Raw genomic sequence first — 288,358 nt, forward strand, 5'->3', positions numbered from 1 at the left:
CATGTGTGTGTCTGTGTGTGTGTATATATGCCCATAGGCAGCCGCTCTTTGGGGAACAGTTTTTTTACGCGCTAATAAACATTTATTGCGCCAGGCACACTACGTCCTCCCGATATGCTCTTTTTCTTCCCCCTTTCTTTTGTTCCTCGTCCTGCTCTCGTCCTTCATGTGCTTTCTTTCTTTTTTTGCATTGATCACTTCCTCGTGTTTCCGTCTTTCTTTTTTTTTCTTGGTTGGTTGGTGATTTCGCTGTGTAGGCACAGTAGAAATAGAGCGAGCGAAAGATGAAAGCAAGCTCAGCTTTGAGAGAGAAAACGCGCAAGGGTCTCCCTCTCTCTCTCTTCGCAAGGAAAGGAAAGAGATGAGAAGGTGGGGGGAAGGGGGAATAGAGGGCTTGTTTGGGAATCGCAAGTTTATATCCGTGAGATAGGCCCGAAGCAAAACCCTTCGGGGACCGATTCATCGCGCAGTCGCCGTATAGGGATGCCCGAAACAGCAGCGTATAGATGAACGGTCCTCGTAAGCCTAGCCTTTCTTTTTTTTTTCTTCCATCTTTCGCGCGCTCTGGCTCCGCGAGTGCACATATGTACGTGTTCGCGCGGGCCCCAAACGCGCTCTCCTGCGCGCGCAAAGGCACCGCACGTATATATAGCCCCGGCGTCGTTATTGAAAGAAGCTCGATTTATGGCAGCGACGGTGCTCGCCGAGGGGGAAATATCGCGGGATAGACCCGCTTCGGCAGCCTATAAACGGGTTGTTACGGCAGTTCAACCCGTCCGCGCTTCTCATTGTGCTGCCCGCCCCAGCTTGCTCAGGCACCCCGTATCCCGGCACCCTGTGCGCTGTAACAGAGGGAACGAACGCCGCGTTACGTTTGCAATCCAGCGTAAGTTACGATATGGTTTTACACCGGCTGGCCGAACGCGACGGTTTCGCGTTTCGCCTTTCAAAAAAGCACCTGGAACGAACAAGTGGGTGGTTGTGTGATTCCTATGTTCTTGCAAGGCTTGGAATGGGTGCAAGGGTGCGGCTTACCTGTGGAACATTGATCCTTACCTTTTACTTCGCTGGGAAGGTGACTTTCGAGTGCAGCTTACTGGGTGAAGAAAAAAAAAGAAACATGGCTGTTTTTCTTTGGCTTCCGCTCGTATCTTTACTTTCTTTTTTTTATGTGCTCTTTCTTGAGGCCCGGCTTTTACTCTATGTCGAGCGAGTCCCTAAAACGTGAAGCCTTATACACTTACAACCTGCGTAGCGTCGCTTAAGGAGGGCAACTTAAGGACTAGTTATGTAATCTGGATTGACGTCCAGACTACAGAGCGAGGACTAAGCTCACACGTAACACATGCTTTTCATAATCGCATGTAAGCTGAAGTCGGTTAGGCCTTTGTACCGGTTTCAGACGCCACTGTTCGTGCGATTATATACGTGTTCTCCTGCTCGTCATGTCATATAGCTGGACACACTGCACGTAATTTATTTTACAATTTCGATGATATTGCAACATACAACTGTTTAACACTAGTCCTCTAATCGCTAAACTGCAAGGTGAGAAACGGACCTGTGCTTCCCCGAACACGGCTTTTTATCTCAACCTTTGCAAAGCCATCGATGCCGAGATATCCGAACTGCACACCTGGAGCTTCGTTTGTGTTTTAGACTGGTAAGAAAGTGAAGGCCGGCTCATAGAAAGTCGACGCCAGTATTGTGTGGCAGACCGCTGATACGCACAATATCATCTCACTGAATGCAGCTTATGCAGCGTTTCCCGCATGTGTAAGCTCTTTGCCAAGTGCAGAGCGAATGAAGTTAGACACACTCGCGCGCAGCTCCCAAATAGCGTTCGGAATATGCTTCACTACGCAAATTCTTCACGAGTAACCAGGGTACATGGCCATTAGCATAAAGCGTAAGTCGGTGCCGATGTCATACACTGCATCCCGACATGAATAGAGCTAGTTTTACAAGCATCCACTGCATATTTTAGAATGTTTAATTCACAATGTCTAATTGAAGACCACATGTTGAAAAACAATGGCGCCTGTGCATCCAGTCGGTACATGTGCTCATTTTATTATTTTTTTTCTCATCCGAGCTCCAATTAATGTACAAGGCGATTTTTAAAACTCAAGATTAAGAAAACTCGATTTTTAACACCTTGGTTCATCAAAATTCTCATTCGTTTCTAAATAAACATTTGAAACAATGTTTATAACTAACACTGTTTCAAAGATACAGCCGAAGTTGGAAACGCCTACGCATCTCACGAAACTGAAATACGTAGTTTGAGCATTGCACACAGCAAAAAAATTAACTAAATTGCGTGGCTTTAATTTTTTTGTTTTTGAATTCTTCAGTTGGTATTAATAATAACTTTTTCCTAACATCTACATCTATCTTCGTTTGTCTATATTAACTAAAACGCTCACAACAAGGACACGGATGTTTGGAACACATTCGTTGCATATGTCCACCTACGAGCACTCAGGTTGGGTTTGTATGACTGAAGCAGATTAGGATCACACCTGGTCTGCACAAACTGAAAGCGTGCCTGACAGGCGACCAACAACCCATCTGGATATCCTCCCGTCAGGCTATTGGTGCCGCAAGAAACACAATAAAATAAATAAAAGAAATTAAGCTCTCTGCTACACGAGCAAAAGCAAGTAGAAGCAAGACTAAAGACGATCTGAGCTACAAATAGCATCTTTTAGCATAGAATTCATGTAGCATTTTTGGACATTTCATTTATAGCATTTGTAGTTATTTGGAATTTTCTTTGTTGTTTGGTCGAAACTCACTTTTCTGCCCTTCATTCTTAGGCGAACATGCCTAACTGTATTCCCTGAAAAAAATTGTTTAATTAAACTTTGTACATTTATTTCTTATGTGTACGTCTAACTTTGCAATGAACTGCAGTGAGTGAAATTTTGTAATGTATTGTGTTATTGCTACATTTTTTTTCAAGCTAAACCTATATAAATATACATTGTGTTCGGTCACTCGAATATTATACGAAGACACTTGAAGATATCATAATTATATTGGTTCATTGTACAGCTCAAGTCTTTATGCATATAACTTCAAAGTCAATGTGCGTCGTGATGAACTGGATTAGAGTTACGACTGCTGGCGCCAGATGTAATTTAGCGAGTTTTTGAAAATAAAGATATAAAAAATTTTGTCACCTGTTTTAACGCTGAATTGAATTGAAAACGATGTTATTTTTGAGATGGACAACTAATACGCTGTTTGTGTCTCCGATGAAAAATGTTTTTCTCAGAGAATGGCCTCGTGCCATAACATCACCATTTCGTATTTGGTCGGCTGCACTGATACGGCATTCCCATGTGTGCAAGTAATGCACGATTCAAGCGTCTACGCTTGAACTGAATCGCACCAGCGTGTTTGATGTGAACAATTCGGTAGCAGTAAATTTCGCTTTTCATTTTCATTACTTGGCGTCTAGTAAGTCACATGAAGTGTAATGCTGCCGATGTCTTGTCGCACATGGCTGCTTTAACGCTATGTTTAACCCGAAGTTCTTTTTAGCCGCGAGTACTTTGTTTTTAATCAGCTGCTTGTTATCGCCTGCACGCGATCAGCCGCTGCCCGTTGCCCTGTGGCTATGAACGTCGCCGGTGCGTTAGTGTCGACGTCCCCCGCCTTACGTTGATCGGTTTTCTTGAGGCCTTCTAGCTCAGCTGACTTCACTGAATAACAACGGACTTTCCAGCTTCAGTTTAGCACCTTCTCTGTCGCCGCTTTCTATGCTTCTTGCAGATATCCTGTCTGCTGCGCCAGTAAGAATTATGCTGTGTCTCCCCCATTGGTCGTATTGAGATCATTTCGGCTGCACCGCCAAATATTCGCTACGTTCTTCTTCAAACATGACTGAGGCCGCCATGTGTTGTGGTCCAGGCAGCAGGACTTTTGTACCATCACCTGTCTGTGACGGATCGAACGTGTCAGACATGGCTGCCCCTCGATGTCGAGACATTTGTCGTTGCTGCGGTTACTTACACTTCTCATGGGCAGAAGAGCCATGATTCAGAGAAACAAACTTCATCTTATAATTATTTACATCCTACAATAACAAAAACTAAAAACGTAAATATATTCAATGGTAGAATCTGATGCTTAGTCTCTGCGGGGTCAAATCTGGAGAGCATATGACCTGACAATTTTTTTTTTACATTTTATTACTTCATGTTGACAAATTGTGTTGAAATCTTGTTTAATTCCTATTGAGGTAACATTGAGGGAGTATTGATATTTTTTAGATGTTGGCTCATGGTTTACCATTGATCCTCTGTTGATTTATGTTTAGCTGAGAGTTTGTTTTATCATTGATGCTTCCTTGAAAACATTTTAAATTTGACACTGAACAGCATTTCAGTGTTGTTGAACTACCGTTGTGTTGCTGACGTTTTGAAATGTCATTGAGTTGCCTTTGTGATGAAACCAGTTTCATTACACACATTGTAAGTAATACCCAGCCTCTACGTTTATTTCTGACAGTCGCAGGAATTGAATGTCGAAGCACGAATTGAAGCTAATGTTTCGTAAAAGTAACTTGATGCACACTACATTTTCGCTGAAAAGATATTCATATGAAGAAAAAAAGCACGGTACCACTTCTAACGTTTCACAATATTTCTTTTGTTCCACAAGTAAATATAGCCGCTGACGTTTTCGTTGTAAGAAAATGCCTCCACCTAAAGAGCGCATCTGAAATATAATGAATATTTGAACGTGGTTATAATGCAGAATCGCTGCACATTTATCAGCGTAAATGTGGTTTGCATCAAATTATTTGTTTCAAGTATATTGGGCCGCAATTGCGGTTTGGTGTTCTTGGATTGTTAGAAATAAAATGAAGATGCTGGGTATCACTGAAAAAAAAGTAAAACAACTGGTTCCAGCACAATGGCGATTAAATGACATACCATTGATACAACAACACAGCGTCATTTGAACAATTCAGTGATGCTTCAATATCAGAAAAATAATCAATGAATGATTATTCTAGTCACAAGTCTCATTCCAGAAAAAGGTTAAATTCATTTTTTTTTCTTTTTTTCTTTTTGAAGTTAAACAGCGCTACATATTTAGACGAATACACAGAAAGACATGACAGGACGGGCGCTGAAATGAATTCATTATACAGAAAATCTGTCCTCAATCAAATATGAGAACAGACAAAAGATGGTGTTCGCTGTGTTTTGTCATACCAATGTGCAATCAGGCAGATTATGCAAACAGGAAGCAAGCTGAATGAGTCTACAACAGCAACGCTAAGAGCAACTTCATTGACCACGGGCGTCGAGAGGACATCCTCATCACATTGAGCTACTTTTTAGACACGTTGGAAGGAGAGTCGCTCTAGGTTGTTCGCCATGTTAAGAAGATTAGAGGCCGAGGATTTCCTGCCCATGTATCTTGTGTCCTGTGAGAAGAAAACGCAAACGGGAGCCAATATAATGCCGATATACTCTGAGATATGCATTAAAGCACACCATAAATTACAGAGTATTCCTGTCATGATAACGAAAGACAGCTGGGAAGAACTAGGGCGAAAAATGCAACACATACGCCTGCTAATATATGAGTACTTATTCTGTGCATTTGTTGCACTTATTTCGCAGTTCGCAAAATAAAGACTCTTGTTAAAGGCAGTTAGCGCCTGGGCACTTCTTTCTACTGTCCTGCTTGGTTTCAGCATTTTTTTTTTGCAAAAGAATAATGGGGTTTCCAGCTGTATTTCTTTTTCAAAACATTAAAAAGAGAGAGAGAGAAGTGGTAGAGGAAAGACAGGGAGGTTAACCAGTGAAATGTTCCGGTTGGCTACCCTGCACTGGGGGAGAGGGATGAGGGGGGCATGAAAGAATAAGAAGAAGTAGAGAAATGCGGTCGGTAGCAAGCACGACAGGCAATGACCCAAGCACTGTAAGCCACAGGCCGCCGCAGCTGTAGCCTGCACACCTTGAGGGCTGCCGACTGCTGCGACCCGAGTGGAACAGATCGAGGGCCCTCCATCACAAGGCAGCGCAGACGTTTCAGTGTCAAGAAAGGCTGCTTGCCGTTGAGGCTGATAATGTTGATGACAACGTAAGCATCGGACTTCTCGGAAGGATGAGGCTGGAGGATGCGTTGTGCCAGCTATTGGACAGCTGCAAGCACTGGATTCAACAAATCCAGCATCTGCAGTGCATTCTGTGCAGCTGGTATGCGCATGCTGGAAAGCAGCACACGCATGGCATTCACGATTGGCTTTAGTATTGCAATCACTTGCTCGTCTGCGACCTGGTCCGGTTTCTCACCTACTACCCAACCAGCAGTAGGCTCAACACACTGGGTGCGCGGTGACTGTTCTATCATCGAGAGTGTGCAGTGCTTCGGGAGCAATGACCAAGTGACTTGCCGGTCCCGGTCTTGGACCGGAGTTGTGACTTGCGCTTGATTAGCAATGGGCTCGGTACTCTAAGTACACAGTACCTGCTTAGTCACTGCGGGTGTGTGTAGCTCAGGCAGGGATGGCCAAGGCCCGTCTGCGACAACCGTCTGTGCCTCGCCAGTTTTATTGCTCCCAATCCTTAAAGTAGTATGCGGAGGGGGAGGACCAGTTGCGGAAATTCTTGGACGATCCTTTCCAAAGCTTGCTACACTCTTAGAAGGTCTGTGACGAGTGCGACGACGTCGTCGCACCTTAGTGGCAGCTTCTCTGTGTGTGGAATTGTCCCTTGTCATTTGTTTCAGTATCGCCCTTTCCCTTTTCAGGCGAGGACAATCTTTTGGGGCAGCGTCATGGGGGCCGCTGCAATTGGCACACGTCAGGACTGTTTCCCGGCAATAATCGCCGCTGTGTGGCTGAGTACACCGTGGGCACACGATGGGGAAATTGCACACACTGCTCACGTCTCCTATCTTCATGCATTTCCGGCACTAGAGAGGCTTCGGGACGAAAGGCTAACTGCATGCCGAAAGTGCCAAACCTTCACGTACGTTGGAATGCAAGTCCCCTTGGAAGGTCAACTTGATGCACCTTGTCCTTCCAGGACACTGAGCTTGCAGTATGGCTACACCATCGGTAGCTGCTTGAATTAAAATGGGCAGATCAGAGTCGCGGATGGCTACGTCGACGTCGTAAATGACGCCTGCCGTAGTGTCACTGCCTAGAAGGACACGGGAACGAACTCAGATGCCGCCGAGCGTTCTGATGTTGCTCAAACTGTCAAGCGCGCTCCAGTCCATGACATCAACGGCGACGACATTCCTAAAACGATTCACCCTCACATCTTTAATCGCTCCCGGGACGCGGACCTCCAGGAACGCAGACGTGGCTTGCCTATTGATGTGGTTGAGATTGTCGGTGGGAGTCTTTGACACAAATAGGACAGTATGTGCCGATGATCCTCGCTCCGTAGTGATCGTGGACGTACTCGACGAGGACGAGTCCTCACCTTTGCGCAGTCTCCGTTTGGTCTTCTTTATTACGACTCTGACGAAGCCGTCGTCAGCCGAAGAGTCATCACTGGTGGCCGAGTGCACCATGGTGGCCTGGGTGCTTGCGTCATTCGGGAGGCCAAGACGTTTCTTCTGGGCAGCAGCGGCTGACCGACCGGACTGAATGAAGTTCAACAGCGTCCACTTCCATCACCGTCACCAAAAAGGAAAAAGTGGTTTCATTATAATGTCGTAAATCAGAAAAAAATGGAAGAGGCGAAGGGACGGCGTTCTGGTCTAGAGCCTTCAAAACATTAAGATTTAAGAATACTGAGTGGCCCGACAAAAACAATGGCAGTTTTACATGCACGTACTTTATACTATTATCTACTGAAAATAACGCTTCAGTTACTTTCCCCGAAAGCATATTCGTATTTACAGCGGTGCCCCACTAATACAACCCCTCTGATCGGGGCGCCTCAAATGATGGGCACCTTTCTCTGGGGAACAAGCTTTTCGATGGTGTCGACGCCTCGTTGATATGGAAACTGGCCTTTGGGACAGTGTACTTGGTGGAAATGAATTGAGCTCATTGCGGCCCATATGATTTTATTCAATATTTAATATGGAAGTCATGTGAACAAAACTTTGACAGCCGAAATGAGGCGCTATATGCCAGGTGCCCCAGCTAAATGTAAGCAAGCTTTTAAAAATGGCAGTGTCCTAACCCAGTGAAGCCAACTTAGGGCTTTTGAGTCTCGTGTGGCCTATAGCATGCAGTATATTTTCGTTCTGCAAAATTAATTAATTAATAATACTATTCGGCCAACATTACAAATACTCGCTTCAATAATGAAGCGTAAATTCGATCCTTGCATGCCGTCTTGAAAAAGAGCTGGCTTAAATGTTGGCACCGAGGTACCATTTCCGCCAATTTAGCTACCGGCCTTAAAAAAGCTACCACGTGACAGTGGCTCGCGCACATCTCTCGCCCAGTGCACACACAAAACCCCGTAAAGGGAGCGCTCGTGACAAGAGCACATCTTTTTTTTTGTGACGCGTCTTGGGATGCTAGAGCATCAGCGCTTTCACGAGGAGGCTTTTTGATTTTGCGAGTTATCTTCAGGCCTGCAAAAAAAAAAAAACTGCTTTGCGCAAATTGTACCTTGGTGCAAACACTTCAACCAGCTGTTTTTCAGAGTTATCTCTAACTTCTAAATTGACACTTTATTCATATGCCAATAATTAAAAGGTTAGAAAATAAATATTTAGTTGTTATTTTACTTTGAAGAGTGACAAAAGTACCGCAGACTATAGGCCACGCGACTGTCAAGAGCACTCGGTTGATTTTATTGGTCTAGCACTCGTTATAGTATTTAAAAGCTTGGTTACCTTTAACATGGGGCACCTTGTATATTATGTTGGCCATTGCTAGCGACCATAACGGCTGAAAAGTGGTACACGCGTGGTTGAAAAAAGTAATATTGAACATACGCTGGTCTCCAAGGTCTGGTGTAGTCGCTTGTCATCACCTGCATGCCATCAGCCGCAGTTCGTCGTGCCGCGTGGCTCTGCACGTCGCCTGTGCCCCTGGTGTTGGTGTTCCGGGCCTTGCGTTAATAGGTTTCGTCAAGGCCTCCCGTTTCCTTTGATTTCATTGGAATAACCACGGCCTTTCCCGCTTCCGTGTTCTAAGCAACTTGTAGAGATCCTGTCGACTGCGCCAGTAAGGATAAGGTTATTTCCTGTGTAGCCCACGTAGAACGCATTTAGGTCCCCTCGGCCGCAACAATAAAGATTCTTTGTACGTTCCTGTTCATGTATGACTGAGGCCGACATGTCTTATGGTCCACACAACAGGACTTTTGCACCATCGTCTGCCTGTGACATATCGAACATGGATTCCTCGGGTTAAGTGCCCTTCGATATCAGAGACATATGTTGTTGCAGCGGTTACTTAGAGTGTCCATACGCAGAATAGAAAGGGCGAAAAGAACTGACGTTTTTACTCCACTTATTTTCATTGCATTATGTAAAGGACTGAGAACGAAAATGAGAAAATGACTGCTCATTCTTGGCAGGTCCCAAAGTGAAGGGTATAGGACACCTTAGAGCCGAACTGCGAGCGGCAGTATCCTCCAAAATAGGCTATTCCAAGCTCTTGAGTTTTCAATATTTTTGTATCATCTAATGCAAATAAGTTGTATGTGAGCTATTATTTCTCCGCATCAGTTTTCTTCTGCCCTTAGCCACTTCTCCGGAAGATGCCACAATTACAAACGTGTCCGATTTTAAGGCGCAGTCAAAGCAAGCGGAAGAATCCTCTCGGTGTCTATCTCTGGCATGTGCACCTCTGGTGCGGAAATTCTGCCTGAGTCGCAAGGCACGTCGGCTTAAATCAGATCTGAAGGACATGAGGAACCTTTAATGAACCAGACAGCAGGATGTATACAAGCAACATAAAGCACACCAAACTAGCGTATATTTAACTGGCGCAGTGGACCGGATCGCAACAACGATCATAGAAGAAAAAGGCATGCAGCGGAGAAAGCTCAACACAGCAGCTGGCAAGGCGTGGCTATTCCTAGGAAGTTAGCGAAGGGAGCAGGCCTCGAGTAAATCTATAGAAAAACGAGGCTGAGAACGTCGGGCCGCCTATGTCCCTTTTGTGACCTGGACAACTTCCTCATTAGCAAGCAGCTGAACAAGAGAGTTTTCTGTTTTTACAAATAACGACCACCCGGCAGTAAGGTTCCTATACAGCTAAATTGTTGTAAATTATCAGCAAGTTCTTAAGTCCTCTCGATGCAAGACATCGGATGCGATGCCTTGATGCGTGAGAGCTCGTCGTGTGTGCGTGCGACTGCATTGTGCTGCAGTACTTATCTAAACAAAAGACCCGAATCGCCGCGTCTGCCCGAAGTCGGTGGTGGGAAACGGTATAGCCCGGGTGCAAGCACCACTGCCAGCATTCCAATAGAAAAGCTCGCATTATTTCCTCTCTGACAGCAATTCTGAACGTTCCCTTTTGTAAGAGACACTTAGTGACTGCGCCTTTCTTACTCTCGAACGTATTTCTCCCCTCCTCGCACATCAGTCCCGCACACATCCACGTGTGACAGGCGGGGGCATTCGAAACTGAACCGACTCCGGTCTGTATAAGGGACGAACGACTCAGATCCCGAGCATATATATTTAGCCGGCCCGACAATGGAAGGGGGGGGGGGGGGCATTGTCACGCGCTTTCCTTTCCCCCTTGAAGCCTCCTCCTTTCTCTCTCTCCGTTTCTCTACGCCCATCAAAGAACGCCGAGATGGGGGGGGGGGGGGGGGGGGGGGCATTACGGGAGCTCCCTCTCGGGCTCTGCCGCACGGCGGGTGTCAAGGCACCGCCGCAAAAGGAGGCCGACGCCTTTGCCGCCAGTATGTGTGTGTGCGCCCGATGCAGCCAGGGAGATTGGCGTGCCCAATGGCTCCTGAAACGGGCAGCTAGCCGCCTGCCTCCCAGTGCGCAGGAACTCTCGGCACCTTTTCGCCGTTTTTTTTTTTGTCACACTCAACATATCCAGCACCTCGCCAGAAAGAGCGGGAGAAAGGGAAGAAATTAAGGAGTCCCACCCGAATCGAAGCGGGATATGCATGACTCGCATGCGCAGCTGGTTTTTCAGATAGAAAGTATCCGCGGTCACGCCATCTGACAAGCAGCTGCCTATAAGAGTACGTGAGAGTGTGTTGAGCGGAAGCGCTGCGCTTTCTTTCGAACAATTGTAGATAACTTGACCAGAAGTCAAAGCAAGTGTGAAATGTTTCGTTGCGCTGGTGTTGTCGTCAGTACGGACGACATATTCGCAATTTTTTTCCACTCTATTGCGTGCTCATCCTGCACTCACTGCCGTACGCCGTCCGCGATAGGAATTACGTGCTTTTTCGCCTGTTGACGAGCAACATGCGCTCTCTCAATAACACTGTATCCGCAGCTGTAATGCCCAGAAATTCTGGATAACTGCATATTTTCAATGGGTGTTGTTAATCCATTGTTTTTTTTTTTTTTTCATATCGTAAGCCTGCACCATAACAATCAGCATATCCGTAGACACCTGCTCGGGACGCTTGTCGATTTCTGCTATTTATTGTCTAAAATGCACCCTATCGGTTTTTTATGGCAGTCTATACTTCGTGCGAGCGCAAGACAATTAAAGCTTTAAAAGCAAGCTATTGCTAGACGTCAGAATATTAGGCCATTCCCATCAGTGCAAGCCGCCGCAGTGGCTCAGAGGTTATGGGGCTCGAACAGACGCGTGGACGAATTGGCAGCGTTCGTCTTTGTGTTCTTCTCTCGTCAATGTCCTTTTTGCGCAGTCTACACTTATGCGGCTCGGCTGCTGACACGAAGGACGCGGGTTCGATCCCGGCTGTGTGCAGTGTGATGTCATTGCATGTTAAAGAACCCCAGGTGGCCGAAATTATCCGGAGCCCTCCACTACGGCGTCCCACACGAGCTGAGTCGATTCGGGACGTTAAACGCCATAAACCAACCAACCAAACCATTCCCATCGATATGTTCATGACAGTTTCTTGCACTATTTCACAACTGCCTCACAATTAAAAGTGATGTGGAAGAAGGTATGACTTGGTTGTCTTTCTGCCAGTACGAGTTTTTTTTTTTTTATGCGCTGTGGTGAGTACAAGCATCACGTCACACGATCGCACCCACAGACACGTGGCTTGGTCAGTAAAGCACCCCTGTCAGAGTCGTGAAGTCAAAGTTTCAAGTCTCACTCTCACTGGCGGAGCGTGGTTTTATTTTTTTTTATATTACATTGATGATTGGCGGCACTCCGTGATTCAAGGGGCAGATCAATAAAAAATCAAATACGAAACAAACACAAGCAATTGCTAAAAGGAGTTCTGCGTTCTCTCACCAAAACTGTTCTATGAAGACTGTTAACTCTTGAAAAGTTCAGTTGGAGAGAAATGAGAGTCTTATGTAGCAGACGCAATTTTCACAGCCGATGCACGTCTGCTTTCTTCTGGTATTTCAGCGACATTTGGAGCTTACACATGTTCATCAATTGGCAATGACTGTGTAATCTCTCGCACGCCGAATTGCCCATTCAAATGTTTACGGTAGAATTTTTGTTACGTTTAGTGATCGGTAACATCTCTTATGAAACCATGCTTATCAGGCACAAAATCTGGCAATTAATACGTTCTGTCAGGCTGCACTTTGAGCTCAGGATAGTCTTCGGCTAAATGAACATTGTTCCCATTTGATCCTTGACGCCCATCTCTGCCCCCTGCCTGTCAGGTCCGCCCGCTCGTTCATTTATGACAGCAGGCCTCGACCACCACGTCGTCGTGGCCAACGCCTTCGCTCTTCTGACATCATTACCTCCTCTGACCAATTCCGAACTTCCAATAGCTCAAACTTTTCCAGCAACTCTTTGGCGGAAATTTCTTTTCTTCCGGGGGCAGATCATTTACTAGACATGGTTTGGTCGAGATTATAATGACAGTGTGGGAAAACTGCATTTTACACTTTCTTCTCGTTCCCTGCCATTCTGTTTTGTTGCTTAATATCTAATACCTGAAATGTTTAAATTTCGACCTTTACATGCAGAAAAAGAGCAGCGAGGTTTTAGAGAACGTAATGGGGGTAACGATAATCTGGGGTAGGTTAAAACGGGAATGTGGAAGGGAAAGGAAAATGCAATACGATAACCTTATGTTCTGTTAACGAACTGCAAGGAAATAAAAACGAAGCTGGGATGTGGAGAGGGATGGGGCAGAGAGTTCTGTGGTAAAATGTGATGGGATACGGTAATAAGGCCAGGCTAGCGCTGTGCAAGTCTAATCGTAAATCTATGGACAAAATGTTTATCCAGAAGTCGACGTAACCCAAATAATCAGAATAAATTTCTATCACCCTGCATTCGCCATGCAAGCGTTCGAAGACTTGTAAATCATCAAGTTTTCCACGAAGGATGACACGGAGCACTTTTCAGTGCCGAATTTATTTTTATCTAAAGAAATGGAGGGCCGGTGTTTACATAGGCTCGAATACAGAGATAGTACTGAACGAAAGGTGCAAAGGTCTTCTTTCCGAACAGACCGCTCTGCTGCGACGACAGTTACCCAGTGAGGAAATCACTGATGAGAGCGCGCAGCACTCGCGCATCCGGTCGCGGTAGTTTCCGCGATTCGCCATTAACGACACAACCTTCACCCCTGGCGTGTGCGGCGCTCTCACGTGGGCGCTCCACTTCGATCTCCCGGAAGAAAAAGAGCGAGCTCTTCCTCACCCCGTGCCGAAACCAAAACAAACCCTTTTGCCTCCCGGCGAGCGCGCACTCTCGCTTAAAGAACGAGCGTGCCTCCTCCCGCGAGCGCCATCTCTCGGAGCGCGCGGCGTTCTCGGCTGCGGTGGCCTGGGGCACGGCATCAGCCCCGCCCGCCCTGGGCCCTGCCCACCGGACCGGCCCGCTCCGAGATGCCGGCGCCGGGCCACACCGTCATTGGCTCGTGCGCCCTCGCTCCCCGTGTCCGGACACGGGCTGTCCGGATAAACGGGAGAGAGGGAAGAACGCAGATTGAGGGAGAGGGATCAAGAAGAGAGGGGAAGGGGGTCGCCGCTTTCCTCCCCCCCCGTTCTCGAAGAGCGCCTCGCTGCGGCGGCCGCTGGCGGCGAAGTCCGCGCGGACCACGGACGGCAACGAAACACGTTCGCGACGGGAACGACGCAGCAGCAGCAGCAGCAGCAAGCAGCGGCCGGGCCCTGAGCAGGTTGCGCGCGGCACGAGGAGGCCAATGGACGCCGGCTCGCTGGGCAGCTGCAGCAGCGGAGGCGGCACGCCGTCGCCGCCGACGCTCACGTTCGGCTCGCCGGCGGCCGCACACTCGCCGTCGGCCCGCGGAGGCTCCAGCCCAAAGTCGGGCCTGGGCTCGCTGACGCCGACGCGCTCGACGCCCGAGAGCCCGCTGGGCGCCGCGTTGCCACCGCCCCCGCCGCCGCACAAGCAGCCCCCCGGCTACGGGGTTCTGCATGCGCTCAACGGCCGCGCGCTCTACGCCGGCATGCGACCGCCGCCGTCCCCTCCCGGCATCCCGTCGGACGCGTCGGCCACCGACTGCCACCTGATCGACTACCGCGGCGCCAAGGTGGCCGCGTTCCTGGTGAACGGCGACTACCTGCTGTGCCTGCCGCAGGCCTTCGAGCTCTTCCTCAAGCACCTGGTGGGCGGACTGCACACGGTGTACACCAAGCTCAAGAGGCTCGACATCACGCCTATCGTGTGCAACGTGGAGCAGGTTCGAATTCTGCGTGGACTGGGCGCCATCCAGCCCGGCGTGAACCGGTGCAAGCTGCTCTCGTGCAAGGACTTCGACGCCCTCTACAAGGACTGCACCACTGCCAGGTCAGCGTGTGCCTTTGCTCGTATCTCTGTGTGTGGATGCATGCACGAAAGTCTCAATCGCCGTGTGTGGCGCGCCGCAGCGCCATGCCCATAGAGAGGGTGACAACACGTGGGTGGTGCCACTGAGCAAAGCGTCGCAGCGCGATTCGCATACGCGCTATCGATCGTCATCAGGTGCTTGCATGAATGTGACGTCCACTATTGCACTGAGAGGACTAGCGAGTGCAGCAGGCTTCCGCCGATGAGAACTGATGAGCAACAAATTAAGGGTCCTGTGGTTTCCCGTTCAAAAAGCACATATCAGCTTTAACCCCATCGACAACCCACGTGCAAGGCGCATGGTACTGCGGTCGTATAATGCTTCGTGTGGCATGAATTTGCCATTTTGCAGTGTGCCAGTTGGCCCCATAGCTTCAGTTTAGTATTCGCGCAGCTGGTTCCCTTTGATCACCATGACAACCACGTCACAACACTCAACAGATGTATGCAAGCGCACCGATACCATTGGGCTGTCAAACAGTTCCTTTAAATGTTTGAAGAATCTGTTGATAATGCCGGTTACTAGTAGAGGGTCGGGGTTCGCTGCGTACCTTCCAGACTTGCAAGTGACAGAACTATGATCTATTGCTTTAAAGTGCATAAGGTCACTCTGAGCGCTGCTTGAAGAAGAGCACTATAAGGGGTTATGGTGTTCAGCGGCATTGAAATGGAACTTATAGAAGAGTGCCCTTTCTTGCTATGGCACCGCCGCCACTCTCCAGATTGCCTATCATGTGTGGCTTATACACTATTAGCATTTTCATTAGGCTCATATTAACTGCTTTGATTTAAGTCTGCTCAGTAGATAACTGCACGACGCAAGGTCACAGGACAGATCAGCATTAAAACTGCATCGCCTCAGTTAGACATTACACAAAAGTGGCGCCATTATGATTTTGCAAGGATTAAGCCTTAAGCTGCAATAAGCTTTGGTTAAAGGGACGAATGAAGTCAGGGACGGGTTCACCACATTAAAATGTTGGCAGAAATGGCGACCGTAAATACATCAAGCAAAAAAAAAAGGCTTGAAAAGGGTTACAAGATCCGCCTTGCAAACAGCACCATTGATGCGCTTGTCAATGAATCACTGCCACCCATAACGCTATGCCTATTTGAATTTGTTATGCTTATTGGATTATAGGATCTTGTTTTGTTTTTCCGACAGTTTCTTAGATGCGAATAAAACGAAATTGGGTAAACTCTTCCCCATGATGACAATTAGAATCATTGAATTGATATCTTTAGCTGTAAATACTGCTTACATTAATTCATTCGTCCTCCCTTTTCTCATATCACGCTGCACAAAATACAGAATGGTATATCCGCTCAATGAACTATATATCACAACAAAGTAGTGGGCATGCCGTTCAGGAAGTTTGGAATTTGACTTTACATCAATTATGTTCACTGCAGTTTGCCCTTTGCATTTTCTCAGTGCAAGGTGCAGAAGCACGATGGTCTATCTCAGTGTTTTAACTATATAAGCTGTCTTACCTGTCGACTAAGGGTTCCCCTATAGAAAGCAGGCCACTTGCATAACCGGCAACACATACTCGTTCACAGTGCACTGCTCGCGCGCGGAGACCGGGAAGGCGTATAGAATTCGCTGCGTTCGACGTACCAAGAGTGAAGCGAGATGTTTGACTGGTGGGTCAACGCCATTCCAGGTATTCGTACCTAAAACGCATCTGGGATGTACAGACACCGCTGAATTTCAGCAATGTGAACAGCAACTCATCAAAAGCGCCGAAAACAAGAAATGCAAAGCATGGCTGATGTTAGAAACGGCATGCAGTGGTTTCTCGATCATTCAAACTAGAAAGGCGACCGGAAATTTATTGGTACAATGTGGAGTTCGCATTAGCAAGGTGCCTTTTTGATGCGCTTCATGCTCGTGGGACCAAAGCGGCTGTTCTAGTAAATCGGACGTTCGAATTAACGATCGACTGTTTATTGTTTGCAGTTTATAACTGTATTGCCTGTAGCGCTTGACTGTTTGTTTTCTGACGGCAAAAATTATTTTTAGACACTTCCTAATGCTCCGGAAAAGCTTTAGCTGGGGCTTATTGAATTGAATGCATCCAGAATAAAAACATTCTATAGTTTAGGAGCTCTTCCTTCCGAAGCAGTGTATAACAGCATTGCATCGCTATTATGAACGTTCGTGAGCTCTCAGTCGCTTGAATCATTCTCGTTAAAGATCCCCATGCGGTCTAAATTTCCGGAGCCCTTCACTACGGCATCCCTCATAGCCTGAGTCGCTTTGGGACGTTAAACCCCCATAAACCACAAACCATTATCGTTTTCTACACACTACTTTATTTTCTAATTTTGCGCGATTTCATTGCACAGTACCTTACAATTTTTGCATATTTCCAATCTTGATTTGTGCAATGTTTGCCCTAAGCGTAGATCAGCAACTTCATTAGTGCGCGTATCAAAAGCTAGCAAGCAATGAATGTTTTGGCTCATCAGAGTTGTCTTCGTCATTAAGGCCATGTTATCTCTTCGTTACGTTGGCTGCTGGTAATATATTTTTACCCTGTTTGTGCCGCTTTGGGCAGCTGCGGGGTTAAGTTATAGGAGTTCAGCTGGCGAAAAAAAAAATGGCAGTGGCTTAGGTCGGCTATGCCAGGATATACGTAGCGAAAGCTGAGGCATAGCTTGATTAGCCTTGGTTAATCTTGATTGAAAGTCCAGGTTAGTCTGGTTGTCTGGCTAGTTGCTGTCACGTGGTTCGTCACTTGACCAGTCACGTGGTTGGTCACGTGGTGCGGTGCGAGCACGGCGAAACTGTGAGTCCGTGGCCATTGTAGCTTTCGCTACTAAATTAAGGTTCTAGGTTTTGTGCGGTTTAACTACACAAGGTGACTTAGGCTACGGGGGACGCAGTATTGGAGGGCTCTGTTAAATTTCGAGGACTTGGGGCTCTGTAACGGGCACTGATATCACACAGCACATGTACCTCTAGCATTTCGCCTCCATCGAAATTGAACCGCCACGGCCGTAATTGATTCCGCCTCTTCCGGGCCAGCAGCCGAGCACCATAACCACTGAGCCACCGCGGCGGCTTGAAGATTACGTCCTGGGTTCGACACCTGATCTCGCTGGCCATATTTATGACGTCTATAGGCGAAATATAAAATTCATCGTGTGCCGTGATCTCGATGTTATCAAGACGTTCCCAACACTCTTTCAGAGCGAGTAAGCAGTCAAGCTGTCTTTGACAATTTTTAGGGGATGCTGTTAGTTCTTAGCATGCACAAGATATGGTTTATGGTTGTTTAACGTCCCAAACCGACTCAGGCTATGAGGGGCGCCGTAGTGAAGGGCTTCAGAAATTTCGACCACCTGGGGTTCTTTAACGTGCACTGACATCGCACAGTACACGGGCCTCTAGAATTTTGCCTCCATCGAAATTCGACCGCCATAGCCGGGATCGAACCCGCGTCCTTCGGGCCAGCAGCCGAGCAACATAACCACTGAGCCACCGCGGTGGCTTGCATGCACACGGTAATACAAACATTTGAAGCATCGTCTAAAACCCTTTATATTAGCCTGCAAAATGGTTTGCACATGACATTTTGCTGTACAAAGAATTTCTTTGAATGATGGATAAATACATGGATTTGTGCACACAGACACACGCACACACAAAAATGAGAAGACGACATCGACTAGAGCATGAAGGTATATGAAAGAACTGTGTTAAGAAATCTGGCGAAGGGCCTGTACACAAAAATGTTTTCGAGCAATTAAACCTATGACTCAACACGTTTTTAAATAAAGAGAATTATTTTTCTAGAATTTTGCTGGCACATTATCGGGTATACGTTTCTTACGTTTTGCGCAAATTTTCCTCTTGCATTCGCTCTTTTCGTTGATACATAACCGCCTTGATCGCAAATCATTCATTGGTGTTGCCGTGCATGTGCATCTCATTTCTCACTTTCTCGAACAATGCAGTCTCCTTCTGGCAATTAAATTTGGACGCCATTTTGGAAATTTGGGGAATTCGATCAGTGGGCATCATAAAACGTTTCTTTATTTATTCCGAAACTCGCGTCCCAAACTGCACGCCGCGTCATCCTTCGGTGACACTCTGCAATCTCACCTCACCCAACTGGGCGATTTGCTCAGCCAGGCGCGCGTTCACTGATAAGCGGAGGCCACCTCCGCGCAGGATTCCTTTTTTGAATCCTGCACGCGCACTTCACTTTGGACGGCGTCCGAAGAATTAGAGCGGCTCGCACACGAGCCACTGCGCTGGCGTGCTCCGGCACAGAGCGTGGATATCTCTGAACTCGCGAGTCTCCCTACATGTGTGCGGGAAACAGCAAGGCTGCAGGCGCGGAGAAGCTCTTCGCGCGAGAGTGTGCGTATATGTACGTGTGCATGCTCGGCACAGCTTCCCGCAGGGTGGGAGGGTAGTGCATACTTCGTTGTCGGATTAGTTAAGCTTCGTTACGGGTCCGTCGGCGGTGTAATTAATGGAGTTGGCGATTGCTAGTCGTCCTCACACACCCGCGCACAAACTGCGCGCGCGTATACACAAACACGGGCGGCTCAACAGTGCCGCTCCACCCGTCCCCAAGGCAGCCGTAGAACTAAGCACACTGCAGTTGGGTTTCTTGCTTCGGGTGTCACTTCGGGTGTGCCTCGAGTGAGCTGGTGGAAAAGGTTTTAGCGCGAACCGTCGCGGGCGAGACAAACTGCGTCGTCCTCGGAGCGCAGCCGAGCTAGAGGAGCTGCGGCGGGTGCAGCGGTCCATGAGGGCAGATTCGAGATTAGCAGCGATCCATTGTGGTGCTCTTTGCGCGGCTTTCTCTGCAGCTCCGTTCGTTATTGCTTCAGCGCGAGGAACGCTCGCGCGCGCCCAAGGGGGGTGTGTAGAACAGTAGGCCTCTACGCCGGTGCTCCGAGGAGGGGTTTTGATCGCCCCGTGTTCGCGCCGCTGGACGCTTATCGGATTAGCGGACGACGTCGCTGTCGGTAATGAGGAAGATGGGTTTCCGCGCGCTGCGTTTAAGGGCCCGGGCGCGATCGCCGCAACGCTTTTGAGCGCGCACCATTCCTAGTGTGAATTGCTGCAGCCGGGTGTGCGTGGGCTTTATCTTTCGCTGTAGAGGCAGCAGGGGAAGAGGAGGGGGGAGAGAGGTGGTACTTTGAGCGCATCGAAAATTATCGCGACTGCTGTAATGAGCTTCTTTCTGCATTCATGGTTCATCGCCCGCGTGAGGAAGGAGGTGCTGTTTTGTGTGTGCATGGAATCGAGCTTTATAATGCGTGCTCACGAAGGAAATAAGAAGAAATGCAAGGTTAGTTGCTTGCATCACACTCCGATGTTAAATTCAACTCCTGCAGCTGCTTATTTGCCGAAATGCTTATGTGACTTGAGATATTAGGTTGTGCTCTGTACTAGTGCAAACTTATATTGTGCGAGGGTAGTTCGTTCTTCGTATGTAAAAACTGCGCTTCGTTCATAGACAGCCATTCGCGTGTGTCAGGGAACCCAAAATTTTCGCTCATAGCACTGGTGCTCAGCATCTAATTAGATTGGAACGAACATGTTCTTGTATGTGGTGTGCATTTGATTCAGTGTTTGGCAACAAATCCCAAATTATGAAAGGACATAAACAGGCCTATATTTCAATCTGTATTTGGATGTTTGCAATAACAATGTGAGCGAAATGTTTGGGATTTCGATCATGCCTGACTACGTGTGTGCATGTATTCCTTTGGAGTAAATAATATCGTGGCTCGATTGTCACGCTGCCTGCCAATCTAAGACAACAGTCAAGGTGCTTGGTTTCTAAGATAACTGAATTGGCTGCATTGTGAGTCAGATCAGAGATGATTCAAAGAAACTAAGAAAAAAAAGCACGCAAATGTCCCTTATGAACTTCGCACTGTTTATCAAGGCCAAGACCGTTATACTTAGTGGCACGTACTGACAGCGACTCTTTATTTTTTGTTCTGTTTATAGTCCCACAATTATTTTTGTTCATCGAGGCCTGGATCAGAAGCATAAGGATTTCCCAAACAAACTCCGCCTTTAACAGAAACTAAGTGCGTCGCATGGCTACGTCTCCAATGTCATTGAGACAAGCGAAGTGGTTTAAAGCTTGAAGGGCTTCATTACAGCGCTTCTGATGTGGACACCGCGCGTTCGTCTGCTAATTAGATTGGAACCGCCGTGCTTGATTGTCGATCCTCCCTGACAAGAGACGACACACGAATGCACCTTCGTGGATATGGGCGCTGGCATGCCATATCGACACGCTTTTGGAACGGTGCCATTTCATTAACTGCGCCACTACCTCTGCCTGAATGCTCGAAAGCAGGCATCTCTCTTACTTATAAGGCCGTCGAGTCGCTTTGTCAACATTCGTTCACCGCGGTTTCGACAGCGGTGGCTGCGTCAACCTTGCGTACAGGCATTGTGTCACAGCGCGAAGACAAGGTTGCTCCGTGGGAAGCTTTCTCTCGCTCATATGTTTGCGCCCTCACTGGATGTCCTGTTCGTGCGCGAGAGATGCCGAGAGGGAGAGATGCAATTATAGGCACAGCTATAAAGCGATTCCAGCGGCTCGAGTAAGTAAGTGGGCGCATGCCGACTGGGCAGCTGGGTGTATACGCCGCGCTGTGTAATTCAGCTGGCAGCGCATGTCACCGCTGCAGCCCGCGGTTTCGCGGTTGTGTCGGGTAAGAGGCGGGCAGCGATCAGCGTCGACGAGGTCCGCTGGCTGGCGTCTGTGCGGTGTAGCTGTCAGCATTGACGCGCCCTTCCGGCCGCCGCCTGACGTCGACGGAACGCCGACGCAAAATACTACGTGCGCGTCACGTCGCGTGCTCGCTGTTTCTCCAAGATCTGCGTGACGCCACGTTTAGTGGAATTTAGTTGAGATCAACGGCTTTTTGATGGGTGACGTGAGTGCGTGCCTTCTCGTCCACGTGCCAACGCCTCGTTGAGTGGTTTATTACGTTAGTTTTAAGCTGATGTTTTGTCGTATTGCTTCCTAACTGCGTTAACTAACTGTCCACGTCATACCATGAAAGGAAACAAAGCAGTTTCGACACGCGCAACTTGAAGTTGCGATCGCTGTACTGTCACTTCGCTTATGTATATGCGCTTCGAACGCAATTACATCATATTATGCCGCTTTAATGCATGGATGCCGGACAGGCTTGCAGGTCGCATCCACGCGCTCATAATAATGTAGCCTCCGCCTCTGCATATCGAAGGCACAACTGAACATTAAAACGCAGGCATCTATAAGCGCCTTTCCTTGTGTTGTCATCCTGCGCTTGAAGCCCCACGCTGCATACGTGTATACGAGAGGTCGCTTTGCGCGTCGTGACCATAAACAAACCGCAGGAGTCGAGCTACCCAAATGGCTGTACACACCACCGTTCCCCATCGATCACACATTTCCTTCCCTGTGGTTCACATTATGCACCACTAATGCACGCGTGGCCCGCGATATAGCGCGTATACCGGGCTTGCAGGTGGAGGTTCGTTACGAGCGGAGCACCATCCGTATACAGTCCTTAGCGCGCCCATTCCCGCGCACATGTCTGTGTGGCGTGTCTACGACGCTCGTGAACGTGTGTGCGTTTGCTTGAGGGAGAGAGGGAGAGGGGGGGGGGGCTTTGACTGCATGCGTCGTAAAGAAGAGAGGAGGAGGGGACAGAGAAGGACCATGCAGAAAGGTGAACACGACTTTGACCCCTCCGCCGACCTCTGCTCACAAGACAGCCAGGTCAGGCTCGCGTAGCAATGAAACACACGACGACGAAGGGTGGGAAGAAAGAAGAAGAAACGACCTTCCCAGCAGTCCCTTCTGCGGTCGCGCTGGAAGGGGCAGCACGCATATTGCCGGGGTTGAACCAGTCAGCTACAGCGTCTGTAATGTGCATGGAGTAAAGGCGTCCGGTTCACGCGGGCTTTGGAATGGTATGCACACACGTGTCCAAGAAGAGCGTTTGCGATCTTCGAGAGCACCGCGAGGGGAACGTCGCAGGCACGATTCCAATTGGGAATGACCCTGCGGCGCTGATTGATCACCGTGGGAATGGCCGAAGAAGCAAAGCGTATGCACGTCGGGTTAGGCATTGCTCCGGTCCTTTTGATGCTGTGGTGTATACTCCGAAAGGCCGCGGCCGGCGAGCACGCGTCACGAACGAGGAAATTGAATTGACCAGTCGCCCACTGATCTTCATCTGTCCAAAGAGCTACGCGCGAAGGCATAATATGCTACGCATCGCAAAGATTAACTAGATCTACGAGGCTGCGCAGCAAGTCTGTGTTTCTGTGAAACTGTGTTTTCTGTAAGACCTCGCTGGATATCGTGGCTCCGGAAAGTGACCGAGGTAGCTGCCGCAGGAGCTGTGGATGGCGTAGACGTGGCGTTAAATGTCGAACAAGAATATTTGAATAACACTCGTGGTGCGTCACGTGCGCCATTCGCGCCCCTTGCTTGCACATATACTTCGCGGGTATTGTCTGCCTCGTAGCAGTCGTCACGGTCAAATGCTTTCATTCAGAGGCTCTGCCCCTAACATGCAAGGGCCACTCTATCGTCCCTTAAACCCAAAGGGTACACCCAAGGCTGTGCCCGTCGTGCACGGTAGATCTGTGCCTGTCCCGTGGTGAGCGCGTGTTGCCAGTTTCCGCGTTCGATTCCCCGTCCCATTGGCCACAATTTGTTCCAGGTGAAACGTGCAGATATAGTATTTGCAGTGGCCTGGCAGCATGGTTTGCTTCGTACTTGCATAGCAGAGCCCTGGCGGCTTCCCTAAAGATAAAAAGAGGTTTTGAGCTTCTTTTTTTTGGAGGGGGGGGGGGGGGTTAAGGGCTGCAGTATACGACTGAGAAGCGAACAATGCTGCCTGGTTTCTTCTGGCAAACACACGCCTGACTGAGAACTGACATTGAAGTACACCTCAAGAGACACGGGGCTACCTACATAGATATGAAAGGTTCGAAAATAGTTCTGGTCGACTGTGCAGCCATCCTCGCACTTAAGACAAACTTGAGGCGCCTCGTTGTTAGTTCGCACGGTGGCAGCACTGCGCGTGATTCAGCTGTGCTCCTCTCCGTCCCGGAATCGTTCTTTCTTGACCAGCATAGCCGGCGTCCTTTGCGCTGTTTTAACGCTCACCCCACGTGTTCCGGTCAAGTGTGCGGACGACCGTAGTGTCGGCTCAAGCCAACTCGATCGAAGGGTGGACTGGCCCGAGGATCGAGGCGATCGGCGTTCCAGCTTGCCGCAAGGCTCCCGCGCGCTATAGTCGACCAGGCTCTGTGATTATGGTCTTCTAGGCTTCTCTCGGCGCGGGCCAGGTAGAAGCAGGAGGAGGGGGGGGGGGGGGGGGGGGGGGGGGAGCAGGCTGCGCCGCTCCATTTATCAAGCAAAGAGTCTGTGGCGGAACCTCCTCGTTAGCCGGCCGCGCATTGGCCGCCGATCTTATCGCCGCCACCGTCGCTTCTTTGTTTCTCTCCCTAAGCGAGAACGCGAAAGGCGCTGCGCGCCCCCTTCGGTTCAGCGTGTCGCTGTATGCCCCGCGTCCGTGTCCCGTGGCGTGCCTGCCCCTAAAAGCCATATACGCTGCGTGTCGAGGAGCGCGTGTCGAAAGAATTCCCACCTTTGTGCCTTACCCACAGTTCTGTGCATCGTTGTTGGAACTATACGGCCAGCGGGAATGATACTGCCATGAGTCGCTATTCGAAAAGCTGATATTACGCTTAGTTTGTACCAAGAACGGGTTCGGACTCTCGTGAGTGGCCCTTCGCACGCTTATCACGATCGTCACCGGGGCTCTGAGTGATCCAGGCGGTGTACACTTACGGGAATACAGTTTCGTGAATTCGGCCCTAGCTGTGTAGCTGGACGCCGGCTCAGCACCTTCCTCAACGCTGTACGGTAGTACAAATATACAGGATGTATAGTAGTGCCTACGCATACGCTGCGTGGCCCGTTTGGGCCAAGTATGCTGCTGTCCCTGATTTATTTTCTTCTTTCTTCTTTCTCTTTGTTTTCGCTTTACACGTTAGCTGTGGAGTGAGCAACTTGCCTGACTCGTAACGGTCTGCGTTGTGTTTTTACTATACACAAGCTCATCCATGGTTTGAATGAAAGAGTCGAAACGCGCCACCTCGGAATTGTTGCAGATATGCCTGGAATGTTTGCACTTCCGCTCGTTTTATGCCTACTCTCGCGCTAGCACGTAGCAGTCCAAAGCTGACTATATAACGGGAAACTGCATAACAAGCTGGCCTGCTGAAGTGCGCAAGAGCTTCAAACTTGTTCGGTTTGTGTGTATCTAGACGATAAAGCAGCGTTGTTTGATTTGGTTTGCTTTGGTTTATGGGGGTTTAACGTCCCAAAGCGACTCAGGCTATGAGAGACGTCGTAGTGAAGGGCTCCGGAAATTTCGAGCACCTGGGGTTCTTTAACGTGCACTGACATCGCACAGCACACGGGCCTCTAGAATCTCGCCTCCATCGAAATTCGACCGCCGCGGCCGGGAAAAGCAACGTTGTCAGGATCCTTTTTTTTTTTTTTTGTCACGTAGAGTATCCAGCTGAACTTTATTTTTTTTTTCGGAATGATAAAAAGCTGTCAACGAATTTCGGCATTTAATGACAAAGTGAGGAACGGCTGTCATAATCTTTCTATTTTGGCTGCGCATGAAACCCACAACAATGAAAAACAATGGTAGTGTTCCAGCCCGCTCAAAGCCTCCATCCGCATGGCGCATGCAAGAGCGCTGTACTGCATCGCCGAATTAAAGACGGAATACACCAGACAACCGTTCAGTCACACACGTATCTAAAAAAGGAAGACAAGCTACGTTTCTTTCGGCGATCTCCACAGTACTGCTTGCGGGGACAGGGAAGTGACAAGCGACAGTGCTGTCGCAGCCGATCCGGTCTCACTGATGAGTGGGGGCGAGAGACTGCGGTTTTCGACGGCGTGGAGACAAATAGCGCGCGAGGCCATTTCCTCCCCAGCGCAGGCCGTGATGGCTGGTCCCATTCCATGAGCGCGCAGCGGCAGCATCCGTTCCCAGGCCTCGTTGCCGCGCGGTGGTGACAGCGTGGTGAACGGTCTCCCCGTGCGTGTGTGTGTGTCTCTGTGCGTCGCCCGCGTGGTGTGCAGTTCATCTCTCGTCGGAGCCCATTCGGAGCGGCCGCCGCCAATCGACCCTGCGCGCTACAGGCGCCCAGCGACGCCGCCAATATTCACTCTTCCTCATCATATACGACCGCTCGCACAAACACGCACGCACGCACGCAACGCGGACACTCGCCTTATATAACCTCCTTATCCTCCTCCTCCGTACACAGCAGGCTCCCCCTCTCTCGCCGTGCCTTGTGTGATGTGCATCCCCTGTTCTTCTTTTATCAGTCTGTTTACATCCTCGATTCCCTGCATGCCATCTCCTATTGGCTCGATTGCTGCCATTTTTTGTGTGCTAGTGCGCATGCGTGCGTCAGTTTGTATTTCCGGTGCGTGTGCGTGCGTGCGTGTGTGTGTGCCTGCCTGTGTGTGTGTGTGTTTGTCTGTCTGTCTGTGTCTGTTTTACTTTTCGCCTATCGCACCACATTAAGGGTTCATCTGCCTTGCGAACCCTCCGTGTTCAGAGCAGGCGCTCACAAAAGCAGCTGCTTGTAGAGCGTGTATAATGTGTTATCCTAAGGCTATAAATAGATTTTTTATTTTTCTAGACAGTATCAAGAATACCTGTTTAGTTCCTGCGTTTGCTAAGAGATTGCACGCGGTCTGCGCTACCTACGGTTCGCCTTTAGGCTGAGGTTGAAAAGTGTAATTACAGGACTGCTGCACTTGCATAGGCGGTAAGAATTTTCCTCGAGAACGTATGCGCCATGAAGTGCATGGGGGTCTCCTTTTCTTGCTCCAAGTTTCTCCATCACGAGAGCCACATTTTGCACTCACTAATTGAGTGGTCACGCTTTGGAGCTCCGACGCCTCGAGCTTCACAGACGGGTGTAAATAGTTCGAGGAAGATAGAGATGGCGGCGACTGATCGAGGGAAGAACGTGCGAGGGGTTTAAACGCGCGTGCTCGTTCGGGCCTTATCCGAACTCGATACCTGATGCACTGGATTGACCTCCAGCTTCTGCAACTCCTCACGCACTCGATACCTCATGCACTGAATTCACCTTCAGCTTCTGCAACTCCTCACGCAGTCGATACCTCATGCACTGAATTTACCTTCAGCTTCTGCAACTCCTCACGCACTCGATACCTGAGCACTGACTTTACCTCCAGCTTCTGCAACTCCTCACGCACTCGATACCTCATGCACTGAATTTACCTTCAGCTTCTGCAACTCCTCACGCACTCGATACCTGAGCACTGAATTTACCTCCAGCTTCTGCAACTCCTCACGCACTCGATACCTCATGCACTGAATTTACCTCCAGCTTCTGCAACTCCTTACGCACTCGATACCTCATGCACTGAATTCACCTTGAGCTTCTACAACTCCTCAAGCACTCGACACCTGATGCACTGAATTTACCTTCAGCTTCTGCAACTCCTCACGCACTCGATACCTCATGCACTGAATTTACCTTCAGCTTCTGCAACTCCTCACGCACTCGATACCTGAGCACTGACTTTACCTCCAGCTTCTGCAACTCCTCACGCACTCGATACCTCATGCACTGAATTTACCTTCAGCTTCTGCAACTCCTCACGCACTCGATACCTGAGCACTGAATTTACCTCCAGCTTCTGCAACTCCTCACGCACTCGATACCTCATGCACTGAATTTACCTTCAGCTTCTGCAACTCCTCACGCACTGGATACCTCATGCACTGAATTTACCTCCAGCTTCTGCAACTCCTCACGCACTCGATACCTCATGCACTGAATTTACCTTCAGCTTCTGCAACTCCTCACGCACTCTTTTTCCGAGACAGATTACGGTAACAAATATGGGTCGGCGTTTTTCAGTGGCGCTTCCGCTACTCGTTACTATTAATTACTAGCTGTGAAAGCGAACAGCGACCATTTAAAAAAATTTTTGACATTTTGGCTCCAGCGTGGGAGCGCCGTGGAGGAACGGGAAGGTCAAAATCATTTCTTCAGTTGTCGATGTTTCGCATTCATATTCATGCCCTTCCCCGACCTCGCACGTTTCCGTGAAACTCTCGGCTTAATTATGTGCTGTGTCTCTCATCAGTTAAGCATCCAATATTTTTCAAAAATGCAACCTCAGCAGAACTATATTAAATTCTAGACAAGTTTAATATCCCTTGCAGCTCAGACAAAAGTCGGAAGGAGCCTAAAATATATGGCAGCATACGTAGCTTCTGTTTGGTTTGAAGCAATACCTTTTATTTTCTATTGAACACAGCGTGACTCCACATTTCAGAAATGCAGCCGATTAAATAGCATGAAGACTGACGAAGCGTCATGTTCACTAAACTTCACAAAACAGTGTCACGAGCAGTTTATCGCTGAGTCGCGACAGACAGTGGCATGCTGCGCAGCTTTCGCCGACGGACCGGGCCCCGCACTGGCGAGCGCCAGCTCAGCGCCTCGCGCATGCGAAAAACGTACTGCGCCTCAGCGCTGGAGCGCGCGATCGAAGTCCTCCGTGATTCGAGGAGACTGCATGGCCAAACAGACCTGGGAGCGCACAGTTCACCAAGTGAGCCGTGAGTTATCGCTTCGAAGAAGCTGCCTTTTAACTGTAACCAAGGCAACGCCTCGGCGGCACGCACACCTATGCCCCGCAAAGGCAACAAACAAAAGAAGGTTTACGAAGCAAGGAGGAACGGTGTGGGAGAAAGCAATAATTGCCGCGGCTTCACGGGTCGGCTCGAGCCGCTCGTTAGTCCAGGGGCGTTCTCCCTCACACACACAGCCTTCCTTTCCTGCATCTCCTCCTCTCCGTAGCATGCCTTTCTCTCGCCCCTCTTTCACAAAAGAGCTCGGTCAGCCCTCCCTCTCTTTCCGTGTGACGTCCTCTCCATCGGCCTCTTCGTCGCCCTCGGCTGACCTCCTCCCCTCCAGACTGTGCACAATCTTTGGCTGTTTTTTCGTCCGTGCTTGCTCGCACTCCATCTTGGCCACCCCCTTCGGGTCCGGCAAGCGTGAAGTGAAGGAAGGGTTAACTCGACTCACGGCCTGGCCTCTTTTGCACACCGCGTTTGTGACCTGCGGGCGGGTGCCAAGTTTTTCGGCTTCGGTCTGGGAACCCTATTTAGAGCTGCGTGAAGCGAATCCGGTCGCGCATCACTCTTCGCCCTGTATATCTTCTTGTCGGCCGTGCCTGCAGTCAGTCGTAATGGCGCATTCCCTTATTGTTTTTTTGCCCTCTCTCTATATTTTTGTTTGCAGAGGAAGGAATAACTTCCGTGTTTCTGTTTGAAGTTATCTTGACCCATGGTGTGCACTCGGTTCCGTATGCATTTTTTTGTGCATTTTCGCATGTTGAAGAATGCTACAGAAGAAATCTGCTCGGTCAAGGAAGAAATAGTGCTGAGAAAGCGATCAGGGAGGCCTCATACATTACCACAGTTACCCATTTAAAGATTTGTCATTTGCGGTAAATGCAGTACACAATCACATCGTTACACCTGTTGAAACCTATAAAGCCGCACCTCTATTGGCTGGTACTTGTAGGACGGCTCTCAACGGTACAACTCGTAAAAGGGCGCTAGAAATGGTTCGAAATCATTTTGGATCAATTGCTCAGTGCATTTAAGATTGCGCACTGCACAGCTAAACGCATTGTTTGCCTTTGAATGCACTGATCGGCTTTGAGTTCCTTCCTTGGGCTCTCTCCCTGAATCATCGCAATGTATCTTCTCTTTCAACTGAGAAAATAGCACACTAGCGGCAAGAGTAAGGAGACACAAAACAAATCGGAGGGCGGGGCAGGTTTACCGCGAACTATGTAAGGTAATTACGCCATTTCTGGGAATATCATCAATGCAGGTTACATTGCATGATCCTCTTTGTGCACAGTTCCTGTTTTATATGCGAATCGAAACAGGTGTCAACAGCTTCAGTCAAGAGATCCACCTCGCAGCGCGCATCAGGCATCATCGTCACACTACACGCATCCGCTGTCATGCTGCAAACGCACTCACGGCACAAGAGCCACACCGCGCGCGCGAAGCACGGCGCGGAGCACGTGCGCCCCGCTGCGCACGCGGCGTCGGTGGCTGACGTCACGGGCGGGGGCTTCCCCGGCCTTCGCATTCAATCGCTGCCGTCTCCGACTGCGTCTGTCCGTCTGTCTGTCTGCCTGCGCGTTTCCATTTCTCCTGAGAGCGGCGGCGGGGCAGACCCGCTTGTCGCGCCGCTGTCTCGCCCGCGCTCTCGCGGAGCCGTTTCCCCTGCACGCAGAGGAGGAGGAGGAGGGAGAAGGAGCAAGGGGAAAGGGAAGGCCCACACAGAACGACGACGATGGCTCGCGAGCAACACGTGGTTTCCTCCCGACCACAGCGTTGAGCCCCGGGGCTAGAAACCCAGGAGATGGCGGCGATGGGGGTGTAGAGACGAAGGGGGAGGGGGGGGGGGGAGGGAGGTACAGGGCTTTTCCCCAGGCGACGACGGAGCAACGGGGAGGGAGATTTCTGTCTGAATCACACGCTCGTATCGACCGGAGGAGACTCGGAATGGGATTTGGAGACCGCGCCGCTAAACGGTTTTCGTTTCGTCTCCCTTGCGCACCCCCCCCCCCCCCCCCCCCCCCCCTGCCTCAGCGAGCATCTCTCTTCCCGGTGCTCTCGCAGAGCTCTCCCTTGCTCTGACTTGCTCTCTCAGTGTATTTCGATTTGGGGCTCCCCGCGGCTGCTTTCGGTGGGTACGAGTTATGGCGATGTGCGGAGGGGAAGCGCTCTCTCGGAGGTGCACTCTAGACGGGATGCTTTTGTGGAATTTTGGTCCAGCCATCTACTACGAGGTGCAGCGCGAGTCGTTTGGTTTGATTGACGAAGTTACATTGCTCTATTGTGATCCTTCGCTGTTGCGTTCGATTCCCTCTGACAAAAACGTACACCTGCGGTCTGCTTAAAGGAGTTAAAGGAGTTCACAGAAGACACGAGGCTCGAAGAACACACAAGGCACCTTCTACAGCAGCGCCTTGGGTGTTATTTTAATGGACGCCCTATCATGCAACCTGTTTTCCACGCCATGTTGCTTCTGACCAATCAGGTATACATTTTCGATCCCACTGACACTGTGGGCATTGGAGATGGCGGCTAATGGATCTCTTAATCGCCTGCCACTTTTTTCCTTAATTCGACACCGAATAAGCACACATAACGAGTGATTGAAGGAGAGAGAGAAACAGTGAAATAAGTATTTACTTTCATCTAAACGTAGAACGGCTCCTTCCGCTGCAGCAGTGCGCCAGAACTGTGTGCTTACCGGTGTGCTCTCTCTCCAGTGTGGAAAAGCGCCCCTTACAGGAGGACGGAGCGGAAAGATATAGAGGGGGTATATTGCAGAGGGAGTCAAGTAGCAGAATACCGTTGTGGGAATGGACTCGGTTTCTTTTCGTTCCTACGCCAGCGTTTGTCTTTGCTCTTGCAGGTTTTCTCTTTTTCGTTCACCGACAGGATCTTCTTTTTACATTGGCGACAACATTCGCCGCACTTTGTCGCGCCTGGAGTATATTTGTGGGACTGGGGGAAAAAGAAAATAAGTGAGAAAAAAGCAGACAGCGGGAGAAAAGGAATGGAATCTTTGGTAGAGGAAAAAAGAAGGTCAGTGGGCTAAAGCGATAAGAGCTGCACTTTATTCTTTCGCTCGCATTTCTCTGTTGTGTACGGGCCTTTTCTTTCTTTTACTCTGCCCATCTGAGTTTATTCGACGGTTGTACGCTCCCGAATGCTCTTTAGATCGACTGTTCGTCGCATAAGCGGCAATTCAACGCCGTTGTCGTATACGGTAGGGCTTCCACTTACCTTACACATTGTGATAATCTAATCCCAGCGTTCTTGCCTTTGTTTTACCCCGAAGGACGCCACATTGTGTTTCGTGTTTCGTTATTGTGAATCACATCATACCAGCAAGGCATTGTCCAATGCTTATTATTCATTCTTATTTTTTTGCTAACGATGCTTTAGAGGGGCTCTGCAACATTCTTCTTTGTACCATGCATTGTTTCTTCTTTGTATCTGAAATTCTCCTTCTCTTCTTGTCTTTACTGGTGTACTGGAAGCTGCGTGGGCATACGCCTAGCGCAGTTTTTTATTTGCTAAAGTTCCGTTTTGTGATACCCTGATACTCTTGTTACAAGTTTCAAGTTTCATTTTGCCCCGTGAAAGTGACTAATTACGACATCGCCCATTTTCAGCGACGCGCATTACCATCAAGACTCGTCTATGTGCAACACAAGAAATGAGTGAGAACAAAAAAAGACAAAGTCAGAAAAAGTACAGCCAACACTATTGTTTCAAGGCCTCTCTAAAGCAATTGAGCGTATTGCGCTGGCCTAAGGATAGCACAGCTCAGACAGCAGCGACTAGTTAGAGGTTAAACGCTCCGGTAAGTGCCGCAAAGAACAATCGTCCTGTTTCTGCAAGAAAAAGAAAAGGATAAACCGTGGGACACTGGCCTCACCAATCATAGCATGCGGCATGCCCGTTGCGCGGCGGACTGTGAAGGTGTGTAGCGCTTTTTTCTCGCGTGTCCGTGCACATTACGCATTATCTACTTTCTACCACATAGCTCGCCTTATAGCGTGTCTACTGCGATTTGCCTCGGTTGACTCCTCTACCAGACCTCGCTTAATTATTTCTCTTCAACTGCAGTCTTTCTAGCCCTCTCCACCGCTGTGCGAGCGGTTGTTATTCGTGATTAAACTAAAACAATCTAAAAATGAATGCCTTTGGTGGAGAGAACAACATTTATTGTCTCGTTTCCTCCGTGACTACTGTGTTTTGGGTAGTGACACTAATTACGCTGGAAAGGTCGTTGTTTCCTCGCAAGTCAAGGAGCAAGGACCCCTAGAAGCCCACAAGCGAGCCCGAAGTACGACCCGCATGCGAATTTGCGCGGGACAGTGCATGCTCGGCCTCGAGTACTGCGGCGTTCGGCTAACGAGGAAACGACAGCACACAAGGTCGCCGTCTCGAATAGGAAAAGGCAACACAAGCGCGCCAATTAAAAGCATCGACCGCGCACATAATTGCCTCCGGATCGTAGAGTGCGCTTTATCGGACGCCGAGGTTCGATTACTTCGGTGACCCACATAGTCTCTCTGAGTGTGTGAAACGGTTAATAATTAACAGCGGACAGTGACGTCGCAAGAGAAAAGTTCACACGTTTCTCAAGCAAACGCTTCTCATTTGATCGTTCACGACTTGAAGAACGACACAGTCGAAGTGCCCTGACTTGTGTAACGACCTCTCTGCCTGTCCGCCGCATCCATTCACGGCAACTGGTGCGTTTAAAATCGCTACTTCACTTTCCTCGAGCTTGTTAATGAGTACAGCCGCTCCTCGTACTGTATACCGCTCGCGGTCCGTTGCACGTAACCGGTCCATCTCGTTACGCGATTCGTCAACGCAAGGCTGCGAAAGACGGGAGGTGTTCCTTCAAGGAATGAATTCACGACGGAAGTGCCATATAGGCAGGCGTGTACAGAGCTGCCATGGCGGGAATCTTTAGTGCTGCGGCGGCACAGTCGGCGGCTCTCTCTCCTTGGCCGCATCTCATGTATGCCAAATGTATGCGCCACAAAGTGCATCACGCACCCTCTCAATGCTCGTCCATTATTGGTCCGAAGCCGTGCAGAGGCACACATGCGGGCGCTGCCGCCTCGAATGCGGAGGCAATGCACTCGTATAAGCCACGTCCGGTTGCGGCGGGCTCGCGTGAGCGTGTCATTAGGCTGTGCCGCCGAGCGGCGTAGGAGGCCGCCTCGGCCGCCGTCCATTGGCGTGCACGGGGGGAACGGTGTGGCGCAAGCGCCGGCCGAACATCATTATTCCCGTGTCGCCGGGGTCGTCCTGTCCTTGCCGCCTCCTTTTAGAGCCCGTACACGCTTGTTCCATTTTGTCCTCTCGGCGTAGGCAATGTTATTTGTATACGAGCATTTTTTTAGTGATCAGGGACGGCGACCTGTCCTCGTGAGCAACTACTGAGGCTTTCTCCGCGTTGTGGGTATTGCGATTCTGTTTTATTAATAATTACCTATTTGTTTATTGACCTCAATTTTTCTTTTCGTTTTAACATACCCCGAGTTTGTCCCACTTTCAAATCAGGCTGAAGCTAGGACGAGACTCTATGGGCTTTCCCCGTATTAGACGAATGCTCAGATGGATTTCTGAATAGTCTCTGTTCTGCCGCAATCTGCAGTGAGCTGTGTAGCATTAACTCTCAAGCAGCTGATATCAGGCTGTATTAGGGTACATCGTAGAAGACATAAACGAAGAGAAAGAAGTTTTCGCCCGTGTACCATCGGTACATTTCATGCGAAAGCACTAGAACGCTCACCGACACGAAAACCAGGCGTAGCCCAGAAAATGGCAGCGTTAAATGTTCGAAACTTTATGACGTCATCAACGGCGGGAAAATACGAAATGTTAGCCTGTAATAGGCAGTACTAGCACTTACAATTGAACCAACTAGAAAAGAATATAATATAATTACAATACAATAGGAATAATAGGAACAGAATAGAATTACGACATAACTGCAATAGCATCAAATAGAATTTAAATACAAGGGGAATACAAATGCAATGATTTCGCATTACTGTCACGTAAGTTGCTTATGTGCCCCCAGTAAATTTACTGTGCACGCCATGACTAATTTGAGCGCCACCGTCTGACCGAGTGCGATCTCGTGTTGTCGTTCAGTCGACGATATGGCTTCAGTTAAATAAGGGCGCCGCGTCCGAACCTTATCTTTTACACTTTACCGGCAGAAAGCAGTGGCGTGCAATTTCCAAACGTTCGGCTTACCGCATACATGCTTCGTGCGGGGCATGCGCCTCATCAGCGTCAGACTGTAGATCCTCTCATTGTTTCGTTGATCGCTTTCCGCGAGAGGGAGCCAAGCCGCGAACAACAGAAGCGCTTATCGATCCAAGCCAATATACACGAAGCGCCTTTCACTAAGCAAACAAGTGCACAAATATCAGGAAAACATCACACAGACCACGCAGATGCTGCAGGCCCCGAGCAGCGGCGCGCTTTTGGCATTCTTGGGCCTCTCTGGAGCGTCATATTGACGTTGTTGCGACTGCTTCCCTGTTCCAGCAAGATAGTGGGAACGGACGGAGGGGGAAGGCGTATAGGAGAAGCTAGGACAAAAAGAGGAGAGAGAGGAGAAAAGAGGAGAATTGCAAATGAGCAAACAAGGAGCAACCGTTCCAGCAACTGCGACGCGCGGCAACATCAGCATCAGCCGCCGCCAACTCTTCTGCTGCGTCATGCGGCGACACGCAAGCGCAGGATTCCTTTTCGGCACATTTTTCCTATCCCCTCCCCCTCTTCCCTTCCCCCGCGTCTCCTGCAGCGGGTCTCCAAAACAGAGCCGGGAGCTGCTCTTTTCAATTTCGCGTTCGGTTGTCTTTTTCCTCTCCTCTGAGTCGCGATGCCGCCGAGCAGCAACGCAGCTTTCGAAACGCGGCTGGAGGCACGGAGTGCGGAGATGCTTCTGCATAGCGGCCCCCCCATCCCCCCCTCCCCCTTCCGCTTTTACCCCTTTGGCGCTAGTTCTGTTCCAAGTCCAGCCGAGTTGTTTGTCCTCTGCCTGCTTAAGGCTGCTGCTGTGGAGGAGCAAGAGGCTGTCTGTGCCGATTTGTTTTCCCTCGAATCAGGAAAGATTCATTTGTTTGCGTCGACCTAAGAACGAGGGCGATAGGGTGTGGCGCGATGTGTGTGGGGTGGGGGATTGAAGTCGGGCAGAGAGCAAACAACGGAGGAGGAGGAGGGGGGTGAAATGCGCGAGGGTTTTGACGCATGGCGTGCTAGCTACTCCCCGAATGTCGACGACATTTCTTCGCTGTTTCTCTTTTTCCGTCAGATAGAATGGGTTGAGTCACATTTGACGGGAAAAGCATTACGGTCTCTGTCGTTCCTTGCTGAGGGAAAAGCGAACGCGACATGTCGGGAAAGGGAGATGGAGCTGTCGTCTGTGTGGAACAAAACAGTCACCCACCGGAACACAGGGCAACAGTTGCGTAGCCCCCCCACTCGCAGTTAGCGTGATTGATACGAATGCGCCATATTTAACGAGGCTCGATGTTCGCAGCCTGATGCTATTTCTCCCCCATTGGAAATGTTGGATCTCGGAGTTTTCAGAAATTTCGCTGTCAAGGGTTATGCTATCGCGTACACTCTAAGCAGAAAGGAGTAAAGTCAGCTAGATGACCAGGCAGACCTCTCCTGTTCCATCAAGGTCTTCTCCTCCACTATAGGCGCATTCGTGTTTGTGTTTAGACTGTACCGCGATCAAAAGTTTACGGGACTTAAAAAATTTATTGCAGCGCATTCGCGTATCAAATCGTCTGGAGTTGCGTCAAGGTATATGAGGGAGCGCTCATGCTCTAACCGCTGGCAACGCTACCACGCGATTGGATCGCGAGGCGGAGTTAAAATAAACTTCTTTTTTTTACCGAGAACACGCGTCCCGTAAGCTTTTGATCGCAATGGTACGTGTAGATTACAGGCCTCTTAGACGTATAACTCAACGCTACTAGCTTATAGTTTGTAGGATGCGAATGCTAAATAAACATTTAATTAGGCGAAATTTGCCTCTGGAAATGAAGAACAAATACTAAATGTGGAGAGGTGAGGCAATTATTGAAGGGGAGAATACGGTCTTGCAAAATAAACTTCTCATAAAAGTGTACTGTTTCTCTCTTAGAAGAACTGAACTGGACGTCTCTGAACTTTATTTGCAGCTCGAGGTAAGTTATAAGGCGTGGTTAAAGCATATATATTCTGTTTACGCATATCTGCCAAGGTGAAAAAAAAAATGAACGAAGAGCAAGAACAAATAGTATCCACATGAGAAAAGTCAAATGGCTGCACTAAAAAGTCATACAGCGATCTCATATCTACGTACAGCTGATCAAAAAGTAATCCTGGTCAGGGAGCCGAGCTCGGAAAACAGGCCAGACGGTCTCAATGCATCGTAAGAGGCAGCCGATGGTCGGGCTTGCTTGAACTGGTCAAGAAACTCGAAATTAGTTGATTCGACCATAGGGGCCTGTGCGTTCTTAAAGCTCATATTGTATCTTCGTTCGTTGACCTTATGGCCTATATATGCCCATTTATGGTCTGCCTTCGACATATAGCGAAGTCAGCAAGATGGATATTGTTAGCTACTTGTTCCCGGCGCTGATATCCAGAGCAGCAAATATAAATTTGATAGAAGGACGAAATAATAACTAGGAAGCAGTATCGCTAAAATATCGTCTAGGACCGCAATCGTTCTCCTGCGGAGAAAGGTTTCGTAGGGCTTTCTGAAAGCAGTGTGTGCTTTCCCGTAAGAGTCTTGCATGTGGCCGAGCAGAAATTAACCTGAACTGCATACAGGCTACATAGTCCATACGGGTCAAAGTTGTGAAGCAGGCGTACTTTTGTCTTTTCTAGCCAATTTCAAAGTCTCTCTACGAGCGCTTACTCATTCCTGTTACCGTCTCTGTCCTTCCCTCTCCGTCTCTCTTACTCCGTGAAAGTAGCTCAGCTGCAACACTGTTTACAAAAACAGACGCCCTCCAACGTAGACTCCTTGAAACGCGAGACAACTCAGTCGAGCACTCCATCAAGAGAGGAACGTATCGATTGCTATGGAGCGTGCTACACAGCCGCTCATAACTGCATGCGGTGCTAGTGTTGGGTCTTCATGTCGAAGGCAGCTGAGTGGCTTCCACGCCTTTAGGAATGTCAGCTCCGCTGAAAAACACTTATGATTTACCTCCGTTACCTGAGCGCGCATTTTTCTCACGTCTGAGAGACTTCTTTGCACAAGCCTAATTGCGGTGGCTTCGCTCTCTGAGCAATATTCGAGGCCGTAAACAGCATGCCCTCACGTAAATTAAGGTGAAATTTGCGTATATAGGAATGTGCAAGCAGTTCTTCTCTCTGATGATTTCTCGCTTGGCGGTATGTCGGTGCGCATTCGCTGTACCGGCCTTTCATTTTATTTTTGTCTTAGCTGAACAAAATCCTAGGCACGTGAGATTCCTTTGCCCATAGAAACAGAAGCCATTGCATTAATGACGTAGTCAGTGGACATGGGTACTCATACATTATATAAGGCTGCCGTGGTGGCTCAGTACAGTTATGGTGCTCGGCAGCTGACCCGAAAGATGCGGGTTCGATCCCTGCCGCGGCGGTCGCATTTCGATGGGGACGAAATGCTAAAGGCCAGTGTACAGTGCAACGTCAGTGCACGTTAAAGAAGCCCAGGTGATCTAAATTATCCGGAGGCCTCCACTACGGCGCCCCTCATAATCTGAGTCGCTTTGGGACGTTAAACCACATAAAACCAAAACGAATCATGCATCCTGGTTTATGGTTTATGGGGGTTTTACGTCCCTAAGCGACTCAGGCTGTGAGGGACGCCGTAGTGAAGTGCTCCGCAAATTTAGTCCACCTGGGGCTCTTTAACGTGCACTGACATCGCACAGCACACGGGCCTCTAGAATTTCGCTTCCATTGAAATTCGACCACCGCGGCCGGCATCGAACACGCGTCTTTCGGGTAGCAGCCGAGCGCCACAATCAGTGAGCCACCGCGGCGACCTCAATCATGAATTCTATCGCCCTCACGAATGCAAGTGTGTCGGCATGTGTTCAAAACAGTTATTAGAGATTGAACTTCGAGAGCACTGCTCTGCGGTTCCCGACTTTCGGCAGCCAGAAATCAGCCCATGCAAAAGGATTTATTACGAAGAAATTTATTCTCGTAAAACTACCCGGCAAAGGACATGTCTCGCGGCGTCGCTCACATTCACATCGTTTCAGTACCCTGTGTTTAGTTTGCCTACGGTCTCACGATATCTGCAGCCATAAAGAGCTCGCTACCAGGTTTTTGTTATTTGAGATAACTGAAAAATATGCAGTAAAAGCGAAGCTGACACGTAGTGACACGTGCTTTATCTATATATCGTGAAGTTCACTTTGAATGCTTACGTGTGATCGCCGAAGTTTTGTACTATAAAGCGGAAGCTACACTTTTATAATGTTCGAACAATTTTTGTCTGACATTGCACCTGGAACTTGAAGGGCCGCCGCGGTGGCTGTGTGGTTACGGCGCTCGGCTGCCGGCCCGAAAGACGCGGGTTCGACCCCGGCCGCGGCGGTCGAATTTCGATGGAGGCGAAATTCTAGATGCCCGTGTGCTGTGCGATGTCAGTACACGTTAAAGAACCCCAGGTGGTCGAAATTTCCGGAGCCCTCCACTACGGCGTCCCCCATAGCCTGAGTCGCTTTGGGACGTTAGACCCCAATAAACCAAACCAAACCGAACTTGAAGACTATCCACGAAATGAATTCGCGGCACTGAAAGATATCCAAGAGATAAGCATTATAATTTATACGCACGTGCCAACGTTTGCGAATAAACTTAAAATAGTTTGAAAACGAACTAGAAAAGCAAGCACTGTCGCTGAGAACAAAACCTAAAATTGTAAAAAAAAAAAAGCTACGAGAATAAAGAACAAAGTCGTTCACTCCCTTACTTGAGGAGGGGCATGGTTGTGACGTACACATCCTCAATGTCCAATGAGACGAGGCGCTTAAGGACAACCGATCTGCGAGTGGCGAGCGAATCATCTGCTAAGAAAACAGAACGAAAAATGTGCTGTATGGAATAGAAAGGCCTGACTGATTAGCGTTCACTTTTATTAATTCGATGTCCGCGACGAAGGAAAAATTAGAAGGGAAAATCAAGATGGATGTGGCCGGTGGCGCTCAAAACAGCGGATACGCTCCCGACGCGAGGGAACGTACAAGTCGGACGCTAATTAGCACGGAATTAATTAGCTCGAATTAATTGCACCCGTCGTTCGGAACAGCCGGTGAAATTGGAGTACAGCGGAGACGGGCGCTGGATGTTCGGCGCGCGCACGTCTTGGCAGCTCTAGATGATTGGCCTTCCAGAAATTGGGAAAGCCAAACAAACCTTCAGCTACGGTTAGGAGGAAACAGGCACAGAATGGAAAACACGGCTCGCCGTCCAAGTACTGAAGCCTATTTCGAGCCCTCACGCATGGGGAAAAGCACGAATAAAGAGAGACATCCGGAATCAGAAACTACACGGAGCGCGTGCCGCGATCGACGTGGCCTTTAATGACGGCGCTAGCGTGTATAGAACGTGGGTAACGTCTTCCTACAGAAGCTATGCTGATGATCCCAATTTCGTTTTCTTCCCTTGATCCTCATTTTCCAAGTTGACGTTAGCAGCTCGCGTTGAAACTAATTGATTGAAGGTCTGGTGCAATGAATTTACGTATTACTTTGTTGCAAGACAATCTGGGAAGCGAGCCGCCATATTGGCGCTCGAAGGCGCTGTCTCGGAGAGCCAACGAAAAAAACAAGCAAAGATGTAGAGTAAAGACGAAGAGAGAAGAACAGGAAGTGCCGCATCTAATATCATTTTGTTTTGTTTCTGTTTCTGACGTGCTCAGTGTCAGAGCTAGGAGCTATATTTATTTTGAGCGTCGTTGCACTTGTTTGTTTCGTGCTTGGCCCTGGACTGAGGAAGCAACAGCTGACACCCACAAAGTGATGCGCAAGAGAATGGAAGATAACAGCTACTTTATCGATCCGGTTCTCCGAAGACGGGTGAGATAGATGCGTACAAAAAAACCAAAATCCTGAGAGACAGAAGCAAACCTACATAACGCATGCAGGCAGAAGGAGGACATTCAAAACACACGCCAGCTTTAATATACTTTTTAATGCCCTCATTCCCTTTTGCGTTTCTTTCGAAGCCCGACGTGTTATTTTTTTTTCTCTCTCTCGCTCTCTGTAACGAACTCCTCAATTTGGAACGTTGCCCGAGTCTGTGCATATAGTTCCTACGTCTCATACCCTTCGGCGACTGGACCGCTGATTGGTTCTCAGTGTATATTTCCGTGCTGCCTTTTGCCATTACTTTAAAACGCCCCCTCCCCCCTCCCCTCTCCCCCACCGATTTGCTTCATTTTTTGTGTGCGTGTGTGCGCCTCGGAAAGTTGCGTTAATATGCCATTGAGTGTGCGTGGATGTGTGTGCGTGTGTGCGTTCGATTGCGTAAGGTGTTCAATTGCGCATGCATTTGTACGATCATTTCTTTTTCCATTTTTTCTTTTAAACTTCACTTTGTTGTACAACGTGCTGGTTCTGCGCTTGCTCACTCGCTCGCTAGCAGCGATTCGCGCCAGTCATAGTGGCCGCCGACTGCGCATGCGCTGTGCGGCGCTCGTGTGCGTCGTTGCGAACCACGTTTCCATTTGTCAAAACACGGTGTGTCCCGCCGCCGCGGACCTCACCCGGCTTTCCGCGTGTGTGTATGTGTGTGTGTATGTGTGTGTGTATATGTGGGAGAGAGGGAGTGTGTAGCGCGCTTTAGGGGCTCTGCGCCGGACCGGAAAGCTCTTGAGTCCAGCTGTTGATGCGGTGGTCGAGGCGTGCGCCTCTGCGCCCTGTCTGGCAAGGGAGGAAATGAGTTTAATTACACGGACGAGTCCGGCTTGGCAGCGAGCGTGAACCGCCACCGTGCGGCTTCTGCATAACGAGGTTCTCTGTTGCGTCTGTTGTTTTCGAACGGTCGTTGCGTATTAATTGTTTCCTCTCTTTTCCAGCGTATTTTTTAAAGCCCAATGTGATGGTTTAATTAGCAATGTGCGCCGTTGAATTGAAAGTGAGAAATGCGAAACTACTGTGCGCGCCACACATGGCTGCTGACGCAAGCCCGGCGCTGTGCGAGCTAAACAGATCGGTCACTCTGAAGCCTATAACGGATGTGCAGGTAGCTGCAAAATATAACGGAACAATCAGTTTGTACATAAAGACGAATTTTGTTATTTTCTCTGGACCGAAATTTCAATATGTCGATGGGTATAATTTTCGAGACAGAAGCTACTAAAAAATAAAATGTGCATTAGTAACTCATACTTGAGAAGAAATGAGTGATATTGGGCCACTTTTTCAGGATATTCGTGCAACAGGCGCACCATTAGTAGCTTTTTATACAGGTCAAGTGCTCCTTCCAGGTTTCCAAAAACGAGACATATATAGGCGTACACATAGAAGAGACATAGACATAGAGCAGCACCGCCACGCCGTTCCTTTGTGTGCGTCTTTTTTGCTAGCTTTTCCATTTGAATACGATAATATACGACAGTACCGCGCTGTTGTCGCTGTTGTTGTTTTTGTTGTCCTCAGGAGGATAATGGCGAATGCCGACTGAGGGGTATTGGCCAAGACACAGGCGGTGACTGACAGGTGCTCAAAACGTTAAAATAAAAACATTAATAAATTGAAATGAAAAATAAGAATGCAGATTTGTTGTTTGAAATTTAAAAAAAAAATCAAACACTGTGAGATTGTCATGTGCGTCATTTGCTTCCTCCTTACTTCGTCCTTCCCTTTCTCTTTTACATTCCCGTGTTCTCTTCTGCCAAGGCAGGTATAGCCAACTGGAAATAATACGCCCTTTATGTTCATTCCTCTGATTAACTTCTCTTCCTTTTCTTCGTCTCATTGGCAGCGCGTAAGCTACAAGAAGAAAACGAGATAGGGTACCGCCTTGAGTTTTGTCGAAGAATAACTTGCTTATAGCTGCATAATAATGGGGCCATCGTAATCTGTCCACACTTTCGAAAAGAAACAGGCAGGTTAAGGAAATTCACATAACCAGTGTACTCTACCGGTACATTTGTCCGTGCAGAAAAAGGACCGCCTTATGCAAGAAAGATTTGCTGGGTGGCTTGTTGAATGGACTTCACTAGATTAAGGATGCCAGCAGTAACCGATACCAAGGAAGGCATGGGGGAATGTTTATTTCTTTTTTAAATGTTGGTGTTGATCAATCGGAAATTAGTAGCGTAAGCAGTATATGGCTGAAAGGTAATCGATTAAAAAAATATAAGGAAAAACCACCACATGCCGCCAAAAGGATCTGAACGCCGGACCTCCATATGTCGCACACGGTGCTATACCAACTGAGCTATAGCGGCGGCTGTCCAATTTTCTACTTTCGGTGGTATTTATGTTGCCTGTAACCTAACGGTAAGTGTGTTCAACGTTAAAAAAAAACAGAAACTTTCCTTTCTGTTTCTCTTGATTTCATTGACTGTTGGCTTTCTAAATACTTATTTCATAATGAACCCCTCATTTCTGTACCCTTGTCTGCCCTCAACTCGATTGAGTTTCTCTGCTCGGGATAAGCCTTATGCTATGAAGCGCTGAGTGCGCGGAGATCTTTCTGGTTGTTTCGCTAATGCAACCCCTAATCTCGAGTTGGCGCGTGTCAAGACTGGCGCCGTGCTGCTGTTCAAGCAAGGAGGCCGGCAGACAGTTCGTACGGGACCCGGCGGGAGTCGCGCTCCGAGCGAGCGATGCGAGTCCCTGCGCAGAGCCCCGCCTCCGGGCGCAATCGTCTCGTGTCTCCGCCTTTGTCCGTCTCCGACTGTGCGTCTCCGACTGCTGCGCAGCGCCCGCTTCCGACTGCGGCGCCTGCGCTCGCCTTGCCCAAGCTGCGTCGGGGCTGGGCCCCGGGCCCAGGCTCCTCCGAGGGTGCGGGGCGGCTCCCGGTCCAGCGACTCCCCTCTGTTCCCACTCTCTCTCTCTTTCCACGTGATTTCGGTGAGCTTGCTCTCTCGGTTCTCCGGTCTCATGAGAGTGAGGACTGTCTGACTGACTTTCTCTGCTGCTTATTCCGTGGATTGGACGTCCATTCGTTGAAAAAAAGAATTAGGCAGAGACACCTACGGCTGCTTACATACATGTGGACATTACTGTCCCTGGGTGCAATGTTTACGCACAATGTTTGTACATGCATTACATTTCTTTTCTACAAGCTATGAAACCACAGCGTCATACAGCGTTCCGGGTGGTGTCCAAGCGCGTATGACACCACCCGGAACGCTCTAGGACGAACTGTTGCATCACAATTTCGATACGCAAGTTTGGGAAGGCATACAATTAAAGGTTCATACGTCGTTGGTTCGAGTCCTTGTCGCAAGCTTGCCTCCAACCTGACTAGCACATGTAAGCTGTATGCAACGAGAAATCGTATGACGCCAGCCATAACGCTGCGCGACAACGCTGCGCGACAAACGGTTGCATCTCAATTTTGGCATGAACGTCGACAAATCTGGCGCCACATGGAGGTCGGCCAGTGGCTAGTATATGCAGATACACGACGTGTATAGGATTGTTTGTAGCGGCGTTGCTCGGCTTGCTGTGTGCGTCATACGGCCGCTTGACGATGTCACCCTGTTTTCCTTGTCATCTCTGAGATTTTCTGTACCATAGAGTAATAATGCTTTCGCATTAAAGAAAGGAAGCGAAGCCAGTGTTCGCAATTGTTTCCATCTGAAGGCTATCCGAATAACGAGTACAAAGAAAGAGATACAGACATTTTTTAAGTTATGGTGACTGCGGCTGGAGCAGTACAGGGTATCTAACGTCTCACTCCCACCGTTACAATCTCGCCGCAAAATTGGTCGCCTAACACTATTTCACAAGCTATATCATCACGTTGCGCTTCACAACTATTTCATGTCACCCCCCGAATACATTTCACGTCTCATCGATCACGGCCACAAGGTTGGCATCCCAACATGCCACACCAAATCTTCTTTTCAGTCTTATCTTCCTCGCACATCTGTGGAATGGAACCGCCTTCCCCCCGATATTGCAGCCATACCTGATAATAAAATCTTTCATGACGCTGTAGCTAATATTGTTTATTGTGAAGAAAGTTGATTGTGTGTTTTGTCTGCTTCCACTGTATTGTATACATTGTTTCTATACTATTTGCGTTTTCTGGATGTTGCTATTTGTTTTATTCTGGAGGAAATTTATTTTGTAATACCTATTTTCACTGTATTCTATTTCATTGTTTATCCTAAACCCACTCCCCTCTGTAATGCCTTTGGCCCTGAGGGTACGATAAATAAATAAATAAATAAATAAATAAATAAATAAATAAATAAATAAATAAATTGCAGGTATGTGGGAGAGCTAGGAGGCCCTTGTTCAGCAGTGCACATAATTTCGCTGATGGTGACGACGGGGAAGGTGGTGCTGATGTTTGTTGCCAGCTTAACGTGTCGTGGCTGTAAACTTTCATGATCACCAGATCATCCACTGAACAGGCATGTCGCCATGCGTAGTTAGTCTCTCGAGAGTGGACCCTCTGTGATGATTATCGCGATCGTAGTCCGCGCGGTCGTCAGTCTCACAGCGAGTGAACCAGTCGGAAACGACAATCGTTCCAAGTCATGCGTTAGATTATATGGTCCCTTGTTTTCGTACTTATCCTATAGCATGCTGCGCGTTAAATGTTCATTAATCCTGTTTTCGTTGTCAGCAACGGAGATGGGCACTTCAGCAGAATTAGAAGGATTGGAAGCAGTGATCATTGCAGTGGTCACTGTTTATGAAAATTTAACTGACGACCAGTTCGTTGCCTTTGCGTTTAAATCCCTACACATCGCAGACTTCTGAAACAGGAAAATGCGCTGTCTGCGGCTTTGAACGATTAGCTGCGGTCTACGGGGCCTCATTCAGTAGAATTCCTCTCTTCATTAAAGGAATGCCCGCGCCCCCTAGCGGTAACGAGCACCACCTGCGCAGCCGGTAAGCCTGCTGATCAACATGCTTGCCCACACAATACGCCAACCGCGTCTGCCAGTTAACCGGTCTGTTCTATTAGCATTGCAAAGCCCGCCCGGTTTCTAGTTAACTGACCACGTACGCGCAGAAAGGACAACCCGTCAACCATTAAACTTGAGGGCGCGTTTTATATCCAGCCGTGCAATAACTTTCCCTTCCCCGTGGACTTCGTCCTGCTCGTCGTCGCCGTCATTGTCTAATGACCGACGGACATAACTCATACCGCGCAGCGCACATCGCGAACAGTGTGGCTCCTCGCTGCTCAGCGGCTGCGATGAGATCCGGCCCTGAGCCTCTCAGACGCGCTTTCAGAGCCAGCGCACGCACTCAGCACGCACAACCGAGACGGCACTTGGGGCTCGATCTGCATCCATGCGCCAAGGTGCAGTCACCTCTGTGCCAGGCGGGAGAGAGTGCGCGCGCTTGCCGCGTCTTCCGCTCTCCCGCCAGAGGGAGGGTCGTTATGCTCTCCGTATACAATGCATCGGGAAGAAGAAGTGTTGTTCTGAGGCTAACGCGCGCATCTCCGGACTCCATGCATGCCTCCCGACGAAGAGACAATGGCGCTCCCAGCGCCGCACAGCGGCTCTTATACGCGGCTGCCGTGTGCAGTCATCTTCGGCGCTCGAGCCGAGTCTGTTTCCTCCCTGGGGTAGGTAGGTACCCCGGCCGGCAAGCGTTATAATAATAACCGCGCTCAGAGCAAAACAATCCGTGCGCCGGCCGGAAATAGAAGCGTATATACTCCGCCCTCCTCCTCACCCTCCTCCTCCTCGTTATCCTTTGCGCGCTCTTCTTCTCTGTGCTGGTTTTATTCTTTTCTAGCTCGATGTGACGCGCGCAGATTTTCGTTTTGTTGTGGTCGTTGTTGTTGTTGCTTCTGTTCTGTCTGACCCGTCGCGCCGCGGAAAGTGTTTCTCTTTTTTTTGTGTGCGTGTGGTTTTTCCTAGACGCCTCGCCGTCCTCGCCAACCGTTACTGAAGTGCGCTCTGCAGACGCGCACAGTATATAGGATTAGCGACCGAGCTTTACGAGAGGGCCTTGGCTCCGTGGAGGCGCCTGCATTACACGACTCGGCGCGCGAGCGTGTTCGGCTGCGGCAACCAGCGCACACGCTCACTAATTGGAGGAACACGGGTGCTAGATGCAAATACACGCCTGTTTCTCTTCTGTCTTTCGTTCGGGTTCGCGCCTTTCTTTCCTTTCCTCCTGTTCTTCGTCTTGCTTACATTCTTCTTTCTTTCACCTTTTCTTTTTTTCGGCGCGCTTTTGTTTTCTCCTCTGGCTGTGCGTTTTCGTCGCCTTTCCTTGCATACCTACATCTTCCTGTTTATGCAGTGACGCGCGCCTTGCGGGCGCCGTTCGCGCGCGAACGTAATTACGCCACGGCCGCCGCACGGCAGCAGCCCTTGTGTTGGCTTGATTGCGTTGTAGTTTTGCCGCTGCTGAGCTGCGTCGCCCTCGCGCGTGTTGATTGTTTTCCAGGCCGCGTGTCTGCCAGCCTGAGTTAAGCGTGTTGGCGCCTTTAGCCGCGGGTTATCGTCCATCCATCGCTATCGCGCTATTCTGCCACGCTTGTAACGACTCGCAGCTGACCCTCGTTACCGCGGCGTTCGTATATAAACGGAGTGTGGCGGGTGCAACCCTTGCGATTGACCCGTTAGGGAGTTCCACTCTGGTCAAGAGTTTGCGTACGAAATATAGACCGGCTGTGCGGGAGGAGCCACCGTGACAGACGGTTTTATCTTTTGTGAACAAGTTTTTTTCGCTGTAGAGCACGTGCTTAGGTTAAGACTTCTCAGCCGAAAAATGACGGTAGCGCGCAAAGCTGGGGAAGCACGTGCGACTTGTGTCCAAAAAATGATGCGGAATTCCCTTAAGCGCCCTGTTGAATAGTACTTCTGGAATCGACGTCGGTGTACCACTAGCAGTGTGACCCTTGAGAACGCAGACACTCTTTAATTTCGGCACTTTCGCCGTTCTTAATAACCTTATCTGTCACCTTCAACTGCGGACATGTTCAGACCGTGTGTCATTGCTTTTGAACAATAAGAATTGGATATAGCCAAAGTGCAATATTCCAAATATTATTTCAGCCTTCACAAAAAAAAAAAAACGAAATCCAGTAAGCTTTGTGTTGGGAACGTTAATTTAGAGCCGCCAATACTGGCTTTCCTGCCAAAAACTCATTGACAGCCGGTGATGTGGAAACCGATGCATCATTGTGAATCTTGAATTCCGCCAACCACGCGCACAAGTCTCTTCATCGACCTACAAGAACTGTCAAATAAAGCAACAAAAGTCCTCATGTGCTATTTCACTCTTCGACACAAATTTCTTGTGGGCGAATTCCTGATAGACAAAAACGACAGTAAACGTTGATTTCTTTCTCGATTTCTCCACGCCAGCCTTCTTCAGGCGAGGTGATGAGGCTGTTCGGAATTCAACAGCTTTTCCCAGCAACCATGCATAATCCGTCCGGAGTGATTACTCCTCTTATGAAGTTGGGCTTGCCTGCCAAACGATACTATTCACCGTTACCAATTTGAACACATGATTTTCTCCGCAAACCGTTGCTCCAAATCAGCCCAAGTTTTACCTTGCAGTAACACTTGGGCCGTCTGTCTTCGTCTCTCAGAAAATTATGTGGTTATGGAGATTCGTGAGAGGAAATCAATTAAATAAGCTTGCATAGAAATGTTCACAACAGCATTTACGCAGATAAAGAGGCATTTTAGTTGGGCAGAATAATAACGAGCTTAACAGCTTTCGCACAAACGCAACCGTAAAGGGTACTAACACGCACCTGAAACCCTATATAGGTTAGGTATCGTCACCGCATATTTTTCGAGACAAAGCCCCCAGGAGAGGCCATTAAAAGCCTAATCGAGAAAAGAAGTGTCATCAGTCATAAAGTTCGTCCCTTGGTTGCAGGGAGGTGACGTCTCCAAACCGGATAATTCCCATTGGCTCGAGGGAAGTGACGTCACTTCTGGTAACAGCATCAAGTTGCTATCGCATTGCCAACGCATAATGTAATCAGGTGTTGTTGGGAATTTTTTCTTATTACCTCTTCGAGGGAGTTTTCAATAGCTGCGCCTATTTTCCTTGAGTTGCCGAGAAGGGGCCCAGAAACGTGACCTCGAATCATCGTCGCACGTTATAATTGTTCCGCCGAAACTTCCGCGTTCGATGCCATTCTGACGGAAGAGCCGAATGACAGATCATCGCGTCCAAACACAGCGCATAATCCCTGTGCTGCGTAAGCTGCAACAGACACCGCAGGAAGAACTTCGCGCGTGAGCGATTTCTGTTCGCGACTCTCGTAAGTTTACTGCCCTGGCACACCGCTCTTTCGGCGTTCCGATCGGCTGTGTGCATGTGCTATAGCTGGCTGAATTGCAGCGTGTAGCTTTCTATCGAGCGTTTGCTGTAACGCAAACCCCTTTATCTTGCTGAAGAGCAGGAAAAATAAAAAAAGTAGGGCGTTGTTGTGACGGCCTACAAGACTCCTGGTTGATCTGTAATCCCAACTTGCATTCGTGCTTCATATTGAATGTAATTAACACCGGAGCCAAGTGCAACAGTAAGCACCCAAGGTTAAAATGCCTAATTCTTTTTTGTTAATGTGATTACTGTTCTCTTATGAATTAACGAAAGTACGGGACGATCAGATCTCTGATGCGACAATTCTGCGACAGCAGCTAGATGCCCAAGCAGCTGCTTGGGCATCTAGCGGGTGAAGGTCTTGTGGAGGTGGAGGTAGGTGGATTGGGGATGGCTGGCTCTTCTGGAGGGTAGAGTTTGATGTTTGTTTAGTGGATGACGCTTCTGGGGGCTATGGTTGTGTGGAGAGTGGACGTAGCCTCTGGAGGGGGAAGGTGCGTATGCGAGGGGTGTTTCCAGTGGGTATAGACGGCGAGGCTATAGACAGACAGACGCCGGCATTTTCTCGTTGTGACACTGGTATTGTTTTCGCAGTAAAACACAGAAAGTGTACCTTACAGTCCATACCAAAGAGGGCGGTTACAAGTGCTTGGCGATAATCTGGTCTGCCGAAATATGAGAGAGAGAGAGAGAGAGAGAGAGAGAGAGAGAGAGAGAGAGAGAGAGAGAGAGAGAGAGAGAGAGAGAGAGAGAGAGAGAGAGAGAGAGAGAGAGAGAGAGAGAGGGTTTATTGACTTGAAAGGCAGAGAGGTTGGCCTGAAAGATATCTGGCCTGCTACTCTGCACTTGGCAACGGGAAGAGGAGAAAAAAGAGGGTCACGATGGGGGGTGATGATGATGGGAGGAGGCAGATGAAAAAATACATAAAACAATGCACACTTTCTAACATCACAAACGCGAGGCAAGGTCCGTGTCGCTTAAAAAGCGTGAGAGCGCTCGCGTTGCCTGTACAGTTTTCAAACTATCTGGCCAAGCGCCGAGGATCAAATCCTCCGAGAGGGGCCTCGTGTCCATAGACCTCAAAACAGATGCAAGCATGAGTCTTTCACGTGTATATGCCGGACACACCACTAAAACATGTTCTATAGTCTCTTGCACGCGACATGTGGTACAGTCCGAGTAGTCAGCTTGTCCTATTAAGTGCAAGTATTTGCGCGTGAAGGCAACGTTTAACCGTAATATATGGATTACGCATGCAATATTGTATGGTATTCCGCGAGGAACAGAAAACGTCATCGCCGGATCTAGCCGTTTAAGGCGTATGTGTCTAGTGTCTGGCAGGGCCCAGTACCTAGCCGTCGCACTCATCATTGATTCCGAAAGGAGACAAATGGTGTCCGGTCTAGAGAACGGCACAGCTGTACGCAAAGCACTGCAGAAGGCGCTCCTTGCTTCAGCGTCGGCGGTCTCATTTCCATCGAGTCCGCAGTGTCCAGGGATCCACTGAAACACTATACGGTGGCCTTTTCCCTGAGCAAATGACAGGAGACTAATGATATCAGGAGCCAGAGCTTGGTAGGCGGTGTGACGAAATGTAATCTGGCTTCAGGGTTATTATACAGGAAGGCCGACACGTCTGCTTCAACTCAACATGTAAACATGTCGTCGGTCGGGTTGTTAGCTATTTTATCGCAGGTATAAAAAAACCAGCGCAGTCCCTGCATATGCAATCTCTGTAATTCTGAAGTAAATTCGGCAAGTTACAGATCTGGAGCTTACTCGCTAGAGCTAGTGCCAAAAATGACTACGGTGAATTAAGTGCCATGTTTCCGTTGTCATACGCTATTTGTTTCACTTTACAGCCTCTATCACGCTCAATATCGACGAAGGCAACTTCAGCGCCCCTAGTGGAACCTAAAGTGTTCGTTCTGGCCATACACGCTTTAGATATCCGCAATTTCGCGGCGTCGGGTAGCAAACAGCACCTACCAAGCCAAGCGTCTACGGAATGGCTTTGCTCACGCACTACGCACACTTAGCAGCTGTTTCTCGGCGAACACTTCGTTATGCCTCCCAAACCACGGCGAAGGCTCGCTACACCGCGGCAAGAAGACAGGAGGAGGGTAAAGACAAAGGGAGAAGAAGGAAAGAGAGGGGGGGGGGGGTGAGTAGAGGAGGAAGAAACTAATAGATTCTTTCTCCGGAGAAATTGCGTTCGCAAGACGAATGCCTGAGCGTTTGCGGGCGGCGGCCGCGACGGTGTCCGAGTGTTTCTCCTTCAGGTGCGTAATAGAACGCGTTTGCGCGGCCACGGGAAGGGGGGAATTAAGCATGTTGGCGCCTCGGTGCCAGGTTTACACCCACCCGCGCTGTTGCACCTTTCCCCTCTCTCCCTCTCTCTTTCCCTTTCCATTTCTTTCCTCCGCACAGTTTCCTTGTTGATGCACGCCTTCGACTCTTTTTTTTTTTTCGTTCGTCTTCGTTTCCTTGTGGCTTTTCGTGACCGTGTGTGTGCATGTGTTTGTGCGTGTGTGCTGGAGGACTTCACCTGCCGCCGCGGCCTCTCTTTGCACGCGCTGAGTTCATTAGGCTGCTATATACGCCGGAACGAGTTGTCTTTGGGAAACTGATTAATGATTGTGCGCGCTCATGGTCTGGCCAGTTTTCTCTCTCTTTGTTTAGCTGCGCGTTTGCTCGCACTCTGGTCGTACGCATGATTCAGGAAGAAAAAGAAGAAAAAAAGAGACCCAACGAAAACAAGGGAGGGTTCCTTGTGCAGTCCGCGGCACTTGCGATGCTTTTCGGCGTTTTAATTTTGACGTTTTAATGTGTGGGCGAGTCTGAGCGCCTGTCGCGATATCGCTGCTGGAACAATAGAGGGAAGCTCGAGATTTACACCTCTCCTATTCTTCTCGGAGTATTTTTCGGTCTTGAGCGGCTATTCTCACTCCTTGCGGTAATAGCAGTGGATGCGAGTGGCCGGAAGGAATTGCATTTCCGACGTCTTCCGACTCTCAGCTAACTGCGGCTCATCCGTACCCAGGCGGCTGAATTGGTTGCTTCACAGCCCCTTGAGGCGCCGCCTTGTCCAGTAGCCTGGGACTACTTCACGCCATTTCAGGCTTTCCAAGTAATTGCGGCTCGTCCTTGTCGGTAAAGAGCAGCGACGGAGTCGGGGCCTATGGGATGGTATGGAAAGAAAAATATTAAGAAAAACAGCTCACAGAGTTCATAGTTGTCTCACAGTGATATAGCTGTACCTCTCCTTGGTGGGCAAAATGAATCCGGAATGGGAGCATTCTTTTCGGTCAGGCAGTCTTGATATCCTCGGGGAGGATGATCTTTAGTGATGAAAGCTAATCAAGTGACAGTCTTTACCACTGTCTGGTTGCGGCGAAGCCTTCTACACAGACAAGCTTGTACACAAGACTTTTTCTACTCTCGTTTTGACGGAAGTGAAAGAAGCAGCTGACAATGGCACTGCGATACTTCAAAGACAGTTACAGGTGGTGCATGAACATCAGGACTGGTGGCGTTTCATTTGTGATGCCACTGGGGGTAACTGTCGCACTCAATATAGCTATCAGAAAATAGAGCCCTCAATTTTAATAAGGAGGAGTACGCTCAATCCGTGGTGGAAAATGAAGTAGGGACGACAGGAAAAAAGAACACGGGACGTCGGAAAAGGTGTGAACAAAATGTTTTCTAACCCATATATAAGTTTTGGGGCACTACGAAATAATCCGGAAGCACAAAAAACATTGTTCCGTCGTGACGGCAGCAGTCGGGCAGCAAGAAGACAGCTGGAGTATTTGAAAAGAAACTCTTTATTGGGCTAGCCTGCGCCCCATAAAGAACTGAACAACTCGGCGATCTCGATAGCAGCAAGTGTGCTCGGCGATCGACGATGGGACCGTCCGCCGCTCACAGTCGCACTCAACTTAAAGCTAACGAAGAACTTTCGATATGAAGCGCGGAAGGCACCAACAACAATCTCGAACAACGTACAAGCGGTTGTGCGTGGTTGCGATCATTCCAGATAAGTCTGGTCGCGTCTTCTCTAACAAATAAATAGATGAAATCGAGTTCCCGCCGACTGTCGGATGTCGCCGCTTGAACAGCACATTATGAAGCTCCGCGGCGTTACTCCCCTCTTAAGAAGCATCGGCCTCGATGCTTTACAACGAAAAGGGTCGACAAAAATAAACACTGATAATGCAAACACAAAGCGTCCAATAACGCGCATTTTGGGGCTTCTGGCGCACGACGTGTAGAACATCTGGGCTTGTCCTGCGCTGCTGAGATTCTGTCACTCCATCGCGAGGACGATTTTATAGTCAAGGTATCCGATTCGACGACCGATCTTGCATGGGCCGATGCAGCGGCGTGAAGGCCTTTCGCTTAGTCCGCGGTGACGAATTGGCGTCCACACTCGCACATGGTTACCTGGCTTACATTCCATGTGGCGTCGGCCTGGATTGTAGCGTCGGGCGTCGGTACGCTGTTAGTCTTTAATCCGTAGCCGTGCGAACCGTTTCCTGCGCGCTGAAGGGTCCTAGTTTCCCTGCCACGGATGAGCTCATTAGTGTTTTAAACGACGACGACGTAGTGGGGATGGCATCCCAGGTCTTGCGTTCAGTGTCGACATACATGGAGAGCATGTCCGCAATCGTTCTTGTTTAAGCGCTTCGTTAGCCCAGTCGTTTGTGGGTGGTACGCTGTCGTCTTCCGGCGGTTCGTCTCGCTGTACTGCAGGATTTATTGGGTAAAGTCAGCTGTAAACGTCGTTTCCTTATCCGTGATGAGCGCTTCGTTGGCACCGTGGCGAAGGAGGATGTTTTTGACGAAGAATTTGGTGACTTCTACGGCTCTACGACAGGGCAGGGTTTTCGCTTCTTCCTAACGGGTCAAGCAATCGATTGCTATTATCCACTTTTTGCCGGATGTCGCCGTTAGGGAGGGGCCAGGTGGGTGCATACCGATCTGCTGGAAAGATCTAGTTGGTGGCTGGATTGGCTGCAGAAACCATGCTTGCATCAGTGCTGATCTCTCTGCGTCTTCATCGAAATGACCGAGGTCCGGAAGAGCCTGATTGGTGCTGAAGTTCTCTGAAGGCTTCAGGTTGCATATACAGCTTCCGATGTGAATTGCACGTCTACTTTCGTTAGTCCCTTCAAGGGTTCGGCGATGCGCGAAAATCTCTCGATAAGCTGTCGGTAATATGCGCAACAGCTTTCATATCGGTCGGATGTGGAAACTGCGTGATAGCAACTGCTTTCTGAAGATCTGGGCGTAATGTGTCCTCACTGGCACATCTCTGGCTTCAACCTTAGGCCTGACGACTTGATTTCCTCCAGCACTTTCCGAAACCTTCATTCATTCATCTATCCATCCGGCATTCATCCGGCCTAATGAATGCGGTCTTCTCTCGATCTCTTCCATCGACCTCAGTTTGTCAGGAACCGCTCTTGAGGTCCATCGAAGAGAGATACTTGGCGTTGCATAGCCGGTCGGTCCAGTGTGTTGTCGCTGTGTGGAAGGGGGTACACATCTTCCTTCGTAATGTCGTTCAGTCAACGGTGATCGAAGCCGACCCGAAGTATATCGTCTTTCTTTCTCGGCAGAACAACCGGTGCCTCCCAGGAGCTCTTCGACGGCTGGATGACGTCGTCGCGAAACATTTCTTCCTCTTGGCCCCGGATGCCTTGGCGTTCTCACCGCGACACACGGTAGGGGCTTTGGCAGAGAGGTTGGGTGTGTTCGTCGGTCATGATGTGGTGTTTGACAACCGGTGGTTGTCGGACCTTCGATGACGTGGAAAAACACTCCTTGTAATTTCCAAGAAATCTGCCTGTTCCTGTCTGTTTCGCTGCAGTGCTGGGTTGACGTCGATGGTGGGTGTGTGGTCGAGTTCGGGCGAGTATTTTGTGGATCGGTCGGAAAGGGCTAATGCAAAGTTCCAAGGAGGACTACAATCATTCCAAATAAGGTTGATCGCATCTCGCGTTACCAGCAAAATGATGAAGCCGCGTGACCGCGGCTTTAAGCACGAACGGACAATAATTACAAAGTCTCGCGGCAGTATATGGACCGAAATCGATATATTACTCTAACACGCATGTCGTTTGAGTGCGCCCACTGGTATCGCTGTCGATGGTTGTGACCAGGGTGCCCCATTATGCTGCTATATGGTGTGCCAAATGTTGTGGAATACTGAGCTTACTGAACATTTAGCATACATAAGAGAGCATGGAAAGGCCTTGATAATTCTGGACCTGTTACATTATGTTGTAACGCCGGAAGTTACACATTTATATTTATAAATTCCTTATTCCGAAATTAACACACCTTACGATGGGAAAGCAGTTCGTCGATTGATTGATATCACACGGATGATATTTGTTATGTATATGTACCTAGATAAGTGAGATAGCCAGCATGCATACAACACTACATATACTTGTAAGACTCTCGAAGAGCCACTGGCTGAGTGGTTATGGCGTTCGGCTGCCGGCCCGAAAGACGCGGGTTCGATCTCGGCCGCGGCGGTCGAATTTCGATGGAGGCGAAATTCTAGAGGCCCGTGTTCTGTGCGATGTCAGTGCACGGTAAAGAACCCCAGGTGGTGGAAATTTCCGGAGCCTTTCACTACGGCGTCCCTCATAGCCTGAGCCGCTTTGGGACGTTAAACCCCCATAAACCAAGCCAAACCAGACTCTCGAAGCAATCTTTTTCTCACTCTCACTTTCTTAGAAATATGTTGCGACTCAAGAGGCAAATATGCTTATATTATACTTGGAACAAAACACGCCTGTCATATTTGCACGAGTGCATGCGCTGCCATATTTAGATAGCATATGCTAAATACCCTGAATATGTAGTTATTATGCCCAATAATACATATTGAACTCTCGATCCTAATCACCTCTACACAGCCAGTTTAAGATCTCGCATATATCGGAGATGTGTCTTTTCGAGAGATTTGTTAATGCTCAACGTCATGTAGCATGGTTTCTTTTGTTCATTTTTATAGCTTTTTAACGTTATTAGCTTGCATTTTTCTGCTAATAAAATTGTTTTCAACTATAGTAACAACATGTTGACTGAAACTCGTCTTTTTCGTTTTAATCTTCATCCTGCACTACGCTGCCCCGGCTCCAATACCACTTTACGACATCAAGATATTGTGAAAAGAAAAAAAAAAAAACCGGTCCCGAAGCGCGCGTGGGTGCGTGCGTGTGCGCTTCTGAGTTATGTGCGCAAAGTACTACACGCTCTCTCCTAATTCCTTTCCGCACACAAGTATAGCACACACATATGCTCTTCCTGCCATTAACCGCACACAGGTATAGAACTAGACGCCGTTAATGAAAGAATTGCGGGCTCAGCGGCACATCACATATGCTCTTCCGGCCATTAACCGTGTAGATTTTTTGCACAGATGCGTCCATATAATTAGCTTTTTCTCCGTCGCTCGTGTTCTAACGTTTCTTTTCGTATACTGTGGTGGTGACATGAACTTGATTGCCTACACAGTGCCTAAACTTACGCCAACGCGCCTCTTCCTCTACTTCCCTCGTATCACATAGCGTGTTCGAAGTTTTTCATACGCTCTTGGTTTTGGAAACATTTTGTCCGCCTGTGGAACAGTTGCATTAGCCACCGCTGTCAGCTATATGTATAGGGCAGCAATAAGGAAACGTCGGCTAGTTCAAAACACTGCGCAGCAACAAACCATTTGCCTATAAGCCCAGCGGGAAGGCGGCGACCAGAAATAGAAATCAGGCATATTCCAACGCCATACAAGAAGGAAATCAAATAACCCTCAGCAAGTTGAAATGAACACCTTTTGTTATTAACCCAACGACAGAACCCGCGTCAAGAAATAAAGAAGGCAGTTAACGTGCGAGACTAAGCATTATTTTTTTTCGTGTCACAAACGCATTCAGGCCACCTTTCTTGTTTTTTTTTTCCTCGGGCTTTTGATACGCCATATAAATAAAGGTCAGATTAAATTTGTCTAACGTTGATTCACCTTGGCCACGCGAGGTGCACTGAACAGCATGGAGAGATAACTAAAATATGTGTTTTGATACCGGAAGCCTACAGCCCCAAGGCTGGAGGCGCGACCACTGCTGCGCTTATTGCCCTACCGGAGAGTGGCTTCAACATGCAGTCCTACTTTCGCCATCTGTAAATTTGTGCGCTCCTTGCCAGCGCTCGTTTCGAGAATTATTGTGCCTTTTCTCATGATGGCTGCCGCTCTTTTGACATCGTACATTCCTAGATAATTCATATCACAGCGATCACCGTTGCTCAGTTGGTAGAGCACCGGAAGCGAAATTCGGAGGTCGTGGGTTCGGATAGCACCAGCGGCAGGTGGTTGTTTTTCTACTGCTTTCTAATCAACTGTTTTTTTTAGCAATAAAATAATTACACTGTTAATCTTCGATTGATAAACAGACAAAAAATAGAAACATTCCCCTAAGCACCTTCGTTTCTGTGGCTGTTGGCTTCCTTCATATGTAGTTAAGCGTGAGTGCGACCAAAGCAGCGACACCTATGGGCGCTGATAGCACACGCTAAAAGCACCACCTGGTGTCCGCGCTTCAGCTGTCCATACGAAATCTCTCCAATATATCACTCTACTCGAGCAGGACAGTTGGAGTTCCTACACCGCTTTGCCCAGTCACGGAGACTCCGACCTGTACTCTCTCAATTATCGCGTCGCCACGAGTACGAACAAGAAATGAAGTCGCACAGAGCCTAGGGTAAGGAACGAGAGAATTGGAGCAAGCGACCACCTGTTCCCCCTCTGCAGGCCGCACAGTGCGAGCCAGCATCCGTCCCGGCCGAGTCCTTCTTCGCCCACTTTCCAATTGTGTCTCCGCGATTAGCTTCTTCTCCTCCCCCGGCGGCGGCTGTGGCGGCGTCCATTTATCAGTGGGCGTTCCGGTCGAGATCGTTTTGACCCGTCCGACCGTTCCTCCGGGGGAGCGAGGCCGGCGAGCCCCGAGGGCGAACACGCACATGCCTTCCACGCCCCACCTGAATGCTCCAAGGGGAAGGCTGTGCATGCGGCTGAACACGGCTGCTGCGAGAGATCCGCGATCTTTCGACGCGTGCCTTTGTCGCTGCTGCGATTTCTTCTTTTTTTTTTTTTTTGTTGAGAGAGCGCACGCTCTGTACGCTTTAATGTCAAACTGGAAAGCGAGATTGAGCCGACTGCGTCGTTATGCTCACTGCCGGATTCTCGGGCTGTTTAAGACGCGTTTACTTGGCGTGAAAAAAAAGCGAAGACGGGACTAAATACGGGGAAAACAGAGGTCCGGACTGAAATCAATACGCTTTTGCAGAGTGGTGAATTTGTAACAAAGAGCTCACGACGAGCCTTTTTGCGAGTGAACGTGTTGAAACACTTTGTGTCCACCTGCGCAAAGTACCGGAAACGTGTTGTACAAGAAAAAAAGAAATAAAGAAAGGAAGAAAGCACGAAAGAGAAATAAATAGAAAGAAAGAAAGAAAGAAAGAAAGAAAGAAAGAAAGAAAGAAAGAAAGAAAGAAAGAAAGAAAGAAAGAAAGAAAGAAAGAAAGAAAGAAAGAAAGAAAGAAAGAAAATATGAACAGTGGCTGTTGTGCTTGTAGTCTGCTGCGGTGTCACGTTATATAGTGCTAACCTTTTTTTTTCGTCGCGACTGTACGTTTTGCTTGTACTTTTGTGTACCGTGGCAGACTTCTTTAGCTTCGGGGCGACTGCAGGTAATCTTTAATGTGATGATGCCAGTAACCAGTTATACTGAAGAAATCCAGCAGTGGCGGAACATCCTGCATCCATGATTCCATCGTTTAATAATGCGTTAAGGAGGTCTGCCTAAGCACCCTAAAGGAACAAGGTTAGCCGACAACCGCTTGTTCTGGATGCCGCCATCAAACTGTCCATTTGTGCGGGGTTAGAAGAGGTGCCGTCGAATCAGTCAGTGTACGGGACGAGAATTAGTTGGACGACAACACCTGAGAATTTCACCAGCGGACTTGTTGGCTGGGTGGAGCTTGCACCGACGCCATAACTGTACCACGTGCGAGAGCACAAGCTTCCCGACCCGGAGACATCGCCGCAGGCGTGCCGATTGCGCGGGCTCTGCAGGCGGACACGGGCACTTACGTATACGGCGTTGGGTGTTGCCTCGTATCGAATGCCGCTCGCGGGACGGCTCCCCGGATGTAATTGCGAGATTCGAGAGTGCGCCTTGCAACCAGCGACCAGGTAACGTACACACAGACACGCCGCGAGCAGTTGGGGCTGCAAATTTATTGCGGCTCGCGCCGTGTGCATTTAGCAGGCATGCGCCAACGTGTGCCCAGCACTGCAGTGGAGGACCCCACAGGAAGACGATAAGAAAGCCTCGTGCACGCTCTGAGAAGCCGCGTGAAATACTATCCGGCAGCCGTTGTGCACTGCCTGAGCATAGCGAGCACTGCCCATTTGCACGGCTCTCTTCGCTGTGTGCAGTCGATACACGCGTGTCGTGTCTGCCCGCCGCAGGTTATGCGAGCGTATATATAGCATCTTATATGCACATTGGTGGGGTATATAGGCACGTATACTCCCACCGGCGCCCTGTGATGAACTTTGATGGCATGGATGCAGCGATCTGCAGCACCCAGTGGCGGTTAACTTCCGGTCGCTCTGCGTTACCGGCACCTCAGTCGGATGCAAATGCTGGATGCCATTTGCTAGTTCTTAATCTGCCCGCCCGGTGTTCGCGTCCGTTTTCCTTGTTTTGATTCATCGCTTTTCCTCTGCCTGCTGTGGATTGTAGCAGGCGTTCATTTCCTTCATTTCAAAAGCATTCATTTCCTTAGATTTATGCCCTTCGAGCGACGTGCGGTTGTTCTTAAACGTTGTCCCAATTCTTCGTCGCCCTTTCTTGCTGTGTCTTATTACTGAATTTTTACTTTTTACCTTGTGTCATGCTCTACTTAGCAGGGACCAAGTGAACCGAGATTAGTGGCTGGATACAATTACTTGTTGCATTTATTATTCTTTTCTTTAATGCTGGTCGAATCTACTTGCCTTTTAGCGTATTTAAGCACAAGACTCTGCGTGCATTGAAGTGCTGCAGACAGCCAGCTCGCAGGCTGCAGGCATTTGTATAAAGAGAGATATCCCAACTTGGTCGAATCGTGTGCTGTTTACCGTTGCAGTGTGCTCTATGACGTATTCAAGGGCGGAAATTTACGAGATGTGACTGTGCGGAGAAAAACAATTTCTTCGCTGCTACGCAAACCAGCTCACTGAAGATTTGGAAACTTGGGGCTGGGTGGGGGATAGGGGGTGGGGGTGGCATGCATACCGTGTTAGCAGCATGAAACAAATTCCAGTTTTGTAGCGAGGCACCGCAAAAATCTTTTTTTCGAACCACCCGTCGCGGTGGCTCAGTGGTTAGGGCGCTCGACTACTGATCCGGAGTTCCCGGGTTCGAACCCGACCGCGGCGGCTGCGTTTTTATGGAGGAAAAACGCTAAGGCGCCCGTGTGCTGTGCGATGTCAGTGAACGTTAAAGATCCCCAGGTGGTCGGAATTATTCCGGAGCCCTCCACTACGGCACCTCGTTTTTCTTTCACTCCCTCCCTTATCCCTTCCCTTACGGTGCGGTTCAGGTTTTCAACGATATATGAGACAGATACTGTGCCATTTCCTTTCCCCAAAAACCAGTTATTATTATTATTATGGTTGCGAACCAGCACCCCGTTTATTCATAGCATGCATTACGCTGAACGCTTTGTAACGTTGCGGAATGCTTGCATGCTTGTCATGCCCTCTAAAATTTACTTCTTTGAGGGTCTGAGTGTGTGTGAGTGAGTTTGAGAGAATGTGTGTGTGTGTGTGTGTGTGTGTGTGTGTGTGTGTGTGTGTGTGTGTGTGTGTGTGTGTGTGTGTGTGTGTGTGTGTGTGTGTGTGTGTGTGTGTGTGTGTGTGTGTGTGTGTGTGTGTGTGTGTGTGTGTGTGTGTGTGAGAGAGAGAGATGATGATGATGATGATGATGATGATGATGATGATCATGAATTTTTATGGTGCAAGGGCACCTATGGCCAAAGAGCCCATGACACAAAGTATTTTGGAATACTCAAGGTGGTGTAAAAGACCCATTTTCAAGCATTTAACCCTATAGCAGCCGAGCACCAGACCAGGGGAAAGCTTGTACCCATTGTATCACCGGTGGGTGCCCGGCGGCACTGGGGATCGAACCCCGCACCTCGATCCCGCATGCAAGGGTAATGCTCAAACGACTAGGCCACCGCTGCGTGCGTGCGTGCGTGTGTGTGTGTGTGTGTGTGTGTGTGTGTGTGTGTGTGTGTGTGTGTGTGTGTGTGTGTGTGTGTGTGTGTGTGTGTGTGTGTGTGTGTGTGTGTGTGTGTGTGTGTGCGCGTGCGTGTGTGCGTGTGTGTGTGTGTGAGTGTGTGTGTGTGAGAGAGAGTGTGTGTGTGTGCGTGCGTTGCGTGCGTGCACATACTTAACGCACGCAGCACACTAAACGAGAAGCTTGGAAATGGAAGGATGGCGGACGTGCGCAGTTTTCGTTGCGTGTCGCTATACGGATAAACATGTTTAGAGGAAGGGTATTTCGTCACGGAGGACCAACGAATTCCCTGTATTTCCAATAAATTTTAACTGTTTCAACTCCGCAGGAAGTGCTACTTGAGCAGTGGACGACCAAAAGCAAGAAAAGAAAAACACATATGACCGCACCTTCCGGAAAGATTTGCCAGATGATGAGGCCGCGATTCTTGGGCACGCACTGCCCCACATTTGCATGTAAAAGGCCTCAAACAATATATGAATTGAGTATGTCTGTCATAAAACAGTATACCTTCTTTCCCTGTGAGACCTCCACCGAAACAATAGTAACAAGCAGTCGTTCTCACAATGCCGATCCCCTTGTTTATTAATGCGAAAGCATTACTTCGCTATGTCGGCGAATGTGAGTCCGCAAAACATGTCGTCAGCTATTGTGTCGTTCTCAGAAGAGTTAGGATCAAAGGAATGATTGTAATCGATAAAGGAAGATGTGAGAATGATGTACGATAAGATTTGGTGTCAGTAAGTTGATTAGTTAATTAGAGCCAAAAATGCCGAGAAACCGTCGAAATAGCGGTGTCCCTCGATATAGTGAGTGGACTTGAAAACAAACGTGGACGGAAAGATAGTGGAAAAATAGGCAAATAAGTGAAAGTAAAGTTTGAAATGGATTGAAATGTGTTTGATTAGTGATAATTAATCGAACAAAAAGTGTGATTGACGTAGACTAATAAGTTGGTTAATTAGAAACAAAAGCCGTCGAATGGCTGAATAGGCTGGACGTTAACATAGCAGATGGACGGGGAATCAGCAATGGTGCCAAATTTGAGAAAATAGAATGTGTGAGGTGAAAAGAGGATGTAATCACAGTAAATGTGATCAATTAATGTGATTAATTAAGGAAAAATGAAAAAAATGACTGTAAATGTGGCGGCGGCGAACTTACGCGGCTGCCATGGTAACACATGCTTTCGCATTCCTCCACGAAAGCAGACTTAAGTGCCCTCAGAATTATTTTTTTTAATATGCAACGAGCGCGAACCGTTTCTTGAATTGATGTTGAAAAGAAAAGTCGTGCAAATGTTCAGTGGGGCTGCGAGACGCCTAAGGGTGACGTGATCTTGCTGAGAACTCCTCACTGCTTTCTATATAAAAGTAGTAACTGCTAAAACCTTATAAATTAAACATGTAACCTTAACCTCTCCTTCCAGACTTACATACATATTCCCCGCCCTGCCGTACCTCCTGAGAATTTTCTGTCTTCATGCGTGCTGCCTTTCAAGTCAAAGATTCGTACAGAAACGGAGGTATTAGCTCAATCAGCACTCCAGTATGTTTTAGACTGACACCGTATACGTGGCGTGGTGACAGAATCTGTTGCAGCTCCCCCTGGTACGCGCAATGCCGCGGCTAAATACGAGGTAAAGTAAAAAAAGAAAGCCTCGCGTCGGTCGATGCAGTGGTCGGTCGACTCATCCTGCGTTCGTATTTGGGCTCGGAACGTACGTTGAACCGCCGGGTCCATTTGTCCGATTAGTCCGTTTCCGCCCACAAGAAGCACTCTTCCGTTGCTGCTGCCGCCTCGTCCATGACGCGCTCTTTGGCACCGGGGCAAATAACAATTAGACGGAAACGGTTTCTGGGCGAGAGCCCGTGGGTAAAAGGAAACAAAAAAAAAAGGAAGAAAAAGAGAATAATTGGAGAGAGGCCACCGCGTGCCCCTCTCGTGTCGCCCAACTCGGGCCCGCGAACAACAGGACCACGCCGCTGATTCGGACCGCAGATACAGAACCGGACAGCTAGGTTCGTGACTCGGGTTTATCTACTCGGCGCGGGGACGTGAGTTCTGCGCGCTTCCTGGTGATGGCATCGCTAATGAAGCCGCTCTTTGGATTTAATTGCGTTGAGCAATACGCAGAAGCTGAGTGCCAGCGGAAATGCACGCTTCGATAATTGAGGTGTTAACTGTATACCGCAGTGCGCATGCTCATACGCATCCAAGTATCCAGGTTGAAATTGGCAGCAGAACCACGAGCTTCGTTAGCATGTCGCATACGCTGTAGAAGCTGAAACTGAAAGCAGTTTCTTTTATTTATTTATTTTTTCCTTAAGCGCTAACAGCATGCGGCGATAATTCGTGGCGATTTTCCGCGAGATGGCATCGCGCGATGCGCTTAGGGCTGCGGAACCACTGTCTCTCACGTCGCTCAGTTTCTGGGTTTTTCCGAAAAATTCGCTCAACGACCGGAAACAGCTCGTGAGACTAGCCAATAACAGAAGGCTTTGGCGGACACACGTAACTTTCGCTTTAGATATTTTTCGAGCGAAGTTTATTATTCTAGCCGCGGTTTCAGCGACGAAGCTGCCGACGCGCGCTACGCATCTGAGCCATGCTTCGAAATAGTTCACTGAAAGCTTGTTAGGAAAATAGAATAAGAAAGGCTGTTGTGGCGTATATATGGTTAATGATTATGGAAAGGTGTGGAAGAGAAACGTCAATTTTTGCAAGTCTCAGCAACGCAGAATGTAGTTTGGCACCACTGCGCTGTGTGCCATTGAAATGCAATGTATTACCAGAGGGATTTTAATCAGTGTTTTTATCGCAATTTATGCTGTTTGGTCTTAGCAATGGGGTACTAGCACGGTTATATACTTGCTTGATTACGGGAGGCGGCTGACTGGTGAGGCGCCGGCAACAAAGCAGCTCTGAAAACGCGCTGCTCTACGATCGCCCGGTCTCGTCGCTTCGTGCGGGTGTATACCGTCGCCATCTTATACCTACTTCGCGTCACTATAGCATCATCGCTTCATGCAGTTGCAGCGTCAAGGACGAACAGACAGAAGACGCGCAAAGGACAACCGCTGGTTCTTCTGTGTTTTCGCACTTTAAGTTGGTGCAAAGTTTTAAAGACGAATCACAGACTCGCCCAACCTTCTGTAATACTCTATGGATCGGCTTTTATAGATAGAAGACTGCTGTTTTCGGAATAGCGCTGTCAGCGGTGTAGCGCATTAGAACACAGCGAAGACGTGCTGACAAGTTGGGTGGTTAACTAATATTGAGTTGTTAACTTTAACCTATCACTGTTAGTCTTCGTGTTTATATTGAGAGGCGTGTAGCCCACCTTAGGTAATATCCATATTAATTGCTAGAATTTAGAAAACGCAGTTACTCTCGGCGCTGCGGCCCAACAAATTTTGGCTACATCGCTTTACATGCGCTTTAGCAAAGCTTTGAGTCAGTGACCACTCCAGTGCACGTAACTCGTCGAAGTAGCCGAACTGACCTACTAGTTAGTCAAATTAACCTAATAGTTACACCGTCTTAACTGCAATTCTGAGGCTCTACACCGCTTACAATGCTACGTCTAAGAAAGCTATCTTCTAACTCAAAACTCCTATTTTTAAAAATTGCAGAACATGTTGAGTGAAATACACTACCACGAATGGGTTTGGTGGGACAAAGGTAACCAAGCTATGCCGAAATCAACGAAGTGCTGTTTCTTGAAAACGTCTTTGACAAAACAGCGTACTATTTTGTCCATGTGTGTGAGCACATTCCAACCTTCTCTCCTTCATCTAAAATTTTTGATCGGCCCAGTCTCTGTAAACCACTCAAGCGTTCTGAACTCGCGGTATAATTCGCAGAGGCGTTTAAGAGATTGTCACGCATAGCGCCAAGAAGACGAGGACAAGAAAGTCGTTTTGGACACATGCCACGCATGTTAGTTTTGTCGTCCCGTTTGAGCTGCGCGTTGCAGCCATGACATATCAGCTATATAGCCCGCAATTGCGCCTTGTAGTGTTCCTTGGAGCGGTTGCCCCCTCGTCGAAATGGTGCCCTTCTGCCCCTTCCTACAAATGATGTCCACTGTTCTACCGAGCGCAAAGTCACTGACATTTCTTCAACCTGTCAGCGAAGCCCGGAAGCCTATACTAGAGCTTCAGGCCGGTGCTCTCCGTGAGCAGCCTCTCTCGGAACCCGTCCAGCCATTCCTGGATGAGACGCTGTCTCCTAGACAGCGTGCATGTAATAACCCCTGGACACTCTGTCACACGCGCCAGTCACCGAGGATAAATGGTGGACCGCCCGTGTTTGTTTACGAAAAAGAGAAGCAAACAAATCAGCCCTCTGTGCGTGATCCGGGTTCGCAGCGCATCTCACGCCGTGTCTCGTCCTCCGCCCAGCGGCACAAGATGTATTGTTTCGGATGCGTTTTCGCGATAACTGCAGTCATGCTCGTGTTGACGCCGGCTCCGCTTCTTCACGCGAAAGCTCGCGCACGTACTCCGACAAGCAGCCAGGAGGGGCTCCTCGGTGATTACACTCCTCGCTCAACAATGCGCGCCGCGTTGCTGAGGCGACCCGTGTGTGCCCGCAGTAGCGGCGGCGCTGGTGGCGCTGTCTGTGCTGGCGCCCTTATTGGGCCGTTCCAGTGGTTAGCTTTCAAATGGTGAAAAACAATAACTCGCCTTCGCTCTTGGGACGCACCAGAGAACAGCGATGTGCAGCAGCGGCAGGGCTTCGCGAGGACGTGATTTCGATGGGCGCCGATAAAGGGGGAGGGGGGGGGGGACGCGACGCACGCCGAGCTTGCTTGTGTGCGTTTCACTTAACCTCGTTTTGCGCCCTACGCGAATGGTTGAGAGCGAAAATAAATATAGGAGAATAATACTGTTAGCGATGCATGTCTGGCTATATATATATATATATATATATATATATATATATATATATATATATATATATATATATATATATATATATATATATATATATATATATATATATATATATATATATATATATATATATATATATATATTGTGTATGCGGGAAGTCTGCCTAGACGTAGCACGTTGTAACATTCTCCTGTCTGGTTTTCATATGATGAAGGTAAAATTAACAACATGTAATATGCATGCCTGGGTTGTTGGGACATGCAGGCGATCCCTTTCTCAGGTTGCGCTGATTTTCTGCGCCCTGTTTTGACGAAACTGTTTTGGATGGTTACTTTTGATATAGCAAGGAAGAGGACGATTGAGCTCAGTTTTCGTTCACGGAATTCTAAAAAGAATTCGTTTGTTTCTCAAAAGTTAAATGCCTGTGATGTACCCTAAAAGGATCCAGATCGAAATCCCCCTGAAATCCTCTGGGTCCTTGGTCATCTTTTTCTAGTGTTGCGGGACACGCATAGTGACGACAGAACGGTAGTTATATTGCTTTCGGCATGAAGAGATAAGCATGGCTTATGGCAGTGGCCTAGCATGCGAAAGACGAGCATGTCGATAATTTGCTGCGTCCATACCGGAGCTTACGAAATCCGTAGAGAGTTTCTCAATATTGCCTAGAGGAAAAGCAGGCGGCGCTGCACATTACCCACCATGGAGAGGGGCAGGAATGCTGGGAAGATGAGGTTTCGTACTTGACTTGGCTTGGCTTGGCTATTGTTGGCCATGAAACGTGTATTCAGCCACAAGAATACGGCTCTTCTCGCGGCAAAGCTCGAAGAAATGATGTGAAAGTTTCTATGCCAACCTAAAACTTGTGTTAAATTTATAACGCGTCAAAAACGCACTATAAAAATGATTTATCTGCGCGCAGAAGAGAGCATCGCGGCGCAGCTTCCGATTCAGAGGCAGAATCTACGTGCTTCCTAAGCTCTTTCCGCGCTCTTTAAACATTTCGTGTAGACCACGGCGCCAGCTTTATATCTAGATAATACTGAGAAACGCAGTGGCGAAATCTCGGTGACAAATCTGAAAGAGAGCACACGAGTTCTGAACTCTACGCCCCGTTAGGAGCAAGCAAAACTTAAAGTGGATACTCCTCCTCGATCCCTGCCTCGCTCTCTCTAGAAGCTGAGTGTTCTTTTCAGTCCTGGTGGACCTCGTTTATAATCAGCTGAAGCTGGGGGAAAAAAAGCGCACGATCCTTGAAGCGAAAAGTTGGAATTCGGAAACATGATACCCTCTCTCGGGGAATCTCAAGAGAGAAAGGAGAAAGAAGAGACAAGGCGGCTGCGCGATCGTTCCAAGGGTCGTTACGCAAACGTGCATACGTATGTAGCACCCGTGCGGCTGTCGCAATTGAAAATAAAGCGGCGAGCATTTCGAGCCTTCCAGAGAGCGAGGCGCCACTAGCGGCCGTCCCTCCCAGCTTCCGCCCGTGTGTGGAGCTCGGGCCAGAGGGCAGCTGGCCACGCGCGACTTGCTGCCGGACGAATTTATGGAGAACGCGCCAGCTAATTCGCGGGAAGCGCGCCCCCAGGCGCCTCTCCGCGTGGAATGGGAGAAGGAAAAGGCGGAAACAGATGACTGACTCCGCACTTTATCGTTCTTGGGCGGTGTGTTTGCGATTTGGGCTCTTCTGTGTTAACTCAATGTGTCTGCGATTGAAGCGCTTTTGCTGTTTTGCTTTTCTGAGATGTTCTCGAACTGTCGCTGACATTCTTCTCCTGACATTGGATTTTCGAGGAAAATGTTTATATTACAGGTTGGAAAATTGAGTGAAAGTTATTTGAGACCAGAAAAAGGTTGATTGATGATATTGGAGAATTTATGTTCGTACCTAGTGGTCTCGATTTCATAACTTTTTTTATTTACGCTCCACCTCTGCTTGCTTCCACTTGAAGGGTCAGCATTATAGTGAATTACTTCCCATCTTCTAAAAGGTACGATAGTTGCTCTCCTTCGGGCTTATAGTTGATCGCAAGGCTTAATTCTTGTATTCGCGAATCTGAACACGTTTCTCCTTATCAATAACCCGCATTCTTTATTGCTTATAGAAGTTATTCTCACGAACCTTACGAGCAAGTTGTGTTGCTACTGCAGCCACGGGCAGCGTCGATTTCGCTTCATATCACATCACATATAACCAAATTTCGTTTCTTTTTTGTTAAGGCCTGGGTCTCTAACATTTTCAAGGAAAAGGGGTGCAATAAAAAACAACGGCACCCAAGAAAAGTGCGGGCGTACTTAAGCGCAGAACCGGCGCGGCAGTGCGGTTCTATTCCGGCCGGCTGTTTTCCATGCACCCTGGATAGGATACGCCGTCTCGGGGAAGAAAGGGGGCCTCGGAACAGCCATTCATGTCTCTCTCAAACTGGGCGAGGGGGTTAAAGGGAGGAGGGTGTGTGCCTCCGCTATTATTTCGTACGGCAGAAGTGAGCGCTGCGGGCAGGCCACATACGACGCAACTGCAGGCACACAGAGGCAGACACACACGAACGCGCAGGCAGACACACACATTTAGCGGTCCACATCATCATCGGAGCCTCTCCAGCAGCACGGGTAGCAGCAGCAGCAGCAGCAGCAGCGGGGGATGATGCTGTCTGGTCCTGGGCCCCCTTTTACAGGAGGCATAAAACACGGCGCGAGCATTGTACCGCGTGCTCGCAGAGGAGCACATTGGCCACGCGCACCCCTTTTCTGCCCGGCGGAGATGTTTATGTCTGACGTCGGTGGAATATATGTTCGCCATGCGAACGAGCCGTGCGGAGTCATGAGCCCACCCTCGCGTATGAACCGCTGCCTGTACTCGGAGAGGCACGCGGAGATGCTGTATTGTGTGCGCGGGACGCTTTCTGCCTGCCTCTCTCTTCCTCAGAGCACACGCAAGCGCCTCAGTGCAGGAACGTGCCAGACAGAGCTTGCGGGCTGGCCTCTTCTCGTTTAGAGCGAATTGCAGTCGTTAAAAAAAAAATCGGGAGCAGAAAAATATTCCACAGAGTTGCGCTTGCATGCAGAGACGGAACTCGGGAGAAGGAATCGCTCCTTTGGTGCGCGGCCGTGGAAACAAAAGATGAGCGTTTTGTTTCAGCGTTCCCGGAATACGCGGCTGTTCTCGGGCTGTGCCGCACGCACTGCTAGTTCAGGGCTGGAGAGAAATATTCCAGGGTGGAAAAAAAGGCTGGCAGTATCTTATTTTTTCCAAGCTTGAAAGAGACGGTCACATCAACAGGAGACGTATAGCTGTTTGCTTGGGAAACTACTCGGTGAATTTTTTTTTTCTTGGTGAGGTAGCCGGCAATGAATATGTGACGACCACTAAACAAGAGTCCCCTGAAGTAAAAATATGAATGCATGCACCATGTTCGAAGAAGTGTCTACTGTGATCATGACGTAGGCCATCCTTGTCCAGCTTTCTTCGACATCACTTTTTACTGAGAGGCGACCGCGGAAGATTGAAGATACTGTTACGAAAACAATGATGCGATTGATCGGATCGTCCGATCCGTAGCTACCCAAGCAGCACAGGTCATCGGCCCAATATTGCAACAGGATGGTCCCATCCTGGTCCTTTGTAGGGCTAGCTTTGCCAATACAGTTCCAATGTTGAGCCAATTACTTGTGCTGCTTGGGTAAATATTGCTTTTAAATTTTCTCCCGCGCTCGGACCCAGTAGTTAGGACTGCTGTAGAAAACCAGTGGGATATGTGTTTGACAATAAATAGCAGAAAACTACAAGGGTCCCGAGGAGGCGTTTACGGATATATTGAGTGCTATGGAGCAGTCTTACGACATGCGAAAAAATTAAGTTCATGAAGAACTCCCCGCTAAAAAAAATGCGCTTTTCCAGAAATTCTGGGTATGAGCTTCGTAGTTGTAAGTCCTGAACAGCTAATACTGAAGTTTTAGCGGTCGTCATGATTTCCATAAATTCTGGCTATCAGCTTCGTAGTTGTAAGCCCTGAACAGCTTTTAGCGGTCGTCATTATTTCTAGCTGTGTTTACACGCTGTCTCAATATCATGTAGCTTTTATGACTCAGCGAGGTGGGATTTTTCAGTTAAATAATCAAATAAAGACCAGTATTGCTTGGAAATAGATCGCGGCTCAATAAAACTAGGGACGCAGACTGCAGTTAAAAAAAAAAAATTCCTCGTTCTTGGCACGCTACATCATCATTCTGAAATGCAATGCGGCCACAGAACATCGATGCACTGCCTACATTTTTACCACATCGCAGAATGCGCTTTCGTACCTCAAATATGGTCCGATAAACCACCATCAGAACACCAGGAACAATTGTGTGAACGCGTGTTAGTTAAGTAGTCAGTAGACTGTATAGGTAGACAGGCCTGCATGCACAACACAAACGAAAGTCTATGTACTAAGATGTGTAAGATCTCAAGTCCACCGTCTGTCCGCAGACATTATATAAAATAGTCACTAGACTGCCTACGACTATTTTTTATAGAATGCCTGAAGGACACCATCGTATAGACCGGCTATACGCGGTAGACATTCCACAAACAAAAAGCCTTCAAGAATCGCCAGGTGATAAATCCCGAATCCACAGACAGGTGCTGTCCGATGGAAGTACACTCTGTCAGTAGACTGCGTCGGAAGTAGCCACGAAGTGTCCAAATCAATTTTGGCAAGGGTAGAAAACTTCCACTCATCTTTAGGAGGCAACTAATCAATATCGCGACTTCCTGTTTTCATTTACAGCCAAATTAAAAGCTGTTGTCGCCGAAAGAACGCGAAACCCACGCGCGACGTAGCAGATCAAGCCCGCGTCAGCGCGCCTTTATTAAAAACGGCACAATGCTTCGTCCGCATGAGCGGAACCTTTGAATACTTAAGCATCCCAAACTCGGGTGATTCCCAGAAGCACGCGACTATCGCTCTCCTCTCCACCCCTGTCTCTCCTACTCACTTGCTTGCGCGTTCATTTGACGAGCGCAATGGCAGCAGAGAATCCCGCTAACCAGCAAAAGCAACCATGCCTCTGCGTTGTCCTCCAGCACGCGTATCGCACATTCATTGGTGCGAGCGACTCGCTGTGCGCGCATGAATGCCCAATTCCGAGACGCCAGCGAAGTCGCTGCCTGCCTCTGCGACTCTGAAAGCGCGCGTCGCATCGTCCCGCTCTCTTCTTGGCGCCAAGAGCCACCCGCGCGTCGGTAATGAAGGAACGGAAAGTGGGCGCCAAGATAACACGGCTACGCCCGCGCGGACGCGCCGAGAAAGGTTGTTGTTTCGGGGCTGAGAACCGCTGCGTGTGCAGCTGTTTGTATAGATGCATCGCTGATGGCGTTGGGATGGAAAACTCGCAGCTGCTCCTAACAAGCCTTATTTGGTTTGGTTTGGTTTATGGGGATTCAACGTCCCAATGCGTCTCAGGCGATGAGGGACGCCGTAGTGGAGGGCTCCGGAAATTTCGACCACGTGGGGTTCTTTAACATGCACAGACATCGCAGAGTATACGGGCCTCTAGAATTTCGCCTCCATCGAAATTCGACCACCGCGGCCGGGATCGAACCCACGTCTCTCGGGTCAGCAGCCGAGCGCCATAACAGCTTAGCGACTGCGGCGGAAAACCGCATTTGGATACCCCATGCTCTATACTGCCGCATGCTTAGAGATATCGACATCTGTGCGAGAAACTATCGAATGCTGTTATCACTAGACAGGCAGTGGCATAAAGGCTTGTGTTTGCAATTTAACAGTAGTTTCATGTATAGCTTTAGTCGCCCCTTTAGGCACACTGTGCTGCATCAAGTGTCTGCGAGCCTAGATGAAGTATACAGTTGCCCCAGCTCATTGCGACACTGGCGTGTTACCTATAGCGGAAAGTTGAAAGTTGGTTGCGATCTGTGCGCGTCAACCCGGTCTTTGATGAATTCGCGTGGAATACGTTAGAAATTTCGAAATTTCCGCAGTGCGTACTTTACCTATATATGCATTTGTATACGCCTTATGTAGGTATACTGCGTTGCGTACGCGTTAAATTGTGCCTATTTTCTGTATTCTAACTATCTGTATATAGTTAGCGAACATTGTAATGCTGAACCTGACCTTAGCTGATATATATAATGTCAGTGTCTTCATCGTTTTCTGTAAACAGGCGTAACTTCCAGTGAATGCAAGCTGTGATCTCCCAATAAATGGGCAGATTCTAGCATCAAATACCGAGTTCTCCGAGATAAAAACATTCAAGCGGCACTCTTTTGTACATCACTGCACACTTCATTCAAATGCATCTGTTTCAAGCTATCTGCAAGTCAAAAGGGGCGTCAGCATGCGGCTGACTCGTTTCGTATATTTTTACGAATTTAAACCAAACGAAATAACGTTCTTTTAAAATGTATAAGAATCGTCAGGAAAAAAATGGCTTATATATATTTAGGAGTGCACTCCGAACGGAGCTCCTTATCTCGCCCCTGAGAGCCGTGGAACATCCCTCGAATGGTGATTAATGGAAGCTGCTATCTCTTTCCGCATCACCCCCCCCCCCCCCCCTGCGCCCACTTTTTGCATTCCTACCCGGTTTTCCAACTGCGGAACTTCCTGAAATATCGTCCATAAGCGTCGCTCGCTCTCCGGAAAGAGAAACCGAGACGATGACGATGCCATTAATATTTCTCTCCTCCTCCTCCTTCCAACCCCCACCCCTCTCTTGCAATGCGTGCGTCTTATCGGTCCTCGTGGTTTTCATTCAAAAACCACTTCGCTCGACCGCGTGCTCGGGTTCTGCGTCGTCGTAATTAACGACGGTCTTTGTTCTCCTCCCTGCTATCGAAGTGGCTGCCGACGCCCTCACCCCTGAATAGCCCGCGACGGGGTTCCGCACGCACTGAGCTGGCAGCAAGGGGTGCATGACCGCGGCGGCCGCGTTCCGATGGAGGCGAAATGCAAAAAGGCACCCGTGCGAAATGCAAAAAGGCACGTTAAAGATCCCCATGGGTAGTCGAAATTATCCCGGAGCCCTCCACTACCTCACCTCATTCCCTCTTTCTTCTTTCACTCCCACCATCTTTCCTTCATGGCGCGGTTGAGGTGTCCATCGAGAAGTAAGGCGATTCTTGCCCCCATCATTTCCTGATAACCAGTCATTCATCCATACATGCATCGCATAAGAAGCAAACCCCTTTAGCTCTAAAAGGCTGTATGTATACACCACCGGTTGACAGTTCAGGGTATGGCTGTTGAAGCAGATCTTCCTCTGTGGAAAAGCAACCAGTCTGCATCACATATCATTTTGCCATAAAATTCTTTTTTTTATTATGCTTAAATAGAGAGAGAGAGAGGGGGGGCCGGACATGTGAATGTAAATTGTATAACTTCTGCGCTTTTATAAGCAAGATCAGGTGCTAATAAATAGCTTTCATTCAGCTTAAGAAAGCAGTTATTCCGCGTACTGGCCGCGCTGGGTCCGATACCTTCGTATATGAAGGCAATCAATTTCACTTGCTCCAACTCCCGATAACATAGTCTTGTCAAGAGGACATGTGGCGCGGCCACAGGAGTTCATCCTCGACTGCTTAAGCAGCTACTAATCCCGCTGTAATCCCGCTTGTGAATTTAGCTAAACCAGACGAAAGCTGAAAAGCATTCCGCCCCCGTGTAATCACAGAACGCTCTAATCTACTACCCGGTCTCCCAGCCAACGCAGTGGAAAGTAAGAAAAGCGCCGAGGATTCATTCCCACCGGGCCCGCTGGGAGTGTACGCGGCCTCGGAGGTGCACGTCCGGTATATTGCATAGGCCCTAAGTACACGTTGTCGACGAAGGGCGCGCAGGCAGCGACACTGAGGCGCACGGTTCCGTATAGCGCTGTCTCTGAGAGAGCCGCGCTGCCCACAAACTTTATGGCGCAGCATTGCCCGGCGCGATTCTTCGCTTCGTGCGCCGGCTGGAAATGCTACGGGCGCTCGCCTACAATCGGCATGGGAGTGGCACAACCGGCGACCGGGCACATGCGTGTGCTGCCGACGACTGTGGCCGATCCCCCACCGACATGGATACACGGGAGGGGCGCATCGGTGGGCGGAGCTGGGCAGTTTGAAATGGAACGCAGCAGCCGGCGGCAGAGGAGATTTGTGCAAACGCCATCCTTTGAGCATTCGAATGTCTGAATGGAATGGGCAGTTGCGGGCACCTGCAATCTTACGCGCTTTATTGCTTGTTTGCTCTTGCCTTTTAGCCGTGGGTGTCTGTTCCGCCGCGCTCGTGTAGGAGGCCGTAATGCGCGTTTCGATGAGGATGCGCTTCGCGTTGCGTTCATACCAGTGACAGAATAACGAGTCGTGCGTGCTAAGTTTGCACGCTGGCCTTCCTCACCGATGTGTAGATGTAGAGAGCACCGAGTAGCGGTGTCATGCTCAGCCGTCGCGGTTCATGATAATGGTGACGAATTTTTATGGCGCAAGGACAGCTTTGCTCAAAGAGAGCCATGACACAAGGTGTTTTTCTCTACACAAAGTGGGACACAAGACCCATAGCCCAAGCGTTTCACCCTAGATATGTTGTACGCCAGGCTAGGGGAAAGCTTGTAGCAATTGTATCACCGGTGGCTACCCGGCTGCACTTATTAGTTAACAAGCCTGCTAGTTAGCATGTCTTAGCTGTATTCTGATGTACTACACCGCTGGCAATGCTATGCCGAAAAAGCGGTCTTCTAACTCAAAAAGCCTAATTTTAATTATTCTGTAAAGTCCTAGGTAAAACACCCTGTATATATAGGCTCAGCACGATCATCTCTTCTATACTAATGCTTATCTTACGGTTTCCTTTTTATGTGCAGCTTCCTGAGCTGCTGAGAATGCTAAGCTTTTGTTTATATATATATATATATATATATATATGTATATTTGTCTGTGCACATGATACGCGCATACGTGGTGTGACGCTATAGAGTGTCTATACTGAGCACACTGTTGTAACCGGTCTCAGCCGGGCGAAACCCGATGCCAGTGTGCTGGGTTCAGTGTAATCTTTGCTTGCCGTCCCTGCGTCCCGCCTTCCTCTTCCGCTTTTTTTTTTTCGAGGGGGGAACTTAGAAGTAAGAGATGAGTTTTTGAGAACGAAGCCGCGCGAAGAACGCTAATTAGCGGCTTGCGCTCTGAGCGGACCGGATCTGGAAGACGCATCCATCAGGGACTCGACGCGGTCCCAGCGGCCGTGTGCTCCTCCCCCCTTTTTCCTCCTTGGCTTCTCTCTCTCTCATCGCCTCCTCTTACATATCTTTGTCTCGTTCTCAATTTTCTTCCAGCAAGGATCCACCAGTAAACTTGGTTTCTCTGTCTCCTGCACTTTTTGGTATAGGTTTAGCTGCGTTCAGGCTATCAGTCACCTTTATGTTTTTGTTCTTTCTTTCTTAATAACATCTCTTGTTTCGCGCGCTTCTCAGTAAGAAAAAAAATTAATTGTTTCTCCAGCTCGTAATATGCGGCTTCAAAATTCCCTGCGAATAGCGGAACAGAAGAATGGTTAGTTGGGCGAGTTAGATGTAGTTCATTTCGGCAGTAAAATTCAGCGCGAACGGGCGAGGGACACAGAAAAGGGGACAAAACAAGCGCTGTCTCGCAACTAAGATTTATTAAGAAGGATATATATATATATATATATATATATATATATATATATATATATATATATATATATATATATATATATATATATATATATATATATATATATATATATATATATATATATATATATATATATATATATATATATATATATATATATATATATATATATATAATCTTAGTTGCGAGACAGCGCTTGTTTTGTCCCCTTTTCTGTGTCCTTCGTCCGTTCGCGCTGAATTTTACCGCCGAAATGAATAGTGGAACAATGAAGAGATATCTGGCCCAGGGAGATCGCGGGTCCAGGAGAAAGGCTTATGAAGAGTTAACGTGTTATACGGTGACCGGCTGAGTTTCGCTCTGTGGGTTGATCAGCAGATGTGAATGCACGGTTCATCTTTAAAAGGCGCACCGCAACTTAAACCGGGGGCATACTTTTGAGTATCGCTCTCAAAAGCCACCTGACCGGAAGGGGGGATAGCTAACAGACAAGCCACATGCAAACTTGCGGCTGATGCCAAAGTTTTCACACGTCGTTTCTTTATGTGTCCAGCGGACTTCGCGCCTATCGCTTATTTTTAGACTGCTGTTTTCTGCGGTTATCCTAGCAGCCTCGTACCTTGTAAACGAATATGTGCAGTTTATCACCAACAAGACGCGCCGCAATGCAACGTTTGGCTATACGAGTACACGATCCTAATTATTTATCGGCTACGGCGAAAGCAGCGACATGATAGTTACGGAATGGTTGCCTCATATCCTCGCCTGATGTCTTGCAGGGCCTTAAAGAAAAAGACGACGAAGATTGGACTAGTTACCATCGGGCGTCGCGATTTGCCCTGCAGACTGATACGAAACCCAATGGTTATCTACAGGGACGAGGCTAGTTACGAGATAGATATCGCTTACTAAAGCCCGTCCAACTGCCCGCTACCTCCATCAGGACAGCCAACTGCGCGCCGACATTCAGCTGTAATATGGGCACAATTAAATGGGAAGCAACCGCTGGAGCGGGAGGCATAATGGCTGCCTGTCCCATCCCTGCACGCAAGAGTTGACCTTGGCGAGAGCAACCGGCCATGCTCCACATACAGTCCCTGCGCGGCGTGTTATCTCCGTCCGGAAGTCAGGCAGCTCGCTTCGCTGAACAGGTTATCGGACGAGATTACATCCGTACCTCTGTGATTTCCGGTTCGTATGCCGACCGTTTGTCTTGTGACTGCGCGGTGCGCGCACAACCCGCAATGGCTGAGAACGTGAGCAGGACATTCAAGAAGGGCACGCAACCATGCCTTGGAAAAGCAATCTCAGACTCACTCTGCTTGTGTATGTATTTAGACGCGCTGCACGAGTCTGCACGAACGTCCGGTCCATGTCCCACGCGTAGGCGTGCATATAGTATACGTCTCAATTTTCCCCGCCTGGAAATGGCCTGCCGTTGCGTCTGGTTAAACGTGCGCCCGTGCGTCGGTTACGTGGAGTGTACGTAGAGGAAGATCAGATTTCGTCTTAAAGCACTAGCGCTTTGTGTTGTCCGTAATGCGTGTGGGATGAGGGCTGCTTGCAGCAAATGGAGTTCGTTTGCCGCAATAGCTATTTCTAAGTGTATTCCGCTATGAGTGAGTAGCGGTTCTACGCAGGGATGGATATATGAGTGAGAAGGCGACGGAGCTTAGGCGAGGGGCGCAGTGAGTGTGGGGAAAGAGGGGGGGGGGGGGCGGTCCCATCCGAACCATGTATTTCTTGGGGTTTTAGTTGGAAAGGAAAAGGTTAAGCACATTTTCCTATGCAGAATTTCGACACACCACACTCTGGTTCTATGCCTTTCCACGGTACCGTTTTGCATTATTTCTAAGTAATAATAATAATAATTGGTTTTTTGCGGAAAGGAAATAACGCAGTATCTGTCTCATATATCGTTGGACACCTGAACCGCTCCGTAAGGGAAGGGATAAAGGAGAAACTGAAAGAAGAAAGGAAGAAAGAGGTGCCGTAGTGGAGGGCTCCGGAATAATTTCGACCACCAGGGGATCTCTGACATGCACTGACATCGCACAGCACACGGGCGCCTTAGCCCGGTACCGTTCCCACGGTACCGTTTTGTATTATTTTTAAGCTGCCCGTCGCGCTTTTGTCCCAAACGATCACTCCAGTTTTTAGAGGGCAACATTTGTTGCGCCCATCAGCATGAGGCCGGCATGATGAAGGAAAAATGATTGCTTTTAATGGCTGGAATGCTAGAACGTCTGATGGCGTGGAGCCGAGAAGCACGTGACACCGGCACGAGGAGCGAGCTCAATTCGACCGCACTTCGACGTCGTTATCTTCGACGACTGGTGCTGCTCCTGCTGCGCAAGGCCGCTGCTGCTGCTACACATTATACAACCTCGCTGCTTCGTAAAATGTTCCTACCCCCATTGTCGAGCGTTTACAGCCCCGGAGGTCGTGCTTTGGGGCCAAACCATGCGACAAGTTATGGGTTCCGAGCGTTCCAGATCTTTTGAAGCCAGGAGAACTTCCCTCCTCGAAATGTTAGGACTTCCACGGACGCTCTAAGAGTCCCTCTGGGCTCTATACTTTTGACAAAGGCTGTACATTAGATATTCATATAGCAGCATATCTCTAATGACACTTAGACTGCGTTCGGTGCAGCTGGTCTGAACTGTCGCGCGCATAAAGTCGAGTGAGGCACTGGCTTCTCTTTAGTCTCGCTAGTATTACTAGTTGGTTTTTTTTTTGTTCCTTTTTTTTCTGGCGTACACTGCCTCACCCGATAGAGCCCGACACGAGCCCTGAACTCAATCATCTGAGGCGTGATCGAGCTCCTGGCAATAGCACACAGCAGACCCCTTTGATGCAAGGGCGCTTTATCATGGCTAATAGACGTGTATTGCCCATCAGGGCCCTTCACTTGTCACGACGGGAAGCAAGCTCGCAGCACGTATTCGGGTGCTTCCGACGGGTAATTTATGAAATCTTGCAGACCGACTAATCATGTAGGCTTGGCACTGACGTGGCATTCGATGCCCTCTTCGTGCAAACAAGGCGAACTTGTGTTCTCACCATTCTTGAATTATGTTCTGCAAATAACGCTTCCATTTGCCTCTGTTTTCGTTTCGTCAACGGATGTTCACGTGCTGCAGATGCTCACTTCATGCTCTAGCACGAATTTAGAGGCTTGCACATGCTTAACTCAAACTTATTTCAAGCGCACTCCGTAAGCTAAATGTCATTTTCCGAGACAGAATCGTGACCCTGCTGGACAGAACCAGTTCACTTCAGAAAGAACTGAAGTGTATGCTTTTTGCAATCTATGACTTTGGCGTAAAGCCTCTTGAGCGTCTACATCTTGCTTGTTCGTGTAAAACGTGAGGAATCAGCAGTTCGATGAAGATCAAACCTGTAACTTACCTGTTCTTGCAGTGAACTTATACTATTCTAATTTCGACAGGCCAAACCGCAACGGGGCGGAAGCCAGTCGCTCTGCGCCACACTATTGTCTCATATCTATGAAGGCTGGCTCTTTGCTATTGCAAATTAAACGTATAACAAAGCAAGTACATGAGCTTCCTTGCAATCCTGTCGACTGCGTTGGAACACTGCAGTGCATAGCAGCCAATACTTAGCCGCTCGCTAGCGTAAGCCCACGCTCGTACAAACTTGACTGCACGCCTCAGGAATCCGGTCCATTTCGCTTGTTTCTTCTTTCCCTGTCTTGTCTAACACATTCCTTCCCGCAGTATCACCTGTAAACTGTTTGCTCTCCCGGCTGCCTTGCTTTTGATATATTTTTTTCTTGTCGGCGCGGTTCCTTCCGCGTCGCTCGCTCAGTTATTCCTAACGAGAAACGCGTGAACCGGAGGAGGTTCTCGAAGAGGGTTCCCTTAAAAGCGGGGCGGTGTTTTTGCGGGCCGCTCGCTTGCTTCTGCAGGTGCGCGCGTGCGCACGCGAGCGCTGGCCGGACGCACCACGGGCCGAAAGTGAACAGGGGGAGAGGAGGAAAAAAAACGCGGACCGCGCCCCGTGACAACTGTCAATTAGCCTAATGCCAGTGATCGGGGACAGCGGAGAGAAAACTGTTTTTGTGCGATAATGGGTGCGTGGACGAGTTTTTTGCCCAGACGAGCGCGAAACCAAACTATGCCCCCCCTTTTCTGCTTTCCAGTTCTCTTTATTGTTTTTATGTTTATCTCTGAAAGCATTTCTTTCCTTCCTCGGACCTGTCCCCCTTTCTGCGACGTATAAGAACATATAGCAGATAAGTGTGTGGATATGGATAAAGAATGCGAAAAGAGGAGGGGAGAGAAAGAGAGAGACGTGCCTTGATTGTTCTGCCGATATTTTTCGTGCGTGCCTAACGCTCGTTTATCTTACGCTGTTTGCAGCTGGAAGTGATAAGCACACACGCTGTGCTTCTCTTATCTCTCGGGCGTTTTCATCGGTAGGCGTGAAATATGTATTGGCGCACAGTTTTTCTGAACGATGAGGGCGGAAACGATTCCGATGTAGTCGCCAATTGCTGGACAAGCTCTTGAAATAGCTAACAAGGCGCTGGTAAACGAAAACAATACCAGGCAAACTTCCTATCCGCATAGGCTGTCGTGGCAATATCCATAAATGCTACACTTCACTTCCGCACGGGCGCCACGGGCAGCAGTGATTTCTTAAAAGGTAGTGTGTGAAGCTTTCAATTCAGCTTTTTAGTTCAGTTCATGCAGTTGTGTACAGTCCAGCTGTTCAGTCCAGTGCAGCTCAGCTCAGTTCAGTTCAGCCCAGTTCAGCTCAGTCCAGTCCAATCCAGTTCACTCCAGTTCAGCTCAGTTCAGTTCAGTCCAGTGCCGTTCAGTTCAGCTGAGTTAGCTCAGTGCAGTTCAGCTGAGTTCAGCTCAGTCCAGTTCAGCTAAGTTCAGTACAGCTGAGTTCAGTCCAATCCAGTTCAGGTCAGTACAGTTCAGTGCAGCTCAGCTAAGTTCAGCTCAGTTCACTTCAGTTCAGTCCAGTGCAGTTCAGTTCAGCTGAGTTCACTTCAGTTAAGCTCAGTCCAGTTCAGCTCAGTTCAATTCACTCTGATTTAGTTCTAATCCAGTTCAGTACAGTCCAGTTCAATTCAGTTCTATACATGCCGGTTCTGTGCCCTGCTTTGACGGTATAATTAATTTTCAGCTGTGTGGCGCTAGTCTGTTATTTTAACCACGAATGCGAAAATTATTGTGCCTTTTATACTACCAATCGCTGTGGTCTCGTTTTAACCCATGTAGGCAACGGCGAATTTCTGGAGAATAAAACTGAAGGGAATTAAAAGTGGCCGTCTTCACGAGGCGCACTTGTATTTATTTCCTTTTATTCAGGGCTTGAAAATTTCGTCTACTGACTAGATTTTTTTAATGCATGGACTGACTGTTTCGTTTTCCTTCGCGTACTTTGTTCGAGAGAAAGCAGAGAGGACGTACTTGTTGCTTCATGTTGTAAACTGCATATCGCACCGGTTCATTTTAAATTATGAGTGGTATAGCTTTAAAAGGCTTACATCTATATATTTTTCGACGTATGTAATTCTCCTGCACTGGTGAATAGCGTATCCAAATTTCACAACAGACCTCCTTTCTGGTTCACTAGGTCGAGCGCAGTGGCCTCACGTCTTTGGGATATGCAAGCTCTGTACCGCGACTGAAGACAAAAATATTCGACGATACCGCGCTGTTCGACAAGAGCGTCAACCACACCCGGCGCTTAACGCGTCTCGCGTAAGCGACCTGGGATTTTTTTCATCATCATTACAACGTCGCGTATAATATGCAGAGGAGTTCGCAAATTCGCTCCATGCAGGACGCGTCTGCAGTCCGCCTCTGCACAAGCTGGCAAAAAACTATTACATAAAAGAGCAAAGAATAGAATGGAGGGGTGCAAAAAAAAAAAGGAGGGGGAGGGCGAAATGAGATGGGTGAGCGAATCCGGAATGACCCAAGAGAAAGGAAGAGAGGCAGTGGAGAGGGTGCAGGGCAGCGTGTTTGCGGTGCGTCACCTGGTCGTTGTTGGGCAAACACAGCTGTCCGCCGCTCCAAGAGGCCTCTCTTTCCGGGCGACGCCGCCGTCTACGTATGTGGGTCTCCAGCCATGCTGTGTGAGTCGCAGCTGCCGTTCGCTGATAAGAGAGCCACATTGCCTGCCGCTGGTGGTGCTGCTGTTTCGCGCCGCTCCGCGTTACGGCGACGCTGCCGGCGGCGCAAATCTCGAAATACGAGACGCTCTGACTGCGCGTGCGTGTGTGCCGCCGGACCTTGTATAAATACCAACATACGCGCCACGGCGCCGTTCACGTTTTTGGACCCGTGCGCAAATAATAACAGTAAAGATACCACACCTCTCCTGACGTGGTTGTCGTCGTTGTTCTGGGCCTGGAGAGATATCTCTAAAGAGGCGTCTTTCCGAATCTTTTTTTTCTCTCTTTCTGAGATATATACAGCTCGCGTCTGTTGTGTCCTGTTCCTTATACACTGCGGGGGCTCAGAGAGGAGGTACGAACGCTGTGACGTATTTATGGCGACACTTTGTTGGTGGTGCGGATTTTGTGGAAAAGAGCTCCACGGACGGAGCAGGGTTAAACGAGAAAGAAAGAGGACTCGCTGTACGAGCGAAGATTGTGCTTGGTGCTGCAGGCTTTTCGCATGCAGAATTCAAACGAAGATCTGAATTAATTCATTGTTTTCACTTGAATCGCCTGTAGTTCTGGTGTCACGTTGCATTTTTGTCCTACGCAGTGCACAACAAAACCAAACTTAGAATGCTTCTGCAAAAGGCATTCATTTTTCTGATTATCATCTTCAGAATACTTTAAATGTCAAATGACCGACAGCTCGAGTTCTTCCGCTTGTATACTGTCGCGATTAATTAAGCTTGAAGAAGGCAGTGCAAACAGACGCGGAAATATAAAAGGAGATAAAATAAAATGGAGCACGTTAAGTTATGACGTTGTTGCTTTTCACTTACGACTTGCGATCACAGCTTTTGCAAGTGGGAAATGGCCGTGCTATTATGCATCGTAGCTCGAAATAAAAGAAACAAAAAATATATACCCTTCCTTTTTCTGGTTTGCAGTGTTCTTTTAATTTTACCACGATAGTGCAGCGGTATACGATTTCATCTATTATATTAGGTCTTGAAACACAACGCAGAAGTACACATGCATGTCCGAACAAGCTTCCGTAATTTGTTCCGTAATTGCAAATGTGTACATAGGTGCATCAAATGTGTGAAAAGGGTAAGGAATGGCTTAATGGGACCCCATCAGTGTTACCCACGAATCTGAGATGCGACAGAGGACACCATCACGTGGAATAATACTAAGGCAGCTCTGTAATCACTTCTGGACGAAGTTGGCGAGGTTCCTGGTCCGCGACAATTAGACGCTCATTATACCTCCGGGTTCCTCATTAATTTGCAGCTGCCCCTCTCGCAGTGCATGTCTGGAAGCGATAGCTGGCGAACGTCGGTGACTAGCCTGGGGCACTGCGTACCCCAGTGATATTATCTGGCGAAAGTGCTTACGCTGGCTTTTTCGACAAAATCCAGCCGAACGCGCTCTAATGACATTTACGGTCATCGCTGTTTTTATTGTGTCATTATCAAAAGGAGATCATCGCGTCCGCTTACATTACGTTCAGGATTGGCTAAGCTAAAAGTTGAAGGAACAGCTGATGAAGTAAAGAACAAAAAGTACGCGCAAACTAATTCTTATTAAACTCTGCTCGCACGCTTATTAAGTATCTGCAATCGTAGTAGTTATCATGTTAATCATTACCATTCTATTAATGTAAACCTGAAAAGGTCAAGACTAGATATCCATAAATAACGGAACGCTAGACCGTAAGAAGAAATGATATCGGAAATCAGAACACGCCATGATCGCATTCCACGGGGCAACAAGTCGTTCATCTAGCGCACAATCCTTCGGCATATTCGCGCCGATGTTTCTGCAAAAATAGCTGCATCCTGGTTTCCAGTCTGCGTAATTAACAGTTTAGCACGTAATGTTTTCAACGCAGTTGGTAGCAATATGACAGGCTCCTTTAATCTTGTGATAGCACTTTTGCTCATGCTGCGTTTCCTACAAGGACGGGCCTTAACCAACTAATGTACACCTACACATTTCACACATATTGATATTCATGCGCCCTTTCATACGTGTTTTCACTGCTCATTACATGCGTGAAATGGGCTTAACTAGCTTCGGCTATTGGCCCAACAATCAACTGCGTTTATTTGTACACCTGTCGAAGTAAAATGATGGTGATGACGATATCTCGTTTAGATGGCTGCTGTATGAAGCGTACACTTTTTCCTGTTATCCGGTTTACCTTCAGGTGATATTTGAAAACGTCGAATTTTCACTAACATGTCGAAGGTCGTTAGCAGTGCTCAGCCATGTAAACGCATGCATAGCTCTACCCTATCTGCTGGTTCGTTCCGGCATATATATGTACCAGGTGTCGCAGCTAAAGATAACCACGCTTTCAAAAAGACGTGTCCTAGCCCAGTGCGACACACTGAGGGCTGTTGAGAGTCACGTGACCTAGTCTGCAGAACTTTTTCGCTTTACAAAATTAATTAATTAGCGAATAAAATGAGCTCTCCCTTTAAATATTTGCTTCAGGGAGTAAGCGACAATTCAGAAGTTGTAGATCGTCTTGAGCAACAGCCGGCTGAAATGTTTGCAGCGTTATTTATCGGCGCTGAATGAAAGCTACCACGTGATAGATGCTGGCGCGTATCTCTTGGCAACATGCACACGCAAAGCCCCGTCGGCGACAGAGCTCCAGAGAAAAAACAGATTTTGTGCTCTGAGACGCGCCATGGGAGGCTGAAGCAGCACCGCTGTCACGTGCAAGCGTTTGCTCGTTCGGTCGTGAAGCCGTCGGCATAGTAGTCGGCGCCGCTTGTCGGAAGTAATCGGGGGATGCGTAAAAAAAAAATCTGAATACGGTGATTTGTGGTTCTAGTGATTGATGACTGATTGGTGTGTGATAGGCGATGGCGAGTTAATGAAATTATTGTATTTATTTGTTAATTAAAGAAATAAAAAATGGAAAAGGGGGTTGAAAGGTGTCAAAAGGCTCAGAATGAAAAAGCCAATGTTCGATGATAGTAATTAAGGAACTTTAGACTTTGTAATTGATCAATTAATTAATTGAAATAATTTAAAATTGCATTCAAAGTCGTCAAACTGCCTGCACAGAATGGAAAGCATAACCCACTGCTCTATCGCGTCATACCCTTAAGGCATAGCTTTAGTGTCCTCTTCAATTTTTTCGTCTATTTTAAGACCGGCAAAAAAAGCTACCTTACGCAAATGGTACATCGGTTGAAACATTTCAGCCAGCTGGTTTTCAAGATAACCTGCAACTTCTGAATAAACCATTTTATTCCGGAAGGCAATAACTAGAAAATTTACCTAATTAGTCTTTACCAATTAATTAACTTTGGTGAACGAAAAAAAAATGCTGCAGACTAGGCCACCAGGCTCTCAGGAGCACTCAGTTTGTTTCACTGGTCTTCGACCATTCCCTATCTTTTAAAAGGTTGGTTACCTTTACCTGGGACACCTGGTACGTGTCTGTTGCAGACAGTGCGCTCTCGGGAAGCGTGGGGCCGACACGACTACAACTCGCGGCTTCTTCGGCGGGCGCTCGAACAGGCTTCCCTCGTGCGTACACTGGCCGCATGCAGGCAGCAGCCGCTCTCAACTCCGAGCCTCAGTTCGTTCCCTTCGGTCCGGCTGCTAGACTTGCTGCTCCTACGGCGCTCAGAGGAGGCACCCCAGCGTCGTAATTACAGTGTTTACCGCCGAGGGGGGCCCCCGGGGGGCGTGTCTCGCTGATCGTTCTCTTACTCTCCGGCCCGTGTCACGTGTTTGGCCCCGGGGCTCGCTGTAACCCCCCTCCCGCCCCGTACTCCTGTTCAGCTTCCCGAACATTCGCCGCGCGCGCGTCCGTACAAGCGAGCCATCGCGGCTTCCACTTTCGTTGCCTGCGCGCGCCGTTGTAGTACGTAGTTGAGCGCTGTCTCGTTTGTTGGCTTTCACGCGTGCAGCCGTGGCGTGGACCTCTCCGCGGGCTGGCCCTCCTCAGAGGTATGCACCGGGGCTCTGTCCGTCGGCTACTTTTTTTTTTTTTCCGAAATCCGCCAACATTCCGGGAAAATTTGAAGGCTATTGTCTTAAACTCGATTTTGGGGGTGGTCGCTGAAGATGCCGAACCGGATATATTCTGAACTTGGCGGGGAATCGCGGGCTAACCTCCGTTCGGTAGTATACCTTTATTTCAACGCGCGACGTGCTCGTCACATACTGTCCGAATTCGCGTAATCGATTATCGTTCTTAAGCACCTAATGTACTCAGCAATTGCGAAGGGTCATGAGACGCTGTCTGGAATTACGGGTTGCTAAACCTTCAATAGGTAGATTTGTAACCTGCAAAGTAACTGGCATGGACGGATGATTGGTTTATGATTTGTGGGAGTTTAACATTCCAAAGCGACTCAGGCTATGAGGGCGCCTTAGTGAAGGGCTCCGGAAATTTTCTACCACCTGGGGGTCTTTAGCGTGCACTGACATCGCGCAGTACACAGGCCCCTAGAACTTCGCCTCCATTGAAATTAGACCGCCGCAGCCGGGATTGAACCCACGTTTTTTCGGATCAGCAGCCTAGCCCCATAACCGCTGAGCCACTGCAGCGGCAAACGGGTGACAAAGGGAAGTGAAATCAAAGCGCATGTATGGAGTGTTCTGCCTCCGTGCGCAAAACCTCTACGGCGTCGTAGCCTGAAAAGGAATCTGAAGTCTACCGCTGGACACCTGCACGCCGAAGTACGTCGCGTTTCACGGCCCTGACTAGTAGCTCTACAGCCGCGACATTATTGCTGGCGGTGGCTTCCCCCCTTTGGCTTGACGTGTGCCAGGCGAGACAGGAGGCAGCGCTATTATATCGAGCACTGGGAAGCTTCGAGCCAAGCCTGCAGTAAGCATCGAGGCACAGACAGAGAAGCGGTCAGGGATGGGACAGAGCCCACTCGCTTGTCATTCGGCGATCGCCGCGAAAGAGAGCGAAGGGTAGACAGAAAGAGGGAGAGAGACCGGGAAAGAGGTGGCGTCCTGTCGTGGAGCTTGGGCGTGCGTATAATCCCGGAATCTCTATGGGATACCCGGCCGGAGCCTGACAAATGGGGATATGATTGCGTCCGCCGCAGACGAGAGAAGAGCAGAAGGAAGGGAAGGGAGAAGAACGTATAGGAGCGGTTGCTGTGTATTAGGTGAAAAAAAGATAGACCGCCATGCATCGGAATGACCACTGGTGGTCCGCGCCTGTTTTGACCGCCCTTCGATCGTGGCTCGCTGTTCTGTTCCGCCTAGCGCACAAAGCTATACAGGAACAATGGCGAGCGATGGCCCGGAAAAGTCGGAGGAGATGCGCCGGTGTGGCAACCCTGAGCGCCTCCATCCAGCCTTGCTTCTTCGGCGTATCTTGCTCTTGTGACGCGGCGAAATGACGGCTTCGGCTTTCTGCAGCGCGCGGGGGTGGGTGGGGGCGAATACATTTGCTCCCGGCAGTCGCTACTGTTTTCTGCCCGGCGTATGGGCAGAGTGTGGCAGTTGATCGAACTCTGAGTGTTTCTATCCCATTCCTCTGTTCCTTATTCTCGGGGAGTGTGGTTGCTTGCTGAATCACTCGCAATCTGCTTCACCTTTTGTTGTTGTTTCTTCCTGCGAATGGCTGTTATACTTAAGTAAGTCATTCATTTTCCCTAATTCTATAGCCTCCCAACATTTTGTTTGTTCTGCAGCGAGCGTCGCGTTGAGATGTTCCGATACATAATCACTCACATTCGCTGCACCCAACTAATAAGGAATTGTCTTTCTTTTTTTTTTCTTTGTGGAACAGATCTGCGAGTCGACTGTGGAACGCTGCCTCTCTCATGGGTGCTGGCTCTAGTCCTGCCAATGCCAGGTGAGTCACAAACTGCTTTTGATATTGCGCGGCTCACTCGTGACTGTGCAGCGATAGTCGAATCATATTACGATCTTTTTGCTCATATCACTCTCAGAGGTGAGCGTTTGATAAACTCGCTTTGACGCGTCCTGTGAACCGAAAAAGCTCAGAAAACTGATGCACCCTCGCCAAACAATAAGTCCCGGGGCGGGGAACTTTGTCTCCTTGCTTTTTTTTTATGTACTACTTCTGGTATTGAATTACCTGTTCAGCCTTCGGTATTTGTTCGCATACCTATAACTGTGCTCTTGTCTTTTTACATTCTGTAGTGTATCGCGCAAGCTGCCTTTGTGTTCTGTTTGCCGAACTATATATAGTAGCCTGTTTCTGTTCTCTACAATCTCGCGTTTTTATTGCAACCTTTTACCGACTTTCTTTAACTCGCTTTTTAATTATGCTAAAACTTAGTTAACTTCGGAGTTGTTCTCATGTTTCGGAAATTAAGCAATTACGTAGCATTGCATGTGATGCAACCGAAACTTTTTCTCGCTGTACTATTCACGCCTCCGCAACAATGCATCGAACGATGAGAAGTTGGCTTTGTTTGAAGAGTAAAAATTAAAAATAATTTAGCTTTCTGCGCCTTACACCAGAGCACGCTTTCATACAAGCCCCTTTTCACACTGCAAGTAGGGACCTTCGTCATCACTTCACGCGCAAAAACAATCTGAGGCCTAAATGCGACACACGATCTTTCACGCTCGCAGCTGCAAACCACCAGAGACGCAAGCGAGTCGATAAAAAATAGAGGCAAGGAAAGTAAATGAAAACAAAAACAGAAAAAAAGACCCCACCTTCTCAGAAAAGCGCTTTCACGAACGCACACAGAGACGCGAAAGAGACTAGAATTGCGGCATGTACCACTAAGCGTATAATATATATATATATATATATATATATATATATATATATATATATATATATATATATATATATATATATATATATATATATATATATATATATATATATATATATGCAGTGCTCGACGATGAAACGAAACTTGATTCACAGGCTACATCCTCGAGGCTCAGTGAAACAGAGCGTGCCAACGTTCACGTCGCTTTCACCCTACTATCCCGTTCCTGCAGCCTCTCCCTATACCCCCCTTTCCAAAGACCTTCCCTCAGCTCCGGCGTGCATGTGCTAGACTAGGCAGATGCTCCTCCGGCGAGCAGACACACGACCCCCGTATTAAACGTCACCCGTGGCCTATCGTACATTACGCATTATGCAATATGCACCAGTGGGCGCCCGCAGCATGGCGCGTACACGCACGGGCCTCCCCCTCCCCGCCCCACCCACGTAACCGACCCCGGAGAGACGAACCCGAATCATAAAGGCGACGCCTGCTGCTGCCCCTGCTGCTACAACGCACAGAGACAGAGGATCCCCGCCAGAAAGGAATAGAAAGAAAAACCGGCCGAAAAAAAAACGAAAAAGAAGACAGGAGGAAGGAGGTCTATGATGGGAAAAGGAAACGCCATCGTGTGTATAGACTCACACGCACAGTGCGAGAGTAGCGCACGTGAAAGTCGTCGTCCTGTCCGCTCCCTTTTCTCTCTCTGTCCTCGCTTTCAGTTTCCTGTGTTTATCACTCTTTCTCTCTCTCCCTCTTTTTTGAGTGCGTGCGAGGAATAGTTCTCTTTTTCAATGGGCCGAAACTGTTGTTCGCGCGTGTGTATGTGCGTCTGTCGCCCTCGCTCGGGGCTTTGTTAGCGCGTCATTATTATCATTCTGATGAGAGCCGTTCACGCGACGCGTGATTCAGCGCGTGCCCGGCTCCGTTCGTCGTCGTCGTCGCCGATTACGCTCTCCTCCCTCTGTCCAGGTGCATTTCCTCCGGAGCCGCTGCGCTGGTTGGCCGTCGCCGCGAGGCCAATCGTGTGCACGCGGCTGTAGCTGTCTTCTCCCGCGGCGCGCAATAGTGATGAATTTCGGGCCGAAGTCGTCATGCAGGCGTAGCGTTCGCTTTCTCCAATTCTGCCAGGAGCGACACAATGGCAGCAGTTGTGTCCATGTGTTTCTCCTCCCTGTGTGTTGTCCTTGATTGGCTGTTGTTATTGGAGGCTAACGAAAAAGGTTTCAGCTTAAATTTATGACAACGCAGCGAGCTATGGAGAGGAAAATGATAGGTGTAACGTTAGGAAACGGGAAGAGGGCAGAGTGCGTCAGGGAAGAAACGCTGGTTAAATGACATCCTAGTCGAAATCAAGAGGAAGAAATAGACTTTGGCAGGGCATGTAGTGCGAAGGCAAGATAACCGATGGTCATCAAGGGTAACGGGCTGGGTTCGAAGAGAAGGCAAGCGTTGCAAGGGGCGGTAGAGGGTTAGGTGGGTGGATGAGATTAAAAAGTTTGCGGGCATATCTCATCCACCCACCTAACCCTCTACCGCCCCTTGCAACGCTTGCCTTCTCTTCGAACCCAGCCCGTTACCCTTGATGACCATCGGTTATCTCATCCACCCACCTAACCTTCTACCGCCCCTTGCAACGCTTGCCTTCTCTTCGAACCCAGCCCGTTACCCTTGATGACCATCGGTTATCTTGCCTTCGCACTACATGCCCTGCCAAAGTCCATTTCTTCCTCTTGATTTCGACTAGGATGTCATTAACCAGCGTTTCTTCCCTGACCCACTCTGCCCTCTTCCCGTTTCCTAACGTTACACCTATCATTTTCCTCTCCATAGCTCGCTGCGTTGTCCTCGTTGGCACAGGACAGGGTTAATTGGAGGCCTTTGTCCTGCAGTGGGCGTAGCCAGGCTGCTGCTGCTGATGATGATGATGATATTTGCGCTATGAACCAACTACCTCAGATGCAGATCATCATGTTGTGCACAGTCAGGCTGGAGTGAAATGGGGGCAGTTTATTTGCACATAACGGAAGAGCCGAATGGGTAACATGATATGGTGGATGAAAAAAAAAAACAATAAAGCAGTCCCTTTGGCACGCCGCAGAGGCGTTCTAAGTGCTTGACGTTTATAGGGCTGACGAGAACTGGAACAAGTGAGGTGTCCAGAATCGTACACATACCCCCCCCCCCCTCCCCCTATGCAAGCCGGTGCTGCCATTATTGCTGGTATTTTCTGTCATGAAATGGCACATGGTCTCTATGGGGGACTGACCATGGTTTGCTGATTAGTGGCGAGGAAAATTACTCTTAGTGAAAAGGAAAAGAGAGGTTGTGCTCAGTTGTGCACAGAATTTATAACAAATATTAAATAATTAATTCTGGATAGTTGTTACGGATATTGAAACAGTCTGGATGAAGTTAACGAGGGAAGCTGCCGATGGCAATGATAAAGGAAGTGATAAAGCGCGAAGATATAACCCTTGAGGAGGGTAGAACCGGAACTGACAGTCCGAGACCTATTCCCGCGATAAAGTAATTATTCCTCCGAAGTCCGAGCGCATGCATGTGTTCTGAACAGGCAGTTTTCATTTTCGCCTACTGCTGATTCTTTTTTCTGGCCCTATACGTCGTAGAATAGAAACTACTAACGCTGGATTGGTATTTAAACTCTAAGGCTGGTGTTGGCTTTGTACATAGTAGGGGTGGATGTCACCAGAAGCTCGAATTAAGCAAGCGAAGGCGAGGTAGCGTCGAGAATGGGAAAACATAAAAGTAGAGTTTTAAGCAAGGCTGACACGCCATGAGCGGGCTGTCGCAGTTGTTTAGTATGTTCCATGATGTCACGACCGCTACTATGAACCGGAAGACGGCTTCTTTCGCGTTCATGCAGCTCTGATAACAAGTGGCGCCGCCCAAGCGACGAGCCTTGCGTTAGGCAACTGGCCGCACATCGATGATGCACCACGTAGTAGCTAGAGCCCGTAAATTAGCGCGAAATTGTGTTCGAAGATGATTTGCATATCATTCCTATTTCATAGGAAGCGAGTAAAGTACACGAATAAGAAGGAAAAGTTTTGGCGTTTTCATTTAACATGGGAATACATTTTAATTGGCTGCTATTATCTTGCTTATAAATGCGTTTGCGTCACCTTGATATCAGAGCAAGACATGTGAGTGCTGTTCCTTTTCTATGGCAGACATGTCTTTCCTGTACCGTATACAATGGACTAAAGGCCGCAGGGACGTGCTCGGGTATGGGCGACTCCCCCTAACTTGAGAGCCAATTTATTTTGAAGAGAAAAAGACTCCTCAAATAGCAACTGCGTTTCACGTGTGCATAAATTTCCTTGCGTGGCGTGCTCCCCTAGGGGAGAGGTCATGTGACGACAGCTGCCTATCACTGCCATTATTATCACCTTCCAGCATTCCCCGCTGTGCAGACGTGTGTTATTTAAAAGCAGTCTGAGTGGACGGTGTATAGCCGACAACGTAGTGACGCCAAAAGAACGGCTAAGAGAAGCATCACTGCAGCTCCTTTGCTCGTGGATTCTGAATTCTTGGTGTGCTGTGTCCCCGGACATTTTTAAAAGTTGTAAAGTTTTTGGAATTTTGAATGAAATAAAAGGAACCGAAGATGACTTCATTTTCGAGGGTTGCGAGGAGTCGGTCCCGAGTAGCGGCGGCAGAGATTGCGATGAAGAACCTCAAAGGTATCTGCAACTATAGGTTCCAGATAAAGCGTCAGGCTGCATGATACGATAAAGTATATTTCCCTGGAATATACCTGGATAGTTGGACTGAGAAATGCCACTTTCGTGTAAGGGCCGCACCCTGTCAAAGAAACGCAACAAAAGAAAAGCGGTCCTGAGTCGATGAAAGCACAAATATTTCCGGAGCGTCAGATATAGCCCACAGTGCCATTTATTCTCCCTAAAAACCGCACTCCTGTCTGTAACCCGTCGCCTCGATTCTCACATTATTCGACATGTTGTTACATGGTACACATCGTTTCCTGTATCATTTCAGTCGCTTGGCGCTAATTGGTTCCCTTGAAGCCGCCTGAACTATTTTGCACGCACTGACAGACGTCTTTCTTTTGTTTGCACTGCAGCACTTCCCAATGCTGTGTTTCTGCATGAACCCTCGTCCAGTCATAGAAAAAGACCGCTGTTGAACTCCACCTCTCCCTTGAATCACGAGCCTCAAGTTTTCGTAAGCTTAACGAAGCAAACGTAATGCATGCTTTTTTAATGCATTGGCCTGCGAAATGAGCATAATTGTCTACAAGGTATACGGCTTAAACGGCTCTGGATTAATTTTACCTCTCAGCGTTTAAGTAAATGCTCCGAAATCCTGTCACGCGAGCATTTTTGGCATTTCGTTTCGCACATATAGCAATGGCATCGAACCAGCGACCTCATGCATTATCGGCAGCAGGACTTCCCAGCGACTGTAGCGCCTCTGCGGGTATCGTCAGGCACACGTCCGAAACTCGTGCACACACGAATACAAAGAGACCCCCCCTTTTTACCGGCCTCACTGAGCTCACGTGCGACGACGCACACACGGTTTTCCCAGCGCGGCCCGAAAGAACGGACGTGCCGAAAGGCCTCCCGGCCGAGTGATGAAGGGCGTCTTTCCGCGAACCCCTCGCTCCCCTTCCTCGGGGCCTCGGCCGCGGTCGGCGCGCCGCAAGATATAGTGCGCGCGCCTCGGAGCGGAAAAGAAAGTTCCGATTTCGCGACCGCAGATGGAGCGTTCGCTCTGCGAAATGGACGCGAGTCGTTCGAGTGGGCCTGCCGAGACCCACAGATGGCCCGCCCGCTCATCGCCCCCTCCCCCCTTTCCGCTTGTTCCCGATGCATTGCCCGTCGTTTCGTACCTTCTTTGGCTCTCTTTTCTTTTGTTCTTCTATGGGCGAGCAGTTGGCTACTTTTAAGGAAGGGGGCGTAGTTGTTGCCCAAATCGAGCTTTGTGCGCAGTAAATCTTTCGCTGCTGTGCTGGCACGACGCCGACTCGTGCTTTTTCGCCTAGACAAAAAAACGCGGCAGTAAGAAACGATGGGAAGATAACCCGAAGGTATAGGCGCTTGGTAACGAGGCAAAATGTGCCCCGTTTCTTTGAGACAATTAAACGCGTCCTTCATTAACGGGTCAGGTGCGTGGCAGCTCTTAATTTATGCGTCCTTCGATACTCCCTCGGCTGCTCGGGTGCGCTTATACGCGTAAATACGCGACGGAACTGATCGTCTACACGCAAGCGAGGCATAGTCACGACTCACGGGATGCTCGCGCGCATTCAAGCGCGTATGCGCTTTAATGCGCGGCGTTGTAGTTCGTCCAGAAGCTGCGAGCGTTGTCTTCCTGTCTGTCGCAATATGTCTGCACTTGCAGCCGCTGCTTCCCCTCAAAGGCGAGAGACCCCGCGGCGATGTTGCCCACGATCTCCGCGATATAGAGGAGGGAGGAGAGGAAGATTAACCCGAAAATGAAATGGAGAAACGAACTGACGGGAGAGTGGGGGGGGGAGGGGGGGGGGAGAAGGAAAGGGTCGCGCGCTTCTCTGGCGTGAAAAAAGAGATGCCACACGGAGGAGTTGTTGCGCATGCGCACAGCGAAGCGTGACTTTCCGCACGCTTGGGCATTTGGCAACGGCCGCCCGAATGCGGGTGACACTGGTGCCGTAAATCAGGGCCCCGTGCTCGTAGCCGCAGCCGCGCCGCCGATTCATTGCCGCGCTTACGTGCTGTGCTGCCGCCTGCCGGAGAAAAGGCCGGCCGAGCGCAAAGAAAAAAGAAGACAACAAAGCAAGTGGAAGAGGAGTGAGCAAGTCCTGCAAGAGCGAAGAAAACTGCCCCGCGTCGCCGTCGTCCCGTTTGCGTTTGTTGCTGTTTGTCGTGCAGCACCCTGTATATCTTTTCGCGCGGTGGCAGCCCCGGGACGTTCGGCTTCCTTCTGTCTTGTTTTGTTTGTTAAACATGAATGTATGTACGTACCTATGCGCGACGAATGTCGAGCTATGAGCTGTTCGTTTTAAAGGGCACTAGAGCAAGGCAGAGGGGCTAGATTGAGCATGCGTTGTCCGCCTCTTTCCGGTAGCTGTATCTTCTCTACACCACCACCTGCTGCGTGCGCGCTCGCGCTAGCTGCATGCGTGAAGCGTTCCCGCGGCAGTTGGCGGATTGCCCGACCGCCGCTGGTGCGGCTTAATCAGCGCGCGAATCAGCGAAGGGGACGGAGCAGTGCGAAAACGAGGGAAGAGGTGGTGGTCGCAGCTTGGAATAGCAAAGAGGCGCGCAATTAAACGACGTCTGAGACATTTAACCTTTGTGCGTGTTTAACTCTCTTTTTTTTTCTGGGCTTATTTCAGCTCACGTTACTTTATAAGAGGACGAAGATGTTGGGAAAGACCTGACCGCTGTCTGGATACTATATTATGCTGTCTGTGAAAAGAGAGAGAGAGAGAAAACAAAGGACAACGGAAGAAATGGTCAGAAGGCGCAGGTCTCTTTACCGAGGCCGTAGTTTTCAGGAAACGTTGGGAGCACGCCGAGCATATTGAACCTCGTCTCGCGCCCGCTCTCCTCGGTTTCCTCTCCCTTTCTCTGCCCTTTTCTCCTCGTAAGGCAGTGACGGGCTGTTGGTTTTCCTTGAGCGCCGCTTTTGATGTGCCGTCCCTTCCGTCTGTCAGAGCTGACAGACGCATTGTGGCCCCGGGTTTCTCCCTAAACGACATACGTGCTCATTGTTGCTACCTGGGCGGTCCCGCACGGCCCGCGTTGGTCACGTATCTCCTTTCCGTTTTGCTCATGGGTGCGCATGCTGTTTGTTAGGCACGTAAAAAGAACAAGAACTGGCAGAAGGAGGAAGGAAGCGTGGCTGTTGTATCCAGTAGAGAGCAGAGCTTGGCGTATTTGGTCTTCTTATGCGTGCAGTGCTGCTGTAGGCTGGGTCCTTTCATGCCACTTGTTTTCGAGGCCACTGATGTCGCCCTGTCGCTCCTGCAGCACGCATTGCGATTCTGGTGTGCATAATGCTGTTGTATACAGAGGGGCAGGCGCAAACGCGTGTTCTCTCTAAGCAAGCGCTGGGAGATGACACGGCGGATGTTATGGGAGTATACGGAGCCGCAGGCATTGAACAGGAGGGGGTGCCCGGTGCAAACTTTGCGTGAGGTCAGCCGTCCTAAAGCCGTCCTCTTATTCTTTCTTCCTTTCTTCTTTTGGTCCCGAAAGACGCTTTGGAGGAGGGGGTAAGGGGGAGCAGTAGAGAATCCCGCGGTTCTTGCGTACAGATACGCGACTGTCGTCGCCTCGCATTTTGACGCTTCAGCGAGTTGGGCATCGTGGCGTTGCGCCCCAGACGTTGTCCCTCGCGACTGCAGGGCCAGCTAGACGTCCCGTTTTGCTCGTGGATTATTTTCTACAAACCGCCGCCGACTGCGTGTGGCTGTCGGTGCGGCGATTTGGGCTCTATGCTCTCGCAGTTTGTCTCGGTTTGGGAAGAATATCTATAGCCACGTTTACATGAATGCTACAGAGTGTGCCTTGGGTCGGTTTTCCTATAAAAAGAGCGAATTTTGACTCGTCATCTGCTTTTTTCCTCGATGTTTTTCCACTTTCCCTCAAAAAGCGGACTTGAGTCGTCTTCTGTCGCATACGTGTAAACGTGACTTATGTAAAACGATTTTTGCCTTGTTCTCTCGGCGTCATGGGAGGCGTGACTAAAAACGAAGCAAATGCAAGGAAAGGCGTGAAAATGATATTTAAAATAAATGAAGAAAGGTTTGATGGACGTCGTACTTGCGATCTGAATGCTGACCGTGCTTTTGGGTTCAAAGTCCTGATATCACACATAGCATTCCTGAGTATGAATGCGCTATTTGACTCGGACAGACGATTTTGTTTCTCTTGAGTCTTTTCCTCACACACTTCTTCCTTCAATCCAGCAATATCAGAAAAGGTAATCCGGTGAGCCTTGCTTGCGTGGCCTGGTTGAGCCCCTCTCACAAATTCGTCGCGTCCTGCGCCCACGTAGCAGCGAGAGTAGGTTGTGCGGACAGACGTGAGAAGACTGGTCCCGCTTATAACCTGCTGCGATGGCTCAGTGGCTCACTGTATGGCTTGCTTACGCCCGACGACGTGCGTTGGTAGAAGGTGCACCGTGAAAGTGACAAAGGCGATGGCGTATAGTTGACAGTGGGCGCACTCTAGTAACACGCCAATTGATCTGGACTAACGTTATTGATGCTTTCCTCAAGTGCGCAATGATTCGGCGCGGGAAGTACTGCCTCTGGCATTAGAGAGATTTAGCACACCGAAGACGCACGCGCAGGGGTCGTACCTCGCCACGCGCTTGCCAGAGCGCATGGGAAGCTCCCATACGTAAAACCGGTGTGCATCTCCGTTATTACGTCTCCAGTATGCTAAATCTCTCTATTAACTGCGTGTGCATCGTCGTTGTTCGGTATGACCAGCGGTTAAGCGTAGCTATGGTTGAGCGCAACCGCGGTCACGTTTCCTGTATAACAATTGTTTTTACAGCTGTCGTGACGCGGCAATATATTATCCTAGCTTTAGTACTGCCCCCCTCCCCGAAACAAAGTAATTGCAACGCAGTTCTGAATAGCTCCGATTAAACAGCAACGCTGTCACTTTTGTCTGCTTTCCACAATCGCCAGTTTCTATATTGATGGCACCGATAAGGTATACGCGGGCACCCTGCCGGTCTTGTTGAGCAGCGGTGATTGCGTCATGCTTAGAGGGAGCGCTTCGTAGATGCGCTTCTATAAAATAAGAAAGAAAAAATGCGCATACATTGCGCGTGATCCGGTTTCATCCGTCGCTCTCCACCACTACCGCGACAGATGGCTTCGGCCTTATCGCGGTGCGTCCGGTCTCGGTGGGCAAGCTGCTGCTGCTGGGTAGGAGCTGTGGCACCAGGGCTTCCAGAGAACGTTCCAGAAGGCAGCACAAGGGAGGCGGCACAAAAGAACGCGAAGACAAACAGGCGCCGACATGCGAAATTAAATGATGTTCCTGTGCTTCCGTAGGGATTCCTTAGCTGCTTTGCGAAATATTCGATGTGAACTGTCAGCGAGACCGAATCCAAGCTTCAGTCTTCACACAGAAAGTGTTTATGAGTAAGATGCACGAGGTGGACCATTCTGTTTTGCAACCGTTGAAGAATGCGATGCGTTTGCTGCATGATGGTAGGGATGTTATGGGACATCTGGGATTATCCTTACATCGCTCATATCGAAAACGGATCTGTCTGGGTCTCACAGTCTGAACGAAACATATCTGCCTATTAAAGATGCTGTTGTAAAGGAAAGCGAAGGGTTAAAATGATGCCGATTTTGTTTTTACCTGGCAAAACGAGAGAACATGCATACCGCTAATTCCTGTAAAGAAAATGCTTGCTGGCAGGCCATTATCATGTCTCTGGGAAAGTATAATGAAAATTAGCTGGCTTAGTTCCCACGTGACATTTAGCTGAAGCAGCCTAAAAGCGGGTTAGAGAGAACGACCGACACAAGCCCTGACCAGCAAGCGAATATATTTACTGCAGTGCTCACACTGAGTACAAGAGCCACACAAAACAGAAAGCTGAAACCGGGACAACGTCTCACTTTCGCCCTTTCCGCCACCAGCCCACCAAGATGATTAATCTCTTCAAGAAGTGCCTTCCAAATGTCCCTATATAATCTTTAGAATTATCAAATATAGTTCATGGCTGCATCTGAAACCCTGACGCGTTTAATTGTGTCGTTTCGTCATATTTTTTTTTGTTTTCAACATATTTAATACTGTTTGCCAAAATCATAAAAAGCAAACTAATGACAAGTTCCAGTCGGCGATCAGCACCAGTTTTTTTTTTTTTTTTGCTCGGCAGAACGAAGAGGTGAGGCGATTTGGATCCAGATCTCGAGTTCTGATTGCACCGCGATGGTATGATCCCTAGACTCCCTAGACAGCTTACTCCTTCGCGAATTCGGAGAGATGCTCCGGATCGCTGACTGGAATACGCCATAAGTTGCCTGGCTAATATCCACACACCTTTCTGTTAGATTGCTCCGGAGCACCCGCTGTGTTTTCACACAACAGGCCATCCGGCGACGTACCGGAAGCCGTACTGTTTCTACGTGCTCAACTGTTGTACCACGAGAAAGCGTGTTGACTTGAACGTTTCGATCTGTGCGGCCTCTGACATTCTATGTTCAATCTCGCCAAACCGCTTGTGAAAAGTAAGAAAAATTAAAGGAAAATTCTTCATTTATAATTTCTGGCTGAAGCGCCCAAGGCCGTCTGAGTCGTTATCAAGTGACACAGAAGGAGAAGAGGAGAAGTGCAGAAGAAACAAAGTAGATGCAGTGAATTATTTCGCAGACGTCTAAATCGTGCCCGAAAAAGCGGCGCAGCCAATGAGGAAAAGCCGAAGGAGGTGACTTCAGTAAAAACGCAACGGGCACGAAGCATCTCCCGATGATAAATGTTCGACCGCGCTGCCCTAGCGGATCGACGGAAAATTAGGAGAAAAAAAAAGAGAGAGAGATGGAGAGATGAAGGGGGGAGAGAAAGGTAATAAGGTATACAAGATCTAGCGGAGGGATGAAGGTGGGGAGGGGGGATAGAGGGAGGAGGTTGCTCACGTCGCAATCACACGAGGCGACTCTCGGCCCGGGTCCCAAATGGCGGCGTCACGACTTGGCTCGGTCCGCACGCCATTGGTGGCGAACGTGCGGCTCTAATGGTGGCCACTGCGATTCGTCGTATCCGTTCCACGACGAGGAAGCGCTCCCCCCTTTCCATCCCCCCTTTTGCTTGCTGCGCCGGACGCGAGAGCTCGGAGCACGTTCTTCAATCGGAGTGGAAGCACCACGACTCCCACACACATCTACGCGCACACACACGTTGGTATCCACTGCACGCGCACTATTTGAGGACACTGTGGAAATGAAGGAAGCCATTGATTCTAATGCGTGTGCTAGCTTATCAGAAAAATTTAGCTGATTTCAGTACGTTTTGTTTGGGAGTTGTCGTGCTTCCTAGCTGCTGCTGTGATTGGCGAAAGGTCAAGCATTCACGGAGGCCATGCTGTGAGGATTGTTTTCTTTTCGAACCACATAAACCTATGTCGCGCCGCTTGTCATTTGTCGTCAATGCAAGCATTTCCATGATAATGCAGTTTTGTAACAGAGTCGTAGTTAGCTCGCTCGCGCTCGAGTAATGGCATACTGGTCATGCAGTTTGTGCCTTGCCTGTACGTAATTGGACAAAAATAGAGCCAGAAAGTTGCCCTCGGGTGTATCATTAGGCAGCAGGAGCCCATAGCAGTAGGCAGAGCACTATGACGCTACATATCGTTTAGGGGACGCTTGTTTGCCGAGGCAACGACAGTTATGCATGATCCCGTCCGTGAGCACGGCGTTCGACTGCGAGGTATGCACTGTGAGCATGGTCTGAACATTACGAACGAAGTCTAAACGCTTTAGGGAACATCCATGAGCACTGCGAAGGGCTTCTTCGTACAACAGTATCTTGGTTTAAGCTAGTTGGTAGAAGTTTTTTGACAACATAAAAAAAGACAATTAAAAAAAAAGACACGGAAGACACAGATGTGGACGGGACAGGCATTAGCCCTTGACTGACTTGTGGCTGAAGCGATGACGTTGACACAGGTGATCACAGGATTAACCGCGGCGGTTGAGGATAGAAAAGAGCCCAATGCGCGAGAAATTTGATGCAGCAATAGCTTGGTTTGGGCTAGTTGATCACTGGTTTTTGCGCAGTTTGAAAAAAACTTATTTGTACACTACCTTGTATCCGGTGTAATATATTGTGCTCTAGCAACACTTGCGGAGAGGGAGCCCTCGAAGCTCGACACAGTGCTTCCAGGTGCACCAACCGACTGCTGATATAGCCATTCACGGAGGAAGGACAGTAATGTCAATTAACTACCATTAATGAAATTCTACTTTCAAAATCCGAGGAGTGGCTCTGGGGCACACAGTTGTGGGCAGGCTCTGCGCTTGAATTCCAGCCACTGAGGGCTCTCTTGTGGGCACCGTAAGAGGGCGCGAAGGTCCTACATTTAAATGCGGCCGATGAAGCCGAGATCGCGCTCTCGACCCCGTTCTCAGAACCGTAACGCCATACATAGCAACTGAGCCACTGCGGCGATGGAGCAAACCAGTCTTGTAAGTCGTAGTGCAATCACTAAGCTTGCAATAACCGAGATCTAGGCAGCTAGTTGCATGGTTATGATCGATGTTGCAGTATTCGTATCCAATAATGAGAACACTCGCCGATTTCTGGGGACCGTGGTAAACCATTACGAAGACATTACATTCAACTATAACGAAGATTTAATTTTCCGGGTCTTTCCGAAACTTAACTAAGAAAAACATGGCGACTTTTTTTTTATATACCGTCGCTGTAGTTGTTACTTTATTATGGACATGGCTTCCGCCGCCCATAAGTCGAGGAATATGCATTGCAGCTCTTTAACCTGCTGGACTTGCGCCCAAGCAGCTTTCAGCAGGCATGCTGGCACAATGGGCAAACTTGAGCACAGAGTACACGGCAGCAGTTTTGAACCCGTCCTCGACGGATGTATTGGAAGAGAGATGCAAGGAACGCTCATGTGCCGACGAGACTTCCGCACGCGTTAGATAAAGCCCAGGTGGTCGAAATAAACCCGTAGTTCTCTACAATGCGGCGTACCTCCCTGCGGTAGTATATTTATGGGCAACTGCAGAGTAGGCAAATCTTTTCGAACAGTTCAGTTCTCGAACTACCTTCGTCGAAAGAAGGGGGAGAAATGCGGCTGTTCTACAGGCAATCCTTAGCTGAAGGACGCCGCCTCCTCTCCATTTCTTCCTACATGTTCAACCCTGCCTTGGCAGCAAAAATGTAAGACTAATAACCAAGTGCTAACGGTCTAGCACACGGAGCGCTCGCTGTATTGTAGCCACGGTGGTTGTAGCCGAGTGACTTGGCGAGGCAAAACAGTCTTGCTTCCGCTCCGTACACCAACCGTCGAAGGGGACCCACATATCCTCGCCGGGACGACCCGATCGCCGTTCGTGGCGCGGGCAACGGAAACGGCGGCCGCGGCAGAGAGCGTGCGCCGCGGACCGACTACGTTGATGACTCTTCGCGCGCCGGCGGGAAAAAACGTGCCTGGGAGGAGGCAACAGTCGGCGAAACAATCACACGCGCGCTCGCATTCGGGCACGCTCACGGACACTCGTATATGTATACAGGGTGGGGGTTAGACGTGCACGCCCCGAGCCCGCGAACGCGCTCCGCCGCCCGAAGGACGACGCATGGGCTGGGTCCGTCCAATGCTCATGCGCATGTCGGCTCACTCGTCGCCGTCGTCGTGATGGCCCATGCGCGCCGTTTCAGCTGGCCTCCGCTCGGTCGTGCGCAACCCGTAATTTTCACTCCCACGGAACTATTACCCTCACCACCTCCCCCTTCCCGCTCTCTCCTCGTCTGGGAAAACTACTGTAAGCTCCGCTCGCCATTGGGAAACGGACGGCCCGAGACCGAAGTCATTTCGAAACTGTCTTTCTCTCTCGCACTGCGGCTGCTCGCTCGTCTTGTTGGTCTCGCAGTTTTCTTTGCTTCTCTCTTTTTTTATTTCATCCCTCTTTCGCGGTGTTAGTCGTTCGTCCTTTTTTGCTTTGCACTTATGCTTTCGCGGTCGGAAATCCTCACGTTTTGGCCCTCTTTCTTTCTAGATCTCTCTCTCGTGCGAGGTTCGCGGCTGTGCCACCATCGCTTTGTCTTTCTCTCTCTGCTAATTTCTTTTCTATCTCTCCTCGCTCTTTCGTACTGCGGCCGCTTTTGAACGTGGAGCTCTTTGGTCGGCTCATTTCATAGCCAGTCCGCAGATCACGATCCTCGTGAAAAAGAGATGCGCGCGCCCCGCAAGAGACCTCCGCCTTCGCTGCTGCGCAGAGCAATCGAGCTCGCACCCGCGGCGGTTTCGCGAACCGTTGTGCAGCTTTCTCTTTCTTGAGCGGAATGATTTGTTTTACTGTATAGCATTGCGTCCCAGCATCCAGGGCTCGTATTTCTAGACACGCAGTATCGGAGAAGATATTTGCGCAGATTGCCGGTCTGCGAGCTGTGGCAGCTCGCTTACGAAGCTCTCTATGCATGCGCTCTGTATATAATGCCTCTTCGATGTTTAGCGATTTCGTAGAACTAAGAGAGAAATGCGCGAATTGCACGGCGTGGAAAAAAAAACACATAATAAAAGGAACTTTAAGCTACCCTTAGATAAAGTCCAGGGACAGAGCCCGCGCTACCATGCAGAGACACGTTATCCGTGTTCATCGACTGCATTAACGTCCCGCCTGGGTCCTCTACACACAGCCAGCAATTGTATACAGTACACGTTACTGACAGCGAATGAGCCGAATTCTCCTAAGCCTGTATTCCTGAGGAGAGCAACCAGACAAACACAAAAGATCAGGGAACTATATAATGCCAGTTGCCCGACAAACTTAACTGAATTCATACATTGCTCAGAACTTCGTATACGCCACTCTCTGACTCAAGGCGTTTAGGCGCTTTAAAGGGCTCTTCCGTGTCATTCGCCGCGTTTTCTTTGTTCCCGTTGTGCTCTTACGAGTACGCAACAAAAGGGGAAAAAGCAAATAAAAGAGAAACAGCAGAGCGCGAAGGTGCGGCGCGGAGAGTTTTACGATCGGCTTGTGTTCGAAGGCGTCGTTGTTTCAGCGCGGATACTTCCAGCACGCGATGGCGAAGCCCGCCGCGTCCCTTAAAATTGTCCCCTCCCTTGCCCACTGCCTTGCTATTTTACGGCGCTCTTCCGTGCAAATAATACTTTCTTTTACGACTGCGGTTGTCATCGTCACTGCGGCTCTTACGGCTTAACGCTTTCCAGTTCCGTTCTTGTTTCTTTGTGCCTGGAAAGGGGGCCACACCGCGCGCCATCGTGTGAGCGAGAGCTCCAACAACCGAGAACGCTTCGGGCACAGTTCTTTTATTCACGTCTGACCGGCGGGCGGGCGTGCAAGCTGTCTCTGAACGCTTATATATACACTTATACGAGCTCCGAACGACGGGATGGGCTCGGCCCGGTTTAATAGTCGTTAATACCACGGCCTTCATTTGCGGGATACTCTGCGGTTCCGCGCATAAAACGAGAGGCGCGTTTTGAGTCTGGACGAGTCGGGTCGGTTCGCGTTCTTTTTCTCGAAAAAAATGCCCAGAATAAAAAAAAAAAAACAAACGGACTGTGCAGAGAACCTTCTGGCGCTAGCGCTCCTCACCCATCGCTCCGGCTTTCAACTTTATTTCGGCAGCAGGATTGGCTCGCTTCTTCTTATTATAATTGTATGTACGTCATTTTAATAGCGCCAGCGAGAAAATAAGAAAATTCTGGAAAGCGTAATTCTAGAAAGTCCGCCTTTAACTCCTCCACGTGGGTATACAGTCTCCAGTTTTTAATGTCTCCGTTCCCCTGTGTATAGAAGAAGAAAGACTTCGTCAGAACTTGGATAAAGAGCGTTTTGGTGGCGGAGGCGGCGGTGCAGACTTCTTTGAGCCCTGAGAGAGAGAAAAAGGAAGAGAGAGGAGGAAAGAAATGGAAGAGTTTTACGGCGCCTTCATTTGGGAGCGGCTCTGACAAAAGAATTCCGCGAGGCCCACGTCGGTGTGGCGCCCGTTTTGAGCCGCGCGTACGTTCGCGATTCTTCATTTCTGCGGCGACCGCGCGACCTGCTGGTCCCTTCAGGGTGGACGCTGGCTTTTGTCGAGATGGGCTATAAAGCCGCGCCGTTGTTGCCCCCGTCGCTGCTGCTGCTGCTTCGCTGGGCCGGGGTCATTTAATGGACTGCACATCAAGATGGAAAACACCGAAGGTGAAGCGAAGGAACGAAGGGGAAAAAATCTATTTAGAATCACTCTACTGTAGGCAGGAAACGGTGCGCGAACATTAATTACCGTCGTCGAGAAGGACGTTGGTTCTGCATTAGTTTTCTTCGCTTCTTGTTTTTTTTACCCACTTGTGATTCTACCGGATGTTAGTATAATAAACTCGACCCGAATTCGTGCCCTCGAATCGCTGATTAAAGTATGCAGGAAGTTATGAATAACGTAGATTTTGAAATTCATAAAGGTAGTGAAGAAGTTAAGGATTCAGTTTTGAATTATATTTTACTTTCTTATTTCACGAATAGCATGGAGTATCAGACTCCGAGGAAAGTACTGGAGGACAATGAATTGGAAATCAGACTTGAAAAGAAGGTAACAATATTAAATTCTGCTGACAGCTTTAGTCTATTGTGTGCGCTTAAGCGCACACAATATCGACGGCAAGAATCGAAATGATTCAGTATATACAAAACGCTTGATACGTTTATTCGTAGAAGTGCTCATTTTATGCCGATCGTTATAGTTCATTTATTTGGGCACATATGTGCACACCTTTCGGTGCACTTTTATGAGACTTTAAGAGATTTTAGGAGAAGATAAGCTGTGAGAAAATTACGAAAACGAATCCGCGGGACTGCGTGAATAAGAATCCGAGCTCAACGAAAATACCCAGAATTTTGCAGCTATACGTCAATTCAGTGCAACACATTCACAGATGCTACGATCGACCACGCATGTTGTTAACAGCGTCGCTTAGCACTGTATTGAAACCTGAACTGATGTCATGTATTAGGGTGGTATGATGACATCGCTGTGTTTTTCGAATTCATGCAAGCTCGCTTTCGAGACTATGCAATGGTGAGCGCTGTAGGAGTTTCACATAAAGATAAAAGCGAGCAACGCAGTCGATCAGTTCATCGAAAATAGGCGTCGTCCACACCATTCTTAAAGATCTGCATTTTATACCGCCAGTTTGAGCTGCTACATGGGCGGTTTTTGCATTGTTGAGCGGTATTAGGTTTTCATAGTGAGTTGGAGCGGTAGGGAAAAGGGTAGCTTCACAAAATCTGGAAGGTTAGACCGGTTGGACGGAGAAGCGTGTACTTCTACTCCTGATTGCGGTTGGGAAGGGGGAATGAGAAAAAAAGAAGAAAGTTTGGTTTATGGGGGTTTAACGTCCCAAAGCGACTCAGGCTATGAGAGACGTTGTAGTGAAGGGCTCCGGAAATTTCGACCACCTGGGGTTCTTTAACGTGCACTGACATCGCACAGTACACGGGCCTCTAGAATTTCGCCTCCATCGAAATTCAACCGCCGCGGCCGGGATCGAACCCGCGTCTTTCGGGCCGGCAGCCGAGCGCCGTAACCACTCGGCCACCGCGGCGGCTATAAAAGAAGAAAGTGAAATCGTGTGTGCGAGAGCTCCAACAACCGAGAACGCTTCGGGCAGAGTTCTTTTATTCACGTCTGACCGGCGGGCGGGCGTGCAAGCTGTCTCTGAACGCTTACGTATACACTTGCATACTACACTCGCTTACATATGCGCTTACATATAATTTACCGTCCTATGACATCCTAATGACATCCTAGTCGAAATCAAGAGAAAGAAATGGGCTTGGGCAGGGCATGTAATGCGAAGGCAGGATAACCGCTGGTCTTTAAGGGTAACGGAGTGGGTTCCAAGAGAAAGTAAGCGTAGCAGGGGGCGGCAGAACGTTAGGTGGGCGGATGAGATTAAGAAGTTTGCAGGCAAAGGGTGGATGCAGCTGGCAAAGGATAGGGTTAATTGGAGAGACATGGGAGAGGCCTTTGCCCTGCAGTGGGTGTAGTAAGGCTGATGATGATGATGATGATGATGATGATGATGATGATGATAATTTACCGTGCAGTTACTAAACCCGCTAACAAAGCATCTCTTCAAAGTGATCTTAATGCTGTCCAGAACTGGTGTAACCAATGGCTAATGGAACTCAACCCTCATAAGTGCAAGCTTTTATCTGTCCACCGCCGTCATAATCCTCTTATTCGTTCCTACGTTATCTCTGATGTGTCCATAAAACCAGTTCAGTCCTACAAGTGTTTAGGCGTAACACTTTCTAGTTATCTTTCCTGGGGTTTGCATGTCACTAACACAATATCATCAGCTAACAGAACGTTAGGATTCTTAAAACGACATCTTCATCACGCTTCTCAACATGTAAAGTTACTAGCATATAAATCGTTCGTTAGGCCGAAGTTGGAATTCGCATCGCCAGTATGGAATCCCCATCAAGCTTATCTCATTAATTCTCTTGAGTCCGTGCAAAATCGCGCGGCCAGGTTTATTTACGCATCCTATGCTTATGACATTAGTGTTTCCGCCTTGAAAACAGCATCCGGTTTATCGCCCTTATCACTCCGGCGTCGCACTTCCAGCTTATCTTTTTTTTTCATAAAATCTTCAATAGCCCTAAGCGCACTGGTCCTTATATTCTCCCTCCTCCAGCACGCATTTCACTCCGCACCAGCCATCATCTTCATGTGGCCCGTCCACTCTCGCGCACTGTCACCTTCGCCAATTCCTTTTTTCCCCGCACAGCTGCAGACTGGAACGGCCTTCCAGGCGACATTGCCACCATCACCTGTGCATCCAATGTCATTGAAAATGTAAAAAAAAACTATGTACAATTTTAAGAATGTTTTTTTAATTATTAGTTTCCACCCCTTGTGTAATACCCCAGTCATGGGGCCATTAAGGAAATAAAATAAAATGAAATGAAATGAAATGAAGTCACGATGTCAAAAAACTATGGGCTGCACACTGTGCCTGTAATATACATGCGCCTTCGAGAAGCTTGCAGGCAAAGCAACCCCTCAAGTGCACGTAACTCGCCGAAATAGCCAAAATTTGTAGGGCCACAGCGCCGAAGGTAACTGCGCTTCCAAAAAAAAAGAACAATTGACATGGGTATTACTTACGGCGTGCTACACTCCTCTCAATAAATAAGGAGACTAACAGTAATAGTTGGAAAGTTAACTACTGATTATTAATTAACCAGCCTCCTAGTTAGCACATCTTTGTTAACACACACACACATCATACAGTGCATCAGCACTCTCCTATGTCTCACGCATACGTCACACCCAAAGAGAGGGCGATGGCATATCACGCATATGGTAAATAACGCTAAAGTCTTCAAAAGTACTTTATGCACAAGAGAAAGCATTCGCCACTCGCAATGAGCCCCAAACTGTTTTCGAGAATGCATGACGCAGAGCCATTTTTTTTATTTTCCCATTTTATCTCCAACTCGTTGCTAAACCGGGTGATTGGTTCTGCGTGAAGGGGCGAAATCGCTTTTACAACTGGCAACTTGCAAAGCTTTTGTGTGGGCGGCTTGGTGGATTTTACTGGCATCCCTTTGGAATCGGGGTGCTGGTTCTCTGCCTCCCTGAGCTATTTCATTTCTTTGGTCTATCTGTGTCAGTTTGATTCTCGTTACGACTTGCGCAATTTTTCCACTGCGCTTTTACGCAACCAGCTCTGTTGTAGTTTTCTTGCCCGTCTCTATTGCTAATATTTTAATTTTACATTCACTATATATCCCTGAAACCCTGAGCTCTCAGTAGGCTAACCGATTCCTCCTTGATATCTGGATGCATGCCTTTAAAAAAGTCCTATTAAAATAAGCTCGATGTTCTGTCCGCAGCCACACAAGAACCGCCTCCTTGCGTATGGTTACCGCTATACTGTTTCGTTCTAAGGAAACCTGATCTGGTTTCCAAAAAGAAGGGAACTGCCTCTTGAATTGCCATAGAACTTTCGCCTTCCCCATTTCTCTCCTTCCGGCTCTTTCACTACATTCTAAACAAGAATATGCCTATAAGGGAGTAAAAAAGGGAGTAATTTCTCCTCTAGAGCACTCCCTTTTATGAAATGGAGTGCACTAGAGGAGAGTTTACCATCTTTTTGCTTATTTCTGGTTAGACTGTATTTATTCGTGGACAATGAGCCTTCAAAGCCTCAAAGTCATTTAGTATCATTGTACGTGTTGTTTATGAATTGCTTTTTCAGTTGTTGTCTAGAAGAGTTTTGCGAGGTCAGCCGCTCTCTTTTAATCGTGTTCTCTTCAGTCACTAGTAATATCATGTAGTTACAGCAGCGGCCGCGTTCAGGAGGAGGCGGTAGTAAAGCAGCCTTGAAAGCTATCGCTATTCATCGCGTACACGTCTGTATAGCAGCACTGACTCGTACCCGTCACTGTGAGAACGCCTCAGTCGTTCGCGCACTTGAGCAGATCGCCCTTATTCATTACGCCATCTGGAGCGGTCAGTGGGGCGTGAACATCGCTTCAGGCTGTTCCGACCTCGAGTGGTATAGGACATCGGCGCCTTTTCAGATGTGCTAAGCTCATTTCACAATTCGCTTGAGTCGTAGTTTTGCTAACACCGAAATAGGAAGAAGTGTATCTTTTTTTTTCTTTCAGCACGAACTGCTGAATTGTATGTGTCCCCTGCACGCGAGAAACTGCTTTGCTCAATGATGCATTTTTTTTCGCTTCTTCACATTTCCTCAGTTTGTGCCATGTAGCTGCAGAGTGCGGTTCTCGAGAACACATGTTGCGGCGGCGAGCACGCGGATACACCATTATTTGGAGTGTTACCAGACAAGGGAGATAGAAAGAGAGAGAGAGAGAGAGAAGAAAAAAAAGAAGGAAGGTGATGTAAGTATCATGGTATAGTGAATAGAGCGAAGGAAAGAATGGCACCCGCCGGATTCTGAGGCGCTCATGCGAAAGCGGCAAACACGATTTCTCTGCTTCGCTCCTCCCCATCCATGCGGCATGTAACAAACTCCGCGATTTTTCTTTTTCACTCAGTTTCGTCTCGGCTTCTCTTTTTCTTTTTTTTTTGCTTTAGACGCACAGCCACGGCTGTTCTCGGCAAAACGCGAATAAAATAAACTACAAACTACAAACCTACAAACTACGATCATCGTTTTTATATAGCACCCATATTTTGTTTACTGTTATATCCAAGCGCCAAACACTCCGATGGGAGGTAGAGAGCCGAAGTCATCATGCACGAGCTGAACTTTTTTTTCTCCATTTTCTAAAAAAAGAAAACAACTTAAAGCGCAGCGTGGCATTGAAGGAGAAACGTGGGGAGAGATATCGACAAGGGGAGAGCGGGAACCGAAGGTGGAAGCGCAGAAAAAGAAGCGCGGGAGTCCGCAAAAAAAAAATGCTCTCCAGGAATGGGATTTCTGAAATCGAATAAAACGCTCCACAGCACACGCAAGTTTTCGCCTCCCCGAACTGTGCGCCGTTGCCCGCACGGCATCCGATGTCAAACGTTTTGTACCCCCCTTACATCTTTGCTGCGGGGAGTTTGCCTCTGCGCCTCCCCTGGAGGCGATCGGCATTGCGCGGCCGTTTATCCGAGACCCGTAGGTGGGGTCATCCGTGACCGAGAGCGTCTGGCACATTCGCCAGGTGCGTCGGCGTACTTGAATGAAGCCTGCGCAGCGGTTATGGACTACATAAGGGGGCGCTCAGGTCACTCTTTCGAAGGCCTTCTCCTCCATCTTATTCCCCCTTTCCTCTATGGCTTCGGTCAGTAGAGCAGTCAGCGTGAGGCGCGCCACAAACTTTAGCGACAACCAGCATTTTGTCATCATCGCCATCATCATTACCACAACCACCGCTAACAACGTCATCGGACAGAGCTACGTAGTGTGCAGGAGAAAAACATCTCCAAATGGTCTCCTATTTGCCCTTTTATGTGCCGACTTCCTTTCTAAGCTTACCTGCATACCTGACTCTTAGCCGCTTTCTGGAGTTGGCGTTGTGGGGTCCAACGTCCCGAAGTGACATAAGCGTTACGAGGGGCGCCGTCATGGAGGGCTCCGCATTAATTTAGATTTCCTGTGGTTCTTTAATGGGCGCTGACATTGCACAGCACAAGGGTGCATTTTGCTTTTCGCCTTCATTGAAATGTGGCCTCCGCTGCCGGGATTCGATCACGCGACCTTGGCTACAGCTGCCGAACGCCAAAGCCACCGAGCCGCAGCGGCGGGTGTTGCCTTCTCTTGGAACCTTGTAATAGAATACCATTAATTCGCGTCTGTTCATTCACTCTGCTGCTCCTCCTGCTTCTTCCCTTAACTCCTATCATTTTTGTTTGCATAGCTCAAGGCGTTGCCCTCGACTTAATTTCTGCCTTTTCGTCGGCCTTCAAGTTTCCGCAGAATCTGATCTAATTTAATGCGACATGAGATACTGCAACATAAACCAATCTTATCAAATCGAATCTGCCGCAGCTGTGGTGCAGTGGTTGTGGTGCTCGACTGCTGATTCGAACGACGCGGGTTCGATCCCGGGCGCGGCGCTCGCATTTCGATGCAGACGAAATGCTAGTGACGCGTGTACTGTGCGATATTGTTGCACGTGAAAGAACCCCAAGTGGTCGCAATGATTCGGAGCCCTCCACTGCGGCGATGCTCATAGCCTGAGTCGCTTTGTGACGCTAAAGTCGGCAAACCAAACCAAACCAAGACAAATCTAATTTTGTACAGGGATCAGGAAGATTAAAATGTATAGCGTCAGTTTTTAATAACCAGCGATGATTACAGTATTTCAGACTCCTCCGAGTTTATAAGTACTTCTGCGAAGCTGTGGTGCAGTCGCGGGGCAGCGCGTTGCAGTCGTTCGGTCCTCAGGCTTTCTTGCCTGAGTACTTTATTATTCGAAGGAGGTGCTACGTCGCACGGGCATACGCTCCTCCTGGTAAAGTGCCCCTCCAGTGGAATTGGCTGCACAGCGCGCTTCAGCAATCAGCCATTGCTGGCCTTCGCGGCCAGTGCTGCCGAATGCTCTCTCCCAGCAGGCTGCCGCTCCAGTGTAAAGTCGGGACAGTGGTATTCTCAGGCAACTCATCTCATCCTCGCTGTCTTCCTTTCATGTCTAACGCCAGTCGCCCTCACGTGTGCTCAGCATGAAAAAAAAAATCGCATGCAGGGCCCGGGATTGCAGCCGCAGTAGCGGTTTATTGTGTAAAGAGTTCTGCCTTCGAGCAAAGAGTCGTGGGTTCGATTCCTGTCACGGAATGCTTAGAAACAAATTTCGATTGGATTTCGGTACCACTTCGGCGAAGACGAAATGCAAAAACGTTCATGTACAGAGGTCTGAATACATGAGAACTGGCGAATTTGTAAATAGGATAAAATGCTCGATATCAATTGTCGATGTCTTGAAACCGGCTCCCCGTATTGGCTAATGGACTTGAAGCGGAGCTTTCGCACTTCTATTCATGCCGGATGAGTCTTTTTTATTTAGGTATACCACCTCCCACATCAAGACGCGTATAATTTGCCACCCTAGTCGCGAAGAGTTGTTTCGAAAGCCCTGTTTCTTGCGGGCGCGAACAGATAGTAAATTTCCAGGTAGAACAATAGTTTGATGGGAGGATATACTGCATTGTACGAAGTTTTGGAGGCCCTGCCGCGTACATACATCCCCACTGCTCCGTAGAGAGTCGCTATGGGTGTAGCTTTGTGAGGCACAACATGCGTCGTACAGGTCACCGTTTGCATCTACGCACGAAACCTTGGATGAGCACTCGACGCACTTAGAAACTCTTAGATACAACAGTAGGTCGTCGCTAAGCAGCAGCTACAGGCTACAAATCCATATGTAGCATCAGCAAGAAAAAACAGTAAGAGACTTGAACTACGAGCATATAATGCCCACAAGAAAAAAATACGTGAAACAGTTTCCGTTCGAAACGAGTGGAGGTCAGATGGGAAATCAAAATGCACAAAAGAAGAAAGGATAGCGAACAAAAATGAGGTCGCCCGCATATTGGGGAACACACACGTTACAGCTCACCGTAACGATTCCGCTTCGGTTGGACCGAAACCGCAGCCCCACCGTTGTCATGTTCACTTCTCAGGTACCTTTGTGCGCGCGCCAGCGGCGTGCAGTTGTTCGCCGGGCTCCATTTTGTCCCCTTCTTTTTCATCTGGATCCGTTTTTCAAGAGCCACGTCCGGGGATGCGTCTTTCGCGTGCTCAGCTGAACGCCGTGGAAGCTGCCTCCTTGCCGTTCCTTTTTGCCCCTCGAAACTTGTTGCCGTTCAGGCCTCGCGTCCGACGGTCGGGAATCGGCATTGTGCCCGCGTACCTACCTACCTACCTTTCCTGCACCCGCACGAAGGCTACACTCGATGGGTGCAGCTAGATATCGCGCGCAGCCAGCCGCCCGCGGCACAAAGCCGACAAGCTCGACTGGCAACCTTGACTCGCGCATGCGCGCAGCTTCGCCGTGAACCTCCCGTGGTGGTCCGATGCTTGCCACGCATTGACGCTCAAGATGGCGTGAAATCGCTTGTGATCCTCTGCGGGGTCGGTCCTTCGCGTATGTCGCTAGCGTCCTGACGAAGAGAGAGAGAGAGAGAGAAAAAGCCGTCTGCGGTTGTACAATTCTCCTGTGTTCGCCGCAAGCTTTTTTCGTCCCCCAGCAGAACGCAGTTGCAGCGGCGCCGTCGTGGTTTCTTTCTGAAAGAACTAAAGAAGAGCCGAGCATGGAGCTCTAGTTCCGCTCGCAGCGCGTTGCGTGGCGCTATACAGCACCGGGCAGGTTGGCGATCTCTCCAATCAACAATGCCGGACGATGAACAAAAGAAGTCCCCCCCACCTCCTCCACTTCCCTACCAGTCGAGGTCTCCTCTCTGCTCAGAATGAGGCCAGCCGCGACAGTTGCCTGTGTGCGTGACACGCTCGGCTGGACGCCCAAAGATGGCGCTGCCGTTCCCTCCGCGGGATTCGCTAGAGATGCTGGGCCCTAGAGAAGCAGTGAGGGAGGGGAGACCCCATCGTCGGACTTAACTAATCCCTGATCCAACCTCCGGATTAAATAGGACTTCATGGAGAGGAGCGGTGAATGGTCGGGCATTGTGAAGCCCGTGTGAATGGCCGCGTGACGCCTGTAATGAAGTGCTGCCCGATGCCTGCGTAGTCTGTTCTCGGCTTCATTCTGCGTGCCCACGAAGTGCGGGCTCAATTAGACGCTCTCAGCTATTGATACTGCCTTACTTAGCTTTTTTTGAGAGAGAGAGGGAAATAATACTAACCCCTGTATCCGTTGGAAACATTGATGTGACAAAAGCTGGTGCCTGCGGCATTACGCGCAATTCATTCTTTCGTTTCGGTTTCCACTTTTCCTTCCAGCTTACAACGCATTTCAAGTGCTTGCGCATGTACCGTATGGTCTTTTTTTATCATGTGCATCCGAACCAATAGAGGCTTCTCTTTACCATGACCGACTATAGCATACCCTGGCTACTTTGAACTAACCAAGCATGCGCTGGAACTCCATTCGAATCCTTTACAGACGTACCGCAACGGAAAATGCGTAAATTTATTTTTGCTGGTTGAATTCCCGTTCGAGGCCTCTACGAGATATGGCCCTCATTGCGCCTTCTATTCACATTGTCGGAGCAGCTCCTCGCGGTGATTTCGGCCTGCACACATGACTGCAAAGTGAACACGCTGTTTCCAGTTCGGTATAACCTGCCGAGCTATTCCAAATGTTGTCTCGTATCCTCTTTCTCGGTAACTCGGCGTAACTGCAGAGTCATAAAAGACTGCTTGCCGTCTTATTTTTCTTCGCGCATGCGTTCTGACGAGAATTTTATTGCCGCGCGCGTGGAGTGTAAAACTACGAATGTGCGCAGGTCGAAGTGGGGCGTGAGAGGCACCGAAGAATCGGTCATAACTTTGTTAAGTGTCCGTGCAGAAGCAGCTTAGGCCTTGCTTACGTGCCGCCTTTTTTCAGGCTCGAAGCAATGAAAGCACTCTTTTTTAATCTTTCCACATTACCCGCGGAATGAATCCGTGCAAACTGTGGTGCCACGAACGATCTGCGGCAACATGGCAAAGTTCAGAAGTGCAGACGGAGAAAGGAAGGATGGGGGGGACACCTGAGTTTTGCAAAGGAAGCAGGTTTTAATGAGCAGCAAAATGCAATAAAAGGATGACAACGGCGGCAAGTCCACGCCGCGGACGAGAGAAGGCAGAAATTATAAACGGACTGCAGGAATGTGGAGTCGCGTTTACATCCGGTTCAGACGGACCGCTATGCCTTTCCTATGAATCCTGGCACGGCAGCGGCCTTTGAACATTTTACGATCTTGCGTCATGCGCTATTCGCTGCGCTTGCTTTGGGGCTACACTCAGAAGACATACCAGAACGTGAAGCTAGCTGTGCGCATTTCGTCTGCGCGCTGTCTGACTTAACTCGATTCTGTGCGTCTTTTTATGCTGCATACTTGCTTAAGCGGCGCTCTGCGTTTTGAGTCTGCAAGAATAATTCTGCATTTGGCTCAAGGCCAGAAGATGCCGTTAAAGAAGGCAGCGGCGTGTGATAATCAGGTGGATCTTGGAAAGCGTCCAGTTCGGACTAAGTAGTTCGGAATTGTGCATGTATTTTTGTAGCAATGCTGTCTTATACGATCAAAGCAACAACTATGCGTGTAAGTTGCAAAAATTGCTGCAGACGTGGAGTGTGATGTAGCTTTATTTTCATTTTCTTTTTAAGCTTTGTTCATCTGACCTTATTTGTTCTACTATTATTTCCCTGTTCTTATCTATGTATTACCGTTGAAAACCTGTGTACCCCCTTTTTGTGTAATTTTTTGGACGGGACCCTTAAAGTTTAATAAATTATGATGACAATGGTGATGATTATGTAACCATGTTGTACGGGCAGCTTCAGCTGCGGTTCGAGTGAATCACAGTCTAGCTTATCAACTCGTGTTAATTGAACGAAAGTTGGCCGTGCTTGCGCAGAACTTTTCACGCCAGTTAGTTAAACCTCCCACCCACGTGATCACGCCATTCGTGGCTTGCTAGCGGATAAAGACATGCTTAAATCCTGTCATTCGTGTCGAAATACTGATTTTAAAGTTTTTGAAAAAACTTGTGTTCGCGCTGGAGATTATCCCTTTCCATGTTCTGCAAATGAATATGATGCAGATCCAAGGTGATCCCAACAGAAGCATGTTTGTCTTAGTGTTTAATCGCAGTTTATCGAATGCTGCTTAGCTGCTTGGCGGGCTTATATGAACCGTTATCCACCAAAATTTTTAGATTTATTCTTTTATTTGCCACGAGAGTAACATATTTGGTGAGGTTAGGAAAGAAATGGCCCTGCCAAATGTCGCTGGGTCGACCTATACCTACACGGCGGTACTGCGCACCATCATTTTGTAATATTGATACATTCTACTTGAACCGCGAAATTTATTTGAGCATAACTGCCGCTGAGAGCCTAACGTCAGTTGGCGGTAAGAAGTTTTCGTTTCGGTTTCAGTCTTCAGTTCTTCGCTGTTCTTTTACTTTCCGCGGAGAGTGCCCCAAAGAAGAGGAGAACAGTTTTGGTCGTACCAGTTCAATAACTTTCGAGTGTCTTTTTTGACCCGCCTGAGAACTGAATAGAAAATATATATGAGGTGCTAAGCGTTAAGCATATCTGCAGAATAGTGGTTAATTCATCATTGCATCGCAGTTCCATCGTCTATGATGTTGCAAGTCCGAGATATTACAAGGATAACCTAATCTGTGACGTCTGTTTGACACTTGTACAAATATTTTAGATTTATTGAATGGAAACAATTATATTTGTTTGACGATATTTCTACCTTACCTTTTCCAGAAAAGGAAAATGTCGTTAAGCTCCACCATGCATTTCTTCATAAGAGTTGAATACATGTTCTTTAATTTGTTTTTTTTTTTCAATAATCCACGTCTAGGAAAAAAAAAAAAGCAACTTACACACTTTTGTTATTGCTTCTATATGAGGTTTCAGTACTATCTGTATCCGGTTTAGCGGAAATCGCTCTCTATAAGTTTGTAAACGCCAATAAGGCCCTAGTCCCGAAGCCGACACTATTTATAGGAACAGAGTTCTTCCCAATAGTCTTCTTGTGCACATCTTCACACTCTTTTACGAGTGCTGTATATTGCTGTTAACAATGAGAGAGACGGCTAGGTACTGTTTTCGTACAAAGCCGTTCACTAGGCACATTTTGCTGTATCGTGAACCACTTTATAAGTTATTATACTGAATGTTACGTACCACTTTTAATTTGCTACCCGCTGTAAATTAGCTACAATGCGGGGTGGGTTATGGCACTCGCGAGGCACGGGCAACCGGAACGACCCGGTGGGGTTACAAATGTAAAGGACCCGGCCACTGATATGAGTTCTTTCCCGAGCAGGGCTGATGGCACGGTGCGAATTAATGGCCGGCTGCAGAGTCTGCAGCAGGGGAACTTAATGCCCCATTTTATCTCCGTGTGGCATGCCAGCTGCTCGGGCGAGGGTTGTTCTACCGGGGTAACAACACACCACTTCGTTCTGGTAGTCGTAAATATGCCGTTCTTCGAGCGCGTTGCGGTCTCCGTAACGTGCCAGATGTTCGGGTTCTCCATGCCTGAGTTCGTGTTGGGAAATTCAATCTAAATAAATCGCCACGGCAGCAGCGGTAGGTTGGGAAAGAAAAAAAAAACAAATGCAGTCATTATGGACTCCATGAGAGAATGTTGAAAATCGGGAAAAGATGCGCATAACAGCTTTAAAGCGCAACATTCTCCTTATGAGTAAAAACACGCTCACCTCATTTAGAAGTAATCTACGCGCCAAACTTTTTGTACACTAATAGAGGGAGAGCGTTAATAGGTGTCCCAGGTCCATGCCGCAGGTGCACGCGGATGTTCTGAGCCTGGTGGATTTCGGCAGCAGAACATCAGCAGCGGTGTCATAGAAGCAGGAAAGGGTAGAAAAGAATGGCGGATTGGACAACTCGGTTTTAAGTGTAGTTGCATAATCAGCGCCCATGAGACCAGGTACAATGTAAAAGCAGGCGCATCTTGTGATTGGCCTGTGGTTGCCCGTTCTTGTGTTTCGTTTCGTGTGCCGTGCATCCAATCATAAACCGAACTATTAACCAGCAGATATTTTAGCACTGTGCTGACTAATTGGGTGATTCCAATCATAAACCGGACTGTTAAACAACAGATATTTTAGCACTGTGCTGGCTGATTATTATACTGTTTATAAAAAATCATAAAGTCTAATACATCGCGCTAGAGCGCTGGTTCGCGTAAACCTCCTCCTCGGTCTTCAGCGATCCTGAGACACAAGCACGGCCCAGTACTATTTTATAAGCTATCTTTTTTCGGACTGTAAAATGGGTTTTCGTGAGCGACGCCTGCGGTGTACCGAAAACGCGTGGTTCGTGTAATCGACACCTGTTTTGGTTGCGTGCTGGTTACCGACAAAAAGAGCATCCTTCATCAATTGGAAAGCTCCACGAAGGCGAGAGCAAGACCAAGGATGATTAACAAGATACAAAGCAAAAAAATTAACACGTGCAGGCGTCAGGTTCACATAGAGGTTGATTAGGGGCTACAAATGTATAGCCTCATTTGTTTCATCAAAGAGAGGCGAGCGCAAATTTCATGTTTTAAAATGAGCGAGGTATGCGAATAAAGCGACTGTTTTATGCAGGCAAACGCTGTTCCTAAAAAAAAAAAAAATAGCGCGAGTTTTGTTTGCTGAAAATAATGTCTGGTTGAGAACATTCGCAGCATTTAAGTTAAGCCTAGTAAACTCATATGGCACGGTTAGTCCAGGATTGGCTTTCAGATGCCTTAAACTCGCGTCATCTTCTGTTGTCGCTTTTGTAGGAGGTAGTTCGGCTCCACTCCGTTCCTTTCGAAACCGCTAGTGTACCTTGCAGGGCATGCACATTAAAATTTATCGCCACTTCTTCAGCATGGCGTCTGTGGAGTGGAGAGGAAGTGTTGAAGAGCCATTAATTAGCACTGGAACATCAACAGCGGGGCATCTTTGACAGAACAAAGGGGCGTGAATGGTTTGTCGGCCCGTCGTGGCGGCAGTAGTTACATTGCCGCATTTTTTTCCTGCGCTTCATGAGTCATTCACGCGCATTGCATAACCCGAAAAGCAGCGAGGAAAAGATGTGTCCGTGTGTGGGAAGGAGGCGGGGAAGGGTAATATAAAGCAGAACAGGAAAGATTCCCTTCCTGGGCCTGTCCCATCTCGGGACCCAAGACACGATATGAGTTAGGCGTGAGCCATCTGCAGACCGCGCTGCCGTCGCGAGAAGACGTCAAGTTTCTCTAAGCCCGGCAGTCAACGTCGTGCGCGTGTGGTAGCGCCGGTTTCCTTTGCGGCCGGCAAATTAGACTCGGTGGCGATTGATGTCCCGACCGCACCCACGCCGCTTCCAGGCGTGGCCAGACCGGCGAAGTGTCTCCCCGCTGCCTCCGCTCCCCGTCCGAGAGAAAAAAAAAACAAGTCCCGAGATGAGCGTGACGGCCGCCGACATCTCTGATGCTTGCAGAACGCGTAATGAGAAAAGCCCGGTCTCTTTCGTCCTCGGGGAAACATCGGTACGTGTTAAATTGAGTACAAAAAAAAAAAAGGATAGAAAAAGCGAAAGAACGTAGGAAGACGAGACAGGTGGAAGCGAGCCTCGCCAACGCACTTCGCCTTTTGCGGTGAATCGCCGCCGTCGCTGCCGCCCGTGGCCTGCCCGTCAGGGCATCAGAAATCCCAATTTAGCAGCGTGTCATCTCTATGTTTCGCGAACGCTCCAGCCGGTCTCAAAGCCTTCTCGTTCTTGCGGGTGCATTTCGAGCGTGCAGCCCGCGCCCTTCCCTCCGCCTTCTTTCCGAGAAAGAGAGGCAGCCCTGAAGCCGCGCTGTTCGGCAAGCGAGACCACCGCCAAGTGTCTTCTTGCTCTGGACGCCGCCGCCGCCACAAAACAAGTCGGCGCAGGGGAGTCAACCGCTCGCTTCGCGGACACGCGTCAACGTTACTGCAACGAAATCGGCGTAAAAAAAAAGGGCGAAGTATGGGCTAAAGCTTAAAGAGTAGAATGCGAAGAAAAGATTCCATCGGGAAGAAGCAAAAAAAGGCAAAGGCTGACCCAAACGAAACGGAGTCAATTTTGCACACGCGCTCCGAGGAGTTGTCTATCTGGTTCGTCAAGCGACCGCGAGGTGCCGCCACGCCCCGTTCTTTCCCTCTTGTGGTCTCCGCGCTGCTCGCGGTCTGATTCAGTTTCTCAATTCTCATTTATTTTTTATACTCTCGTTTTGTTCTTTCGCGAGGCCTCCCCCCAAACTTTGTTTCTGTTTATTTTTGCCTTTATTTTTTTCTCGGGTGACCGGCCTTCTTCGTAGTACGATAATTCCCTCGACACTTAACGCCATCTGTGGGCGTTGGGCGCTTATTTGTGGACGGGCAGTTTGAAAGAAGGGCCCACCTCACATTTAGCAGCTTCTGTGGCGCAGGGAATGGTTGTGTTACGTCGAATTTCCACTTCTGTCTTAGATAACTGCAGTCGCGGAACAGTGTCTTTCTATTTTGAAGCGATGTTTATTACGCTGCAATGAGTGGAAAGGAATATTAACCGCTCAGTAAAGTCATTTGAGATTCTTTAACGCACGTCTCTCGAAACAAGCTACACCTTGTTTTTGCATCACATGATTTCCTACCAGCACAAACGTAGTTGTAATTAATTTCGCGGATTTTTTTCGCCGTGCTCCTTTCTGTAGCCTGAATTCAGAACTTACAAAGGTAAAATGAGTTTCGACTCAAAAAACCAACGCCAACATCAAACTCGAGTCACCTTCTGTCTGAAACCCCCTCTGCCTACACGTTCGTGTAGAAAAAGGTAACACAGCGTTTCTTTAAATTCACGCACTCTTTACAGTCCAAAACAACAATCTGCAGACATCTTTCTTATCTACTTCAGTGCTGTCTCTGATTTCGTGCTCTCTGTTTTGACGGTCTGGACCGTCCACCGACTAAGTGAGCCTCAAATGCGCGTTTGTTTAGTTTATGTTCTGATACAACGAAAACAGCCCGAGGGGCGTACCACCTATTGTAGACCGTAATTTGAGGAATCGTGCACTATATTTAAGCAATCAGATACTTTAAAAACAAAAGCGAACCGCATCAATGCATATTGAAAAGCAATATTTTCAAGTAAATTGCCAGTGGATGTACCAGTCGCGACAACATCTTTCGTTGAACCTATGCCATCTGCGCCACTGTGTTATCATAAAAACGTCAACATGTTTGACACTCGAAGCCTGTAAGTAAAGAATCAGGATGTCGAAGAGAAGCTGGAGCATGGAGCTAATGACGGTTCTGTCCGCCAGGAGCGCCACTGCATCATCCATGTCTTGTTTTCCTGTACTACTTCTATCCGCTGGCGGACTCGCTTACATCAGGTGTCAGTTTGAGCGGCGAATTTTATTTACGGCCGTGGGCTCCCACAGAGGCTGCTATCCCTGCTTGATTGACGCCATTTTCCTCTTGGGCCGTTTTACGCTGGGCTTCTGTGCCCACCGCGTTCACGCCCCGAAAGCGCGGAAATCAGATACACGGTGCCGCGCGCCGCCCTCTGACGGACGTCAAGAGACTGAGCGGGCATAGTGGCGGCAACGCGGGTAGCCGGTCGGTTTAATTGGAAACGCGGCCTTTGCCAATCACCAGCGTACTGCTCACGTCTCTGACGCGGGCGCTGTTGTCGTTGTCTTACGACCGCGGCCGGCATCCGCTTTGAAAGGGACGGACTTCAAGCGGGCAACGGGAATTAGTTCCCGAATTTTCGTTTACTGGCAAAGCCGGCGATATTTGCTCGAGGAGATAAAATAAGGAAAAAGAGCCGTAAGGCTAGAGCCTGGCGTCGCGCGGTGGGTGACGTGAGCAGACTGCTCTCTTTTAATTTCCTTCTTCACTTCTTGTGTGTTTGTATGCAGAGGAGTATTAAGTAAAAGCCACATGTAGTAAACGTATTTGTCATTTGTGTGTTTCATATACTACTCCGGTTATTGATCGTTCGTCAGTTATTGCAACACTGAAGTATTTTATTTTCTGTTGTGTACTCCAGCTGCATTCTTTGTTTTTCCATCTAGTATGTCAGTTCTTGTACGTATTTTAGTTTTTTTCCGTGACAACATGTAGCTAGAGTCACAATAAGGCGCCAACCTCTCCTTATATACTGACGCCAGCAGCACCAACGGAAAAGGAAAAAATATTACCCTGGACCAGAAGCACATGTAATGATCGTCAGAAAGTTTCTGCACTTTCTAGTCAACTTATTATCTTGCGACTGAGCAGCGGCAAGAAGCTTTGATCAGTATATAGGGAACCTAAAGCTGACGGCTTCCGTGTCCCCCTCTTCCATTCTTCTGCCATCCTACAGCTGTCCATGCTGGCTGCACACTCTGAATTCCCGTATTCTCCTTGAATGCATGTGCGCAACCCGATGTGGCACTCGTTATGTAGCGCGCAGAGTTAAAAGAAATGCAGGAACCATTACTAGGAGAAAAAAACCTTTGAATAATGACTTGTTTTCATTCATTCTACTCTGAAGACAAAAACGTCAACAAGTTTTTCCTTTGTACGGGCTCACTAATGCGCGCTTATGTAGAAGTCCTGCGCATGGCTTACTGTAGAGCGGCATCCGTTCATTTGTATTGCGTTCGAAAGTGGTCGGAAAGTAGTAGTGTTTCGATGGAGGCGAAAGGCAAAAGGCAACCGTGGGCTGTGTGACGTCAGCGTATATTTAAGAAATCCATGGATGGTTTTAATTTATCCGGAGCCCTCCACTACGGCGTGCTTCACAGCCCATGTGCCGATATGGGAAGTGAAATCCCACAATCCACAGTGAAAGGCAAATTGGCTGCAAGAAAGAAGCCATCCTTTCTGAATTCGATGGGCTGACTTCATTGTAATGTCGCCGTAAGGAAATGAAGAGGTAAAATGACCGCGCATTCAGTTTTTTTTTTAAATAGTCAGCCCTTTTGTTTACATCGCCCCCCCCCCCCCCCCTTTCCCTCTACTTACGTACTGCGTAAGCCTTTTCAAAATAATCTCGGTGTTAATGAGGCTCCACTGTCTATGTGAATTTCTTAATGAGCTCTTCATTTACCGCATGTATTGCCGGCAAGTGTGGACTTTTTTCTTTTCTTAACCATATATAGCGTGCAGCCGAGAACGTGGATCCGGCGGCGGACTCAAACCTGCACTGCAATTCAGGTTATTAACTGATTATACAGTCTATGCAATTTCGACTGATGCGGAAAAAAAGTATTTCTTCAGTCACGAAGCTTGTATGATAGTCGTTGCTGGGCTCAGAATATGGCTGAAGGGCGAGACACTGTACTCCCTCGTGCTCGAAGTATTTTTCATTGAAGAGTACTTTTTTCGCTTCTGTTTATTTCAAGGAATTGAAGGTCTCGTATTATGCTTGTTTTGAAATTGGCAGGACACTTTTCGAAGACTGATATCGAGAAAGAGCCTCGCAAGCTCGACGGCTGAATAATACAAGCCACGCTAAGTTCCCACTTCCAGTCATTTCCGCCGCGTATGAACGATCGCAGCGCCAGTTTTCTCTCTAGTTAAGTGTTACGATATTCTACGACGTATCCAGTGTATTCAATCTTGGACACAGATTCTCAAGTTAAGACAACGTGGTGCAGCCCAGACACTCGTTACGGAGTGACGTATGGGCAGCCCGACGCATTTCATGCGTCCATCCACAAACGGATTCTGCTGCTGCGTTGGCGCACCTCTCGTCTAGTGTCTAATGTATACGCCACTCTCGCTTTCTTTACGGCTGGGAGCTTTACGGTGCCGTATCTGTCGCGGCTGAGCCGGTACAGGTGGCGCTACCGCTTGCAGCGCCTCCCGCTCCTATCGCTGCCGAAACACTGCTCCTTCGGCGCCGACGGTCATTGCTTCTGTCGCTGTGTTTTCACTCACTTTTCGCCGGTAGTGCTGCTTTTTCCTTTCCTTCTTTTTTAAGCTTTTCTCGGAAGGCTAGTATAACTGCCATCGCGTTTATTTGTTGCCTACTTGCTGTGTACGCGCGCGCGCGCGCGCTTTGGTTCGGGGCGACATAGCCGGCGCGGTGCTCTCGCTGCCGATTTTACGAGGAACTCAGCGAGCTCGTTCTGCCGAGCTGTTGGACTCGACGATCTATTCGCCGGCGCCTGTGTTCTTTGGCCGCGGTTTATGGCTCCGCCAGCGGGGAGGACGATTCTAATGGAGGCCGAGTGTCTCACAGTTTTCCTTTTTTCTCTCCCCTCTCTCTCTTTCTCTTGCTTTCTGTTACCTCTTCACATTGTATGTGTTGGTAAAGCACAGACCATGGAGCGACAGAAAATGCGGGGGTTGACGGGATACCTTGTAAAAGAGTTTGAGGTGAACACTGCGAAATATGACACACAGGAGATAGGGGCGAAGACTGGGCAGGTATGCAGCGCTTTGCACCGTGTAGGTGTTGCGTGCCATCTTTTGCACTCCATTAACAATATAATGACACTCCGCCCACTAGCACCCTGAAGAATAGTGAGTTTCATGTGCACTTGAAGAGGCCATTCCTGTCTCGGACATGGCCACAGTTCGCTTAATCTGTTCATTACACTTTGTGGCCATATTTCACGAGGACATTATCTCCTATAGCAGGTGCCCATATGTATCGCGTTCCAAGTCGTTTGCATCGAGGGATAGACTAACTAGAACAACGGTGGGAAGTAACGTGCGCTCCCTAGCGGATAACAAATGACATGCTGTAGCCGCTATAGATGATGAGCCTGTGGAGTGCATATGTACTATTGCTTTTATACCGCTGTGCATGATGGCTAGCGATTCCCCTGTACACACTCAGAGACTGCACTGTCCGAACTAAGGGGATGTCCACTGGATTCTACATTGCCATGCTCATTCATGCGCACAGATTTCTTTTTCAGCGGCCTTCGGGAGAAAGGCCAGTGCAAAAAACAATAGGCGCTCAACAGCGGACGCGGGTATCTCAGCGGCGCGTATAACAACTTGGTAAAGAACCCCTGTGATAGCGGGCGATCCGGTATCTCCGTCGAGCCGAGTCTGTACAAGTAGCCCGCGTCTTTCGGGGTATATATATTCTCGGCTTGCAAGGGCAGCGACGGCCGGTGCGGCCATCTGGGCTCCGCCGTACGCTCGGGCGCCGAGTATTAGCCGGGGATAAATCAAACATCGGCCCAGAGCCTGCTCCGGCGGGACTTCGCGGTAGTACACACTCCGTTCCCTGCAGCTCTCGCGTGCACCTTTTCCTCGGTGCCTTTTTATTGGCCATTCCGACGGACTCTTGCCCGCGCTCCGGCTCCTTTGTTACAGCGGCGCTTTTTACGATCTCATCGAAAGATTGTAGGCCGGGCCAGGAGGGACGGGGCGGTGTTAAAGCGCCCATTTTCGATTTGCCCATTGTTTGCGAAAGCCCAGAGAGCCGCGCCGTACACCTTCGGAGGTTGCGCTTGTGTCGTTCGCTGTCTGCCGCTGTCTGGGAAGGAAATGGCGCGACCCAACCACCTCCACTAGCACACACGCGATGCTTTCGTCCCGTGGCTTGAATCGCTTCTTGCTTAACAGCGCGCTCAGCCGTATACGCAGAGACAAGAAGAGAGTGAGAGGGCCTAGACTTTGGTTTTTACTGGCTTCCACCTCTTCGCGTGGGAGGCTGTAAAGGAATTCTTACCTTCGGCCCAGGTCTACAATGGTTTCTTAATGCCAGCTGTTTTATGATTGGTCTCTTTCCCTCCCGCTCTGCGCGGTCTTTTCTATTACGAGGGTAGGCTTAAGCTGCGCCTTGTCGTCTTTAACTTCCCGGCTTGCTTTGCGAGGGGATGTATATGGGAGCAGCGCGTGTGGAAAGACCGTCGCGCGAGCTGTTGGTCTTGGACAGCAGTCGTTCAGCTTCTTCCTCGACGATCTTTTGTGTTGGCGTTCAGCGTGGATTTCCTGTTATTTGAGAGCCGGGATATTGAGTAATGCTCCCCGCTAGTCGGATACAGGATCAGTTCGTGGGAGCGCGGCGCAGCTAGGGCTTTCGGTGGATCCCCAGCGAACGATGGCTCTCTTGGCGGTACGTGTATAATAGTGACTCTGCAAGCAGGATGCGACGATGGGCTCTGTGGGGTTGACCTTACATGCGCAGCAATTATTTCCTTGCCTCCCTTGTGGATTGAGGGCCTGAGGGCGATCTTGTAACCTCCTTGCGGTATGCTGTAGAAAGTTCCTTCCATTTCTGTATGCATCAGAGTTTGGGGCACTGCAGATAAGAAGGTTGGCTGGTTTTAATAGAGAAACGGGAGCTGGCATAATGATGGAAGAAACAGCCTTCATAACCTTCTACAATGTGGTGCCTCCCTTACGGGAGTGAGAACATGGCTGAATAATATGGCCCATAAGACGCTCCTAAGTGTGCTTTAGGGAGAGCCTAAGCATGAAAAAGAGAACGAGGGTCGCTTATTTCGGTAAATTCTTTTCTTTTTTTCGATTCAGCCGGCAAAGATGCTTGGAATGAGGATAACTAGGACTATTTATTTGTATATTCCTAGGCTCTTAATTTTATTTCGGTCCTCGAGCGTTGAAAAGTACTTAACTTTTGTTTTCACAATGGTTCAGTAGAGAGTTTAGTTGTGTGTTCTTTGGCAGACAAAAAAAAAAGTAATATCACAAGCAGGCGCATACGAGCCTTCGGCTCCTGCTGCCTTTCTCGTTTAGCGCTGGCTTTCTAGGCCGCAGAGCCGGAAAGACGGCGAGATCAGACACTGAGTTCGAGTCGTAGTGCAGAGAGAGAACTCGCGGCCCGGGCCCACACGCTGGACTTAACAAAAAACCCCGCGGCCCAAAGTTCGGCCATTTTTTTTTACTCATACCAGAGCTATTGAAGGACTCTGCTTATACGGAAGCGCTGCGCCCGCGTTCTCAAGGAGGCAGCGGGCGCGCATATAGCCGCGAATTAGGAAGCCTCGCACCGTGGGAGGAGACCATTGTGCGCAAACACGCACCGAAAGGCGCGCAGTGGCACAACGCGCGGAGCCACAGCGGGGCGATAAATACTCGCATCTCTGGTTTCTGTCCCCGAAGCTGCGCGAAATGGGTGACATTCGTAAATCAGGCGGCCTTCCCTTTATGCGCGGGAGGGTTCTGCTCAGGGCCTCGCTTGCCTCCTTGGAGACCACTACCGGAATCATCACGGGGCAGAATAGCCCAACACAGAAAGAACGAAGATAAAGAAGGAGAGGGGAAAGGGGGAGAGAGAGCACGCAGGCCACTAGGCTGAGGAAGAGGGAGCGGGGAACCCTAACGCCAGACGCACTCGTGAGCACGCACACACACGCGCTCACTGCCATGCACAAAGGAAAGCCATTCCGTGTGTCGCTGTCGCCGGGCCGCGCGCAACGCGACGGTCCAGACCTCGTGTACAAACAAACGCACACAAGCACAGAGAAAGACGGATCCCAGCGTCGCCCCCCACCCCCCACAATCCGGCCGTCAATATATTACCTTTATCTCTAATCGCTTCTAAAAGGAGCTTTCTATTCGAACCTTCAACCGTCGGTCTGTTCCGTCTTTTCTCTTTTGGGCCGGGCACAAATATAGTGTCCTCGCTGCGACCGCAATGCGTGACGGAGGAAGCGGCGGCTGCGGTGGCGGGAATGAAAAGTGCCGAGACGTATGGCGCGCATATCGCGTCCCCTGGCGGGCAGATAGCGACTCCTTGGACGGTGCCGATGCCGCTTTTGGCGGGGAGAGCTCCGGTGTGAATCTCCTCACCTCATGGCGCTCTTCCGCCGCGATGCGATTACTTGCCCCTCAGGCGTTAGCCGCAGCTCTGACTCTCTTCCATCGCCTTTTTTTCTTTCGTATTCGCTTGCTCTTCTCTTGCGCGTCAAGGCGCTCCTTTTGACTCCGGGGCTCGAACGCCGCGGAGTTTTTGCCGCGGAAAAGTCTCTCACTGACGTCGCCGTTGTATCGCATTTGTGGGGATGGCGGACGAGTATTTATGTAAAGTGACGTGGGTGCGGAAGCCGCCCTGAGGCTTTTAAGGCCCCGCGGGGCCCCCTCTTTCACTTTCGTCTGCTTTTTTCCTTGACTGTGCACTCCTATTTCCCCTTTCCTGCGTCTTTTAAGGCGAGCGTTTAGGAGCGGGAGAAAAGGAAAATGGAGGACAGCATGCTCGCGTTGAGAAAAGTAAATATATTTGAAAAAAACGCGTCTCGGTTTTTTGACGGCGTTTCCAAAGTTATGGTTCCTCGACGTTATACGGGAATCGAGGGACTGCGCTGCTGCCGCTGCCGGTGAAAGAAGCCACGGGTGCACGCGGGGGACCTCTGGCGAATGAAAATCTCCAGACCAGCTGGTGTTAGTCGAATGTATACAAGGCAGGGAACATTTGGCGATATCTCGCTGCTGCAACTCGGTGAAGTCACCGCACAACATGTGCATTACAAGTTGAACTAATCGCCTCGAGCTGATGTTCCTGCACAGGCTTGGCGGGGGTACATCATCTTGCTCAGAGTTCGTTCTCACAGGTCTCCCTCCACTGGTAGGGAATTCCCGTTTTTCTACCAAAAGCGTTTTTTGAAACAAATACCGCCGTTGTCGGATTAGTTTATTTTCGTTCTTCCTAGATCAATTGCGGAAATCATTAAGAAATGTTCTCAATCCACAGTGCATCAAACGAACGAGCTTGGAATGTTTCAGAACTCCAGAACTGCAATTATCAGCTATGGTCAGAGTTAAAATTGCGAGGCATTCTCCGAACCCAGTATATAAGACAGGAGTCGCTTAAGCTACGAGAATACCACTCTGACAACGTTTATTCGTGTACACCTACTACTCAATCGTAATCACCGCTCTTTCTAGTCTCTCTACTGCGTCCACTTGTTTGCTTGCTTGGGGAAGACGATTATTAAAATATGTAGTTATCTTGTCTATGGCAAACGCCATCTTTTTCATAACTCAGTTCCTATATGTGCAACTGAACAATAATGGCGAGAATACCGCCCTCGTCTATTCCTTCACATCGTATCGTCTTCTGTAATACTTCTCTAGAGATAGGGTATTTTGGCAGTCGATGTTAGATTATAAAAATTATGGCATGTTTCGGCAGGAAATGCTGACAAGCGTCGTCTGCTATAATTGTGGTGAGCTCTAAAGGGATCTCGCCAAAGAGCAAACGGTTTCTCATTGAACTTCCAACTTTTCATCGAGCCTTTCATCTCACGATTGCAAAACCTACGTTTCCAACATTGAGCCTTATAAGGCGAAGCTTTTGGTTAATTAAGCCAATCGTATTCTGAGGCCATCCTGGATTCTCAGCCACATATTCGGCACATCGGGCTCTTAGCCCAATATCATAGGCTCAGAACAATATTTGTTCTCACTCTAAATTTGGGCTTACCTTAATACTGGACTGAGAATGGACGATGGGTTGTTCTGCGGCAGTGACTGTATGGACCACTTTCTTCAATGAGAATGTTATCCCTGCTCATCAATGAGAATGTTATCCAGAGGGGCTTGGGTCATGTACAAATAGAATGAGAGCTCTCGTACAGAGTGTGGTACAGGTATCGGCGTTACTTGTTCAACTCTGGGCACGGCGAAATATTCTTTCTTGTTTTCGGCATAGCTGTGACGGTATTAGTGCCAGCTCGCGCTTTGTAAAGCTAATGTTGCTGACGCAGCTCGTCGTCACACACTAGTGAAGAGGCACTCTCTAAAGGCATTGCACATCGCTACCTCATACTCTCAAGACCAGGATGAGTATGTTCTTGGTTGAGACTGCTGTAAGACAGGCAAAGGCAAATAACTAATCGAGGGCGCCAGCAAGTCCGCAAAGAAGACTCGTTCGTCATAGAAGTCCTTAAAAGTTGGAACATCACCTGCCAAGTGAAACTTCGCAAAAAAAAAAAATCATTTTTAAGGGTGCTGTTCAACATGCATGTTTTACAGCCCAGTGATCGAAAGCATGTCAAAAGGTGCAAGACCGGGATACCAAAATGTAGCGACCGCTGTGAGAAATTACATCTCAATATTTCTTCAGTACGTTTTTTTTTCTTGCAGTTGGGAAATAAGCGCCATGCTGAGTTTTAAGAACAGCTAATGCTACTGGCGGAATGCACCACTGTGCCAGAGTTATCGCACACAGAGAGAAAGCAGGTGGTGATCACTGGAACTAGCGCGCTGTTAATGAGAGCAACATATGTCGATCTCCGCAGCTACCATCGACGATTTCTTGAATTATTCGACATACAACTTGTATAACTTTTGTTACACGCGAGGTTGATGGGCCTCTCACATGCGTCTAAGCTGCGCCAGCCTATAGCACGTTTACGTGCAGTGTTCTGCTGCGATGTCGTCGTACAGTTACAACCGGCTGCAGGGTCCAGCAGCTCGCCTTTCATTCGCCTGCCCAAGGTGTGCAACAACAGTCCCAATGGAAGGGGCGTGCGAGGGGCGTTAAGCCGCGCTTTGTGTTCTCGCTAAAGCGTGCAAATATTTTCCCAGTGTGTACCGGAGGCTTAGGGTTACACAAAGCGCGACTCGGATATCGAACATGCCGGCTCAGAAAACAAGTCATATGCGCCACCGACGTGAGAATGCATCCGTGTTGAGTGCGGGCACGACTCGGCTGGGCGTCGCATGCGCGTTCAGCGGCCTCTGGCGGAGAGAACAGACGCGCGGGAAGCGGAGCAAAGCGTTTAAGGACTACGACATTCAGATTCGCGGATCATTTGTCGGGGCGGCCTGTGTATCCCGGCACCTTCTTTCTCCGACGTGTTGCGCGAGCACAAAAAGTCTGTCAGTCAAGTCGGAATCCCCCTCCGACCGTGCCAGCCGGACGTTTCTAATGTCGCTCTGACTTTTACAGTTGCTTTTCTTTTATTTCTTTTATTTGCTTCTTGAACACTTCTACGTGCGCTTCGTTCTTTCATTCGCGCGTATGATCTGCGAATGCTCTCAAAATCGAATAAAGCACGCCCGGAAGCGTTCGTGGAGGGCGGCAGATTTCCAGCAACGCAACGCCGCAAGGGGGAGCGGCTCAGATAGAGCGAGGCGCGAAAGAAAGAAAGAGAAAGAAAAAACGAAGGAGCAAAGCGGTGAAGAAAGAACTCCCTCCCGCGCCGGCAACAAAACGCCGGCGGCGCAGTGGCGGCGGTGCTTCGCTTTGCTCAGTTGTCAGACGTCGCACAATACGTTTACACGATTCGGGACGTCCCGAGTCCCTAATTCCGACAGCTTTTCCCTCAAAACACCCCGCCGCCTTCTCCGCCCCTCCACTACCCTGTACGATTCGTAGGCGCACCTCCTCCGTCTGTGCTGTTCGAGCGCACACCTCAGGCACAAAGCTCAAAAGCTCCTCGGCAGTCGCGCAAGAGAAAAAGGAAGATAGAAAACGGGAAAGCTGGCATTGCGCAGCGGAGGGTGCAGCCATACTGCTTCTTCTCCCTAGGTCGAGCTTGGCGCAAAGCGTGCTCAATGCGTTTAAGTCCTATAAATGCCCCGATGATGGTTCCCGCTTTTCAGTCCGGCTCTTCGGAAATGCCGCGTCTCTCCTTGGCGCTGCAGGATTGGGGAGCAGTTGTTGTTCATCCCTCGCTTCCTTCTTTTCGTCGCCTCGCTGTAACGCCCGGTGTGAAGGCGATGTGTGTGCGTGTTTCTTCCCTTCGAAGACCTGAGCCTGGAGAAGCGTGATAGAAGGAATATGGAAGCAGCAGTCGTGGGGAGCGATTACAGAATGCCGTGCCCTCTGGTGTACACGACACCCGCCCATGCCGTATCCTCGTCCTCCTGTGCTTGTGCCCTTGTGATCACACCTTGGAAAAAGCTATCGAAAGCGTGTGCAGTCTCTTTTTTAAATTTTTTTTAGGTAAAGTAGGTGACGATTGAAAGCAATTTGATGCAAGCACAGTGTCTTTTAGGGTACATTTAAGTGCAATCTGGATCGACCACAGTTCAGTTTTTCTTCGTATCCTGCTTTATTATGGTAAGCATACGGCCGCCACATGGAATTCACACCGCAATAATGTAAAGCAATAAGACGATATGGAAGGAAGAAGACAAGGCAAACAAAGTTTCACGAACTTTGTGTCCAACGTGTCCAAGGCTTTAGCTTCACATTTTCCTGTTGTTTTATCCGCTTTTCAAGTCATTTTCTCTGCAAAACGGTCACCTACCATATTTCTTCGTCGCTATAGACATAAAATCATTTATTTATTTATTTATTGAAGGCACAACACAGACCCCGAGCTGTTTATTGCCGAGGGTTGTTACAACCAAACAATTATGCCAAGAGAGCTACGTTACAGGTTATAAAAACGCCAACAATGCGAGCGTCTGTGGAAATGAAATGCATCGTTGGTATTTTTTAAAAGAAATCCCTGACCTTCTGCGGTTTAAACGGACATTGCACAGTATATACTGGCCCCATCCTCTTGTTAATGCGCGTTAACCAAAATAAACCTCCTCAAAGTCATTATCAGGCCAACAGCGCAACCCCCCCCCCCCCCCCCCCCAACCCCCTTCTACGAAAGTGTGCTTCACTGAATGAAAAAAAAAATGCTTCTCCGATTATAGTTTCTCATTAATGCGTTCGCCCAAAGCAGCTGCTTATGCTTCTGCTATTTGCGATGAAATCGAGACACCCAACCAAAACTTAAGCGGAGCGCACTTGGACGGCTCCTCGCGGCCGGCGATGTCACCGAGCACGTGACCAGTTTCCCAAATGACGCCGCTTACTCCACAAGTGAGCCACTAACAGCTTCGCTGTAAAATAAAGGGCAATAACAGCTTGGCGCGCACAAGCTCTCTTTCAGCGTATGGGCCAGCAGCCGGCATGAGTGCCACGCTGTTGTCATGTCATGTGCGTTAAACAGGTAATGAGCTGCTGTTTAATTTAAGCTCTATGACCCGACATAATGTTCAACAGTCTAGCAAGGGAACAGCACTTCACAACTGGCAATGAGGTGCTGGAAGTGGTAAAGGAATTCGTCTACTTAGGGCAGGTGGTGACAGCTCATCCGGATCACGAGAGGGAAATAACTTGAAGAATAAGAATGGGGTGGAGCGCATATGGCAGGTTCTCGCAGATTATGAATAGCAGGTTACCAATATCCCCCAAGAGAAAAGTGTACAACAGCTGTATCTTACCGGTATTCACCTACGGGGCAGGAACGTGGAAGCTAACGAAAAGGCTTCAGCTTAAGTTAAGGACAACACAGCGAGCTATGGAAAGGAAAATGATAGGTGTAACGTTAAGAGACCGGAAGCGGGCAGAGTGGGTGAGGGAACAAACGCGTGTTAATGACATCCTAGTCGAAATCAAGAGGAAGAAATGGGCTTAGGCAGGGCATGTACTGCGAAGCCAAGATAACCGCTGGTCCTTGAGGGTAACTAAGTGGATTCTAAGAGAAGGCAAGCGTAGCAGGGGACAGCAGAAGGTTAGGTGGGCGGATAAGATTAGAAAGTTTGCAGGCATACATGGTGGGCGCAGCTGGCAAAGGACAGGGTTAATTGGAGAGACATGGGAGAGGCCTTTTCCCTGCAGTGGGTGTAGTCAGGCTGATGATGATGATGATGGTGGTGAATGTTCTCGGGAATATTTCCAGGAGTGCCCCACCTTCTTTGCGGGCATGAGTAAAGCAGTGAAGTGGACTATGGACAACCGTTTCATTAGCAACCTCTGCGACTACCTCAGCGCAACGGTTCTTCACTCCTTTTAACTTTCAATACCGTGCATTCCTCCCCCCCCCCCTTCCTTTTTTCAACTTATGCCTCATGGCACTCTTCTCGAATAAAAAAAAAGAGTAAATCAGTGTATAGTCAAGAGAGTTGGTGATCAAGTGGCTGAGAAACTGAGTGATTCATTGAGTGAGTGAGTGAGTGAGTGAGTGAGTGAGTGAGTGAGTGAGTGAGTGAGTGGGTGGGTGGGTGGGTGGGTGGGTGGGTGGGTGGGTGGGTGGGTGGGTGGGTGGGTGAGTGAGTGAGTGAGTGAGTGAGTGATGTTGATAGATAGTGAGTGAACGAAAAACGGAATGCGTGAATAATCTTTATTGCTTCCAGAAGAATCCACAGAGGTGACTGAAATGACAGCCGAGACTTTGTATCTCTGTGTGTGTCTTGTTTTTTGCTCCTTCGGGAGATCTTTCACGTTGAGGAGCTTCCGCTTTTAGTTTTTTGCCCTGTATGTGTACCACATGTGTCTATATATCGTGTCTGGTGCAAACGGTGTCTTTTTGTTTCTGTGTTTTCATAGCTATCCGTTCCTGTCCCAAGAGAAGAGGTATCCTGGAGACGACGCAGCTATCCAGTCTCGGTCTAGAAAGTACGTTTTTTCTCCATTATACCCTTTAATGTCTTTAGTCCATTAGCCACTACCCTTCTGAGCTAGAGCTCTCCATCTCCTTTTGCTCCTGATATATTGCGGCGGACACTTTTGATGAAAAAATATGATTGCTCGGAGCGGGTGTTTCAGCTGTAGCGATGTTTGTGTTACAGCGCCCGTCTGCAAACTATAGGCAGTTCATCCTTTACTTCCTATCACGCGTCATGGTATGTCGCAGGTCATGAAATGTTTTCAGGGCAACTTACCACTAAACTGAGCCTGTTGTGCGACAGCTGTCGGTGCGAAACTCTAAGGATGATGATCACTGAAGGCGCACCCATTCATGATTCTCTAACAATAACACATAACTTTCTTCCTGAAAGCTTCGCGTAGCATACGCAGTCGATAAACTTTCTTTGATACGTTGTTATACTATACGAGCCAATAGAAGCATGCCAGTATCGCGTCAGGCACATTAGATTATTAGATGACGGCTAGAATGAAGTAATTTTTGAACCAGCCGCACAGCAGTTCATTGGAAACTTAGATCTTTCTTTTGGGACGTCCGCGTCTTGAATTTGAGGCTGTATGCAACCAAGAACAAGACACGTATTGGGGCTTGTTTATTTTAGATGTTGTTGTTGTTGCATAAGCTTGTATCGACGATACATTATCTTAAGTTCACTTGGTTGTTAAACGAGGCAAGCAAGCAAGCAAGCAACAATATCTTCTGCCATTTCCTCTCTTCCAAGAAAAGATGTTGTTGCGCTCTGTAGTTTCTTTGGGAAATATGGATCTCAGTACCTTTTGCACTACTGTAATTTAATATAAAAAAGAATATAACAGCCCTTCAGGCAGAAATGAATAAATTAGGTTCGGAGCTCTCTCCTTTTTGCCAATATTCCAAGCGCAGAGCTGTATATGCATGCCTCGCCAGAGCAGAGTTAGCAGTTACATGTAATTAGCGTTCTTTAGGCACCGCGCGCCTACACCGCACTCCCAGTTCTGTGGAGGCATCTCAGTGCACGAAATAGTAGAACTAATAACAAAAACTGAAAACAAGAAAAAAACGTTGCCAGCACGCTGCATCACATCTGCTCGCAGACAGACGCAGACTCTGGGTTCGCGCTCAGTAGGCGGCAAAATAAAGGCCATCGAACACCACCACCACCTCCTCCTTGCACGGGGTATACTGTGTGCACCTCAAGGCCGCGCAAAGAAGGACTGTTTGCGGCCTAGCACTCCTTATTCCGAGCCTAGAACGCGAGGCGAAAGAGAGACACGGGCCCGTGGGGTGTCAGGGGAAATAAGGGGCATTAAACAAACATTAAACGCTCTTTTCACAAAGGGAAATGGGACAGAATGGGGACGTCTGTATGTGTGTCTGCAGCGTCGGTGAGTCTCTCCCTCCCTCGGACCCTCAACGGCTGGCGTGTTTATATAAATCGTGGCAGCGCATTGTGATGATAATTTCTGGTCACCGGGACTCGCGCGGCGCCGCTCCCGTCTCGCGTTTCATCTCCCATTGTCGGAAGCCCCGGCGGCGTGGTATACCGCCTGGCGCCGCCTTTGGGGTGGCGGGCAGAAAGCGAGCTTCGCCCAGTGCGCGACCGCTTGGAAGACTCCTTTTGCTGCGTGCGGTTAGCATCGCGGCACTCGCGATGGCTGCCGAGGCGGAAAACTGCGAATGCTCGTTTATTCAATCCGCCGTATTGCTCAACTGCGTGAGAGCAGCGGGGGAAATTTGAGATTTACAGCCGCTACTGCTGATTTGTTCGCGGGCAGAATTTGGGATCGTTCGCCTGGGTGGTGAAGGTAAACATAGTTTTAATCTGTAATTTGAATTAGCAGCAGTTGTGGATTATTGTTGCAAAAATACAAAAAGGGTGGAAAAGATGTTGCCAGCCGCGGCGATTCCAATAATATAATGTCTTAAGCACCCAAGCTGCGGCCGGCGGAAATAAAGGGACAGGGTGAGTATAGCAAGGAGCAGTACAGAGCGGAGCGGTAGAGAGAAAAGGCAACAGAGAGGTTCATATATTATTTGGAGTACTTACGAAAACGTAAAAAAAAGGTGAACAACCTTGCGCCGCAATCGCGACTGTTCACATTAAAATCCGCTTTGTCTGTGCACAGTGTTTTGGTAAATGCAGCGCAGACGCACTGTTTTACAAGTTTTTGTTTAGTGGGGTAGTACTTCGCGGCAAGTGTCAAGTGTTTTAAAATTGCAGAAGCTTGATGGAGTTGGTTTTTTGGCCGTACTTAAAAGAGCGCAAACCTCACACGGATGCACGGAGACAGCAACACGAGCGCTGACTTAAAATTACGTTTTTATTGCAGAAAACAGCTACTTGAATAGCCAGACAGCGCGATGAGCAGAAAAAGAATGCGAGAATGGCAGAAAAAGAGAGAAGATAAACCAACAAAAACGTTACGAAAGTATCACTTCTAACCACAGAAAAACGTAATTTCCTTGTTCGTGTAAAAGCACAGACGGCACTCCAACACACGCGTCTTTGTTAGATAATATATCAAAGGCCTCCATGACTTCCCTTGACAGCTTGTTTTTGCTGCCACTGATGACATTACAGTGTTCGAAATCCGGCTTACAGTTACGACACTCCCTTAAGAGAACTTACAAGATCCTTTACTTTATTTTGTGCTATTCCATCTCGCGCACTTATTTTATCCCGGGTATTCTCGGAATATGTCTGCAGCACAGTTGCGCTTAACGAAGTGCTCTTCATATACCTGTATCGAAGGAGTCATTTATTATATTCGGGAAAACGAAAACATGGTGCCTCGTACTCGGATAGACTTATTAACCGAGGTTAACTTGCAGTCAAAACAGCACCTTCGTCACGCATCCGAAGAAATTTCGGGGAATATTTTTCTATACTTGTCTATTGATAGGGCTTCTTGAGCCCGTTTTTGCCAATAAGCATTATACAGGCAAAACGCATGAATCGTTTAACAGTGTTCACACTATATATTCACGCTTTGGACAATGCAGAAGAAATACGCCTGAAACAAACAAGGTAATAAATCTCGACCTGTGTGGAGTAAGAAATACAGCACAGACTGATGAACTATACAACAACTTCAAAACCGCCGCACAGAATAAGCATTGCGCCCAACAAGCAGCATTAAGCCGCCCAGATGGCGTACGCACGCCTCACAGTCGATTCACCCGAGCCTGAACCGACAGGATAAAAATCAGTGTTCGAAATCCCCTCGTACGCCGTTCCTTCGAGCCAGAGGGCTCACTTTCCAAATTGAATCATTTTTCACGCTCTAACGAAGAAAGAATATCGGCGGCCGGTCTTAGGTTCCCTCGCGTATAAACCTTTCATTTCTTATTCGTTGATGCCCGTTTCTCTTTATTGCGAAGGATATCGAGACATTTGCTCGCGGGCCATTAGAGCTCATGAAGAAATTGCCAGTCTAGCGTGAACGCAGCCACCAAATCTTAGCGGCCCGAAACAAACCGCACAAACCATAAACGCATGTGGCCTCCGCTCTGGGAACGAAATGATTTGATTAGAACTGTACAGCTTCGGTATGCGCGTTTCGCGCCTCTTAGCGTGCGCCTGTTATAATATATGCGCGTCTGTTCATTATACGGGCACGCCCATCATATTAAGCGTACTTCTCTGCGCTTAATATCATTGCGCAAATATGGCCTCTTCAAGGCCCGTTTCGTTCACATTTAAAGCTACAAATTTAAGTTGAGAGATGCTCGGCACAGTTTACACGAAGACGAACTATATTTAAAAACAACTTTTTGAATGCAGCGGCGTGTTCGGCAGTCAAGCCAGCACAATTGTAAATTTTTTCTTCTGATCAGAAAAAATAACAGCATCGGTTAACACATATGTAAGGGAGTCTCTTTCCAATCAAGCTTTAAGGAATACCGTATTTGTGGAATACTTTGCACGGCTTTGAACACATACACTGTGTGATCTGTAGACTCTGACACTGATATCTCGTTTGTGGGAAGAGGTAAGCATGTTCGTTTGACTTCGTTGAATACAACTTAAGGTGCCATTTTGCTTTTTCTACGGGAATACCCCACTATATGTCTAATAATCCGCATGCGGCGGTTAACAAACGTCCACCCTTATCCACGGCTGAAATAAAAGGTATTTTCTGTTGGAGCAGTTCAAACTACTTGCGAGGGAGCACGCTTTCTGCAATGCGGATTGTTCGTCGCGATATTGGGAGGTGTTGTCGCACACATTAAACTTAATAATCGCCATATTTGCATTCCTCTGCGTACAATTCGCTGGCTTGCATCCCATTTTGCTCAAATGTGTCCCATCACATCAGGTCTTTCTCTCTTTTTTTCTTGCGCTATTCTTCCTCATGACGTTCGCCACGCTAAGCGGCTCCGCAGCGTATAATCGGCACCGACCGTTTCGCCAGGTGACAAATGTTCCTTCCGCGTCCGCCTTCCCAGGCTCCCAGAAGCTCATTACACTTTTAAGTCGCCTCGCGCTCCGTGCGGTCCTCGTTCGCTTCCCTCTTCGCCGCTTTGGTTTTGAACTTCGTTTTGAGCGCCGCGTGAAATCGCGAGCACCGGCCGTGCATGGCCTCTCATATTTGCCGAGGGTATCAGAGCCTCCGCGCGCGGCTGCCGGAGCGTTAAGCGTCGGCGTGGATTTCGCGCGGTGACAAATGTTCCCGCGAACACGCTCTGCGCGGGCTCCATCGTCGTTTCCGCCGTCTCCGGCTTCACTTGGCTCGCAAAGCGCGATTCTAAAGGGTTTTTCCCGGCCGTTGAATTAGCGCCGCCTACCGGTATGCCAAAGTAAAAAAAAGGTGGGAAAATAAAAGAAAGAAAGAAGGAAGGAAAGAAATAGAGAGCCAGAGGAAGAAAGACAGAAAGAAAGAAAGAAATAAAGGAAGAAAGAAGGAAAGAAGCGAGCCAAATAGGGTAGACTGTACAAGGCAAGGGGCTCTCGTCGCTAGGAGGAATTACGCAGTCGTCTTGGCGCCTTTGAGAACATTAGCATTGCGACATGCGCTTGCGGTTTGATGCCAGACACTTGATAGCAATCTGGAAGGGATCAGGTGCGAGAGGTCAACGATGTGTGCGGTATTGTCCCACAACTGCCGGTCGCCACCTTCTTATGTATGCCGTTTCTCTTCCTTAACATGCTTCCTTGGCGTGGAGGCGACCGGAAGGAAGGAATGTGCAAGGCGGAATTGTCAGGACGTCCCTGCATATACCTTCTTGACAGAAGGGGTAGTGAGTCAGCAGAAGCTGTTGTGGTTACAAACGATGTCTTTAAAGAGGTGGCAGCGTTGGCAAACTACGTGTTGTTGTTGTTGTTTAATTGCAAAGGAAGCGCTACATCGTCGTTGCAGCGGAGTTTGACGGGCAGTGCCTGAAAGCTGGTAAAGCTTCTGCTGCCGCCAGCTCTTGGCCTTTGTTTGCCGTTTGTTGGTGCATATTTGCACTGTGTGACTTACGGCGAGTGACTTGAAGCGCGGTCTCCCGTCATCTGCACTCTGAACCTTAAGTTTCCTCCAACAATCGTGACTCCATTGAGCAGTCTTTTAAGCAAGCGAACTTCAGGCACTATGTGCGAGCGCTTCCAAGATGTAGTGTCCGCAGATCTCGAATACATAGAGGCCTTCTTTTTGAGTTTGACCAACAATTAGCGTCTACCCGAAGCTACTGCGCAATAATACCAGTTCAATGTGGGGCTATGGGAACTTGTAGATTGATAAAATTAAGCGAACATGCTCTTGCGTTCTACGAAACCAAGGAAGCGGCAGTGAACAACCAATAACGGGAAAAAGTCCTGGCAAATTTGTGCAAAATTCAATTTCTGACCTTCGCGTTTTTCGAGGTTTTAGAAAACCACACACGGACTTCTTCGGGCAGTCCCGTTTTGTTTCCAAAAAAACACCGAAGGTTGTGTGCGTTTCCGGTTGCGAGCAGCTCTCCGTTCGACCCCTCAGTAGACGCTTTCCTAGGAAGCAGCTTCTGGCGGGTCTCGAAACAAGCCACAGGGCACGAACAAAGCAGTTCTGTAATGAGCAGAGTCCACGGAACTCGAATGACTCGTCCCTTCTCGTGCTTGCGCGTTTCTCGACTTTCTCTCTCTCTCTCGGCATACTGACGGAGCATGAGCTCACTGGCTGATCAAACGACTGGCCGCAATCGCTTTCCCTCCCCTTTCTGAGTGTGGGCGGGTGGAAGGCGTGGAAAGGCCATGCATCACGACGTGTGGCCCGCACGTTCCAAGAGCCACGTTGTTCATAGAACACGCGCAGTGCATCGGTGATGCTGCAGCCGGGGAAAATGAAAGGAAAAGGGTGTTTCTTGTTGACCACTACACAAAGAACGATTTCGCATGCACTGCAATCAGGGGAATAGAAAGGAATGTCAAATGAAAGGCGGGGCTGCTGGGTTGCACAAAACAGTGTTTTCGTCCTTTCAGCCGGTTGCTTGGAACACAGCGCCCCCCACCCCTCTCCCTTTTTTTTCATATAGTCACTTGATATCGATGGCAGGTTTCTTCGGGGATTTCAAATTAAGACCTGTGAAGCTCTGATATGGGTGCCATTCGGAGACGTGGATGAGGTCTTAATTGTTCTTAATCAATTCTTTGCATGCTCTTGACCTCGTGAATAACGCCTTGAGTAAAAGCGGGGCAGCTTGTTGGGTTTCGGCGGCTTCTTACACAAAAAGAAAGAAAGAAAGAAAGAAAGAAAGAAAGAAAGAAAGAAAGAAAGAAAGAAAGAAAGAAAGAAAGAAAGAAAGAAAGAAAGAAAGAAAGAAAGAAAGAAAGAAAGAAAGAAAGAACGCTGAAACGCACTTTCCATAACATCAGATACACACTGATCTGCAACATGAATGATTATAGAAAATAGCAAACTTGCGCATAGCCGAAGAGAAGCATCTGTAAGCGCCATGCGGGACGCCGAAGAACACGAGAAAGTGCTGTTAACCCTTGTGGCCTGTACGTTATAGGCAACATCCCCGTGCTTCACAACTGCTAGCAATTAAAGTACACCTCTGCTTGTTATTTCTAGTTTTTTTTTTCGTAACAGCCTCCTTCGCGCACCGTGAAAAAGCTTGTCCTCACCCTCGCAAGGGTGGAACCCTTCGTACAATCACAGCCAAAGTAATTAAGAGGCCTTTTGTCCGGCACGTTCCGAGCTATACACACAGCGTCAGGAGGCGCGCCTTTTTCGGCTGCGTTAATTACACCCGGCGGCTCGGTGCCTGCACGAAGAATGCGTTAACCTTCGAGGCGGCCGAGGCTCCTACTGGAAGACAATATTGCCCGCATTTGCAAGAGAACGGCAGAGACCTGAGAAAGTATATACAGAAAACTGCAGAGATGAAATGAAACAAACAAGAGCGGGAGAACTGACACGGGCAAGAAACAATCAGAACACACTTCGAGGTGGCGAGGGAGAGAGCGACATGCCCTACGCACGCACCCTCGACTGCAGGGCGTTCCGCTTTTTCGCTCGAAGTGCGCGCGCGTGCGTTCTGCTCTTCATTCCCGGTCCGGGTTCGTTTGTCGGTGCGAATTGTTGGCTGGGTTGGCACACTGGTCTCTGCCCCCCCCCCCCCCCCCCCCCCCCCCCCCCCCCCCCCCCTGGAAGTGCAGTGCGAGCACTCCGGCAGCGCGTTTCGAGTGGGCGGACAGCCCAGGAAAGTTTCAGCGCTCATCTGAGGCGGTGGCTGTAGCCCCGAGTCGTCTAGCTCACAAGACCGAGAAGATCCGGGGAGGTTCTCTATCTGTCTGCGTGCGGGTACGATTCCTTTTCTCGGCCCGGCTCGGTTCGGGCTCAGTTCCGACCACCGCGTGCAGTGTATCCCACCTCTCCTCGCTCGCTTTAGCGGCTCATTGGAGCGCGCTGAGTTAGACCCGTGTCGTACTTTTTGTTTGTTTTTGATTTTTTTCCTGATTTTTTCTGCTTCTCCGAGCGTACGATTCCTCGGCAGTGGGCGAGACCACCTGTTAATTTCCGCTTGTCGGCTCTGGGATTCCACTCGTCGTCGGCACACCCCCCGCGTTTTCGAAGCGGGCCTCGAGGCCCTTTCTTTTACTGTTGTTCTACATCCTCTCGTCTCTTTGTTGGTGAAAGGCGCGTGGCCAGTGTGTCAGACTGTTTCGCTGAACATTGCCGGCCGGCTGCCTTTGGTACATGTGCTCACATCCGCTTACGAGCTGAGGCTGCTCGGCCTGTTCACGTCTCTCGTACGCGTAGAGAATGGAACGCCTCGTTTCTCATTGTTTATCGGCAGACCTCTGGAACGCGTTTCGAGGTGATAGTTGGATATGCGCAACACGCATAGCTCAGTGTGAGTGAGACCCGGATAACTCTGACCCGTGTAAGCCGTTCGTAAGATAGTTGTCTGTTTTGATTGCAGCAAGTGAAGAGGAGCTCGAGGAAAGTAAGTCCGGTTAAGCGATTCCTGATCAGTGAGAGCGAAAACTTTATAAGTATGGCACTCGAGGCATGAGCATGAGTGCTGATGTCGAAGCTGCCTGTCAAAAGACGCTTCTCTTTTTCAGTGAAACACGATGCTGTGCCATTATTTTTCTCTTTCCGTACCTATAGCTGCCGAGGTATTGTGCAGCTACGACAACCTATAGTTATAATAGTCTGTATGTAAACTTTTTCACGCATCTTTTCTTACATTTCAGTAATAATTATCGACGACGCAGACTTTCTTATGTCGTTCGTTTGTATGCTGCCTGATATAGGGCCCAGTTTAATTCGTTCACGTAACGTCGTGTTCGTAACGCACTGCTGCAGTCTTCCTTGTCGCTTTACAATCCTTGAGACTCGGTAATCAACTTCAATTTTCAACTGCTTTTTATTAGACAGCATATCTAATGGCTGCTCCATGATCAAAGTGTTTATTTCCCGCTTCTGTCCAACCTTCATCACAAAGCATCTCTAATTGTAAATAAATTCTAAAAATTGTGACTCATCGTGATAAGGTTCTTAGCACTTTGGTATAGTACCGACAACAAACTTATTTCGACTGAAAGATGCGCCCTATGACGGCAGCTAATCATGCTGGAAACTGACGGGCGCGCACATCTATAAGCAAAGGCTTCGTGCCCTTGACGAATGCCATTTTCATGAAAAGAGAGCAATTTCAGTGGGCCCCATTACATTGGACAGCGAAAGTATTTAAAAAAAGGCGATTTTCTTTTTGAAGAACAAAACTATAAAGAGAGAGAGAGAGAGAGAGGATGAAATGAGAGACTGACAGAGCCGCTCTAGTTCGCCAGAGACTTCCAACACGCGACCTGCGTGGAGCCCTTACCCACACCGACTGCCACCGCGCGCATCGCACAAAGCTGCCCCGCGTGCAAGACTGCGCACAGGCGGACCCCACAGCGTGCGCCCCGCTTTACGCAATTCGAGGAACGGAATGGGCCTCGCCACGATTCCTGCTCTCCTCTTGAGTGACGTTTTCATCTGGTTCCGTCAATCAAGCGCGCTTCACTCCTCCGTGCCACTTTCGTGACTTGACTCCTCGGCACGGAGTTTTTCGGGGAAGCCGCGGTGGGCTCAGCCGCTTTAGCCCCCGCTCGCTCTGTCATCTCTCGTATATAATACGGCAAACTCTACCGTGTACTCAGGAGTACGGCTGTTGCATGCTGCTGCTGCTGCTTTAGCGTCTTAAACGCGTTTGCGCCCCTTTATTAAAACTTTTTTTTTTCGCGTACACTTCATCCTTGCCAGACACCTCTCTACTGGTCGGAGCATCGCACGGGCGGCGTGCACTACAGAGTGGAGAAAGGGCGTGGGTTCGGTTGCGCAGCGCGTGGTTTTCGGTTAAACGGGGCGCCCGAAATGGAGGGCCTGTGCAGCGCCTGGCTCCCCGAGCCTCATCCGACTTGACGTGACGGCGGAAACGGTCGCAGGTGGGGCTGGGAACCTTTCCCACGCTCGGGTTTGCTCTCGGTGCGGTTCGCTGTACGTGCGCCGGGTGGTTCCGTTTGTTGTCTCACGCATCACCCGCGTGTTTGTGCTGCGGACTCGGACTGACGGAGCTCTGGTCGCTCCTGTCGCTGCGTGTATTTGTGTGTATGCACTCGTACACTCTAGGCAAGAATACGCTTATATGGGAGCGAAAAAGTGACCTGTTCTCTAGCGCACTGCTTATTTATAAAAGTGAGTGCGCTAGACGACATCTTACCGCTTTTTTTCCCCTTGTGTTCAGAGTGTAGCGCGGCACGCAGGGATGCGTACGACGAGGCCATCCGGCACTCAGTCGAGCTTAGTGGAAATGAACGGGAGACACATACTTTGTAAAACTGCTTTATAGACAGTCTGTACACTTCTTATGCACTGTTTTATTCTTTTTGTCTATTCATAGTCTATATACTGTCTATAGCCAAAAGTCTACTAAAAGTGTATAGCCATAAATCTGTAGATTGTATATGCCTATAGAATATGCTCTAGGATTTGTAAATAGACAGTTTATAGATGTCATAGACAGAAGTCTACGGACAGTCCATAGACTGCCTAAACAAATTTTTGTCAGGGTACCACGTTGAGACTGCCATTTCGGCTTGTCTTTAGAGGTTGCGATGCCGAAAATAGAGAAAAAGCTGACGTCCTCAGAGACAAATGCGCAAGAGACCTTTGTTGATGAGTTTATTAAAACCTTTGTTGATGAGTTTATTTTGATGGCGCAGGACACGTTTAGCAAAGGCTGCCATTGATAACGTGTATATGGTCTAGAATAAAATCGCCCAAAGCAGGCCACTGAACTTACTTTGCTCCGTCACTGCTTTTTAATTTGATGCGTGCTAGTAATTTGGTTCTGTTTTCGCGTGTTCATTACCATATAATATTGAGTTCACATTACTCAAGTCTGTCAGGCCGTTACCACTGAGGCAGCGCACACGTCCACGTGAATGGTTTGGGAGAACACTACCTGGGAGGTGCATTCGCAGCCCATGGCATTCTTATGTAACTTTCTTAATAAAAGGTTAACCTGCGAGATCATTCGCCGATCAAATTTAAAAGATGCCTTGCGTGACACGTCTTATTTGTTTCTTTAAGTTAAAGAAAACAAATTATGCTATGGTACTGCAAGATTAAAGTACATGGAGTGCAGTGCAGCTCCCGGAGAATAAGCTTTCGCGGCACCCAGAAGCAACACAAAGTACCGCAGCGAGGCGGTTAGTCGGAAGAGCCGAGTCCTCCCAGTTGCCACAAAATGGTACAAACTGCTGCTAAAAAATGAAGGAATTCTGGCGAAGAAATAACAAGTGGAGAAGTGCTACCGGACCCGCCGGACAGCTCGCCGCTCTCCGAGGGGAGGCGGCGTCGGCCGCGGCACCTCGCTCGGTGCGCTTTCTCAGGGCCGGCCGGCACACAATGAATCAATCAATCGCACTCGGTTTCCCGAGGAACTTTATCTGTCAGACACACGAGCGCCGGTGGCGGACTCAAGTGGCCGAGTGCGGGCAACCTGCCGCGCCGGCCACGGAAGAAGGGCGCTCGCGCAAAGAGCCTGCGCTTGGAAGCAGGGAATGAAAATAGAAGAGAGTAGCAAGCAAGGAAGGACACCACGAGGCACAAAGGCGGAGTGGCCAGTGCACAGCCCTTTGGGAAGAGCGCGCTTGCAGGGGGACTGGAGGAGGGGGGGGGGGGGGGGGGAGCAGTTGTGGCTGTGGCGTACGCGCTTGACCCCCAGCACGATCGGTCTTGACCGGACCCGACCTCCAGCTGCGCCATTCACAGAACCGCTGACAGTGGATGGGGAAGAGAGCGGACGCTCTTGGCAAGCTGGACAGAGCAGCCTTCACTCCTCTACATGGCCAGCCAGTGGCGTAACTGAGCATTGTGCGAACGCATTGCACAATAGAGACGACGTAACGCAGAGGTGCGACCTCGACGCTCGCGCTGTGCTGTCAAGGTATAACTGCGGTGCTCGTCGTCTTGAAAAAAAAAGAGTTAGAGAAAAATATTTGCATTTTCCTGCGCTGCAGTCTTCTGCGGGAGTTTTTGGAGGCGAAGATGTGCCGAAACGTCTGTGTGCTTTGCGACGTCAGCGCACGTAGAAGGGCCTTGTCACTCCAAATTAGTCAGGAGCCTTCAATACGGAACTATTTTGCACTGCTTTGTGCGTGCCCCTTTCAATTCCTCCGTCAGCGCTTCCCTCAGAACGCAGCTCAGGTGTCCACTAAGAGCGAGATAGATATTGCGCCTTTCTTTTTCTCAGAATCACCAAATCCAATAAACTGATTTCTACTTTCAGTCTCGTGACAAAAAAAAAACAACAACAAAAAACGGGTGGCTGTTCGGATGAGTAGAAATTCAGGGTAGGTTTTTTGAGCGCTCGTCGCTCAGACGATACGAACTTTCAGCACTTCTGCTTATGCACGTGTTCGATCTCTGCACATTGAGACCAAAACTGACTAGACCAAACGCAGTTTCGGACCTATGATCTTGCAGGAGTTAAACGGGTGATTGGCGTTCAACGCTGTTGATGTTCTGTACGAAACTCGGTACTTGCATTGACAGAATGTCCTGTGTGAAAAAGGACAGTTTCTCTGATCATTTGTTCATCGTCGCACAAGAGCGAGAATTACAACACGCGGACGTATGGCTCCTTGTACGCTATTGGTTTTGCCATACGTCAAACTCCTATGACCACTCTTGATAGTGCTTTGTTTTTTTTTTTTTGCTCTACATCGCACTGTATATCACCTTTTGACGGGAATAACAGGCTACACAAGGAAAAACGACGACTTAAACGACGGACTAAGAAGAGAAGGAGCGTGCGACACATCCGGTGGCAACGAATTGATTGTCTTGAGCATGTGCATGAAATGTATCCATGTTCCCTCGTACCACAATAAATCTTAGTTGTTGTAGTGCGCGCTTGTCGTGTGTCCGTCGTTTCAGTTGTTGTTTTTCCTTGTGTAGCGCGCTATTCCCATCAAATGTACAACCAACTAGCCCACATTGCTGCTTTGCTATAGCGTGTATCACCTACCGCTTGAAAACAACGCTAACTAGTTTCACCTTTGATTTCATCTGCTCGCTTATTACACAGCGACTCATATACCGACAATGCTGGAAAACATTGCTTCCGATATAACCTTATACGTTAGTATAGACAAGAGACAACAGCGGACAGCAGCTTTAGGAAGAGAAAAAATAATCTTTTTTTTTTTCATAATTTATCTCAGAGCAGGCTGGTGATGTCAGAGTGCCGTGTTTTTCGGCGAACACTGAGACCGTAGCAGAAATAGGATCACGCGTACGCCAAGTGCCTATCTGCATTTTGCTGTTGTACCACAAATATTTCCGCTCGCTTCATATGGCAGGCCGTGTTCGAAGCTGCTTAAAAGAGAAGAAAAAAATGTAAATAAACGGCAATATGAACGCGTCCCATCTCGTCAATTTGCGATTCAATTTCGAAGCAAACAACGGCCACGTAGCGGAAGAGCCCTGCAGCATCGTCCATCGCCCCGTGTTCATCTCCGCGAGACACAACCGCACACAACACACGCACACCGGTCGACCACATTGCTCGGCACGCTGTCGGGAGCGGCGAAAACAACGCACCTCCCCGCCACGGAACCCTCCTCCCCACTCCGTGCGACGTCCACACCTACGCACGCTCGCACCCCGCACTTTTCCACCCATGCACCGCAGGAGAGATGGGCGCCGTGCGGCGAACTGAATATTATGTGTCGCCGCCGTCCTGGTCGTCCCTTGGAAATGAGATCGGCTACTTGGACAGACGCCGGTGCCCTGCGGAAAAGAACGGGGGTCCGTGCGCCGCGCGCTCGGGGGAGAAGCCCAACCTGCAGTCTCCACGTAGGGAGCGGGAAAGAGGAGGGTGGCTGTCAAATTGAAATGGCCGCTGGTGGCAGTGCTGCAGCAGTTGCTCTGTTGTTGCTTGCTGGTTGCCTCGGTGTGTTGTTGCTGGAGGAAGCGGCTCAGAGAAGGGGGAGGGGCGGGGATGGGGAGAGGCTTGTAGGCCCGTATCAAGAGCGAGATGGTTACGGGGCATCCGTTCTGGACGGCGCAAATTGGATGGAAAGGACGGGCGAGGCGCGGCGGCTCCGTCGTTGCGACGCCACTGGCCGCTTCTTGCTTTACTGGGAGCGTGGACGTGCGCGCGGCCGCAAAGTGGATTTTTGAGGCCTGATTGCGTAGCGCGCCCGAGGGACGAAAACCAGGTTTTTGTGGTTGACTTGCTCGTCCCGCAGAGAGAGAGAGAGAGAGAAAGAAGTGGCAACGATACAACACTTTCGGCGCTCCCTCTGAGTACTGCGCAACTACTTTCTTTGCGTATTATATAGTATATATATTGCACCGGCTCCTGTTACTGATTTAAGCCGTGTTCAGTGGTCCGCGAGCACATCTGTGTGTACTTGGCTATGGCAGCAAACTGCATGGCACGATTTGCTGTCTACTGTGGCGACTGTGGAGAGCGCAATAGGGCTCGGACTACGAGGGCTCTGCGGGAGCGTTCGTCTTATACACCCCGAAAGTGGAGTTGGGGACGGGGACAGCGGATTTTTTCTGAAGGTGCGCCGAGATGTAAGGTTGAAAAAGGCCCCTTTCAGTATCAGCGCCCGCCTAATGTGGTTTTCCCTTCGATTTAACCGCGAACAGCCCCCCTTATGCTTTTAGAACTCGACCGCTGATGGAGTAAGCCCGTTTCGCCCGCGAGTCTGCTTGAATTTGAAAGCGCCAAAATACGATGCAGGCGTTGATGCTTATGCGAGAAGATATACTTGATATACGTGTCAGAAGTTTATGGAAACCACGCTCGGTCCACAGCCGCCTGAGTTTAAGACAGCTCAGCACACCGTTTGCCCATCGTATTATAGAAAGTATCCTGCCATCTAGCGTTGTCATCTAGCGTTGTCAACTTGTTCGTTTCGCATACACTCCATAGGTTACGTGTTGCGAATAGTCCAATTGATGGCTCAGGGATTAATGATATGTGTGCCATTTTTCGCTATCTTCGTTTTGCAGCGCTCGTGCCTTTCTGTGCAAGCGACCCCTATCTTATTTGACTTGTTTACGATCAGGGGTAGGAGGGGGGCTTCGGTGAACGTGTGCTGTTGCTTACGGACGACGAGTACCTTTTTTGATTCTTTCGTTCTTTCCTCTGTTTCTGCCGCAGCCAAGCCCGGCCGCCCAAGCGTTCGTCGATGTTGTCGATGAGTCCGAGCAATGGGAGTCCGCTTGGGATGATGAACAAGAAAGGCCGCATGGATGACTACCCGGGCTACGAGAATGGACACCTGGCAGGTGGGTGCATGTGCCAGCATTGAAAAAGTTGTGCATTCACTTCGGGTCTGTTACGTCTCGTCTTTGTGCTCTTATCTGCACCGTGTTTATACAAAGAAGTTTATTTCGGAGACGCGAATATGTGTTTGTCGTTGGAAATTGTTCTCCGCCAGGTGGCTTATAAGTCGCCCGTTTCGCTCGTTATTATCCGCGGCATACTGGGAGCCTGACCTTTGTGCGCTTTTTTTTCCACTATGTGGGCTGTAGCCAGCTGGTAAATTTTAGGTGGCACGCGCTTACTACTAAAAATATATTCTCTAATAAAAGCCTATCTGCCGCGTGCGAATATTCATATGCTTCGGTATAAGGCTAAATCTTTTTTGCTCGTTATGAAGAAGGGGGGGGGGGGAGGAATTGTGGGCTGGGCCAATCCTTACCTTTTGCATGGCTTTAGACATCGGACCGACGGCTTTAGAAATGCTGCTTCGTCATCTGCGAGCGCATACTCACCCATTTTTAAGCATGGTCCTCATCGTCAAGATGCTTTGTCAAGTTATCTTCCTCACTTGCAGCACTGCATGCACTGTAGCCGGTCAGAATAGACTCGCTCAGGCCGACCTTCCGACCGTTAACACTAGGAAGCACTGTCTCAAAAACACCCTTAAAAAAGTAAGATCAGTTTGGCGTTACTTCTGCAAGTAATCGGCACTGCCTTTGTTATAAAGGCGTACCATGTCCATTGCGTATGAGCCGAATCAGAATTAGTGTCTAAAAAAATAGAAAGCTAATTTCGGCAGATTACAAAAAAAATCACCGCCTTATCCACGCACTAAGTTTTGATAGAACCTTATGGAGAACATGGCTGATATTACGCATAAGATATAACACCGACCTGTAATAACGCAGGTGCGCAGCGATGCACATATTGCTGCCATAATAAGCAGATGTTCGTGAAACATCCATATTGCGCGAGTCTCGAAAACCGTAGCTACATAGTAACTCTCTGCGTTTACTTTCAAGCGCGCGATGTTTTTCAGTGCCGTCTGTCGCCCGAGGGCAGCACTTCACTCAGTGGCGCCGCAACTCTCGGGTAGGAACAAACAAAGAAGCCAATGCTAGCGCTGTTTCTGCTCGAAGCGATAGAAAAACTAGCGATACAAAAGAGAAAGAGAAACAAAATGCACAGAGACGGTCAAAGTCGCGGCGAGGCTCGAACGCGCCGCCAATCGTAAAGTCGGCGTTCGCAGCGAAGCGCACCGCCATGCGCGCTCGTTGGCGTGTTTTATTTCCCGCCAGCACCGAAGTCTGCGAACTATCTCTCAACTCTCTCGGCGCCTTCGACTCCCAAATTTATTATTTCTGGAAAAGCGCGACTGCATGCAGCCGCGGCGCGGGTCTCTGACGTCGTTCCTGCACACACTCGTGTTTTTATATCGCTCGACGTTGTTCGCATTTGTTCGGTGCGTCATCCCTACCCTTCGCTTCCCTCTCTCTTTCCATTAACTCCGCTCTCTCTCTCTCTCTCTCTCTCTCTCTCCCACTCTCCCCTCCTTCCTTTTCATCTCTCTCGTGAGGTTTCTGGTTCCCCCGATCTGTCCAGCCCCACGTCGTGGGAGCGTGCCGAGCTAAGGACGCTTCCGCGGCGAAAGCGGAATGAAATTCAAATTAGAGCGAGAGAGGGCGCCACACGCTACGGGGCCGCCGCGAGCCATCGCAGAGATGCGCAAGTTGTTTCCTCTGAGCGCCTCCATTGAGGCTCCTTAAAATGGAATACCAACTCGCGTCAGTGATGCCGTGGAATATGCAGCGAGACGCACGGAGCCGTTTTTATTGGTCGCACCAAGCGCAACGGCCTTTCTGACTCGCGTAACTTTTTTCTCTCGTGTTTTGTTTCTGACAACCTAGGGGGGAGAAGAAATGTAAGGAGCGATGGCGGCGACTGCAAGGCTATGCGCAGGACGGCTCGCTTTTATTGACCTGATATAGTTTTACGATTACTTCGCTTTTATTAACCGCCGCCCGGGCTGTAAAGATTCCCCGACGTCGTCTGCAGGAACAAACGCCGATCCGGGATAGCACAGAACTGCGGCACTCGGGAACAAAACGGCCAGCGGAACTGCTCGGCGAGACAAGATGTCGAATGCAGACCGATCGCTGCTCACGCACAACCTTTTGGCTTATTCAGTTTTCTTCTCGTTATTTTATCTCCCCGCTCGTCGCGCGCGTATTTCGCTCATTTACGTGTCGAAGGCTCGCATGTGAGTTGCCTCTGCGCTGTGAGATCTTTCGCAGTCCGCGGTGGGCAGTTTTGGCGCTCAGGTTTTTTACTGGCTTTCGAGAAACAGAAGCGCTTCTGCAGTCGAGAAGTTAACACGCCGTGCTCGTCGTAAAAATAGCGAAGAGAAAAAAAGGTAAAAGAAGTGGTAGGGGAGGCAAGTGGGCTGCCTTACATTGAGAGCTGCTGCGCTCCGGTTAAGAACCCTGCAAAATGCGTTGACCAAACGGCCCTGTTTGCAAGAAGCCGCCAAACCCGTGAAAATCGGCTTGATGTCGTATTTTCTCACGCGCCCACTCGCCGTGTTGAGGTCTGATAAGACACAGAGACGACATTTATGTAGGTGGATCGCCACTGTCCAGGAGTCCGCGCATGCAAGCGAAAAAACACCCGTCTCAGGATTTTGTACCGAATCTTTTTTTTTCTTCAGATAGATCCTTTTACTGCTGCCTGCTATGCCACCGCTGATAGTACGCAAGAAATGTCAGTAGCTGGGTCCGGTATAGGAAGGCAGGTTAATCGAAAGCAAAAGGGAAAGCATGTACTAGAAAAAAGGCGATTACTACTTACGGCCTCTTTCCCCTCAAGCTTCTACCTGGGTCCGCTAAGATATGCTATAATATGCGTCTGTTGCACGTGTGCTGAGCTAAGCTGACTACGGCAGGCTACGGCAGGCTTAGACCTGTTAGTGCCAAATGACCTGACTAACCGTGAAAGGATGTAGAACTGTCGCTCTCTGTCAAAACAATTCGTTTCCCGCTTCATTCTTTTTTGCTGCCTTTATTACCATTAGTAATGGTCGTGTTTGACGTCAGAGCTTATCATCACCAAGCAACGTCAAACACCATATCCAGCATCAAAGGCTTGTGGATGGCCAGTATGGCAAATACGAAAAAGCCTGAATACGCAAAAGTATAGTCAAAAGCTTCGGCCCCTACTTAGGGTTTTTAGCACGAAAGTAAGAACAGGAATAAATATAGGACAACACAGGCGCTGTATTTCGGATTTCGAAGAAGCCGAAATGTGGAGCGAACATTGTTTACCAAATCATTTGTGCAATATAGCATATCTTCAAATTGTCAATTGCAAATTGTTTGGTTTAACATCCCGAAATGACAAATGGTCTATAGAGGACGCCGTACTTCAGGGGTCCTGATTAATTTAGACCACCTGGGAGGTTTCGACGTGCGCTGACATCGTTTTTTCCCGTGATTCCGCAACCATGGGACCAGCAGCTGAACTCCAAAGGCACTGAGCCACCGCGGCGGATTAGTATTTCTTCAGGACAGATGAACTACTTTTAGTAAACACTTCAGTAAAACAGGTTTGCTTATTGTTGTATGCATAACATTCGATCCCCGACGACCTCAGCTACTGCCGATTTTTTGTTGATTTGCCTCCTAGATGCTGGCAGGCTTGCTTTTTGGAGAACGCTACATCGATGTAGTATACTTGCTGTCATCTTTTAATCAACACGATGCTATGCTGTATAAGAGTACGGAATGACGACATTTCCGTGTTTAGCCGGTGTAGAAGTGGTACCTTTGAGTTCGGGGCTTTTGCGAATTCTCCGGTACTGCAACCAGTGATGCTGGCAAGAAAACTAGAGGACACTGGAAGCTCGTTGCCACATCTGCATGCGCGGTCCTGATTTGGTGATGATTCTATCCTCAGGGGGCAAGTGCATCACCGCACCCGCGAGGTAACGGATGCCTTCCGGATTACGTAGCATGTTCGTCACTCAATTACCTACGCCTTCTTCACATTAAGAGAGGATGAGCAAGCTTTCGTCCAATATTCGTCGAGCGTCAAGTAAGCCTTTAGCTGAACAAGGGCGCCTGAGTGACCCCGACTCCTTCGTTCTGCTTTTCCCTTCGCACAAATTAACTAATCAGGATAATGCTGAACGAATTATTGTCCGCTTTATTGTCTACGCACGCCTGCGTGGCTCCTGTCATTCATAATTTGGAAGTATTACGTATGAAAATGTGAGTAACATAGAAGATAAGAAAGCAGAAAAGATTGTTCTTAAAGTGGTGGTGCCCATTGTATTAAAATAATTCATAAAAAAATTGTAAATTTTACCTATTATTTGGCAACAACGGCATTTTAAGACAGCACATACCGCAAATTCTTTCATTATTTTTATCTATCTGTATTATGTATGAAGTGAACCCTTGAGTATTTTTGTTATTTGTTGCCCCCCTCCCCCCTTATGTAATGTCCAGCCGGGCCCTTAGGGTACTTAAATAAATAAAATAAATAAATAAATTGAGGTACACAACACGCAGCTATGCTTGTTTAAAGGTTAAAAATTGATATTTTTTCCAACTATCTCTAAGTGCGGGGTTTACAGCATTCCCCTTTTCAATGCCGCGCAATAAGAATTAAATGTCCAACGAGATTTTACGGGCCAGGTGCGGGCTGTACACCGAAAATTACGTTAGCCAGTCACATGACTTGAAGGATGATTGGCATGCTCACTTCTAAGATTGCACAGATGATGCAACTGCAAGGTCTGCTGTAATGGCGTCTTCGATCAGCGTGGCCGATAATTTACATGCTCTTGTTCCTCTTACGCTCAATGCCACTAAAGGCATCCCATCAACTTCAATGCCGGTCTGGCAAAGAGAATGCAAGCGTCAGTCCTGATCCTGTGCTCAGATAACCACACGAAGCGACGCTGTAATTCCGAGTAACTTACGTAACTTTGCGCTTCCCTGAACCAGTAATCGACTAGATTAGTAACGACTTAGGAGAAAACAAAAGCATACGTACGGGATCGGCTAATCAGCCTCCTGTGTAGCGCCTTGTCGGCGGAGCGCGCTAACATACATCGATCCGCTGGAGCAACGAAAAATAAGAATAGTCAAATCCCATTGTGGCTCACCAAAGAAAGAACACAGACAGATCGGTGCAGGCTCCGGCTGAAACAACGGCCGCAGCCCTGGCGCGCATGCAATATTTATGCCTTGCCTCCCGTTCTTAAGATAAAGGAACGCGCTGCAGGCGGAAGGGTGCAGCGCGGAGAAATGCGCATAAGAACAGCATCCAACGAACGGTGCCCAGGAAATAGACGGGCACCGTTCTATCTAGAAGCAGTGCGCTAAAGAGAGCAACGGAACGAATGATGGAGGACGTCTGGCGGGACAGGCCGCGCCGTCGAACGAACGCGGCGTGCGAGAGCGAAAGAGGGGAAAATAAAGAAAAAGGAAAGATCCAAGCACACAGGGAGACGAATGAAGTACATGAAAATTTCGGGAAAAGTGACGCCATGGATTGACTGGAAAACAAACGAAAGAGCGATAATACGAGACTGCTGCCGAGCCAGGAAGTGGCGGTCGGAAGAGGACGGCGGGATAAAGGGAAAGCAGTGGCGCTTGGGTGAAGGGATGGAGAGAAGAGTGGCATGCTCTGCAGCTGGCTTTAGGGAAACAACGGGAGACTAGAAAAGGAGCACAGAAAAAAAAAAACAGGTCAAGAGAAAGGAGTAAGAAAAGAGATGATAGAAATAAGCAAATGGAGTGCGGGAAATCGCCAGGCTCGCGCTTCGATATTCAGTTTCTGGGAAATTTACTCCGTATACCCGAAGATTCAGAAAGGCTTCCTGACAGAGACTGACGATGATCGGAAGCCGGGACGAGACGCTCCTCACTTTTGCGTATTTCTCTTTGTTTTTCCATTCTTGCGTCTTGCTTGCACCGGCGATCCGGGTTTGTCATTGGCGTCTTGTTGTTTTTGAATCCGTTTCGGCTAGTCCATTGTGCATCGCTTTCCTGGAGCGCATTATTCGCGATGCACTGCCCGGAGCACTTGGCGGTTCTTTTGTACTCATCGTGTGTGGACATGTCTGTTACGAAAGGGAACGAGAAAGACCGACTGCTTTATTTATTGAGCCAGTAATGTCGAGTTGCCTTAAGTCAGTGTCATTACCTCTGCAGTGCAAAACAGCTATTACATACCTAGAATAAGCTTTGCAGAGGCGGTCGTAAACTTTGTGTTCAACGTTTGTATCTTACTATTCTCATGAGACTATTAGTAATCAATGCCATTTCTGACAGTGATGTGCAGTGTTCGCTGAACACTCAGAATTTACGCACCACTCCGATGTTGTGGTGTTTAATCTTAAAACTATGATCATTAGTCACACAAGAAATTTCCAAGAAATCTCGCCTGTGACTTTATTTTGAATCTGCAAACTTCACGAAAGGCAACAGTGATTCAATCCATATTTCTAGCGCAAAATAATGTCGACGTTTATAGCAAGCAGCTTTATTCTTTCGTTCCAGCAACAGCGTGTATAAAAACGGCCAAAGGACCAAGGTATAGATTATTTTCAGATCGTGGAATTCTAAAGAGGCTCCGATGCGCTGCGCAACCAAAAACCAAACAACTATGTCCTCTCAGTTCCCGCATGAACGCATTTTATTCCTGCCCAATCCGTTTGTTTCTCCATCACAACTTTCGCGCCACTTTTCACGCGCGCTTACTGCTCTAACCGCGCGTGTTTATAAAAAAAAAAGCCAACGAACACAGGGCGGCGGGCGAAGACGCATAGGGCTTCTTATTTAAGCTCACCGCCTTTCACGCCTTCCGATGCGAATCATTTATAACCGTTTCTTTTTTTTTCTGCCGTTTTATCTCAACTCTTTTTCTCTAGCTTCTTAAACGCGCACGTGCACCTGGGAATCTTCGGCTCCAGCCGCCGCTTCAAGAACAACAAACCCGAGCTGCGCTGCGCGTAGGAGGCGTTATTTCGGAGACCGCGCCTTCGACGCGCTCCGGGTGAACGAAGCGATCGGCCACGAGTCCCCTCCCTGCATGCGTGCAGACGCTGGGCCACAGCGCTGTTGTACGCGTGCCACCCTTTGGCCGATTATAGCAGCCAGCGAGGCGTCGGTAAAGCGCACATGGAAGGCGTCAGCTTCGGCGGCGGCCGACTCCGTGGCGGTCGGGAAATCGTCAGGTTCACTCCGAATCAAGGCGAGTGACGTGAAACACCCACCAATATTATTTTATTTTTTATTCTTACTTTCGCTCCTTTCCCAACCGACGCGCGCTCCTCGACGCGTGCCGTAACCCCACCCACACCGAAAACTGCCCCGCCCGCGTCCGATGAAAGAAGAAAAAAAGAGATAGCCCGGAAACAAGGGGTGCAGGCTGTACGCTGCAATGACGATGCGTATGCGTGTGTACGCATATACTGCACACGTGCGGCTGCAACGCTGCGGTTGCTGTACGTCTTTCCCCTGCGCTTTTACTCCCCCCCCCCCCCCCCCCCCCCCTCTTAGAGAAACCGCTGAAGACTCAGTAAGCTCTCAGCATCGATAAGGTCTCCCTGTGTGCTCATCGATACTCCTTTTTTTTTCGTTTTCTTTCGTCTTCTTCATTTTGTGCGTAAGCAGGCAAGTGGCTTTCACGCCCTTCTGGAGATTTTAACCCTCCTCGCGTGAGAGCCGCCGAGGCGTCTGCGAGAAATAAGCGAAAGAGGCCGCTGCTGTTTTTAGCGCCGATCGCGTCTCCGGATATTAGCCCCCGATCCCGTTCCTTTGATTTCTTAACGCTCCATGCGTGGGCCTGAGTATGTGGTATTGGAGCTCCTGCGTTACGACGCGGAGTTGCGCTTATGGCAGCTGCGTCTCTGTTTCCTTCAACCTTATAGTTTTCTTCTAGATGAGAAGAAACATTTTCCAGATAAGTAGCTATAGGCACTGATGGCGCAGCTCTCGAACGAACCCAAGTCATATATATGATTGATTTGAATAGAAGCGCGGAAGAGAGGAAATAGGAATATATGCCCCAGTTAAAACAGGTTTATGATGAGTTAACCTCATAGAGGTTTGTCGTTCAAATGTCATACAGTTATCATTCATATGTCATACAAATGTCATTGATTTTTACAAAATCTGAATTTGTGATCGAATGTGATACAATATCATACAAGTTGCATGACACCCGTATGGCAAAGCCTGTATTAGGTTATTGCATCGTACAACTTCATTCAATAGGGTGATAGGGGAACGAAATTATCATGCTCCGTTCTTTGTCGTCTGTCATTATCACACGATCACATCAACCAAGAAGTGTCCACTTGGAATCGGTTTGTCTCCCCGTTACACTCAATACCTGCCTGCCGAAAAGCTTAATGACCATTGGCTAACACCTGTTATGTATTCCGTGACTGAGCTAGTCAGGAGGCACTTGGGGTCATTACACTCTGCTTTTATGGCACGCCTAGCGTGTGAGGTGATACGCTCGACAGTTTTCGCGCACTTGACAATTTGAATGGAACTTTTGCCCCGATCGAGAAAAATTTGTTAATCAATGACAGCTAGCATCGAGAACGGCGTGGGCTGATATGTTAGCCAAACTTGTAATTTAATGTGGTTTGCACGTAAGCATTACACATCTCGTTTAACATTTTTGGATTTCCTTGATTCATTCCGTTTCCCATCTGCTCTTTCCAACTTCCTCCTGTGATGTCAAGTATATTAACTAGCAGTCACTGCAGTCAGCCACCAGCTTGGGTACCAGAGGGCGGACCGATCATCGTCGACAAGGCAGAAAAAGATTAATCCGAAAAGGAGTCTTGTAAAAGAAGAGCTCACAGATGCCGCTGGCTTCCTTATATTTCCAGAGCGTTTCAAACACAAAGTGGCCAGAAAGAATTCATTTAAAAAGCATGCGCAAAAATACTCATGGAGTAGGCCTTCCCAATCGTATGCAGAAAAGGCGAGGGTGAAGTGGCGTCACGACCTCAGAAGTAAAGCAGCAAGCGCCTCGTATGCGCTCCTGCGATACATGAGCGCGTAAAACTTTAAAAACCCAATTCCCACTCCGGCACGCATACGAGATGCGATGGAAATATCGCGTGTTGAGGCGCGCACGCGTCATAGGCTGCCAAGTGTTTCCTGCGGTGTTACACCTCCTCGCGCCTCAACTCCGGGAACAGACGTTGTCGGGAGAGAACAGATGCATGCAAGAGATCGTGTTGTGGTGGGCGCCGTTTCGCAAAGGAATCCCCCGGCTGTAAGGAGCGGCAACGTGCGAGTTGCGAGCTGTCTTCCCCACTGTCCCTTTTTTTTCCTTTCTTTCCTTCTTTCCTTTCTGTCTAGTTCCTCCCGGACCGGGATGACTACGAAGAGGGAAGAGGTGTTTGTGAATGCGTACAGCGCCGTCGGCGATTTGGGATCCCTCGCAAGAAAGGCGCGGAGGGCGGAACGCGAGGTGGCGCGTTTTGGGACTCCTGTGGGTGTCTCCTTGCCGTTTTCCTTCGCCGAGGTGTTCACGCATGTATGTATGTATAGCGTGTTGTTATGGCGCCAAACAATCCGTCAAAACTGTCCCGCCAGCGGCCTGTTTGCCCTGTTGGGATCTTCTTGAGCAGCAGTCTCCTGCTTTTCGGTCGCTGCTTAGGCAGACCGACAATGTGCATGCATTGGAATGGGATGGGGAGAACAAGGAGGAAGAGGAGCAGAAGGAATAGGAGTGCTATTGCAAGACCGCTTGCGAACCGACTGCTTTGTGGACGGGGGGGTTAGCGTGAACTCTCCATGGAATCGAGAAAGCGATCGTGTCGAACGGAAATGAAGGCGCTCGATTTTTCGCTGCTGGATCGTTCAACTTGCTCATCCGTCATCACGTATGTGCTTGCGAAGGAGACTACAGGAAAGTCAACCGTGTCGTTTCCTTCGTTTTTGTTCCGTTCATCAATATGCTCAAAAAAGTGTTCGTTTTTTTTTCCTTAATGCAGAAATTTCATTTGAGAGCCTATATACACGCAGAATTTTAAGGCAAAAATTTCGCATCTACACTGCACAGCTCATCTTGTAAATATTCCTGCTACAGGTTCATCTAAATAAAACTGAAAACCATCCTTGTCTACATAAGCGTACAGCTGTATATATGGTCGCGTAATAACGTACTCTGTGTATGCGGCAGCGTTAGGCTATAACATCGACCTGTGACATAAGCAAGATGCGGTGGAGCTGGTGCTGCCTACTGGCGGTGAAAGCGTGGGCTACTCCTCACCGACCGCATGTAAACAAATGTTTTCAAAGCAGTTTTCCGATTTTACAGTGCACCATTTATGTCCGTTCGTGAAGAAAAGCCAAGTATATCCTAGAGTAGAATGTGAAAGAATGACACGTAGTTTCAAAGGCGCTGTATTAAAAAGAACAAAAAAAAAACACCGCGACGAGTGCGCGTGGTAGTTCCTCCCCACGGGGGGTACCGGGCGGGAGCACGACCAATAGAAACGTATCTCAACAAAACTTACCGAAATTTTGCTCATTTCACATGATACTGATGAAGGGGGCAGTTCGGTATTAGTTGATGGGTGCTTTGAAGAAGCCAGTGACAAAGTATGCGACGTCATTTCGAAGCTATATTTTTTAATTGTTAGGGTAAATAAGTGTTATGAACTCGGACGTACTTCCAACAGGCGCTCTATGACATGCAACGGACACTACATTAGCGCACTAATACAGTCGCTCAAAGTAGGCAGCCTAGACATCTGTACACGAAAACGAGTTCTCAAACGTTATGGTAAGCGAACGAAAGCGAACCGCGCATCGTGCACCGTAGCAGGTGACGTCACAGACGGTACCAGTGGTCACCTCCGGTGTCCTCGACGGTTTCCTGTGTTTTTAAACATGGTGTTGGTCTATAAGCAGGAGGGTAGATTACCTGTGCTATCTAGGCGAGGTAAAAATGAGGAAGCAGTGGACGGGGAATAACACCGATAATGCACATCGGCTTTTATGAGCAGTCGGTGGCAAAGCATTTCTGCAGCAATTGCACCCACCGCTTTGACTGTGTAATTGCCTTTTTTTTTGTGGGTGTGGTCGTCCGCGTTGCACCTGCATATGGTATATCTGACTCCGAGTCATTAAATCACGCAGGTATAAGCTTGAGCAAGCCCAAGCGTAAAGAACTCCAAGAAGATACTTCAATAGTTTTCCGCTATCCGTATATTTCGTTTGGGTGGTAACATTCATGCGTCACCTGTCTGTCAAGGTGCAGAGCTGCAAGCGCTGTAATTAATCTACGAGCTTCCTCTTAGCTTCCCTTATGGGCACTGCTCTGTGATTTCGAAGGGAGGGTACCAATATTACAAATATGACCAATGTTGACATGATATACCACGTATTTAAAACTTCGGTCGACGTACTGAGGCTATGAGCGATATGACGAACGTACGACGAGAATTCATCGCGACTGTAATTGTTCAGAAGGTCGCTGACGCGCTTTATTTCATCACAGGCGCCAGTGAAACCACGTCACTGTCACTTTCGAATCTAGAAACTCGCCGCGAAACGAAGTTTGTTTAACGCAAAACCGAATTTCACGTTCCTCATTTCGCCGCACATTCTCTCGATGATAAGCAGTGACGTGTCGAAACCCTCCGGGCAAACAACACGAGGGCGAATCCCGTCCGACGAGCAACTGCCATCCGGAGCGTATATAGACTGGCGCGATGGATGCGGGATATGAACGCGCTCAGTCTTTCCGCGCTGAGATTCTGGGAGAGCGAACAGCCTCGGCCTCTTCTCGGCATGCACATCCCGCGGAGATGAAATGTGACAGCAACGGGTTATGCTTTTAGGATCTGGAAATAATAGCGAGCACGAAGGGGGAGATGCTAAGAGCACGAAGCCAAGCAAAGCCAAGATGCCGAGCAAAAAAAAAACTATATAAAAATAAAAAATAAAAATAATTAAGTGAGAGAAGGCGTGGAAAGTTTAAATTTGTGCCAGCGGCAAGTCAAGAGTCAAAGCACAAATCGAGCTCAAGAGCAAAAATGACCATTTTTCTATCTCATTTTTTTTTTAAATTTTCTTCGCTTCGCAGTACCCTCACTGGTAGAGACGCGGCGAGTGCACCGGCTTCTCCCTACACCGCTGCTCTCAAATATGGACGGCTGCGGAAATGGAGTGTGCGCTCTGCTTCCAGAGCACTCGCTCGCTCTTAAGGGTGGTGGGGGATCGAAAAATTATTACGAGAATCAAGCGCAGCGGGCGAAGAGATAACGTAACGAAGGCGGAAGAAAGTCTGAACAGCCGACGCTGTGACAAGCAAAGCATGCTCTCGCGAGGAGCGGAGAAATTACACCGCGCCCTTTCCCTCGTCTTCACTGCTATGCGCTGGCTCGCACTCCTTTCGATCAGTATTAGCCGCGCGGGAGCGGTGGCCGTGTGCATTTTGACTGGAGGAGGAACTTCTCGAGAAACCTAATTTGTGCGGCGAGCACTCTTCTTTCGCCGCTGCTGGGCGCTTAGATGGGGGGAAGTGGGTGGAAAGGGAAAGCCCCAAATGCCCGAAACATCATCCCCCCCCCCCTCCCCCGTCTTCCGTCGAGAGGTCCATCGGCCCAGCGGAGATGCACGGCGCTGCCGTAGCCACCCATCCCACCAGCGCCACGGTTTCTGAAGAAACGCGGTGCCTGGCTCAGTCTTCGGGCTCGTGCATATTCGAAAGCTCCGCTAATTCCATCTTTTCCTCCGTACGCGCGGGCTGCGAGGCCTCTCTCCGGAGGCGCTCGGTCTGCGTCCCTTTCTCTGTTGCCTTTGTGACGTTAGTGGGGGCCTGCGTACGCAAGAAGGGTTGTTCTGCCAGTATCCGACACGCCTCTATTCTTTCTATTTTCTGGTAATTTCTTTTTACCCTTTCTAAGAGTCAATATTGCGTTACCCACTCTCCGACAACCTTTGGTTCCTCTATCAGGAGTGCGCTGCCTTCGCAGTTTCCGCCGTTTTCTATTTTCTGTGGTGCATTTCCTTTTCCTTTTTTATTAGCGTGTCCCAACGAGTGAGCTCCTTACGTGGTTTAGCTTCTGGCGGAATGCGCGTCACCTTTACTTTCCTCTTTTTTTTCAATTGGGAATTGGCGCAGGCATATCTGGTTTAGCTTCAGCTACAATTGTATCACGCTTTCTCCTAAGTGGCTGTGGCCAGGCTATAGGCGCAAGCTGACTTATATGTATTTGAGTGTCAAATGCACTCTGGATCAATTTGTCCCGCATACTTTCTGCAGTCTGCTGCACAGAAATCTTATAGTGGAGGTCAATTATCTAGGGTTTTGTAGTCCAAGCTGCGATCCAGAGCATTATCCCTGCTTTATGGCCGTTGCGTTTGGCTCGTGGGCGCTTGAGAGCAGCATGCTTGCGGAAAGCGACATCTCGCTCTTGGAGGTTTCGCTGCAAAGATTCAAAGAGCATTTTCCGATAATCAAAAACGAGAACTTTGTCTTATTCACCACCCGTTTTGTTGAGGTGTGCGAAGAACGACAAAAAACGTCTAAATCACTAAGAGAGCGAAATTATCGAAGCTTGTTGAAGATACGTTTCGTTTGCAGAAGCGAATAATGCCCGGGTAGCGCAAGCTGTTGGGCCAGTTGGCGAACGACCATTGCAAGAAAAATTTTGCGCACAACAGACGGGACCTGGGGGTGAAACTAACCGCCACTAAATGTCTCTTCGATCCCTCACACACAAGTCACGTCTGCATTGCGCAAAAATTTTCTTGCATTGAATGCCGGGTGGCCTTGTCAATTCGAAGAGCTTTACACTTCCACCGGTGTCTGTCTCTATCGTATTCGGCTTTCAGGAAGTAAAACGAAATGTGTGCGGAGGTGTGCGGTTTCGTGGGGCACGCTAAGCAGCTTGCCATTGTCGGGCAGAAATATCCGAGACAGTTCACAGACCTTTCTACAAGGTGACCGTTCAGTCACGTTATCGCTGTGTTCGACAGCCATTGGTTGAAAAAAAAATGCAGATTGGTTTTTGGTGAAAGGAAATAGCGCAGTATCTGTCTCACATCTCGGCGGGTTGATCCTACGGCTGATTTGCCGTCATTGGAGACCAGTCTTGCTTCGACAATGCGACCTGAAGTTCTGGCTGTATCGTCTGCTCAGTGCGCACGAGCTTGTTCAGCCTCGCATTTTTGCACTCTGGGGTGACTTTTTTTCATGCCCAAAATTAAACTTTGAAGCAAGACGATCACAGAAGAAGAATACAGAAGACGCAGACACATGGACCGAACCAGACAAAGGCTTGAGAACAACTGAAGTGTTTGTGTTTTGTCAGTCATTGTGAACTTATTCTGCGGTTGAGCGTTGCGCGACATGTCGCGTCAAATGGCCCACATGCTTGTGGCAATTGTTGAAGCCGAGTGTTATCTTTTCCGCAATGCAGCGGAGCAGGCGGACAAGCCTCACCACGGGGGCGGCGGGGGCGCCCTGCTGCCCAACGGCTTCAGTCCACAGCAGGCGGCCGCGGCGGCAGCCGCGGCGCACCTCAACGCCACGCTGCCTTTCCTGGCGCTGGGCTCGCACCCGCACCCGGGGGGTCTGCTGGGCGCCGCCATGGGGCTGCCGCTGCCCGGCGCCACGCCACACCATCCGCTCGGCGCCGCGCCCGCCGCCCGAGCCGAACACCACCTCGCCAAGGCTGCGCCGCCACAGCTGGACCCACAGGCCGCCCTCAGGTAGGCACGGCCTTCGAGCGAGAGGCATTCTCTACTTGCGTGCGCTCTGTCTGTAAGCTTCCTGTTCGGAGGATGAAAGTAAGCATTCGTGGTCGACATATGCAGTCCTCGTTCCCCACCTGCCGTTAATACGTTTGCTGCAAACGAGAGACCATTGTCTCCATAGCACCCGGAGAACAAGGAGAGCGCACATACGACGATCGCGAGGCACCTGAAGGCGCTCCGGGCTCATTGGGGCTGGTACTCGCTATTGGAAACGAAATGGCTGCAACGACAGAAATGCGGTCAGTTGCCTGTTCCTGTCATCTGATATCGTAGCACGGGTCTCGAATATGGCTGCGTGATTCCATAGATAGCACGATAGGAATTTTCAGTTGTCGGTTTCCTGCCATGAGCATGCACAACGTATACCACCTGCGGTCTAAACAGGCGCACCAAATCTATCGCTATGTTTAGGAGATGCAATGGTGAACGCTGCCAATGGCGTGCTCATAAACACCACTAAAAGTAGGAGCGCAGCTGCCTCGTAGAGCTCTCTGTTTCAAGTGCGCCGCACGCCACACACGGTAGTCATGGGTTCGTTTTCCGCTTGTTTTGTACTCTCGGTCACGGTATGCACTAGTTAAATGATTAAACAGAAAGCATTCCTCGCGTGTCCACAAGGATAACATTCCTCTTCACAGCAGCTGACTTCTCGCAATCAAAAGGAGTTCTCTCGTGCTTAGGTTTCCAAAAGGGGCAAACTTTTTAAACAAATCATAGCATTCCTAAAGACCTGATTAAATTTTAGCCTTAAAGAAAAGAGCCTCATTTAACCCTGTCTTTGGCACATGGTGGCCCTATAATTTTCGTGGCCGCGGTAAATACAGCATAATAACTAATTGTTGTGACGACACAAAACTGTATGAACAAGGACCGAGAGGGAGCCTCGATTCGCTAGCCAAGGTTTCGACAAGAGGACTTGTCTTCTTCGGGGCACTTCGGCGTTATGTGATTATTCGACTACTTTCTTTATTAATGCCATCCCTTCACCCGTTTCTACACTCTGCTTTCAAAGCCTGTTGGATGCTTTAATGTTTAAAGTTTAACGAGCCCATCAAGTCCTGCCACGTATATATATATTCAGCGCTCTGAGCTCTCGCAGATAATGCCTCAGCTAAGCCACAAGCGAAAGTACGTGTGGTATCTTTCCCTGTTACTCTACACTAAAATAGCACCAACAAAAACACAAATCTCAAATTCAGTCATCGACAGAGGCATGATTCGCCACGACAAAGTCCGCGGAGTGGTTTCTTCTCTCCACTGTGTTGTCGCACTGTTTGAGCAGCTGATTGATGGGTGGATGGACGGGCTTTGAAGGCAGAAAGTGGGTTTGTGGAAAGCGGCACATGTCGGCTCCCGCTCGGTGGGTTCCGAGGCTGACAGGACCTGCGCGGTGGAGCGCGGTCTATAATCAAGGCGACACCGCGACTCTCAAAAGAGAGGAGCGCGAATCGAAGCAAGGAAAAACTTTAAAACGCAAGCCCCTTGTGTGCATTGCGAGGATGCGTTTTCCTGTGAATTGCGCGCACGCACGCACGTGCAGACAGCAACCTGCGCTCGGCCTCTTGCACTGTGCGGCAATACATACCGCGGTGCCGGTGAAGTGGTTGAGTTTTCGGATGAAGTTGGACAGAGGGTGCTTTGTCCTTTTGCTTTGCTCGCCTCGTAGAATGGCCATTGTGCGACCATTCGTGGCGAACGATTGTGAAGCATAGAAGAAGCTCGCTTTCTGTCTTCATTCCCATTTTCGTGCCATTTTTGTTGTGCAACTTCTTTCTGGGGGAAGCGAGTGACGTCAACGCTCAGTGATTTAGCGTGGCTTGGGTACTCGACGAAAAAGCGCGCGTTGCCCTTTGTGGAAAGTGCCGCGATGCCGGTATCATGTGTGTTGGTGCGAAAAACACTACTCCACTTGCAGAGCTGAAAAACCCCGGAATATGTGTGTGAAGCATCAACGTTTGACATTTGGCGGAGGCCTTGCGCAGCTGCTCCCTCGGATGGATTTCAGTAGACCGCTACCGACCAGCCGCGAGATGTGATGGAAATTGGTTCAAGCAGACGCCTGTATTCGTTATCTTTCCATGCGTGTCTCATTTCTTGTTTTTAAAGCCCTTCATAACTCTTCTGGGTCATCAATCTTAAGAACAAACATGCATTACAATATATATTAAATGGAAATAGATAACAAAAATAATAAGAATAAAGAAAGCAAGCCGGACAGCGTGGATCTCGAAACCAATTTATCGAGCTTCTATTAGGTCTCAATCAACCACGGCAAACAAGCGCGGCCAAGCGACGACCGCAATTCGTTCCTTAGATAACGGGGGGAGACGTCTTCTTTAACGATAGCACTAAGTAGCAATGGAAGCCGGCGGAGAAGCGGCCGGGTATACAAATGAATCTAGAACAAACATCGGGGCAGACAGCTGCCGCGCAGAGGCTTACGTCAAAAGAAGGACCGCCTGGTCATTTTTCTCAGCGTCTGCTGGCTGCTAGTCTAAATGCTTGTATCAACCTTTCCTACGAGAGCGTCACTCCATAAGGGACCTATTTCTGAACTCGCGCTTACAGGAACCCAGCAAGCGTGGGTAGGGGCGGTGAAGAATAAAAAAGAAACAAGTAATGCTCGTCATGTACCGGTATACCGTCATCCCTGTTCATAAGGGCACTTCGGCGTGTCTTCAGAAGCGAACAACGAGACATTCCCATTAGGAGTAGGCAAACAAACGGCACTAAGAATGCAGCAACACCAACGCGAACGTCAGCCGCAGGGGCAGGGGTGGGGGGGGGGGGTGGGGGGGGGGGGGGGGGGGGGGGGGGGGGGGGGGAATCGAAACTCCACGCACGCTTCGCTCTCCCGTTGCGCGCGCATCTCCAACGGAAATCGGAAAGTAACAAGGCGGCCCGTCCGCACTGCGCGCGCGGGTCGCTCTTTAACGTTGGCGCGGAAACGCTCGGGCTCATCAATCAAGCGAGCCCTTTCCCGCCAACTCTCCGGAATTGGCCTGTCGCTTGCATCTGTTATCTCCTAACTTTTCCATTTCTCCGCGCCTGCGCGCCGACCCGCAGAGGGGGGGGAGAGGGTGCAGGACGTTTTGCCGCGCACGTACGTCAGTGGCTTTGGTTACGTGAGTGCCCCGCTTTCTCCGCGCGGCATCGACTTCCGGATTGCTTCTTTTTCCGTGCGAGTTCCCTTTCCCTTTGTTCTTGGTTCCGTCTATATCTGGGTGGGGAAGGCAGGGACTGAACTGCCTTCTCTCTTTAGCCGTTCTCCTGCAAGCATTCTCCGGTACAACGCATACCTTCTGTTGCGTCTTCTTTCTTTTAGATCGACTTTTTTTTTCTTTTTTACGGGGGTGCGGTGATTAAACTTCGCATTTAGGATCACCTATGGCGAAGTGCCACTGCATCTCTCTCTCTCTCTCTCTCTCTCTCTCTCTCTCTCTCTCTCTCTCTCTCTCTCTCTCTCTCTCTCTCTCTCTCTCTCTCTCTCTCTCTCTCTATTTTTTTTGTTTGCTTTTACATTTGGATGCTGCTGATCTGTTCTTGTAATGCTTGCGAGGTTCATGTTGCTCTTTCTGAAAACGCGAACTTGTCATTAGACGCTGAACATACGCGGTGCCGTCTTTATTTTTTATATGCGCGTGTATTTCTTTTTATTATTTTTTTATGGTAATACTGTCTGTGTACCTATGGAACACTGCCAGACGTCGTTGCTCACTCCATTGATCGCTAGCTTATATCGCCCTCTTTTCTTCAGGCACTTTATTTTCTTTATATTCCATACGCTTTGCAAGGATTGCGAGGTTTAAGGAGAAAATAAAGTAAGCAATTCAAACACCCGGCTCCTGATTCTTCCTCTTCTTCGTTTACGCTGCATTCTGCGTGTCCTAGATCGCATGCGGTAGTCATGTACCTTATAGCGTAAGCACGAGAACAGAGTTTCTGCAAACGTTTGTCATATTTCTAGGCTACACGATGCGCTCTCTAGAGTTACTTCTCGAGGTAATTGTTTGTTGGGCTTTATTATGTTATTGTGGCTTTTGTGAATGTTGTTTCTTAGCAACCGAACATCGCTCTTGATTTGAATGCTGCTGGCGCATTAATGGCTAATCGATAAAGCTTGCTCAAGCTCAAATCTGTGCGGTTGTCGTGAGCACTTTTTGTAATCATTAGGTCGTGGCGGCCGCTGCATTTATTCGCCGTGTGCATGAAAAACGACAGACTAGAAGAAAAAGGCAGCTGTAGTTGTAGGTCAGGTATTCGCCCGTATGCTGGATGCTTTGGCATGACATGGACCGCGTTCTATTTTGTTATTGGATATTTTAATAAAACAAAAGATTTTTTTTAATAGAGCTTTATTTTGAGTTCTGAAACCTCGACATAACATGAGGGTCACGTATCCCAGTTGATCAGATTGCTCCGATAGCTTCTACGATAGCGCAAAATTAACGCACGTGCCCGGGGGGGGGGGGGGGGGCTGTGTACAAAGAACCCTTTATTCGTTTATTCTGTTGGTGACATGCTTATATGCAGATGATTTTTGTGTATGCGACCGCCACCTACATGTAACAGCGCCCCCTTTACACAACAGACATGTTTACTGCATAAGTTTCCAGCACCGACGATAACAATATGGCTCCTGATGAGGAATTATAGGAGCGCAATAAGGGGTGTCCGCGTATACTCATTACATTTCAGTGTATCAACACTTAAGTGCATTCAGCGTCTCTCATAGCCTGAGTCGCTTTGGGACGTTAAACCCCCATAAACCATAAACTTAAGTGCATGCAGTTGAAATTTGAACAAGTATCCATATCGAGTACTTCTGCCGCCACGAATAAACCTGTTGCTATGCCCAGAAAAACATATGTTTGGCGAGATAAACGTCCTGAATGGCGACAAAAACGTTCCTTGATTTCTCTTTTCACTCCTCAATGACGTTACGTGCAATGCATACAGAGCAGTGCTTTTCAGGTTTTGCGCTTAGATCAGGCCAGATAGTGGGCACCGGAAAACTCGTGTCTTAATTGATAGCCGTTTTGTCTTTAGCAGGTAGTTTAGGAAGCCATTAACTTTAATATAAAACTGCTCATTAACGTTTCAGCGCAGTTGCAAGACTCTATAGCTTTCGGCAGGAAAAGTGTGCAGATAAAAAGAAAAGGTCGCCTCTATGTCAGTAATTAGAGCTGGCAGGTTACATAACGATCGATACAAGAGGGCGCATCGCATGTTTCCTGACGTTTTCAAACCACTCTTCAGTCGGGATGCATCTGAGAGTCTTATTATTTTCTTTTTTCTTTACAGAGATGGGATTTCAAATGCGCACTTCATTATATGCGCGCGTTTTCTCCTGCGGTCATGCCATTAGCTGAAACCTGATGCTCTTTATCTCAACCACACAGCACAAAGAGACTGCGCGCGGAATTTGAGTCTCCGAACATCTTTGTCAACCCGACGCTGAGGGAGGTTGTCGCGAAGCTGAGGAGAAAAATATATCGAATCGAAAAGGCGATATCGAGTTATGAACCGGAGCAGGCACCCCTCTACCTTTTCTGCCAGCCTCGCCTCGTCTCGCCGGGTGTCAATTTCGCTTTTGATCTCATTGAGCATAATTTTACCTGACTGCATGTTGGAGTGCGGTTTCTGCGCTCAAGGGAATCGAATAACCTCTCCGCTGTTGTCCGAAGACTCAGCTTGCACAAAGGCTTCGTTTCCGAGCGGCGATTTTGTTGCGTCTTAAGAGGCGAGTTCATTGTTCTTGCCTCTTTCGCGTACTCCGTCTGCGACCCATTAAGACGAGCGTAACCCGACCACACGCCTATCGTCCGGTTTCTCCCCTGCGCGTTTCTCGTACACGACAAGCAAGCAAGACGAAACCCGGGACTAGAACGAAATATCTAATATCTGCGTACAAGCGCTATTCGGTTCCAGAAGGGAAGCTTTGTTCAGGAAAGGGGGGGGGGGGGGCTATATATACAGGGCAGTCGTTTCTTTGATCACGGCCGATATCGAGCTAGTCTTTAAGCTTTAGCTCTTTGTATACCAAGATAGGCCATATTGCTGTGAAGCGTTTCCTCACTTTGAATGTGCGTACTTGTGCTCGGAAGTTGGCGCCTTTTTTCCGAAGCATTCTCAGATTGACAGCGCATGCCCAACATCCATCAAACCCGGCACCACCCCGTTAAAACAACTGCGCATTCAGTTCTCTCGGATTACAGCCCGACGCCATTCTCCCATTCTCCTTCGCCGCTCAACATCTCGCTCGCTTCTCTGGTGCGTTTTGGTTTCACTGCTTGGAAACGGAGGCTATGGGATCGAGGCGGGCTTTTCGTCGTGTGTAGTCGTCCCTTTAGTAGCTTTCTACTTCATCGCCTGGCTCTGCTGCCCGTATGCTGGTCTGCTGGTGCGCCGAGAGTCTCGGAGTCAAACAGGAAGGCCATTGAGAAAGTCAGAGCCCGATGGCAAAACCTGATCGATGCGCCGCGAACGATGCGTTGAGAGAGAAAAGCCACACATGCCCCGCACGCATTCACGCTTTCGGCCACTTGTCCTCCTTTCGGCCTACTCGCTCCTTTAAGGGATTTATGTGGGGCGTTCTTTTAGCGCTACGAGCGCCGCTCGATTCCGAAGGATCAATGAAACGAAACCGGCCTCCGCGCCAGGATTATTTCCTCGCCTTTTCACGCCACTTGACGGATCTTTTCTGGGCGCATTTCGCCTGGCCTTTTGGTTCGGCGCAGTTTCGTGAGCGATCACGTGTGGTTGTTCCCAGTGACCTCGGTGTAATATGCGCGTGGTCGCTTCTGCTGAAATTTTCATTCTCTGCATGTGTGACAAAACAAAGAAAAGAATTCATGTCGTCCTTGTCGTGTTCGCACATGGGTGTTGATTTTAGAAGAGGAAGCGAAGCTCACCCTAAATTTACTGCGCGAAGTATGGCACATCGTCACTGCCCGAAGCTTTCGCTCACCTAATCACATACAAATAAAAAAAACCCCGAAGCACTACATGCTTGAAGTTCTTTTGCCTTCATCTAAAAATAACGCTGTTAGGGAGCATTGCTTCTTAATAGGCATTTGTATAGGCGTGGCTGCTTCAGTTGCTGTTAGGGAGCATTGCTTCTCAATAGATATTTGTATAGGCGTGGCTTCTTCAATTGGTGATAGGGAGCATTGATTCTCAATAGGCATTTGTATAGGCGTGGCTGCTTCAGTTAAGCAGTTAATGCGGGGTCCAAAGACACTCTCCATAGGCAAGTGCCTTCACAAGCTACTTAATGAGCACTGCCTCATTCCAAAGCGAAAATAAGATGGTATCTGTCACCGAGAATCTTTCTCTTCGATGTGAAAGTCAGCTCTGTTTAACGTCTAGTAATAGCTTCTCATTTTCCTTGAAAGCTTCGATCGATTCGAGGCGTTTCAGTTTGTGTAATCACCCCGTCATTAATTTAGTCTGACGGCAAAACCTCCTTAGCTATTTAACAACCAAGACTAAATATTCGTCTGCGCTGTAATGGAAGCGTAAAAAAAATAAAACGCGATAGGCTTGCGCCAATTTGATGTGACACGTTTCGGCCCGAAGTAGCAGCTTTTATTTTTTTTTTCCGTCTTCTTCGCGGACAGCTAGGGCGTTTGCGTGACGTCTCCGGTAACAGAAGCGGCAAGGTCACGCCTGTCCAGATCCTGGACACGCGATCGCCCACCGGCGCAGTGTGTGTACGCGGTCGCACACGCTCGCCTCAGCATCTTCCAGGGTGAGGTCCATTTGTCAGGGGAGAGACGCGCGGTGGCGACCAGCCACGGGTCAGGACCCGGAGTCATCAATCTTTTCCGCCCCGAGTAGTACAGCAGCCCCCCACTTCGAAGTCGCAGGTCGACTTTTTGACTTCCAGGAGGGACAACGGGAACCGCTGCCGTGGCAGGGACCTGTGTTTCCGCGCGAGAATCGCGTACCGGGGCACACAGTGCGTAAGATTGTAAGAGACGCTCTTCATCCCCCCCCCCCCCCCCTCCTCCTCCTCCTCTGGAATGAAGGGACTCCGACACTTGAGCTCCATATAGGCAGTGGTGCGTTCGGTCATCGCTTTCGGGGCGGAATTTAAAGCGATTGCGGACCACGAGTGCGGACCACGAGAGAGAGAGGGAGGGGGGGGGGGGCAGAAAAAGAGAGAAGGAATTTCGGAGCCACGCGTGCGTCCTCTCGCGCTGTGCTTACAGTCTCGATTTGAGCGGAAGTGCCGGCTCGGCTGCCGGGTTTTTCTTGTTTTAGCCGGCGACTCTGATAAATGGTGTCTCTGTAGAGTGAACGGCAGGGGAAGAAAATAAAAAGTAGGAAACACTGGAAGACTGAGTTTGACAAACGCTTCCGCGATTTGAGCCTCTCTCCGGCTTCCCAACCTCGCCTTCCCGATGGCATCCGAACGTCTCAGCACAGTTCGAGTCAAGAACGCGCCTCGCGCGTTGGATTTTTGTTTTTTAATCTGGTCGCTTCTCTCATCGTATGCAGTCACCAATACGAAGGGAAAGAAAATGTTACTGTGTGTGGAAACAACGAACTAGAGGGGAAAATCAAGAAGTAAAAACGGAAGGCTGAGATATGCGTCGCAAGGAGCGAGCCTTTTCTATTCCTTAGCACTGCGTGACATCAAGCTCGCCGCTGCTGAGTGCTGCCGCTGCTCCCTCGAATCTTGGCGACGCAGACCTGCGAATGCTCAGAGCTCGACGCTTTCCATTCTCTGCCGCGTGCGGATAAGAGAAGCGACTCCGTCGTAGCGTTTCACGCACAGGCGACAGATAAGAACGGAAAGAAACCATTAAGACCTCAGCCGCTTTTTCCTGTGCACGTCTTCCTGAAAACGACGTTGCTTCTACCGTGCAAGAGGAGCCAGCCTCTGGCGCTAACTCGCGAAGAGAAACAGACGCCCCCTCATTTCCCTCGTTGCTTTTCTTAGCCACTGCGAGTGTCTCTCCTTACTTAAACATCATTTCTGCAGCGCACTCATAGTTCACCGCGTCTTCTTTGAGCTGAGCACTTTCTCCAGCAAAGAGAACCTACGAAGTGTCGTGAAGCGCAAAACTTCGATTATGCAAGGGTTATACAGGAGGCTATAGCGTGTTTGTTTACCGCTGTCCCTCTCTTTCGTCCAAGCCTTGGCCCTTATTTAGCTTCTTTTGCTTTTTTCCCCTTTTTACTCGAACACCGTACGCCCCATTAGACCCCTCGGGTTTCTCTTTGAGAGCAATCAAATCGAACAGTCGTTGTTCCCACTCACTCCTTTCTTCCTTTCCTTCCACCGAGTGCCTCTTTCTCTCCTCTTCTTTTCCGATCGGCGTCCTTTTAACCCGGACGCCCGCTTCGTGCGCGCACTTATCAACGCCTGCTGCGTCTTTCTTTCTCGTTTTCTTTTTCTGTCGCTCCCACTCGTCCCGGAGCGAAAGCCGGCCGGCTTGGCGCGTCGCCTTGCCGTTGATGCTTTCGCTGCTGCTCTGCTTTTTTTTTTTTTCCGGCCTTGAGCCAGGCGCAGCTACCGGCTCGAGTGCAGAACCCTTCAGTGCGAAAGCAAAACCGATTTATTAATGTCCTCGCGTCGCTCTTGTTTTCCCTTTACTCCCGAGTAATCATAATGCGGTCCCGTTTGTCCTGTCGGTCCCACGCGCCTTCGGGCCGTGTCTGAGCGAGGTCCTTTTGTTTGTTCGCTCGCGCGGAGTCGGACACAGCGCTCGAAGAGAAGTGTTCAGGAGGGCGAGAAAGAAAGGGTGACACTCTAATTACTCGCGCACCGACTGCGTCGCTGGGATAAAGGGAAACAAAACAAAAGGCGTCACGGCAAACGAAGAGCGTTCTTCGTACTCTGCATCAAAGCAAGCGCAGCGAGTTGAGTGCGGAAGCTTTCGGCTCCGGTGAAAGCTCGATTTGAGCAAATAAGCCCCGGCCCCGTCCGGCAGCTCTTCCCGGCGAGTGTTGCCTTTGCGCATTGAAATGTGGGGCGCTGCGTTCTGTTTCTCTTGCCAGCCGCTGGGCCTTGCCTTCTCCTATGTCGTGTCGTTCCTTTCTTCGGGTAATTAACTGGAAATAATAAATTGGAGAAGTTAATTTAGCTGAGTGGTGAAGCAATTAAAAAAGCCTTCTATAACGGCTTCAAAACTTCGTGAGAGTTTCTAAGTTCATTAAATTCGTTAAATAACTCTGTGAAAAGTTTCAATACGAAGAAATCAAGAATTATATAGGACAGCATACCAGGGCTGCTACGTTTCAACAGTGAAGTGGCCGGTTTTTAAGACTTTACTTTATCTATACAGACATCATCGATTTATGGATAAAATACATCGTGCGCTGCACTATTCCAGAGTAAACCAGTTTGTTTTTCTCTGCAGGAAAGGTATTGGATTAATATGGTCAGAACATATATATATATCAGGTACGGTAATAGAGTGTGCAGTTAGGTTCGTTAATGTGAAAAGCAAGCATCCGTGCATGTAAATTAAACAGTGCAATCTACTACGCTTCTTAAATTGTGATTCCAGTAGAAGTCACAAAGGACTACAGAGAAACGTCAGTGGTTTCATAAGAATGTGTAGCTAAAAACTTTATTTCACGGGAAAACACTTTTACCACTGTGTCCTGAAACTTAAGCCCCATGGTTTGCTATATATGCTACACACGGACTCGCAGGGAAGCTTTTAACGCAGCCGTATTTTTTAAGCAAGGGTATATTAAGCTTCTCCCTGATTTGAGATGCGATCGTCAAATAATAGACACGGAAATGCCACTAATTGAGAAGAACCGGGAAAACAAAGGAGAGATTAATATGAACAAACCCGGAGAAAGAACAGAAAACTAGAAAGGCTGACGGCGGATTAACAGCTCTCACGTGGACGCTGGGTTAAAAAAAAAAAACTGAGTTCCGGTTTAGAAAAAAGTGAGAAAAAAACTTCGCCATCTTTTTGGGGCGCTGTTGCCTTTGAAGCACCGGCGTGCTTTGGAAGATACGTACGCAATTACGCTGCAACAAAAGGGCACCGGATCCATATTACAAACAACATGTAAAAAGTAACAGGGGCTGAGAAAAAAATGAAGAAAAAAGACAGGAGAGAAGAGGGGAGCGCACAAAGGGATCTTTTCGACACCTCCCAAAACAATGGCATTAAGAGCAACCCAGCGTAAATCTGAATCTGTCATAGCCGTCTTCGGTTTATTCTTTTTTTTTTTCGTCATTGTGCAGAGGCTCTTCTGTTTTGCTTTGATGCTATTTCCGGGTTGCGTGCTAAGCCGTCTGTAAGCGTTCATATTTGCCTGCGCTTGGTCCTCTATTCTTTACTGACGCCATTTACTTTTGTTTCTTACGGCCCGGGAGAGGGAGCGAGGTAACAAAACCGTAGTTGACTGAATGCGAGATTCCCTCGGCTGTCCATTAGGCTTTGCAGCTCCACTGCCGCTGTTAGCTTAGCGTCATACGATGAGCCTGGCAGCGAGTTTGCTTTGCTTTGCTGTTCTAGGCCGCAGTGAAAAAGCAAGTAATTGTAAGTGGGATAACAGCTAAACCTGTCTCCAACACGTCAAGCACGCGGCGTAGAATGAGACCGTTGACAGCCATGTGTGTTTGAGGCTGAGTCTGCATGCGTAACAAAGGCAAAAACTTACTTCCACCGCTTTATTTGCGAACTAGACGCGCGCTGTCTGGGAAGCGCCCTCTCGACTCTGTTTTTTTTTTTATGCTGTTGTCGTTTTACCGGCATGACTTGAATTCGTGTTTTTGCAGTCAGTGGCTTGAGCTTTCTTATAAGCCTAACGTCGCTTACTGTGACGCTGTCAGCTGCCGTTCTATTCGAATATTGCTCTTATTAGACAAAGCCTAAGTTTAATAGCTACTGTATACTCGCGATAAAAGTGCAGGTGCACAGTATACCGGAAGAACAACAACGTAAAGGGGAGAGGAGAGGTACGGTACATGCGAGCAGGAACTCAAAAGCGGACCTAAGACAAATTTGTTTTTTTATGACCAGCTAATTTGAAGCGATATATCTTAAAATGGGGCTACACTAGGCGTACACAGACGCGTGACGCGTAAGCCTTTTCATAGAAGAGGGGTAATTCTCTCTCATACGAGGTCTGAGAAATCACTATTTCTGTCTAAGAGGCGTGGCATGGGCATCACTATGTTCTTTTGGAAGCAAAAAAAAATATAGAGCGAGCCTGTGCTGCAGCAAATAATTGCTAAGCGCCGAAGGATAAAGAGGGGTCTTGGAACCTATCACCAAATTTCCAGTAAACCTTAGCGGCTGCTGAACATATGCTTCTTAGTTAGTTTTCTGTTTTACATTAGGTTTCTTGAGGTAATATGAGTCCTGATCTCAACCTCAGCTCACATCAAATGACGTCAGATACACTGTGATTCTTCTAGTATTTGAACGTATTTTAGAATAATGACGGCGAACCAATGATTGTCAGTGGAAAAGTATAAAAATATTTAATTTTAAAAGCAATTATAGCGGAACATGGGCAGTCGTATCAGATTTGTAAGAGTCAGGAAGCGTTTTTCAGTATATTATGTTAATCCACGCCTGGAAACGCCATTGGAAGTACGGGGATTCCGCGAGCTGTGCCAATGTGTTGAAACTCCGGCGAAGCTAGAGACAATTACTACTTATTAAAATGACAAAAGAGAGCTCATCTTCTGTGCGTTTTTTTTCCCATGAAACTGTGCTGCTGTATTTGAAACCCCCATTGAAGGCAGCCGTGTAACATCTTGACAGTAAACCCGATTAAAACTTTATCGTGCTAAGTTGAAGACAGTGTGAGTGAACACTATGCTGAGAACTGAAGGCCCTTCGTCCCTTCATGAGCCTCAATTCCGAAAGTTTTATTGTGTGGAAACCCAATAATTGAACCCCTTAAAAACTTCTCGATCGCAAAATAAAACAAGTAGACAAAACAAAAAGTGACGCAAGTGCTGTTAATGAAACTGCACCCAGAACAGAAGTGAAAAAAAAATCCAGTAACGGCAACCTTCATTGCGGTTGCTCCCCCGAGAAATATGCAAATTGGATCAGGAAAAAAATCTAGACTTCCCCGATATGCACTGGGGGCGAGGGGTTCGATTTTGATCATTTCCTGTTTTATTCGTAATTATACTACCTTTCTTTCCTCGTACAGCTATGCTTCACCCAAGAACAAAAGACGTTCCTGGTTTTGCGTCTGCAGGAAGCTTTCCTCGGCTTACTGCTCGTTCCGGTTCGAATTAAAATGGAAATGACGTGTGGTCCATTACAGTCTGTGCATTCCTATACAGCTTGTGCCGCGGTTCCGATCCAATTTTTCATCAATCTTTCCCACTCCCCTTTCATATGGGCCCGTATATAACATTGCGCCGCTAATGCTTTCGCAGTCCACGATGTCGAAGGTAAAATTATGCTATAAAAACGAAGAATGTGAGAAATGCCACATTATTTCATAACTTATTAAGAGTTGACTACGGGCATAAGTTTGTTAGTAATTCTTTCATTTCACTTAACACAACTTGGCGCATATGCACAATGTTCGCTACTCCAAACTTCATGAATGATGGTTTCTTAATTCCTCGCTGTTTCGCGCTCACAAGTATAGCAACACACTCTAAATAAACTGAATAGTTCTGTTCTGCAGTTACATAGTGCACACAGTTTAGAAGTTTGCGCTTAGCTCCTTCGGCTACTCGGTTTCTTTTAGGCCTACCGCTGCCGCACTAACCTTCAGAGTTTATATTAAAACTAGCCGTCTGCAAGGCTGTTCATGCGCGTTTTTCAACGACAATGCTGTGGTAACATGCTACCGGTTATGCACTACAATTTCGTCTACTGGTAAACAAAGATTCATTGTCATGACATTCGAATTCTAGGTCTCAGTCTTTGAGAGCACTTTCCGTGTCGTAAACTTCTAAGTACTGAATGACCGAGGCTTTCAATTTGTCAAGCGAGCACTTGCCTTTCAGGCTGTTCCATATATTGCCTTTCTTTCTTAAAATCACGCACACTGTAGCTGATGCGCAGTGCAAAATATATGTGTGGCATTTGTACTTCAGCATTTCCTGTAATCATATGCACCCTGTTGAAATTATTCACTTCATCTTCTGAGGTCGTTTGCTCAGGCAGTCTGAACTGTACTAGAGGGGGAAGAGCTCTCGGCGACATATCACCCGTGATAAACATTTTTGCATCCTACTGTTCGCGTCGAGCGTCATAACTGGCTAGGCTTAACCTCCTCTCCTTTTCTTTTTCCGCCCTTCTGCAGGTTGCGAGACGATGGCGGCAGCGTTAGGGACCGGAACTTTTCGTCCTACGATGGAAGCCGGCTGAAGGATACGGCCGCTTTTGTGAATGGTGAGAGCTCTCTCCGCCGTGCATACTGCTGTGTCCCGAAGAGACGCGTAGAAGCATCGCGATAGAGCTACGGGATTACCCGAATTAGTTACCCTTTATATCCGCTCACTTTCATCACTCAACGGGGGTAAAGAATAACGGCCGCTTGCGTGATCTATATGAACTACTGTATTCGATTCAGCGGTTCACCTGGATGCTTAAACAGTGTAAGGGAATAAAGACGGACCAAGTGAATGCGCTGGACAAGTTTTTTTCCCTTGTGCATTCCTCCTAGTTGTATTTCGTCTCTTGCGCTATTACGCACACAAAATAAATCGGAACCAACTACCTTAACCGTTCATCCTTATCAGACGGTCTGCTGCGGTATACAGTAGTCTAAACCCAGTGCTTTTATTATTTTTTGCTTATCATAAAAGGTAGTTTTCATTACAGTCGTTTCCAGCGCGTACTTCGAATAGATTTGGTGGTTTTTATGAAAAATAGTCAATTTTCTCGTAAGAAACAGGGAGAAGTTGGGGTACGGGTGGAACACGTACAGTGGAAAACAAGGCGCGCGTCCCGCGCTCGCAGGCGGCCTTCCGGTGTCGGAGTCCAACGGACACGGGCCTCCGGTGCTGAACCTGTCGCAGCACGGCCATCGCAACAGCGCGGCCAGGGACTACCACGACGGCGCAGCCGCCGACGCCGAAGACGACACCGAGGACGACACGGACGACAGAGACCCCGGTACGTCCCACTTGGTTCATATAGCGCCGCGTTGCCGAATTAAAGTTATCCCCCCCCCCCCCCTCTCTTTCTCTCTCGCCAAATCTACGGCGCGATATTAATCGTGGAATCCAAGTTACATCCACACTAGCGAAGGCAGGGCCGTTCACTATAGTGGAGTAGCCAGGCTCTGGGAAAATTGTGCGTCCTTTCTGCAGTCGCTTTCCGGAAAATTGTTTGTTCTCCAAAAAACTCAAGTATAATGTCGTTAACTGCGGCGCTGCCGCAACTCTAGGACAGCGGTTGCTCAGCGTTCATCGTGAAGATAGTGAGCGTTGGTAAAGGCGAGGTAGCTGTGGATACAGTTGTGAGCAGGCAAGCCAAACCCCAGTCAGGGTTCAGAAAAAAGAACTTGACGATGGAAAGCTGATTATTTCTGTGACAGTCGTCGCGCATAACCCTCGCAGCCGGCAGTGGGTGCATGAGGTCACTTTCTAGCAAGTATCATGCCGGAAACAAGGTTACAAACGGTAAACAGCGCAAAAAACAACGGCTTGACAAGAGAACGTGACAGCAAGAGCGCTGACTGTCAACTGAGGTTTATTTTCAGAGAGTAGGAATTTATAGTCACATACACATTCACAAAAAAAAAAAACACAGAGCACGATACCAGCTGCTGACAATCTGCAGAGAAGAATGAAAGGCGTCATTTCAACGCGGACGATTACGCGTTAAAGCGAAGCTGATTCATTAAGAAAGCAGGATAAAAGGAAAAGGATAAAAGCTGCGCATTAGATTGGGAAATGACGGCAATGAAAAGACACGCAAAGACGGATCAATGCGGAAGAAGATCTTCGCCAAGGAAGGCAAGCTCCTTTTGGTGCACTGCGATAGACGGGGTGCTGGCACAGGCCTGGCCAATCTTGTGAATGCGCAACGCTTCGCAAATCTCGAGTGCGCATTTCCCTTTGTAGCGCCTTAATATACTGCGCAGGTCAAAGTACGGGCGGCAGCCTTCGCATGACGCACAGTGCACAGCCACATTACTTCCGGTTCCCGTTCTGAGGTCGTTCTTGTGTTCCAGCAACCGGTCATTTATGCGTCGTCCGGTCTGGCCCACAAAACCTGCCACGCGAGAGGGGGATCTTGCAGATGATCCTGCATGCAATGAAGGGGTCCTAGTGCTCTTTAGGGCGCTCTATTTTCCTCTCCTTGGTGACCTTAACCCTGCGGCAAAGCTGAGAAAGCTTATTCGGAGCCGAGAATACAAGACGCACTCCTGCTTGGCCTACAATCTTCTTTAGCCTATGCGAGAACTGATGTACATACGAGACTACCGCCGTTTTCACCTCAGTACCGCCTCTCGCCTTGGTAGAACAGTTGCCCCGAAGTTCTCCCAACAAAAGTTCCGCGATCTTCCGCAACAGATGGGTCGGGTACCCTGCCGATTCCAGCCTTTGCAACTGGGCGTGAAGACTCGGGCAGACTTCACGCTCACAGGACGGGTCCACTGCGCTCTTCGTAACGGCCTTGACAATGCCACGTTTCAACAGCTTGGAATGGCACGAGGTGAATGGAAGTAGTTGCATTTTTGTGCGCGGCTCATACCGCCAGCGTACGTGGTTTGACGACGCCTCTGTGCGGAAGAACATCAGCTAGCTGTCTGTCGTAACGGGCTAGAAGAAGGTCGCTGAGGACCGGGGCCAAACATGACCCAATGCAGACCCGTTCTTCTTCGACGAAACATTGCGTTTCATAGTCTACTAAGCGGTACTCCAGATAGAACAACGTGACCTCAAGGAAAGAGGCTATGTTGGCTCCGCAGTAATTCTGGATGATAGCCCCGTTGGAATCGATGGCTTCATTCACTGCGTTGCATAACAAGGCATGTGGAAAAGAATAGTAGAGATCCTTGATATCAATGGACCTGGCGCCAATCCTCTTCAGCTGAAGGAAAGGATCCTGAATAGGCAAGGGTGCCAGATAACATTGGAGGTACTTGCCCACATGGTGTTTCCATTTGTCCCTCTCGGATAAAATGACGCGAAAAGGTTTACCTTCCTTGTGAGTCTTGGATTAAAAGAAAACGGCAAGGCTCAGACCGTCGCTCTTTCTTATGGAGGTAGCCAGCTTGGTCATTCCCATGTCGTCGCACAGTCTCGCTGCCGTACTTCGCACTTTTCGCGGATTCACTCGGACCTGACCGAAGTTGCTGTTGTTGGCCTCACTGGCTCGGCGCTGGTACTCAGCCCTGGAAAGGACGACAAAGCCTCCTTTCTTGTCAACCGGCTTGAGGTCGGCATCACGATGGTTGGCCGCTACGGCTTGCCGACCATTATCATCCGCATTGATCCGTCTTTGCGTGTCTTTTCACTGCCGTCACTCCCCAATCTAATGCGCAGTTTTTACCCTTTGCATTTTATCCTGTTTTCTTGATGGATGATCTTCGCTGCAACGCGTAATCTTCCGCGTTAAAATGACGCCACTCATTCTTGTCTGCAGATTGTCAGCAGCCCGTATCGTGTTCTTTGTTTTTTTGTGTGTGCTTTTTGTTTTTTTGTGTGTGTGACTGTAAGTTCCTTCTGAGAACTCCGAAAATAAACCTCAGTGGATAGTCAGCGCTCGTGTTGTCACGTTCTCTTGTCAAGTCGTAGTTTTCTTGCGCTGTTTTCCGTTTGTAACGTCATGCACCAACTAGCCCGCCAACATGCCCCCCTGAAAACAAAGTGCATCTGAGCTGACCCCTAAACCAAGCTGGCGTGGTGTTTTCGCGGTGTCTTCTCGCCAATCTCGCCGGTTCAGCTGATAGCAAAATTATCGCGCGGGTTCCACTTAGCTAGGGAGAGATGAAATGAAATAGATTTTTTTTCTTAAAGGCTTGTGAGTGGTAATCAGATGTGTAAACTGCGGGGGTACTAGAGGCAGTGTAAAAGCTGCACATATTTTTCGACGTGCCGGTTGTGTGTAAGGTATATAATGTGAAATTTTGATATTTTGCGTATTTTTTCACATTGTGTATATCTTTTGTTGTCGTATAAGTTTTGGCGTGTTATTCACGAATGGAAGCGTACTTGCCTTGTCAGCTGCTAAGATTTTGCAGTATCTGGGTCGTTCTTGCGAAACCGACGTTTACCGTATTGCCGTGAATCTTTGTAGTGTTTGTTCATTCTTCAAATCTGCCGCCACGTCATTTTATCGCTTTGTTTATCGCGACGTAAGACGCGACTAGATTTATCTCGATTGATCGCAGCCAGGCGGAGCTGATTCTACCTTTTTTCCGGAATGTTCTAGTAACTTTGCACGCTTTATCTCGAAAGTTCGCTATCAGCTTTAAATTGAGCACAACCGAGATCGGCGGGAATTCTGTTCGAGGACCGCCGAGCACGCTTGCTGCTACGCCGCCGCCGAGTGATACAGTTGATTGTGGGGGCAAGTCAGCCCCAATAAACAGTTTTCTTTTAGAAGAGCTTTTGGCTGCCTTCCTCCCTGCTTCGACTGCCGTCACCACTACGTGACAGTATTATGAACATACATTTCTCTGTCGCTCAGTGCTTGCCCTGCCCATTTGAAAACTGGGCGACCCCTTTTGTAAAGCTTCGACCTCGGCACAGCTTTCTTCTTTCTCTGCGCGCGGACAGACCTGAGCGCCGCCGAAGGCAGCAGCAGCCCGGAGCCCCACGGCGGGGGCCAGGGGGGTCCGGGCGGCGGCATGGACGAGCGCTACGGCGTGGACGCCGCCCTGGGCCTGGGCGCCGTGTCGTCCATCGAGACGCTGCTGCGAAACATCCAGGGCCTGCTCAAGGTTGCGGCCGACAACGCCAGGCACCAGGACCGCCAGATCAGCATCGAGAAAGGTGAGCGCCGACAGCGGCACCTGCACGCATAGAGGATATGGCAAGACAATTAGCCGCAGAATGCAGCCTCGGAGACCGAATCGACTATTATACGCAATAACGAGGGCCGGCGTACACGACTCAGGTTACAGATGTAGTTGTTGTTGATGATGATGATAATTAGTTTTTATGACGCAACGGCAGCTTTGCCCCAAGAGCGCCATGGCACAAGGTAGTTTTCATTGCACAAGGTGGGGTCAAAGACCCTTTTTACTGTTTTATTGGTCTTCTCAGAAAAAAATACAAAAAAGACCCATTTCCCAAGCATTTCACCCTAAAGAACCCGAGCACTACAGCAGGGGAAAGATTGTACCCATTGTATCACCGGTGGATACCCGGCGGCGCTGGGGATCTAACCCCGCACCACCCGCATGCGAGGCGGATGCTCAAACCACTAGGCTACCGCAGATGCAGTTAGTGCTTCAGCCATTTGCCGGCAGGCTAGCCACGCCCCTTGCGTGCGTTTACGAGCTTTCGTGGCTCCCTTAGATTGTCACTGCACCGGAAAACACAATGAGGCCAGCTGTCAGTGCCGTCTGAAAAATGTTCCACGTATTCATTTTACAGAGCTCACATGCTACTAATGTTCACGTCCGATATTCTTGGACGAAATTTTGAATATTCGAAAGTTGTAAGGTACTGTTGCGAAAATATTATATGAAATGGTCCATTATTCTACTTCTACTGTGTAGCGAAATCTTTGTTTTATATTTTTCCCACCGCCCGCATCGAACAACTGACACTGCAAAAACGTTAATCGCAAAAAAAAAAAAATGCAAGCCTGTCGACGGGAGATCTGCGGATATAATGATTGTTATAGCGAAATCATACAGTATGTGAAAAAACTGCATTCATAAACCCTTTCCAGTTCAAAAATGATTTTATCTAAAATTATTGGCTATGTTTTCTTTTGTATGGCAACCGTCAACAATAAGTAGTTTAAAGCTGTTGCCCTCAGTATCGTTGCGTCCAACGCACCATAGATTTTTGTCTCTCTCTCTGTCGGGTCAGGTAGTCAAATAGCAATAAAGCATCGTGCTCAGCTGATTGCCACTACTGCCTATTGTTGCTCGTAACGGTCATGGTGATGTACAGCGCGGCTTGAAACGGCAAGAAACTTTCTTTTTAACGCGTTTGTCCTCGCTAGGATACACCCCATGCATCCCACTAAATAAACTTTTTTTTTACCACTATTATGATGACAAAGTAACGCTCGTGACAAGTAGCGGTCACTTTCACTGAAGGGGAAAAATCTCTATCGTGTCTGAATTCATGCCACATGCAAGGCCTTGCGCAGCTGGTGGGGGGATTCTCGCTTTTCTCTGGCAGAGAAAAGCGAGCGCTTGCAGCGGTTCGGGGAGGATTTATTCCTTGAACGCACGTCGGCACGTCTTCGTCTTGGCGACGCGATGCCCTAAGGAGATCAGGAAAACGAAAAAAAAAGGAGGAACGTCCAATGCAAGAAATTATTGCGGCTAGCGGCACGAGTCGCGCGACCGTCAATCTCTCTCTTCGACGGTGGGGGATTTAGCGCCACGTTTCCGCCAATAAAGCCTCAATTTGCATACTGCATAAAAGGGACACGCTCGCGCGCGACTCGACCCCAGTCCGGGCCTAGAGCCGAGGTCTAATGACCACTCTTGGCGCCCTCTCGCTCGGCCTCTTAATTCTCGAGTCACCTCCCTTCGCGCGTCGTTGTTCTTTCTTACCTTCTTTCTTTCACCATCGTCTTATTTCTTTTTTCTTCTTCTTGTGCTCTTTGTGCCAGGAACCAACTCGACACGCTCTCTGCTTTCCGGTACGGAGAAGTGTGTATGCGTTCCTTTCTTATCCCGTTTCCCGCTTGGAAATTCGGGAAGTGTGAGCTCGCTAAAAGGGACCAGCCGGGTGGCGCCATATTGCAGAACAAAAAATCTCTTCACCTCTTCCTCTCTCATTTTTCCTCTCTCGCTTTCACTAGCTTTCATTGACCACCTCCTCCTCCTCCTCCTCCTCCTCCTCCTCCTCCTCCTCTAAGCGCTCTCTTTCGCTTCCTGACAGCCGTACGCAACCGCTTCGCCGCTAAGTCTCTAACATATATTTTTTGTGCACAGCTTTTCTCTTCTTTCTTCCTCTGCTCATGTATTCGTTTTTCATATCTGCGCATTTCGCTTTTTCTCCTTGTTCCTCTTTTTTTCCCCTTTTCTCTCTCTCTGTTTTCTTTGCATCTTTTTTCTTTCATTGGCAGCGAGGCCCATGTCAAGAAGTCAAAGCTCCCGGGGCATGGCTAGGCTTGGCTGCGCTTGGCTTGTCTGGGCTGGGCCCGGAAATGACGTGGAGTGAATTTACGAGCCTCACAGCGGGGGGTAAGCGGGGACCTCGCGGAGCGAGTGCTTTCCGGAAATGAAATGGGCTTAGCCGCTGCCTCGACGCGACCGCTATTTGTCGCGTCACTTCCGGTGTCAATCTTTATTTCGGACCCCTGGTTTGGAACTTCTGTCTCTCTGGGCGCAGTCCACCTAAATACTCTCCTCTGTTTGCCCCTCTGTCGCTGTTCATGCCTTGTTTCTTTTTTTCTCTCTTATGTTTGGGCTGACGTTCTATTTCCGAGACGAGCCAAATCGTTTCCACTTACTGCACAGTTATTTGCTGCCGCGTATTGTTGCTAATTTTTTCGTTTGATCGAAGTCTGAGCACTGGCCGAGCTTCTGAATCGATATCGTTTTCTTCCTCTTTTCTTATTTGTTTGTTAAGAAGGAAGTGAAATGTGCCTTTGACGTTTACATAAAACGAGCGAAGCGTGCATTCGTCTGTCAAGAGGAAAAAATAGAGAGCAGCGGAGTGGCATATACGGACTGGGTTCTGTCTTCTAGTTTCGTTTGGCTATATTCTTCCGCACACACCATTTAAGCACCTTCCATAGATAGGCAGCGGAAGAAAAGTTTATATTAGCAAGCCTTTCCGTCTATATTTAGCATTCCAATCGCTTTACTTAGTCAGATCGCTGCATTAAGAATAAACAACTCTGACGCAGCTCTCTTGCAGAAAGAAGTGTTGTCGTTGTGCGCGATGGTCAGTACCAACGACAAAGGAGTTTTATTTTCTTTGAACGGCGAAAACGGATTGGGCGCAATAAAAGCGTCGAATCGTGAACGGTGCAAGAAAAATTGAAGGGGCGCCCATGCAATGTGTTCTAGCATAAAGTGCATATGCGAAGGTGATGTGGAAGAAAAAAATATTCACAGGTTCACCTCATTACCTTGTGTGTTGGCAATGCTATTGCATTAGAAGCTGTTGGTGTTTTTACCGGAAATGACGTCAGTTTTAGGTCTGGTGACGTCACTATCGTCCATCCAATGGGAATTATCTGGTCTAGTGACGTCACTGCCCTCCAGCCAATGGGTGAATTTTATGACCGAGCCACATTTTTTTTCCCCAGGTAGTGCTTAATGCTCTCGCATCAAAATGTGACCGGCGAACGTGTTTGGGGGTTGCGTTGCAAATGTAAAAGCAGAAGAGGTAGTTAAATGGGTCACGTGACATTTGCCGAGTGATGACGTCATTTCACGGAGAAGCGCGATCGCAGAGAGTGTGTTGGGGGATGGGATTGGGCATGTAGCCGTCGCTGTAAAGAGGAAAAGCGAATGTGGAGGAAGAGGAGGAGGGGTGTTGAGCAACGAGACAGGGAAACACCGTGAAAAGCAAAAACAAAAAAAAAACGGCGCGTTTTCTTTTTTCTTTCCAACCAGCGGAGCACATTTCTCGCTCTCTTCCGGCCCCTTCGCCGCCGGTGGGAGACGAGCGGGGCCTGCCTTCGATCAAGCGGAACAAACAGCGCATTTTTAAAAGAAGGACGCCGCGGTTCCGCCTGTTTGCGCTGGCTCTGCGTGCGCGATCCTCGAGCGACGGCGGCGTGAGCGCTGGGCAAGCTATCTGACCCTCCTACTTTCCCACACGCCCCTCGCCCTGCACTTCTCTGGCCTCATTTCTCATCCTTCCCTTTCCTTTTTCGTTTGTTGTGCTGCCTTCTCACTTTCCTGTCATAGCGAGCGAGATCCCTCAAATCGTCAGCCAAGTCAGCTACTGAATGGCGTCAAACCAGTGAGGAGGTACTGTGGAACAGCAATGAAACAAAAGATCCGCCACCTTCTGAGAACGAAGAAACGGTACAGATAGAGCGTACGTTTACCAGCCAGAGTATGTTTAGGACCACGTGCGAGTGAGGAGAGGAAACTGAGAACCTCCAACTGCAACTACCTGGGGCTTTAGCATAGCTGTTGGCGAGGGCATGAAATTGACTCGGAATCACTGGAACCGTGAGATCATCCCAGAGAACTGCATTAACTCCTGAGGTGAGCAGGTTCGCTGTCTTAACGTGGGCAGTGGTCGGGCTTGTTTCGGCTAAAAGAAGTCTTCGTAGCCTTGTTTTATATTTTACCTGGACACTGGACAATGACCTCCATGAACAGCCAAGAGTACTTGCGCGTGTTTGCAATTGGAACGAGCTTGACCTCCAATTTTAGATATGGGGCTGACGAAAAAAAACGGTGTAATGACGGCGAGGATTGCGTGGTACTATAGTTTTCAATAACTGGTTCTCAAATATTAACTAATTAACTACGCAGCTAACTGCGTGTAACTCTTCCTTGCGCGATGCTACGGCGCACGTACGCCTCTCGGGTGTGAAAACCGCGCCACTCACTCCGTCGTCTCGGCGAAGCGAAACAGCAACAGCTTTCGCGGCCAGGAGCTCTCCCTCATTTCGACCCTGTAATTACAGCGGTCGCCGGGCTCACCTAAATCCCGAGAGATAACTAGCACCACGCGGCGACTGCCTTCTGTATGCGAATAGCAAGACATCGAGTACCTTTGAGTGCTCCTCGAGGCGCAGTCGAGACCTAACTCTCTCTGTTTGGTGGAGGCATTGCTGAAAGGGTTGTCTGGTTCACTCCACGCTTGAGGAGAATTTTATCCGCTGTGTCGCGGCGGTGAGGAAGGGGCACGCGGTATCGCCGCCGCCTCTGTCCGGAAAATGATTCCAGGGGCCTCGGAGGAGGGAGAGAACTGGGGAGTCGGGTTTCGCGCTCACTGCGGGCAGAGCGCAAATGAGAGAGTTGCTCGCTGCGGCAAACAAGATAGCGTGTGGCCCGACGCGTTCTTCTTATTCCTCCTCCCGACTGCGACCTCGTGGTTTACGACTTTTAATAAAGGGGTCCGAGGGTCCCTCCGCGTTCTCTTCTCTTTCCTCGTGCTTAACGCGACACCGAATCCGATGCAGGCTCGGGCCGAGGCGTCACATGGGGGGAGGGATGATGAGAGTGAGGAGGTCATCTCCCTGGACTGGCATCTGCGTTCGTCCCGTCTTTTATGGGCGGCACGCTCGCGCGCCGACCGCTGTCATTTTTCGCCAGAGCCGCCGCGACGGCTCGCCACTCGAGATTTTGCCTGATGAGGGAGGCTTCGCGCCTCTTGCGATCTCTCGCGCGCGGGAAAACGCCGGAGAGCCCGGGACTTTGTGAAAAGCCTTTCTTTCCTTTGCTTCCTCTCCTTGCCTTTCCCGCGGTTCTCGTTAAGTATGCGGGAAGAGTATTGGAGCGTACGTTGCTCCCGGTGAGTGTGTGTGGCTCTTCTGGAGCGGCGTCAGATTTCGCGGCCTCCGGTCGTCAATTTGAACTTGAATGACGCGTGCGGGGGAGGTGTCCCGTGCGCGCTTGCAGCGATCGAGTCTTTTCCGCTTCCGCCTTTCCGGGACGCCTTGGCTGGAAGCTGCTGCTCTTGGAAAGGGTGTTCCGTTCTAACTTCACGAGGCTCGGCGTAAGAAAGAAGAATGTTTCCAATTTAGAATGACAACCCTTCTCTGTGTTTCTGAAAGTTACCGTCGCTGGAGAACATGTGTGGAATATAAGATCGTGCCTTGAAAGCTTGATGACTGTCGTATATTTAACCGCTGAGGTGAGCGTGTTCGTTAAAATGACAACACCAAAGCCATTCTGAAGTACAGGAAGCTGTCGAGACGAACGATTGAGCCTGAGGCTGACAAATGCTGGATTCGCATCCAGTAATTACCATCGAAGCAATAAAATATGGGCACAGAGAAGCGGCTTTTATAGCTGTATATAAAGCTGTACTTGTACAGTGTACGTGTCATTGCTTTTAGTGGAGAACTTGTATGCTCAGCATATTTGATGTCGGTATCAATCGCAGCGGCGTAAATAAAGGCGAAAGGTTAGATTAAAAATGTGCAAGTTTTGTTTGCGAATGAAAACTTGCTAATTTATTTATGTCAGTTCAAACCAAACCGGAGCCTCGAAAAGAAGTGCATGAATTTCTGGATTAGTAATTGTACGCCAACATTACGTTCTGACAAAGCTGGAAAAGAAATTAAACGCTAAAAAACTAATCAGCGAAAACTGTCAGCCCCGCAAGCATACACTTTCCGCAGTCACAGCCTAATCAAAACCATAGCGAACGCTAAACTCAAAGCCTACTCGAGCGCGGCTTGTACAGGCAGGAACGTCGCGCAGAAGCCACGTAATTAGTTTCGGTTTCCCGGGAACGCCCCAAATAATCACCCACATGCTGTACGACGGCGCGCTTAATTCACTTAGAGCAGAGCCGATCCCTTACGGCTGTCACCGCTCGGAAGGTCGGCGATTTTCGCCCCCAAGAAATAATCCTTCCTCACACAGGACGGCTTTGCTGTACGAGGGCCCGAGGAGCGCCGAATCAAGTCCCGAACAATGTGCCACGAAGCGGAAAATTCCGGCTGCTTCTGTTCCTATTTCCCATTTATTTCCTGAATATTTCTTTTGTTTCATTAACCCTCGTTTGCGCTGCTTCTCTGTCGAGTCTCTCTCGGTTTCCACTTCCGCTTTCTCCCTCCGCTGTTCGCGAGCCACATCTCGATGTGCGCGCGTAATTTCGTTAAAAGCGAAAGTGAACCTGCCCTCTCCTGGCTCACGCATTTCTCCTCTTCGTTCAACCGACTGCTTTTCGTCGTCGTCTCACCCCCTTGGCCTTCTGCCCAGTGTTTAATTCGTTCCTGAGGTGAGCGCAATAATAATAAAAAAGAAACGCGTGCGAAATGATCGCGACTTAACTAAATTTCTGACCTCGCTCTAGCTCCCCGAAGATGAAATCAAACACGCCCCCCCCCCCTCCCCTTTTCCGCCGCGAAATGACGCTCATTAGATTAATAAGCCAGTCGCTGAAGCGCGCTTTCTCGGTTCGACGCCGGTTGCCAGGCGGTTACGCGCGAGCAAGCGAGCGCATATACACTGCTGCTGCTATACGAGTCCGCCTCATGCAGCTATCCGCAACCGAACTCCACGTGGCCGCTCCGCGCGTTTTCGCGCACACCCGCCGCCTCTTAATGCCGCCTATTCGTTACTTCTCTTTCTTTTATGTATATTTTGTTCACTCCTCCGACCCATGTGTTCTGTTTCTTTGGTGGCCATCCGTGTATTTACTATCGCAAACCGTGTGCAGTTATGCGAGTGGTCTTTCGCAATCACCGACATTTCCTTTTCGGGCTCGCATAACCTTTGCGCTTGTTACTTCGGGCCTCAGCTCGCAGATGGCAGCACCTCTCGCCTCCTTCATCTCTCCAGAGGGTTTTGCTCTTTCGTCTGCGCCTGATGCGGTTTTCGCGGCCAGCCAAACGGAGCTGCTAAATCATGCGAAGCGCCGTCGAGGCTAACTGCAGAACTTCTGAGCACCCGCATAAAGAAAGGAAGAGGGGGGAGGGGGAGAGAGTGATATGGAGAGATATGTGCGTTCGTGTGTCTTCAAAGGCAAGGCAGAGAGAGCAGCGCCGATTCGTGCCCCAATGTTGTTAGGCGTAATGAGCCGATTTAGGTCGCCTGCGCGGCGCAAGATTTGCGATGCTTCCGCTGAACGAGCTCTAGAGCGAGCGCAGTTTTCTGCTCGGTTCACATTTGTACGCGTAATGTCCGCGGTGCGTGCCCTCTGCCGCTGAGCGTCGCTGATGGCGCTCTGGACGCCTGGTAACGCGAGCCGCGGGCCGACGTTGGCGCTCGTGCTCTCACTCACGACGTCGCCTAGTTTATGGCGATTCGCGAGACATGGATTCGATCAAAACAGCGCATTTCAGGCAGCCTTTTTTTTTTCTACCGGTTTGACCGAGAGGCGCTTGATCAAAAACAGGACACTTAAGCTCCTCCTTAAGGGAATGTCGCCATAGCGTTAATGGGTCCTTTGAGCTCTCTGGAGTCCTCTTCGTGTGTCGCTTCGCAGACATACTATTCTTTCTTTAATCATCACATAACGCTCAACCTTCCATTATGTATAGTATTAGTATGATACTATTCATATCCATAGATATCCATATCCATAAGGGATCACAGATAGTATGATCCCTTATGATAGTATTAGAGATCCCTGCCGCGCAATTACTCCTTCTCTGTCGCCTAGATTCTGCCTACATGCGCATATACGCGGAATTGTCCATTCTCTACTTCACATTCATAGATAGCGTGTAGTCCCCATACCACTCTTGGCGCAGTGGTGCAGCGGTTAAGCGATGCGCCACTGCGCCGCCAGGTGGGGCTTGTGAGGCCCAAGCTGCTCTTCCCGAGAAACCTCACGGGGCCAAACATTAAATGCCACCTGCTACGGTGGGCAGTTTGCTCACAATCCGGTCGCCAGGTTGTGATGACGTCACGAAGTCGCGTGATCTAACGGCCACCTGCTGTATCTATCTGCTCGCGATGCCGCCACCCATGACGCCGCTGACGACGCCGGATTTTCTGCAGGATGGGGGTCTTAACGCTATCGCGTCAAAGTAAAATATAAAAGATGCGGGCTCAACACTGCTAAAAGGCGAAGTAGCCTCGAGCATAGGAGGAACTACAACCTTTCCGCGTTCTTCCAGTATAGGGGGTTTTCACAGCTGAAAAATCTGGTATTGTTTCACATGGAGCATATTTCGCAGTTGAATGAGGTATATCAATTCTTATCTCTAGGGTACTTTACCATTCTTAATTTATCTAAACGTAACGTAACTTCGTTATACTTGTACTTTTGGATGAGCATATTTCGGACCCTATATAACGTTTAGGGGGAATTATTTTTTTATTGCAAAATCTTGATTACAAATGACAGGTGCAGACTTTGGTAAATAAACACGTACCCTTTTCCTGTGCACACATGCGGGTAAATGAAAGTTCGCTTTGTACTTTTTTCTTTCATGTTGACGCACCACTTAACCTCGTGGTGAGCGGTAACCTTTTAGATCTGGATTCGATTTTCTAATGATTAACATTTGCGCTCGTAATGTATGGTCAGACAGCCCTTAGCGGTCATCGCTGCTTAGTGTGTGTTCCAACCACAGAAACATTTAATCATTTATCCAAAGCTCGACTTCTTTCTCCAGCTCGGTTCAGAATGGAAGCCCTCAATGCCACCGGCGAGTTTATCGTTGTTGCTGCATTATTCAAACTTTTGGGTCCATTCTTACTCAACAATAGCTCGTTTATACTGCGCGACGAGTCTCCACTGTAATTACGCTCAACAATACCGAGATTGATGAAATTCCTCGAAGCATCACCTACGTTCATTAGCGTTCCTGTTGTTTTGCAACAACACCTTCGACGCGCTTCTGATCAGCGCTAACAGCATGCAAGGCACCGAATGCACGTATACGCGTTTTTCCTTAACGCGGGATCTGGTTGTTTACAAAGCATTTCGTCGCTATAATCTTTAGAACCGTCGTTATTAACGAAGCAGCAGCAGCAGCAGTGGCCAGAGATCATTCTTCGAGACAAAAGTGTGGGGGAATAACCGAACACACTGCAGGGGAAGAACAGGGGCATACATCGCGCTTTTGTTTCGTTTTTTTTTTTTGATCCGCTCGAGACGGGCTCAGCCATCAGGGGCGTGTCATCTCTGTGCGCCCACAAAACCATTGTGTTCGACAAGCGCGGATATAAGGAAACCGGCGCATGCGCCGCGTAGCCGAGACGTGAACTGATTTCGGTCGTGAGTGCGCCAGAGCCCGGACCAAGGACGAGACGTGCGCCCATTGTATTTTCCCGCCGCATATCCCGGCCGCTTATCAACACCGCGCAGAGTTTGTATCGGCTCCGACTGCGTCACGTACCGGGGGCGCTGTCAGACGTGACGTCTTGTGCGGAGCTGGCGTGGTCTCGAAGAGCGCTGCGTAGTGCATCAGCGGCTACGGACCGCCGCGACCCACACATCGCACGAGCGTGCGAGCTTGCTCGGCCCTTCCGAGAAAGCCCGTCATTCTTACGTTTTAATAATGTTCGCCGAGCGGCGTCGGTCCCGAACCTCGCGGCCGGAGAGATGTGGCCGCTTGCGCATGCGCGTGCTAAGCAGGGCGCACGGGAGCGTTGCGAATGCTCGACTCCACGCCCGGGCTCCCGTGTAAGCGAGCTCACGTGCTGGCGCCGTACGAGGAAGTGGTCTTGTTCGCGCGTGACGCCGAAGAATCCGGCTCCTGTTTAGCTTTGCGGACACGTAAGCCACCTCACAGTGCGGTACGCGGCTGTGACTATAGGGAAACCGTGGCCAAGAGCGCACGTATATAACGAGAAGAAAAGAATGGTCTGCATTTAAGGCCGCACACGGCAGGCACCTCTCTCTCCTTAGGGGAAAAAAATAATAGCACAGATAGCCCTCAGACAGGCCCGGAGATTCATGATCCGCTCAGAGGACGCTTCTTATAGTATAGTTGAGTCGCTTAAAAACAGGTTGCTTTCTGCAAATTTTTTAAAAATTTGGTGCTCTGTACGAGGCATTAAATTTTCTATATCGAGCTCGAGCTGAGGTTGTTAATGATCTTGTTATAAAAGAAATGAACTCCCAACTATAGAGAGCGTAGTTCCAACGGAGGTCACTGTCGTAAACTACACGTGCGACTTAAAGCTTTCTTTCACTTCTCACAGACATCGGGGCGTGCACACGCCCACACACTATTATGGGGCTGCCTGCCTTCTTGCCCAAGCAGGCAGACAAACCGGCGCGTATCTCAGGCGCGCACGCACAGCAAAGGAGGACGAATGACCTCGGACAAGAGGAAACGTCGCACGATTGAGCGCCTTGTGCGCACCCTTATCAAGGGCGTGGTATTATGCACCGCGCACCCGAGAGAGAGAGAGAGAGAGAGAGAGAGAGAGAGAGAGAGAGAGAGAGAGAGAGAGAGAGAGCCCTTTCGTTTTCCTCGCAATTATGGTTATTGGTCCACAGAGGGACCCTGCTTCGGAGCAAAGGCAGTGAGGGCAGGTTGGGAGGGAGGCAGTGCGCTTCGGGACCTAGGCTTCGGCCCGAGTCGTGAGCGGCGGTTCATTGTTTCGATTGAAAAGGGCAGGTCTCAGTCTCGAGCCGCACCACCAGACAGATCGCGCGCACGACCGAGCTGGCGCGGAGAGCTTGCGTGCGACGAATGCATTTGGGAAGAACGCCATCCGCGATCCAGTGCGGCGGCGGGGGGGGCACGCCACCGACGTTCTTCCAGCATGCGCCGGCGGGCGGTCGTAACTGATTCCGCCGCTCATCCGTGCCTTCTTCTCCATGGGAATAGTTCCTTTATTTTGTCTTTCGTTTTCGTTTTATCTGGCTCCCTGCGTCGGTTTGTCTTCATTCCGCCGCTAGCCCGAAGACGTCCTCCAGGTCGATCTGTTTTATGGCCTGTAACTGTTTCCTGAGCGGTGGTGCCTCGAGAGAGGAACGAACAGGCGGCTGCGTGCGATATTGAAAACGCGGCGTACGATAATGATGGACTTTCCCCTCTCGGCGCTGTATCGCAGAGCGAATGTGTAAAAGGCGTGATTCGGAGTCGTTTGGGTTTTCTGGCGGTTGCGGAGGGGCCCCGCCCCTTCTGCTGTCCGCTTTCTGCCAGCTCTATCTCGTGCGGGCAGCCGCGCTGGAGGCCCGTCTTAGCGTGGCCGCTGCATTTCAGGTCTAGCGCTAGCGAATCATTTACGGAAGGAGGGGGTGAGATCGGGCGATCGCCTCTTTCTTGCTACCGAGCCGTGGGCTCCAATGGATGAAGCCGTGGCGTATTGCTCTTATCTTATGCATAGAAGCGGATTTCTTGCGATCTACGATATACGCCCGTCCACTAAAGCGTATGCGCGCGTGTTCGCAAGCGCTGGGTTCTCCCGTAGAAATGCGAGAGCCTTGAGAAGATAGCATTTGCTGGTCGTGAAAGTGCGCTGGCTCTATGGGCTGATGTAGAGAACTGGTGGCATTCATAGGAGCATGATCCTGTACGTCGCACTAGGCCATATGCGCAGGGCATAGCCGGATTCTCGGAAAGGTTACTGTCACAAAGAAATATTGAATATACTGCTCCAGAAGGACATAACGATATATGGTAGGCTTGAAGAAATAAAGAACCTTCACTTTGAAATTAGCCATTTGAGCCGAAGCGTGCTTAGCGTCGCTGCCAGCAGCCTATTGCGGCGACTACAGTGATATTAACTTCTAAGCATCTACTTTTAAATAGGTAACCTGTTCGTGCCACAGTACATTACAAATTCAGAGAGAACTGATGTAATTAAACGTACTTGGAACTGGGGTTTTTTCAACAGGCGCTTACAACGGCCATGTATTTAAAAAAACAAAAAAATAGAGATACTAAGGGGCGCTCAAACATTAGATTAGCATTGAAGTACTTGCCGCAATTAAATATTCAGGTATTGTAGACGCTGTACTTTGTAAGATTCGCAGTTTCAGAGGTTCTAATCCGGCAGCGTGAATTTTCACTTCCACAGCTGTGGCATACTGTGAGGCAGCGCATTGATTTTAGCCACTTAGAGGCACGTTAGCGATACACGTGTAGTATATACGTGCGGAGGTGACGAAGGAGGAGATCGTTATAGAGAAAAGAAATGCGCGACAACTGCACCTCTCTCGGTGCACGTCTGAACCGCGCCGGGAGGGGAAAGAAAGAAAGGAGTGAAAACGTAGAGAGACGAAGAAGCGCAGACGCAGTCCTTGTTAAAAATATGCAGGCCACGATGTCTGGGTGAGGCTTGCTTTACACCATCACCGCTCCTAATCTGTTTTTGGAGAGCGTAGTCATCCTTCTGCCTAACCTCACAAGACCCTGTAGGAGTTGAAATTAAACTCTATATCACTATAAACACGAAGGGAGTAAAAAGGGACTTTGTTGTCCTCTAACGCACTTGATTTAAAGGGCAGGGTAAAATGTCCAAGCCGTGGGGTAGATTTGCCTCCATTGACAAGAGTAAGCATTCCGTATATTTAGTGATCGAAATATACTTTGAAATTTGGTCATACCTTGCGCATAAAAGGGAATGCGCCAGAGGACAGCTTATTCCCTTTCTACTCCCATATGGGCGTATTCGTGTCAAGAGTGTACAAATACCCTACTATACGACCCGCTGGAAAACTCCTAGGCCTTCATATCTTTGACGAAGGCCGCACATAGCACGCACGCTCTATGGTGCGAGTGCGTGATTCCGACACACATGCTAGGAAGGTCGGTTTTGCAACGCACCAGCCGCATGCACACTGCATCCAAGGGTCCGACGCAGCCAGGTATCGAATTCGGTGGACTGGTGACAACGTCAGCGCGCGCTTACTACCGCATCCATGTGGCACGTCTAAATCGCGTTGGCAGCCTATACATCAACAGTATGTAACTTTACGTTGCAGATTTGGCAGAACCACGACAACTTTATCTCTGCTTTTTTTTTCTTTTCCTGCAGCCGAGCTCAAGATGGAAGTACTGCGAGAAAGAAATATGCGGGAGACCCTCGAGAAACAGCTTTCCGAAGAACAGCGGACGAGAGGTGAGTTTTGTTGTTGTTCGATGCTCGCGCTTCGTTACCCCACGCAAGAGGGAAGCAGGTGATATCGCGACCCACATCAGCGTCGTCTCGCTTCAAGGCGCATAAAATATAGTTCTGGCACGCATTTTGGTCGGCTTCTTTCGCGAAATACGAGCGCCGATTAGCCATGGGCAACTTATTTGAATAAACATCCACTATGACAGCCTCTTTCATCTTTCTTCGAAACCACCGCTGGCACAAAATCTATGTCTTTATTACGTTTGTTATACTAGGTAGCGGTTAGTGCGGTGGACACTAAGTAACGATATGCATGGTAGCCCGCTCTGCTGTAGTGAGCGAATTACATCGCCATTTATTCTCACAGCGTATGCCTTCGGCTGCCAAAAGATCTGGACACTCAGTAGTTCCACCAGGCGCTCAGGGAAATGCATCTGGCCATCACGCAAGCTAGCAAGCTGTCGCAGTGTCACTGACGTGGCAGCACCTGCGATAAGCCAACTTCTAGGTAGTATGCACAGGCCAGCGTCTTGCATAACAACTTCTCGTTGAATGTCGGAGAGCCTTACAAGCGTCGCCGACCTCCTTTTTCGACATTGACGTTCCAGTGGAGAGCCGCTGCACTTCCGAGTCTGCTTTTCCAGCAAAATTTTAAGATAAAGCCAAGATAGGATATAATATGTTCTAAATTAATGTTTCGGGCAATTCCTGTTCGTCGACACTAATATCCAATTTCATGATAACCACACTGCGTTGCCATTTTTTTTAAGGATTGGTCTCGCAGCAGTCGGCCTTGAGGGATGTAAGCTTAACATTTAAAACCTTTGTTTTAATTTGTTTGAATTGTGTTGAATTGAAATTCTTTGGAGGTTGCTATGGTCACACATAAGCCGTGAAAGGAAGTCTTAGGTTTGCCTTCTTGTATCATAACCAACGCGGTATTAATGCCTCACTGAACCTACTATCGCCCCCTCACGTCCACCTTCAAAAAATGTGACGTAACGGCCTTTCCTAAATCCTTTCCTTCCTCCGTGGCAGTTTATAAAAACGTTTCGAACGTGACGGCCGCTATGACCTCGGTGCAATCCATGTACACGCACGCACGCACGCACACCTAATTATGGTTTGTGCGGCGCGCTGCAAGCCGCGAAAGTACTGCGGGAAAGACGACATGCAGACACTTCCGCGGAATAGATATTTTTTAAAGCTACAGTTTGTTCCTAGTGTGTTTTTATATTCCTAAAGAGGCGGCTCTCTTGCAGGAATGAAAAATGGTTTCTTTCTGCCCGAGCACATCAGTCGCCGCGCGGTGGTGGTGCTTTTGGCTCCACCTCCTGCGAAGCCATTGCCTCAAAGTGCAAATACGCGGGATTTCCTCACTCAGCCAAACATTTTTTTTTTGTCGCTCTCTGCCCCCTTCACATTCATTTCTTCCACCTCCTGCTTTTACACACACGCACACACTCATACACTCGTTGCGCAGAAATGCACTCTTCTCGGGAAAGTATATATATCGTTATCTCGCGAGTCGGTTCACCCCTTCTGTCTGCGTGCGCTGTCTTCTGTTCTCAGTGCTTTCAGATTTTGGATCTCGCTTGGCGCGGTGTACCGTGATGTCGGGTGTTTAAGCTGCAGCTTTTACTTTAAACTGTTGAGACTGCGCCTTGCACGACTGGCTGACTGCGGCTGATATGCGCATGTTACTTTGTATACGGGCCGGTATTACCTCTGCGTCATTGATCATTTCCCGTGGCTAACTGTACCCACAATGCATTGGAGCTATTACTTATTATACTTATTGGCGCATATTTCAAACCTCAAAGAATAAACGTCTGTACACAAGAAACTGCTCGATACTATCGACGTCGTGTCGTCGTACTCATCACCATCGGTTTTGTGTCGTCCACGGCAAGGGCCATGCCAAAGCTCCTCAAATATTTCTGTCATGTGTCATGTGTCTGTGAAGTCTCTGACCTTATCGCTCCAACAGGTTTTCTACGGGAACTGACTACACTTGTCTTCCCTTAGTATCGGATCTCTTTCCTGAATAAATAATTTATAATGCGTTTTCCATATCGCATTTCCTCCGAAGGTCCGTTTCTTCTGGCAGTTAGGACCTGAATCTCGTAAATTCACAATACAAAGGTACTGGAAAGTATTTATAGTGGCTACATAGCGACCATAGTCCTTCATAGCGTGACAAAATCTAAATCAGGAAGGACGTCAGGGAGGGAGACACGGTCATTCCAGTGCTACTCACCGCGTATTTGCTAGGTGTATTCCGTGAACTGGATTGGGAAGAGTTGGAGATTTAATGGAGAGTGCATTAGCAATATTCGATTCGCTGATGACATTGTCTTGCTAAGTAACTGAAGGGACAAACTGCAAATCATGTTCGAGGGCCTAAACAGAAAAAGCAGAACCGTGGGCACAAAAATTAATGTGACGAAGTTAATAGTAATGTTCGGTAGTCCTGGAAGGGCACACCGGTTTACGATAGGAAGCAAAGCATTGTAACTTGTCACAGGATACATCTACTTAGGGCAGGTGGTAACCGCTGACCCGGACCACAAGAGCGAGAAAACTATGAGAATAAGAATGGGGTGGAAGGCACTTGTCTGGTCTCAGGTCATGGGTATTAGCTTGCCAGTATCCCTCGAGAGGAAAGTATGCGACTCTTGTATCTTGCCGGTACTCACGTACGGAGTGGAAACCTGGAAGCAAACGAAAAGGCTAGAAATTAAATTTAGGACAGCGCAGCAAGCTATGAAAGGAAAATGATAGGTGTAAATTTAAGAGACAGTAAGCGAGCGGAATGGGTCGGGAAGCAGACGCGGTTAATTCTTATATCCAGTCCAAATCAAGGACTGATGGGCGTAGGTAGGGCGTGTATTGCGAAGGAAGATGACCGATGGTCCCTTATGGTTAGGGAAGTAGATGGGCGGATAAATTTAGAGCGAAGTTCACGGGAATAAGGTAGCCTCGCTTGGTACAGGACATAGTTAATTGGAGGAATATTGGATACTCCTCGGTCCTGCAGTTGGCGTAGTGTGGCGGATTTTAATGATGATTATCACAAATTAACCTGTGTTTTTATAGTCTTGAGGGTGTCTCTTTGTAAACTATTAGCGGTGCTTTGGTCTTTCGCCCAATACAGTGGAAAAAACGGTACTTGTGCGGGCGCAGGGGAATCGGAATCTCTACTCCTTTTCTCGGCGTTCATCTTTCACGCCGCGGTGTTAGTGTTTCCGGATGGAGAGGCCCCAGCGGCGGCTGGCCGCCGAGTGTTTCCGGGCCCGGCGCAGCGGTGAGAGCTTATTTGATTTTGCGCTTCGCGCCTCGCCAAAGACGGGGCGTGGATGGAGACTTAGCCCGCACTTTGTCATTTCCGATGGTGGTGCCGAGACGGATATCGCTGGCTCGAGAGAGCGCGCTTTTGACCGGGGCGAGGGACTAGTGTGAGCGATGCTTCTGCGAGGAGCAACGAGTTTTCTCAGCCATAACTCTTGCTCAGGCCAATGCACATAGCTCTGTGGCGTGTTATATAGGGAACGAGACTGTCTCTGGAAGCGTATTCGAAAGTCTTAGGACAAACAATGGAGCTTCCATAGATGTAGCTCGCTAATACCTGTCCTCTCTCTGAGCGATTTCCTTTTAAAATAAGAGAGCGTCCAGCATTGGTGAAAAGTTGATTCCTTCTCTTCTCCTCTCACGCCTGAAATGGAATTGCAAAACAAGCTCAACTTACACTGCCATTAAACAAGCCTTTGTAAAAGATAGTAACGCTAGAGATCCTATGGTGACCCATTACGATATCAGACTGCCATGTAGTTGTCAAGTGAGGTAATAACTTCCTCTCACTACGTTTTACTGGAACTTAAATGTCAGTAGGTCAGCGTTGCAAGACATTTCTGCGCATCGAAATACAACCGTGCGAATAGATGACTAGTCCGCCCGTAATTAGAGTGTTCACATTAAAATTAGAGTGCATTGGTAACAGAGCGTTTGGATTAGAGCGCCTGAAGTTAGAGTGCAATGGCGTCGCTTCGTGCACGAATGAAGTCCGCAAAACTTAGTTCTTAGTTTTTTTTTTCGTGTGTGTGCTTGATTTTGGAACAAATTCTCTAAGATGAAGTGGTATTACGGAGTGATAACTGAAATAGGCGTGCGATAATTCGGGCACAGTATCGTCTGCTCATCTTCCACGCATACAGATGCAAATGTCAGTAACTACGCTGCATTACGTATAAAACAGAATAGACCGCATGATATCATGGATGTTTCTCGTATTCTTTCTGACGCCTAGATAACTGAACGGCACTCTCGACTTGCACCACCTCTTTCCCTGCGGACGTGGATTCATTTTCATAACGCCTATACTACTTCCGGTGACGGCTAAAGTGCGCGATAAGTAATTTGGGGCAGCAACGGAGCGACCCGAGAATAAACCGTGAGCTCCTCGCGAACATCGGCGACAACCTCAGGGCGACCGCATGTAAGAGCGCTCACACAGGCACAGACAGACACACACACACCGGGTCGAGCGAGCATCTGTCACGCCACCGTGTCACCGTACAGTAAGCCAATGCCGCGACGGAGTCGTGTTACCCACTCTGATAGACGGCAGTGGCGGCGGTTTTCCGGAGTCTTCCCTCGAAGAGCTGTTCGAACCCGCGTCGCTTCAAGGAAACAAAACAACACACTGAAAAAGACGTTAGACGGGGAGAAAAACACGGAGTTACTTCTTCTACTTTGTTGTTTTTGTATTCCACACCACGGTTGCACGAGGCGCAGTGACCAGATACGCGGGAGAAGGAAAGGAGCGGTGAAAAAGAGAGTGACACCTATTGGCCTTACAAAAATGTAACGGCGGCAACGCTTGAGTGGTTCGACGGAGTTTCCAAGAAGAAAAAAGAAACGCCGAGAAAGTAAACAGCGAGCCTAAGAAGACCGACCGAACAGCGCACGCAGTGAGTTCAGACGTGGGAGTACACGCGAGAGGAGAGGTGCCTATGTTCGGGAGAAGCAAAGGGAGAGCCAGGAAGGCAGGGAGGGAGGGGGCGGAGGGTTGGTGTTGGCGGTAGGGAGCGAGGTGTCCCCGCGAGGCGGCGCTGCCGATATTCCCGTCGTCTTCTTTCTCGGGTATCGCGTTTCGCTATTTGTCAAAAAACCGGCTCGAACCCAGATAGCTATAGCAGCCCCCGAGGAAACCGCGCCAGCGCGTGAAGCGGCGCAGATCTGCCAGTAGCTGGCCAGAATGCAAGCAGCCCGCGGGGTTCCCGTGTCGCCTCCGGGCGTTTTATGGTTGGCGTCCGATGTCCCGCGGCGTGTCGGGAAGGACGATCCCGGTGCTGTCTCTCTTCTACACCACGCGAAGCAGCAGCGGTGCCGACTGATGCTCCCCTCTCTCCCACTTGGCGCAATGACGCTTACGTTTGCATCTACACGCGCTGGTACTGGCGTCCCATTGCCCCGAAACAGCCTGTGTATTATACCGCGTAAAGCCGGGGAAGAACAAGCCAGGGAGAGCACCGGATTGGAAGCGGGAGTAGGGAAAGAGAGGAGGAGGCACGGGTGGTGTGAAGAGGGGGAGGGGAGAAAACTTATTCGCATGGAAATCATGGTTGGCCGCCCGCGGTTTGCGGGGCACCATGTGTCGGGACGATTCGCCGCAAGCACCGCGCCACACTACGCTCTCGGGCGGCGGGCGATCGCACGGAAAATGCGCGCGATTATGGCGGTTGTCCCGCGCGCCTGCGAAGCGCACGATACAGATTTGGCGCGGATATACGTATGCGCTCCATCTCATATTCAGCTCCTTATGTTGATGTCTTTTTTTTTTAAATTCTAGGTTTTCGTTTTTGTCTGTGACCCTGAATCCCCACACGAGCACCGGGCGTAGGCCGTGCTTAGTACTGGTTTCCGATTTTTGCTTTCTTCCCTTCACTCTGGTAATGCGCTTTCTGATGCGCACGCGATACACGCAGATATGAGTTTCGCCGATCGCATCATCGGCCATCTGCCACGAAAACCAACAGGCGCTCTCCACCTTGCTTGCGCTTTACCAGTCTTTTTCTTTTCTTTAGAAAGAAGAGCATTGGCGCGTGAACACGGATTTAGAACGGGACGATTTGACTAATAAAGTTTCTTCGTAGCCTAAACTGCTACCACCACCATCTCAGGGTCAACAACAGAGGGCAGGGACTCGGTCTCGCTTGTAAACGTGTTTTGTGATGCGCGCTAAACAGAGCCTGATTGTGGAAAACGCTTAGTACTACAAGAATAATAAATTATTTGCTACTACGATTACTCGTGCTAAGATGAGGTTGCAATCAAGCGCGACTTTACTGTTACAGCACTGCAAGTGTTGTATATCTTGATTTGGCATTAACATGCGCTTATGGATCTCCAACTGGATGTTTTAATGTGTTTCCTTCGATAAAGAATGATAAAAATAAAGCTGATAGGGGAATGTAGTTCAACCGAGTACACGTGCGGAAGCAGGTGGTCATTCTTCAATTTGAGGGGACACATAAGCTCCGCCTTAAGGGTACAACGCGATATCTTCAGTGGGTGAATGCCCATGTATGCGGAATTGGTGATTCTGTACCTAAAATTAATAGATAGTGCCGAGTCCTCCTACCACTACCAGCGCAGTGACGCAGCGGTTGAGCGATGCGCCACTGCACTGGCAGGTGGCTGTTCCTGTCACAGCTACCCGAAGGTATTGTGCGACTCACGTTGCTCCTCTCGGGCAGCTGGCGCGACGCTCCTCAGAGCTTACCCGAACTTACCCGAGTTATTCGGGTAAGCTCGGGTAGTAACTCGGGTTGCTTGGCAACGGCACAAGTTCGTACGCACATACAGTGAGCGGTGAACGTACGTACGGTGACAAGATTCTTGATCGGTGTTGGTGAGAGTATGTGTGCTTTCGCATTGTTATTGTTCAATGGGACGTTCAGGATTCGTCTCTTGTTCTCTCTTGGGAGAAAAAGCACAACTCCCCCCCCCCCCCCCAACCCTTCTTGCAAAAACTCAATATCTCGTGTGCCTCTCACAACAACAATCGGCATCGGCTTGTAACTCGGAAAATACGGCCTATCTAGTTGCTCGTAATGAGGCATAAATAACGTCCCGATCGGGGAGCTGTGTGCGCTCTCCCGCGTAACTCCTTATCGGTCCATCCGGCGAGATCGGCTCCGTTGTCCGCAGCGCTGCTCAATGGCAAACAGTCGTTTATAAAAAGTCTGCGTGCGCGGCATGCACTGCTTTGCAGATAGCTTTGCCCCGCCCACCCACGGCGGACGACGGCGATTGCGATTCCTCGTTAATTGCCATTTTGTGGCACCGGCGGGCAGCGTTCGCGTGTCCAGCCCTAATCACTGCTTTCCAGGTCATGGCAGTAAATGGCGTTGACGTGGCTGTGTTAGCCAGTGGCGAGAACAAATGCATGACTTTTTCTGTTTGTTTTTCTCGCAGCTTGGTAGATAGTTTTGAAACGGGCTGCCGGAAAACAGGCTTATACATTGTCGAATTTTTAACGCTGTGTCTGAGCAGTTTCAGCTACCGAAAGCTGAAACGACACAATAGGAGACGGCATAGTGAAGATAAGAGCAAGGTCTCAAACAACGGCTTTGAATCGACTCTAGCAGCATCACTTACGTGCGAGAGCTTTTGAAGTATCTGATTTATAGTTCTTCAATACCAAATGATAGAGCCACTATAAAGTACTCTGATGGGCACGCAAAGCATTTCATTTCCATGAATCTTGAAGGACAATCCGTCATCCTGTGTGAGGAGTTCACGTTTCAAGGCGCCAAACTTGTAAATTAATTGGAAGCTGTGCTCGCACTCACCATTGGACTGGTTGGAAGGAAGTTGCGTGAGGAGCTCACCTGCTTTGGAACCGAGGACGTATTTGTGTTGAGATCTTCTGTCTAATCTCCTGCTGAAGTGGTCTCCATGAACCACCCAAACAGTGCAACCCGAGAAGCTACAGTGTGTGGGAGGTAGGGCTTATTGTCACAACTGTTAAAGCCTAATCGATTGTGCATGAGTCTAAGCATTTCTCTTTTCCTAATAGCCGCCGAAAGGGATATTTCCTTCTTAACACAACTGCGTACAGAAACGCATTCCGCGCGTAACGTCTGCAGTCGAGTAGGTAAGGTTTTCCTGCACATTGCTGGCTAAATATCAGCGCGTTGCTCATAAAATTGGTAAAAAAAAACTGATTATTATTTTGTGTAATAGATGCAATTGCGTTCTCTGTGTTAACTGCAGCAGTAAAAGAAGAATTTCCATCGTTTGATGGAGCGCGCCATCTATCGCAAGCCTTGGGAACTGCCTCGTTGATGCGAATATTGATCTAGAGTCAAGCAGTTTTGTCTCATTTCACCCATCTCCCCACCTCCCTTTATTTTTATTTCTGCCCTTCGCGAAAAGGTGTCGCTGCAGTCGCGTTATTAGTTCAGAGGCTTCGGAAAATTCGGAAACAGGAGCAGTGCAATTCGCAACTTCAATCAGGTCCTAAATTTTGCTTTTGTGCCTTTATTTTACCATATTTTCTTGGTATCACAAATACAACTGAACGTACTAAAATCACTCATGGGCGCCGTTGTGGAGGCCTTTGAAATAATTTTGACCTCCTGGGTTTCTTTAATTTATTATATTGTCGCTATACGTTGCATTTTACTTCCCTTGGCAACCAAGACAGCAAATGTAAACGAGGAGAATGCCGCAAGGCTTGGCGGGCCTCTTTGATACTGCTGAAGTGAAATGACTGTCACGAAGAAACTGTACAGGTCCGGATAATGTAACCCGGTCGTTTCGAACAAGCTGGCGTTTACGTAACGTTGCACTGCTACCGTCAAAAAAGGTCACTGGTTGCTGTCATATTAGGCGGAGATTTCGAGAAAATCCATTACCATTTGCCACGCCGGCATACGAGATGCATGCCGCAAATAGAACCTGACAGAGGCTCGTCTCCCGTACCAAATTACGCCAACGTTGGTGTATGTCCTTACATTGTGTTTACGCCGCCAATATTTGATGTGCACCGCATACATCCAAGCGGAAAACTAATGCCGTGTGTACCTCTACAGTGACGTTCGGGTAGCGTGCGCTTCGGGGACCGGCCGTCCGTTCGCATGGGAACGAAAGCTTTCCGAACGAATGACATGATGCGTGTTTGGCCGTGGGCTCGGCGCGCAAAAGCCGCCGAACGCCACAGAACCCATAAATTTTGTCTCTTATGCGTCGTCGACACAGCAGTCCCGCGGCGGGAAATCCGAAGCCGCCGCCGAGTTCGCCAGTATATAGATGAGAGAAAGCATAACATCGCGGAGCACTGTGCATGACCGCGAACACTTTGTGTCAGGCTGCGCGCGCGCCAGCGTGTGTGTGTCCCCGGGTTCGAAACGCAAAGCGAAACGCGTCGCGAGGCCTGGCAGTCGCTGACGTACTGACGTCAGCGTGTGTTTACGCGACCGCTGGCCCCGAGGTGACAGTGACAAACAGCAAATCATTCGCCCGGTCGTAGCTCACCAGCCGCTTTCGAATCGTGGCCTCCGTGGGCCCTAGTTTTGGGAGCGTGCGCGCGGCGGGCTGTAAATCACCAGCTGCAAGTATATGGCTTTGAGTGGCAGCGAGGAGTTGTGCGCCGCTTTCGCTCACTTCTTGCCCTCTTTCCGTCCCTCTGGAAGTCGTCTCGACTCTCGAGCGCTTGTTACGACTGAGTCTTGACTTCGCGCGTATCAGTTCCTGCGTTCTCTTGTCTGTTTTAACTCTGCGAGTCGCTGTCTCCGAACGACAGTCCAGATGCCTTCGAAGTATGCCTCGTGGCTGTAAGGAAGAGATTTTGCTCTGCGCATAGCAGTGTCGATGCCAGAGTGTCTTTGACAAAATGGGGATGTACGGGGTTTTGTCAAGCTGTCAGTGAGCAGCTTTTAGTGGGGCCCCCCTCATCACGTACAACGTGATCGTCGATTCTCGATGATAAAAATGGATCCCCTTCATCATGTGCCACATGATGTCGATCCTTGATGACAAAGTCAATATGTATAACGAAACTAACAAGACAAAAGGCACGTACGCACAGGAAAAAAAGAGATATCGACGCAGCCGAATGCACCCAAAAACAGAAGCAATGCGCAACATGATCAACGCCCACGAAAAGTCACTTCACTTGATCCTGAAATAACTTGAAAAATCTAGTATTTGTGTGCAAGTGCTATCGATGGGGCCGTCATGTTTCATTGTCATTATCTTTCAGCTTAACTTCTCGCTGCTTCTGATTCACACAAGTAGCCGGCACACCTTTTCGTGTACACAGAAAATATGTCACTTACGTGAGAAACGTTCTGAACAAAAACGGGACCCCAAGAAACGAGACATTCGTTCGTAGTTTCAGTAATTTTTGTTTCGTATTATGAAGCAGCTGGCATTGTTAGCAAATGCTACTGATGATATCTTGCATGTATATCCGAAAATGTGTTTTTCTTCGTGTTCATACGACTTGCTGTCAAAAGGTCTTTTTTTTTTCATCGCTTTATTGTTTACTTTTTGTGATTTTATCTTGCTTTTTCCTTGAAGCTTGATTTTTTGTTGCCGATGTAAAGAGAATGGCACACGCTGATCATTGATATGTCATGATAACAAAGTTCCTCGGCATACTTCGGTAAAAGTATAAGCGTCTTACATTGACGTAGTATACACAGTTTGGCTAGTGGGAACTGCAAATTATGCTGAGCTGCCTATCCGAGGCAATGGAGACCATGCAGAAAGTGGAGCGCGGAATTAGCATCCAATTATGTACAGTTTCCTTTCATTTGCGAATACTTCGCATATCGCACAAACACGCACAAACTACGTCATTCCATGAATCCCGCTGTGTGCCCCGTCTCGCTTGGTCTTGTATTGTTTGTGCCCAATCAACTAGCACAGAATTATAGAGCTCCCTTTAATACAAGTACATTTCGTAATACCGCTACGTTTAGCGCGCGCATACCCAGTATATATGTAGGTACTTTAATACTTTCACGTCACTGCCGGGTAGGCATCGCTGCTCTTTGCAACGCGGTCATTGAACTGTGTCAACAGCAAGACTTCTTCAAAGACGACGGTTACTCTGTCGCGTTGTTGGCTCGCTCCAACCTCCCTTTCTGTCGTTCGCCTTTCACGAAACGATGTTTGCTTTGAGCGAAACCTCGCTCTGGAGGAAGCAAGAAGTACAAAAAATGTAAAGAGAACGAAGTCCTCGGCTCGCCGTGATCGTTCAGCCTCCTCGAAGGTTCGAGTCATCATCACAATGACAATAACGAGAGATCGACGCACGGCGCGCTGCAAGCGAAAACTTTGGGGAACGAGACGGATCGGCGTCCCCGGCTTTGGGAGCCCGAGGTGTTCCATCAAGCCCCCATAATAAAACACGGCTCCCTCTAATCAGACCGAGTTCCTTTGAAATTCATAATACGAGTTAATCATATCAGTCAGGCTTCTTTTTCCCCAACTTCTCTCTCTCTCTCTCTCTCTCTCCCGTGGTTTCTTTGACTGCGTTCGCGTTCCATCCGACTCTGCGCGATATCCCACGTTCTCAGCCAGTTCTCGTGTTGAACTCACCACTTTGATCCTCGGTGGAGAGGGAGAAAGAGAGAAAGGGAAGAGAAGGCGATGAGGCGGTTAGTGCCCCAAGCTCGCCTGTGCTCGCTCGCTCTGTCGTGCTCTCGGGAACCACTCTGTTTTGTATGAGGCGCTAAAACCGGACTTTTTTATGGTGTCTCCGCAACTGGGTGGACGAACGCACGCCAGGGAGGCCGTGCAGAAAGGAGAGAGAACCACTACGTTCTAGGGAGAGACCGGGGGGTGGGGGGGGGGGGGGGGGGGAACGAGGAATGGAGAGGGAAAGAGAAAAAAGCGCGTCGGTCCAAATCGATCCGTCATTGGGCTTGTGATGGATCAAGCTTCCCGAGCGCCATGACGTCATCGAGGGCGATATGGGCCAATCCGTCAAAGTCAGTGCTCGTTCCAAGTCGGATTCGGGTGCTCTTTTAATCTCGGTTGGGCCGTGCAACGACGGGCCGCATTGTTCGCAGTCAGCCGCGTTTGCTCTGCGCGCCGCGTTTGCTGGACCGCACTGCTGCTGCTCTCTATGGCCTTTTTGCTTCCTTTTTCTCCCTCCGTCGCCCGAAACGTGTCCCCTCGGTGTCACCCTTGGATTGGAGCAACTTTCTTTGGCTGCCGTTCTGAGCGCGCGCGCGTACACGCGCGTATGCGCCGACTGGCGCACACTCTGTTCGGCGCCTGCATATTTGTGCTTCGGTGCTTCTCTTCGTGAACCTGTTCGGCGTAGCCATGGAGGACTTGCCAGTGCCTAGGAAGGGGACGTGGGAAGTGGCATGGCCAAATAGAGCTTTAGATTTTTGGTGATACATACATTCAACGCTGTTCACATTTTCTTTAATTTTTTGTTCTCTCACGGCGCACTTCGCTCAATAGGCGAAGGGAGAAGCGGTGTAATCTATTATTCAAATTCTGTTCGTTGTTAATATGTGTTAATAATAAGTTGCGGGGCCAAAGTGACTTGGGGAAATGTTTCTTCATCCTGCGTCCTTTGCATCGTTATGTGACCCGCGTGGCGGGATAGGACGCAACTAGACATAAAAGAGAGACACCTGTGAACGGCTCCTTCATGGCAGGCACGAAAAGCAGCATTGGTTACATACAATCTCCTTATTTTGCAAGTGTGAGAGCCTCGACCATTGCGGAAAACTTCCGGAACCACGGAGAAGCTGCCTCGCGTCGTGCAACGTATCTCTAGCACGCTGTTTGGAAGGTAGCGTCATGGTTTGCGGTATTACTTCAGTGCGGATATTTTTTTCTCTCTCTAAGCGTTCTCCAAATTAGGGCACATTGTACCAGTTCGGCCAAAATAAACGAAACGGACTACGGGATCTAAACGCGCCGGTGTCTTTTGCATTTGAAATATGGGCGATTAGTATGTTGTCGCACTAATGTGACTCAGAAACGCTAGCAGAGAGACAGAAAATAGTGCGCCTTGGACCTTCAGAATGGCAAGCGTCAACGGACTTATGTTGCGAGCAGAACTATCTTCCGTTTGCTGCAGACTACACTCGTAAGCACGCGGGCAAGGTGTCGAGAAAACAGCGCGTTGACGCAAGAAAAGGCATGCGACAGAGGGCGCTGTGTCACGTGGTTTTTTCGATTCAAAGCGCAGTTTTTTCGTCCTCAAATCTGCATCAGCTACCCTAACCACACGCGGTCGTCACGTGGAAAAGACTTCGACTCCTCGTTGCATTCATTCAGGCGTTTTGCACTAGATGCCTCCGCCAGTGCTGAGCACGAGCACTGCAATTTGCGCCAAAACGGCAAAGAGAAGCTCGCGCACGCGCGCGAAATCGCGCATTGCCATGCTGGCTTACACACCGCCGCGTCAGCGGCCGGGAAGAAAAAGGCGAACAGATGGGCTCGACAAGTCGCCGGCCAAGTGGCTGACGTTGATGGAGCAGTCGCGAGGCCTCAATGGCCGCATTGGAAACGCGTCCCCCCTCTCCCTCGTTTCACCCCCTCTCTCCCATCCCCAAGGATACAGACTCTCTTTGCTGCGTACTCTCCCTATCCCTCCACAGTAGCGTGTGAGCGTTGCGAGGCGCAGCTAGGCCTCTTTTCCGCACCCTCCTCCGTACACGCACCGGAACGGCCCTCGCACCGACAACAGACGCACACCGTGGCGGCGTCCTTGCTCCTCACGCGCTTCAGAAGAGGGACTGCGCTGCCCGTATGCTAATGCTGCTGCGACTTCTCCGGACACAGTGTCGAATCGGTCTCGAAGCCTCTTCTCCTCTCATCGTCGAACCCTGTTCGCGTTCGGTTGTTTAGCGACGCACTCTCTCAAAGTGTCTCTCCTTGTTGCGAACCGGGGTTTGGTTGCGGGGGCCTTGCAAGCGTTGCTGGCTTCGATGCGCTTTCTCCGTATTATTCTTTCTCTTCTTGTAGCTGAGATCGCTGTCATACGGCTTGCCGTTGTTGCCGCGAGCGGGACGAAGGAGAGAATGACAGAGGGGAAAAGAAAGAAGGCGAATCGGTCGCAGAAGAGAAACGGCGCGAGAATGGAAGCGAATGATAGAGCACGCCTCGGGTCGTGTCGAGTTTTCTTATTCGTGCTCCCCTTTCTATGCCCATTGCGAAGCGTTTTCTTTGCGGCGGACTGCATAGTGAAGAGACCTCTGCCTGGATATCGCGAGTAGTCCTTGAAGCAGCCTTTCTGCGTCGTGCCGGATACATGCAGCACTCTAGATCTTGTGTGTCTGCACGTATACAGGAACGGACGACTGTTTGTCCAGTTCCTTTCCAGGTCCTTTAGAAAGCGAGCTCTGAAGTTTTCGGTTCCGAAGTTTGTCTAGCTTGTGTATGACTGTTACTTTCACGTGGAGGAAACGCTTGCTTTTTGCTTGCACGTCCAAATACGGCCCGATTAGTGTGACCTGTCTTGTGTCCTGTTAACCATAATGAGATATGCAGGTCTTGTGACAAGTAGGCAGTATGTATTCGCAGTGATAGCGGTAATATTTGAAGGAAAAGCTTAGCGATGTTGGTTGGAGTTGCACTGCAGAGGCAAAACCTTTATACAACGGCAACCAAAGGGGACCTCCCTCGGTGTCAACAACGTCGGCTTCGGATGACGTCGCAGGATTCATGTGAGGTTTGAAGACAGGAGGAGGTTCGGAGGATTGTACAGCTACCGCTGCCACTTCTCTCCTCCAGAGGTGGGCGCAAAGTCTTGAGAGTTTCTTAACCGTGTTTTCATTTCGTCATGAGGACCAAAAGCCATTAGTAACAATGCACCGAACGCGCGCCACTCTAAGAAGCCTAAGCTTCATTCATTAAGCTTTGTACAGCCCGGCAAGACCTGAAGTTAGCACCAACACTAGTGAAAGTTCCGAAGGACGTGCACGTGCTCCGCAACCTCCATATATGCAAGCCGTCAGCGCGCTTTCTTAACACGAGCAGCTAATGCTGCTGCCATCTGTCTGCCTGCATTGTCATTCCTTTTTCCCTCTTAACTATGGCAGCTAGCTGTAAACATCCGTGACGAAGAAGACTAGAGGCTGGGAAACTGATGACAGCAATGGGGCTGTTGACGTACGCCTTATGCCCACACCCTTCCTTTAGCCGTCGAGTTGGCGAACACTGTGAAACGACCGTTATCTTTTCTTAGTTCGCACCGTCATTCGTTGGAAAGCGTGGTCGGCAAGTAGCAGCGCAGAATTTTAGTTTCCACCTCTTTTGCTTCGCTAATGCCTTGCATGAGGGCGTTACCTCAATCGCTCAGAAACCGCACATAACGAGGTTTTTTTTTCCTCTGGTGCCCACAAGGGCGCTTTTTACCATGGCTTCGCGACTGTGCGGGGAAGCTGCGCAAGTTCGTTATTAATCTCGCCAAAGCCTCGAACGACGGCCGAAGCGGGACGGCTTGCTCTGCGGACGTGACCGTCGGGCGTAATGATCGCCTTGCCGAGCGGCGCGCTTCTCCCCTTAACGAAGGCGGCGACCAAGTAACGTAAAAGCCAAGGTGCCGCCTTCACGTATTTTTTTTTTGTTGCGCAAAATCTTCACTCCTGGCCTGTTAGAAGAGCCAGAAACGATGTCCAACAGTCGCACGTTTTACGCTTTGAAACGAGGGGCAAACTTAAACTAGAGTCCGCCTTATTATAGAGACTGTGCGGATGGTGCAAGTGGAATACACTCGCTTGCGCGCGGGGTATGTGTGGAAAATTTAGTTTAGTGGAGCGCTCAAGTCGCTCTAAGTATGGTTAGAAAGATACGATCTCGGAATTCAACTTTAACAAGGAGGCAAATAATGCCCGTGTCACACGTACAAAAGAAATGACAGTAAGTGGTTAGACCTTCAGTTTGTTAATGCCATTGTTTTCAGATCACGATAACACCTTCAAGGCAGTAAAAGCTTTTGCCTGATTATGAACAGTGGCAATAGTAAGTATGAAATCTCGGCAATGTTGCACAAATGTACAACGAAAGTTATTTTGCAGGAAATGACGCTGTTCTTGGTTGGCAGTTCGAAAAAGTAGCCATAAGCTAGCGTGTCAGCGCACAAACCGAAAGTACCTGTGAGAAGTGCCAGTAAAAATGGCGCTATTCGTATCGAAACTGCTGCAGAGGTGCCTCATCTCACTGAAAGTTATAAACAAACCATTTGATGCTTGATACTAGGAGGTTGTTCCAAACGAAGTTTCATGCTTTTCAGTGCGTGAAGTGTGAACGAGAGTGCGCATTGCTCGGGCGAATGAGTTGTGGCGAGCTCAGTAGGTCGCGAATGGCAGAATGGATAACGTCATTAAATTTTTTTTTGTACGTGGCACAGCGCGAATGACCATAAAACTTGAGGCAGCAAGCACTTCATGGCATTAAATTTGTCCGCGTGGCATGGGCACAAGGTGAATAGAGGAATGGTTGCCTGGAGGGGAAGTTTGTTTATTTTAGTGAGCGAGTGAGTGAGTCAGTGACTGAGTGAGTGACAGCGAGTGACTGAATGAGTGGGTGACGAGTGAATGAGTGGGTGACTGAGTGAATGAATGAGTGGGTGACTGAGTGAATGAGAGCGAGTTGGCAAGTGGGTGACTGAGTGAATGATAGCGAGTGGGAAAGTGGGTGATTGAGTGAATGAGAGCGAGTTGGCAAGCGGGTGACTGAGTGAATAGCAGCGAGTGAGCTGGCAAGTGGGTGACTGAGTGAATAGGAGCGAGTGAGTTGGAAAGTGGGTGACTGAGTGAAAGGAGCGAGTGAGTCGGCAAGTGGGTGACTGAGTGAATAGGAGCGAGTGAGTTGGAAAGTGGGTGACTGAGTGAATAGGAGCGAGCGAGTTGGCAAGTGGGTGACTGAGTGAATAGGAGCGAGTGAGCTGGCAAGTGGGTGACTGAGTGAATAGGAGCCAGTGAGTCGGTATGTGGGTGACTGAGTGAATAGGAGCCAGTGAGTCGGCATGTGGGTGACTGAGTGAATTGGGGCGAGTGAGTTGACAAGTGGGTGACTGAGTGAACAGGAGCGAGTGAGTTGGAAAGTGAGTGACTGTGAATAGGAGCGAGTAAGTTGGCAAGTGAGTGACTGAGTGAATAGCAGCGAGTGAGCTGGCAAGTGGGTGACTGAGTGAATAGTAGCGAGTGAGTTGGAAAGTGGGTGACTGAGTGAATAGGAGCGAGCCAGTTGGCAAGTGGGTGACTGAGTGAATAGGAGCGAGCCAGTTGGCAAGTGGGTGACTGAGTGAATAGGAGCGAGTGAGCTGGCAAGTGGGTGACTGAGTGAATAGGAGCCAGTGAGTCGGCATGTGGGTGACTGAGTGAATAGGGGCGAGTGAGTTGACAAGTGGGTGACTGAGTGAATAGGAGCGAGTGAATTGGAAAGTGAGTGACAGTGAATAGGAGCGAGTGAGTTGGCAAGTGAGTGACTGAGTGAATAGGAGTGAGTGAGTTGGAAAGTGGGTGACTGAGTGAATAGGAGCGAGCGAGTTGGCAAGTGGGTGACTGAGTGAATAGGAGCATGAGTTGGCAAGTGGGTGACTGAGTGAATACGATCGAGCAAGTTGGCAAATGGGTGTCTGAGTGAATAGGAGCGAATTGGCAAGTGGGGGACTGAGTGAATAGAAGAGAGTGAGTTGGCAAGAGTACAGAAACGACCTGTTCATTTTGCTTGCAACCAACTAATCGAGCCTTCCTTTCCTCCCTCTCTCTCTCTCGTGCTAGTGTTGTACCAGAAGCGGCTGAAGAAGGAACGCCGGTGTCGGCGGCGCATCCAGGACCAGCTGGAGCTGGAACAGAAGAAGCGCTCGCAGTACGAAGAGGTGTTACGCAACAGCGCCGCCGCCGACCACCGGTCACCGCCCGCGCAGTCGCAGTCACAGCCGCAGCACGCGCAGACGACGCAGCAGCAGCAACAGCAGCAAGCGCCGCCTGGTGAGCTCCGCACTACAGCTCGTTATACCTCACAGCGCTTTTATCGTACCATCTGGGGAACTCCATTTCAGCTTCTGGGCTATTCTCTCTGCGGCCACTTTGAAGCTGTTAGCAAAAGGTCTCGCCACCTATGAGCTGACCTGTCAGCTATCGAGGGTGCCCTGCATGTTGCGTTTTTCTACTATGTTCGGATTTCGAACAGCACTGCGTAGTTCGTCCGATCGCCGAAAGCGACATGAAAATCTACTCGTTTGCTTGTTTTAGTCCAATCAGACCGCCGGATTTCAGTATATGAGCCCCTTAAGAAGTTTAGCAACTAAAGTACCAAAGAGTTATGGTTATTGCTTTGCAACTAGAAACTCCCATGTGATGTTATTTTAAACTGCCTGCCTTCTAGTTCAAGAAAATGTCCTTTTTTATATCCGGCTCAGTCGAAATTAACGCGAATATAGTATTTACTGAGCAGCAATTGCAAGGACCTCGAGATTTCTTTGTTTTTTTCTCTCGCCTATAGGAGCCGGTTGGCTGCATATGATTATGAGGCAACCCTAAAAAGTAAGACTGATATAAGGCAAGTAGTGCTCTTGGTGAGCAAGCTTATATTGCACAAGGAATACATCATATATAATCAGCTCAAACCAGTGCGAGTTTCAGCACTTGTGTCATCTTTAATGCGAATGACTGGCCTGTGGCGCCACTCACAATACCTACATGAATCAATGGCAGTACGCCGAGGCACGATCTAATGATACCTGCAAATACGCTGCACCCTTTCAACGTCTCGGTTCAATTTCTGTCCAGATGCCCTAGCGTGAGCAAAGCTAGCGCTCGCACCTTCATTCGAACAATATGCTTTAAGAAAATCAGGAAATACAACTATGACCCGCAGGTTGTTTGGCTGTGATGTGGATGTGTGGCGGGCGAGGCGGCGTGGTTCTGTAGTGACGTGAGAGAAAGAGCACTGAACCGAGTTTCGTATTGTGCTCTTCGATTTTATTTTGCAGCAGTGGGTTTCAGCGATTGGTGTGGAGGTCCTGCTTTATTAGGACACTTGCGTTAGGTGACGTTGTATTAACAAATCTAGGCGTCATGCCGCGTCGTAAAATTACCTCCCCTGAAGTCCAAGTGCCACTAAGGAGACCAATTTCTGTTGTGGAGAGCAAGCTGGTGATGATGGAGCAGATGGGGAAAAAAGATGCAATTAATGCTCAGAGGAGCAGAAAGTGATTCAGAAGGGAGGAGAGGCACCCTAGCTGCATTATTCTGAGCGGCCATCAGATGCGTGCCGCAGGGAGCAGGGTGAAGAACGTGAAAATTTCGCAGGGACACCTGATTACCTTATGTGTTGGCAATGCGATAGCATTAGCAGCTGCTCATACTTTTACCGGAAGTGACGTCACTAAAAATCTGTTGACGTCACTTACCTCCAACCAGTAGAAATTTTCCGGTCTGTAGACGTCACTTCCCTCCAGCTAATGGAAAAACTTTATAACCGGTGACACATTTTTTTCCCTTGCATTAAAAAATGGAAGTGGAAGCGAATTGAAGGTACGCATCCAACGCACGCTGTAGTGGGCGTGTGGTGTCCAATTAACAAGTGCTCGAGACCGTCACAATTAAAAAGCGCCTATGCGAATTTAGTACAACGGATTCTGTACCAGAATAATTACACAAGACGGAAGCGAAAGCGTTCTCTCGATGCCTGCTGTCGCGCGAGCCCGGTTCGACACGTCCTTGCGTTGGCGGGTTTTATGCTTCGGAAGAGAAGAGACGTCTGTCGGGTCCATGTGAGATTTTCAACGCACTTCACTATTCCGCTCTTTGTTTAACGCTAACAAGGTCTGCAATTACGCAAACGAAGAAAATGAAAGTGAGCGCGCGCTTCAGAAAAACTTATAATGAAACCGTTTCAGCTTCGGATGAAGTGGGTAAGGAAAAACTGAATTCTTTTTTTGGTCAGCTAGTTGTAAATAGCGTGACTCCTGTTCTTTAATGCTCGCTACGGGATACTTTCTCTTCGAATCGACGGAGGTAACGTAAGCACTTAGCTGTAGTAGGTTCTAAAACAGGAAGTAGAACATTCTTAAGTATTGCCCATGTGTACTCAGTCTTGCTCGTAACTGGTATACAGAGTCAGTGATGTGGAACCTACGACTTTTTCTACCAATATCGAAAACGTTTAACGTTGTAACGAATCCCTCTGCCGCTCCCCAGAAAAAAAAAATACCCCCCAATTTTCAGTTATTACTTCTGACAGTGAACAACCTTAATTCAGTTCTAGAAGTACTCACCATTTAGACTGCCTTCTGTGTTGGTTTCGTGTCCTCTTTTTTTGTGCCTGAATATATTTAACCTACTTCGAAAACAAATTTGCTTCACTTAGATTTGTTCAAAGCCATAAATACTGATCTCACTGAGCATATTTTTCATTAGTCTGCATAAATATACCACGAACCTTCACTTCCAAGACCTGTATTTTGCTTGTATTTCTTCCTCATCACCTTTTATGCGGTCCTTTTATAGCATACTCGGAAACCTCAACAGCTGTGACCCTTCGCAACATCATTTCGCCTCATTTTTATTTTCTTGGCAGAAGAGATTGCCGCCAGCGTTTAAGTTTGAAGCAATTTACGAATGGAAAAATTTCCACTTAATTTCATCTTCTGTTTATAACAAATTTTTGTTATTAAATGAGGGGCGATTTGAACTACTAAGCTTAAGCTACCACTTAAAACTCCTGACAGCAATTAGGCGTTAGCGAAATTCGGGCGCACTCAGAGTCCGCAGGTTGCAGACCTGCTACTAGTTACCCGTATTTTGAGCAAGAACAGAAAAGAACGGAACTTCGACTTCACTGTTTAGCGCCAACCTCGAGCAGTAAATAGCAGGGCGAAAGCTAGACAGTATCACTGGCTTCGTAGTTTCCCGGTGCAGATCGAAAGGAGTCTTTTCAGTTCGCACTTAAGCCGAGCGGGGAAGCCACTCTCCTCTGGCACGGGCCGCATTCGAGCGCGCATCAAAACGCATTCTCACGAACGCAGAGATGGAAAGAAAAAAGATTAAAAAGAAAAAAACAGCAAGGGCATCGAAAGCGTAAACGTCCGCGTGTTTCCGTCGAGGCCCTCCCGTCGTCATAGGCCGTACAGGGAAAGAGAAGGCGTTGCCGGAGGAAAAGGTGAAAACGGGCGAGAAAGGAAGAGTTGGGGGCAAGGGCTTGTGTAACAGCTGTTCGTTTCCGAAGATCCATTAGCAAGATGCTTAAGGGGATATTAAAATACGCCCGCGTTCCTCCGTGCCGTCCCCGCTCCTGTTTCCTTTCGGTTTCACTGCTCCGCATCTTTCGCGCTCCGGCTTTCTTTCCCTCTTTCTATCTCGCCGTTTCCGCGACTTCGTTTTAAAGGAAGCAAAGGGGCTTTCGTTATGCTTTTGCCTCAGCCCCACTGGTGTGCAAGCCGTTAGCGTCTAGAAGGGAGCAGGAGTACGCATGCGCGAAGCGACTCTGTTTTTCGGCGCATTCACTCGGAAGAAAGCGGTAATTTGTGATGTGCCCGGGTCGCTGAGCATTGCTTCTCTACTTACGAGCGTTTGGGTCTCTTCTCCTTCTCTTTACTTATCGCTCGCATCGTTTAGCGCACTGCCTCTAGCCCGAGCCTTCGGTGAATGGTTGTTCGTTGTCGAGGCAAGTCGATCCCTGGTTTTGGGTCTGTGAGTTATAACAGCAAATTCAGTTCGCGAGGTGGTAAGTTGCACTGTGATATTGCTGGCACTTTTCTCTACTAAGGGATGACAGAAATGTGCTTGGAAGTTCATGTAGACTACATTATATAAAGGGAACCTCCCTATACTTTAGTGTAATACAGCACCAAAACCGATATTAGCGTACGCGTTACTTCGAGCATGTTAATATCTATTGAAAATATAAATTTGGCATATGCGTTGACTTTTTCTGACTGTAGCTGAAATACGGACTGTAGTTGCATACCCTAGAGCACCAAAGAGTGAACGCAGAACAAAGCCGCAACGTTTATTGTACATTTTCTCTAACTTTAGAGTTGTTTTCGATCGCACTATACTTGACCTTCTCCTGCTCCGGAATCACTTCTGCCTTTAGTATTTGAAAAATAATTCCTCTCATGTTGATTTTAGGACTACATGCCAATAGTAGAAGTAAGAAATGAGTAAGATAGCCCTATGGATGCAAGAAATTTCTGAGCAGAGGGTGTATTTTGAGATATGCATAAGCAGTTGTATGCAACGCGGCCTTTCAACCGTTGAGACTGTCCAGACTTTGCTTTTATCACTCACCACTCTTTTAAAGAGGAACACACAGAGAGAGAGAGAGAGAGAGAGAGAGAGAGAGAGAGAGAGAGAGAGAGAGAAGGGTTCAATGCCACGACGATTTAAAAATTAAACAAATTTACTCAACCTACCGTATACGTACAATGCGATGGTAGATAGCTTTCAAATAGTTGTTGGGAAGTTTATTTCACGCAGCAATTGCCACAAGAACCGAGAAAAAATTTGCTTTAGCTTTTTGCGTGCATAAGTTCTGCTTCCCAACCACTTTTTCTTTTTGGTCTCATTTCCAATTCAACGTCTGTCACCCTTCCTTCTTCCTCTTTCTATTTTTTTTTCATCTAACCGCAAATGTCGAGGCGACGGCGGCTTTGACAACGACTGCTTCGACATCTTGTTTCGTGGAATCCAGCCCAGTGGGACGGAGGGACATTTGCATGGGGATCCGATCACTTCCCCGGAACGGATTGAGCTCGTTTAAATAAGGGATATCCTCTTCCCTTTGTGCCCGCGGTGCAGCACATTTTGTTCCCGCTCTTTTCTGTCGTGACAACTCTTCGTTCCGTGGCTGCACCCGTTTCCCCTCTGCCCGTTTCTTCCATTCTCTCTATATATTCCGTTTCTTCGTACTCTTTCGGGCTTTTCTTTTTTTATTTACCTTTCATTTATCTCCTGTATTTTTACAGCCGCGTAAATGTTTCAGAATCCCTTTATGGCACCACATGCTGCGACAGTTTGGTTCTCCGGATATCCATCGACGAGTGCGCTTGTGTTTGTATCTACAGGCTCTACTTGCATGTAGGATTTGTAAGAAATGTAGCGATTTTAGCTCGACACTTTCAGGCATTTTTATTCAGTCTTATTTTTACTGCCCTAACTGTGCATAACTAACAACATAATGTTATAGAGTAGACAGCTTTGTCGCTTTTTTGTGAAAAGAAAAAAGGGTGTGCTTTTCACTGTGTTAGATACAGGAATGTGTGGACTTTCTGTGCGCTTCCTGCTACAAAAGCGCGCGCGCGCGCGCGCGCGCGCGCGCGTGTGTGTGTGTGTGTGTGTGTGTGTGTGTGTGTGTGTGTGTGTGTGTGTGTGTGCGTGTGCGTGTGCGTGTGCGTGTGCGCGTGCGCGTGTGTGTGTGTGTGTGGGGGGGGGGAGGGGGGGGTTGTACTGCACTTCCTATGTCGCTTTTATTTTTTTAGTACATTAACGCCCTCTGCTTTTTCTTTTCGCGTGAATGTAAGTACGGTTGCTTCAGAAAAAGAATCGAATTTATAACTTGGAATAAAAAAAAAGCCGTAGTCTGAAGTTTTCCTTGCGCCACAGCTGTAGGTATTGGCCGTTTGAAAACAAATTGCGGGGATTGTCTGCTGTTTTCGCAGAGCTGCGTCACGAAGCCGGAGCTCACGAACGTAGGGAAAAATAGACTGCCGAGGCAGTTCTGAGGGCGAGCTTCCTTCAAAAGAAAACGAAGATGATTCTGCTCCACAATACTGTTATATCTGCGGGATGCATATTAATGGACGACAGTAGAGCAGTATATTACGTTATCATGTCCCTTTCCCACAGTTGCCCTAATAAATCAGTGTCAACTATTCTGACAACACGATAAAATAATGTGCGTTCATATCTTATCTGATGAACTCTACATCTAGTGAAACATCGTTCTTTTATGAGAGAAAATAACATTTCTTAACTGTGCATGATATGAATGTATATACAAAGGTCGGCAGTTGTCAGGTGAATGCTTCGATCGATTTCTTTGTTCAAAAGCAAACGCCAAATTTTATAGGTTACAACTTCACTTCTTTGTTTGAGCCAATTTTTGTCTTTATTTCAGAACGTGTAACATCACCAGAAATAGAAACAGAGCGTCACAGCAGACAAGAAGCCGAGAAAAAAGGTTGGTCCCTTTTCTGGCTTTCTCTAGTCGCTCTCTTAACGGGTAGATGCTTATACGCAGTAACAGTGAACGCTTCCCTGTTTTATTGTCGTCCTATGTAAAAATAATTTCACTGAGTACTTTTGCGATCCCGAAGTGTAGTATGGCTGGTACCACACTCCTTGTTCGGGGTCGACCCCCTTCTAAACCTATCGTTATTTTTCTTTGTTTCCTTCGTCCCTCAAAACAACAATCGACAGCATACGAAGCGAGGTCCAAAACATTTTTTTCGATGTGCTGACCGGTAATACCACACTGACCCTCTTATTTTGCAGGGCAGTGGCTCTATAAACAGCGCCAATTCGCAGCAGAAAGTAAAGTTTCCCGGTGTGCACAGGTTTTTATGCCGATCAGAGGCAGTCTGCCGCCAGAGTTTTCAGATTTCCCTTCGAGATGGCGCTGCCAAAAGGCATGAACATGTAATGAAAACATCGCGACAAACGAGGACAACAATAGAACACACAGGACAGAACTTTTGTCCTCGTCTATCGCGCCGTTTTCATTACATCTTTAAGCATGAACCAATTAGCCCAAGCAAGAGTTTTACAAAAAGGTAGCGGCGCATTCTCCCAAAACAATTAGTCATGGTTTTGCATCGTGCGTACTAGCTGATAACGTGGGGCATGAGGCGGCCGCAGTGCGGCCCTCATTTGCGCGGAACAAATCTTATCAAGTATACTACAAAGTGATCCAGCGAACTCCTCGAGATGATAAACCTTCGATGCATGCTCAAATCTATCAATGCTTAATTAAAGCTCAGGCGCAGTTACCTCAAAAGCTTCCGTAATGGATTTTTCCGTCCTTTTCTTGTCTCGTATAGACTACAGCGTTGAGGTCAACGGCTTCGGCTTGTTTTTTCTTTTTCTCTTTGTATTAGCGAGCCAATCACCGAAAGACGAACCCACGCGCATAACACCGTCATGAATAGAACGACGCTCTTCCTGAACAGGTCGCCCATAGCGCACGGGAACGACCAAGAAGTTCGCACGACGCGACACTTAAGCCCAGCGTTTACGGCGGTGCAGCATGAGCAAAGCGGGCCTTGTCCGGACATTATAGCACCGGCGTTTTTTTTTAATTTTCTTTATGGTTCCGTGCTTTTTCTTCTCGGGCTACCTGGCTTGCGCCTGTGCATCTTTATCGGCGTCCAACAACGAGCGCAGCGCCGCAGCGAGAGGGCCAGGCACGTAGCAGAGGCACGAGTGCTGGTGCTAGCCCGAGGAGGGGCGGTGCGGGAATCTAATTAGCAGCGCCAACAGTTAATCAAAGGAGAGCGCGCCGTATATGCCGGAGCCCAGAAGGAGCGCGTCTTCCCACGCGACTCACACTGGGCCGACCCCGTTGTTCCCAGGCGTCCTCTGGCGGCCAGGTTCACAGTCTCGACCGGTTCATGTATGGCCGTGCGCTCGGAAGCTTTCTTTCTTTTACTTTCAGTGATTTTTTTTTCTTGCGTTCATTCCGTGCGGTTCTTTGGGAGCTTTGAATATGCGGGATGCGGGTTCCTTTTGTGATAAGTCTTGGTTTTAAATGGACAGGTGAGCAAAAAGGGCATCTTCGCGCGGCTGCTAATGTTGGTCGATTTTTTTTTTTTTTGCTCTGTTAGCAAGATGAGTTCGAAGAGAAGTGGCTGGTGGTTGTTTTAGGAGCAAAAAAGCGGAAGTAGTGACGTAGGCGGTAAGAGAGAGAGAGAAAAACGACGTCACTGAAGATCAAGTTGTGAACATAGATATGCCCTCGCGCTAAGCAGACAACAGGCGAGTGAATGTATACTGCTTTGTGGGACCATGAAATCCTTTGCTGCGTCGAATATTCTGCACGTGCACAGCTAACACTTAGATCGCTCTTACAATATGTAGCTCTGTTTTTGAAGTGCGTAGGATGAAGAAAAACTGCAGTGCAACTTTCAAGAACGATCACTCATAAACTTACTGCAGCGAATGACATATTAAAATGGGCTCGACGAACGACAGGCTTACGCAGGCTCTTCTTCGTGAGAAGGTTCAAGACTTTTGCTTCCGCTTTACTTCACAGGCAAGTCCTGGAGTGTGTATCCATGAGACTGCAGTGGCACCACCCTTTTCTCACCCCTCATCCTGCAAACAGAACAATACAGGACCGCCTACCTCCCCTAGCTCCTCCGCCGCTAGGAACTTCGATATCGTTCCCACTTGCGCGCCGCACTGCGGCAGCAGCGGCGTTGGCGACGCCGGAGGGATCGTCGAAGAGCTCGCGAGCCGCTAAAAGCGGCTTTGGCCCACACCGTCCCGCAAACTGCTTTATGAATAAACATGAACTCTTCGGCTGCCCGTCGCTAAGCTCCTCTACCCAGTGGCTCCCAGTATCGCCGCAGTTTAGGCGTCACCGCGAGCGTTGGCTGCGAGTCGTCAACAAAAACAACTGAGTCAACAAGTCCCGGCAACGTTTGCGACGCGCGCCAGCCTTGTTTATCGAGCAGTCACCGGCCGTTTGTCGCCAAGCAGCAGGCCCCCTCCTGTTTGCCCAGGTCTGCCTGGCCAGAAAGCGTGAGCGTGTGCTCCTCTACGCATGCATGCGTGTGTGTGTGCGTTCTCTTGCTGGCTATATAGCGTACGGGGCGCTCTCAGGCCGCGTGAGGGCGCGCTTTGTCTCTTGAGCGAGCGCGCGCGGACGCCGCTCGAAATGGCGCGATGCTCCCTCCAGCCCGGGCGCCGACGAGCAGCTCGTGATGGATTCGAAGACGTGCCGATATGCAAATTCCAACGCGTCGCTGGTGCGCACGCTTTCGCACGCGCGCAACGCAGGCTACGTATCGCGGAGACCAATCTCTGGAATAATTGGCGGCGCTTATCGCCGCTGTTCACGTCGCCAAAAATCTCCCGTCACCGCGACCTCCCCTCCCCCCCTGTAGCTGTCGCGACCAGGAAGCTGCAGTAAAAAGAAGCGACGACCCGAGAGGGAGATCTTCAGAGCGGCGTCTTCTTGTTATGTGCTCTGCCCGGTGATGTCGGTGTGAATGATGGCAAGGTGCGCTTTACCTGGCGTACGGGCCGTGTTATTAGCGCGCCGGCAGCTATGGATGCTGGGAGCGGGACCGCGCTCGTTATCTCTTAGTGCCGAAATGTCGGTACGTCGATGTGTTATATGAGGTGCATTACCGTGCGCTTTGCTTCTCTTTGAACAAAGACTCTGTTGTTTAACGCCGGGTCTGCAGAAGCAGATCTTTGGGACTTTTTTTGTTACTGTTCTAGTCCCTATTATAGCGTGAGAAAGAACCCACTATAACTTTGCCCAGGGCCCTGAGTTCGGTACCTTGTTCGGAATTTGTTTTTCTGGTGTAGTCTTTCACAAGAAGGTTATCTTCGCTACTTTGTTTGCCCATGGGTCGCGCACGACTGCTTCGCAACCCAATGGTTCTCTTGTGAGCTATGGGGCACCTAGTCACGCGTGTCTTTTTCATTAGCATGTACTGGTAAAATGTTGAGGCTCAGTCCCTCTTAGCTCTTAGCTCCCTCTGACCTTCTGACAGTTCAAGGGGAACAACGCTGAACACTGTTGGGAGATCAGTTTAGCCAGCAGCACGGATATTCGACTTGTTTTTTTGCTCATCAGTCACTGCAGTGTGCCGTATGGACAATAGGGTAATGTCTTTACTTTAACGTTGCACATTTAAGATGCCAGGGAGCAGAAATTGGAAAGACAAGTGTTAATATCTCGTTAACTGGTGCTATAGTAAATTATAAATGAAAAAAAGAATAGATTTACGCTTGACAGTATCCTCAAGAATCACGTTGACCAGAAAGCAAATACGCAAATACGAAACATTAACGCAAACAGGAATTCGCACTTCTCATCGGCTGCTGTTACTGCGAGAAATCAATATTTCTTTTCCATTTTTTAAACACTGACGATCCGTCTTTTTTTCGTATATTAGGACATGAGTATTGGAGCAGTTCTTTAAAAAAATGCTGCGTTTTTTGACATTTATGAAGGCAGGAAAGAGCTACCAATAAATGAAACCAGTCAGGAATAGCGAAACTGTTGACCCAACGTTTGGCGCCGGGCCGTCGTAGAAGCTCACTCGTTGCTCTCGTTAAAGCCAGCCAGAGGCCAGAGGGCGCTCCTCCGCCTTTTCCCGTTCCACTTTATGCGCCTGTCTTATATAGCGAGAGAAAACGCGTTTTACGAGGCTAACGCTCGGTACACCAGAGCAGCACCACCGCGCGAGCACTCGCGGCTAAGCAAGAAAAAGCAGCAACCAACGTTCGCAACCAGAGAACGACAGAGCCCTCTCGCGAGAGCACCGCGCGCCGCAGTTGGAGCCATCTGGTGCGATTCGCACGCAATTAGGAAAACATTCCAGCCCTCCTTCGGATGGGGCTAGGCCCGTGCTGCCCCTTCACTGAATCTCTTTCCTCCTCCCTACCCCGCTTTTCTCTACGTTGTTTCATCCGCGGCCGCTCATTTCCTCTCGCTGTCCATATTCCATCGCGGCGTGGCCTCTGAAATACGCTCTCCAGATTGGAATCCATTAACTTCGGAAACCCAAGCCCGCCGCCAGCTCGCGCAAGGCGCGCTCCGAGGCAAACACGTCGGAGCTGGCGCACTTGCGCAGAGCGGACCGTCGTGTCGCCGGTGCTCGCAAAACGCGGCCGCTCCGCACTCGAGGCCGAGCGAGCTTTGTTTTCACAGGGTGCGGACGAAAAATTATTTCCACGCGGGATACGTTCCGCGGCTTCGAAGGAAAATTACGCTTTCCTTTTCCGCGTGTGCATACGCCTGTGGTTTTGAGTGGGATCCCGTGCCGACGATGGGGAGAGAGACATGGAGTGCATACTTAAATGTGCACAGCTAGCTCCCTCTTTTTTCCTGTTTACTTGAGCCAAGGGGCGCTGAGGGAGGCTGTCGATGAAAGTCAGCATTTTTACGGCAGCGCTTCGCATTTTGTCTGTGTGAAGTCGGCGATGATTATGGGTTTAAAACAGAATTGAAACTGATACTGCAGCATGCTTCAACAGCACAATACCAAATGGTGTAAGCCGGTCTTCCTCTGATTTCAGTGACATTGCTATCACTGAGGCATGTTCGACATGTTGTTAATAGCATATCTGAGGGAAGACATTTCACACCTTCCGCGGAGGACAGTCTGGCGATAAAATTTAATTGGTCGTGGAGAGTATCTACATGCCCTGTTTTTAAAATTAAATTTTAGGTTGATCGTCTCGCGTCGTACCCATAAAATCTGTAGTGCTGAGCGTTGTTGTTTTCACCCTCAGTGGAGGCATGTTATGACCTATTTTTGGCTCCCCTTAGCGTCGAATAGAATTGTGCACAGTCCATATAGGCTGCAGTGAATCTGCAAATTACTGTTAAATTATTTTTAGCAGGCATAAGTTTTGTTCTCGTGCATTCTGTCTAGTTGTAATGAGCTGTTGCGCTTGAAGAATAACTGCATCATATCTACGAGTTTGTGTCGTAAAAAGCAGTTCTATGCTAGCCCTCTTTGATAGTTCTGCTGCTCAAACTAAAGCGTTTGTTAACCCTTTTCAACCTTGACGTTGCCTTTCTCTATACCTCTAAATAAAAAGTCTTATCTATAGGATGAGCACCCGCACCTAGCTGTAACGGCCGCCTTTCGATCGAGGTGACATGCAGAAAACGTCCGTGTGCTGTACAATCTCAGCGCACATTAAGAAACCGCAGGTGGTCTTAATTAATCAGGAGCCCTCCGCCATGGCGTCCCTCATAACCCATGTGTCGCTTAGGGATGTTCTAGCCCACTACCGCATATAGAATGAGCTATCCAAATTCAATACTTGATGTTTCAAATCATAGGAGACCATTGACTGCTGGTAATCACTGGAGGCGTAATTATAAAGTATCAAGTTGCCCTGGTTTCGTTTTGTCCCGCTGTGTCTTGTTTTGCGTGGGCCGTATGTGTAACCAGGATACATATTCCCTAACGCGATCAATCTTACTTCATAATATTTTTTTTCCACCTTTGAAGAGATTATTGCATGACGCTGCGGGAAGCGGCAGGTCCTGTAGACACTTATTTTCGACCGCAAGGTATAAACGAAGATGAAACGTATGCTGTTGCGCTTGCATAAACGTACAGGTACTGGAATACAATCTAATTATTTGGCAGTTATCTCTTGTTTGGTACTTATGACCGCGAAAGTTTCTGATGACCGCGAAAGATAACGGATCAGGGAAGGAACTTAAGAAGGTCCACCAACGCGGACGTTCAAAAACGGCTGGCCGAAGGCAGTCGTATTTTATTGGGCGAAATTATTTTTATGAAACTTCTTAATGGAAGGTTTATGTCGCTTGGGCAACTGTTTATTTCTGAGCTCCACCTGATAGCGTGAACGGAAATATCGTTAACAGTGGCTTTCTCTTTCGCCTGCAGGCGTTGGGGAAAGCACGCTTTCCGGCAATACTCATTACCGAACTGAAACCTCTCCTAGAAAAATTAAGAACGGTTTTGTACAAATGAGGTGCGTGAGACTGGACTTATACCGAGTGCTTGCTAGGCACGTGCAGTGGCAGGCGGCTGTCTCCACCTGGACACAGTGCATGCGCAGAAGACATGCGACCGCCCCGTATTCGTCTAGGTTATTAGGTCTGAATTATGGTGAAACAATATGACGACTATAATTCTCGTGCGCTGACATCAACCTACAGAGAGTCGGCACCGTATCTGAGTCATCAACGATATCGCGCAACACAATTCAAAGTTTTACCGCAGTAAAACGGCGAGCCCTGGCAAAAAAAAAAGCCGTGCTTTTTAGACCGGAACGTTTTATAAAGCGATCTGTCTTGCTTCGTGTTTGATAGAAGTTTTTGTCAGTGCGTCGAATAAACCGACTTAGGCGGTCTGTGGCGGAATCAGGAAAACTTTGAAGTTTTCTGATATGCGTACCTCATGTCTTCCATCGCAGCAAGCTTCTTGGTTTGACAGCGTTTTGCGAATGATGCCGCTCGTTATTTTTCAAATCGCGCCGTATCTGGCAGTCTATGCATAGTCGCACTAAACCACGGGAACCATGACAAAAAACAAAGAATTCTGAACTCGCATACCTTTGGGTTCTCTCACTTTGGTAAATCAGATCCCGTTACTCACGGGAAACTTCGCCTCAGTTTTCAGGCCGCTCGCGCGCACTTTTCCCTAATGTATTCGCACTCCGGTGAGACGGCACGACGCTTCCGCTACTACAAAAAGAAACAAAAAACAGGTGAGGAAAGGAAAACACGCTCAACGCCCACCGCCGCCCTCCAGCCAAGTTTTCTTCCCTTATTATGAGACTCCTTCGACGTATTTTCCTGTCCCCGCATAACGCCCCCGTGCTGACTGGCTGTAGACTGCATGCCTTCGCTTGCGGGCACTCCTTTGCCTTTCTTTCCCTAGCGCGTGGCGTGCTTTCCCTGTCTCCTACTTTCCCCCTTTCCTTTTGCCTGTGCGCTTCTCGCCTTGCGTGGCTCTTGGCCGGCGGGCGCCCTGTTCTGCATAGAGCTGTTCGGGTGAAAGGAGGAGGGCGAGCCAGGGCGGAAGAGAGATCCTGCCTGGTCTCTGCAGAGCGGAGCCCATTTCCCGCTGTTCGATCACTCGAGCGATCATTAATCATTCGCCCAGCCAGGGACGGAAAGGGGAAGCAAGAAAAAAAAAAAGGGAAGCGGGGAAAAGAACCCGTGTGTGCGTTGGCTGCGCACAAACAAAAGGGAGACAGAGCTGCCGCCGACGATCGAAATGAACGCGGGCCGAAAAGGGAAGAAGAAAAAATAAAAGAAGACGGAGCAGCGGCCAGGCGTCGGCGTTAGCGTCGGAAGCGTCAACACAGCCAGACACACACATTAAACGGAAAGCAAGGGTACGCTTCTCAGAGGGAGAGGACAGGGAAAAAAGGAACCAGAAAAGGAAGAAAGGTTTGTCGAGGAATTCGCTCTTCTGCTTCATCCCTTTTACGTTTTTAGCCCTTCTTGGTCGAGGCGTCTTTTGTGCACATCTTGCGCCACTGAGACTGGTTCGTGCGCGTTTCGTAGCCGTTGCTACCTTGTTTGTTGCTGCCTCTTTGAAGGCGAGACTTGAAGGAAGTGACACGGTTGGTTTGAGGAGTTGGACGATCGTCGCCGCCCCTGGCACGGCAGAAAGCTCTGGAGGAATGGAGTAGCTCAAATGCCATTCAGCCTACACCGGGAGCTTTCATTTGGGTTAAGAATTTTTCTGTGTCCTTGTGTTATGGCTTGATTGCCATCCGTCGCCTCCCAGTTCAAGCATAGGTTTTTAAATGCAGGCTGTGGTGACCAGGATTCAGGGGATGAAACCACAAGCGCCGAAATTAAACTGCTTTGCCGGGAAATGTGCGTATTTGCAGAGTAACTACGTTCGGCTTGCTTGGTAGTGCAGTACCGCAGGAAGCCTATTTCTTTGGGACCCATGAAAACTGAGCAACAATCAGCGGTTTAGAAACAAATATAATATAATGAGACATTTGCATGGTCATATACGCTGTTCCTGAACAATTAAATTACTCGGCATCCATAGTGCAACAAATATAATGCTCTTTGCAAAAATGACGATGATCCTCTGTCCCAGAGGCGTTGCTATCGCTACGCGTACGGCTTTGCTCAAACTGTTTGCTCTCGAACTGCCTTAAGCGCTGCTCCGTTTACCCTGCTGATCTTTTTTTTTCCCTTACAATATAGGTGGAAGTGCGTGCCAGAGCAACTCACTGTTGAGTAGTGTAGTACGTGGTCTGCAGAACAGGAGAGGAACAAAAAAGAAGCTCTCTCTGAAGCTAAATGAAGCCAGTTTGAATTGTTTTACTAGAATTTATGCATCTGAAAATGCAGGACACAGGAAAACCTATTCGCAGTCGCTAGTGACTTTGCAACCACGTTTTGATAAAAAAAAATATCATGCGCCAAGTACTGGTGGGGACGCGCTTAAAAATTTGAATCACCTACAACGGTTCCATGTCGTCTAGTCACCGCGTTGGAAGTACTTGCGTTCTGGTTCGTTCTGTTAGCAGTCTTTGGAGCGCTTTGTAAGTTTGAAAGTTGTCTGACAGTATAGAAAGATAAAATTGCACACGAAATATGCATCAAGTGGTTCCGGTGTACAAAGCGCACGCAATTGTTTTCTCAGTTAACTTTTACATGACAGAAATTTGCAACTAAATCTCTTCAGCTGGCGATTATCGTGAATGAAATGAACTAACATTGCTGCCGACTCGATCAGCTAATCGATTTTCCTTGCCCCTGACATGTGCTCGCATTCTAAGTTAGCTTGTTTAGCACAGCCAAACTACAGTGTATTTGGAGGTTCGTTTTCCCGGCCACACAATACTTTTCTTCAACTTCATGAATTGAAAAATAGACTATTCACCGACATGTCTTTGGAATATTCGAGAGAAACGGGAAGCAGCTTCAATAGAGACAAGAGATTGGAACATTACAGTCCGGTGGTTAAATTGTAGCCTCGTACACTTGTGCTTTATAATTACACATGTTATTAGCAAAGCCGCATCAATCTGAATCGCAGAAACCGATACACACCATCACAGCAGACAGCTGTGCTGCCTTCAGCCGTGAAAATTCGTGCCTCGGGAAGCAGTGAATATGATTAATTCACTTCACCAGTAGAGGTGGCCGGATGAAGGTTTCATCTCTGCTTTCCCGACTCCTCATTCTGCGGAAAAAAGAAAGAAATTTGCATGTGCTCAAAACAGTATGACACTGTGTTCATTTGACTGCACATTTTATTTAAGTCCCGCTCAGCTGTCATCTCCATAACCTTATGAACACCTGCGATTCTTTTCTTTACTTATCTGATGGAGCATTGGCTAGGCCTTCTTGTTCAGCTTACATCTTCTTGTTCCTCCACTGACAAACCCGTCACCAGGCCAACCATGCCCCAAGAACTGACGTTGTTTTAGCCACTCAGCCTGGCTAAGCCGTTATTGACTTAATAGGCAAAAAAAAAGGGGGGGGGGCGCTTCACTCGCTTCCGAAAGGAAGCAAATCCTCCTCCTCCACTGGGGATGATCTGCATGCCCCCGAGAGAAACCTCCCGGCTAGGTTGGGAAGGGTGCACCGTACGCAGTGCCATCACCGGAGTTCGCTCTCCACTCGAAGAAGGCGTTGCTGCTCTGGCGCAAAAAAAAAATAGAAATGCAGAAGGATTCCCGGCGGCGGCGAGATAAACTCGGCCGAGAGAGGGCGACACCTCCGCTGTCCCCCGTGATGAATGGGTTGATGGATGGCGCGCGCGCCGCTTGGCGGAGAAGCCGAACCGCCGCCGCCTTCTTCGGCGTCGCCGACGACTACGATCAAGAGGCTCTGCTCTGAAACGAAACGACGAACCGGCCGAGAAACTGCTACATAGGGGTGGGATGGGCAAAAAGAAGACAAAAGCGCACCTTCCCTCTAGCTAGCTATACAGCCACGCTCTGCCCGGGAGCGGCGAGGGAGATTATGACCGGAGAAGCGAATAAAGAACGAGGAGGAGGAGGAGGATATGCAAGTTTTGCGTCCGGGTTTCGCTAAGCGCGGCGAGTCGCCGAGGGACTGAAGAGAAGAAGAAAGAAAGGAACGAGCCAAATGGAGAAGGAGAAGCAGGCAAGGCAGCTGAATACTTCGGGACCCTTGCATGCCAATGAGATGATGCGCTGTGAATGTTTTCTGTTTCTTTCTTTCCTGACGCTGTTTTCCTTTCTGAACCAACGATTGGAAGCAAGCTGTTCTATAGTGTGCGTGCAGACGGGAAACAGTTTCGCGAGAACGCCTAGGCTGGCGTATTGAGTGAAATCGGCCTCCACTTATCGAGGTTACGCTTGGACGACTGCAACTAAGGAATACTTACTTCCCGATACTTAAATGACTTTTTATTTGTACGTACATCACATAGCCCTTTAACTATTGTAGCTGTAAAAATAGAAAGCAGACTCAAAGAAAAATTTCACACGTCTGCTCAACAATATAAGGTCTCCCGCTACTGCAACACAGTATTTGTAGTCTGCCTTGGCTAAGCTCCGCTTGGTACTGATAATCGAAGTATCTTCGTAGTATCAGAGCGCTTCTATAAAACCGCGATGGCTGCATGCATTGACTACACTTGGTCAATTTACGGAACCGTTAAACTTAACTCGTCGTAACTAGATTTGCGGCACAGTAGCCCGCTTGATGCACAGAGCTGCTAGCTGCCTCTACACAGTTCCACGCTCTCCCAATCGCCACTGCATCCGCTAATACGAAGTTGAATTTCTTTTGTCCCCGCTCGGCCCAGAAGCGAAGGCATTTTTCTTCGAGATCCACTCAGCTGGTTTTGCGCGCGACACGAGCAGGCCCGGAGGAGGGAGCAGTGTAACAAGAAGAGAGCGAGCCAAAAATAAGAAAAAGGCCTATGCGGGAGTGGGGAAGCAAAAGTAGGGAACGCTTTCCAACCGTGCCGGGGTAAATTGCCCAAGCAGACCGTAAAATGTTTTCGCCAAAACAACCAAGGCCATCCGCTCCGCGTTTTGAGGAGCAAAAACAAGCTTCTCGCCGCGTGCCGAGTACTTCCCGCTTTCGCTGCGGGCATTAAGTCTTCCCTAACGATGCCCGTCGAAATAGCAGAAGCAGGCCGCCCATGCAGGGCTGCGCGTTAAGCAGCTGCGGAAAAGGGAGCTGAGGGAAGAAAAGGAAGAAGCAAAGGCGGAGTCGGAACGGGCGCCCATATAGGCCGCCGTGGGTTCGAGCTAATTGTTTTGTTTCCCGCGTAACACAATCGCTAATTGTGTTTTTAAGGAGCGGGGGAAAAGTCGCGGGTAACAGGGCGCGCCACCATGCGCACTGGGGATGGTAAAAGGGAAAAACGGGGCAGAGCGGGCGTGCTCGCGAGCAAGATGAAGAACTGCCAGCGTTGTTTCATACTCACACCGCCGAGCTCTCTCTCCTCCTTTCCTTCTTTCCCTCTCGTTCGTTCTCTTTTTCCTTCATCCTACGCCAAGTTCGCGTAACCCCCCCCTCCTCCTCCCCTTCTCCTGCGCGAATACGGCGATGCGTGAAGTGGCGGCTCTTTCTTTCCGTTATTTTAGTCCTCCCTAAATCGAATTAATCGTCCCTAATTGGAACTCGACGGAACGCCGGGTACGGAGTGGACATTATATTGCTGTTGTTTCCGGAACACGTTATTGCGGGACGTCTGTTTGGTTAGCACTCACACGTATGATTAGAGGCTTTTCTGCGAGAGTGCATACAAACGGGCTTTCTGTGCCACTTCTGTAAGAAACATGCGGTGCTGAAGAATAAATCTTGGGCGGTGGTGCAAAGCGTTTAAAACTCCCCTCTTTAGGGGTGGGGGGAGGGAGGAAGAAACATGCATTGTCTGAAATTGAGTCGCTTATTGTACTTCAAGAACCTATATAATCACACTCGCCTGACATTCATGTATAGCTATACGCTTCTATACTTCCCTAATAACTTTAACGCTACTTGCAGTATAGAAACGCATTCACATCACATGTGGGACAGGAGTGTGACATGTGACATCAAGATTTTAAAATGTCCTCCAGTGTTTCGCGAAGCTAGTTTCCAAAAAAAAAATATTTTTATACGCGCGAAAGGCTCACCTAAGTTATGAGCCATCAGGCTCCAATGGACAGCTTCGCACTAATATTGACCACTTGGCGCCCCACTTCGGTGTAGTACAGACAAATGACGCGAGTCTTCAACTAACTAACCCTTCTTGCACGGACACTGCTCAACTATAATATGCATTTTGCCTGCATCGAAACCATCGGCCAACGCTGCCAGCAATCGAGCCTGCCAACTCGTTCTCAGCTGCAAGCTCCATAACCTCTCCGCCATCGCCCCAGTTAGACTCAACGTGTATCTAATCCTCACAAATTCTCAAGAGTGCCATTTAATTCAAAGAACATAGTTTTCTAAAGCATGGGTGGACGGATTAATGTGTTTTAAAGTTCCAAAGCAACACTGCGGTTAAACTAGCTTTTCAGTCCTCGCTCAAAAGAACGAAATGGACATTCGCTCCGTCGAGAGGCAGCGTGTATCTGACGGGAAAGTAATGCTCGCGTCGGAAGCAGCCATGAATTCGGGTTAACGCGTACGTTTACAACGGTAAGGCGTCTAGACGATCATTTGCCTCAGTCCTCGATGGCTTGTTAACGTTCTCTCGCACCGAGTGAGGATCAACCCATTTCCCGGAGCCCATTCATGCAGGGCGGGAATGCGCGCCGCAAAGCGGCAATGCACGCAGTCGAGTTTGTTTCGCGCCAAAAGTCGCGGAATTGGCGCCAGAAAACGCGCGCGCAGCACGAGCGGCGTGTTTGTAATGGCGCCGAGATTGGAAAGCGCTCCCCGCGCGCTGTCCGCGCGCCATATTACGACCTGTGGCGAGCGTAGCAGAAGAGAACTCTTGAACGACTGGCGCTCTCCTTCTCCGTGTTTAATGGCACTCGGCGCGGATTAAGAGACCCGTGTTCCTGACGGCTAATTAAGAGAAATGTATCGGTCGGGTTCACACGAGTCTCCCAGTTTCTGCAAACCGCTGCGGCCGATGGCTTCCCTTCGAAGCTGTCTCTTTAAAAACCGGGCTGTTTTCGGTGGATCGCCAGTGTTCTCGCGAAACTTTTTTCTACCTTCTTATCGTAAAATGTGCTTTGCATGGCCACTGGCCAGCGCGAAGCACATTTTTCACGTTTTACCCACGCGGAGTGCAAAATCGGTGCTGCATTTATAAACTCATTAGCACCTCTCCCTCTTTTATGGCTGGCGGTGTTTCTACCCTGCATACGACGTGTGTCGTTTCCTGTATCTTTACTGGACGCTAATATGTAGAGCGGATTTCTTTCTTTTTTTTTTTTTTGCTAGGCGCCGCGAATATTTTTAAAATGGCGATTCGTGTAAGAGTCATGGTCTCAGTGTTAATCCGAAAATATTTAGTAGCACGAGGCGCTCTGGACTCCTGTTATGTTTAAATCATTATAGAAGTATTAAAATTGCATTCATGAGTATGTACTGCAAGCACCTGCCCGTGTTGTGAGACTATTGATTACTTGTTTCATGTTCTCTTTACTTTCTTATTTAATTTCCGCATTGATAAGCTGGTAAGTTGAAACGTACAGGCTCATGCAGTATAAAATGAAGCAACATTTTCTTTAACTAACGGTTATTCGCGACGTCCGACTGAGAAGCACAAGTATGTTTGTTACGTCATGTTTATTTCAGATGAAGGCTATCATACTCTGTTTATACCTTACATGTTTCCTGAATAGTTTTCGCTGGAAAAATGATGATTCTGTTGTTGCTGTTTTGTTTCCTAATGTATACAGTGCAGAAATAAATTTGCCTTTTGAACCAGAACAAAGTGTTACTTTCCATACTGCATGTAGTACTTGCAAGTGCTCATGTTTTCTAGATTTGTGTTTCGGGTCTGGTACTGTGCGCAGTTTTCAGTTCAAAGTGTTCCTGTATGTTGGCCTTGCAGTACTTGTAAGAGACTTATGAGAGGCCTTTGCTATTGCGACTGTGTTTTTTAAACAAGCATGTCGTGCCTTATGACACGGGCGGGTTCCTTTACTTCATATCACTAGATCAGTGAATACGATTTTTGTTGTTTGAAAGTGCGATATCCACAGAAATCTCCCAGGGTTTGCTGTCGGTGATATTAGAGCGCACTGTAAGAAATAGGCAGTGTACCCAAATTTGACTTCGTCGCTATCCCCCGCCCAGCTTGTTCTGGAAAAAATCAGCAGTCTCCATTACGGAACAAAGGCATTCAAGGGCGGCAGAGATATCTGGTACACGGAGTAGTTATTTAAGAGCAAGCTCTCATATGAGGTGGTTAAACAAAGTGCGTGATGCTATCGGCACGGAAGCGACTTCAACGCATGTGACAGCTGCCAAGATTACTTCTGTGCCCATTGTACAGGTAACACCTGGCTTAAATGATTCACCGCTCGTCGCTCCCGACAGTCATTCGGGGCTCGGCCTTAAAACGAAGTGAACGAGGTCTGTTTCCCACACTCGACAGGAGCAGCTTCTGACCCTGAGAAGTTTATGGTTTATGGGGGTTTAACATCCCAAAGCGACTCAGGCTATGAGGGACGGAAATTTCGACGCCCGGTGTTCTCTAACGTGCACTGACGTCGCGCAGCACACGGGCATCTAGAATTTCGCCTCCGTCGAAATTCGACTGACCCTGAGAAGTGTCTAGAAATATAAAAGTTAGCTAGTTCGCGCTATAGAGCGTCGTAGGTCGTGCCCTTCAAGCTGTTTATTTTATTTTTTTTTATTTTTAGTTACTGACTTCATCTCAATAGTACCTACGCCTGTGCCAACACACGGTGCCGAATGTTGGAAGCAGGGGCGGATTTATCTTTCGTTCTTAGAGTGGGCGGTTCCATTTGAACAATGCATCTCTTAGACGTCTTTAGTCCAAGAAATGAAGTTCAGCGTGGTTTTCCTACGTCAAATTTCTCGCATTAGGGGGGGGGGGGGGGCGCCCGCTCACCCCCCCCCCCCTCCCTTACCTGAATGTTGGTGCGCACATTCACTCTTATACGTCGTTTTCTGTCATCTCTTTTTTTCGTTTCTCGCAGCCGAGTCTACGACGCCTGTCGGTTAAGACCTGGCTTTCCCTCGCCCGCGCCTCATCTTTTCCCCCTCGCATCTCTCCGTGACCTGCTGTCCAGCGACGCCGAGAAGACGGTCTCCCCACCAGGGGGCACCGGGACCCGCGAACCCTCACCCACCCAGGACTCATCACCCCGTGCAGCGACTGAGCCGCGCCGCTATAACAGAAGTCGGTGCCGTGCCGCACATATACACACAAGCGACGGTGCGTCGACGAACGAACTACCCGTTGACGGCCACAGCCGCCGCCGCTGGCTCCGTGAAACGATGTGCGCGTGGTGCGGTGGTTCAGCATGTACAGAAAATGCCGCGCTAACACACCGGAGGAGCCCGTGTTTCCTGCCCCCTCCCCACGTCGAGTCATGAACTGTTTTTCTTTTGACGTTGTTTTCCCCCTTTTTCTCTAATATATACTGCCTGTTCTCTTTCTTCTACCCAACTCTTTGAGCCAAGGTGTGTCCCTGGACGCATAGGCTTCCTTTTGTACTTCGACCAGCGCGCTTTTTCCTTCCCACTGTACCTCTCATTTCTTTCCCTTATACTGTTCATCGTGCGTTACCTTGAAGAAGCGCTTTAATTTTGCCTTATTTATGCCCAGTGTTACTGAAAAAAAAAACGGCGAATGCTGTCGAACTGTTCTTGAAGTTTCGCGCGTGTGAGTGTGTGCGTGTGTGCTTTGTATGAATGGCATGAAATATCGGTCACGGGGAAAATTTCTGCCCTGATCAGACGATCGGTGAAGGTTTCGAGAATCGTCATACGCAAATCTAAGAGTGTGTCTTTCTTTTGCGTGTAGGCATGTATGTTGCACATGAAAACCCGGTTCACTGAAGCAGTGCGCGGTCTCTGCGCCCTTGTATACAGAAGGAAGTTAAACCTAAAGGTTCCCCTGCAGAATACAGGCACCTGCCTACACATAATAGACAGGCCAAAGAAATATCGTGCCAGTTTATCCGAAGCAAGGTGGTCACCCGTTGCTTTTCACTCTTTTTGCGTTGCTGTCGGAAGCGCATTCGCACGACACCGTGCGTAACGCGACCCGCTGGTGTGTCACCGATGACTTGTACGTTCTGCTTACGTGTTCGAGCAGCTGTACTGAAGTCGTGTGGAGCAGTGTTGCAGGCTCACCGGCTGTGTTCAACAGTGCGCAGCACAACTCCTGTTCTTCTGCATTTCGTACGCGAGCGTGTGCGGGTGCGTTCCTTGGTGAAAACGTGGGTGAAAGCTTGGTGTCAGAACGGTTTTGACAAGTTCGTATCATGTGTGATGCCTCCAGAGATGAAAATAACACGATCTTTGTAAGAGCGCCTAGTATGAAAGCTGTTCATGTTCGCAAACCAGCATTTCGCGACGTGAAAGTGGTGCGGCGGACCTAATGGCTAAGAGATAAAACTAATACTATAATAAAATCACGATGCTTTAGTGCTGTCTTTGAAATAAAGGGAAGGCTACATTCGTCAAGTTTCTTGCGCACATTGTGCACAGGAGAGTGGAGGTGTGTACATTGTGGCGCCATCTGGTAAGATAAGCTCACATTGAATGAACGTTTCGGATTTCCAAAAAGCGCTCTCCCCACTCCGCGCAGCCCCTGCAACCCCGACAATGTGGCGCCATCTGTCGGGGTGAAGATCAACGATCTGGCCGTTCGGAACTGTGTGAGTAGGTGTGCAACGCAAACGCTCACAAGCGCAGTCGCAGTCACTTAGTTCACTTGATGCGTTGGCAGCTTTAAAACAAGCCCAGGGATGAAAAATCTTGTGCTAGTTTATCTGTCAATTTGCACAGTGTGGCTGCTGGTTTGCTTGTTATTGCTCTGTGCTGGCGAGCTTATAAAGCGGTGTAGTTTTCCCGTATGATCCCCCGTTTGTATGAGACGGGACAGGGGTAAAGCAGAGCTCAACTGCGCTGCGCATTACATCAGGCTCATTAGTTTTATGATAAGCGCAAAAATACGTTGCCTTAAAGGGCACTGACGAGAATTCCATCCAATTATTGTTCTCGCTAAAAATTGATTCTCTGGCTTTCTCTAGCTATGTTTACGTCTTTCCTGCAGGAAAAAGACGTATTTATATTCGAGAAAATTGAATTCTCAACTTTTCCCGCCAGTCGATGTAAACTTGTGACATTCGTACTGAAAAAGACGGGTGTCGCCACCGTTTCGAATTGAATGGCGGTCTAACATGGCCCCCGAGATGAGCGCTGAAATCGGTGTCGGCGCACCCAATTTGCTTGCAAAATCCGCTGGTGATAGCGACACCTGTATTTCGCTTTTTTTTTGTTTTTCTAGGTTATAAATTAGTCCCCGGTGACTTCTTAATTAAACCACGGCTCACATGCAATGCTCATAAACGAAGAAGAAATATTGTTTTTGTTCTTTTTCGGGGTTTTTCGTGTCAGTACATCGTTGTCCTTAACTGAGTGTAAGGCACATTTCCTGTTCCTTTGAGCATCGGTAAATAGTGGTAATACGAGTGCAAGAAACGACATCATACGGAAAGAAAGCCTACAAAAGGCGGGGTTCGCGCAAATCACTTCAGAAGCCCAGCGCCGATCGGCAAGTGTCTTGTCTCCATGTGCGCATCGTTTCCCACCACGCCTTGTGAATAGTTGTTCTAGCACGTCGTCACTGTTGACAAATTACTATTATTCAGTAAACACCGTCATCGACGATCCGCCTCGTACTCAGTTTACATCGTCAGTTTCAGTGGGCCGCGCTGACGAAGCCATCTAGGCTGGCGCATTTCCCCTATGTGCATTGTAAGAGTGAGATGTGTGTGTTGGTGTGTGACTGTGCGTGAGTGTGAGCACATGCGTGCCTATGTCTGTGTGTGCGTCAGGTTAATAAAACGAAACAAACTCCGTTATTCCCTCCCTCTTTAGAAGCCTCGAGTTTAACTATGTGGTCTCAAGATCTTAACAAAGGAAAAAAGACTGAAGGTGTGTAACCGCATTCTTGAAAAAGAAAATGTATTTGAGAGTCATCAGATGTGTGAGAGAAACTGTATTATGTATACCCGCCTTAAGTAGCGTCATGTTGATGGCATGTTATACGGTAACAGAGTCGTTGAAAGCTTAAGATGCGATGAAGAACGCGGAGAAGCACGTGAAATTATTGAATATACGTTTTCATTCTTTTTTTTCCGAGTTCAAATATAACACCATTTTAAAACACTGCTTGAAGAGTATGCTGTCTTTTATTCGATTACGACGACCCGTATTCTGCAAAAACATCGAGGTATTCTGTGCGCCGGGCCGCAAAGGTAAGTGGTTTGCTGAAAGCGCGTCTAGCTCTTGTAATTCTTATCATGCACACCGTTTTCTAAACAGCACGCTAAGCTGCATCAAACGGTAACAGTTGTGTCAACTAACGTACGAGTGCAGGTCAGTGAGATAAGGGGGCCTTGCAGTTTTTCTGCAAACATATATACAGCTGACTGAATAGCTACGTTACGCCGCACAGCCGTTAACAGAAGGGTCGGCAGCCATGAAATAAGCGAGAAAATTGTTACTCAAACCAAACTGAGAGCCTCAGTTAGCAGTTCTATTTTGTCATTTACTTATTCCCGAAAAACAAATGAAAGGTCAAGCGTATACGAAACGAGTGAAAAATTGTAACAACTTCAAGTTTTTTTAGACTACGTTTAATTCCTGCGGATTCTAGCTAAGTGTTTCAAAGGGTGAACATACGCTATGGAAAAGAAATGGCGGCAGTAGCACCCCTGTAACACTGCAAAACAGTTTATGTGTGGGGCTTCTGTCTACGTGGAAACGGAAATATATCCCCACTCAACAGAAGCTAAACCAATTTTCATGGAAGTTGTGGGATTCAAATTTAATTTAAGCCATAAAAGAACGCCAACCAAGTTAGATAACCTACCCGGTTCCTTCATCAGGTGTGACTGCGGATTGGCTTTTTAAGCACCCTGGGCTTTTTAAGCACCCGTACATTCAACTGTGTGGCCTTAAAATGCAAAGCTGGAACTCGCACGCAGTCACTTCTAATAAAGGAATCTGGTAGGTTCCGAAACGTCGTGTTATCCTAATTTGGTTAGCGTTCTACTTTCGATAAAAAATAAGTTTGCTTTCCTAACTAGACAGGCCTCTGTCGAATGTTTTTGAGTTTTTTGTTGACTTCAGAAAATGAAGTCACAAACTAGTGTCCGTTAGAAGCATAACTTTGAAAGAAGCACTAACATTTACCTTGGTAATAGCGCGAAACTGCAGAGTTTACGATGTTTAAGTTTCATTTGCATGAGATGATATCTGCGCAGCGAAAACCGGTATCAAGATTGTGTACTGTGAATCAGTAGCTGCACTGGACGCATATTCAAGGGCTCTAACTTCCCCCCGAGTTAGAGCTCTGAGTGATGTGAACGCGCTGCGACGCCTCCACGAACGCGTTCGAAGAAACACCGCGAGACTTAAGTCGTTAGGCGTCATATCGGACAGTAACGGAGCGATGCTATGCGCGGCTGTTTCGTGTATTGTCCGCTGAGTGGGCTGTTGAGTATCATAGGGCCCACACTACGGACAAGGGTGTGCTCGACAGCTGGAGTCTCCAAGCCATTCTAAAGTCAGTTCGTCTGGAAGCAGACAGCAGGAAAGAGGTACTCTGAGGAAGCACGTACATTGCTCGGCAAACACGAAGACCCGAATTCTCCAGAGAATGACTTCCCGGCAGCGTCAAGAGCAAGGGTTCAGGTGAGTGCCAAATCTAACAAGGAGGGGTGCCCTTTCCGCGCTTCCTAGGTGCATGAGGCGGCAGAGTGCAAAGACGCAATCCCAGACGCAGTCACCGACAACCTTGGTTGACACATCGGCCGACAGTGACACGGGGGCTGTCGATGACGAACGAAAAGGTGCAGAGTTGGCGGTCAGCCATGCTGCGTACCACGAGAATCACTGCCATTAACTAAAATCAAGCGCTTCAGTCATTTGAATCGCTTGCAGTGAGCCACGGTTTGGGTGCGAAGGTTCGTGCACAACGGCGTTAGAAGGGAAGAGGCTCGCTCAGCGCTGACGAAATCAGACAGGCGCTGCATTTCTTGCTCCAAGAGGTCCAAAAAGAAACATTTGGCAACGCGAACAGCCTTACAGACCTAAGCAGTTGTTTTCAAGAATCATCAAAACTGCGAAGTTTAAACGTGTTTCTCGCTAGCACTGGACTGCTGCGAGTGAAACGGCGCTTACAGCACTCCAACCTTAGCTGTGAGCATCCAGTCGTTCTGCATGCATCTCGCCCTTTCGTCGACCCCCTGATTCAGGCAACTCATCAACGACTGCTGAATGCGGGATGGCTGGACATATTAACTCAGCTGCGCGAGAGGTTTTGGATAGTACGAGGACGTCAGACCGTGAAGAAAGTCCTGGGCGTTTGTATGACCTCCTGAAAAATGAGCCGAAAAAGCGCCACGCAGCCTGTAGCACCACTGCTATGAGACAGGTTGTCAGAAGCAGCTCCATTTGCGGTCGGAGGCCTCGACTTCGCGGGACCACCTCTAACGAAAACGGAAGCCAAGATCAGAAAGTCGTGTACATTTTACTTCTGACTTGCGCAGCGACGAGCGCGCTACACCTGAAGGTGGTGAGCGACCTTTCAACAGGCAATTTCCTCTTGGCATTCCGCCTCTTCACATCGCGACGCGGTGTCTGCTGCGCGGAGGGCGTACTCTCACAATGCAAAGACTTTCCAATGGGCTGCAGCGGAGCTGAAGAAACTCTGAAAAATTACTCGCCATCAAGAAGTGCTCAGCTGTTTGTCCCAACAACGAATTGAATGGAAGTTCATCGTGGAAAGGGCAGCTTGGTGGGGAGGCTTTTGGTAGCGGATGGTGCGCTCAGTAAAAATCGCATTAAAGAATGTGCTGGGATGCAGCTACGTGAGTTTCGAAGAGCTCTGCACCATTCTTGCGGATATAGAAGCCGTGACCAACTCGCGGCCCCTGACCACAATCCTATCTGACGCAGCAGTTGAGTTGAGTGGTTGTAAGCTACCGGTGGGATTAGCCTTGCAGTTGCTGCCGGCAATTGCTCCACCGTAGCGACACTTAAATAGAAATCACAGAAACACTGTCAGCAGAACCAGAACCGCTCACACCGGCACACTGTCTTGTCGGAAAGCGCTTGACCTCCTTAGCGACCTGTGGTGGACATCCCATGGCTTCTAGCTCCAGCGAAGTCATTCGTCGTTGGTAGTACCGACTACGCCTGACCAAATGTCTGTGAAACCGTTGGCGAACCGAATTATTGTGTTTACTGAGGTCGCACCACCATTCCACTGCGAAAGCGTCGAGTGACCTGCAAATGAACGATCTGGTGCTGCTTCACGAAGACTTCTACCCTCGACAGGTATGGAAAACCGGGAAAACCGGCCGCATCACGGAAGTGCTTCCTGGAAGATACGGCAGAACGCGCGCATGTGTGATACGCTTGCCAGGCGGCATGTCAGTTAGGCGCCCGATCCAAATCCTGCATCAGTTAGAGGAACAAAATGAATGAGTGAACATTCATTCAGCGGAGAGGATGTTCCGCGACAGATTCCGCGACAGTGACCCCCCGCCCTAGATGTTTTCACGACACAACACTACTAGCCGCCCACTGTGTCCGAGAGAAGGACGCCTCTTCCCGTCTGGATAATGTTATGAAAGCGCCCACTACTCTCCCCTGAGGGAAAGCGGTGTCGGTGTGTGGCAGCTGTAAAGGTCGATTTCTTTGTCAATGTCAGTGAACGGACACTCAGCGATTTCGTAGAAGCGAATTTTCTGGTTTTCGGCGCTTTCCGATCAGTGCTTCTTTCCTTTGGTGCGTAGTTGTAAATAAATTCTCGTTCGTTGTTTCAAAAGTATCTGAAAATCCGTATGTCATTGAAAAATGAACATACGGCATAAAGATTAAACCTTTCTTTTGACGTACACGCTAGCACTACTTCGAGTTTAAGCTTTCACACTGAACAGCAGTTTCGAAAAAAAAAAAGAAGCGCGAGTACGATGTGACAGCCGCAGGAGTAATGGCTTGCACTGAAATTCTAACAATGGTGCAGTAAGACAACTGGAGTGGGCATTCTTTGCGTGTTCAGAATTGTCGCTTTTTAAGGCGAAAGCGATTAATGGCTCATAGTTGTCCGTCCGTCTGTCCGCGAAATCTGTCACATTATAGCTGTCAATCGAATGACGTCAACTTGATGAGGAGGAAAAATCTTTGTGCACGGCGGGATTCGAACCACCATCCTTCCGTTACGCAGCCGAGCGTGCTAACGACTACGCTACTTCCTGACAACGTATATGTAGTTCTCCTAGGGACACTTTATTTTTCATTCTTCTTTTAGTCTCAGTAATTTTTGTTTAGCGTAAGGACGCTGGAGAGTGTTTGCGGAAAGGCTTCGAATCAGACGGATGCCCCCCAAACGCCCTCCAGTGGGCCCAGGATTTAAGATTCACAAACAATTGTGTACTTATTCAACATCTTGACCACACATCAGTGACAGCGCTCATAGCGCAATGTAGAACAAAAGAAGAAGGGCCCGCATTTACCGAAGCACATTGCGAAATGCGAGTCTAAGAATTGGGAGTCATGCTACACTGACGTGCGCCTTCTAAGCAAAAGTAAGGACGTGGCAGCTAGGGAACTGTTCGAAGCGTTTTTTTTTATCAAAAAGAAAGGCAGCCTGTGCATAAGAGACACTTCGATTGTGCTGTTTACAGCTGAAAAAAAGTTCTTGGAGCGCGCTTTATCATCTCCATCTTGATATTTCGTGCCTTGTTTGCGCATGAGCGACAAAAACCTATATATGTACGTTTCTTGCATGTAATTAATCAGTTGGAAGTGGCGCCTCGTCCCATGTTTTTCTACCTTCGTCCTGTCTTTGCGCCCTAAAGATTCAGAATGAAGGTTTGTGTTATTCGTGCAATCGTATCAAGCAAAAATGGCTCATAATATGGCAGCCATTTCGCAGAATATGGCAGAATATTGAGTAAAGGAGGCAGACATACAGAAATTAAATTTTTCCTAGCAGGCAATAAAGAGACCGTCCAAGTGCGCAGCATTTTAAGGCGAAAGCCTTCAATGGCTATTACTACCGGTCGAGATCCTGTCCGCCCATTGCATCGCCAACCAAGAAGTCAGGACAATGGAAGTGACGTTATATCGTCCGTCCGTTGCGCTCTTCAACTTGATAAGCAAAAAAATCTTTGTGCTCAAGTGAATTCGAACCACCATCCTTCCTTTCAGCAGCCGAGTGTGCTAACGACTACGCTACTTCCTGCCAACGCATATGCAGTTCTCCTTGTCTGGGACGCTGGAGAAAGTTTGCGGAAAGGCGTCGAATCACGGATGCCTCTCAAACGCCCTCCAGTGTCTCCAGCATTGAGGATTCACAAACAAGTGTGTACTTAATTAACATCTTAACGACGCATCAGTGACACAGACAGCAACACCGCGATAAAGGCTTTCGCCTCACCGCACTTTAGGTCAACAAAGTTCCCCCCTGAATTTTTTCTGCTATGTCGGAATGGTGCAGTGCGTGAAACCATGCGCAGCACGGCAAGTTACTCAGCTGCATTTAAAAGTGGGGCGCCACTCTCTGTCATAGGGTCCAGCACTTCTCGATGATGCCTCTATAAGCTGACAGCCCTGCCGCATTGTAATACTATGTTGGAAGAGTCGGCGTTATGCGTATAAACCTTCATGCTAATCATGTCTTTCAAAGTTCTTCGCAGGTGCTCTCATCGCAGCCACTACGCTGATTCCAATAGCACACGTTTGGTCTCTTGGACGAGTAGAGATCACAAGAGAAGTCGTTAAAATAAGCATATGCTCGGATCAAGAAGACCACTTTCCAATACTTTATACTGCAACGTTCCTGGTCCGGTGCACAGCATTCACCTGGAATGCAATACGTATAGCATACTCTTGGTAGCTTGCATCCTGCATGTCACTGCGCTATTGTCTGGGTGAGCCAAGGGTCCACTCGCAAAGGGTATTAAAATAGGCAGGATGCGAGCAGGAAAGCTACGTCCAGCAGTTTCTATGCGGTAAGGCACTTTGTCCGGTGAGCAGTGTTGACCTGGGATGCACATCACCTGGAATGGAAAATGTATAGCATATGCAGCGTTTTTAGATTAGCTCGACAAAGTGGGGGGTGAGTCGATTATTGAAGAGGAAGAGGAGATTTTGAGAAGAAAAGATGCGACTCGTCCTCTGCCCTCTTCCTCGCTGATTTTGCAGCATCCTTCCAAAAATGGACTGAACTCGACTTCTATTGAGTTCATGTAAACGCTGCAGTAATCGTGGTCGCTGGGAACTATGTCACTGTGGTATACACCGGCTCAGCAAAACGCATACACAAAGTGTATTAAAATACGCACGATGATAGCAGGAAAGCTACCACCAGCAGTTTCTAGACGTGAACTATCCTCGTCTCATGCGCAGCCTTCAAATAAATCGCGAAACACCTGGAACGAAAAACATAGACTACAATCTTTTAATCTTTCTTGGTGGCTCGCATACAGCTATCACTGCGGTATAACCGGACCAGCAAGTCTCAGAAGACAAAGGGCGTTAAGATAAGCAACATTCGCATGGAAAAGTTTATAACAAATGCACGCTAACAAAAATGGTACGAATTAGCGCTGATGACAACGAAAAAAAATGCGAATGGCGCCTAAAGTATTCCTATAAGCAGCGCCTTGTCATATTCTTCTTTCACCCAAAAAGCAGTGCTTCCGGTGTCTGTCCCGCCTTCGACTGGCAGTTTTTCGTCGCCAGAATACAATCTTGAAAACGATTCAGTAAAGGATGTCGGTGCGTATAGTTTATATATATCCTAATTTAAATGGACATGAACAATGACTTGCGTGTATTTTTCCGTCGCAGATCCACATGGAGTGCCACGCGATCGTGAAAACCATTTTTTGCACTTGAAGGCCGGCGGTAAACTCCTTAGTGAGAGCAAAGACCCTCTAGCCATTCGGAACCTCTCTTCAGCTGCATGTTGTCAAATCGTGCCCATTCTTCATGAAATCGTCGTTCCGTAAAACAGCCACATATCCTGGACGACCTCTGCGACACCCACTGGGTCCATTTGAGCTAATTGCTCCCTTGCTCCTTGTTATAGGAAATGGCGTCATCGTTGCAACTGCGTATACGTTTTCCTCCACCTTACGTAAGGACGCGTCGAGGCTGCGTGTGAAAGATGTCCAGCGGCGGAGGCTCGTTCGCGATCAGCCTGACAGATGAGTTCTTTTCCTGAGCAAGCATAATGGGCACAGTCGCTCGCGCGATTACGACTTGAGCGGGCGGCAGCCCGCATACAAAGCACGCCGCTAAAACCGTATCCACGTTGGGACGAGTACGAGGCGGGGCAGAGGGGGGGGTCGAAAAGAGAAAGAGATTGAAATCTCTCCCGGAGCCACCGGAGCTGTTTGCCGGGACGAGCGTATACACAGGAACACAGGCGGTATATGGACAAACAAAGGCAATACACAGACGGAGAAAGAGAGTGGCGAGGTAGGGGCCAAGCCAGGTGAGAGTTGCGCGCGCTCGGAGCGCCACCTGTGATTCCGAGCCGTTGGCGAGAAAGGGAGCCGGCTTCGCCGCAGCACATACGTACGTGCATGGGTGTGTCCGGCAGACGGAATGCCCAGAGGCCACGCCTCGCTGCCGGTCAGGCCTGCAATTACGCAGCCACCTGAGCAGGATGCGCTGCTGCGGGGGCCCACTCACACATACTAAGCACTCTCCGGACGCGCGCGCTCTGTCACTCCCCCACTGCGTTGGATTCTCACCCTCTCCACGGGGCAGCAGCGCGCCGTGGGTTCTTCGTACAACAGTGCGTTACCTGGGAGAAGTCAGCCGTCTCTGTTTGTTGTGTACAGTAACCTCGGCACCCTGAGTAGCGTTGTCGTTGGAGCACGGGCTTGCCCTCTGCAGCAGTAACTATGCCCGTCTTTTGTTTCTTGTTCCAGGCTTCAGGGGGTTTACGTGGCTGGCTTGCCTAAAAATAATGCATTGCTGCAATGGTGCTCTCGAATGCATAGCCTGCACTAATGAGCCCCTTTCAAGTTCGAAGCCTTTCAAGGCGTGAGCAGCGGGATATTAATGATCGCCTCGGTTCGACTAAAGCAAGTTTAAAGGGTCGTCCGCTAGCGTAAGCTTTAAGCCCACCCACACCTCGGCGTATTTTTGTGTTGCAAGCGACCAGACACCAAACCGCCAGGCCTGCGTACGCTTAGGAAAAGGCAACTTAGAGAATGCATGCTTTCACGGTGTAGAGCCACCATCTAATCGCGTGGCCGCACTTTCACATCTGCTTGACACAGTGTCACCTTTCCTTTGCTTCTGATAGTATAAAAAGAAAGATAACCAAATTAGCAACGTGACTCTGCAGTAGTAGCGGCAGGATTTAAACGGCGCTAAATACATTAACGCTCGTGTGCTGATATGCCACCGAACTTCAAGAAATTCTATGGGGTATAGATGGTGGAAATTATTACGGAGTCTTTCACAAAGGCACTAATTTGTACACTTTCACGAAGGTGCGTCTGATATATCATACATTTGAAGCAATACGCTCAGTACATTTCCTTTGATTGGGTCAGCGGCGACTTGCGCAGGACGTCGGCTGGAGGCCGTAGAGAGAGGACCTTTATCCTGCAGTATAAACTTGACTCATTGAAGATGATGATACGCCTTCGGACGTCAGTCTAGCAGCGGTTACGATGTTCAAAACATTGCGCTGAGACTCCGCTATAGCAAAAGGAAATTATATTCGTTAGTTCATCAAATAATTATTCATCACGAAAGAACTGGGGGAACATGCACAATTTGTGCACACAGATGTCTCTAATAACCGGGATGAAATCTCTCAATGAACGTTTGTGGTTTATGCCGAGGACTGATAGTCACGAAGCCATGCGCATGATGAGTTTGTAAAAATTTTTACTTCTTGTTGCTGGTAAGAAAGAATGTTCTCGTGAAATATACCACATACCAGACTTTTTTGAGAGCGGCACTCAACGTCCCACAAGACATCAATTGTGGCCCCAGCCCGCTCTGATACATGACCACGGGATGCGCCTAACACTTTACATAATTTTTGTAAAATAAGGTTTTTGAGTTAGAAGAGCGCAATTTTCGCCATAGGATTGTCAACGGCGTAGTAAATCAGAAAACAGCTAAGACGTGCTAACTAGCAGGCTGGTGAACTAAAATTGAATAGTTAACCTTTTAACTATTACTGTAAGGCTCCTTAGCTATTGAGATGTTCTAGCCGACCGTAAGAATATCCATATCAGTTTTTATAATTTCAAAAACGCGCTTACCCTCGGCACTGTGGGCCAACAAGTTTTGTCTATTTCGACGAGTTACGTGCACTGGAGAGGTTGCTTTGCCCGCAAGCTTCTCGAAAGCATATATATTTTGGCGCGATATAGGCAAAAATTTGTTGGCCCACAGCACCGAGGGTAACCATGTTTTGGAAATTCTAAAAACTGATATGTATATTACTTACGGCCGAAAAATCCGCTCTTCTAACTCTAAAAGCTTATTTTTTAAAATTGTGTAAAGTCTTACGTGAAACGCCCTGTATATGCCTTCGCGGACCGAAATTAGGAAGCGCCCTGCCGCACCAGGTCCATTTTGAATATTGAATATTGAATGGAATTTTTGAATCTTGGAAAATTGTAAGGTACTGATATGAAAATGTTAAAGGTAATGGTCCGATGTTCTTTCCATGCGTGGCAAAACCTTTCTTTTAAGGTCTTTCCATCGATCGCATCGAGCAGTTAAGATCGTCATAGAAAACCAATGGGGAACGGTTTCGACGATACACAAAGCGTTAAAGGAAAAAAAATGCAAGCCTGCTGACGGGAGATCTGCGGATATATTGATTATTATAGTGCAATCCTGCAATACATGAAAAAATTACGTTCATAAACTTTTTCCCGTTCAAAAATGTTCTTTGTCCACAATTGATCGGTGTGGAAACATCATACATAATCAGCGTGCAGAGAAACTCAAAGACCTGCGGCTAAACAGACCGGTGCACCACGTGGTTACTTCCCCCTTTCCCTCTCATGCCAGGACAGCCCGTATACAAGGACGGTGCACCCACAACCACTCCAGCCTCACCGGCCACTAGACATGTAATGCATGGAAACCTTGGTCGTCTTCTTACCGGGGCCACGGTGATAACACCCCTACACCTAATGGTTCTGCCCTGACCCAGCCTAGAACCACTCAAACTGTTCTTGGAACTGAATCACTGTACTACCGGCGCTTTCCTCAGCGTGAGGCTCTGATTAAGCGCATCGTGTAAGCTTGTAACATTTAAAATTTGAGTTCATGCAAAGGAGTGTCTCTGCCTTCTTTTGCCTCATTACGCCTGAAGCTCAGAGTGGTTTTCATTTATTGGAGCCTCTTTGGGAACCGTTCAACTCATTAGGATTTATTTTTCCTTCTGTAATTTAGCAGCTCGTTTACTACCGACAAAGGTGTTTGAAGTGCACGCTAAGGTCAATAATGTGGCCAACTCACCTCATCAATAAATGCAAATTTTGCTTTATTTTACCGGATTCCTCTGCATTGCAACTTTTAATTTAGGCTTCCAAGACCAGCTCTCACTATTACATAATAGCAGGTTGCAGTTTTCCACTGATATTGGTGTGCTTCGTTTTTTATTGGTTTTGCCTTCTGTTCCACTCTCCTGTGCTAAGCCATTCGCATCAAAACGATATCACAGGTGAGAAAACAAAATAAACTGCATCCATTTTCTTTAATAATTCATTCTGTTCAGCATTTTCTTATACGCTGTGTAAATGTAGATGGCAAACGATCATTAACTGCATTCTTTACTATATCAGCTGCGTGTACTGTAATCTCGACATGCTCATAATTAATCGCAGTTGTAAGAATTTTTATGACAACTCAGTCGTGCTCTCCGGTTAAGATTTTTCTCACGTAATGAACATTCATAATTTTCGTCGTGAAGGCCCGATATGTGGAATTATTAAGTAATATTGGAGACCGGTGACCGGACCCGATGTGGTTCACAGTGAAACATATCGGCAAGACCACAGTGTACATTTGGGATTAAGTATATATAAGATTAAGTATATATAAGAGAGCGGTGGGTTCAAGTATAGCGTCTTTCAAATTGCATTGGAATTTTGTAAGAATCACACACAAACGAAGCATCCCCAGCCTTCCTGCCCATATACACCTAGCGCCATCTTTTGGCCGCCGGTAACAAACTCTGAGTAACTGATTGGGAATATTTATATTGCAGTTTAGAGAAAATTAGACGGCGGCGAGATGACGGGCGAGGATTCTGATGTTGATGGTCTACTCTTTCTACGCATCGTTCAATTTTGCATATACAATGCTTCCTGCGCTGGCCGGGACTGGTTCTGTTGGCCATAGGAAATGAATGAGGTGTACGAAATAAGTATTCAAAATTACCCCGATATCTTTTTTTTTTATTTTCAGCGCCATAAAGCAGGCGGCAGCAAACACCCAAAGTAGAATCGCTTATCCAGTTTTTCTGGGCTTGGATATGCGCCAGCGATATCAGCTGAACTGAAATCATTTCTTTAAAAAATGTGAAAACAAACACGCAAAGAAGAAACTGTAAGAGAACATGTGCTACAGGTACCAAAAACATAGACGTCCAGAGAAAAATGTCTATGCTGGTCTGCAGAAATGGTACATAGAACCCTGAAACTTCATGACTTTTGAAGTAGGAGCCCTTCGCGTAGCATAAAAGACAACGTTGGCCTATATTTGTTTATGCCTGAAAACGTGATTGTGACAGCCTTACGCACTCTAAGAACTGAAGGAGTACTGAGAACGCCTTTCGATGGAGTAGACGCTTGTCCCACATTCCACACCTTTTTCCAGAGTGGCCGCACTTCTCCGAAAAGTACGCCCTCTGCAGGAGTAGATATACTCTTTTGTTACGAAACTTCCGGGAAAAAAAAAATTGCTCTGGAACGCGAATTCGAGCCGAGGCACTTTGCAATGCGAGCCGGGTGCACCACCTCTTCACTATAACTGGGATTAGAGTCAGCCGTTTTGAACACATATAAATTATTTCATTATGAATTCGCGGCGGCTTCCTGTATACATTTCGCGAACGTCTGCCGTTCTTCACAGATCATTGCTGAGTTGGCACAGCTCAGTAAACGATGAAACAGTCCAGACAGCAGCTGCGCGCCACGGATAATCTTCGCTCGGAACCAATTTCATGGTGCATGGTATATTGAAGACTCGTCATTCGTGAGCGAGATAACTGCTGTCCTGTTGCATAATTCTTTGCATTAAAAAGATCTGCAGCTTCACTTGTGCGCTCGTCGAGCATTCGCACCGTGTCAGCACTGCAATGGGAAGTATTTAGAGTGATGTTTTTCGGCGAATCGAGAAGATTTACGGGATCTGACAGAATTGTTTTCCTTGAACTAAAGCATCGGTCGTTTCTGCGAAGCATTTTTCCTCGGAAGGTCGCTGTTTTGAAACAGACGTGCAAAAATGAGAATGGCAGCTCCGGAGGGCGTAAAATACTTAGCGATACCGCTGTCTTTCGGATAAATTGCGACAGTTACAAGACAGTCTCTTCTCATATGCATGTACACGTAAGAGCATGCTTTCGATGAATGGTACTTATTCAGAAGCTCTGCTCGGGCATATCGATTCTTTTCTGCAGCTCAAAAGGAGAGTTCTTCATTTACGTTAAGCGGAATCAGGGGCGGACCTAGTTTGCGTGAGATACGAGTCGTAGTTGACTATTTAGCCCCGCTGCATTACAAAAGCAAAAAAAAAAAAGAAACATCCCCGACTCCTTCTGGCCGTAGAGAGAGCGGAATGGCAGTTGTACTCTTTGCCGAAGGAGGAGTTTCGCTCCTTAGGCAGTTTTACGGAGTAGAATGGTGCTACAGGAACCGGTATACTCTTTCGAAGAGAGTACCAGTTCTTAGAGTGCGGCACTCGGCAAGCCTGTTCACCAAACATAAATAAATGAAATATAAATGTTACACAGTCCTAAACGTGACAATGATACGAGTAAAAATCGACGCATTCATAGCTTCGACCCGGAAAAAGTCACGGAAGCGGGCAAGAGGTGTTTTCAAAAAGCCGTCGATTACAGTAAAGCATGTTTTAATTCATTGTAGTCGCAGAAATGGTGTCAGCTTGTCTCGGAGGACGCTGCATGACCGCATGTGCTGGTATGTTTTGCTGCTTCGGTTAATCATGCTCGGTTCCTCTTTCATGAATGGTGAATGGCCCCGTGGGAAAAGGTTAGCGGATCTGGCTGAGGAAAATAGTGGTGCCGCAAAGCTAGATATCAAAATATCCAATCGGATAACGTGCAGATGTATTGGGGAGTCCGTGAAGGCACCTTCATCGAATTTTATCTCCTGCCTAAAATAAGCCCATCGCTAGTTTCCTTTTCCAAATATTAAAAGAAGTGAAACTGTGCTACGTATACACCAGTTTTGATTTTAATAACTCTTGGCTCGGGAGGGTACATCTGTAAGAACTCTAAAGAAGCTCTCTCCTATTCCTGTGCGCTTGCCGCAGTTTCGTAATTCTGTAGATAATGGAAAAAAAAAGTTATGCCACACAAGTGAACCACGAACTGCAGCATAGCGTAAGAATCATGCGCCTTGGATCCCACCCTCGGGCACTTCATCTACACCGCACTCGTCTCAGGAGTTAGAATATGCTAACGCTTTCAACTGAACGAAAATGATCCTACGAATACAATTGAAGCGTACAAAAACATAGCTGCGTGAAGAAGGCAAAGATATTTTGGGCGTTGCTCGACGGAATGTCGCACTTATCTGCTCGCTGCATGCAATAATCTTTAGTCACTATTCCTTTGGCCACCACTTGCCCGATTAGATCTCACTTCACTACGCTTACATAAAGGTTCGCGACGAGTGTTCAGCCCAACTCTTCCCATTACCCTCGTGCCATAGTGTGGGAACGGTTTTCCAGAGGAAAGTGTTACCATAAGAGATATGGTAACATTCAAAGCGAATAATTGTTTTCGCGTTGCTTTAATACCTTTGACTAATTCTTTACATTGTTTAAAATAACTAGGTTCTCATTTCTGTTCCCATTTTGTGTCACTAACTTCTGTGTGCCGCTTTAAATTTTTATATCTCTTCTGTATATAATATTTTTTATTAGTATCAGACTGAGGCTCTCTACGCCACGACCCTTGTTCGTTTTGTTTTGTATGTAAACAATCCTATCTTTTTGCCTTCTCTGTGGTATATATAATAAGTGTTATCATATAGTTTTCATTTACTCATATTTGATTTCACTGCGATATAATTTTTGTTACCCTTTTTAAGTATCGTTGCAGTCGTGGAACTTCAGAGCAAAATGAACACAAAGTGTAGTAAACCGTGCCTTATTCACACCCGATTCCGGAGTTAGCAGGCAACATTAAAAAAATTTATATGTATAGTGGTGCGTGATATCCCCGCCAGGTTTATTCAGTTTAAACGTCGCTACGTGTGATCATAACACGACTTTCTCCGTATATCTATATTTAGTAACCACACAAGTAGCCCCTACTAAAGAAGAACGAGATGAACGTGGTTTTTGTGATGAGAGCTTGTTTGATTGTAGTATTCGTGGTTTTCTAGTCAACTTTTCTATTATATATGTTGCCTTCACCGCCAACCTGTTCATTCTCCACCTTCGCCATGAAAAAAAAAAAGGATTTATTATTGCGTCAGTGTTTCCAGCATCTCGGCAACGATTATTATAACCAGCATTATAATTACTCGTCAATATTATAACCATGCAGGCATCTCACTTTCCTTCTGTTTCTTTTACGCTCTATTGCAGTTCCCTCATTAATAATACGCAACCTCCGTCCCACGCTTCTGTGCATTGATGCGTTGTATAACAATCTTGACACTTTTGAACTGAATTTGATACAGCCGCTGTCGCGAGAAAGAAAAAAAATGAAAAGCGGTTAAAGTGAGTAAATTTAAAAAAAAAGAAATCGGGCGGTTAAGCCACGTTCTGTTCTTGGGAGTATTAGCAGAGAGGAGGCAAAGATAAACCGTGCCTATTCGGTATCGCACATATCCTCTCATCGCCGACAACCCTACTCTCAGTGCTGCGATGCGACCGCCTCCCCGGGCAAAACGCGTGGGCGCACAGCGAATTGCCGGCTTCGAGCGCTCGTAATGGCAAGCGCGTGCGTGTGTACTTGATGACCGTTCCGGTCGGATAACCCGCGCCGAGCGCATCCATAGGCTCCGCGGCCTCCGCTCGAAACCCGTCTCGGACTGCGTGTGTTCGTCCCTCACCAGAGGGCGAGAATGCGGGCTGACACTGCCGCCGCATCGGGCACCGACCAGAGGGAGAGAGAGAGAGGTGGCGGCGCGGCAATGGCCGCGGTGTGCTTTCTTTAATGTCGCTTCAATTGGCTCCATTTATCACCGAGAGATGAAGGGCAGTTGCTGCGCGTCTGTAGCATGCGCCCGCTGAAAACACTCGTCGTAATGCAGGCTCTGCGAATGTGCCAGCGAGAGCATGCCGCAGTTGTTTCCTCTCCAAATTGGCTGGCGAGGAGGAGGCGAGACCGCACCTTTATGCCGCTAGCCAGGGGGACCAGTACCACTACTGCAGGCCTTTCTCGGCAGCGCTGAATGCGCGAGAGACGGATGCGCTCGCTCGGTAATGCGCCAGGGGAACTCGAAACGGAATGAAAATTGGCCCCACCCTGTATGAGTGCTGCTGCTGTTGTTGATGCGTCGGCTCTCGCAAATAGGCGATCCGACATTGGTCTGTGCTTCCCCCCGCCAGCTCGTCCCTGCCCTCGACCTCAGCGTCAGTGTCTGCATATGTGTGCGGCTCGCTTTCTTTTTTCTTCTCCTCAGCTGCTATTTTAACTATTTTAGCTGCTATTTTAGCCCCCGTTCTGCTGATACGCTTAGATGCATGGGCTCGGGTATATTGCTCTCTGTGAAGCATCAATGGTGCCATCTAGCTCCTTCGTACACGGAGAAATGAGCGTGTGAGGAGGAGGAGGAGGAGGACTTTAATGGAACAGGAGAGGTCTGCATGTGAGTGCTATCTCTCTTGTACCGGGAAAGCTCGTTCATGGAAAAAAGGCGCTTACTGCGAAAGAAAGGTGGGTGCTGTGTATTGCGCAGAGCAGCAGCAGTTCAACCCGATCCTCCCCCCTCTCTCTAGGCATTAATGCGAGTTTCTCGAGTGGGCACTCCTGGTACGAAGGTTTTGTACTGGAGAAAACTTAGAGTAGCAGTGCACCGACGTCGTGGACCGATATTCAGGCCTGACAACCCACCTACTACGTTCTTTCATTTTAGGCTGCAGACTCGGGAAGCGCGGATAGCAAATATTTAATTTGCTACATTAGTCACTATAGAGCTAGTCGATGACAGCGCTCATAAAAACGTCTGCCGCAATCTTCTGGGGAAACTCAACAAGAACTCTGCGCTGCGCAAGGGTTTTGCAGAAACGCTGCGAAGAGTACGTGTGACATGATTGGCTAACGGTCACTCCGCTGCAAATTCATTAATTTTTTGTGCAATAGCCTTTTTGAATATTTTTCGGGCTTTGTAGGACGATCCGGGACGCTGGGTAAGTGATCAAGGAGGAAAACACCGGCGCCACTTTGCGCCTAATTAACTTCTCCGTAAACAATTACTTACAAAAATAAGAGTTTCTTAAGCTTTAATTGCGAATTTCAGGTGCAGGTGTACTGACTAATGTGGGCTACCAAACGTGGTCCGTGTCATTATGGTGCCTAATATATCCTCTTATTTCTTGGAACCGAGCACCAACTTGCGGCTCTGAGTGAATGTTTGTTTAATTCGTTCCTCTGCCTATTATTATCCATACCTGAAACCTCTTGTGATACCAAGGCAAGCATTTGCAGTAACCTCCTCTAACACTGAAGGCACTGCTGATCTGTATGAAGAGTCAGAAGAATGAATGAGGATAATGTTATTCAGGAAATATCGGCTCTTGGCTGCTTTTTACCAAGCTCACATCTCGTACAAATCGTGCTTCTGTATGAAGTGCTCGTGAGCATCACACAAGTACCCGTTCCATCCACCTAAGGAGCCAATCGTTCATTCCGGTGGCCTCCGTGGTTTCCTTGACCACAACGCTGCGCAGTAATAAAACTGCTCGAACATCTTAATCTATCCTAACGTCAACAGAGAGAATGGGTTCGAGTCAGCCCGGCAGCCGACAGCGCGCAACTCCCGCTTATAATACAACGTTTTCCTTCAGCCGCAACGTCTCAAGGAAGCGAAATTACCGACGAAGAGGCAGCGAGAGAGAGAGAGAGACAACACATCAGGCCGCCAGCTAGGGCTCGTTCGCTCAATACCGCGACGGCGGCGGCGTCCGAATGGCGGCAGAGGGGGCGAGCGACGCGTCTTGACAGCTGCGACGACCGAACCAACGGCTCAAGATGGCTGCCTCCACCCGTGCACGCAAAGGAACCCCAGGTCGGACTCCGTGCCGCCCCGGGTTGCAGGCGCCAAGATGGCGGCGAGCTCCTCCCCCTCCCCCCTTTCCTTTCCCTCCCGAAGCGGTTGCAGCCCGGGTGCCATTGCTGTGCGAATGCGCCTGGTCGAAAACGGCTAGGCGGGCCACCGCCCCCGGCCGTGTACGAATCCGTCTCCGGGCCCGGACCGATAGAGAGGAAAGAAGAGTCGGAAAAAGGGGCGCCCAGTCCGCCCGCCGAGAGCCGGGCAGCCAATGGGGAGGCTCGGTGCGAGTCTCATTTCGATTGCCGCATTCGCAGTCTCTCTCCCGTCCAATGGGAATGCAATGCAATTGGACGGAGACATCCAGCTGGGCCGAGGGCAAACGCAACTTGGCGGCGCAAACTGGAGCTGCAGCAGCCGAGAGGAGCGGGCGAGAGCTATCTCTCCTCCTTCCCCTCTTCGCCTCCGCATCTCCCGAGGAGAATCGAGGAGAGAAGAAAGCTCGCGAGAGGAGCTGAGAGCGCCCAAGGAGCGGCGGTCGGCTCCGCTGCTGCGGTCGATACTCTCTCGTCAGCCGCGGTGTTCCGCACTGTGTGTGCATCAAACAACCGAGTTTTTAACAGTAATAGTATGGAAACATCTTTGAACGAGTAAACAGACTGGTTAAAGATCACAAACGCAACTAACGATAAAGTATTCGTCGCCCCACTAGGTGTCCAGGTGTTGTTTCTAGGTGTTGTTTCTTTTATAAGTGCTCACTGTACTGTCAACAGTGTGGTTATTGCAAATTTGTCGTCTCTTCCCGTTAATCATCATGTTTACCTATCTCTTCATACTTATATTTGATAGTGCATTCTTTCCACTCTCGGGAACGACACCAAAGCGATGGTTAAGAGTATCGAAAAATAACAATTCCAAATTAAGCAGTTCAGTGAGCGCCGATCAAAAAATTTATTTTATTTTTCTGTAAATAATCAGCTGATGTCTCGAGAGAGATGAGGGGGAAAATTTGCTTTAGTTGTAAACGCTGATCCCTTCCATGGGATTACCACGGCCGAGACTTGGAATGCGGGAAGCTCTTGGGTAAGCTCCTGTGTAGTCGATGAGGTCAGTTTGTCTTATCTGCAGTATAAAGCGACTTAACTGACTGACGGCATTCGAAATTGAGTGCTTATTAACATGCATGTTAGCACTCTAGAGTGTAACAACAATTCGAATTATTTTCATTTTGCTGTGTAAAGCATGTTATGCTGCACAGTTTCAAGGCAATGGGGAAAAGTGACAGTCTAAGAAGAAAATTTCAGTTCAAAAGAGAGCCAAATTTGACATTCACGCCACTTGACACTCACTCTACTCCCCAATATTTCCAAGGACCTCCATATTTTGGAAGCAGCCGCCGTGCTTCCAAATGGATTGAAAATGAATAGAGGCGGATTAGTGGCTTGGGTTCATATAAGGATGGGAGGTACTCGAAAAATCTAGAAAGTGATGACTCGTGCATACTATATAAGATTAATGCCACCAGTTCCAACAGAGTTTTCGCGGGCAAATCGCAAGATGAACATTAGACACTAACCTAAATGCTTTTGCATTTTCTTTTTCACGGATGCTTTTAAGAAGGCCCCCGTTTTTTTTTGTTTTTTTCTTACCTTCTACGAAGGCCAATTACTCTCACTACTTCAGCCGGTATCCTAAGACAAGTTACGTTTGTACCTCGTCATCGAAACTTGCACGCCATCTACGTAGAGATTCCCAGCGGTGTACGGTAAGTCAGTAGGTGAAGTCAGTAGTACGGTGAAGCCACCACAGTGATGTTAAACAATAAGAGATATATACCACGTCCATGCGACACTGGCATTGATAAAACCTCCGTGGTAGCAAATGTATATCCCAGGGGGACTTGAATTCGGAGGTCATCGCCAAACCTTTACACGAAGAGAAAACGCTGCCACGTTTACTACATGCATGCACCGTACCTGACAGACAATCATCTTTCGCAAGACATGATAGTTTACCAGTGTAAAAATAGCAACGCTATTCTAGCCCGTAACTTGATATTAGACTGATTAGATCGAAGCCCATGCTTTGTTTATGAAACACGGTGCACTCCGCGCTTATAACCTGCAGCATCCCCCAATCTAGAAATTTATTTTTGGCTGCGCGATGTGCTCAGGCTTTCCTCATTATTGAACTGCATAAATTTCCTGTTACCTTCGGCATTTCCTATTTTAGTCCTCATTTGACTGCGCTGCTGGCACGCAATAATGCCGACAGGAATTTTGATTCACCAACCGCAACGCTGCGGATTCGAATGCGCATGTACATCCGAAGGGCCAAAGAGTGGACTACTATAAGATAAGCTTCTTTCAGAGCGACCTCAGGGCGTGGGCTGAGAAAAGAGCAGGCTCAAGCTACACTATGTGGTCCGGAAGTGTATACTTTCACTATCAAATAGCAGGCTTAGCGCCAATCTTTCACGTTTTACGATAAAACGTTTCTGTGAATCTTTGGAAGTTCTTGAACGTCAGAACGTTGTTTGTAGCGTTTCCGGTACAGAGTTCCTAACAGACCTGAGAAGTTCAGAAGGGTAGCGGATCGGGCTAGTTGGTGCAGATTTGACATTTTCAGAAGCGCTAAAACATCGAGGACGCAGAGGGAACAGACAGGGACGAGCGCTACTTCCAACTGTTTATTTCGTAAAACCGCAAGTGCTTTAAACAGTTCTCGAACGCTTTTATGACACGGCAGTAAACTACACGTGCGAGAATACACAGTATAGCTACCGAGACTAAAAGAACCAAGGAGATAAGTGCACGATTACGTTCATACCCTGAGGAAGGCAAGTTCTTTTTTTGACAATGAAATGGACGGTGAGCTTACACAAGTGCTACCCAGTGATGCTATGTTCTGTGCTTCTCTAACCCGAGAGATTATAGAAGCACACATTATAGAAGCACAGAACATAGCATCACTGGGTAGCACTTGTGTAAGCTCACCGTCCATTTCATTGTCAAAAAAAGAACTTGCCTTCCTCAGGGTATCAACGTAATCGTGCACTTATCTCCTTGGTTCTTTTAGTCTCGGTAGCTATACTGTGTATTCTCGCACGTGTAGTTTACTGCCGTGTCATAAAAGCGTTCGAGAACTGTTTAAAGCACTTGCGGTTTTACGAAATAAACAGTTGGAAGTAGCGCTCGTCCCTGTCTGTTCCCTCTGCGTCCTCGATGTTTTAGCGCTTCTGAAAATGTCAGACCTGAGAAGCGAACGAGACGATATCTTTATCCTAGTCACGACAAGGAGCGATGAACGCGTCAGCAGCCACGATCCACAACTTCTTCCGAGCTAAACCTTGTGTGCATCCGTCTTCCATTTCTTTTACCGTTTAAGAGAACGACGCCGCTCCGCGCGCGTCTTGGCGCTGCTCCCGGCGCCCCGCATTCGGATCGCTCGGAAAGGGAAAGGACATCGCCTGGAGACCAGAAGGCGGAGGAACTGCGTGCGCGCAAAGGGACTCAGCGAGGAAGCAGAGGACGAGGGAAAGAGAGAGAGTGCACTCCGGCAGCAAAGCAACGACGGCTCGCGCAGCCGTTTCGCCGACGACGTCGACGTCGAGAGGAGGAAGCGGGAGAGATCTCGAAGCGAGGCGCGCGCACACACACGCACACACACAAGCACGCGCGCGCGCGCTCACTGGTTTTTTATTTCCGCTGTCTCTTTTCCTCCCACTGCGGCAAAGATTGCAGTCGAAAACCCCGCGGAGTCGGGTCCCCATTGGTTCACTCCGATCACGTGATTGCCCCTGCCGAGTTTCGGCCGCCCCGTGCCCGCTTCTGCTGCATGCGAGCGGCAGCGGCAACCCGGGGCCCATTTCCATTCGCGTTGCGTTGGAAAGGGGCCGAATGTGTGGGAGAGGGGGCAAAGAGGAGGAGGAGGAGGCAGAAGCTCGTTCCCGACAGAGCTATTGTTTGAGCAGCGCGTCCACCATAGTTCCTTGGCCTCGTCTCAGCTGCCGCGACATATACAGGCGCCCCCATGTAGCCCCTTCGTTTGAATATCTCTCGCTTGGCGTTTTTTTTTTTTTATCGTCTCTCTTAATTATCTTCCAGCGCTCTTTCCTTCACGTTGCGAATGGCAACCGCGAAAACAGAGCGCGCAGAAAAGAAGTGGAGAGCTCGGAAACGTTCCACTTTCGTTTTGTCTTTTCTTTTTGCGCCTTTATTAAAGGCGAGGGAAATACACACGCTGGTGGACGTCGTTGTTGACTCAGCCCTTCTTTGCGCTGACACGCGCCATATTTAATCCTTTCAGTTATTCTGGTTTTTCGCTTCTTAGTGATGTCCACCTTTTTTTTTTTGTGGTTGGCACTCAGAGAGTCGATAGCCGCGCATTACCCTTTGTAAATGCACTGAGAACGTGATACACGAGCAAAACCGAGCTTGTGAGGCCGCTAAAATGTGGGTTACCCTCCAAACCTTCCAGTCTGCAAAGCAAAACGTCGTTGTATTTGTATAATGTATATAGTCGTTTTTGTTTTTCATTTTCTTGTTCCACGTCGCAACGGCAGCCGATAAAAAAGAGAACGAACAACCGTAATATCAGCTTATGAATTTAAATTCGAGATGTTCTTTTATGTTTTGATTCACACCACCCTTCCTCATCTCTAAGCTTTCACTTTAATTATTGAGCTATGCCGCGTGAAACCCGCCTAGAAGAAAGCGAGATCAGGCTCAGCCACTATAGCTGAACACCTTGTACTATTCTTGCTTGCTAGCTGCATAGGACTAATTCGATGAGATGCTTTCTTTTTTTTTTTCATTTGATAATTTCTTCTTTTAAACGGGCACCACGCCCAAATAGACAGCGTTAAATGCCAGCACTGTTTCCCATCAATCACAGCCCATGCAGCCCGGAGCAGCTGATGTCAAATTAAACCGTCATTATAAAATCGTTTATATCATCGCGCGTTCCCTGAGCTGCGCCGGTGTTCATTTACACGGCCGTCTCCTTGGCCCTGAGGCGACTCAAGAGAACGCGCATGTCGACGCGAATCGAACCCGAATCGGTTCATGCTTGTGAGTGCGTCCAGTACTAGATGTATGCAGATACGTAGAAATTGGTATTGAACAGCATCGCTACATAGTGGATTAGAGGGGTGATAGTTGTCACTTCGCCGAGAGGCCCAACTCAGAATTCGTTTCCGAGGTCAGTAAAATGCAATTTAGGCCTGTAATTGAGGAATCAAGTACACTGAGGCTACAAGCGTGCAAAAATAACGCTAAACCACCCCTTGAATGCGCCAAAATCGCATGGTACCGACACACAAAGACCAATAAAGCCAAATATAAAAAAAAGATACAGAGTTTAGGAATTACAGACATGTAAATACAGCATTAGCTACGAGGTTCGCAGTTTGCCATGTTAAAGCTATGCCAGCACTGGATCGAATGGCTGAGAGAAATCAAGGCACCCAGCTGTATTTTTGCCGTACTTATATCTAACACGCATTCATTCTTAAGATTACATAGAAGGTTTGTTTATAGTGTTTAGCCCAATGCATTTATACAGACTTCAACCAATTTTCGCGTCTATTAACCAGCAAAAACATTAATTTTTTCCCGTACTGATACGTGATTAGAATTACCTACCTCGGTACTAAAATAATGTCTCCTATGTCATGACTGGTTGGCTTTTGCATTGGAAATGAAAACTCTTGACTCGACTTGTTCAACCCCATTACTGTATGTTTCCATATTGCATATACTTTGACACCTCTGTTGTGATACTAAACAAAATCTGATTGCACTTTGCGTTGTTTTTTGTTGTTGTTGTTGCCTGTAATACGCCTTTATCAGTGAAGACCGTAAAACCTTTCTGTCCATGCTTGGACCAATTTGGTTCGCACTTTTCGTCAATAATTACGCAGAATTAATGGAACTTTTTCTTCTCTCCCCGGTTAATGTGCTCTCTCGACACTCAAACCTTTTCCTATTAATTTGTTTTAGCTTTTTGTAGTTAACCACGTCAGAAGGGTTATTTTTTCATTAAGGCTTCCTGACCAGTGCTTTGGCGGATTAGCTCGGGGAATTTGCGGCGGCTCGTTGGGATTTGTATGCATCCCGTGGCAATGCGAAGAATTTGAAGCAATAATAATTGTTTATGGGCAGTCTGCCTGGACCTTGCAGCGCGCAATATGAGGCGCACCTAAACCCTACCGGGCCGTATCAAGCCGTTCGCGCAGAATGTGCCTACTATGGCAGGTTCCGTGACTGAGAAACTGCATGAGTTTCATGTGTCGCGCAGTTCTTTCTACATAGTAAACTTGCTTGCTACACTCAACTGGCTCGCTCTGGATCACCCATAAAGATTGAAGCAGAGTGGATGACTTTCTACAGTCTAAAGAACTGCGTAGTTCCTGGTATATAGCATCATGCGCATTGTCCTAGTGCATGGACCAAAGAACTCCTAAGGTGTACGACTGACATCTATTTGTTTTGATTTTAAGCGGCGCATATGCACACTGCGTTGTATAAAATTACACTCAAAACAGGTGAGCCCCAACTATTCGCATAAAGGACTCCGTAAAGTACTCCAAAAACCTGCTGCGCATTAGGCTGGTTGATGAGCCGCACTTGTGTTATGTTTAGCTGGTTGTTACCGAGCACTGGGCTGTAACTCGGCGAACTTCAAAATGCGAAGTATGAACGACCCAGTTCTTGTATAAATAGTATGTGGGCAAGCGTACGCACGAAGCATGCATGCATTCCAAAGTTCAAGCTCATTAATTAAGAATCCTTGTGCATTGGTGTTAATATAAAAGAGACTTGCAGTGTCTCTGGACATACTCAGAAATTCTGGACGAGCGCAGTTGTCAATGGTATGTAGTTTATGAACGTAAGATTTCACTATACCAAACAATATGCATACGCAGATCTCCCCCAAGCAGACGCGTTTTTTTTCTATTAATATTTTTGTTACCGTAAAAAACGTTCCCGATTGGTTTTCTATGGCAGTATAAACTACTTGATACGAGCGATGGACCAAATTGAAAAGAAAGATTGGGGCTACGCATCGGAAGAACAGACCATCACCTTCAAAACTTCCATAACAGCGTCCTACAATATTCCGCTTTTGCTTCACACCTAAAACTGATGGCCAATAATGCTGGACTTTGTTTAATCGCACGTCAACAACCAAGATGGCAGAGACTAATCCCCGAACCGACCACTGCGTTTCCTCCTAACGACGGCTGTTATAGTCAAAGCGCCTTCAAACATCTTGTGTAATTTCAGAAAACCGCTACATAACCCGAACTTCCTTCTCAAAAAAGCTTAGCTATCACTGGTTTGCCCCTGCAAATAGCTGCGTTCAGTTATAACGAGATTCCCCTCAAACGTAATAATTGTGCTGCTCGCAACATAAAACCCCAAGGTTTCTCCAGATCGAAGGGAGCGTCCTAGGTGGTCTGGGCAAATCGTTCATGGCGCGGAGTAATTGAACACAATTAAGCTGATCTCGAGTGAATGAACCTCATGATAGTGTACGCGTCTTCCAGTGGCGCCGATCCGCATGATTGAAAAGCTTGCTGGATGTTCGTGACTGCTGCTGTGATGAGTATGGCTGGCAGCATATTCGAATACCCACTCAGCAAACACGACTGTATAGCATAGTCGGCCTCGTCCATTGCATATGCGCCCAAGGAACGTCCGTCGGAAGACGGATACACCCCGATCATGCACCGCGTATAGCCTATACAAGCGTTGTGCTGTAAGTGCGGCACTTGTACAGCTCGCTCTCCCTCGGTCTCGGACGAAAGCGTTCGCTATAGATAGCGGAGCCTTTCGAGAGCGTCGGTAAATTCGTGTCCGCGCATCCGTACGGGCTCGAACATTGCACAACAATTGAGATTGCGCGCCCCTATCCGCCGTGAAAATATATGGTGAACGCGTGGTGCGGTTTCTGAGCTGACATTGTAATTTTGATTAATCGACGTGCGCGAGGCGGTAAGCGCTCCATGATTCCGCTCGTGACCCGGCAGAGCAAACAAGGCACACGATCGCTTGTGTACTTTAAAGCCTTGTGTTGTTCTCATCGTTTTCATCTGACCATGCAGCTTCGGCATCGAATTCTCTAACTCGTTTCGTCGCGCGCGTATCTTAATCAAAAAATAAAAAGCCTTAATCCCTGAAGCTATACAATGTATAACAGCAAATCTCTAGGAGTACCTTTAGCAGGTAGAGCGAAATTCAGCGCCGGTGGCGTAGCTTCCGCCAGCTCTATAGACAATGTGTTATAAGTTCAAAGGTACACCTGTTTCGAAAGCAGGAAGGTTATACAAGCGTTGCAAAGGTGTCCGGGGAAATAATTACGCGTAGCTCTCCCGACTTGGCTATTTATTTGCAACAATAAACCCCTCAAATTGAGACTGTGGCACTCCCAGAATCCCCGTAAAGACTGTTCGGTTATAAATTAAATAAAGAAAAAGCAGGCAGCACCTTGTAGTCATACTCGCCCGCTTAATTTCGTGAAAGGCAAACCGGTTTCACCTCGCACTTGCGCGGGCTCCACAGCAAAACCCTAAAAAAGAAAGAAATAATGAAGAATATTAACATGAGGGCGACGCGGGTTCGCATATACAGGGCAAGCCCCGCTGCTGCTGCAGTCTTCGCTCAATGTGTGCCATTGTTCGCGCTAACTCGACTCGGACAGCGTTCCTCTTCGTATATATGCGCCGGCCCAGTACCGCGAGCTGCTGCCCTTTTCAGGCGGCCGGTTTTATTTCGCGCTCTGCTAACGCACACAGGCGCGTCGCGATCGCGTAATTAAGACACCGAAGGGCAATTAAGCCGAGCACACAGACACAGAGGCCCGCCCAAGCTGCCCGACACTTTGCAGGGCTGCAAAGCGTGGGAAGGAGAGGGAGAGTGCTCGTGGGAGCGCTTTCCTGCTTGAAAGAAAGAAAATAGAAAGTAGATGAGAACAAAGCGAAATGAACGTCGGGCTAAAACTGAAAAGGGAAGAGAGAATTCCACGCGCAAAATAAACTCGAGAAAAAAAAAAATGTGTCGAGAGCGAGGAAAGAGATGTGATCTTTGCGCAGGCCCATTTTTGCCGGGAGGTCGTCCGTCCATATATACATATACACATGAACGTGTATGTGTCTGGCAGGCCAGGCTCTTCTTCTTGGGAGAAGCGAATCCTTTGTAGCGTCTTTTGAGCGGTGCGCGGGCGCGCGAGGCGCCGTCGCTTCTTATATGGCGGCGGAGACGACGGCGGTCGTCAGCATGCGGCGAATGACGGCGAAGAAAAGAAGGCGATGCGAGCGCCGCGCACAAAGGCTTTGATCTCGCGGGAAGAATATTCTCTCTGCTCTTTTCATCTCGCTGCGGCGTGTGTGTGTGTGTGCGCGCGCGCGCGCGCGAGCTCACTGACGCAGCGCGAAATTGGCGCGCCAGCGCGGATGAAATGAAGAAAAACGGGAACGCCGATAGCGGGCGAGTTTGAGGATCGAAAGAAACGGAAGGGAAAAGAAGAGAGAAAGAAAAGCGGCGGAGATGGAGAGAAAACGAAAAAGAGAGAGAGAGCACAAAATTCCGAGAAGAGTCGGGCGCTTCGAAGACGGAGGCGCGCCGTCCATTTTTGCGCGCGCGCGCGCCTTGCAAGAGGTTCAATTTCCGAACTTGGTGGTGCACGAGAAATGGGCCGCGAGCGTGGCGCGTATTACTTGGCTTTTTCTCTCTCTTCTTTCTACTACCTTTTCCCTTCTTCACTCTCACTGCGCCTCTCGTTAAGTTTTACTCTTTACTTTCTGAAGGGAGTAACATCCACAGCGGTCGATCACCGTCGCTTTTCCGCATGTGGATGCTAACAGGCGAATCGCCACACCCCCTCAAAAAGCCACTGGCAAAAAAATATTTCCAATGTCTCTAACCATACTCTTCTCTCCTCCCTCATGAGAAATAAATACGCACCCAGAAACAAACGAACACATAAGGACCGGTGGTGAAGCATAGGTGGCGCTGGTGGTGCATGTTTCTACTGCGCATCGCAGGTGGGAAGTTGGCGAGAGCTGGGTGGAAAATTAAGGCACTGAAAGCGAGTAATTGGCCTCCTCCCTGGGTGCTGATTGTAGCATATTTGCCACATAAGAGCGATATTAGCGCCTCTATACCACGACGCAACCTTACTTCACATGATTGTCGCTCCGTTGTCTTTATTTTTTTCTCGCTTACAGTCTGCTGTGTGATACAATGCGTCTTCTGGTAAAAAAAAAAACTTTGAACGGTTTGCTGAATCAGCCAGAACTACTCAAGCTTAAGACGAGCGCGCCGCAGTGGCTCAGTGGTTATGACGCTCAGCTGCTGACCCGAAAGACGCGGGTTCGATCCCGGCCGCGGCGGCCGAATTTCGATGGAAGCGAAATTCTGAAGGCCCGTGTGCTCTGCGATGTCACTGCACGTTAAAGAACCCCAGGGGGTCGAAATTTCCGGAGCCCTCCACTACGGCGTCCCTCATAGCCTGAGTCGCTTTGGGACGTTAAACTCCATAAACCGAACCAACAAGCTCGAGATGAACTAATACGACAGCAAGAAAGATTGAAGTACGGCGCGAGATACCTATTAAAGGCGGGTATCTTCCAGTGCGATCGTGACAAAATGCTTCAGTATGCAGAAAGCAGCTGCCATCGCACAAAGATCGCTATACGGCAAGGACCTTCTTTATATGAAATGGGTGTATTTCCATTCGAATAACACTATTTTTTTTTTCGTGACGCGCCGTAATCTAGGGTTTCGGATTAATTTCGGGCTCCTATATGGTTCTTGAACGTTCACAGGCAACGCACAATCCACGGGCGTTCTTCCATTCTACCTACATCACAAAGAAAGTGACAGCCAAAAAAAAAACACAAGTGACAGACACACGACACCAGGTGAGGAGGATCGTTATTTGAGTGCGCGAGCTAGAATATATACAGACAAAAATAGAGGGGAGAGGGAGGGGTGGGAACTACAGAGGGACATATACTGCGAAGTCCCGAGAAACCGCATTGTTATTGCTACGAAGATAAAATTGTTGAGCAAGAGTGTACATCCGTGGGGCTTGCATGGTACTCAAGAAAATGTGGTCCAGAGACGTAACTGACGGCCCTTCAATGTTTTCTCGCACTTTCATGAAAAAAGGGGCCACTTTTGGCGAATATATTTGCTTCCACAGGACAGAGGGAAACTTGGACAGGACGCCCTCCTCATAGGACATGTATTTCTTTCGATGGCGCTTTTTCACACAAGGGGTCCCTTCTTTCGTTGGTCACCTTCGCGTGCATTGACATGTATTTCTTAGGCGTGGAAAACGCTCCCCCATGCACTTCCTGCAGCGATCTTCTTGAGATTGTGAAGACCCGCGAACTCCTGTCTGTGGTGGGGCTGTGGGTATGGCTTTTGGTAATGCACCTGCATGCAGCCGGACCAGCAAAAATTATAGCCGGGGATTAACGGCTTCTTCAAGTGTGACGACCTGAGTGGCGAAACTTGGGCCCATTTGGAGTTGACACGAACGCTCTATACCGGAGAGTTAAGCGACGGGTGGCTACTAACCCCGGATCTGGACCGTTTGCGTGATCCCCAAATGAGCCAAAGCCTAGCCACATTCTCATTGAGGAATACAGCGCTAATTTCTGCTGTCTATTAAACCTTGTACTGACTGTGCACGAGGACTTTACCAAAAGCCAAATAGGCAGCTCCACCGCTGACGGGAGCTTACACAAGCCTTTAAGGTTGTTCCACGTTCATGGGCTTTCGCACAGTCTCAAAAACACTGTCGGGACATGTGGGGCGTTTATATTTAAATTCTTTCAGTCAATGCAAACGAAACAAAAAGAACTCTAGAATCCCCACCGTCTCCAACACGCGGAGATCAGCGACAGTTCTTGAGCACAAGTGACGCACACTCAGCGCGCCGTTTAAAGAAAACTGAGAGAACTTCTTGTCTCAGTTGTCAGTGCTACTAGTGTTGGCTCCTCCTTTACTACCGCTTCCTCTCATACTAGTGGATGCGTAAAAGCGTGTATGGCTGCTAACGAGCATGTAGCCGAGGTGCCGTTATTTCAACACGAGAAAACAAAAAAAAAAATGTCGTTCAGGGTTGAAATTACTCAAAACCAAAATGCGTGGTGTTCGTCCCAGTTAATGGCGAACGCATTCCCTATAGAATGATCGCCCAGGCAACAAAACACACCACAAGGCGGCAAAAACATCATCAGCAAGCACTCGGCGTCTACAAGGAGCCAGCTTCACATTTCACCCTATCAAAACAAAAACAAAAAATGGTGCATAAGAAACGAAAGAGCGCAGCCCGGAGCGGGGCATTCATTATTTTTCCTCGCCTGCACGGTAAACCTGCTATTTTTGTTTCACTTCTTTTACCTTTCGGCGGACCTTTATTTATGCCTCATTTCTGAGGAGATTCTCTTCTTATTCTCGCTTATACAAGAATGCTCTCTATCGCTCTAATATCTGGAGACTTCCGCTTGCTTTTTCTTGTAATGTGAGTGTCGTTGCGAGCGTTGGAGGGCCTTATTGGCTGCCCGCGCTCTGTTCGCTAGGACCAAAGCATGTATACACACGCACGAAAGTAGCGCTGCTGCCGCTGCTGCTGTTTTGCGCCGCGCAGCCATTTGTCTTCATAAGCGAGGTTCGGAATTCGCCAAGGAGCTTCCCGCTCGTTTGTTGCCACCGCCGCCTTCTCCTCTTCCCTTCAAACTCTCTCGGGCGCACATACTACATCCCGAACTGGCTTTGCTTGCATACGCTGTCTTTCCTTTACCGCGCCTGGTGCGATCTTCGGTTATATTTCCTCACTTCTCTCGTTTCTCGATCGACGTATACCGGCCAGCCTTTGTCGAAAACACTGACAGGAGAATTAAGCGCAGAAAAGGAACGCCAAGAACTTTTCTCTCCGTGAATGACTCGCCTCTTTTCGACGTGCCCGCACAAAGTTTCGGGTTGCTCTGGTGTATAGGCCTAAGTTGTACACTGTCCTTATAAGCCTGACTAAGTCCGCTACAGGACAAATGCCTCTATCATATCCTTCCAATTGACGCTGTCTTGTTTTAACTGCGGCCACCTTATCTCCGCAGACTTCCTAATCTCAACCGCCCACCTGACCCTATATTACACCTCCTGCTACTCTTGCCCTCTCATGGAATCCTCTTAAGACACCATCCGTTATCTTGCTATCGCATTACATACCCAGCTGACCGTATGACAATTTCTTCCTCTTGATTTAGACCATAGATACCCATTTACTCGCATTTCTTTCCTTGCCCACTCTGCTTTCTTCCTATCGCGTAACGTTTCACGTATCATTTTCCATTTCCTAGCTCGCTGCGCTGTCCTAAGTTTAAGTTCAGACCTTTTCATCAGTCTCCACGTTTCTGCCCGATAGGCTACCGATAAGGTACTGTTGTTATATATTTTCCTCTTGAGGTATATTGGTAAACTGCTATTCATCGGTGCTGTGCCTGTCGCTTCTTGTCTTCATGTCCCGTTTTTCGTTCCGTTTCATTGCTATGATCATGAGACAACATGCTCAGACTTCGCTCTTGCTATTCATCACCTCAGAGTGGCTGCCGAATGCACTCTGTCCCATTCTTATTCTCTTAGGTATTTCATTCACATTGTCCGGATCAGCGATGACTGCCTGCCTTAAGCAAATGTATTCCCTTACCACTTCCAACGCTTCCCTGCCTATTCGAAAATGTTGTTCTCTTCGGAGACTGTTGCACATTACGCTTTAGATTTGTCCTATCAGCAACAAATGGAACGCGAACAAGAAAGCTCGTGTGGAAAGACGAAAACGCCAATATATCGACTCCTGAAGAGGAAATGCAGGTGAGGTTAATTAACACTTCTGAAGAACAGTTCTTGGGTCTTCAAAGTAAAATTACCCTCCACTAGTATTGAGCTTAACCTGGCTAAGAGCTTCTTATTTTGCTGTTCGCGGTTTGATTGTTTTGTTCGCGATTCATTTCTTCCTGATAGTAAATATTAATTTTTAGACCCACCGTACTACTTTGCCTCTTAGGTTCTTGATCATCCTTTGATGTTCGACCCCTGAGTAACTTCACAAGGAAATGTCATCAGCGAGTCAGAGATTGTTAAGATATTCCCCATTTAACTTTAATCACCAACTCTTCCCAATGAATTTCTCTGAATACCTACAGTGAACACGCGGTGAATAGCATTGGAGAGATCGTGTATTCTTGCCTTACACCCTGCCTGATTGGTGTTTTGCCCCTTCCGATGGGAAGGATATTTGCTGTGCAGCATCTGCATATTATCCACTATGTTTAGAGACACCTCTTCAACATCCTGGTTGCGCAATGCCTGCGCGACTGAGGTTTAGACAGAGTCAAATGCCTTCTCGCAATCGAAGACAACCAATTTGGTTATATTCTGCGTATTTCTTTCTCAAATGATTGGTGGTGTTAATATGGTCTATTGTCGAGTACTCTTTCCGAAGACCACTATGTCCTTTGGTTGACGTAACTCTCAGATTGACCTAATTTGATTAGTAAATACCTTAGTAAATAGCTTATAAACAACGGACAGCAAGCTGATCGATTCAGCAATCGATGCACTGTGTACAGATCACCATACCCCGACGCTGGGAGGCACCACCAGAAGCGTGTCGACATTATTTCATCCCATTTAATCCGCAGTTTAAACAATTGTCAAAACAAAGTTCTGAAGCACTCGTATATCGGGTTTCCTTCTCTCCATCGTTCGCGTGGGTTTTTTGGCGCTATGAATATTCACACGAATTGCCCACTTGCCCGAATCTACGCACTGGGTCCATCGTCTGGGTCCATCGTTGCAATAAGCGTGTGTAATTTCTCGTGACTCGCTCATTGTCACCATCAGTCAGGCAGCCAGGAGAGGACCAAGGCAACTTGTGTTGATCTTTAATCATTGCTGTCGTATACGCCAGGCACTCGGTTATGTTAACGTGTAATTGTTTATCTGCTGTCCGTGTTGCCTGTCCCGTCCAGTTCCCTTAACCCTTGTTTTTTTCAGCCAGGTCATGAGTTATAACTCGAGTTTTTTGTGCCCTTAACGCTGTCCTCTTTTGTCTCTAAACGTTACCGTAGTAGTTTCTCTGCAAAATACATAACTGGACACTGAAGACAAAGAGCAGTATTTGATAGGGCATCTCATTCTAGTAACAGAGACCATTGTCATCAAGAACGGAGCTTTAAAAGGTAGAAATTGACTAAAAAACGAAATACAGGTGTCGCTATCATCGGCTGATTTCGCAAGCAAATTGCATGCGTCGACACCGATTTTAGCCCTGATCTCGAATGCTACACTACACCGCCATTCAATTCGAAACGGTGGCAACCTACTTTCTTCAGTAAGGGCGTCACAAGTTTGAATCGACTGGCGGGAAGATTTTTGAATAGAATTCTTCTCGCCGACGAATACGTCTTTTGCTGGACAATTAAAACTCAACATAGCCAGAAAAAGCCAGATAATAAATTATTAGAGACATAAATGACTGCATTAAGTTGTTCTTAGTATCTTTTTAATGAATTACGAGATTTTCTTCAGTCACCAAGTTTCTGCCGCCTACGTGAGTTAGACACTGTCCATCTGAGAGATATTGATATTGTTCACAATTTAAGATGAATATAAATCAAAATAGAAATGCGTAGTAGCTTACCACCATTCAGTTGCATAAAAGCACATTTTCAGCCCATGTACAAAATCCCGCCGGGGCGTCTGCACATGTAGTGCGAAAGCGTTTGTCATATTTTGGGCCACTAAGAGAACGAGCACATGCGGGTTTGACATCTACACCTATGCAGGCTGTGCGTGGCTTAGCAGTAAACCCTTACAAAAGAGGTCTATAGACCGACTATAGAGTTCTTATAGACTCTATTTCCTTCCCGTGGGTGCTTCCTTTGTATCTATTCGCAGTTTATAGACTGTATTTATACAACAGTCTACTGAAAATGTATGACCATAAATCTATAGATTACCTATAGGCCATCTATGGGATTTGTATTGCCTTTAGACTTTTCTCTAGGGTTTGTCTATAGAAATTCTATATACTTTATAGACAGAAGGCTATGGACAGTCTATAGACTGTCTAAAAAAAATTATAAGCGAATTGCTCCTCCCGAGGGCTTACCCATGCATCCAGGGAGACGATTTCTCATAGTATTGGGCTCCTATTCCTACGCATTTCCTGCCACTTTGCACGCGCTCCCTCGCTGCCCATCAGAACGTATAAGTTCCCGCAGATTTTGCTCACAAATTCTTTGCTGTCGAAAATCTCAGTCTCAGTCAGTTATGTAGTTCACTTTGACTACAGCCTCCCAAGAAATTAAAAGAATTTGTCTGCAGATGTGTAAAACGGGCTTATAAAGGAGTATATTGACAATTTTCTTATCCACGCTGCAGTTTTCACGGATGCCTCCCAGCAAAACGAAAAAGGAGCTGTTGGCATTTATTATGGGGTTTTCGATTGGAGTTGTTCGTTTCGGGCCCCTGATTATACGCCTATATTCGTTGCTGAATTTCTAGCGATTGAAACGGCCTTACAAAAGATCACTCGCAATCTTAATCAGATCATTACACTTGCTGACAGCCTTTCTGTCCTGACTGCGCTCGAAGGCTCTATAGGAACGCTTTTCTGAGCCGTTCTCTAAGATCTTTCATTCCACCACATGTTAAAGACGTGTGTTTTCACTGCGTAACTGGTCATTGCGGCATCGACTAAAATATAATAAGCGACTTTTTAGCAAAGTCTGCCCTTTGAGGACCTGTGGTGCCATTTATTCTAAACACTGTGCATCTGACAGTAGCCGGTTTCAACGTTTCCTGCAACTGCACTCCTTGAGTCACGAGTCTCTCCTTGCTACAGAGGATGTTAGCATTTGGCATTCCCTTGGAGTGTCCGCTTATGCAGTTCACAGTAACGTGAGGTGTCCATGACCTTCTTATGGTGTAGAGTACCACGATTAAGTCTTTATTTGCGCCGATTAGGGTTCTCTCTGTCAAACCCTTGTGAATCACGAGGCGAAATTGAATCTCTTGATCACTTTCCCCCCTCCTGTCGGCGGTTTGCTTCTCTGCGAAGAGCTTATCTGGAGATTCCACTCGCTCGATTAGGGCTTCCTCTTTCTATTCCGGTTCTTCTCTCCTTTGGGGCAAGCGCCAGGGACGGGATATATCCTAAAACCAGTGTGCGATCATCTTCATGATTACATCATTGCGCCAGGGACTTTCCTCTGTCAGTTAAAATATTCGAAATTATTTGCTTTAACACAAAAATTTACTCACGTCAACCTTAACTTAGTCAACGTGTCACTACTGTTCGAATCTGCAAGGCACCCAGGCCAGTCCCCCACTGTGGGAATGTGCCACTCCACCAGAGGCCAGCTATACAACAACAACGTTTCTGTCCGTCGTGTTCAGATAACGTGTCCCTCATCTGGCCCGCGCTCCTTCACCAGGCTGCGTGGGGTCCTTTCAATAAAGGACAACTCTCCACAACTTTATCACCTTTAAAGTAAATATAAAGCGCTAAAGCACTTGACGCACCGTTCGCAAGTACGCTCCTAAATTCTGTAGATTGCAAAACGAGGGCTAATACCGGTGCTTGGCTCGAGTGTGCTTCTCACTGGATCCCGCCTCAGCCGCCACGAAAGCCACATAGCTGGAGTCCGCGTATTAACTGCCCGCAACAGCGATGTGCTTTTGTTTACCATGCAGCGAGTGCTTGCGGGCCTGCGTAAAAAGCGCGTAACCACACACACCCTCAGACGGCGCTACGTGGCGCGTCACAGTTTTAGGTGCGTTCCGAGGTTCGTATTTTTTGCCGTCCTTCCACTGTCGAGGATGGAACGGATTCATTAGAGTGGGGCGGCTTTATCTGGCCCTAACAACTTATGCCCACCGGCCGCCCTCGGTCCGGACTCGGTCATCCATCAGGAGCCGAAATCGCGCAGATGGCCACTCCCAGCGCCATCCCGCGACCGTCTCTGCCAGTGGAACGTGTCCCGCGATATCGCGCTCCCCCTAACTGCTGCCACAAGCTATTCTTTTTTATTTTGTTGCCTTTCTCCCCCTTACCTCGGCCCTCCTCATATCGCGGCTTTGAGCCCAGATTTCGTTTTTCTTTCAACCATTTTTTCTTTCCTTTCCAGGCCTTTCTTTATATGAAGTTTTGGTTAAGTCGCGTCAGTGGCTTGGCTCTTTTCTGATTACCGGTTTGACTCGTAATTTGTTTCGAGAAATTGGCTGCGCCGCCCGGGTGTCAGCCAGAGTCAAATTAAACGTACTGCGCGGACCTAACTCAACCGCGTAAAAGGTAAACAAAGAGTAAATAGCAAAACGAATGGGATGGAATAAAATGCCAGGAAGCATTAATAGACAACGGGTTTCCATAATGCGTGTGACGGAAAACTTCCTCTCGAACTCAAGTAAAAAAAAATACACTTACTTTTCTACTTGCTATAGCATCAGGCGGCTGATGCTATAACAAGGCCGTCTTCACGTTACAGTATCAACGTGGTTCCTTGCAAGCAAGTCAGAGCTTTGGTGGAGCCTGTGTTGCTTTTGGCGCTTTCTCTTCTGGAAAGGAAGTAAGGAGCACGACTAAAAGAAATAAACGGAAATCTGAGCTCTGTATTCCTCTTCGTCCGACGAGGAGAGATGAAGCGCTCCTGTAACCTAAACACGTAATTTTGATTTTTACGAGTTTGCTGTCTATTTTGTAGTATCTTACGTCAGTCCGCTGTAGTATCATACTGTGAACGCATACTATAACCACTACTGAACGTCTCACAAGTCATGGTTACGACGTTACGGATACGCTTTTTAAATGAATAGTTCCCGAAAAATATTTTATACTTGTAGACCGTATCACTGTTTGCAACCTAAATGAACGCATGTGCACGTCCTTGTGGAGTGCGAAAAGCTGCGTCTGTGAAATTCGTAACTAAGAACGCTGGTGCCACAACCAAGTAGCAATATGCCATTGCGAAAATTTCTTTAGACAGTCTATAGGCTGTCGATAGACTACTGTCTATAAAGTCTATATACTCTCTATCGACAAACCCTATAGAGAACATTTTAAAGGCAATACAAATCCTATAGACAGCCTATAGACAGTGAATAGACAAAAAGAAATACATAGGAAAGAAGTAGTCTATAAGAAGTCTATAGACTGTCTATAGACTCCTTTTGTAAGGGATGGCTACTCACAAAAAGGTAAATTTGAGAGAACATTTTAAAGGCAATACAAATCCTATAGACAGCCTATAGACAGTGAATAGACAAAAAGAAATACATAGGAAAGAAATAGAGTCTATAAGAAGTCTATAGACTCCTTTTGTAAGGGATGGCTACTCAAAAAAAGGTAAATTTGAAGAGAGGCATAGCAAAAAAAAGGCCGTTGAAATGCTCTGCGCATGTCGGGCTCCAATGCACTCTTGAGAGACGTGGTAGGCTCTGCTTAAGCTCCTGCGAAAAGGAAAAAATTCAGCAAAGAAAAACTTCCTTTTTGGTTCGACCCAAAATTTGTGGTCCGTGGCATCGAGACATCTCAACTGCGACCCGACGTGTACTGTAGCAACTGGATTTCTTAAAACATAGCATACCGGTGGGAGTAGAGGTTAAGTGGCGTGGGGGGGGGGGGACAAGCCGGAGCTGTGTAGCGCCTTTAGGCAACCCACCCCGTCCTTTCACCTCCGCTCCCGAGAGTGTGCTGCTGCTGCTGAGCGAGCGAGGAGCAAGACCGGAGGCGCGGCGTCCGGACAGGCGGGCCGCCAGGCCAAGACGCGAGCGCAGCAGAGCAGCGACGGACGGCACAACGAGCCCATAACAAACTGCCGAACTCAGCGCTCGCGCCGCCGGCTCGTACATCAGCCCGCGAGCGAATAAACCACGACGGGGCCGGCGAGTCTTGCAGCTGCGGGGCTTTCCTTTCTTTTGATTTACAACCGTCGTGCGAGCGAGCCAACGTGCGTGCCCGAAGCACATCTCTCTGCTTCTCTTCCACGTGCGCCCTCCGCCTCTCCTCTCTTCCTGTACATCTCCTTCCCCCCGGCGTTTTCTTCACACACCGATTCCTTTATCTATCGTATACCACTCTCCCACTCCTTCAGCTACCCCTCCAATCTCTCATTTCGTTCGTAAATTCAGCTGCCACGCCGGCGTAGGAGTTATATATCAGCCATCTGTTAAAACAATCCATACGAGCGAGCCTTATGACGCTGCTCCAATTTGCCTTCAGAATCGCTAGCCCCCCCCCCCCCCCCTCTCTCTCTCTCACTGCTACCCCCTCGTTCGAACATATACAGTAGTTCGCATCGATGCCTCACATATGAGTTCAGCAATATCTGACCAATGAGTCGAATTTGGAAATTGCGGATTCAGAGGCATTTGCTGCAAAGACGGCGCGAACGAAATAACGCAAAGTTAGGGCTTGCTTGACGGAGGAGGAATGTAGCACCAGATTACGTCACTGTTGAACACGTTCGAGAACTGGCGCAGTTCAGCAGCAGGATTCGGCTACATTCTTCAGGCTTTATTTTAACAAGCCCAAGCATATACCCTTCTGAAATAAATTAAGGAAATTGTGTCAACTGTTATTTAAGCTTCGCGGCTTCTGAGTATAATCACCCAGGACGAGATCATTCAGGTGAAATAGGAAGCCAAATGGGGACTTGCTTCACATGTATCTGAGCCTTTGAGGTTCCTCTATAGCCGATGGGCGTCGAAATCAACACTTTTGCCATAATTTTTTTTTCTTTTTCTGTACTGCTCCCGACTGAAATGGGCATAAAAAAGCGCTGAAGGTTTTGTAACGCAACATTCTAGTTCCTGTGATGTCGGCTGGAATATAAAAGCGCTGTGCATAGGGCCGAAAATTTACAGCCACTGAAAAATAAATACAGATTTGTTTATTATTTCCCATAGCGCGCATCAAGTCCCATGAATGTTCACGCTCAAAGACAAACCTCCTGCCTTGTTTCACGCGCTCGAGCTGCAAATGTGGGAGGAAGAAAAAACAACGCGGATAAGGCAGCCAGAAGAAGGGGCCCATACTTTTGACATGCACAAAGCCGAAACGTCAAGCGAGACAACCCTGGCACGAGCCTGCATGATGTTTGCACGACAGAACATAGGAAGGTTAAGAAGGGAAAAGCGGGGAGGGAAAAGGGGAGGGAGGGAGAGGGAGGGTTGCATCGCGGTGACGGAGTTACGATCGCGCGAACAGCTTTTCGCACGTTGGCCGCTCTTGGCGCGTACCACCCGTGTTTGGAAACTTTGTTCGCGACGCCTGCACCTCATCTTTCGACGCGAAGCACGCCCCGACGTATCTCCGCTAGACCCAGTTCCACGGAGATATACGAGCTTGTTTCGGATTCTATCTCTCGTTCTCACTGCGTGGATGCTGCAGCGTCCAAGGCAGCGCCGCACCACGACTCGTCGACGCGCGAGAGGCGAGCTTGGTTTGTTTAGAGAAGCTCGCCCTTGTGATGAGAACTAAGAGGGAGGGCAAACAAAGTTGTGGCAAGTTTTTCGCGCTACAGAATCTGCATATCTTTTTCTGCGTGCTTATGCCAATTGGTGTTTTGTTGTGTAACTCCCTAGCAGAACTACCGGTAGCATACTTGCCTTAGACGAAAATCGGCTGGGAAGGAATTGCAGCTCGTTCCATTTGCCAGAATGATACAGTTTACAAATCCCCTGATTTGCACAACATATTTATCTGATCCTAGAGGAACATGAAAGGTAAATCTTTTGGGAGTTTTCGCTGTACCACTATGCACTGAAGCGATGCAGTGAATACAACGAGCTGTAAACTATTCAGCAAGAACTCTAGTTAGGGCTAGTTGGCTCATGATTCACAAAGAAAACGGCGCGAAATGGCGCTGGTCCTGTTTTGTATGCTTCACTTTTGTCCCCGTATTTCGCGCCATTTTATTTGTTAATAGTTTAAGCTACGCATGCAGGACAAAACCAAGAAAGAACACATCATCCTCGCATTTAAGCGCGGCTTTCAGCATGTTGTCTTCGGCATTAAACAGCTCAGCCCAGCTGTATGTGTCTTAATGCAGTGAATTCTTTCTAAAAGAATCGCAAAAAGGCTCAGAATGGCGGCAACCAGAGAGCTACCAGCGACATTTACACCACTGAATTGCATAGACCGACGAGCGATGCATGCAGCCTGCCTCGTCATGGCCAACGTGTCTGACAGTTTAAGATTCGGAGAGATACACAGCGCGGAACAAATGTCTAACAGTAGAGGTAATCGTAGTGACGTGAACATTTCACTAGTGTGCTGGAAACACTGGCTATACCGCGAAGAGTGTTCACAAAACCGGTACAAGCAGCGCGTGCCCTTTCGACCCGCCTTTCTCGGAGTTGACAACGCGGTTTCTTTCCCAAGCATGCCGTACAGCCTGCGTGTGTTTGCATATCGCGGAGCTTGAGAAGAACACCAGTGCCGTTATCCCGTCGGGATCTTTGTTATGCAGATGTAGCCGAAGCGTGAAGGCCCGGCTATTAGCTGCACGCGAACAAGGCAGAGACGAAAAGCATGACAACCTCGAGGTAGTTCCACCGGTCCCGCGGTGCGCACAGCGCCTGCCTATAGTTGTCTCAAAGACAGTTCTCTTGCATGTCTGCCCGCTTAACGACCCGTCCTGCCTGTGTGGCCAGGGAAAATATTTGGCCGTGCACTCACCCGTAAAGTTTTCGTCTGGGTCAAGCTGGACCGGCTGTGAGCGACGTCGTCCGCGTATCCGAAAGCAAAGATAAAGACAACCCAAGTCTCCTTCTTTCGTGGACTTGCTGTAGAACACTGTCAGCGCACCTTTGTTATGCGCGTGTCCTCAAAAGGCTGCAGCAGCAACTTGTCCGGCGCCGATTCGCGGGTCCTTGTGCCATGGGCAAACACACGCCAATTCTTTGTGCGCTTAGGAATGCAACAAAAGATGAATAATTGCCCCGCGCCGTGTGTGCTGCAGGGCATGCTTCCCAGATGTGAAAGCTCGTTACTCCGCTGAGCAGATGTGCACGCTTCGAAACAAGCAGCCGTCCTTGCGATGACAAGCTTTCCTTTCACACTGGGCTGCTTCTCATTTACATTGTCTGCAACCTTGAGACGCCATGGAGTTCAATGTTCGCCATAAAAATTAGTTATATTCTCAGACGTTTACTACAGCAACGCAAAACGAATACTGCATCTATCGGTTAATTAAAGACCATCTACATGTTGGTAAGTCACAGCAGCACTGAAACTGCTCTCTGAAGCCGCAACCTACGTCACTCCGACGCTACCTGTGCGCTAATGTCGCATTGTACGTTGCAGGGGACTATGTGCTTACCTCTCAACTTACCTATATTTGCCATGGACATCAGCCCTGTGGAGCCCAATGCAGGGCAAATGTCTCCGATTACCTTAGATCGTTCGTGTTTCCCATCAGTTGCATTCGCATCATTCCTTTTAATATCCTATATGAGTTCATGATTGCACCATACTCAAGGTCGCATTTTTTCTTCTCCTCGTATCCATCGTGCCTCTGTATATAATAGACCGCTCCTGATGTCCCGTCTCAATAGTACGTGTTCTAGCCTTCTCCATTTTTTTAAAAAATTACTAACCATACAAATGCTAATTCTCTCGTTCCACTAAAAAAGATGGCGACGACGCTGCTAGGGAATAAGGGATGCAAATATGCTGCAATCCGCTTTGACGAGGACTGTGCAGTTTGCAATCAACCTTTGTTACTTTCATTTCAGGTGGCGGATCCTTTTTTAAACTCTTTATATGACAATGCGCAGAATTTCAAATGGATTCTCATTGTATACAAGAATTTTATATTAATTCTATGTATTTTCCTATGTCTCATACATGACACACGGCATCTATAGAGGCAACACGTACGAAAAAATACATACAGCTCCGTATGATGTCAGACACATCATGCGGACACGATACGGAAAGCACATAAGAACAAGGGGTCAGAACATGCGGAAATCATGCGAATTTTCATTTCTTCTTCATACCATGCGAACTCCATATTTATATTATCCTGTGTGCGCGATCGTACAAAACGTTTCATGATAATGCCGTGATTCGCCGCCTAGCTCGTATCCAATGGGCATCGATACAGCAGCATCGCAAATGTGTCGTACATGACATGCAACGATTGCCTCATGAAAAAAAAACTAGGTTTTGTCTACTCTACAATAGCTCCGTAGCCACTCTGCTTCCTTCGGTAAAAAAAAAGCTCCACGGAAGCGCAAACTATGTACCATAATTCTTAATGTGGCTGCCATTAACTCCCAATGCTTGCCAAGCTACGTGCCGATTTACGAGGCCTACGAGGCCCTTGATGCAGCAACTATACGGCGCACTGCAGTTCAAGAAACTGTGTTTATTTTGTCACCTTATTCGTTCACTGAATAATTCAATTATTGTTGTCACGGAATGCTGAAATACTCCCATTAGGCGCACTCTTTGACAAAAATATAGACTGTAAAGGGTTTTGCTCTTAGGTTATACTGTTTGGTTCAACGTCAGCGGTTAAAATCTCCTGAAGATGAAAAGGAACTCTTCCTCACCCCTCAGCAACCTTACGTCCACAGATGCTACAAGAGCCCTCCCTATAGATATACAGCTTAGAAGTAGACCCATTGGTCTCTATAATTCGAAAAAACGCTGCAATTAGGCTCGAAGTGGGTATAATTTGTGAATTTGGGGTAAGCGAGTGGCTTGAGCCCCTTATCCAAGTATATGCATGCGTCGAGAAAGAAAGGTAGCAATGGGATAACAGAAATCTTTTCCGAAAATACCAGGAGCCTGGTCTTCGCGGGAAGTATTTAGCTTGTTTTGCGATTCTTCTTCCTTCTCGAAGTCAGTGCATTTTATTAGAAATTACACAAAATCATTTTAGACGTACGTAGAGTGTAAGTATCTTTTTCCTGTGCTGAACAGGTCGTAATATAGTACGCCCCATTTAGGGAACATTGTGAAACCGCAATATTCACTGAAAAACACTGACCTGCAAAAGAATGGTTCGTTCCAGGCAACACTGAAGAAACTGACATATGACGGTGTCGTGCAATGGGTGATTATTCATGCAAAGAAGAAATAAACGAGCTAATCATTCCAGGTGCTAATACTAAAGTAAACACACACTCTGACATTAACCGCTTCATGATGGCTCTTCGAACAGGCAATATAATCTAGGACACACTAACTTATTTTTATGTACACTATTGAAATTTTCTGCCAATGCAACATTTGTTGTCCGGCGTTAGGGGTCAACATAAAAAGAGCACTGCAGCCATAATTATGACAGCAGACTTCCCTTTTTATTAATGAATGTATTATCCATAGATAATTCTGTAAAAGACACCGTAGTCTGAAAGTTTAGACACCACTGATTTGTCGCCTGAATTTATTGTTAAAATAAATCGACTAGCTCCGACGCTTGAGAGTTGCAGATAAAAATGAAGGGATTTCGCATCATCGTTACACTTCTTATTTGTTGAACACCTAAGCTTTACGCCGCCAACTCATTTCATGTTTTTCTTGCTGAACATCATGATTATTCCCGAAGACAAAATTAATTACAGTGAACTGACGATTCATCTTATATGCATTGTCAAAAAAAAGCAGAAAAGTAAGCCGGGAGAGCATATATGGTAACTATTTGAGGGAGCGGCCCTATTTGCTCGATGCATGTCTTGAACTTTCTTCGCAAAAAAAAAAAATGCGGATGTCGATTTGTTTGTTCTTCTTCATGAAAAAGTTTTCGATGTGGAAGAGGGGTTGAAAGCTATGCGCCCCACAAAAACCCAAAGCGAAAACAACTCTCATTCTCGTTGCTCCGAAACTTCTACGGACGCAACAAGAGCCCCACCAAACGGCTTAGAAGCAGACCCCCTGGATTCTATACTTTGGCCAAAGGGCAAATGTCATCTGGCCAAAAAATGAGGATAATTGTAAACAAATTTATTCTTACGATAAAGATTGTAACATTGATAAAAAAAATGTTCAAAGCGTTTTTGAAGCAGATGGTTCCTCCCTGTCAGGGAGTCACTTCTGCAAGATTGGAATGACATCGATGCTGCAAAAATAGCTAACACATAACACATGGCAACTGCGCACTCACTGTCGTCGTATAGACGTGGGCATTGCTCAAGAACATTCTTCTACCTGTATCGCTGACTTTTGATTCCAGTTTCAGACATCTTTCTTTCACTCTTAAAAGCTATTGGACCATTTAGATGGTTTATCTTCGTCGTTTCCATAACGCTGAATTATTTTTATGGCTGCGAGACACATCCATAAAGTCTGCCAGTTACCTGAAGTGACTCTTGTAGTATTAATAATGTGTGTTTTCGTACGCGATTTCCTTAAAAGGGGGAAAGACAACTAGTCGCTCTCTTTTCTCACAACCAACATTTTTTTCCTACTCTTTTCAAAATCCCTTCCCTCATAAAGCGTTTGTCCTTACCGTTGCATCAAAACAGAAAACACAAGAAAACAAAAAGTAAAACTCCTGACTCCGGCACCTCGCTTCGATGGTACTGAATAATTCTGTTGACTCATATGATGAAGTCCCTCAAAAATAGCAAGGTATTTACTCGCAAAAAAAGGTTTATTTTTTCTTGTTTGCCTGCATGCCTGTTTGTTTACACGCGCAATGAAGGTGGAACCAAGCATCACGGAGGGGTAACGCCCACGCTCACCCCATTCTTGCGTTTGACGCCATAACTTCGCAGCAGCTGGTTAGCGCACTTGCGACTTAGTTTTTTTTTTGTAATCTTAGTTCCACAATGATGCTCTATTCTGTGTACTCTGTCTAAGCATTTTTTTCGCTCTCATTTAATGATTCTTGGGGGGACTAGATGTCAGATAAACATCCCTCTTTTGAAAACAGTGACAAAATCGTAACGTAACATATTGCTGCATATTTCCCATTTGTATAATAAATGCACAGAAGCGTTATTCGTCCTCTGAGTACGTTTCTTTCGGAAAGCGCTTCACCAATGGGCAGTGGTCTTCTTTGCGAACAGTGGCTCAGTGGCGTTGGCGTTCGGCTCCTGAGTTCAGGGCCGTGGAATCGAATCCAGTCCACGGCAGACGCGTTTCGATGAAGGGGAAGTACAAAACGCCTGTGCAATGTTTGCTATCAGTGCACTGTAAAGAAGCCGAGGTGTCAAAACGATCCTAAGTGCTTTACTCATAGTGCCTCTATAGTGCCTAAGACTACACAATTTCTAAAAAATAGGCTTTTTGAGTCAGAAGTGCGCTTTTTGTGGCATAGCATTGTCAGCGGTCTGGTACATCAGAACACGGCAAAGACGTGCTAACTAGCAGGCTAATTAACTAATATTGAATAGTTAACTTTCTAGCTGTTACTGTTTGTCTGCTTAATTATTGAGAGGCGTGTAACCCACGTTAGTCAATATCCATTATTGTTTTTAGAATTTAGAAAACGCGACTACCCTCGGCACTGTGGCCCAACAAATCTTGGCTACATCGCGCCAAAATACATGTGCTTCCGAGAAGCTTGCAGGCAAAGCAACCTTTCCAGTGTACGTAACTCGTCGAAATAGCCTAAACTTGTTGGGCCGCAGTGCTCATGATAACCGCGTTTTAGAAATTCTAAAAACGGATATGGATATTATTTACAGAGGGCTACACGTCTCTCAATAATTAATGGAGTCTAACGGTAATAGTTAAAAAGTTAACTATTCAAAATTAGTCAATAAGCCTGTTAGCATGTCTTAGCTGTATTCTGATGCACTACACCTCTGACAATGCTATGTCGAAAAAATCGCTCTTGTAACTCAAAAAGCCTATCTTTAAATATTGTGTAAAGTCTTAAGTGAAACATCATGTATAGCTCATGAGCATGTTCGTTACTTTAAACCCTGCATGCCGAATAAATACCTTGAAAATGAAGTGTTCCCCGTGTACAACACTAACATTGCAGCTTAATGGTTAAACTTTTCGATGTACACATAACGACACTGACTACTTTTTTCTCTCACATAGAGAAAACATATCCGAAATGCATTTGTAGGTGGAAAACAATAGTGTGCTCCTTTTTACCGCCTTATGTTGTGCGCCTTGTGTTACGTTTACTGTGTATTATTGTGTTATTCACACGTGTTTTCTTTTATTTGAAGCATATTCCTTTTATATATACTGGGTGCGTCAAAAGTTATCAAGTCACAGGACCTGCTTTAAATCCGTGTAGTGGCACATTTACGAAATATCGAAATTAATATTTCTGTGAGGAATAGAGAAGGTATCGTTCTCGCCTGTCGCGACTCTAGCAGCTTTGTAAACGTCTTAAGTGCCAGAATACACCGCTGAAAAACAGACCTTGTGGACTGGAAATTTGACGCGCCTTGTACGCAGTTTTGTTCAGTTAATTCTATTTTTATTCATTTTTTGTTACTGGTTCATCTCTCGCCTGCCTGATATTTGTGAGTGCATATTACCCACTTACTCTTATAACGTTCCTGTGCTGCACTTGCCTCGTGACCTCCTCATGCAACGCCAGAAGCGTACGCAGTATCACACTTACAAAAATAAATACTGATACGAAGACTTTTACAAAAGCCGAATATCATGCGCATTACGTAGACGGACGGGAGAGAGAGGGAGAATAGACGTACTAACAGTATCCATAGAGCGAGTGGGTTACTCGGCTTTCCTTCCCTCATAAACCACCCTCACCACCACCACAACCTACTCTATCACACTCTCTACACTGAGTCCAAGCGTTCCTTTTGTCTGTGCATTCTGTGTAACGTACGCAATTTTTGAAGCCTCTCGCGCATCATCCCTTAGCAACAGTCACTGCTAGCATTTTGGGGGATTTCAGTTTCTCGATCAAACATTGACCAACCCTTCAGCAATTATGCTATAAATTTTCTTTCTTCGCAGACTCGTTTCTCGAATGCTTTTCTCCATTGTTCTGTGGGGCCAAAGTACGTGTACGTTTATTAGTTTCTTTTGCGTTCTTTTTCATATACAGCTCAACCCTTCTGCAGCATTAAATGGGTTTCTTTCCCTCGCATTAGGCCGTAAATCTTGCAGACCACCCATAATCACAAATCAGTACCTTTCATCATCAGAGCGTTCTTCCAAGCAAGACGCTCTATGACGCAACGTGTCTCAGTCGTACGTGACGGAGGGAAGCATTCTTCTCGTCTGCTGGACGCGTTGCGCCACCTAGCGAGCGCCGCTAGAAGCTCTGCACAGGTTTTTGGAGAAAAACGATAGTCTTCCAACTAGCCTCCCACGTTTTTTTATACATTTTTCTATACTAACTCGCAGAAATAGTCAGCGCCTTTCGCAATTTGTTGAAACAAATTTCTTGAAAAGCTTTTTCGTGGCATTTTCCCCTTCTCTTTCACAATCGCAATGATTTAAGCGAAATGAGCAAAAGGTCTAGTTATCGGGTTACCAAGAAAATATACAGTGTGAAGCAGTTTCCACTACAGCCGTTGTTCACTTTGCCCATCTTCCTCACGTTGTATCTTTATTTTTGCGCGCAATAATGCGCGCAAAATATTTCTACGTTAATTGTTTCTACGTTATTTGTTTGTTCCTGAAAAAAAAACAGCGTTCTTATGAAGCGCACAGGCATGTTTGCATTCCTTAAATTTTGTGGACCATAGACGTGATATACTGGCGGATGCTCTTCACAGCAGGTGAGCCGCGAAGACTATCTCGAGAAGGAAATGTTTCAAAAGCTCCCCTTTCTATTTCTTTTCTTATCTTTCCTTTAGCGGTGGTTTTTCTTTGTTTGAAATACTTTGCAATCTCATTGTCCTTTCGGGGCTTCCAGTTAATAATTATGGGTCATTTATACAGCAACCGTATATTTTCACAGCAACATGCCCGGTTTCCTGGCACTTAAACAGGTAAGTGTTGTAAAACTCTAAAACACATCGCCAATTATTGTAATAATGCGGCATACCAAGCTTAACGTAATGTTTACTTAATGCTCAACATGTTATACCACTAAACCTAAGGACTTGAAGAGATGCGTCTAATCTACCTTCGCACTTACACAAATATATCTATCAGATTAGTTTTTTTCCTGCTGTATCTGCATCGAACTTGTAATTTTCATCCTTGATTTGTTTAAAAAAGACCTTTATGTCCATATTTAATATGTCTGTCATATCACATATTCTCAAAAACCGCGGTGTTATGCAGTGCAGTTTTTTTTTTGTACACGCATGTGTTATATCGCCCATAAACTGTACATGGTCGCTTGGCATGCGGGAATATTAATTTGTTTGTTTATTTTTAGTACACAGTTCTGTGCATGTAACTAAGAAAGAGTTTTAACCCTTCCTGTATGCCGTGTTGCCATTTAATAAAGGGCCGTGAATCTCGTCAAGCCCATTCCGAGGCTTTTTTCTTCCACTGCCCTCAGCATCCCGATGTTGGAATAAAGCTTTGGTTTGAAACTCTGTAAATGTAAATGCAAGGGGAGACAAGAGTTAAAGAAGCGAAGGACCTCCTACATTGTGGTCGCCAACGTGACAGTCTATAGGCACGTGAGTCTGTTTTCTTTTTTTTTCACTTCTTTCACGATTTACGGTTGCGAGGTGCTTATAGAATTAAAAAGCTGCCGTGCGGACGCCATGGAGGTCACAGGTTATGGCTGCACTACTTTTTTTTGCCTTTGTTTCGGTACCGGTTCATCACAACAGTGTCCGAAAATTAATTCTCTTGCTGAGGTACAACCTGGCTGAGTGCCACCCTAAGCTGCTGCATTACAAGCTGCCCCACGCATAAAACATGCCAGCTGACACTGGCGGTCACGCTTGCAGGCCGCGGAATTTTGTTGGGAGTTTGCTCCCCCCTTGAGGCGAGCCCTGGCCACCGCTTGCCTGAAGTCGGCGTCCATTAAAGGTGAGTTGTTTATTACAGCTCATGGTTTAATGCTCCACTGAACACTGTATTAGCACGCTAAGAAGTCACGACTTCGGGAAGGCTGCTTCGCATGTTGAAAGCATAATTTTTGAGCGGGTGTACAGTGACTGATGAACTGCGAAAAGCGCTTGTGCGGGCCGGATATTAAGGGTGTTCGCCGGGTGGAA

General features: G+C 48.4%; 1 protein-coding gene across 6 annotated transcripts; it reads left to right on the forward strand.

Moving 5' to 3' along the window:
- Nucleotides 1-14,122: 14,122 nt before the first annotated feature.
- Nucleotides 14,123-237,075, forward strand: LOC144128672 (dachshund homolog 1-like). Of its 6 annotated transcripts, none has more exons than XM_077662259.1 (13): nucleotides 14,124-14,860; nucleotides 54,759-54,863; nucleotides 87,971-88,036; nucleotides 134,020-134,088; nucleotides 149,243-149,370; nucleotides 163,818-164,109; nucleotides 178,420-178,508; nucleotides 179,079-179,234; nucleotides 182,825-183,067; nucleotides 196,804-196,887; nucleotides 214,656-214,865; nucleotides 220,999-221,061; nucleotides 236,679-237,075. In XM_077662259.1, exons 1-13 carry the CDS (start codon nucleotides 14,253-14,255, stop codon nucleotides 236,702-236,704), a joined length of 2,139 nt encoding a protein of 712 aa, XP_077518385.1. In that variant the 5' UTR covers nucleotides 14,124-14,252; the 3' UTR covers nucleotides 236,705-237,075. The 6 variants fall into 6 exon arrangements, with proteins under 6 accessions (XP_077518387.1, XP_077518385.1, XP_077518386.1 ...); XM_077662260.1 differs by having other exon boundaries at nucleotides 14,125-14,860; nucleotides 182,852-183,067; XM_077662261.1 differs by lacking the exon at nucleotides 220,999-221,061 and having other exon boundaries at nucleotides 14,123-14,860; nucleotides 236,679-236,848.
- The last annotated feature ends 51,283 nt before the right edge of the window (nucleotides 237,076-288,358 follow it).

Source organism: Amblyomma americanum, chromosome 4, assembly GCF_052857255.1.
Source record: "Amblyomma americanum isolate KBUSLIRL-KWMA chromosome 4, ASM5285725v1, whole genome shotgun sequence".
Classification (NCBI taxonomy): Eukaryota; Metazoa; Arthropoda; class Arachnida; order Ixodida; family Ixodidae; genus Amblyomma; species Amblyomma americanum.

Excerpts from the sequence above, each read along its gene's own strand:
- LOC144128672 (XM_077662259.1), top strand. The coding sequence starts at position 14,253 with ATGGACGCCGGCTCGCTGGGCAGCTGCAGCAGCGGAGGCGGCACGCCG. Across the intron at positions 164,110-178,419 it reads GACCCACAGGCCGCCCTCAG|GTTGCGAGACGATGGCGGCA; the intron begins GTAGGCACGGCC and ends GCCCTTCTGCAG. Across the intron at positions 214,866-220,998 it reads ACAGCAGCAAGCGCCGCCTG|AACGTGTAACATCACCAGAA; the intron begins GTGAGCTCCGCA and ends TCTTTATTTCAG.